General features: G+C 39.9%; 4 protein-coding genes across 23 annotated transcripts; 3 read left to right on the top strand and 1 right to left on the bottom strand.

The window, feature by feature from the left end:
* Nucleotides 1-61,774: 61,774 nt before the first annotated feature.
* On the top strand, nt 61,775-169,587 carry LOC104146859 (mitogen-activated protein kinase kinase kinase 1). Of its 4 annotated transcripts, XM_068924376.1 has the most exons (23): nt 61,775-61,986; nt 62,880-62,996; nt 98,735-98,787; nt 104,883-105,016; nt 144,021-144,171; nt 146,501-146,707; nt 148,404-148,604; nt 149,455-149,571; nt 150,114-150,262; nt 152,750-152,871; nt 153,555-153,636; nt 153,773-153,950; nt 154,860-155,150; nt 155,585-155,706; nt 156,923-157,014; nt 157,277-157,466; nt 157,791-159,066; nt 160,150-160,302; nt 161,553-161,715; nt 163,245-163,376; nt 164,804-164,946; nt 165,434-165,565; nt 166,886-169,587. In XM_068924376.1, exons 1-23 carry the CDS (start codon nt 61,839-61,841, stop codon nt 167,033-167,035), a joined length of 4,503 nt encoding a protein of 1,500 aa, XP_068780477.1. In that variant the 5' UTR covers nt 61,775-61,838; the 3' UTR covers nt 167,036-169,587. The 4 variants fall into 4 exon arrangements, with proteins under 4 accessions (XP_068780477.1, XP_009677404.2, XP_068780476.1 ...); XM_009679109.2 differs by lacking the exons at nt 61,775-61,986; nt 62,880-62,996; nt 98,735-98,787 and adding an exon at nt 84,629-84,682; XM_068924375.1 differs by lacking the exons at nt 61,775-61,986; nt 62,880-62,996; nt 98,735-98,787; nt 104,883-105,016 and adding an exon at nt 105,662-106,159.
* Nucleotides 169,588-173,072: 3,485 nt separating this feature from the next.
* Nucleotides 173,073-180,197, top strand: LOC104146906 (SET domain-containing protein 9). Its single transcript, XM_068924374.1, has 6 exons — nt 173,073-173,247; nt 174,002-174,369; nt 175,861-175,984; nt 176,888-177,003; nt 177,746-177,851; nt 179,855-180,197. The coding sequence occupies exons 1-6, from the start codon at nt 173,150-173,152 to the stop codon at nt 179,940-179,942; spliced, it is 900 nt and encodes a 299-aa protein (XP_068780475.1). The 5' UTR covers nt 173,073-173,149; the 3' UTR covers nt 179,943-180,197.
* A 5,011-nt stretch (nt 180,198-185,208) lies between these two features.
* Nucleotides 185,209-206,363, bottom strand: LOC138060835 (mesoderm induction early response protein 3). 10 transcript variants are annotated; one of them, XM_068924370.1, is made up of 14 exons: nt 206,124-206,327; nt 205,299-205,323; nt 203,202-203,347; nt 202,045-202,179; nt 201,094-201,228; nt 199,504-199,624; nt 197,199-197,284; nt 196,944-197,016; nt 194,184-194,335; nt 193,683-193,764; nt 191,402-191,496; nt 189,496-189,623; nt 189,179-189,324; nt 185,209-189,085 (listed from the first exon to the last, which is right to left on the bottom strand). In XM_068924370.1, the coding sequence occupies exons 5-14, from the start codon at nt 201,217-201,219 to the stop codon at nt 188,628-188,630; spliced, it is 1,467 nt and encodes a 488-aa protein (XP_068780471.1). In that variant the 5' UTR covers nt 201,220-201,228; nt 202,045-202,179; nt 203,202-203,347; nt 205,299-205,323; nt 206,124-206,327; the 3' UTR covers nt 185,209-188,627. The 10 variants fall into 10 exon arrangements, with proteins under 10 accessions (XP_068780471.1, XP_068780467.1, XP_068780473.1 ...); XM_068924366.1 differs by lacking the exon at nt 202,045-202,179 and adding an exon at nt 204,341-204,456 and having other exon boundaries at nt 206,124-206,142; XM_068924372.1 differs by having other exon boundaries at nt 191,402-191,493; nt 206,124-206,140.
* Nucleotides 206,364-221,635: 15,272 nt separating this feature from the next.
* LOC138064029 (vasculin) lies at nt 221,636-256,621 on the top strand. Of its 8 annotated transcripts, none has more exons than XM_068924640.1 (13): nt 221,636-221,782; nt 222,860-223,897; nt 224,661-224,728; nt 237,890-238,009; nt 244,047-244,170; nt 244,652-244,875; nt 245,601-245,667; nt 247,218-247,402; nt 248,173-248,313; nt 248,813-248,977; nt 251,733-251,917; nt 255,456-255,558; nt 256,133-256,621. In XM_068924640.1, the coding sequence occupies exons 4-13, from the start codon at nt 237,947-237,949 to the stop codon at nt 256,289-256,291; spliced, it is 1,416 nt and encodes a 471-aa protein (XP_068780741.1). In that variant the 5' UTR covers nt 221,636-221,782; nt 222,860-223,897; nt 224,661-224,728; nt 237,890-237,946; the 3' UTR covers nt 256,292-256,621. The 8 variants fall into 8 exon arrangements, with proteins under 8 accessions (XP_068780741.1, XP_068780738.1, XP_068780745.1 ...); XM_068924644.1 differs by having other exon boundaries at nt 221,653-221,774; XM_068924643.1 differs by having other exon boundaries at nt 221,659-221,782; nt 222,864-223,897.
* The last annotated feature ends 31,737 nt before the right edge of the window (nt 256,622-288,358 follow it).

The following is a 288,358-nucleotide window of genomic DNA, read 5'->3' as shown; positions in this document are numbered from 1 at the left end:
GGACTAATTTATCAATCATTTATTTGCAAAATTTGGCTAACAGTGAAAAGTCTAGATCAGAAGCATTTTGTCAGATAGCACCTGATGAAAACCTATTAAATGGACTCTAGCTGCCAGCCATAATATCTCACTGTACCTTGCACAAGCACTATTCTGCCTAATGATGCCATCAACAGGGTATTTTTATTAGCCTGCACAATATGAAATACCAAGAGGGGTAGTTCATTATTTTTGCAGTCATTTTACTAATGAGGAAACTCAAGCATGATTTAAATAACTAGACCAATCCGCAAGAGAAGACCCCATCAGATGTAGGCTATGCCAGCTGGAAATGTTCTTTCATTTCAGCCTAGTGCTCAGGTAAGTGGACCTAGATTTCTCTCTGAAGTAGTTTAGTATTCTTTGTGTATCTTTCTCACCTACAGCCCACCAGAAATATCCAAATATAGCCAGAGATAGAGGAGAAGAAGTAGATCTCCTTTTGTATTCCAGTCATTGTTATAAGCGTGATCCACAAACAGCTTTAATTTCCTATCACTGCTCTACACGAAGAGAAGTGGTACAACACACCTCTTCTACTGGAGTAACACAAAAGGATATTCCTCTAGAGCTCTCGCTCAACAGTGGGATGTGTGCCCACCTGTAAAGCTGGTTACGGTCCATCTGAAAGATGGACAGAGAACAGGATTGAATCATAGCAGGCAGATTCATAAACCTAAAAATCATTGCTTTAGAAGGCATAGTGCAAGAGCTAGGCTTACCCCTAGGAATTTGTGCAGCCGGTACTTATGCAGCAGATAACCCCAGCTGACCTTTCCAGCATTCAAAGGGTGATAGCTTCACAGAGATGAACTAGTATTGAACAATTTTTCCAGTATTTGTCAGGCAAAAGAAACTCCCCGTTGACACCATCTCTGCATGTCTTTCTTCATCTTATGTAGCTGTTGCGGAAGCATATGAATCGAGACCAGTTGCAAGCAAATGCCATGCTGCTTTTGTTCAAATTCCGCTACCTCCCTCTTTCATTATATCTGAACAATATCTTGTTCTAAACCCATCTGATGGGGGATGGGAAAAGCAATTAACCTTTAAAACTTCAGTGCCATAGTGTAATTGGTGTCCCTGTTCTCCCTTCACGACCATCTCAAATGCATGCCATTAAAATCTCTTCAGTACATCAGAATTTATTTCTAACTTATTCAAATACAGTTTCAAAGACAGATAAGATTCTCAATGCCAGCAGTGTAGTTATTTCTCAGTTGTTTGCAAACCCCAAGTGCTTTAAAGCAAAAAGAATTAATAGTTAACTGCTTTCAAAACCTTATGTTGCCTAGGATAGTGCTTTTATCAGATATAAGACAACGCATATATCATTACAACACAGTAATCATCTGACCTCTGGCTCAAAACAAGAAACCACTATTTTTCTTACAACCTCAAAGAATAAACATATTTCCCTCTGCAAGAAAAATGAAGTATATACATACTTCTCAGCCTCAATTACATCCCCAGACACAAGCCCACTCTATGCTTTCTCTGTTTTTATTATTACTATTTTTGTATTTGGGGAAATGCCCAAAATAAACACTTACATCCTTGTCCTGGTAAGGTTTTTGAAGTGGCAAAAGCTGACTCTACTGACTTCTGCCTACTGGGCAAATTAACAGGATCTACTATACTTTTAAATGTACCCACTGTGCCATATTCATAACTGTTATTTGATATGAAAGTAAACATGAGCTTCCTGACTCTGGGACACCCTCCAGAAAGTAGTTGCTGTGAACGCTGAGTGCACTGAACCCAAAGGATAGTCAGTTTTTTAATATCACACTATTACAACTCTGCTGTCACTTGCTGAAGAAAAGGGGTTGAAGGAATAGGTACCTACTAAAAATTGTTCAGCTGTAAAAAAACTATGTTCTCTGGCTAATATAAGTCCTGCTGAACCATCTGAACTTAGGTGCTTGAATGGGGTAAATTCATGAGCTAGTCCTACATGTACAGCTCTCGTGGAGCAGGTGGTACAGTGCACTTCCCCTCACAGGTACGGAGTTTGCGGGCGCTGCCAGTGAATGGCATCTGCCATGAGTTCAGGCGAATGCTGTGACTGTGCACGCAGCTTCCTGATGTTAGCCGGAAGCACCTGAGGAAACTCCCTCCAGCACTCAGTGGCATTCACAACTGTAAGCACTCCAAAGGTAGCAGAGGAAGATTATTACCATGGCTAATAGGGTGGTGGCAGCCTGCAGCAGGTGTTTGGATATTGGCAGTGAAGTGAAAGCACAGCAGCATTGATTAACATATGCAGTAACTCATGCTGAATGTCCCTCTTGAAGTGCAAGTTCAAGAAGATGCTCCTGGCAGGGAAATACAGGGGCTCATTATTACGTCTTCCTGGGATGAGCCGTTAGGATCATAAATGCCATATCTACAGCATTCCAATGACAGCATGTTAAGGTCTATATACAAGCACCAGTGTACCTCTTAATAATCATATCTAGGTATCATACAAAGCTTTTGATTAGTAGGTCTCAGAGAACACTGTAGCATTATGTCTGTCCAGGCGTAAAGAGCTCAAGTGAGTGGGCAAGGTCAATGACAGAGCATGGAATAGAGCCGAGAGAGTCCAAGTTTCCTGTAACCCTTGTTTTCGTGCTAGACAGTCAACCCCATTACCTCCATCATCTGGCATTTAGCTATTGGTGGCAGAAGGCTGCAGAGTTCATGTGTACACTTACAGTTATCACCTCCATCCTTCCTTTCTCATTGAAACTTCCAAAATATGCCTAGGAACAGATGACAGCGCTTTACTTCTGAAGTGTTTGTCTACGGCTTAACAACTCCTTATCTGTGGTTTACTGATCCCTACCTTACCTTGTCATGCGGAAGGACGCTTACAGAAACCTTTTATATGGAAATGCTGGGTACCTCCTCCCACTCATAACTAGGTGCATCTAGAGGGTGAGTCTGTAAAATGCCTAAGACAACTTGCACCATAGTTCTCATTTTGGGGATCAGGGGCACGTTCCCAGGTCCTCATAACTTCACCCTTCCTCTGCTGATAAACAGGATGTGGCTTCAGGATGGCTGGTGGTAGGTAGGAAGGTGAATCATCACCTCAGATGATTTGACATTGGACTACAGGGTAGAAAAGGTAACACCCTCCCTCCCCCCCATCATACAGCTTCTGGGTGAATTCCAAAACAGAGGGGCAAGTGGAGGGGCACCAATGTCAGGCAGACATAAAGACCCTTTCACTGACATGCCCTGTCGGTGTACATGAGTCATGCTCCCAGCACTTTGCCGCACTGCTTGCCTTTGTAGACTGTGCTTCCCCTGCTCTGCCAGTGCTCTTCCTGGCCTACTCAGTCTTCCACCCTTTCCATCTATCTTGCATTTCTTTTACCAAGCCAGATGCAAGTTGTCCTTCTCCATGCAAGGACAAACCACACATCTGAGGAGACAATTGCTCCCTACGGATTTACTTGCAGAGCAAGGAAAACAGTCCTTTGCAGAAGGGGTTTTTCAACGCTCGATGTGATTATGTATGCCAAAATGCCTCAGCAGATTCTCTCATCTTCACTTCTCTGCTGAACTAATTATGTTGTTAGAGTCTGTTACTGTTGTTCTCAGGGAAGCCATGGAATAAACTAGATAATTGAAGCCATAGAAGTGGCAAATGTCCCGTGTCCTATTCACCTGCTCTTCCTGCCCTAGGAAGGATGTGGGTTGATCTTGAGAGGAAAGACATCAGATCAGTTCTGTTTCTTTCTTCTTCCAAAATCAGCTGCTAAGTGAAATAACAAAGGGTGCACAGGAATACTAACAGAGCTTTGTTTTTCCTCCTCGTTAAAAACCAGCAGCTGCTTAGTGTTTCACAGAGCAAGATAAGCAATGTGACATTTGTGGCCATTCACATGCATTGATTTGTTTTAGTTTATTGTGTTCTCAACTGAATTTCTTAATGCTTTGGGACTGGCAAAAAAGCCCAAAGAATATCAAAGTAATGAAATTGCTAGGAAGAAAAAAAAATCAAGTAAACAAATTGTGAGTTAATAGTTCTTCTATAAAGTGGCTTTGCTGACAACAGAATTAGAGCAAGATGATCTTGGCAAGCAGGATGTTGTGTTAGCTGAGCAAACTTTTTCATTGCTCATGTACAGTTTCTTAATATTTGGGTGGGATCTTCTTTCGATGTTTCATGGAGAGATTCATTTACAGGTTGAAAAAAGATGACTATTCTTTAATTGCACAACATTTAAATGGAAATCTTTCAGTATTTCAGATCTTTTTTTGCTTACTTAGCATCTATCTCCAACTCCTTTTTTATTTTCCAGACTTTTTTTTTTGGGGGGGGCCAGATTCACTTCATTGCTTCCTTCTTCAGAACAGATCTGCCTTCCCCTTTGGCACTTTGTTATCACAGAATCACAGAATCGTTTAGGTTGGATGGGACCTCTGGAGATCATCTAGTCCAACCTCCCTGCTCAAGCAGGGTCACCTAGAGCATATTGCCCAGGATCACATCCAGACGGGTTTTGAGTATCTCCAGGGAAGGAGACTCCACTACCTCTCTGGGCAACCTGTTCCAGTGCTCTGTCACCCTCACGGTGAAGAAGTTTTTTCTCAGGTTCAGATGGAACTTCCTGTGGTTCAGTTTCTGCCCATTGCCTCTTGTCCTGTTGCTGGGCACCACGGAGAAGAGGCTGGCCTCATCCTCGCGACACTCCCCCTTCAGATACTTGTACACGTTGATGAGATCCCCTCTCCGTCTTCTCTTCTCCAGGCTGAACAGGCCCAGCTCTTGCAGTCTTTCTTCATAGGAGAGGTGCTCCAGCCCTCTAATCATCTTGGTAGCCCTTAATTATAAATAATTAAAGATGGTGGGGGAAAATTAGAGAGGTTGATGTCACATACTCAGTCATGGCTTGTCTCTCCTAGCTTTATAAATTTCTTGAGACCCCTTAAACTGTAGTTAGCGTATCTTGTACAGTCCCTGCATCACTGCTCCTAGCTCCACAAATGAGGTAAGGACACACTTCCATAGAGCTTTGACTAAACCCTCCAGAAGCAAATGCTCGGTGCCCTAAACTATCACATAGGAGATGCACAGAGTCTCTAGATAGTTTTAAAATATTTTTCAGCAAGTATTGCTTATGGAAAGTGAGCAAATCAAGTGCCACCTTTACAGCATCAGCATGGCTGATGTCTGCACCCCTAGCACCTAATCCAATAAAATGCTCGTCTCATCAGTCTCAGTCCAGCACCAATGCAGATTTAATGGGAAGGTGAAGCTGAAGGAAACCTGAAGAGATCCCACCCCACTTCCTTTCTTCCCTTTACCAGCATACACTACTTCTGTGCTCCCACCTGGTCATGTAAGTCTATACCCACTCTGCTCCTGCATCAGCCTGCTCGCACTGTGGCTGTATTCATTCAGTCCTGATCCAGTAAACACCTCAGCACTTGCTAGTTTGCATCCAAGGTATATCACACTCAGCTGGCCTCTCCTTGTATCTTCGAATCAGTAAGACGAACATTTTTGAGTGTGACATAATCTATTTTCCCTATAATATGAGTCACTGGAATTAGAACGGGCTAGAGACCAAAAGTCCAAACTAAAAATTTGCTGTAGTGTTCACAAATAAAAGAAAATCCAAAATTAGTGTAACTTCTAAACAGTACACTTGTGAGGGATTAGGCAATCACTGACTTTCATGGAAATGCTTTTGTAGCCCCTGTTTCACAAATGCCCTGTGCAGGCTGAAATGGGCTCATATTGGTCGCAGAGTCATGGAGGAGAGCATTGGTCCTGGTTTGTTTATCCTTAGTATGGAAAGTTGTTTACAGGGATGTAAACTGAAGATGTTTCCAGTAATGCTCCCTCTCAGCTGTGAAAGAATTGCGGAGTGCCACACTTCACTGAAGGTCTCTTGTTGGATCCCAGTTAATGCACTGGCCTAGCCGTTTTCTAAGCTCTGTTTATAAATTCCTTGTTAAAAGAGCAGTGGTACACACCAAACAATATATTTTGAGGGAATTATTGTTGTCCAAGCAAGACCGTGTCATTGTTCCTAGTCGGTTTTTGAACTCATACTTTACAATACTGTCTGAGGCATGTCAAAACAGGGCAGAAAAGTACTGCCTGTCATTTCATATTGTACCAAGAATGAACCTATTGATATGAAAAAGGCACAATGTGAGCTATTTTTTACTACAAGTACTACATACACAGCCCTGTACAGTGCAAAGAGACAGGAAGGGAGCAGGCTGCTTACTTTGACCCAGACTAAATAGTATTTTTCATAAAGGAATCAATGCCTCTGGCAATTTCTACTGTGACCAGAGTAAAAGTTGTGGGCATTATACATATATATATATGTATTATGGTAGTGAACAGAGGCCTCCCCAGTGTGGGAGCTGGGATGTTGGTTACTTGTCTTTGCTGCAAAGCACTTCCATCCTCATTGCAAACAAGATAAGATAGTATTTGATCTTCCACTAGGAAGAGGCTGACTAAATAAAAAAAACCCCATGCACTAACGTAAAAGTTAAGTGTACAGGCAGATAGCTTTAGCCCTATTACATTAATGACTACATTTTGCTGTAATTCTGGAGAGATTATGACTTACTATCAAGTATAGGGTAGTCCCTTTTCTTAGTAAAAATGTTACCAGAAAACACCTTCTTCTTCTGCCTGTCTTGAAAAGATCACCTCTTCCATAACACATTTCAGAAATGCATAATGTTTCTATTCAAATACCCCTATCAATAGCCTTCTATATATTTGAGAGGGGCCATCATTTCCTTCTAAATGAGCCTGCACACTGAACTGTTGTGTATTCTGTTATATTCTGATATGAATATGTGAGGTAAACAGGAACCACCTGAAAGTAACATGCAAATACGACTTTTCCATGTTTACTTATCAACTTGTTTGCTCACCTGGCACATGTTTTTCTTGGTCTTAGATTGTGAGCTCCTTGAGGATGGGACTGTTTTATGTTACTTATTTGGCTGTGTAAGTTACAGCCCTGAGTCCTGCTGGGGGTTCTTAAATCCGGAGAAACAAAGATGGATATGAAGGGTATAGCTGCCACTGCTGACTGAGCTTTGATGCAAATGTAGTGTGTAATACTCCAAACCAGCAGTTTGAGCTCAGATAAGAACAATTATCAGGGGAAACAATAAAGTGTTTCTCTGCCCTACATAGGGCCGGGCACATGGACCAAATGACCTCAGGTCCTCTACCAGACCTACTTTCTTTGCATTTTCTGGGTGAAGACAGACATACCAGAACCAAAGACAGTGTGTCCTTAGGAAATAGAGAGGATGTAGATGCTTGAAGGAAACTAGGTGTTGGGACACAGCTGTTTTATCTGGCATTTTGAAAATTTACATGTGCTTGGACATGATGTGTCCAAGACTGCTGCCTTTGTCCTCTTTATTTGATGGGAAGTGATATTACATGTCCTAAGCTGATGCAATTGTGTCCTGTACTGGCAGGGAATCTGTTCACCTCTCAAAATTCCACCTGCTCAGAAGACAGGAAAAGAAGTTAAGGTAGATTATTTTCTTATGAAGTCCAGCAGATGACATTTGCAGTCTTCTGAATTTTCCTCTACCCCTTCTATCTGCTTTAATCTCCATGCACTACTATTCCTGTTAAGGTGCAGTTTTTACTTTACAGAGTTTTCCAATGTAGGTGGTACAACTTAGCTTCTGTAACTAAATTTAAATTCATTACGAAATGATTAGGTTTTATACATACAAAATCAGAGCTTGAAATGTTCGTAAGTCCATAATGATTCATCCACTGCTGTACACTCTTCCAAATTAGAAGCAGAAACAAGAAATATGGGGATTAATGAGTTGATGACTTGTGGAAAACAGCGATTTTGCTGCTACAAATGAAGAAGACAATTGTTTTACTTTTAATGTCATCTAAATTTCACATAGACATCACACACCCACAGACCTTCAGCTGAAGTTTGCCATTGAATGAATGACACGTCAAAATTAGATGAGATGTCTCTTGGAGATCCTGAAGCGCATGTTCCTACTAGGGGTATTTGACAGGCAAAACAGTCTGAAAGGGATCGAACCAGTTACAGTGATAGTGTTCAACCAATTCTTTTTTGAATTTTGCAAGATATGCATTTGGCCCTTGGCATTTTTTTTAAAGACTGATTTGACAGTTAAAGCTTCCAGAGTGTAAAGACTGAGTTGGGCTGTCCCTTGGAGGAAGACTCATCTCATCAAACATTGGACATCTGTGTGGAGGTCAGCCTTTGAGTTAATCTATTCTAGGCTTTCATTATAGGTAGCAGAGAAAGCACATCCAGGGTGTGATTCACCTCATCCTGAAGTGGACAGCTGAAACATGTTTGAAGAATCACATCCAAGAAATGTCTATTACTTTCTGCTGACTATAATGCCCATGGTGGCTAAAGCAAGCTCATGTCTTGTGCTCTGGAACTTAAGATTCTCTGTGGGAGCAAGCGGTGAGCAGAGAAACAACCATTAAATTATAATAATCCAGTTCAAAAACAAGTGTTCAAAATGCTAAGGTTAAAACAACAGGAGGCTGTCATTCTGAACCTGCACAGAACCAGAAATAGCAATGCAGAAAGGAGTGAACTGCTTTATTCATCTCAGAAGAGGTTTAAAGCAAGATCCTAACAACAAGTATTTAAAAGTCAGCACTATTTACTGATTTGATTGAAACATACACAGAAATTAATTTCATCGTGAGTATCTTCGTATTCTTCTGTGATTGACATCTCACGTGGGGACCTGGAAGGAGCAGAGGTCTGGGTAATGTAATCTCTTTTCCCTCATCTGACCGATAAACTGGAGGGAGAAGTAAAAGTTGGAGAGAGAGCTGACACTTTGAGAGGGAAGCAGTCCCAAGGCCATTTTAGTAGAGCATGATGATCGCATTTGAACTGCTATACAGTCTGCCCTAAACGGTATGCTATTGTCACACTTCAAATAGGTGGAGGGAGCTTTTGCACCAGACAAAGCTTGGAACTGTACTACTATTTCCTACATCTTTTCATATGAAAGAGTTTTACTTCTTATCATGGTCAGATCAGTGAAGCCACAAGGTCAGTGTGCAGTACTTGCCCAAGAAATAAGGCAATATTAAGAAGGCACTACAAAGACATATGTTTTGGGTGCTACAGAATCTGAAGTGTTTCGGCAGCCCCACCTCTTAAATGTTGGAGCACTTCAACAAAAAAAGGGCAGAAAAGGAAAGAGTTCAGGGAAATTCCATAAAAATTACCTTCTTGTGAATAAGATCTGAACAGATGTGAAGGAGTAAAGCAGATTTCCAAGTAATGATGGTTTAGAAATACACAGGAAGCAAACTGGTCACCTCACTCAACTCTCTTGTGTTATATTTGCACTGTTTTCACCTGTAGGAGAGATAAAGAGAAATCACAAAGCATTATGCTTTAAGGGAAAATACTGCTTTAAGGTCAGTTTGAGTCTTGAATCTATGAAGTTTCAGTTTTGTCCCAAAACAGAATGAAAAGCTGACTGAAGAAACTTTGAAATCTTCCATGAAATTCAACTCTTGTGTTCTAGCCAGGCTTGCTAGCTATATAACCTGTGCCAAAGTAGGCAAAATGTTATGAATGCAAGAATGGATTGCATCCAGGTGATCAGATGGCCAGGAGCATGTGATGAATAGCCTGCCTGAGCCAAGTGAAAAACAAGGGAGAATTTTAATGAAAAATCACCTGCATGTACTCCTCTCCTCTTCCCTTTGATGTTTGGGTGATGTGTTGCCCTATTAGAAGTGCAGGCCAAGACAGGCTCTTTTTCACAAGCTTCAGCAGAATGAACTCAGGCTCTGCTTCTGCTGCCCCTTTCCTATGCTATAAAAACACAACAAAAGCATTTAGCAATTTTCATTTCTGGTGCTTCTAGGACTATACCATGTCCCAGAGGATTGCATTTGATGCAGGGTTAGGAGCAGCTCTGGAAGTTGACCTAGGGGAATACAGAGTGTCATCTGCGCATGCAGGGATAGGGTTAGGAAAGCTAAAACCCATCTGGAGGTGACTCTGGCAAAGGACATGAAGGGCAACAAGAAGGGCTTCTACAGGTACATTAGCAGCAAAAAGAATACTAGGGGAAATGTAGACCATCTGAATAGTGGCCCTGGTGATAAAGCGCACTGAAAAGGCCAAGGTACTCAATGCCTTCTTTGCCTTGGTCTTTACTGGCAAGACTGGATTCAGGAATCCAAGATCCCTGAGAGCAGTGGGAGGATGATGGATTGAGTAATTCTGGAAACCATTTCCATACAGGTGATTGGAAGTAGTCACCATGGATTGATGGAGGGGAAATCAGGCTTAACTGACATGATAGCCTTCTATGATGAGATGACTGGCTTGGTAAATGAGGGGAGAGCAGTGCGTGTTATATATCTCAACTTTAGTAAAGCTCTCAATATTGTCTCCCATAACATTCTCATAGACAAAGTGATGAAGTACAGGCTAGATTCGTGGATAGTGAGGTAGACTGAAAACTGGCTGAACTGCTGGGCTCAGAGGGTTGTGTGTGTGAGCCCAAAGTCCAGCTGGAGGCCAGTCACTAGTGGACTATCCCAGCAGTAGATACTAGGGCCAATGCTGTTTAACATATTCATTAATGACCTAGTGACAGGACTGACTGCACGCTCAGAAAGTCGGCAGATGATACAAAACTGGGAGGAGTGGCTGATGCATCAGCTGGTTACGCTGCTATTCAAAGGGGCCTCAGCAGGCTGGAGAAATGGGCAAAGAGGAACCTCATGAAGTTCAACAAACAGAAGTGGTAAGTCTTGCACCTGGGGAGGAACAACCTGATGCACTAATATGGGCTGGGGACCGACCACGTGGAAAGTAGCTTTGCAGAGAAGGACCTGGGGGTCCTGGTGGACAACAAGTTGACTGTGAACCAGAATTGTGCCCTTGAGGCAAAGGCCGATGGCCTCCTGGACTGCGCTGGAAGCAGCACTGCCAGCAGGTCAAGGGAGGTGACCCTTCCCCTCTATTCAGCACTGATGAGACCACATCAGTGCCGTGTCCAGTTCTGGGCTCCCCAATACAAGACAGACATGGATTTACTGGAAGGAGTCCAGTGGAGGGCCGTAAAGATGATTCAGGGACTGGACCATCCTCCATATGAGGAGATGCTGAGAGAGCTGGGATCATCTAGCCTGGAGAAGACATGGTTCAGGGGGGATCTTATTACTGTATATCAATCCCCTGAGGGAGGGGGAGTAAAGAAAATGGAGCCCGACTTTTCTCAGTGTTATCTAGTGAAAGGACAAGAGGTAACGGGTACAACCTGAAATACAGGAAATTCCAATTAAGCATAAGATAAACCTTTTTTCTGTAAGGGTGATCAAACCACGGGACAGGCTGCCCAGAGAGGTTGTAGAGTCTCCGTTCTTGGACATATTTAAAACCTGGCTGGACAAGGTCCTGAGTCGACTCTGCTTTGAGCAGGGGAGGTTAGACTAGATGATTTCCAGAGGTGCCTTCCAACCCCAACCACTCTATGACTGTATGAAATGAACTGAAAGCAGTATAAGCAACTCTTGGCTGTTAATAGATTTTGCTTCCCATTACAATGGCTCAGCACTTTTGCATCTTCCACTGTTACAAAAGAGGAAGAGAATCTTTCTTGGACTGGACACAGATCGTTTCAAACCTAGAAGCCGTGCAGGGGGTGCCATCAGGAACACTAAGGGAGTTCTCAATATTCAACGCCACTGGCTGAGAGCAAATTTTGTTCATTTAATCTTTCTGTCATCTATTACACTTCTTCAAATTAAGTGTACTAGACTTTCGCAAGAAAAAAAAGAAGATTTTGCTTTGGCTAGAATAGATTAGCTTTTAATTTTTCAGGTCCTATGACCTGCAAATGACCTACTTAACAAAAGTGACTGGATTCTACTCAGGTTATTACAGAGTGTGCTGCGCATGAGTAGCTAAGTAGTAGCTTATTTTAATTTTAAGAAGTGCATCAGTTTGGTGCTTTGCAGCACTGGAGCACTCTTCAAAGAAGATGGCTTGGACTTTCGACTATGATCCATTTTTTACAGGCATAAATCAGGCCTGGCTTTAGAATCATTAGATCTTACAGATGCTTTAAACTCTACCATTTCAAAGACAGGATGCAGTTATTTGGCTAGATACATTACCTATGACCTCTCTGTAGTTTCTAAATATTCTTTTTGGTAAAAGAAACCTTGTTGCAGATGATTAAGTTATATTAGGGCAATATAGATGCAACAGAGTAAAGAATTAGATTTTGCATTTTGTTAACTAGATTCCCAGCTGCCTAGTCTCCCACTAAAGGATTTCTATTAAGTCGGTTGATAAATATCAGAATAATTCCAGAGCTTTAAAAAACTGAGAAGACACACCTGGCAACAAAACTCTCTAAATTTAAAAGAGAGTTAAAGTTACGAGCTGTTATTTTAAAATCTGCCTACTCCCACTTCAGTAATGCAGCTTTAGTGCCAAAAGAGAGAGATTAAAAAGTTAGATGTCTAAAAAAGACATGATTTAATAATCATATGTGGAAGAAATAATGGAGACATATTCCTTTACCTCACCCAGATACAGACCCCCAGTTTGGGTCCTATTTTGGCACATAATTGACACATATTTAATGTAACAATCTCCTTCTCTCTCTTTTTCCTGCTTAATTATGCCTAATCTTAGGGTGCAGAAGTTTTCCCTCAACAAAAACAAATCCAACCATAGTCCAACCATAGTCATCAGAGCTGACTAGCTTCCCCTGAGACTATCTATCTGCAGGATTTTTATACTATATTATCTTAGAGAAATATCAGAATAAATCCAGTTGAAGAAAAGTAGAAACATGAAAGACACGAAAGACAGGAGTTTAAGACTTCATACTCTTCATCTTCCAGTGGTGAAGTTTCACAGGTGAGCTGTAGGGGTGGACAACGGGGGAGTCTCCCTAAGACAGAAGCAGGCAGAGCAGGTGAGTGACCGGAGGGACAGACACCAGCATCTTTCCCCTCCTCCCAACTTTTGGCTTCTGCCCGTGGGCATAAAAGCAGCATTAAACCCTGGGACAGAGAATCCCATAGACCCACAGTTTTGGCTGCACTCCCTTTGCCAGACCGGCCCCAGCAGTATGACTCTACCAGAAGTAAAAGCACACCTCAAGTATGACTTGCAGTAGCTAGCAGACACAGAAATAGCTTCAATTGAAAGTGACTCTAAATGAAATGGGTTTAACAGAGAAAAAGAACTTGACATAAAACCCAGAAAAAGTGTTTGGTTACTGTCAGGTACTAGAGGATCAAAATGGTCATAAGTCCTTCAACCAAATTCTGCTTCAAATTCTGCCTATATACCCTAAACTACTTCACACATCAAACAGAGCAAGGAGCAGAGTGAATCCTGGACTTCCTGTTTCAGTCTTGTCTTACAAGGGACCATTTCTATAACTGTTATTTGCCACTTAAACCATAACAGAGGTAAATACCTTTTAATGGTAAATATATATATATATACACATATGTGTGCAAACACTACAACTTACTTCTTTTAGTCAGAAAAGGAAAGGCCTGTGGTTTCTGAAAACCTCTTCTGGAGCAGGCACACGATCTCCAGCCTATGACAAATCTCTCATACTCACTGGGAGATGGTTGCAGGAAGGAACAAAATTAAATGTGAAGCCAAACATTCTCCATTTTGGCATGACTGACTTATCGTCACGGAACCAGCTGGGGGACAGTTCCTTTTCCCAGTGTATGTATGTTCTCTGATGATGGCAATGCTTTCCCAGGTTAGATTCCCACTCACAAGACCACAAGGCAGCCGCGAAAGGACTGGTGAGAAGCTTGCGTTGGCAGTCCCTTTGAAACCAAAATGGGGATACGGATTACATAAGTCTCCTTTCCCTCAGGTAGCAGGGTGGGGAAATGATAAAAACTGCCAGGAGTAAGAACTCAGAAAAACTGAATATAGACAGAGCTTTGTTTTTGAGAGAGAGAGAGAGAGAGAAAAAAAGGACTTATGCTATTGAGTGCCACTTCATTTAGTCCTGCTAGGATCTGATATATGCCATACATTCAAACCCTTACAAGTACGAAAACATAAAATGAGGGTAAGTCACCACTTTTTCTTGCTGCTCCTGTTCTACCTATTACTCTTAATGACCAGCTTCACATTCAGTAGGACATTAGTTTCCGTTTCCCAGACATATCCCAAAGCTGTATGGATTCCAGATCTAGTTCACCTCACTCTTGCTTGCAGATATGCCCATAATAACAGATGAGCACATCTGACTCTTACAAATAATCCCCTTGGAAAGGTATTTCTCCTTCATGCTTCTGAGGTCACTACTAGCACTCCATCATAATTACAGCGTCACAGAGGTGGCTCTGGTTTCTGCTCTGTGTTTTCCTCCTGCAGAGGAGGACCTAGCCACCTCTGAGGCTTTGGAATTTTGTGCTTCCTCAATTTACGGCTGCCCCAAGGCTGCTCTGCATTTTGAGGCCATCCAAACCTTCCTCAGCAGTGGCAGATGCAGTCTCCTTTCCAACTGGAGGGCTTGAAATAGCTCTATACTGGTAAAAGCATCCTTGAAAATACCTTGCATGAGTCAGAAGTACTGAACAGAACATTTCAGTTTATGAAGGGAATAGCACTGTCTCCTCCAACAAGGGACTAGTTCTACAACATACTTGATGTCCAGGGATGAAACATAAGAAGGGAGAGCACCAAAGCTCATCTCTTTTCAGATTTCAGGTACTTCTGGATAAGCTCTCCAGCTTCCTTGACACTACCCAGCAGAAGTGCAGTGCAGTTCTGCCTGGTCCCTGGCTGGGGAGCTGCTTGCCAACCCCAGCCCTCCTGCCCAGGAGCATTCTCAACCACTGAAGTCAATGCAATTGCAGGCTTTCATCACCTCTGGGGGCAGGGGGGTGCATGGTCACATAAAGGAGTCACATGAGAGGGGGGCACATTTCGCACGCATCCTTCCCGCTGCTGTGCAGAGTCCCACTTCCTTTGGGAAGCTAAGTGGCAGCATATGTCAACCATACCTTTCTAAAGACAGAGACAGCTGCAACTTGCCAATGATACAAGAGTGTTTTACAAGCAGCTGCATTTTAAATGTATCTAGCCTGAGCTTACTAGCATCTGTGAACTAAGAAGGATATGGTAGGAAGGATATGGAAACACATCCTGCACCCTACAGCAAAAGACTTGCTTCTAGTTGAATTATTAAAAAATTCTGATTTTTTTCTAAATGCTCTCAACAATAACAACAACAACAAAATCCCCAAACTACTGTACCTACTTGCAGAGACAAAAAAAAAAAAAAGCTGCAAAAGCATTTTGCAACTCCTGAAAGCTCCAGACTACATTGTTTGGCAAGACAGAAGGCCATCAGTGCACTCAAAGAAATAGGCTCTGCGATTATCACTCATTAACCACCACCTAACAGTTGGGAGCCAGTTGGAGAGGGTTTAGCATGAATGTAAATGAGGAGGGAGGGATATATGGGAATGAGAGTGTGTAGCATATTTGTTTTGTTTTGACTTCTTTCCAGACATATTTCAGTTTACATAAATATTTGAAGGTTGGATCAGACAGGATTTGCAGCACAATAGTATTAGGAATGCCTCTGCAAAACCTTTGATATATTCTAAATTAGTTTCAAGAAGGAGGAAGGCAAATGAAGCTTTTTCAATGTATACGTTTGAGCACCACTCAGGATTTAATCATTTACAGACCGGCGTGACTGACTTCCTTGCCAGTTGCTCCTTTTTTCATCTCCCCTCCCTCTCTGTGATATGATTAGAAAGTGAACTGCGTTTTTTTAGATAACTGACACTATCTAAAATTATTTGCACAAAGAAAGACGCTTGCCAAATGACAGTTAGGCGGTGCACATGGGATGTCACATTACAAGCGGCCTCTCGTTGACCTCGAGTCTTGGCCGCAGAGGGTTAAAGCTGCCTTTTGGCGCTGGTGCGTATCTGCGTCCCCCGGGTGTGTAGGAAAGGCGGGAGGACCCACCCTGCGCGCAGGCGGCTTCCTGCGGGCTTGGAGGCTCTCCCAGTCAGTGCCTGCTGGCGGCAGCGGCCGGGGAGCCTGGCACCGGGAAGGCTCTGGGTAGGCTTTCAAGTGGCTGATTTTCCAAGTGGACAAAGAGCTTTTTGAGGGAGGGTACTCAGAGGTAGTGGTGGGTAGAGCAAGAGCAAGACACTTGGAGCTGACCGCTGCAAGGGTGAAATCTGTGATGAGAGAGCCTTGCAAAAGCAGAATATTCATTTTTATCTTATTTGCAGCTATGCCTCTCTGGAGCAGCTCTGCAGAAATCAGAAGAGGTATTCTGGATTTACGCAGGAGTAAAGGAGATAATGATCTGACCCCAAAGCTTAAAAAGCTTTTTCTCAGACTTGCTCAGGTCAGATTTCCTCCAGCTCTATATTGCCAGTTTCAAATGGATTTTCAGATACATCCTGTTGAATAAGAAGTACATTTTTATTTAAAGCATCTTTTAAATTAGACTGTGTTCATTAAATAAAAGAAAAAGGCGAAATGTGAGAGTCTGTTACTGAGTAAAGCAGGAAAAGGCCTCAGAGTGAGATTTGATTGTTTACATTCAATGAAAGGAAAAGTCTGATTTGGAGTACTCAGATTTAATCTTGGTGCAGATTAAAATGGTGCTATTGTGTTCTGCTTGGCTGTTTGGAAAGGTGAAGTGAGGCTTTCCTAGGACTGTACCACTGCAGTATATAGATGAGAGTCACATGCAATCACATCAAACAGTCACATAAAATTGCATAGTCAAGGTTCTCTGGGGTAAGCATTGTTAACATTGTCTTTAATGTTTTGAATTTTTACCTACTGCTGTAAATCACCTCTGAACATGCTTGTATTTGTTGGGTTTCTCTAGCCACTTCCTTATGTTTCCTATTTCTCCTACCTGGCTGCAAAAGTTAGTTGCACTGTCCCACGGATGTACTTTATCGGTGGCGGGTGGGCTCTGCAATGGAATCGTTGCTAGTGTTTTTGCCCCGTCTTATCTGTATTTACGTAGCGCATGCTACCATTAGCAGAAACAGACTTAATATATTATGAGATTGGTGGTGGTAACCCTTCAGGACAATCATGCTGACTTCGTGCAGTAGATTTCCACTCAAAAAGAAGGACTCAGGATTTGATTCATAGTAAAGCACAAATATGCTCAGTTAATGCTTTCCTGTTACAGTTTTGTATCTGTATATGACGTGCGGCAAGACGTTACAGCATGAGAGGGAGAGAGCTGTTTCATTTAGCAACTCACTAGGCCTAATATATTTGGGGAGGAGGCAGGAAGTTAAAATACATGTGGTGGATGGTAGATCTGTGTTTCTAATGAATTAGCTACGCTTATGAAATGCGATGGGGGAATACATATAAAACTGAGGTGTTATAGTATGATTCTTTGCACTAACAAAACTGATGTTTTCTGAGCTCACACTATGAGCTATGAGTTTTGAAGTTGTGATCATGGCTCAGATGGCCCTTTCCTGCCACTTGGAGCAAGATTTTTAATATTCAATAACATCATTTCTTTCTCTGTAACATGGGGTTTCAGCTACTAGCACCTTGAGAGGGTTCATTCAAAATTTTACTAAAATGCTTTGAAAGTGAAAGTGCCAGTGTTACTGGCAAAGCAGGTGATAAAATGGTGTAGCAGCAGCTCTGCACTTCACAAGGGACGACAGGCTAAAGACGGCACGGCACTCAGAGGCTATGGGAGAGGGCACTGCACACGTAGGGACAGAGGCAGTGCCCTTGGAAGTGAATTCCTTCCACTGGGTACAGCACCACTAGCCGGAAAACGTGCTTCAATCGACTGTTGAAAAATGAGTGTATACATCCCAGGCCTGGATTTTCATGTATCCTACACATGGCTTTATCCTTCTGGTTCACTCTGGAAGAGGGTGCTTACTGATACACTGGTAGGTGAACCCTTTCTATTCCTGCCTGCCAAAGTTTACTTCCTTTCAAAGCAAGGGGGGAAGATCAGAGTAGATCTCTTCTTTGATCTGCTTTTGTTTTTTAAGGATTTCATTGCATAGAATTCCCTTTTTTTTTTTTTTTTTTTAGCATGGAGCATAACCACCACTAATTCTTTCAGTTCAGTTATGGCTCAGACCAGAACACACAGGGAAGAACATCTGCTTCAAAAAGGACTAGGGTTATCCTTGGCGGTTAAGGTAGAAAAGAGTAAAGTGGAGATGCCTTCTCAGTTTTCTCCCCACAGCAAAAAAGAAAAGGAAAAGACAGGATAGCTATTGCCTCATGTTTCAGAGCTCTGTTTCATCAGAATGACCTTTAAAAGAAATAACAAGGAGAGGAGAAGCTCAATCCCAAATGAACAGATTTCATTCTAGTTGAAGTACGTATATGTGTTCAGCACTTGAGAATGCAGCTAGTGGCCGGATTGTGATGAATGTCCAATCCAAAGCGGACCTGAGAGTAAACATTTGAAAAACACACTAGTCCAAACTAATATTAACTGGATTGGGGAATTCTACACTTCAGACAAAAGAAAGAAACTAATTGAAGCATCTAAAGCTTTCAGGTCAAGTCAGCGTTGATCTAGTACTCTTGTTTCCATTTTTGTTTTAGCTTAGCAATATCTTCATGGGATAGTGAGCAGGTCAAGTCTCCGAAGAGCTCATAACTTGGCTCTGGATTTTGTCACTCGCATCATGTCAAAAGATGTCACATCAAGTCAGACTTCACAAGGGCAACAGAAGGATCAAGTACCCAGGCGCGACTGCATCCAGCAGAGAGAGAGATCCAGGGCCAACAGAAATTCTCCCAAGCGCCTCCCAGCAGCTCAGAACAACAATAATAAAATTGAAGATGTGAGGGAGGAGCCTAGCAGCTGCTGAGCTGACTCATTACATAATGAACATTCTCGGCACTTTTGTAAGTTTGTCTGATCTTCAGCCCAGCTTCAAGAAGTTCCTCACACATGTTTTATCCCAACTCTCCATTTCTGCCATGTTTTGATTTTCTTTTTATGTGTGCCGTGAATGTATAAACACATCTCTCAGGCAGTTTCACATCAAGTGAAACCAGAGAGAAAATAGATATTAAGCTTAATTATTTGTTAAAAGGCTTTTAGCCAGACTTCTTTCTGACACCCACTATGTGTTGAGCAGGAGGGAGGCTCCCTTGTCTGTAGCTGAAATTGGCAGCTAATGTTCCACACGGCCTAAGATGGCAAAACTGTGACCTGAGTTAGTCAAGGGAAACTAAAAGGAAGGCAGATTTTTTTAAATTAATGCTAGATGACTGAATTGTTAATTCTCTTTGCTATCAGGGACTGCTTCCTACAACTTTGTTGTCCCATGTATGGATCTTCGCCCACTTCTGACAATCCCAGATGTGTCGACATGGGAAAGCCCCTTCTTGTGTTTGTGCTTTCGTGGACAATGTTCATGTGAAACTAAAATCATGACTAAATTTCCCTTTCATGCAGATTTAAAGTTTTTCGTACTCTCCCTTATCATCATTCCTCATATGGGATTTAATGAAGAAAAGCTTTCAACAAACATTTGATTTCAGGGACACACTTCAATTTCATTGACTTCTGCAGGACCTAAGTATACCCAGCAAAGCATCTGGTGCAGACAAATGTCAAAGGTAGAACAAAGAAATAGGTGGATTGTGGGTGTGATCAGTTATGTCAAATCCTACAGTTTTTTACTGAGTTGGAGCCTCAGTGTTTGGTAATTTTTACCTTGCCTTCCTCTTCTTCCTTTAAATGGCACAGTATAGATACATTTTAATCACACACTTTGTTATATCCAAATATTTGCTGCTGCTAGCCACGTTCCTCCCTTCCCATTGAGAGATACTTCCCACCCACTTCCATACTCTTCCTACATCTGGAAACCCCCACAGATGTTTGCTCTGTAAAACCACCCTCAGTTCCAGCAGCAGAGTGCCTGTAGCTACACTAAGAATCATAAATTAAAATAACCTAGGAAGGCCAATACACGTGGAAAGTCCTGCAGAAGCAGGGAAATAATCCTCTGCAGAGATGTGAATGCTTTCATTATGATGAAACAGATTCTGTAGCCAATTTATCTAAACACTGTTGTGCTTTTCAATACTCAAAGAACAACAGATATTCAGTTAAAGTCACTTTTTAAAAAAATGATCATGTCCTCTGTGCATCTGAAATTCAAGGTCTACCTAAAGGTGTCAAATGTAGGCATCTAACGAGAGGCAACAAAATTTGTACGATGGTTATTGGGCCAATGTAGGCATGGTGAATTGTTTTCTGACATGGGTCTGAACCAGAATCCCCAATCAATCCCCGACCCGTGCTGTAGCACTCGAGAGCATCTGTCCCCCTTTCTTCCTTCCTAGTACTGAGCTGGGTCAAAAGTGGAGTGGGTCTTTTGTCCCAAACTGGGTTTCAGTGTAGCCCAAGACAGTAGCAACCTCAGGAGAGCCCAAGAACCCACTGTCTTCTCACTATTTGGGGCTGAACCTTCACAAGGATCTGAGACTTTGACACCATCAAAACTGAATCTCAACCTGGAAATGATTCTGTATCTAGAGTCTGGAATCATACTCAGGATGCTTACATCATCTGTAGACAATGATCAACAAAACCCCCAAAATATGGAATCCTTCCTCAAGCTGCTTACCTAGCAATATAGTTCACAGGATGGCTGCAAATATGAAGTCTGGACATTAGACTGGTTAATCAAGCACCTCAGAAAGGGACATTTCACTTTGAAGATAAACACAAGGTGACATACCTGCTCTGAAGAGTTCAGACATAGCTGCGTGTAGAGAACAGCAGTAAGAGGAGCCAAAATATGGTTATCAGTTTATTAAAAATCCTGTGTTGCTATGCTTGTTGTTTATGTTGTTACCCTAACTGTAAAATGGGGATAATATTTCTCTCTACATTGTAAATGGCTTTTAAAATTGATTTTATGATTGAGTTGAAAAAGGTAACAAAATAATATTTTGCGCATCTAATCTCTGACAGGACATACAACCAAATGGCAAAACCAGAAGGAATTTACACAGGTTAGAACTTTATTTCACACTGAAAGACTGTGAGTGCAGAGATTTTTGTGCCAAACTCCGATTAATATGCAACCTCACTATTGGATTTTAAAGATATCTCCTTTTATGAGTCACACTTGAGTATTTTTACTCTGGCTGTGATTGCTTTCACAAAAACAGTCATAATAAGCCTTCCATACTGCCCAATAGCACCTCAATAAGAGCCACCAGAATCAAGGCACACAAAGAAGTCATATATATTTATCCTGTGCAGCAGTTCACCTGTTTCTTGTAGAGTTGCATAAAACAAAACTTTTTCAGTCTTGATATTCTGCTACTTCCTTCTTCTGTTGAAAGAAGAGCAAGACAGCATTCACATGTATTACTCATATGACTTACAGTAGGATCAGTTTGCTTTAATTTAAAACTGTGTGACACTGTACAAAAATAAAGGGTGTTATTTACTTCTCTGATACCACAACCATGCTTAGGGTCTCAGTAGTTTAAGTACTGGGATGTCATAATCATCTGGAATACCATGGCACTCATTTGGATTATTATACTCTACCAAAAAGGATAAAAATACACCTTAACTTCACTGTAGATATATCTGCTTTGGAATCGGTCCCTGCTCTGGAAAACAATTTAATGCAAAGTGGGAATGGGAAAAGAACATTTTATCTTCCCTTTTGCAAGTGGAGACTGGGAGATTTGGCTCCTAATCCAGAGCTCATTGACTCAATGGCAACCCTTCCAAGTGACTTGCTGAAGGTCATCCAAGGAACTTTTCACAGTATTAATCAAAAGCCTATCCTAACTGCAGAGAAAAGAGCTTGCAAGAAGAAAAGAAATACATACTTGATATGCTTCACCTTTTCTTCTGCAAGCTCCAGAACCTCTCACAATCATGCAAGCCAGGAGTAAGTTTTATTTTACACTGTTTGTCAAAAGCTGTCAGGGTTCAAGTCAAGGCTTGTATGCAAAAGCTCTCTTTTCTCTTAATGGTGTAGCCTCTCCCATTATCAGATGAACAAACAGATTATGATGTTTTAGGCGGGATCCACACAAAAGGTTTTGGGGTTTAACAGCTTCTCTTCTGGTCATGTCTGAGCATGTCTTTCAAGTACGTACATTGCAGTATGAGGTGACAGACACACATAGAAAATATAATTTAGCCATTCTCACATGGAAGGACCTTGGGCCTGGAAAACGCCGAAAAGCGTTTTGTTCATATTCTTCTTTTTTTTTTTCATTCTTTTCATTTCTGGGAGAATGGAACCTGCCTTCCAGATCACCAGACTTGTGTTGGCAGAAGCTTAACAAATTAGACCACCTGATTTAACCTAAATCTAATATCCAGGGAAAGAATTTCTCTGAAGCTGGAATGGAGAGAAAACCCCAAGCTTAAATCATGGGACAGTCGAGTGTTGATGGTCACTTTATGAAAAACCATCAATCTCAGCAAATTTCACAGAGTGTGGTGCATAGTCAGATTTCTTTACTGCTTGTATACAGTTACTCAGATCAGGAGCTAGGTTAGAGAATACCTAAAAGTAAACTATTATTGAAACAACTAACAACTTTCCAATACAATCTGAAATCGTGGCCTTCTTTTTCTGTGTGATCAGCTTTATAAACATAAATAACAGCAGTTCTTTCAAGCAGTAGCTATATCTATTACTAAAGTAATATTGACAAGAATATAAATAAGTTCCCCAGCACCAGGGAGGGATCAGATTGAAATTAGTACTGAGAAACTAAACTTCAGAAAAATAAGAGAATTACTCAAAGAGATCTTCATAGCAAAACCTAGGGAATTAAAATCATTAAGTCTTTGCTGGCAGGATTATTACTTCTCCCACACCTACTGTTTCTGAGTTTTAAAGATTGAGGTTGCTGTAAAAAACAAGTACTACAATAAGAACAGGTGTAATAAATCAGTAACTTAATGAACAATAGGTCATCAAGATCAATTAGTGTTCATTCAAGAGGTGTCAAGGAGTTCAGGAATAAAATAAATTAATTGATAATAAAAAATACAACTCTAATACCCTTAACAATTTAGAGACGTAAATATTTTAAAACCAGTGACCTCTCTGATCAGCTATTCTGTTCACTGCAAAGCACCAGACAAAGATTTTTATGAAATGTTTTCTGTATCACATTCGTAACATTTGACTGAGGCATAGTGTTTCTATTCAAAATGCAGTGCTCTGCAGTCGAACCTTAGAATATATAAGTCATTAGGCATGAAAACAAAAAATATGAGAATGCTACTAAAGAAATAGCTGTTCTTCTGGTCCTTTTGTCACAGTAGAGTTAAGGCATACAGAACAGCAGAATAAAATAAAGTGAAGATGGACATAATGAGAAAATTAGTTCAAGCGAAGGGATATAAAGGTAAAACTAGTTATGTATTTGTGTCGTAGAAGTCTCCTCCATGTGATATCCCAGAAGTAAAAAGCTTACAGGAGTTAAAAGCATTAAAGACACTCCTCTAAGTAGTGAGAATACCCTCAATTACATTAATGATCGTAAAACTTACTAAGTAAATACATTAGCAACATAAGCATTTATACTTGAAGGTGAAAGGGAATGAGGAAACACTCAGAATGGAAATATACCTGTGGCAGATTGTTAGATAATTTTCTTCTATTGGGCTCCTTATGTGTTCTGAGTTACCTGCTGGTAATTGTTCCTAGAGCTGAATCAAAGGTATAGCCAGGGTCCAAGGTGATAATTGCAATGTTCATTATTAAGAAATAGGACTTATACCAATTTCAAATGTGAGGATCCAATAGTGAAAGAAGATGTAGAAACTTGTGAGAACAAGATATTTATAATGCATATAAATAGCTTTTGCCTATATCCTCTGCAGTCACGAGGAAAGATGATACTCTTTGGGTTTTGGGTCCTAAGCTGAAATCTCTCAGAAGTTCATATATTCTCAAACAACTCTTGGATTATTTATCCCTTATTTGGTTGTGCTGCTTTCTATGTCTTGATATAGAGCCACAGAACAGTCAGTTATTTACTTTTCAATAAAAGTAGGGGTTCTAGTTTACATTAAAACATTCCTCTGTAAACTGATATTCCTTCAGGACACAAAACCCCAGAACTGACTGAAACGTCCTTTTCAACCAGAAGTCTTCATGTACCACACAGTCTGCAGACTAGTTTGAAGGTGTGAGAGGAAGCTTATAGGAAAAGGAAATTCACCTGCTTGTTTGACAGTGATCATCTATGTGATGCTTGTAATGGGGTCTAAGCCTTCATCAGGAAAACCTGAGGTTCCACCCAGTCAAGACAGTGAGGACCGATGCCCTAGGAACAAAGCGGGCAAAACTAAAACCGAATAGAACTAGTACACTGTAGTAAAGAGTCAAGTGCAAGAAGTGAACATGTAAAGGGTGAAAAATAAATACTTTAATGCAGTTAATGTCTTCTTTGAAACCACCCATTAAAGACAATTTCATGTTTAAGAGTCAGAGCCTAGCTACCTTCAAGGGGTTAATATTGATGGCCTTACTCAGCATCAGTGATTCTGGTAGTCTTAATCACACTGGAATAAAGTGAAATAGTAAGAGCTGCACCATTGTCTTTTTGCTATGGCAAAGCTGAATTCGAAACACTGGTGTTTTATAAGTGTAATTTAGGGTAGATCTGTTTTTGCCCACTCTTTGATTTAAAGTTAGTGAGGAAAGAGGTGAGGAGCTGATGCTGTAAATGACACTGGTTGCTCATTTGCGTATTACCAGCACATTAATGAGCACCGACTTAAATCAAGGCCAGAACCTCAGTGTCTTGCAGAATCAAGCCAACCTTGTCCTATTGTCCCTAATATCCAAACCACTGTCACACAAGTGGAATTTCATGTGATGTCAAGGCAAGATGGATTAAAACACCCATGTATCTGCACTATAGCAGCCTTTAAAGATAACAGAGAGTAATTTTTCATCATTAGGCAAGAAGATCCACAAGATTACACAAGGCTTGCCGTGAGCAAACAGCATTACAGTTTAAACCATGACAGATGCTCTGCATGATTCCTGTGCCTTGAAGAATCCGAGGAGAAGCTCGCTAGCCATCCACCCCACTAACTGCCATAGTATGCACTAAACTAGTTAACATCAGAAATCCCTGCACCACTCTACCTCGGAGGCTCCACACCCAAAAGACTCCCAGGCTCCACAGTCATCATAAATACTTCTGATGAGGAGCTTTCTCTATGTCTTCTGTTTACACAAACTTAGTACTTCAGTGTTAGAGCCTGCTCCTGCCTCCATTCAAATCAATGGGACTTTTGCCATTCTCTCTTATGAAAGTAGCCCCTAGCATTGCATTACGTTTGATGATGATGGATCACTATTATTCCCTTAGAAGAACAATAGCTTAGCAACCATGCCAAGAAATATGCATGTGCTTAGCTTTAAGCACCTGAATAGTCTTATTGGTTCCAGTGGAATTACATTAAGTGCCTGAAGTTAAATGTTCTTTCTGTTTGTTTTAACCTAGCTAACCCCTGAAATCCTCCTCTGTTAAGTAAAGGTACGTTCCGTTAGAATACATACGGATACTATCAGGAAACGTATGGCTGATCTGGCTTTATACTACAAGTCTTATAATCGAGTATGCTGAGAATAAAAATACAAACATATTCAATGAATTTGCAGTACTCCTAAGTTTGTGTTTTGGGGCTTGTACAATAAAAAATAAATAAATAAATAAAAAGCTGCTGAGGTTTATATAGAATATAATTCTGAATAGAAGTACAATATATTGGGTCATTTACCAAATATAGGAAACATATGTTATTCAACATGGTGACTCACACAATGAGTAATGTAGTCTAAAGGGTATATTCTCCCCTGTGAGCAGACATAACTCTCAATAACGCTAATAGACCCATAAATCCCAAAGAGCCTCATCAAGCTGAAAGTATCTGAAGCCTTGTGAGCTGTGCAGTCTGTGCAAGGCCATTTTAGCTCTTCACTAGGACATCCAGCGCAACCCTCTACCCTGCTTGGCCCTTGGAGAGCAGTGGTTCAGTGGCAGGTGGTTACAGAGGTGCCCAAGAGTCCACGCCCAGGCTGGAGGGCCCCTGCATCCCTGGATAGGGAGCTATACATTAGTAGTTCCTGTACTCAGACCCAGAAATTCTTCCTGAGGCTGTGATGGCAGCTGCAAGGCTAAGATCTGCTCCTTCTCCAGGCAAGACATTGACTGTCAGGCCAGTCCCAAGACAACCTGCCTGCTTAAGAAATCCAGTCTGCTTGGTGAGGAGGGCTTCCAGCTCACTGTCATCTTTGAGGGGGAGGAGACATATGTTTCTCGTTGCCATTGTTGATCATTTTGGATAACAATTCTGGGACTATACGGGACTCCTCAGGCTTTGCTGGAGCTATCTTTTAGACTGAGGGCTCTCGCTGAGGAAAGTGGAATTATATGTAAGTATTAGGAAGCACCAAATCAGCAATTTATCAATAGACCTCCCTGGAACTGGGCTGGATGCTTGGGGAGAGCGAATCTGTGGTATATCTCATGAGGCAATCAAAGACTTCTAGAAAGGGGAATATTTTCCCTTTTGAAACAGGGAATAACTACAGCTCCACTTCTGGAGTGGTAGAAGACTACAAGCCAAAGTGCAGCCTTAGCTAACAGGAAATCCTAAAGCGTTAGAGCTTTACACTTTCCCTGAACTACAGGATACATTGAAGTAATTTTCCTCTGGGCCAGAAGTCCTCAGAAATTATAACGCTCCTGTAAAAACAGAAAGTGGGGTTTGTGAGATCTGATTTTAGGCAGCTTTTCTAGCATAGTGGGATTTATGTGATTATACTACCCCCGTGGCTATGTATACTTCTCTGGAAATGCCTAACTCTCAGTTTCAAAAGTTCCTAATAACTTCCAAAAGAATTTTGACAAAAAGGTAGGTGTATCCAAAAAACTCCACAAGTTCTGTGAAATTAGGCCTTTGTATAGACAAGAGAAAGGCTTATTAGTACCTCAGTTGGGAGGTTTTATGAGATATCTAGAGAGCTACATGAGAGAGACATGCTAAATACATCCACGCTGCTAAATAAGAGAGCCAGGAAGGAAGCCTAGCCTCTGGACACTTGCTCATCCACAGGCTGTATTTCTTAGTTCGCCCTTGGCTATGTCTTAAATGGCCCCAACCAGCTCTCTGCAAGACAACACCCAGCCTTGATTCGAGGAACAATTTGTCCAGGGGCTGGAGGATGCATGAATGAAATCTTCTCACTAGACCCTAGCTGCTGAGTCCACCGACACTATCGCAAAGGCATTGCACCATCCATGTCCACATGCTTTACCCTAGGATGTTAAACATATATCCTCAGTTTCATACTGTATAAACACCACTTGTGTGAGCTGCAACAAAGTCTGACCATTATTTCCAAACACATTAAAATGGAAAAAACAACCCCTTGCCAAGTGCTATACAGTGTGGATGAGATAATTCTGCTTAGAAGAAGCTGGCTATGTAGAGTGAGCCTACTTGTCTACTTGTCCTTAGGACCGAGAATCGCTCGCTGGCTCCCTTTATTCAGCATAGCCCTACACACCAACACCCAGGCCCTGTTAGCTCTGCTCCTCATGGATCTCATTGGTTTGTTTGTTTTTCACAGGACCTTAGTGTCACCAGGAAGAAGTCACTCTGCTAGTGGAAGAACCCCTTGCCAAACTGGGAGGTCTCAGGACTGTAGCAGCAGCTGTCCATCTTCAAGGTTTGTTGTCTGTGGAAAGAACTAGAAGCTATTTTTTGGACACTGAAATTAAATCAATGAGAAGGAGCCCCTCTGAACCCGCAGAAATTGTGATGTGCCTTTCAGCTCAACCTAGCTGTCAGAGTCAGCATAAACACTTCCTGGGTGTCTCTGCTTCACATACAATATCAATCATTTGGTCAAAAAAAACAATGCTAGGGAATAATTGGACAGTTAATTGAAACCCCTTCCTGCCCATGTTGTCCCCTCCGACCTAGAGCCTGTTCAGAGTCCTCCGGAGTCCTCAACACGCTGCTGTGCAGGAGCCTAATTGGTGGCCCAGCTGCAATGCCCCAGCAGGGAAAACTGGCCAGCTCTGAGGACAGCTTTCATTCTGTGTATTTGAGGGAGCAAATGTGCCTAGGAAGGTGAGTTCTGGTGTTTGCTTTAATTTCCCAAGGAGTTAAAAGAACCATTCCAACATTAGCCAGAATGTTGATTATAAACCCACAATTTTCTGTAATTGGGCCTCATTAATAAATTCCTCAAGTGCTTCAAAAGGCAAGAGAGGTAAAACAAGAGCCACAGGGATCAGAGCAATGGGGATCTGTAAGGATTCCCGACCGTGTTGTTAATTCCACTTAATCAGCTCAGAGAAGCTCTGTATTCAAAAGAAAATAACCATGACTCACAGAATACCCCTGCCAGCAGGGAATGGGATTCTCTCCATTTATAGTAATATTTTCCCCAATTTTTGTCCTTTCCTTCATTATGGTTTTGAGCAGGGAAAGCAACGCTCTGTCACAGCACCCTGAGCACGCTCTGTGGCCCTGGGCCACAACGCATAAGTCCCACTGCAGTCTGGAAGAGCTGTGCTGCTGGGCAAGGCTAGCTTGCGTCCCGCAGGGTTTTGGGAAACAATCCGAATGTGCCAGAGGGTTTTCCATCATGCCCAGACTGAGAAAAGTTTGAAGCAGTCTCAGAGGCATATCAAGGCAGATTCAAGATTTATTGCTGTTTAAAGGGACACAGATAGGAGCAAACTTTTACAGACAGAGCAAGCCTTTTTCTCTGCTCTAAATGGCTTGCAATGAAAGACAGACAAAGACAAGACAAATTACAGGGATAATAATTCAGAGCAGAAGAAAACTAGGGATTATGGAGGATGAGAAGGCAGGCAAGTTTGAGAGGAGAAGGTTGCTTTCAGAAAGGATGTGAAGGAAGACCTGAAGGGGTAGATTTCACGGAGCTATACAGAGAGGCTTAAGGAGTGGGCATTGCAAGTGGGGAACCTGCAACGAGAAAGGTAGAATGAGATTGAAGAAAGAGAAAAAGAGAGTAGAAGACTTTTGAGAAAAAAATAGGAAAAAATATCTGGGGGGAGATAGTTTGCACAGGACTTGGAAAATGTTTGAAAATTTGAGAGCATAACAGCCTACAAACAGTTGAAAAGCAAGGAAGGCTGCAAAATGGTCAAAGCAGCTGCTTGTGTTTGCTAGAAACGTCGTATAAGAACTCCTCCTTTCACTTTCTTCCCCAAATGGAAAATGAAGCTGCTAGTATAAATTTATTGGCTGCTGCAGTGTCATGTGTTGCCTGAAGGTGTGCCTAAATATGTACTTCTGTAGATGAAGTGTTGCCTGGGCCTATTTAATTAACTGAGGGTCACACATGAAGCAGCCTGTGTATCCAAGGTGGAAGGTCATAGTTCTCTAAAGCAGTTTTGTGTGTGATTCATCTAGTGAACACATTGCACGGAGTCATTAGGACAGAATGCAAGGGGGGAAATCCTCTCTCAAAACACACACATCTCTTCTATTGCCAGTAGTACCCACAAAATGACTAAGGAAAATGTGTGCTACCATGGACAACAGTTTTTTCTTTAGACACTCTGCTTGAGGTTTTCCAATGCAAAAGTCTTTCTTGAAATGTGAAGTTTTGGTGTCCTGACAAGCAGCAGGAGAGGAACTCCTTTCATTTACAAATGAAAACAGCTCCAATGACCAAGCCCCATTTCTTTCTCTTTTCAGCTTGCAGACTTGCTTCCTTACTTAATATCTGGGAATCCTCTAGTCTCAGCATCTATTTACTTTATTTTATTTTTATGAGTGTCCTTGAATGTAATGGAAGAATAAACATTTCAGTTTTCACAGCCTTGTCTCTTTTCATGGGAGCTTAGCTGCGTCCAGTGTGTTTACAAAACATAGCTGCGTCATCGCATTTGTTAATTTGATGATTCTTGGGCTATCTATATTTTTGGCTGCCACGCTCACATTTAAGTGTAGAGTTTGCTATGTTTTGTTAGGTCCCAAGAGAATTTCTTAATCACAGTTTTACACTCCAACAGGACCAGCCAGTTTTATAACTCACAGAATGACGAAGTTGTTAAAATTCATAGACCACGGATGGCAACGCCGTCACAGCGAGGAGTCAGCCCATGTTTCCCTTCCTGAATCCATGCCAACATCCGGAGGGGCTGCCTTCTAGAAGGGAAAATGCTGTCAGTCTGAAACCCTCCCCTACCCCTTGAGCGTGTGGGTGGGTGCGTATGTGTATGTGTGTGTGTGTGTACTGGGGTCAGGAGGCAGGGTGGAGGTGATCCTGATCTCCATCATGTGAGGCAGAATATTGCAGGAGGGGTGATGATAATCCAGACTTATATCTCTGAAAATTTGAAAATGATGAGTTAAAGTAACACCAAATTCAAGTCCTGTTAAGCAGGAAATAGGAAGCTAGGACATACAGCACCTCCAAGTGGTAGGGAGCCAGGGGATGGCTGCACAGGGATGGGAGAAACGTGGGCTGGCCAGTGATGGGGCAAGCCTTGATGGATCATGGACATGGCTAAGAAAACTTGACTGAAGATGCAGGAGGACAGTACTGGGCTCAGTGCGCAGCTCAGCTAAAGTAAGCAAAGGCATGTTTCTCTCCAGCTGCCAGTGAAAAACATATAGGTAAAAGCAAAGCAGGTAGACTTGTATGTGCTATGGCTTCTAAAGAGTCAATGGCCTTTGGAGAGGTTAAGATGGAAATTGTGGTAGTGAATATATGTTGCAAGATGTGGAGGGGGCAAGACGAGTGAGAGCGAGCAAGCTGTGCATTTCTATTATGTGAGAGACACTGTAACCAACATGTAATGGAGCTGTAAAGGCTTTTTGGTTAAAAACCCTGCCTCTAGTTTCTTTTCCTATTCTGCCAACAGCTTTGCTCTCTAAATGTTATTTCTAGTTCACTCTTGAAAAGTGTAAAGCAAAGATGAAAGAGCTGCGCACAATTTCAGCAGGTCTTTTGCCCACAGCTAGGCACCAGAACATGTCACCTGCACAGCTTGGGAGTAATGACAGCTGCCTAAATGCATGTTAAGGGGAAAATTGCTCCTTCGTTTAATCACTAAGAAATTTACTGGCAAAGAGTTGAATTAATGCAGTGCCAAGACTGCATACTTCAGAATACTGAGTTCAGCAAAACTTAAGCTTCTGAAAACCAGGAAAAGTAGAGCTAAGGCACACGCTAAGCACCTTAGCTCTGTCCCTTTTGAGCAACGCCCCAGCTTGCCCATTGCACGCATCCTACCTTTGCAGATATCACAGAGCTTCTGGGCCACGACCACTGAAAGCAAAACTTACATTTCAGAGAGCTGCACTTGATGGGAGGAACCCACACTCACTCAAGCACTGAACCTGCTTCCCTGAAACAGCATTACTCCTATTGCATTTTTTAACCCATCTCTCCTTATGAAAAAATGCTTTTCAAAACCATACTCTCACTTAAACATCTTTAACTCACATATTCATCTTATATCCCACCTTGCTACTGATTATCTCCCTGGCAAGAAGACCTTTGTACATCATGAAGTGGTAGAATAAGGTTGTTATACTTCACATACTTTCATCTTTTCCCTTTAATCTCCCACACGGTAGAGGCCTGAGAAAGATCTGATTCTTTCCCTCAGACCTGCCCAGCTCATCTGTGACTGCTGCTGCTGCTGCTCAGGGCAGCCCTGCCACACGCTGCTGGAGGAGAGGTAGCTATGGCTGCTCCATGGGGCCGTGCAGAGGCTATGTTTCATGGGCTTCATGGCCTAGAGGACTGCCAAGCACGGCTTGCTGAGGGACAAAAGTATAGCTTGCTGAGGGACAAACTGCAGCAAATCACCCGAGCTACTTAAGAAGAAACTGGGAGAGAAGGGAGTTGACTGTTTTACTCTGTAAGCCCCTTTGCTTCCTCATTGCCTCTCATAAGGTCCCGTGGCCTACTCTAAGAGCAAATCCTAACATCTCCGTGAGCCACACGTAGAACTTATCCAAGTGATGAGAGTATAGGTACCCCGAGCTTGAAAGTGCTACTCTTTTAAACAAGCTTTTAGAAGGCTGAGAGAGGGACTAGCTTTAGACTGTGCACTGGACATTACCTTTAATATATACCTGCGGCAGAAGCAGAAAAGGGACGAGAGTGCTCAGGGTGGCTCTCCTTACCTTTGCTCATGTGAGTAGCTTCCCTGAAGCGGGATGAAGTCTGTATCTGAGTAAGGCATATCCACATGAAAGGAGATTTCAGCAAGTCTGGAGGGCTCAGTTTTTAGAGATTGAAACTGAGGACCAGGTAGTACATGGTCTTGAACAAATGTCCAAGAGCATGCTAGGGAAGTGAAAATGCCTTCCTGTGCACAAATAGAGTCCCTGAGCATGGGAAGCCTTGCACAAAACCCAAGCCCAGGGCTGCACTGGTCACAGTAAATAAGATGAAAAAAAAGGGGGCATAAACAGTGAAACTGGAGGAAAGTATGCAGTGAACCTTGAAATAGGGTGGTTAAAAGAGTTCTGCTCTCTCCAGAAGCTCCAAGAGGTCCATCAGTTATTCTAGTCGTGTGAAATTCAATGTTTCCTCACACTCTTCCCTGGGCAGCACAGCTCAGGACTGTTTTCCACCTGGGCCTCGTCCTTAAGCAACAACGAAGGTCTTTAGTAAGGGGTAGGAGGGGAATGGAGGAAGAACTGTTGTTCCCTTCACTCTAAATAAACATGACACCCTGCGCTGAGCTTGCCTGGAGGTAAGGACAAAATCTGCCAGCTACATAGGTATGTCTTCACAAGGAACGTACAGCCCTCTCTGCATACACAACCGTCATCAGCAGAAGGAGAAACAGTGGTGCCATTGAGCAGCCCCAAGAGCAGTGTTAGCTGCCCGGCTCTTCCGTCCTCTCCCATGAATGAATTATTTATTAACAACAATAAATTGAGTGATAACAAGAGCCAAGGAACTTGCAGCCTCTATCATGCATGAAGGCACCAGCTGAGTGCTTCCTGGGCCATTAGTGCTGGCACTGGCAATCCTCAGAGTTTATCGGTAGGGAAAGGGGGAAGAGGGAAGGGTTTTTTGTACCAGGTCTGCCACTGAATCACAGTTACAACTGAATTTTCCCTTGGGATTGCAAACTATAGCCCCGGACTTCCCAGGTACTTTGGCAATCAGACTTCAGCCTTCCACTTGGCCACCCCGGGGCAGGTAAAGCTACCTCCTGCAGCGTGAAATGCAATCCCATATGGCAGAGAGAGTGTCTGCCTTGTTGGCCATGCCTGGGTGGAAGAAAGGGTGGCTGCCAGTGTGCCTCGTACAGGGAGCTGCGCTCCTCCCCAGCTCCAGGGTGTGCGCTGCCAGGGGGCCTGTGGGAGGCAGGATGGGGCAGGCAGCGCAGCAGAGAAACCACAAGCAGGGAGTGGCGAAAGGACTGCCTGGAGGGAGGCCTGGGAAGAGCAGAGGGCTTGCCTCAGTGGACCCACACCTCAGTCTTGATGAAGAAAAAATGGCTTTCCTAGGGAGGCAGAGAGGATAGTGTGGAGATTTTTGTAACCTAAGCAGCCTCTGAAAATTGCTGCACTGGAAGTTGGGCTGGATTTGCTCTGCAAGGAGGGGAGATGCGCTTTAATGTATCTATCTCACACAGTAGATTTGAGTTTTTCCATCTTGTTTTTGTTTAAAATGTATTGCTCTGATAAAATTTAGCCCCAAAGACTGGAAATCTATCATAGCTTTTGACACACTCCTTGGTGCGACAGCTATGCCTCAAGACTCAGGCGAATGCAGTGTCCCACCACATCTTGCCCTCTTCCACTAACCATACCAAAGTGTTGCTGAGCTCTTTTCTCCCAGAAATAATCAGTAGCAGAGGAATCACAAGGGCACAACTTAGCCACTGGCTTGTTTCAAGACAAAGCATTGTGCCTTTATTCTGCATTGTAATGATCTTGCACGATAGTGCACCCTTATGCTTTGGTGTAAAGTTCTCTCTTCCTGAACCCTGACAAAGAGCTTAGACCAGAATAATAAAGAAATTTCATCTTTGTGATTCTTTTCTACAATGGAAAAATGCAGGTTAGCCATAGCTAACAATCTCCCCCTTCCCCCTTCTTTTTGCTATTAAAAAACAAAAGTCCGTTGCAGATTAAGTAGGAACTACAGAATAACAGATGCTACCACCTAGAAATATGTTCTTCTCATTCAAGCCCAGATTACCTATACATCATCTAAGAAAAAGATACAAAATCTGTAAAGCTATGTGTCGTTTAAGACACAGAACTCTGACAGAATTAATGAGGTCTTCCCAAAGCACAGGATTAGCAGTATATCTATTTGATAAATAATAGTGCTTGCTTTAATCTGCAAGTTTTTGGAAGATGTCTGCCTCTTAAAAATGCTCAGGGCTGTTATGCCTCAAAATGAGAGGTGATAGTGAAAAGCAATGGAAAAAAGCTCGAAATCTTGTCCAGGCCACAAGGACAGTTTCTGAATCAAGTTCCTGCTTTATCTGCAGGGATTATGTCCCTTCTCAAGCATTAAAAATATTCTCTGCCTTCTGATTTTACATGGAAGAGAGTGAACTGGTTGGAGATGCAGTTCTCAGGCTCTGTTCTTTCCCATCATGGGCAGGTATGTGCTACACCCATCCCGTAATTACTGCCTGCTCTGAATCTCTTGTGGAGGAGGATTGTAGTTTGCCAGCATATTTCAAACAACTCTCCATGTCAATGGGAGTGCTCCCATGAAAACATTCTGGCTTGTTAACAGGTCCAAAATCAAATATGTGTCTGCCAGATAGAGGATCATCCTAGCTAAAGATGAAAAATGCCTTAGATCGCAGAGTCCATCCCCCTGCTAAGGTAGGATATAGCTCCCAATAGACACACATATCTCTGCTGTGCTTCTTGATTTCTCTGCACAGTGCATGCCAAAGGCTTTTATCATCAGTCCAGAGGAGGATCTACACAAGAGAAATTCCAAAACAGCATCAGGGAACACAGTATGCTTTTTTTCTTTTCTCTCTTATTATTTCCTCACATTAAACAATTCATTGACTTTAATTGTGCTCGCCTCAGGCAAAGAAGGCTGGCAAATTTGAAGACCATTTTTATTATGAGTTAGGTGAGTTTACTTGCCAAGCATACTTTCCCAAGTTCTCTGAACGTCCTACTCATCAGTCACTAACAAAGGCCCCATTCACACATGGGCTACCAAACGGGTTTGAAACATGGTTCAGAACCGGCCCAGGGTGAAGGCTTTCAAACTCCCCCTCTTTCTGCTGCTATGGCATCCAAGGTCATCTATCATTAAAGAGGATGCTTAAGTCTCAGTAAGGGGAGGACTTGCCTAAAGGAGGGCTTAAGCGGAATTGCGATGCCTTGGAACAAAATTGCAATCCCCAAACTTCCTACTCTTAAGCGTAGCAGCCTCTGTTATTTGACTGAATGGTCTCACGGTATACCAAATTCTGCTCCTTAGCATGCCCAAGTCTGATACACACTGAGCAGTCCCCTTATTTCTGTATGCAGCTAGTAGCCGTTCCCTCTCTAACGTAGTAGCCCCTGAGATGGGTGACAAGGGTTCAGTTCCATCTTCAGCCTGAGGAGGTTTAAGTATTTCTCATTTGCCCATTGAGTGGCCCCAGCACTCGAATGTGGAGGGTAGAAAGACATCGTCCTGTTTTCTGGTTGAAGCTGGATCCAAGATAAAAATAAGATGAAGCAAAAGACAGTTTGTAGAAGAGAGAGGATGAATCCGTAGTGGTTAGGACACTTGGGTAGGAGACAAAGCTTAAATAAATTTCTTTAGGATGAGGATGGAATTCAGCCTGGGTCTGGGTGCTGCACTCTCAGCTGTGACGGTAAGCCCTTTACTAGAAAAAGCCCTTAAATTGTCCTCTGAGATTCTGAGCCTACGCTGCAGCCGCTGCGGCTTTGCAGCAGGCAGAGTGCCTGTGAAGCACCCACCAGGCCCGACTGGAAAATACCCCTGGGGCAGGGAGTGGGAGTGCTGGGAGTGCCACAGTGGCACACCTACATCATGCCTGCGCTCCAGCCACCACAAAAGCACTCAGAGAAGCTGTTTGAAGTTGACTGCAAGTTAACTTCTCTGTAACCTGTGCCAGAGCAAAATCCTTGCCTCGCTTCTTGAGTCCTATTGTTCAAAAAGGAATTGGGGTCAGAGTGCTTGATTCTGCATTTGTCTGTAGCTGGCATAGTTCTGTGCAGGGAAGTAAAAAGAGACATTGGCTGCCGGGCAATGTCCTGGTAGGGCCTTTGAATGGAGGCAGAGAAAAACTGGAGAGAAGAATGTAGCTGAACCCCCCATAAGGCAGTGAAGTCTCTTTTCCACTTTGCAGCTCGCTGTAGCAATAGAACTGCCTGAAAAATGGACATCAGAATTTTGTTTGTGCTGTATACTTGTCGTTACCTGGGGATAAAGGATAAGCTGTGCAGTTCAGGTCTGGTGGAAGCTCCTAGCTCAGGCAGCACAGCATGCAACGTTGCTCCCAAGGCTGGAAGTGCCGCAGTTACAAGGAGCCTGAGCTAAGCAACCTGCCTGCAAACAAGAGTAACAGGGAATGCAGGGCCTGATGTGCAGGCAATAGGCCTTAGCTGACTCTGTGCTAAGTCACAGGGATGCCTCTGGGAGTCATTGCCCCGAAATCCTGTGGGACCCATATTATCTGGGATTTCCATGAGAGGGTGTCCCGGTCATGATCCTCCATAATGGAGAATAGAGCGCAAATTTAAATAAAAGCTGCTGAAAGGATTTTTGCTGAGATTGGCTATGAAAAGCAGTCGAAATTTTTGGTCTTGTCTGCCCCATAAAAATCCAATTTGAGTGGTCAGAGAGTATGTGGAGTATGCAATCTGGCCCTTCAGCAGCCTCTTCCCTGTAACACAGACTGCGCCTTAAAAGCCACAATATATCCTTTTATCTGAATATAATGCATGGGATGGAGTTGCTGTGGAAGAGGTCATGAAATTCCACTGCACTAGCATTTTGAAAGGGAATCCTATAAAAAATAGCCTATGACATGGCTGCAGAGAAAGAACCTGCACTCTGTCAATGTCTTGGCATGGAGTAAGCAGGGAACATAGGACTGGATACAAATGGAGAGTGGGCTTTTCTTGGCATTGGCCACAATGAATGTGGTTGTCCAGGGCAAGTTTGTGGGGGAGGCTGAGGGGATAGAAAAAGACAGACATGTTAAAGGGAAGTGTGTTCCTACATAATGAGACATTGTAACATATGTTAAGGGAATGAAAGAAAAAAAAAAAAAAGGCCAGGGCTGTGAAAGGGTTTCCCTAGCAAGGCAGTTGAGCAGGACATAGTTTTGGCTTACCGTCGTAGGGTACTGTGTCTTCGTAGGCGCAGGGCTCTTACACTGGATCAGCCTCTGTGTTAAATCTAGCTAGAAAGCCTGAGTTCTCCAGGCTGTGTCTCATCTGTGAATGAGTTTTGGTTTGTTTTTTACCCATGCAGCTGCTGTTTTTTATTTATTCTAATTTTAGCATATGTACCAGCAGCTGCAAATGTAAATGGTCCCACTTGGTATCCAGTGTCTGGAGCAAAAAGTGGCCTATGTGAGGTATGTTAGGCTCCCCATCTCTGCACAATTTAAACAGTAGATAAGTAATAAATAGTTTCTGCAAATTATGATACTATGAGAAAATGTATTGCACTTCTTTCTTTTTTTTTTTTTCCTGAGACATTCTGGATGCAAATTGTAAAGTTAACACATAAGTATTTCCTTGCAGAATTGGGAAACAAAAGACTGCGTCTCCGAGTTGCAACACCAGACCTGGAGAATGAACCTACCTGATTCGGGTTATTCTTTCATCAAAACAGAACAAAATGAGTAGCATAGGCTGGAAGCTCAAGATAACTTAGCAAAGGGCTTAACGTTTACTTGTTTGGGGAAATACTTTGAGGTAACTTTCATCAAAAATATTAATTGCAAAATACTTTTTATGTTATTCTTCTTGGGAGATGCAGTGCTGGCCAGAGCATCCTAGCACAAGTCTGGATGATATTCTTTCACCAGTACAGGGTACGGAGAGAGTCAGCCTGCCCCATAAGCTGCCCCATGGCTGGTCCACAGCATGAAGACAGCACAAATTACGCTGTCTTGTCTTTGACCAAATATCTTTGCGTGTCCTAGCCTGGGATGAGGCAGTGTGGGATAGGTGTACAGATCCTTAAACCAGACCTATATTTAGGTCCTTTTTTTACCAGGTTCTGGTAAAATTCTCTCCCTCCTATTGTGGTCCTGTGTATCAGAATAGAGACCAAACTGGTTTCTGTTTATTTTTATCTATATGCCATGAGACAGAGAAGTTGGGTGGGAGTTTAGAAAAGATCATTAAAATGTCAATAAAATAACATTATCCTATCCCTGTTCTTAGTTAACTCTGAAATTTAATTTTGTGTTTTGCAGTTCAGCAATCCAGATATGATCACCCAGAATACTGGTGATCTTTGCTCTGCTAATCCTACTGAATGAGAAATAAAGATCTGTTACAGTAATTGAATGAGGCCTAATTTCGATCCTTGTGAGGGTGAACAGTAAAGTAAGCCTAGAAAAGAATATGCCAGTGTAGGGAAGGAATAACAAAAATATTTGTCAGGCAAGTAAAGGAGGAATTCCGAACCTTTGCCTGAGCACCAGGTCATACAATACTGTGCTCAGTCATGACTCTGGGCATTCTCATCGCCTACCTCCTCATTTTCAATCATGAACAGATTGTACACTCCACCTCCTTCTCCAGAACAGAGCTGGTGCCACAAGTATGCTACGTAAGTACTGATGGCTTTCGTAGGAAGCACAATTTGATACAAGTTTCAACACCGTTGCAGATGTCAATGCCTATATTAAGAATTGCCATGCTGAAACCAGAGTGAGATACTACCCCGAAAATGAGCAAGGCAGAATCAGGCCTTTGGATGGAAAATTTTCAGCTCTATTGCCTGCCTTGCACATCATACTGTTTGTACAATGGAAATAATAACCGGGTAAGGAATCCTATGATCAAAATAATTCTGCATTCTCAGTGAGAAGAGGCAATGCAGGTCATTGGCAGGGCTATGCTGCCCACATTGTCTTCATCACCGCCAAACACTCACAGAAATAAATGAGTATATAAAAATTCCCCCTCTCAGCAGCCACAGGACAGCCATTGTTTCTAACCTCCGCACTCCCAAGATGTCTGAAGAGGAGCTGAGCTCGAGCGACGCAGGAGCCCGTTACAGGGACTAGCACCATCCCCGACTCTGCCCCGATGGCAGGAGCTGCAGATGGAGAGGGCACAGGAGCTGCAGGTTGTCCCTGTGTCCCCTTGTGATCTGAATGCTCCTTTGAGCTGCAGCCTCACTGCAGATTTTCCTTACAAAGGCATCTCTCATGTTATTTTAAAACACAGTGAATAAATCACAAAATATCGGGACTCCATGTCTGAATTGCCTAACAGTCATTCTTCATCAGCGATCAAGAGATGACATCGATCACTTTGAATAAGTCTCTGGTTCTGCCCTCAGACCTTTCTCTCCATTTCCTGTGTCCCTATTCCCTGCAGTTATGCTTGTTTTCCACCTGACCTTTGATTTTAAATACAGCCAGCTAAAATATATATTCATGCCAGTTGAGACTCTTATTGCTGGTCTGCATACCTTGAAAAAGCTATGTCACTGCAGTCTTGCTCAACGCCACACATTTACAAACCTGAATTTTTTTTTGAAATATGAGCTGATGCCATTAGAGACGGACAATATTTACACTTATTTAAATCAGTCAGTTTGTTCTGTGTATATCTCAGTCAGTATAAACAATACATGCACTTGGTGTTGGCAGGATCATATCACTCATTATTCACCCCCATTTCCCATTTTTCAAATCTGTGAACATTAGTATTTCTTGACTTGTAGCAAAATCAAGCAGTTATACTGAAATGCATATCACAAAACACTTGATTTGTTATATGTTATCCCCTGTTTATAAAAGTGTCAGTCAAGCAGATTATAGAACATACTGCACACCCGCAGGGCATATAGGTCTGATAGCAAACGGTTAATAATAACTCCTTGAGAATCATCCATACTTCAACATTGTTTCCATATGCTATCAGGCAACTACCTAAAAATGATTTTACCTGTCAAAATCAGATCATTTGTTTAACAAATAGGGAAAATAGTCAAAATGACGTTGTGAAATATTCACAAAAAGTAATTTTACTAATTCCATGCTAACATGATAACTAAGTTGAATCAACCTACTTTTGCAAGGTAATATGCTATTTATGCAATAGATCCTTTTTCTTTCCCAGTAGAAAATATAAACTACCATAAAATGCACTGGGAAAAAAATACTGAGTGTCTGCTGAGACAGATACACCAGTCTGCATTCCTCCATCGGCTTATTTGAAAACAGGGAAAGGGAAATAAAAGTGAAAAATTAAAGATCAATAATTCTGTGTTGCTCGTATCCAATTTATTAAACACATAATCCTGTTAACTAAATTGCTAGCAAGTCTTGCTTGGCTCCTTGCCAAGGAGAGCACCTCGCTCACTGCAGGAGGTGCTGCCTGGCCGTGTAGCTCCCCGCTCCGTGTTGCAGAGGGGTAGGCTCAGGTCAGGGCTGGGAGAAAACCACTGCCAGATCCCCACTCCCACTCTGATGGCAAACTCACTTCTTGCTTAGGCTGATGCACTTGGGCTAAAATTTCCCCCACTGATTGTGGATGTTTCCTAGTCTTTGGGGAATCTACCTGGAACCTCATTCAGACAGCAGCTGCCCCCATCATCTTCTGCACTGTTTAATGCTGCGGAGGCCCACCCCTGCCTCAATGCTGAATCTCACAACCAAGACTTAACTCTCCAGGTTGCATTTTTATTCTAAATGCATCGCCGAGAACCCAGGTGTCTGGCAGGTGAGTGTCTCTGCAACTTAGACACCCAGCTGAAAGGCCTTAAGATCCGATTGCAGGGCCCCAACGAAGCCACGGGTGGTGCCCTGTTCCCTAGTTGTGTTCAGCTCTTTATCGCTCTTTCACCTTGCCTGTACAGCTCCCATGCACATGAGACCCAAGAGCTTCTGGCAGTGCTGTGCCCTGGCTGGGGGTTTATCTGGGGACTGGTGGGGACCAGGCTTCTTCCCAGGCCTAGGGGGTGCAGCTCGGTGCACGTGTGGCCTCCCCCTCCCCAAGCCCTGCAGCAGCTGCACCCAGCTCTCTCCTGTGGGATTCATCCTTCCCTTTTGTTTCTCACTGGAAACTCAAACAGTAATAAATGCTAGGAGGTGTTAGTCTGACTGGAACGCTCCAGCTAACTCTGCGGACCTGCATGACGCTGCCTCAACATACCCGCGGTACTTTAGTGAAGGCACCCACAGTTATATCCAATACATTTAACCTTACCCCCCCGCCTCAGTTTCCCCATGTTTAAAATGGTGCTGTTGCCTCCCACAATGGGTCATTGTGTTGACTAATGAGTGGACGTCTGTAATATGCTCTGCAAAGGAAAGGCGCTGCATACTCTACGCACTAAGTATATTCATTTCTTAGAACAAAGCTACTATAAGAACACAGGACTTGCGCCATGTACAGTAGACATTTCTGGCATAGTTTTTATTGAGGTTAATATAATATTCATAACACTGCTAAAGGACTATTTGTTGGACAAAAGGATTTTGCTACTGGCATTTATCTATAGAAAAGTTTTTCTGTTTTATGCCCACATTCTAGCATATAATTATAGTAATAACGTCTAGTCCCTCACTTGAAGTGACTGCTGCCAGTATTATGAAATCATGGCAATGGTTGTAAAAATAAAAGAGGTCATAACCCCTCCACACACACACACACCCACTCTGTAGCTGATATCAAATAGCTTTGGTGGGAAAATGCAGACCTTTAAACTTTCTCTACCAAACTCAATGCATTCTGTATTTAACTTATCCTCTAAAACAGTTTGTGTTATAGGAATTTGAAAACTGCGTATAACCATGGAAAAAGTCTGTACTTAATTAGTTACTGAGTCCAGCTTGATTTGAGCAAAATAACAACCATTTCTTTGTGCTAACTATTTTTAATGATATGCATTACATGCATCAGCCTGTCCTTATGCCAAGGCTATTCTAGCATCAACTCCTGCTTCACTGTTCTAGCTTTGGCAAAGAGAAGTATCAGGAAACGTCTACATGGAGATGCTTTTTCATGTCTACCAGGGCAAGAACATTTCTTTCTCAGGAATAAAGCCAATTATCCTAAAATTACAGTGGCATCGAGCAGAATACGTTACAAGCTTCCAGGTGCCTTCTGGGAAAGCGGGACAGGGAGCTGGAGGAAAGGGAGGAATAGGTAGAAAAGGCTACTGCCTTACCTATACTCCTCTAGGTGCCTCTGCAGCGAATACCCTTTTTTGCCCTTTTTAAGTAGAAGGAGTAGAGAAGGTGCGAAAGAACGTGCGCTGGTCCCACAAAAAGGAAAAGCAGAATGGGCATGAGCTGAGCCTTTGCACGTTGCTGCTAAATGTGGAACAAGGTACCCGTTTGCAGGAGGGAGCTCCTTGTGTTTGCTTTACTAGCTGGCTGGACACAACCCACCTCTGCACCAGCAGCCGTGCAGCCACTGACGTGCGCTGACGGGACTCAGCTAAAACATCTGCGCAGAGTCAGAGCACCGCAGCTCAGGCCCAGCTCCCGGGTGGCCCAGGCCACCGGCACAGCAAGGCTGGGTCTGGCTGCCACGCACCTCCGGGCACAAAGCAAGGCACCAGCTGTGCTGGGGCTTTCAGGCGCCTTCCTTTCGGGATGCTTAAACTGAGACCTTCTGGCACACCCTTATTGCAGAAAGTGTTTGAGCTGCCCCATTGCGGAAGCTTGAATTTCATAAGGTGTTTAGAGCAAATATCTGAAAATCATGCCTTTTGTGTGAGGTACTTAAAGTCACTTGTCACTCTTAAAAATCATAGCTTCAGACTTTCACTGTGGCCGAGAGAGGACAGATTTGAAGATATGGTCAGAGAATAAGAAAAGGAATTAGAGTTAAATTAAATAAGTGCAAGACTGCTACATTTGATAGCCTTTTTCTGTTCCCTAAAGTCTTCGAACTCTGAAGCGCATCAAAGGCATTTAGTTGAAAAGTACAATTCCCAGCATGGCCCTGAGTGGGCTGCATTGCATTGTTTTCTTAGCTGAGGCTTTTGGAGCTAGTGGGAAAAAAAAGCAACAACAAACCCCTCCAGTTTTCACTCTTCTTTAATGAAAGTGAGAAATGAAGCAGCATAAGCCGGGGCAGGGCAGAGAGGAGAGAGCAGGACTAATTTATAGGTTGCCAAAACTAGAAAAGATGATCAGAAGCAGTGATCAAGGATAGAGTTTTTGGAGAAAGCTAAGGATGATAAAATCCTCACAAGAATGAAAAAGTGGAGACTTCTTAGATTTTCCCTTCTGCTTCTATATTTCATTCAAAAACAGGAAAATGTAGAAAATCAGTGCAAGCTGGCCAAAAGCAGGTTAAACTCAGAGAACAAAGCAATAAAGCCAAAAATATGGTGACAGATACTGCTCTTGTTTATCCTGGGGTAAATCTTGAATTATCCCATTGGGACAACTCTGGGTTTGTCTCAACACAACTGAAAGCAGAATGCAGCCCTTGCACAATATGTCCAGATGTTCCTTTTTTATGATGAAAATGTGACAGATTCAAAGAGATCTCACAGACTGATGAAATTCACAGTCTCCACCCTCTCCCCATGTAACTCTACTCAATTCGACTGAATTACACCAGAGACAACCAGATTTTTGGCTCATGAAATACGTTTTTCTATTTTTTAAATTGCAAAAACCTACACTACAGGATTGCTGGTGCTGCACTTTAGCAAATCAAAGGCTTCACAGTGCCTTTTACAAAGAGGACTGACCCAAGGGGAACCTTTGTGATGGCTGGGACAGCAACATTTTCCATTGATTCTTACCTTATCTGCAGTCTGCAGAGGCAACTAACAGTCTGAAGAAGCAAATATTCCCCTTGTCCCCCCTGGGCATCATGCCAATGGCAGATAACCACCGGAGACAGGGGTAATTATTCATTATTTACCCCTTAACTGCCTGGTGCAGGTGTATATCCTTTACTTCAGCTGTCTCTTGCTGTGAGGCTCTGGCTGGATGATCTCATTTTACACAGATTCCATACACTTTGTAAAGAAGCCCAGAGATATAGAAGGGATCCATCATTTTACACTCCCATGCCAAATTCTGATAGTGTATAAGCAGGTGCTCAGACATGCTGGAAATCCAGAAAATTAAGGTAATTACAAAATAAGACGGATGGACTCATTGCACTTCAATGGATGTGTTCATGCTTGTCCCAGGAGCCAAATACTGCCCAGACTATATGATGCAAAGGATATGGGGAGTGCAAAGGGCGGGAGGAGTAAGCCTGTAGCACCCTGCCATTTCTCTTCCCTGGAAAACCCTCCATATCATGAGGCTGATGGGGGTCACAGGTAAGGAATGAAGAGGAGGCCCTGTCCTGCTTGGTGGTGCAGACAGCTCTCGGTACTTGCTGCTGTGTTTTCCACCTTGCAAACCAACATCGGAGCCCCCCAGGCTCTGCCCGGGATCAGCTGGATATTCCCTGGACTTGGAAACTTGTCCATTGGGTAGGACTGGCTGGAAGACCACATGGCCCTGGCAGCTGTGTGGTATGCTGTGATTTAGCCCTTGTATCCTTCCTCAGATGGTATCCTGTGGTCTGTCCCCAACATGTAAGTCAAATCTGACACAAAAGCTTCAATCTTGGCTAGGCAGCAGGGGCTGTTTCACTGCTATCTTCCAAAGAAGATGAGCTAAAGATATCTTGCCCTCCATGCTTCCATCTCTGCAGATCTAAGAGTTGTTTGATTGTCACTGCCAGGGAGCTGCCTTTAACTCTGTCAGCCCATTTGCTCTATCTTCGCTCAAACTTTTCAACTATTGGCGTAATACTGGTAGCAACTTCTTTGCTCTCTCAGCTTTTTAGCCATGCAAGCTTTTTTTCTGTGCTTGGTCATTTGTTATTACAGCTGTAGGGCCTGATCCTGTCAGATTCAGAATCCTTTACACTCCTCAAAATTTCTTTGCGTTCAATAGGCCGCTCCAGGGCTGGTCTTACCACCTCTGGGTTTGGGAAAGTGAAGCCAAAGCACACAGATGGGCTGCAGCACTTTGGTTGCAGGCTTGCTCCTGCTGAAGTCCAGAAGTCCAGTTGTTTTCAGTGAATGCAGGTACAGGCTGCTTCAACTCTCACCAAAAAGACAGCTTCGATGAAAGTTTAACCTCAGCCAGGGCACTTCTTTAATTAATAATTGTAAAATATAAATATATATATATGTATGTGTGTGTGTATATATATACAGAGTGCATCAGTAAAACAATTTACTTTTTTTTTGGATGCTGCAACAAGAGTCCTTATCCTCCAAGAGGAGAGAGGCATGCAACTGGGCTCCCCAGCACAGTTTCCCCTTCCTGCACTGCATCCCACCAGCAGGGGTGGCACTGGGCTGCCTGGACTCCCTCTGGCCAGAGAGAGCCAAGGAGGAAGGGCAGAGCTTGTATGCCTGGGCTGGCACCATAACTCACTTCTCTTCTATTTCCCTTGCTAATTGCAAAATTCCTCTCAGTTGATCAGTTTGGGCACTGTAAGCTGGAAAAAAAACTGGGTGCCCAGCTGGAACCAACTTTCCTGTGTTTTGGGACCGTCTTAACCACCTGCCTCACGTTCACATGGGAGCGTGGCACAGTCTGGCAAACCACATGCTGCACAGGACATCAGGTTTAAGCCCAATCCTTTGGGGTAAACTCATTCTAGTCACCACTCCTGCGCTTCATCTACTTTTTTTATGCAGAACTGAAGATCTTTGGCATACGCGCTCTCTCTGGTTACATGTTTATATGACTTCCCAACATGACGAGAGCAGGCCTTGGCTGGGAGTCTAAAGAGGTTTCCGTAACACACTTGAGCAGACTGACCAAGAGACATGACTGGTGAGCACACAGGCAGCTGAAATAAATCCTCCGTGCCATTGCTACGCCTCTTTGTACGGCTGCCTAATCAGCGAGCAGCAGCAGCAGCAAAGTCAGAATTATTTAGTACCTTTTACCCAGCATGAAATATGGAGAGATACTCAGGTACCCAGGGAGAAAAAAGTTACCCTTGGGCACAGACTTTAGATACACAGCAACGAGACACAGGAGGGGGGGACAACACATGACATTGCCTCTGGCCAAAATCTATTTCTCAGGAAAGTGCTCAGCAAAACAACAGCCATAACTATCCCAGAGCTCTCTGAATCCTCACAGCAGATGATTACACTGATTAGCCTTGAAGTTAAAATCAGGATAAAATGTTTGGATTGATTCTTGCTAGCAGCTGAAAATGAGAGACTTATACGGTCTCTTATACTATATGGTAAAAGTGTAGCTCATATTCAGGGTGAAAGTGTGCATTTTATTTTCCTCAGTTGCAGTGATTAATTCTACCAGCCCATTTTAGTAATGCTTTTTGAAAACACGCTCTGATCCAGATGTGGTATGTTATTGTGTTCTTTTCAGGGATGCTGACCATTTAGTCCACTTTTAAAATGTATTAATGATGCTCACATAAAAACAATGGATCCAAAAGATGTTGGTCCACTGATTAATTTCTAACATTTTCCAGCATCTCTTTAAAAAAAAACACCTGAATTTGCTTTTTCTCTACAGGATAAGGCTTGTCTGCATACCAGGTTTGAAAAAAGATAAAAGATCCTGGCTTGACCTGAAGTTGACCTTTCTGTACACAAGCTCTGCTATTGTACAGGAACCGAAAGCAGCAGTGCTTAGCAAAATCAAACCAAACAAGCACCGAGGAGCCGTCTGGGGGCTGGAGCAATCGCCCTGTGGAGAGGTGCACTGCAGAGCACCAGACCCTTGCAGCTGCACACAGCTCCCATCTGGGCGCTGGGGAGCAGAACCTGAATCCAGACCTCAGAGAGCGTTTGCATCATTGAACCCCAAAGGGCCCACGTTCCTCCTGGGCTTTGGAAAACTTCACGTCTACAACCAGATCCAAACAAGTGTGGTGTTAGCCCATATCTACAGTTCTGAAGAAAAACTTTTTTTTTTTTTGAGAGTCATATTTTCTGTAAGACTCCTTGGTTTCATCACCCTGAGCAAAGCATGTTCAAAGCAGGCTGCAACCGCTCAGAGATTACTGAGGAATTTGGACTTGCAGTTACTTGCAGGAATTTGGATTATTACTCATCCTTTAAATCTGAGACATTTTATGTCCATGCAACTCCTACTTACAGAAGCTGCATGAAATTGCGATCCCCTGTAGGTGATTTTTAATGGGTCATGTTATGTGAGATGAGGATTTTTCACAAGGACGTGGGAACATACTTTTGGCTTGCTGGCCTAGCTCCCACTTTTAAACTATTGATGCTTTGACTTAGCTGCAGGAAGCTGCTGACCACGCTCCCCTGCTTTGCAGAGCCAGCCACATCTTTGCCGCTTAGCAGAACAAATCGGGAAGTGATATTGCCCTTAGGAGAAAATTTCCCCAAAGTGAAAAATAAATCGCTTTTTAAAGAACCCTTCGGTCAAAATTGGTCAAGTTTTTGCTAAAAAAATCTGAAAAGCAAGTCTCTGCATAAAAGCGCAGAGATAACAGAGTCACAGTTTATGTCTATATTCCATGGTAAGGGACAGCTTCAAGGGTAACTTCAAGATGCAATTCACCTACGTTAAGTAGGCGAGTGAGTGAGTGCAGCTGAGTGAGGCTAGTAGACGCCCGGCAGAGCTCATGGGATGGTGTTGCCTGTCGCCCCATGGTGACACTCCACAGGGCAGGCAGGCCCAGGAAGGCCAAGACACCTACGCAGACCAAGGGTGGGAAGGCCAGCAGCGCACCTTGCTCCGGGGTGCCAAGGGGCCACCCTTTCTCAGGGGCGTATAAGTAGCTGGATAATCTCACTGATCCTGACGCAATGGCTCACAGGAGTGAGGTGATGGGGATTTGTCCAGATAAAAGTCCCATTCCTCTGCTGAGGTGCACTGCTGGCTTTATAAAGATCTCTGTGTTAAAAACAGTTTTCCTCACAGCATTCAGTACCTCCTTTTCCAGCGTTGGCCAGACCCTGGCCGACCAAGGTACATAAAAATTGCAGAGTGAGAGGAAGAGAGGAGCTCTCCCACAAGAGCTGCAGCTCGGCTTGCGTGCAGAAAGAAAGCGATGGTCTCACCGTGTCAGAAATAGCTCAGCCGCCTCAACTACTGAAATATTAACATGCTGCATCAATTTATGTGCTTCCGGAATGAACTATATTTTACTTTTATCGGCCATCTGTTTTTCAGACTTGACATTGGCGGTTTCAGTTCTGCTGCTAAAATGCACCTTGCACTCAACAAAATATTTCCTGTTCTGGTTCCTTCCCGGTGGCTTACAGAAACTGCAAGAGATCAGACAGCTTTAGAAGCTGTGACCACGTCCTCCTTCAGCTGTTCAGCAGCAGAAAAACAGACGCAGCCGGCTACCGTTGCCGAGAAGACGCACACATGGGGAAAGCGCTGCCTGCCTTGGGGGGGTCAGCTTGGCCTGCAAGGAGACGGGAGGGAAAGCTGTGCTAATTCTCCTCGGCCTGCCTATACAAGATGGGGCAAATCGCCTCCCTCCTTGGGCTGCATCCCCACACAACAGCGGGGAGCAGGGCGACGGGGCTGCCTCCTCGCGGCTCTCCCTGCTGCCCTCCAGGAGGCCCGTGGGCGCCTGAACCGGCCCCGGGGCCACGCTGCGTCCCGTGCCCTGCCCAGGTGCGGCCGCAGGGGCGGCGTGGGGGGCAGCATGGCCCTGCGCCCTCCTCTGCCTCCCGGCACCCCCTGAGCAGCCCCCGCCTGGCCCAAGGCTCAGAGAGGAGTGAGGTGTCCTGCGGGAGGAGAGCTTCCGTGTAAACGCGGAGAGAAACTTATTGAAAAGAGAGTGGCGTCCTCCTTCACCTAAATAAATAAATCAAACCCATTTAAGCTGCGGCAGGCAGTTTCACACTTTAAAATGGCCTCCAATCGGACTGTCTTGCCGTGATTGGACTCTTGGTAAAACATGGGTGATTTCACACTTGTATGAAATCTAGTTTTTGCTACCATTTTGATCAGGTTTTATAAATGGATGCAAAAACAATCCCGCTGTTCATAAGGTGCTTAATTAGAATTCAAGGAAAGGGAACCGTAAGAGAGGAAGCAAGTGCACTTGGCAACAAGCCCATCAATTGATATGTTATAAATCAAATACCAGCAGAGAGCTGCATCAAAGCAGACTAAGGCATGTATAGTACACTGTTGCAGAATAAGTAGGAGCAATTTTATTTAAATCAACACTTCAGATGCTTTAGTAAGGCCAAGTGAATAAGGCAGAAATAACCACCAATAATTTAACTGGCAATTCCCTGAAACACTGAAGGGACTAAATTATTAAACAAATGCTTTTTGATTAATTTACAGAGCTGGATCTATAATGTGAAAAATTATTAGTCAAGTATTTTGAGTGACAAATGGCAACAAAACATGATGAATAGCTATATCAACGAAGAAATGATGGATATTGTTTGACCACAGTTGAGCAGTGCACAAATGTATGTCATTTGTTTCTTAGACATATTTTGCCCCGCACTGAAGCTCTACTGCTGTGTGCATGTTCCTGTCTGTCAAACGTGCATGCCTTGCACGCTCCAACATGTGTGCATGCTACGTACACGCACGCGCCGCCTCGCGCTGCCATAAGCACACTGAAAGTTGTTGAAGCAGTCTAAACAGTGCTAATGCTTTATGCCCAGCTTTCCCTCCATATTATATTTACATACATGAGGTCTTGATCTGTGCTTATGCTAATCTTACTGTTATCAGCTGACAGCAGCATGAGGTGGAGCTCAGGTGGGTGGCTATTTCAGAGCCTGTTTATCCTGACTGAGTATACGTTGTACAGCAGATAACAGAAAAAACTGCCCTGACTAGTATTTTGTACTGAATTTTACACGCATCAAGCAGATGGGGTTGTGCGCATGCTTGGTGACATGCCATTAGCTCCTGGGGAGCTGGGATTACGGGGATGAACTGGTTGTACAGTCTGCAGTGCATGACACAGGCTTGTTTCATCAGTAAACGGGAAAAGACTTGGTGCTACAAGCCACTGGATTTGTCACCCTCCTGCTCATCTAAGAGCCGAACCTCTAGCCATGGGGTTAGCCACAGCCCCGGCGCAGGGACCTGACCAGTGTCTGTGGCAACCACAAGTCATTGAAATGACACCAGGAGCAGAGCCTGCACACTCGGGCAGGTGAACGGGATGAGAAGAAGTGGAACGACTCATGGGGTTTGCAACTGCCTCACACCGGTAGAGATTACGAACTACCAGACTGCCTGCTCCCTTTCTGAAGTCTCACACACTTGTGCACACACACCTGCACTCCTCACACGCCCCAGAAGGGTCATGGATCTATCCTTTGAAGTACAGGAGAAGTTTGGAAATCTCGGAAAGTTTTATGGGACTGGAAAAAACATTTCCTGACCAGCCTGAGCTGTGCATTCAAAAATCCTGATTATTAAGCATTATACGGTTCAGGGAAGAGGCCAAAAGTAGTTTGCCATGGTTGCTAACCCCTCCAAGCCCATAGCGGTTCTGCACAGGGCTACTGGAAAAAAGCTCTTTCTGGAGCAAACCGAGAGCGGCCTTTCCTCCAGGCGTTCAAGTTTAGCGGTCGCTTTCTGCTCTGACATTTTTGGGAAGTCAGGTTCCTGTGAGCAGGTGATGCACCTAGAGTGAGAGGAGGTTTTACGAGGTTGTTCATTTAACATACTGGATGACATTTTCTCTTGCAGACATTTTTCCCGAAATATTGAGAATTTAATTGTAACTTGAAAATTGAAAACAATTATTTTTTAAGTCTCTTTAATTACTTTGTCTGAACTTCAGCGTATGGCTTTTCTTTATTTTTGTCAAGCACAGACCACTTACAATTGATGCAGAAAGAACAAAAGAAGGACAAGGAGACAGAAGAAAGAATGGCACAGTAGTATCAGTGGAGCACAAACTAAGCTGGCATAAAGACATAATGAAGTGCTCGTCTCTTCATGTGACTTCTACATGTTTTTCCAATGCAAACACTGATTGTCATACCAAAAAAATAATCAGTAAAGATAGCCAGGCTATTTCCTCCTTATTCATTTATAAAATGCCATATAGCCATTTACCCAGCCCACTGTAAAAAACAGATAACAAGCACACATTGAGGAGGCAGCACTTTCATGGCGTTAACCTGATTTGCTCTTGAATACAGAGCACTCTTTATAAAAGAGCAAACTGAGCAACACGCGAATCTACACATTATAACACTCTTGCAAAAGAGCTGAAGCTTTGTCTTAATGTACATCTGCAATTACAAAGGCTATGAGAAAGCCGCAAAATAAACTGCAACCCTAGAGGACCTGGTTCTGTAGATCTACTCTGTTATGAGTGGAGAGGAACTGACAAAAAAGTTTTTTACATGAAGCTCAGAAAGCACTGAAAATTGAAAAACAGACTCATATATTCTTTGTGTACCCAAACAATTTCCCAGAAAGCTTTCAGGTTTTACAGTTAGCTTTTGTACTGAAAAGAAAGGAAAGATAGTAACCCTTAGAGTGAATGACAGCACTGAGAAAACATAATACAGTGTGAAAACATATTATATTACATATTGCATCATGAAGTGGTTTAATTAATGAGACAATATTAGTTTCTGTTGACATCAAGTACTCTTACTTTACTAAATCAAATTATAGACAGTTTCACAATCGGAACAAAATATTTTTCACTAGAGAAAAATAGGTAATTATATTTTACTACCGTGGCCCCAATTCTCAGGTTGTATTAACCCTCATTCTGTGAGACATTAGTGGAATGAATTTTACCTTGGATCTGTACCAGCCAGGACTTCCTCTGCATTCAGAGAATTATATTTTCTTTATATTACAAGAAAAAACAAGCTGTGTCAGAGCTGCGAATTGAGCACTCCATCTTCATCCGCATAATTTGTTGGATAAATAATGTGGTCTGGCAGCTAGTGAAAGGAGTGGGAGACACATCTCCCGAGTTTTGTGCCCATTTTTGCTACCAGATTACTTTGATGAATGCTCAAAAATCCCATAACCTTTCTGTGTCTCAGCTTCCCGCTTCATGGATCACACGGTGGAGGAGGTTTGCACAGAAACAGTTCAAGTGACATAAAACCATAGAAATGTAGAGCTGGAAAGGACCTCGGTTACATTCCCATGCTATAAGGCAGTATCAAGCATACTCCCAGACAGCATTCATCCAGGGACAGCGATATCCCTGGATATCAGTGGATACAGGAACAGGGATGATAGGAATCCCGCAATGTTCGTAGGTAGACATTAATTAGACATTAGACATTAATTCTCCCTATAGTTACAACTAAGTTTTGCTCATATCTAGCTTCACTAACTGTAAATTAAACTTCTCACAACTTATTCCACTCTTAGTGAAGCTGGCAGGCAGTTGATTCTTGTCTTTTGTTCTATGTTTAGCTAACATGTCCCTTTTCAGTCCTCTCTTTTTCTATTCGGAATAATACCAGCTCCTCACAAACTCTGCTTTCTTTTCTTGTTATCTCTGATCTTCTTTGGACTCTCTCTTATTTGTTTACAACTTTAAGTGCTGAGTCCAAACGTAGAAATTTCATTCCAGCTGAAAGGCCTCACCCAAGCAAATACATCAGAATAATTACCTCCCATGACTTTCACATGATGCTCCTGTTAATATATAATAGAATAACATTTGCCATTTTTGCAACAGCCTCACACTTTGACTCCACTATAACCCTAATATCCTGTGGCAGGACTACTGACTACCCATTTTGCATTTTACATTTTGCAGGCCTCTTCTTCCTAACTATAGTGTATCACACCGGTCTTACTCAATGTCATCCTGCTCATTTTCAGTCCTTTTCCCAATCTAGCAAAGCTGGCTTGCTTACTTGCTTTCCTGCTTGCTTTGTTGCTTTCTTTCTTTCTTATCCTGTCCTCCAAAGTCTCAGCAATCTTTTTTAGCCAGTTTTGTAGCTATGCGTTTTATTCTCTCATCAAAATTATAACTGAAAATACTGGACTTACAGGGTCTGGTAGAGACCCCTGTAGGTATCTAGTTAACACCAGATTATTGACGGAATCTTTCTGACTACAACTTTTCCAGCTAATTATGATTCAAATGTAATGCACAGCGTATGTCCTTAATTTGCTCATTATGTGAGGAAGAAAGTTTTATTAGTGTGAGAGAGAGAACACAGAGTAACAGTTATTGAAAAGAAACACTCTTGCAGTGTTGAAAATAAGGTTTACTATTTTCGTTATATTTTCATTGCATTCTAAGCTTTAAGAAAGACAGGAATAAACTGCTTTGAAGTTATCCATTACTATCTGTATGCTTAATCCCAAAACTTTCATACTGTGGCAGCCAACATTTCCACAGTCACTGAATTTTTAACTTTTTTCATGAATGTTAGTGTGTTCCAATGAATTTCAAATATGACATACGTCCCTGGATTTGGACTGGCCTCGGTTCAGGGCTGGTTATATTTTTGACCACTCTCAGTCTCTTCTTGGGCCTTTAGGTGACCAGGCTCTTGTCCCCGCCTCCTTATAGCAAAACTTTGAAGCTCATTCCGCCCCTCTCAGGGCAGCAGCCTCCCTCCTACCTACTGTATTTGCCTTACCGGCTCAGCCTGATGCAGCTGCCTTGCAAGACATCTCTTTAGGAGCTGTGAACACAGCGATCCCAAAACAGACTTTTTATAATAGCGTCATTTAATTTCTATAGTAGTTACCACAGCGAGTAAGAATAGGGATCATGACAGTTTGCACTTCCACAGTCCCTCAAAGGAAGGAAAGGCTCACCTAGTGCTGTGTCTCGGGGGATTTTCTCTCAGTCCCCCCTGAGACCTGTAGTGAGAAGTGAGACCCTCTGCAGCCTGAAGCCTGGGAGTGAACTAGCCCGTCAGCAGCGGGGACAGGCTCCAGGGCACCAGAGGGGGCAAACGCCTTCGCCATCTGCTTCCTGCCTTGAGGCTGGGGCTCAGGTTTTATCTGCCCCATGGCTCTCTTTTCCTCCCTCCCTAAGCCAGGGAGGGAAGCTAGCTGGGAGTGATTAAAAAGGTAAAGGAGACTTTGTCACCATCCCATGAAGTGCCAGTGCATGGGGACGTTTGAGCCAAAGAGCTCCCTGCCCATCTGTGTGGTACCTGCTTTCGGGGGGACCGGTTTCTGTGTCTTCCAGGAGCAATCAGCACAAGCAGTGCAGTAATCATGGCTTCTTCACCAGCTTCAGGTGAAGTTTAAATACTTTTTTCCAAAAACGGGAGCCCAAGATAAACTTCACAATCCAGTCCCATTTGCAGAAGCTTTGGGTGTCCTATCACTCCCACTGAGTACATTTTCAATTACTTAGACACTATCATACAACATGGCAGTTTTCAGAGCCGGAGCAAACTGTTGGCTCCTAGACACATGCTCTACCAACTAAATTGGTTCATCCTCAAAAGTATAGGAATTATGTAGCTATATAAACAGAGGAACTTCCGCTGGAGGTAGAAACATGTGCAGAGAACCAGGAAGTCAGTACAGTACTTTACTTCACCTTTTGGAAACAGTCTAGATCACTTCTGAGTTGATTTAGTTTCATAAACTGTGTGGTTTGTGCCTGCACCCAGCTTCCTTGAAACCCAGCTAACCATCTGTCTGACTTTCTCCTTTTGTCCTTAGGTGTATAAAACATCTGAATGGCAGAATTTTTCTCCTATTCTGCACTAATGTAACAGCTCATCCTTGGTGGATACACTGGAGAATCAGGGTACCTTACAAAAACGTATTGTTCAACAACAGTGCTGACGTTACATCTTTAATGTGGCAGACACGGAGCATTTTACAACACACAAAGTGCAATCACCCCATATCCATGCTGAGCTGCTAGAGCTAGACAAGTGAAAATTCAGCTCTCCCAGTCCTTCCCTGGAAACAAAGGAGAAAGACACACCTAGAGAAAAACAAGGGAGCAAGCTGTTTTTGGATACCACATTAAGGCTAAATGCCGCCTAGCCTCCGCTGAAGACCTTCTGAACATTGCAGCTGAGTCAATAATGTCTTTTCAAATAGGCTTATTCTTTTGCAGGCAATTACCCAAGCTAATGCTTGGAGCAATCAATCCCAGCTCATGGAACTGGCTTTTGTAGGTTGCTTGCTGTTAGCCACAAGGTAAATTGCAGCTAGCTCTGTATCAGTGCAGAAAGTGAGCACCATACAGCAAGCATGCTATAAACTCACCTCTGGACGACAACTTTGAGACAGATGAACTGATAGGAGTGACTGATTTCCGCTGCTGTCATGTGGAACTGCTGAAATCCTTGTGGGCTGGAGTTTGAGCCTCCACGCGCCTCAGGGGGTTTCCTGTGCTAGTGCAAACTCTGCTTTCAAAGACCCCTTCCACTCTGCTGGCACTTCCTTTTGGACATTGCTGCAGATCAATGATCTCACAGGGAGAAGAGGAGTGGCAGCACAATGCTTTCAAATGGCTTGCTGGTTGTGGATATGCAAAACTTGCATTGAGTTCAAGCAAATCCCACATGTAAGCCAGCCAGTCGAGCAGGGAAGTGCCAGTCTGTAGATGCAAATATTTTGCCATATGCTAAGCCAGTTCAATTCAGTTGTTCTGATTCAGTTGCTCCAAGAACCTCTGACGTGCTCTCTTCTCTTGTCCTATTGCTGCAAAGAGCACCTTGCGCATTTTCCGTGTTTTCAGTAGACCTTCCCATGGCAGTTAAACCTGTAGTGCGCAATTAATTTCACTCACTAAAAAAGGGACTTACAACAGCTAACAGTTCAATAAGCCATGGACATAGTTTATGATAAGGATACCGACCTTTTAGTTTTGCTACTTGTACTTCTTGCAAATCTGCCTTCATTTGCTGATGTTTTAAACTTATTAGAACAGTTTAATCAAGGTAGAGGAAAATAAAACCACCTTACCATCAAATCACAGCTAGCAGGAAGTAAAAAGGTATTTTAAACCAATTTTTGTGCCATGGGGAGGAGGGAAAGGCTAAAGCTTGTCCCTTTGAAAATATCCAAACAGCTCTAGCAAATGGAGGGAATGGATGATCTCCCAAGCTCCTTCCAGCCACATATTCTCTGGTTCTGTGAATAACAAAGTAACTCAAAGCCAGTTGTGCAGTCTGTACTTACAGATATGGTTAATTCATGACTTTTTCCATTAACAATAAAGCAGAACATCGCTACAGAGAGAATATTGTACTTATTACCAACAACTCTCCAGAGACCTGTGGCATGCAGGATTCTGCTTCCCTTAATAAATAATATATCACTCTGTTATTTCTATAATATTATACCATTAAAAAAGACCTCGTTTAACCAGCTCTGCTCATCATCTTTCACCTGCTGTTTAATTGTTGTGGTTTGTTGAGAGAGGATTACTTATCTCCCTTTGCCTCCTCTGTAAAGCAAAATCACTCTTCTCTCTTGACTGTTATATGGCTCCTTTTTCAAAGGGGATAACATTTATATTGCACCTGATATATTATCCAATATCCAAATGAAAGGCTGAACTTGGCCAACTCATCTCCACAGATCATTCATCACCCTCCTGAATGCCTGCACTTGTCCATACTGTAATGCATCATTTAAGTTGCTTTGGAGTAACATACTGTACATCCTATTTCACATAAGATACTCTAAAGGAGACAAACCAGAGCTATTACCATTTTTAGCTGCTCACACTTGAAAAGGTGATAGCACAGAAAGATGAAGGAAGATGAAAATAGGAAATTTCAGAAAGCTAGAGTCTCCTCTGCTTTAACCCTGCACGGCCTTTTTGCTTTGAGCTGGGGAAGGCAGAGGTATATGAGGTGTATTCGGAGAATAACTTGGCCCACACTGTACAGTGCAGTATCATTCGGATTTGGGTGCCTGGTAGTCTAAGACCACTATGTTGCCATGCAAAGACGGTAGCTCTTACCTTACGACACATATCTGACATGAGTAGGACAGACATGTGTCTGGGGTAGGAACCTGATAATTTGTTTCTCTGAAAAGAAATATTTCTTTAAACTACTGATGTGCTATGACACGGTGTCAGATTATATCAGGGCATTTTCCGTAAGCTGTTTTTGCATAAGTCTGAGATGCTGTCCATGACAGGCTCACAACTGAACTGGATAAATATTTAAATTATTTAAAAATTTAATTTGTGGGCTGCTCACAAATATCAATTTCAATTCTCTCGGATTTCCCAGGATAATCCAGCGTATCTCCTCCTCTTGCCCATAAGTAATTGTCTGAGGCCTAAATATATAGAGGATGTCTGCATTCTGTGCACGTATCCACAAGAGCCTTATCAGCAAGGAAATCTCCAATTATCTTTTGCACCAATATTGTTCAGCATGAGCATAAAATACATACTTTAAAATCACAGCCATGCTGTTACTTGAAAAATGTTGTTAGAAAAACTGAACATAAAAATGTATTATCTCCCATCTAGGAGCTGATTTTGATCTCATCTCAGGCACTGGAAAATCTTCTGTTAATATAAATGGGGCAGGATTAACACAGGGAGAAAGAAATCTGGGAAAGTCCCCATCTCCAGAACTGAGACATGAATACTGGTGTTAGCATTTATATTCCAGATCTTTCTATGCTTAGACTCCCACCAGCATGGGGTATTTGAATGTGCCTCATTAGACCAGCTGTGGAAGCAAACCACAATATTTACTGCACTGGCTTTCCTCATCCCAGTAGGAAGATTCTATTACTCTATTTTAAAGAGGGGAAACTGAGGCACCAAAAAAATAAATGATTTGCCCAGATCACCACAGAAATCTTTGGCAAAAAAAGTGTCTGGCCAAAATCCTCCATGGCATATAACAGTGTCTTTAAAACAACCATACACGTCATCAGGTTAGAACAAGTTGTTGACAATAGCTGTACCTATGAGACATTTTAAGATGACCTCCAGAAATCGTGACAATTGGATGGCTCAGGAAACAACTGTAGTAAAAAAGTTTGCATACAGGTAAAATAGCATGTCTTGCTAACACCGTTCGCAAGCTTTCCGAGTTTGTGCAGACCTATCTAGCTCTGCCGTTGTGAAAAGCAACGAGGCTGATCCTAGAACTGCACAAAGTGACGGAAATAATAACAGCAGCCATTGCTTTATGAATTAACAGATGGAGGTGCCTAATGCACCCTATCCTTCTGTGGACGTGGCCACACAAATGCAAAAAGATGAAGAATCAGGCCGGGATGCTCAGTGATGCTTTAAAAATTGTCATGGACATTTTTGGACATCCCAGCTACCAATTTCACAGCGCACAGACCTGCTTCACTGATTCCTCAGTATCTTGTAAGGGAAGGAAAAAGAGCCATTTTAATGCCACAAATGACAGACTGCTAACTTGCCAGACCGGCACTACATGAGGGACATACTACAAGCAGATTTCAGGATGGATCTATATGTGAGCTGATCAATCCATTAAACAAAGACATATAGCCAGGTTAAAAGATCTGGGCAAGAACCAAAATAGCACTGAGGAGCTTCAGTGAAGGACACATGGATTTCAGGTGCCTATCTGCAAGAAAACAATTTTTAAAAAAACCTGTCTAACCTGCTGAGGCACTTGAAATACCATAAGCAGTTACAGTTTCTGGTAAAAACATCCTTAGGCAACCGTAGCTGTGCTATCTTGCATGCCCAGTAGCATCACTCTCTTGGCTGGTCTATCTAGTTACCCATCTCTTCGCCTATGGCTCTTTAGGATTCAGAAATTAAGTGCCCCTGTGCCTAAATCCCCTGAAGATCATGATTTTTTATGCATACCAGAACACACCTAAGACAAACTGAGAAACTACATCTATTCTGGTAAAGAAAATGTTTTCTCTAGCCCTCAGGGCAGCCAGCACAGCACAGTGTGCATTCACATTGCTTCACCCTGTTTGTCTCCAAGGATAGGTGGCCACACTTGAACAACTACCAGGAAAGGTCCTTGGCCTGCGCTGACCCCAAACTGGGCCTGGGCTGCCAGGGACAGCGTGGCTTGTCGACAGCCAAAATTGTGCCGGGGCAGCTCTAGTGATTTAACTGTGAATGCCACTGTTCAGGCCTAGGCCTGGCCCTGCTTATTTTATTAGTATAGATGCAGTCAGACAGCTCCCTTCAGGATGGCTGTGGCCTATTTTAGACATATTTTGGGATGCTCTTGGCTAGACTCCAGCCTGTTGGTTAGGGCGTATGACCAGGAAATGAAGAGAAAGAATTGAACCCACCAGATCACGTCCCTAATTACCAGAGTACAGGGGAGATCACCACCTTTTGCTTGTTGAAGCAGGGTCTCTGCACAACCAGCAATGAAAATACAGTGAGTCCAAAAGGAAAGCTAGCAAGAGGATTTTGCCTATGGAGCCAGTTATGGTGATGCTGAGCTGGAGTATGGAGAAATATCATTTCATTTCAGATTGTGTTCCCCTAATCTCAAGTATAAACAACAAAAATAAAATTGCAGACAAAATTTCAGATTTCAGATATAAACTGTAGAAGTACATTTTGATTTTTCAGAGCAATTGGAAGTGCACTGAGGACAGCAATTATGATATGGAAATTATCTCCACAGTTGCCTTACCAGCTTCCTGTTGCCTACTACCAAGGCTACCATTCTTGCTCTGCGGTGTTTTCATCTGTTAAATTTTGTTTTGGTTTTTTCCATTCACAGATAGAACAGAGCTACAGGAATATGTTGAAATGAACTGTGCTCATTCCTCACAGAATGGAAGGAGTGTCCTTCTTTGCAAAAGCTACAGCTAGCTATCAACTTTCATAACCTTCAGACAGCACGTCTACTTACTAAATATGAAAAGGGATCCTGACTAGAAAGGATCTTGACTTCTTGTAGATCTCAAATGATTTGCTCCAGAGACAGAGGGCGTGTGTTAGAAGTCCTTGCCCTCCACATCCTGTCAGGGAAGGTCCATGGGCACCACAAAGCCTTCAGAGAATGGTCACTTTCTGGACTGCACGAATGACAAACTGCTAGAAGGTCTGGCCTGAAGCAGGAGGAGGAGTTCATAATAATGTCTTTTTGTACTGCTGTGTTTCATGCTATGTTTGACATTGCAGTTATGGTAGAGAAAACTTTTCAGATCTCCTTCAACAAAAGACTGAATTAATGAATAGCCTCAGTCTCGGCAGAGATAAAGAAATTCTTTCTTGTGAGCTCTGCTCTGTGCTATTTGTGTTGATGATCAACAATAGCCTTTTTTTCAGTCTAGGAAGGATTAAGGAGAGAGCACAAGGATAAGAAAGCAATACAATGGGAACAAGAAGTAGGGAAAGTGACTTCCTTATGATTAGCAATGACAGTATGGATACTGGTGATGAGATGAGAAGTGTGCTTCCCTTCTGGGAACCAAGTGTGTAAGAGTAAGGAGGGAAAGAAGCCAGCGCAGAGTGGGCTTTTTAAGAAAAAGAAGGGGACACTGGGGGAACATTTATGAAGAAAAATCTTCTCAGATAAGAAGAAGCTTGGAGATAGCAAAGAGAGAAGACAGATGACGAAGGATGTGGGTAGGGGCTGGTGAGTTTCTGCCAAGTATTTTTATTTGCTGTTTCATCGTCTTTGTTTCAAAGGCCAGTATTGGTTAAGGGACTCTATTGCACAAGCTGTTACACTAAATAACACAGATCTGTCACTTAAGGGTGAAGTGTCAGGCTGCCAAATCCTGAAGCAGAGGACCGGGCCCATATCCTGCAACCTCATCTCCCAGCCAGCAGCTTCTCCTCCTACCCTGTTGGGGACAATGGCTGCATCATCCTGCTGCGCAGTCCCTGGGACTGGGAGGGCCCGAGGTGGCTAGCTGGGGGAGGCAGCCCAGCTCCTCTGCATCCCTCTCCTGCTGCTTTGGAGCAGCTGGGACTCCCCACAAAGCGCCCCAGCACAGGCCTGAAGGATTGCCTAGTCCTGTCTTGGCCTCTCCTACCCACTCCTTGCTGTTGAGCCGTTCCGCAGCAGTCCAGAAGTGGAAGTTTGTTCTTGCTTCTTTGTGCAGCTTAGCTTCGGGGGGGGGGGAGGGCATTCCTCCCAGGGGCTAAGCCCCAGGCACCTGGGATCAGTGTCTTCAGGGAGGACAATAGACTCCAGGGAGGGCCAATACGCCCAGTGATGTGTTTCTGTGGGGAATAGGGTAGAGGAATAAGGTGGGAGAGAAGAAGGAGGAGGGAAAAGGAATAGCTCTAAGGGGAGTAATGTCCTAATTGAGGTGGTAAGATAGGATGAGGAGGTGGTTGGGAATGACAGAAAAGATTGTAGAGGAAAAAGAAAAAAAAATATGTTAAGGCTAAGAAGAGGGAAATCTGCTAAAAGTGCAGTAAAAGGATAGGCACAGGAGTAGCTACAGTGGAAATGTCTAGAAAAAATGAATTAATGCGTAGTGGAGGTTGGTAGAAGGGCAAACACAGAACTCCGCTGGAGTTTTTTTTATGCAAATATTTTCTTAGTTAACAGTGTGCTCTGCAGCTAGACAGGCCACAGTTTGCTGTTTGCCAGCAGACTTTCACACCTGGCTTCCAGCAATAGAGCGGAAAGGCACCCTGGCCTGCCCTGAAGCATGCACTTGATCACCTGGTTGAAAGAAACAAAGAGAGAGCAAAAGATATGTGGCCTTGGAAGGATGGCATGCAAAAAGGAAGGTGTCAGACAAATCGCTAACACACACCAAGACTCATGTGCCTTTGTTTCAAGATCCTGGCCAGAAGGTAAGGTTGAAAGGCAGATGGAAAGGAAAGGTGTTTGACAATGGTTGAGGTAAAAAAAAAAAAAAGTCAAGGATGAACAGTAGAAGAGGGGCAGAATTGAACAGAGGGCAGCAGAACTGGTTGGCTTGAAACCAAAGAGAGAAGAGAGAACAAACTTGAAAGAGACGCACCTGGGAAATTCAAGGCACTTCTGCTAAATGCTCAGCACAGTGAGACCATAAGCAAAAAAGAGATGGGACGGAGGATGAAGGGGAAAAAGCAGTGATAGATGAGCACAGGAAAATGGCTAAGTGTGGAGAACCTGAGGATAAATGAAAGGCTCTCCTATGCAGAAGAAAGCTAGCATAAATGGATAGGGAGGCAAAATAACTTTGTGTGTGCATCTGTTCATGCACTAGGCATAGCTTAAGCTCAGGCAGCCATCTCTCAGTGCCAGCATCTTTTACTCAAGTGAGTTGTGCAAGATCAGTGTGGGCTGATTTCCATATAAGGACCTGGGAACGTATCTGGGCTCTCGCAGCCAGGGAGGAGGGGTTGCCCATGGCGCAGGTGCAACAGCTTTTGGGCACAGCGCAAAGGTGGTTTCTTCTTGTCACTGTATTTAGCAGTTAAACAGGGAAAGTCTCTGGAGTTTGCCGAGTCTGAGGCCAAAACTGAAATTAGTACAGGTTGCCAAATGGAGTGCATAAGTTGTTAGGAAAAAAAGTCAGCAATCCTTAGACAAATATCTTTCGTAAACATAATGCCATTTGGACTGCATTGCTAGGAGCATGCGTGTGTGTTACTGTGATTAGCTCACATACGTGCCTTTCAGAGATTCAGAGATATTTGTGCTACATGGGCCTGAACTTGAAAGGTGCTAAGTATTCTCATCTTGTGGTTGGTAATTCCAGTAGGTACTGAGTCCCCTACAGGACTGAGCTGCTGTCTGGGATTGACCTCATCAGAACTGGAATTACACATTTTAAGCGGTAAAAAAAACACTCTCTTGAAAGGATTGTGCATATGTGGTGAGTATGTGATGTAAAGCTATTAAGAGTATTTACAAATTGTAGTTTTGTTGTATAGGACCTTAAATCATAAAGCAGGGCCCCAAAATTTTAAGTAAATTAGGCCATGAAATGGCCTGGCTTTTCTAGAATTGCCTGACCCTGTTCCCCACAAACTGGCTGATTCATTCCCTGAGGGCTTACATGCTCTCAAATAAGTACATCTAGCTATATAGATATCAGCGTAGTCTCTGCTGTTAGATGGCGTTTGAGGCATATAGCTACCAGACGTACACTGCCGAAAAAAAGGCTCCCCTCTGTCAGCTAGTTCTATACTTTATTGGTGTAACGTATTATATATTAAAATGGAATGTAGTTAAGAGGGCTACAGTGAATAGTCTTTTTTCTCCTACCCTTTGGGACATTTCCCTGTTCAAATCAGATTATCAACTGTTTGCCAGTCAATAAGTCTTCTGTATCATGTGCTGCTGAACCGCATTTCCTCTTTTCTTGGCCATAGCTATGCATTCTAGTTTGGTCACATCAAATTAGCGTTAACTCAGGTCAGCTGAGGCACCGGTGGCTCTGCACAGCACGGTCCTCCAAGCTGTGGATTTCTGCATGTGGTTTTCTGCATTTCTGCTCCCAGCACTCTGGGATTTTTTCCGAGGTGGGTGATCTGAGTGGATTGCTTAAGAGTTATAGGTTCTTCTGGTGAACTAACTCTTTTCCTGGAGGTCTTTATTGCACAATCAGACGTGATTAAGGCTTCCATGTTCTCAAAAGGAAATGAATATTTTGTAGGCTACGTAAATAGGAATTTGGGAACTTAGAAGGCTAGGAAGGAAAGACAACAAAAGAATATAATTGGGTGAAAGATGAAACACTTCAAAAACTGCTTCAGATGTAGGAGAATGAAAGGGGGTGAAATCATTTCAGCTAAGAGCAAATTCACTGAAAGCTGCAATATGAGAATGGAGCACTTTGCAAATTTAGGTTGGATTCAGGGATCATTTTCGTTTGGAAAAAAAGAAGAGACTTTTAAAAAAAATTTAAATCTTTGATATTGAAGATGTTGAATTGCTGTGATTCATTCTGAAAAAAACAAGTCCTGCTTTTCCAAGTTACAATAGTTTTTTTTCCCTACCTTTATTTGGTAAAGTTCTTTTCTTTTTAAAACAGACCTGAATTTTAAGAAAAATACCAATGAAGACATATCTAACTCAAAACTAAATGAAATATTTTGGATGAAAAGAAGCTAAGCATTTTGTGAAGATTTTTTTTTTTTGAGAAAGGTGAAAAATTCTATTTCAGTTTGACCTGTCTTACATCTATTTCTCCTCATTTATCAGTATGTTCATAAAGCCAAAAACTCATTATGCACATAGCTCTAACGTGTTGTTACAGTGATCTCCAATTCCTTCTCAGGAATAGCCTATATAAAAGATGAATCTGTTATGTGAAACCCTATTACTACTGAGAAGTTTGCTCAGTACCTAGCTATTTAGCATACCTTATTATCTTTGGCAGACCTGGTGCACATTGTTTTGCCAATAAAGTTATTGAAAACAGAGAGAAGGCAACTTGGCCAATGATTCAATAACTGAAATCAATTGCTAAGACCTGGGCCCAGTAAAGTGGGATATGGGAAAGCTTCCCATCAGCACTAATACTTACAGAAATGTTCATCTCATTGTTTTTTTAACAAGCTGTATTTGAAATATAGCTTCACTTCTTAACATTTTGAGAATGTGTGCAATGTTTACAAGCTTTCAGCAGGTCATTTCTCACATACCACATTACAATCATATCGAAAAGCCTATTCTTCATCCTTCTACACCATTTGTAAGTCAATGGAGTATAAGAACACAGCACGCAACTTGGACAAGGACTGGGCCTGTTTGTTATACACGTTCTGTTTGTGCTGCAGAGGTAGTTTAGGTGCAGTAACAGCTCCCTCCTTATAATGGTCCACCACATATTGGCTAGAAAGATCAAGGAGGAGGAGCTCAAGCATTTTCTTCAATGTCTTCATAATAACTACCATTGTACTGCCCAAAGTTTAATGAGCTTTAATAGTATCACTTGAAGGAAGGGTGTTTCCTCCCTGCACAGAAACTGCCTTGTGAATCTGTACAGAAGTGTCCTATTCTTCCTCTAGTGAACTAAGGCTGGTTAAGATCGGTTTCAGTGGTGCATTTCAGGAATGAAATATGCATGTTTTTATGCTGCTAAACACACTGGGAAAACTTTGCTGAAAGATCTCCTCTGTAGTGATATTTCTGTAGCTGCACATGAAAATCCTATTAAAATGAATTTTATGTATTAACACCTATTTGAAATAGAGGAGGTTTGGGATCAACAAAGTCATTTAATAAATGATAGAGAAAGAGAGTAATTAATCTCTTAGGTAGGTTGATATTGCCTTTAATCGTGGTTATATGGTAGATAATATAATTGGGGGGCAATATATGTAATATAGTAATGGGTACAGTAAAACCGCATTTAAGTGAAAATCTAATGCATCAGAAATATTAACCAGGGAGGAGTCAGAGACTGTCTATTGAAAGTAAAAGAAATCTTCAAAGGGAAGTAGGAGTCTGAGGCATGTGAGAAGTGGCTGACAGATTACAGCCAGTTAAATTAAAGGCAAGAATTTGGAAATGCATATAAACAGCTCTCTAGATTGGGAAGGCATACTAGAGGGACCTGTTGGCATTTCTCATAATGAAAGTCATACCTAAGAAATGCAAGGACAACCAATTTTAAATGGAGGAATGGGAAATTGTCTTTTTCCTTAGCGTTATCCTGTGAAATTCACTGCTGGAGGATGTTATTGTTGTCAAGAGCTAGCAGGAATTTAGTATTCCCTGTTTAGTTAGGAAAAAAATAGAGAGAGGTAAACCATCTATATCATGATATAAATCATCAACTAACAAATACAGCGGGTGGTTAGTTAGCAGACATATTATTCGTTTATAAGGTTTCTTGATTCTTCCTCCGAAGTATTTACGCCTAGTCACTCTCAGAGGCAGGATGCCTCTGAAAGGATAGGAAAGGACGAAAGGGTATCCGACTAACTCTACGTCAGTTCCTATTTCCCTCCCCTCTCATAAGAGCCAGTGGATACAGGACACTTTTTGGGTGGGAAGAAGAGCCAAGATAACTTAGAAAACGTTGGCCTGCTGTACGTGTGAGATATAAATATTCCCTTGTCATGGCTGTAGGTTTGGAAGGCCCCAGACTGACTGGAGACATCATGTTGTCACATGCCAGCCCATTGAAAAACAACTGTGAAGTCGCCACAGAACAAATCACTATTCATGAGGCAAAACCCTAAAACAAAGCCTGTCCTTCAAGTACTGGTGGCCCAGTAGGATGCAGCACAGTTTAGGACACTGGGACATCAGCTGCACAGTCAGAGGCCTTCGGTGGCATATTGCCAGGTGCCCTAGGGCTGTGTCTCATTTGTATGTGCAGGGCAGGATTTTAAGCAGAGTTCAATGCACACAGTTAGAGCCCTGTAAGTAAGCACAGCACTTCCTAAAACCCGTAGAGAGAAAGGGTGTGCGCTATGATTTGAGAAGTAGGGGAACAAGATGGTCAAAGGAGAGATGGGCACTCACTCTCTGAAACTATGTCCAGCTTTATTTCTGACACAACGCACAGTGGTTTCACACTGCTAGGTGATTATGTTCCTTGGACTTGTTCAGACCTGTAATAGCAAATGTTTGCTCATAAATATAAAAGTATTTCCAAAGAGCCTCCTACGAACAGCAGCCCTCATGTATAACTGAGGATACCTGTCACCAGGCAGGCAGCTATACGAATCCAGCATACTTTCTTGACAAAGTCTGGACTACAGCACCGTAATAAATTCCACCTCAGCTTTTATCTCAGCTTCTTCTAGGGTCTTTCCAAGACAAACTCTAGGAGAGCTGGACTTAGGAATGGTCAGGGCATATGCACTCCTCACACCTTTCCCTTGGGCAGCAAACAAGAGAAGAGGCAGGACTTGGATTTCTCTTTCCTTCTCAGGGTAGGAAAGCTCTTACAGAGGCATGCTCTAAGCTGTCTTACCCACTCCTCCTGCAACTGGACAACAGGATTAGGAATGTTCAAACAATCCTGACTGCCAAGTCAAAACCCCCCCCGTGACTTCCTGTTGCTGACTGGGAGCCATTCGGGCTTTTCTTCTGCACAGAGTATCTGAGCCCTCCTAGCCTCCGACTAGCATGTTACTGAAGCAATGCAAATGAGACACCTGGCATACTGCTTCTACTGCTCACTCACGTGCAAGGCATCATGAAGACAGCAACAGGCGTAGGAACGCTAACAGTGGGAATTTGGTTTACCCAGGTAGTCCTTCTTTAGCATCCCAACTTCTGCCCATTTGTAAGCTGAAGTAGAAAGGTCCCTTCAGAAGACATCTGGAACTGTGAGTTCAATGTTATCACTGGGAGATCACAGAGGATCCCAGCTACAGCTCCCTGGCCCAGCACTCTGCCTCATGTGAGACATGGTGTGTGCTGGGGAATTAGCATTCCCCACAGGGAAAACAACATATTCCCATGGGAGGATTACAGACACACAGTGAAAAGGTTACTCAGGGCTAAAGAATGTTGTCTAGATTTCCTTGGAGTAACCTGGTCAAAAATACTCCCAAAGCAAAAACTGCCAGACTAAGTATTGGGCATAGAAGGAGAGGTTGGCATGTATATTGCTGCAGTAGAGGATTCAATGGTTGTCTTCAATAATTAAACACGCTAGAAATATTTAGATAGAGATATCCTAGGATCAGACATACTAGTGGAGGATCTTGGAGCAGGGGTGGATTTCTTCCCAGCTGTCCAGCTGGAGAAGACCAGATACTGAAGAGGCTGGTGTTCTTGCAGTGGGTGAGTTAAGGAAAATATCTGTTGCCTGATACATTCAGCTGCTTGAATGTCTGAGACTGAAGTGTGACAATGCCCAGTGCTTTCCTTAAGATCTCCTACACTCTTCTGATTTTATTTCTTACGCTTCTGTGATGGAAGAGACAGAGGAGTACATTAGGGTTGGAACTGCCCTTGTGTACCTGAGCTCTCACACTCACCCTCAGCCCGCAGGAAGCTGGGACCGTTCGTGTCCCAGCGACATTTCTCACCGGGATAACTTCTGTGAGTGCTTTGGGCATCCGCAATCTGTTGGGTAACTGCAGCCTCTGCTGTGCCTTCTCCTTTTTTCCCTGTGCTAATCAACAGGTCTGAAAAGAACTTGAACAGTTGAAAAGCTGTTATCTTACAAGAAAAATAAAAAGCTATTTTATTCTCCAACCTAAAATTACAGATTCAGTTAATTTAGATGCAGAATCAGCTTGTAGGATCAGAGTCACTCCTAACATTCATCAATGCCATCAGCTCTTCTCACATACTGAGATGCTGAGAGATATAATGTACTATTTAAACCCATTACTTCATGTAACCGCACGGTTCCACAAGAAACTCGTTCAGGGACAATATTATCTTTCCTGTTCCTCCAAAGTTGAATACCTAAAGTGAACTGCACTACCGTCATGAACAAGAGTCACGAATGCATTGTTTCCTCATATTTTTTCCAGGGAAAAATGCTAATAACAGGACCTGACTGATCTTTGAGACTGTCTAGATCAAACTTAAGGTAGTATGAAGTCAATCACTAAAACCTGGAGGAGCAACACCTGTAGCAAAGCTGCAAGCCCTGACTTATTCAAACCCATTGAGTTTGCATTGTCTAGCTGGTTACTAAGCCCTTGATTCTGCTCTAACAGACCCACATGTTCTTCATGTACTTCAGTTTTTCTTGTTGGCTACCTGGAAAAAGTGTTCCTAGTGTGATGACATTTTATCAGTAATTTAGTCTTACCAGAGAGAAGACAAACGACTGCTGCATCTTGGCATCAGATAATTACATACTATGGATTTGCTTTGGGACAGTTATTTGTTTGTTGCTCCAGTTCAGAATAGTTTTTGACCTGCAGCGACCAATGTATTATTTCATTCAAGGTAATGAATGAATGAATACATGAATGAATATGGTAATTTGTTACTGCTGAAGGAAGTTTGCTAGATATCAGTCTAAAAGACAATGTCAGTGCTATCATTCCCTTGACTATCATAGCTTCACATTACTATTGGTGGTTCTTGCTAGCTCCACTTGAAAACAGAAAAACACATTTTCTTGACTGAATTTAGTTTATGACCTAGCTATACTCATTTTAAGCTTGCTTAGCTTTCTCCAAGGCAGAGTCGCTTTCTCCAAGGTGGAGTCGCTTGCCATTACTGTCACATACAGCTGTTTCTCTCCCAAGTGTGTTCACCTGCAAGATTTTATGGAGATTTTTTTCTTACCTAATTTAAAAAACTTGAAAAATAAAATAATAAAAAACTAAAAACAGGACATGGAAAGCTCAAAGAGTATTCCAGTGCTGGGAGAGCACTGGGGGAAGCTCCAAAGTACTGCAGGAGTGCCAGAGCTAGTGCAGAAGCTGAAGAAGGACCTGAGCTGCCCGGGAGTGGAGGGGAGTCTCAGCTGGCTGGAGGAGCAGGACAGCAGTCTGAGGAAGCAAGGGATCAGGGCAGAAAAGACCTAGAAAAGTAAGAAAACATTCTGAAGTAGCACTGGAGGATAAGCAGAGCCTTCCTGAAAGAAGGTTGGAGGACAGATAGAAGATGCAACCTCCTCTTCAGTAAACTGGATAGGGGGAATTTCCGGAGTGACTGCCAGTAGAGTATGCTCTCCTGTCCCTTACTAGCTCTCAGAGCTCTTCTCCGAGTCACCTTCACCTCTTCAACACCACTCTTGGAATATGGCTACTCAAAGAAGGCTTAACACTCCAAGAAGAGCTGCACCAACACAAAATAGAGACAGAAACGCAGCCTGCCTTATGGCAGTGGATGACAGTTTGGCACCTCCTGCTATAACCTTTGCCAGCCCCACACAGCCAGAGTAGGGATGGAGTATTCCCCCCACACAGCTGAGAGGGAGCTGTGTCCTTCCTGGTTTGCTGGAACAAGCAGTGGAGGCCTTGTCTGCAGGGAGGCTGCCGATCTGCTCTGCCCCCAGGCTTTGACCTTGACTACAAAACAATTAGAACCTCTTGCTCTAATTTGAGATTTCCTGTGTAGCTGATTATCCGCCATAATTTCCTGGTCCTCTTTCAAGTGATTGCTTTCCTGTTCTCTAAGCCTGGCTTGCGTTTATGCTCAGATGCGTGGTCTTATTTTTGCCTTTTTGGAAATGCACATTGCTTGCCCACTGCCAACACTGCAGAGCCCGCCAGAGCGCTCTGTATCAGCAGCCCATCTTCTTCCCTTTCCCAGTCTTCATGTCAAAAGTGAATTCTATTTGCAATGATATTATATTTTTTTCCAAGTCGTTGATCAAATTCTAAAACGTTATAGTCCCCAGTAGAAGTACACTTACTTGGTAAATCCTCACATAGAATTACATTTGACACATATTATGTAGAATATTGGATCTATTTAATGCATTGATGTGCTATTAATGCTTTAATAAAAATATCATAGAACCAAATTAAATGCCTTTTTATCTTAACACTTAACACTATAGTATATGATCTCAAAAAAATAGCCACTTACCTTGGGAAGATTGATTTAACACATATTTGCGTATCTGGGCTTAAAATATATTGCCATGTCTCTCATTTTTACTAACTGAAACCTGTATCCACTGTTACATCATTTTTCCTAAGATCAAGATCAGGGCGTATTTAGTTGTTTTCTCCTTTTAAGTATCAGATTGGCATTAACTGCCTTGCAGTCTTCTGGACTATCTCCAGGGTTCCAGACTGTATTAAAAATCAGCAGCATTGATCCACAAGCATTTTTTAGTGTTCCCATATAAGTTATCTTGATTTAATGACTTACTAATGACTTAATAGCTTTTGTTCTATATTATCCTTTATTTTCTTTGGAATACAGTTTCTTTTTAATTTTACATTTTCACTTTTATTGCTCTTTCACTTTACTTTTGTCAATCTGTTTTTAAACTTCTGTTCTGATTTTTGCTTTTAAGCTACATATGTTTTAATATATAAAAATAATAAATATAATATATAATTATATTAAGCAATTATATTATGTAATAAATATGTAATTTATTTACATATAATATAACAAAGTCATGTATCTTGATCACTTTTGTCTAAACAAACACTAACTTTTAGTTTTATAATTAATTCTTCTTCTTCTGCTAATATGAGAGGTCTAATGCAGAATTCCTAGGGTTGACTATAACCTGTTTTGAGGCATTCTTAAAATTCCAAGAACATTGAAGCACTGACAGCATGAGACCACCAAAAAGTCAACAAGAGTTCACAGATTTGTACTACATGGGCTGAATGAAAAAATATCATAGTCATTCTGCTTCTCAAGTGGAATTTTATCAGTTCTAGAAATTATCCTACTTGGAAAAGCTAGCCGACATATATCTAAAGTTTAGAATGCGCTGAAGAACTTTACAGAATAGGGTTGAATTTAGGCACATCTTTAAATGATTTCCTGCTGCCTCTAGCACCAAACTGAAAACAAGTCCCAAAAACACAAAACCAGCAATTGCTGCTAGCAGATATTACTCGTATGTTTAAAATTAAGCATGCATTTAATGTCACTGTTACATTATGGTAGGCAACACCACGAATGTTCAGCCTATAACCTGTTATACGCTACAGCACCACATCCATGGTAAATTAGGAGGTCAAATATATCTATATTTCACAGGGTTCACATCTGTGAACTTGCAGATAAAATCTTCATGGCCTGTTCTCCACAGCCTCAACCCAGCAAAATACTTAAGGATCTTCAGAAATGACAGCAAGTAAATGATCCTGTTAAATCATAGGGCTGTTGCTGTGTTTAAAGGCCTTACTGATTTAGCACTATAAATAGCAGAGTTAGGGAGAGAGCAATACCGTGAGTACTAACCATCCAAATTTCCATCATTAAAGCCTGCCATCACTCTTTCTGAATTGGTGTCTGTCAGAGCTCATCAGTATCCTGGCTAGCACATCTACAACAGCTTAGGAATCTTTTATTTGAAACAGTTATTGCCTGAAAATGTATCTTTGCTAAAATCAAAAATAGCAGCAAATCAAAATATCAGCTGCAGCAATAAATGCTTTTTGGCTCCCGGAATGAGTTTCTGGACAAAGAGAAAGCAAGAGAGAGCACACGTACAAGCCCCTGCTGCGGAATCACAGATATTACAGATATGCTGATATTCAGAGCTTCACTCCACCCGGAAAGTGAAAAACCTCCTGCTGTGAGTGATTTACTGCCTAGGGCAAAACTTCTCTTTCTATCCCAATGAATATGTAATTACTTACACAGTGTGAATCAACTTCAACAGAAGAAAGTCTCTCCTAAACCAATTCTCAGTATGAATCAGATGGAGCAAAGATTTGAACCTGTCTCCAACGCTCTAAACAGGTGCTTTGACAAGGAAGTGAGTTACTACAGTAGTAGAGCAGGTAGGAATTGCAGAGGCCCCATTTTGGGATGAAGAAGGAAAAACAGTAGAAAGGAGAAGGCATCTGAAAAATTGCCATTGATATGGCGCTAAGACGAACATGTCAGAGTTAAGAAAAAGGTAAATCCTGCAGTCTGTTTTTTGCAGCATTATGAGCCAGGACTCCAAAAAAAGGATTGTAGCTCTCTGTATATCTGAACTCTTGAAGAATGTGGAAGTAAACAGAGGAATGGAGAAGAGCTAAGTGCAAAACAGAAGGAGACAGAGTCCTGACTGAAGTAAAGAAACAGTGAGTTTGCAAGCACATCATGAGAAGTGAGATTATCTGCATTACTACCTATGCTTTGAGGGAAAGGGCTAAAACCCCAGAGCTCTTCTCTTCCCCAGACCAAATGATCTCCTTGCTCAAAGCAAGAGGAAAAAAGAAGAAAGGGAGTTAGCATTATTTTTCCTTTTCTCTTCTGCTCCTTGGCTTGTTTCTGATCAAAGAAAACAAATCAGAAGCTACGGAAGGAGGGGTGGGAAGCTTGTGTTCCTGCTGGAGTCGCTTAGCCTCAGGAAGCAAAATGAAAATAAGGATCATCTAATCCGTGAAGTGTGAATGTAGTGGAAAGATGGGCTGGGCGCCTGGCTCTCAGCTGGCTGCCTTGCAGTGTCTCACTTACAGCTAGATTTGCTAAAATAAGTCCCACAAGCCCTGCTTCTTTGGAGGATGCTCTGTATTTTTAAATTGCTGAAGGCTTTGGTCTAATTTAAGGGTTGTTTGGTGAAGACAATTTGTTCCAAAAATGTGTGACATGTAAACATATGTCTAGCCAAGCTGTTTACACAAATAATGACAAAACCCTATATAACATTTAAAAGCAATCTGAGTAAAATGGTTTTGGGGTTCCCCCTTCTAGAAAATGCAGACAGTAAAGACCGTTAATGCAGGAATTAACCAAAATATTCTGTTGCCTAAGGAAGGACAAAAGTAAAATCTAATTGCATTGGCCTATTGAAAACATCTAGCAGTAGCTCTTACATGCATTGAGGTAGCACTCTTTTGCATGTAAGCCAACTGGCTGCCTTTCAGCACAGAAGCTATCACTAACTGTGCCGGGGACCATCTGATAGGAAAGCAGCTACGGGCTCAGGAATGCCAGCATTCCCACTGCTCTGTTTTCCCAGTTGTCAGCTCTGTTTATAAATTGTCCATTTATAGCAAATCCAGCACCTGCTATGGACACCTCACACTGCCAAGTGCTTGAATATGTCTCAAAGAGAGCCACTCCACACTTTAACCAGTTATGCTCAGCCTCTTATCAACTCTATCGTTAAAACAGCCTCCTGGTACTTCTGAGAGCAAGTTTAGGTTTTGGTGAGCAAACTGGACAAGCCACTAGAATTGCTCTTGAGTAGTTCTAAGATGTCCTGTAATCCTTTTCAGAATAAAGCAGATCTACTGGGCACTGAACATATCACCCTTTGTATAAGCACCATGCTTTCATGATTTACACAGCGCTTACAGATGAATATAGACTGATAATTTAAGAAAAATCCTCATTGAATCTTTTACTGTACAGTTGAACTGTTTTGCAATTTTGATGTTACCTGAACACGATGAAATTAGACTCACAGATGGAACACATGAGGTATCTGGCTTTCTTCAAATGCTTCACCCCTTCCTTTAACCAACCTCCCTCACTCAGAGGGTGCTGAAATAGCAAGGAGCAAATGCTCGGTTACAGACAACAGAGAATGCAAAAGGGTTGTGTCAGCCACACTGCTTAGCTGGCCTAAGCCCTAGCCTAAAACACAGTCTGTCCCTGCAGGAGGAAGCATAACCCAGTTCCTGCTACAAAAGCAGAGCGACCTTGACCAAAATTGTAGCTACCTGTCTGTAAAGGCCGTGATCCCAGAGGCACTAACAACTGGCAGAAAGGGGAGCTCGGCCTGGTGCACCTTCAACCCAAAGACGGCTTGCGGCAGGTTGCACTGTGCAAAGGCTCCTCAGTTTTGGAACTCACTCCTCTTCCCCAGCTGGTCAGAAATAGCTCCAAAATGTTAACCCTCAGGCACAGTATAATCAACTATCATTTATTAGTTTGGGGAGGTTTCAGATGTACAAGGAATAATTGGACTCAGGAATTTTTTTTTTTTTGCCTGGTTGCTGTTCGTGGGGGTTAGTAATTTTGCTTACACTTTATAGGCCTAGCTGTAATAACTTGGGGCTGTCAGAGTATGACACGGCTTTCTTCATATAAGCAAGTCAGAAAGATATATGACAAGTGGGCTTTGAATGTGATAGGTTTCTGATTCTCTCTGGACAGTTTGTCTCTTTTGCTCCAGTGCAAAATGAGCATAAATGCTAGTGAATAAAAATTCTCCAATAGCAGTAGCCATTTAGCCCAGTTCAGGCTGATTTCACAACTGACCAGTGATCCCAGCCCACAAGCACTACAGTGCTTTTTCCTCACAGCTGGGCCACAGTTACCCAGGAAGTGTCCACACAGCATGAACAGGCTGCTCCTCTTGGTCTGTCTTCAGAGAAGCAGAGACCCAATGATGCTGAAGAGCAACAGTCTTGCAATATTTCTTTAATCTGTAAAGCTTACTGTCCCAAGATCAGAACAGGCCAGTTGCTCAAGAAGACTCCAAATGGATTAGCTTTTGTGCTGCTCCTGTAAACTTCTAATTGCACTTGAAATTCACAGAGGATAGTAGAGAAACCTTCACATTTCAGAGCATTATCCAAACCATTCCTGGAGTTCAAAAAAAAAAAAAAAAAATTGTACAAACTGTTTCTCAGAAGCATCTAACAAGGTCTAACAGAAGAGAAAGAGTGGCCTGGAGGGACACCACTGCCATATGACAGTCCCTAAGTGTCATATGACAGTCCCTAAGTGCCTTGCAGGTAGCACACATCCCTCCTTGCTGCAGGGCACCTGCAGGGGCAGTGAACACCTCTGTGGCTAAAACAGTGGCTTCTCACTATGGCTGCTGCTGTTGGGCCTGATCCAGCACAGCCATAGTTGCAGGACTGCTCCTCTCTTAGACACTAGCCCACTGATTTGAAGGATTTCTTGACTGACTAGAGCAGCGGTCCTAAGAAAAAGGATTCACAGGTATAAAACCTGAAGTGATTCCCAGTGACTATGACTTACTGAGACGTCTTCAGCCCTCACTCAAAGGGCTGCGCTCAGTCGGCTCAGGAGGTGCTGACCATGCAAATCATCAGCAAAATGTGAAGGCAAAGATCTGGTCCAATGAGGCTCCATGCAGCGCGTGGGTGCAATACAACAGCACAGCTAGCCAACTAGCGATCCTGACAGCTATCCCCTAGCAGGACCCAGGTGGTGGCTTCCTTGGCCCTCTGTGCTGGGCCAGCTAGTGCCCAGGGACGGCCGGGAGCCAGACACAGCCACCAGGCGCTGCTGTCTGCTGCAGTGCACATCCACCATCAGGTCCCACTGGCAGCCCAGGTGGGCTCAGGACACGTGGGCACCGTGACTCCCTGACAGCTACGTGCTGTGGCAGGGGGCTTTGAGGTTCCTCCGAAACAGTGGTAAATTGCTTTGAAATCCATTGGTGTGGATTGTTTTATTACCAACTTTGTTCCTCCTCTCTAAAATCACATGGATTTCTATATATAATGGGGAAGATATGCAAAGAAAACAGATATTTTTTACGTTTCCTTGAAGTTAATTAAAACACTGCGGTAATATTGTTTTAAGCATATGACCCAGACCTTAACATTCAGTTTTGAAACACATTTCTTTCCTCCATATTTATTATGCAGGTGAAAGCTAAAAATAAATATAGAGACTCAAAATCCACTTTTAGACCTTTGTGTTCCAAATTGACCCATGCCTAATTTTGTTCCAGTTAATCTGAAAAAGGTTTAAATTGGACACTTTGTCTCTAATGTTAATGTTACTTACTTTTGCATTTACATTTTCAAATCAAGGCATTGTAAGAACCATAACAAGCTCACCGGAAGACCGATCTTTCACACTACAAATCTGCTTTCCAGTCTTCAAAAATCATTTCTAGGCTCTTGCAGAGGTCTAAAAATGCATTACGTTTTCTGAGTATGGATTAGTAGTCAAAAGAGATTACACAGTTCTAAATTTGTATTCTGCTACCAAATACAGGAGAAAAGGGAACCTTTGAAGCCCAAGAGCAGCTAAGAATAGTTGTCAGTAAAGAGCTGGAGTCACACAGATAGGAAGCAATACTTACATTGCAGCTTTAGGCAATTTTCAAACTGAAATAAGAAGCCAGTAAGTTTTCATTTCATCAGCAACATTTAGGTCTACTTACAACATTCTCATGCCTGAGGATCATTTCAGATGAACCACCTTGTTTTCCTTTTTTTTAGCACCAGTAATTGAAATTTCTTTCTTTATCAACTCCTGAAATAACACTCAGTATAGCAATGCAATGGTATGAAATTTTCATCATCAATAAAGTGTTTCAGAAAATTTACATTGAGGCAAAGTGATACAGGTTAAAATGTTCACAAGAACTTAGAAAACACAACTAGAACTGTACTTTCAGATGAGGTTAGTTACCAAATACATATCAGAATTTGCTCTCAGATCTTCATAAGTACTCAAAACTGTGGTAAAAAAATTCAGATTAACTAGAACAAAATTAGGCATGGGTCAGTTTGGAACATCAAGGTCTAAAAATGTGTTTTGAACCTCTGAATTTACTTTTAGATTTCTTCTGCATAATAAATATAGAGAAAAGAAGTGTATTTCAATATGTGTCAGGAGGGGTTTTTTGAAATCTGGCCATCTGTTCCACTATGGGAGTGGTTAGCTGCTGAGTGAGCACTTTTTCCAAGTGTTTTCCAGTTGTGTCCGAGGGCTGAGTATTGGAGAACATGAACTACTTCAAAAATTTGGCCCACTACATGGGGACTACAGAAAATTTGGTGATTGTCAAAGAGTGCATGTAAGCATCAAGCATTGCATCTTCACAGAGAGTACTATAAATATTCACTGTTCTGGAAGTCATTATATTGGAATGGATTCATAAGAGAAATACATTGAGGAAATCCTATCTACCTATATGTTGTTGGATCGTGTCCAGTGGGCATCCAATGACAAATAACTGCTGCAGACTTGAAGACATTCAAATTTTCAGGGATAAGCTGTTCCAGTGTGTTGAGATATTTGAGAGGACACAGTTATACTTGTCCCATTGTACTGACATGACAGATACCTGTATTCATGCCACACAGCTTGTGCTAGCATGCAGTCCTTTAAAGAGAGTGCAGCTTTTGGCTCTGCTCAATAGTACGTGCATCTTGACACATTACTTTAATTTAGGATCTTGGCTGAGAGCATAACCATTGGGTCACTGAATCAATATTGCACAGATGATATTTTCCTGTATTTGGTAACACCAGTTTTTTTCAAAAAGAGGTAAGTAGTGCTAAGTGTGCACTTCATTTTCATATTCCATAGTTCCATATGTACATCTTGGTGGAGGGCATCCTATATAATCTATACGTGCTGACATGCAATGGCTCCCGCTGACCTCTAATATTTGTTCAATGCCAGGTGTAAGTACAGAATTTGCTGATGGGTACGCTTGGCCCTTGAGATGCACCTTCACTCGCTAGAGATGTGCCTAGGCAATTGTTCGTGCTAGGTTGCAGAGTATGTTTCAGACCATGATTTGGAATAGGCAGCCCTCCTCTTCAAATCTCCCTTGGACTTTCCCTGAGACATTTTTATGTGCAAGAATTCACAACCTCATTCCCATAATTTTTACTTCCTTTTCTCTTACTATAACCCACTTCCATGTTGTATGATATTTGCTTGTTCAGGCTGTATGGGAGTGCTGCTTCTAATGATATAAAACTTTCATAACTTCACTTTTCCTTAAAAGCAATAGGGAAGAATCAGACCTGTAAGAACAGAGCTCCCCAAACCGTGAGTAGTGTACCATGAGTGATTTGCCACACACTTCAATACGCTGCACTAATGGTTTCCATGCAGATAAAAGCCTCTTTTTAAGAAACAGAAAAATTAACTTTTTAGCACACTTACAAGATAGAAATCTCCAGCAGCTTCCCTTCTGGGCAGTGCTCAGCTCAAAGACTGGAAGAAACAGATCATAAGAACTTCAGTTTGGCTCCAGTCTCACCATCTGAGATCGTGGAACAGCTTGTGAGACCAAGTCGTTTCTGACAGGCTAAATCCTGCCATGTTAATTCACCCTCTACACACTCTGGAATAGGAATGCACCTCAAGAAACCTAGGCTTTCCTTCGCAGCTAACTTGACTAGCAGCCTGCCGGGCCACATCAGACAAACCACTTCACCACCTCATACTTCAGTTTCACCATCTCTGAAATAGGGCTAGCAGTATTTCCGTGTGGTTCTTGAAGGTCAAACGCTGAAAAGAGCAAGGTATTATTTTACTATTATTAAGTAAAAACACGTAGCAATGTTGTGGGAGTTTACACAATAAGCAGAAGCTGGCTATTTCTCCCTGAAAGACCCATCACAGCACATGAATCTCTGACGCTCTTCAACATATTCACCCTTACAGCAGCTCATTAATGTACAAAAATACCCTCATCTCCATATGACAGGCAAGGAACTGATCACACATTCCCAAAGCTACTGATTTGTCCACATCTAGTGCCCACGGTCTCCATGAAGACGTACCAGCTTGCACCTCCGTTCTCCGGGAACCTCACTTCCCACCAGTGCTCTGGCACGAAGCCACATTGTCTCACAGCTGAGACCTGGATCTTTGGCAGAATCCAAAGCAAGAGTCCTAATATAAGTATTTCCTGCTTAGGTGACCTAATTCTTTAGGCACAATCAACACCTGTGCAAAATGGGTGCAGACATCTTTACAATCCAAGAAGTCTAGTGGTTAGAAAATTTTGTAGCTAGAAGGTCAGGAGAGATGAGAAGCCTCTCAGTCCCCTGTTGTGACTGTTCTTTAGTTCAAATCACTAAGTATTTTTGGGTGAACGATAGAATTTCTGTAACGGAAGGGTTAGAGCAGCAGCCTGAGATTAAAAGCACTGATGTTAGACTCTCATCTCAAAGAGAACATGTTATTAGTTATACAAAACAGTCCAGTTCAGAGGGAGCCACCAGCCACATGTAGTCTGCCAAACTAGAATATGGAAAATGTGCGGTGAGGTTGCTCATCTGAATCAGCCAGAATAACGATTTTAACTTAAGTCTGTTGTGTAGGCAGAGAAGGTGAAACAAAGTGACTGGTTTAGATACCTTCAGATAGGGAGGTTCAGAAGGAAGACAGTGTTTCCCAGCAGCTAACTGAAGCTAAAAGTAATGTTCCTCAGCTCTTCCTCCACCTAAGGACCAACAACCACAGCACACTGACCTTTATGAATTTCATTTTGGATGACTACATATACCTTGGGAGGAGCCTGGACTGACCCTGGAGCAGTTAGTGTACTAACATTATTCATTCTCTTAAAATAACTTACTGCAACACCTGAACGTTGCTCGCAAATCTAGCTGCCAGATTGCTCTGTTAGGCTTTCCTATTACCTTGCACGGTACTTGCTTAGATTTCTTAATGCACCTAGGCAACATATTTGGCTGAAGGCTATGAAAATGCAAGAGACAAAAACTTTATTTTACAATTCTTCAGCTTTCTTTCTATTCACAAGTAGTCAGAAGACCTTCTAGGAGTGAGGTATTATAGTTAAATCCTCCGTACAGCTCTAAAAAATGTTATAGCTACAAAATAGTTCTTAGTGAGTCCTAGTTACCTACTTGTGGGAAAAGGAAAACAATATTATGTCCAACAGCAGAGCATGCAAAACAAACTTCATTTTAGAGCAGACTAACAGCAAATCCTAAAAATTACTGTATCAAAATCTCCAGGTATTCACTAGAACATTTTCTGACCTTAATCCTTCTAATAAAAGGGGTTTGTTTGTTTGTTTTTTGCCCTTATATAGAGAGGACAATTTTTTCCCAGCAAGCCTTCCTAGGGGGTGAGCCTTTAAGGGCGAGGCAAAGGGAAGAATTCAATATTAGTTGTTGGTTTTTTTTTTAATTCTGGCTAGATACTTGACTTGCACTTCATTGCATTGTCTCCTCTGATAGTAAGTATTCAACATTTTTCTTCCTTGTATAGAATCTCAATCTTCTTTCAGAAGAGTTTGGCAGTAGTTTAAAAATATCAGTATTAGGAATAGTAAGCATATCTTGAAATAAACAAGTGCAAGATACCTCTTAGTATGCTTTTAATTCCAGTTAAAGGTTTAGTAGAAACTTTCCTAAAAGGAGACATAACCTCAAGCAAACTATTTTAATGCTGTAAGGGCAAACAAACTCTCAGGCAAAACTAAACACAGCTCACTGTAAATTACAGGGCTGTCTTTCCCAGAGTATGAAAGGATATAAGCAGACTAAACTGACTCTCTCTATTCAACAAATGAGGAAAAACACGTGGCAGAGAGAGAAGTCCCTTGCCTAATCCTGAAATAAACACCCAAGGTAATGTTGTTACGAGTGCAGTTTTGGATATCCTCAGTACTGCTTCTCTGTTTTATGCATTAGCCTGTGCCCATCCTTGTGGGGGGAGCTCAGATATGCGAGGAAAGGGGATGGAAAGCTCCCTTATGAAAAGATCTGATGTAAATACCTCACTAGATAATATGAAAAATTAGGATCCGAGGATCCACTTTTAACAGATCTGACAATAGGCAGGGATGTGATAGGCCTGTAGCCTGACCAAAGTTAAATCTAGTGGAGAAAGACGACCCTTCAGGGCTACCACTCTCCCTTCTACGTAAATGTCCGTTCATGTGTTCTGAACCCTGGGGCCCCAGAAGATACTCTTGTTTAAGGTCACAAGGAAAACGGAAGAAGTGAATCTGGCCTGGTGGGTTTTGAAGGAGAAAGGCCTTAATCACATGGAGATAGAAAGATCGCCTGTTGAAAGCTACCTCTGCTAGTTAAGCATGTTGTAACCTGGCCACACTCTGAAAATCTTTCCTATTTAGTGTTCACATACAAGACAGCTAAACAAACTGAAATCACTTGCATTTCATTAATAGAAGCCATCACTAAGATTACTGATTTCCTGGATTCTTTTAAATAAAGTTTCCAAAAATAGTGTTAGGCCACGGCCAAAAAGTTAATGCAGTCTAAATTCCCACAGAAAGCATCAGTGTATAGTATTTTCTTCAGCTAGTACATAATTACCACCCAAACAAAATGCCATGTATCTTACCTGGAGTCCAGGAGCTACTTTCATGATCTATAAAAAGGAGGCTCTGTAAGTACACAGCAGCATGTATCACACTATTCCTTTCTTCATATGACTGTTGAAAGGAGAGTGCTTACGACTACGAGACATTTGCGGCAATGTTGTATTAATAGGGTCATTAACTGGATCAAACAAAAAATATACGCATTTCCAGAAAAGTCTGGCCTTGGCTCTAAGTCAAGACTAATAAGTGTAGCGGGAGTACTTGTAGAAAGCTGAAGTCTGAGGGCCAAATCTTAGGAGACAGTGAGAGGTCTCTCCTTGTGTAGAGTAATAAGCTTTGTTCAGTCCCTGCAACTAGTCCCAGTAAGAAAGCCAGAGAGACCAGTATAGATTCTCCTTAGCCTTTCCCTAGAAAAAAACAAATCGGGTTTCTCTGACTCAGGCCGTCAGTTTACAGTTACATGATAGGTTTTATTCTAACAAGGAAATGCTAAAAGGCTGCTCTTGGCTCACAGTACAGAAGCTTCAGTGTCCCGTGGAGATGAGTAGGCATGTGCAAAGTGAGTAGTTATGAGATCTTTCTTCACGTGGAAATGGCCTCATTTAAAGAAATGGCTGCAGACGAAACGAGTCTAAATCTCAACTTCTCTGGAAAAGAAATCATCAGAAAACTTGAGGTCATAAAAAAGGTAATTTCTCAGGGGAAGAAAAGATTAGAGAGATCCCACCTTTTAAGAGACAAACCGTGTTCAGAAAGGCAGTGAGAGACTCAGTCTCACTGAGTCATTCTTTACTCACTAGAGACCCTAATTTCAGAGTGCTGAACCTAAATTTGTGAAACTGTAAATGCTTTGGGGCAGGGATTGCCTCGCTCTTTCTGTACAGCACAGTGGGACCCTCATCTTAGCTGGAGCCTTCAAGCACCACAATAAAACAAATAGTAACAGTCATCTCACATAAAGCTACTGGACTCTCTCTCAGGAAAGGCAGAAAGATTATCAGTTCCTTGTTGTGTAACAAGTATAAAGTCTTCTCATTTATTTTGTGCTCTAATTTTTTTAAACTTACCTATTTTCAGTTAACTGAAATAAACTGCATTTTAATTGATACTTTCTGTGCAGGTAAATATACAGACTGGAGCTTTATTAAGAGTGAATTAGCTAATCCTATCCTTATCTCTCTTCTAATTGTACTTGGTCTGAAGGCAAAGCTATAAATAACATAACCTTGCACATGCTGTCACTAGGACAGTCAAACACAAATGACGATCTAGTTGTACATGCCTGAATGAGGACTGAAACTGAGCAGGCTAACCCTTATTAGCGTATTTTAAGATATTTGAATCAAAGTGGAATTATAGGCTTAAATCTAACCAAAGGTTGTCCTAGAGTTTCATGTTATGCATAATCCTATCTAGAACTTTAATAAAGAGCAAAACACTTAAAAATGAATCTATAGAGTCTTCTGTAACACACTTATTAAAAAAAACAGGCTCTTCTACACGATGCAGCTTAAGGGCTGCTGACTGTGAGCACTACAAAGATCAAATGAATTCACTTCTGAAAATCAGGACGTTTATTTAATTGCTACCTATGAATTTAGGTGCATGAATGTAAACACATATTTGGAAATCTTAAGGCATATAACCCTTTCAGGTATGGATCAAAATGTGGTCATGTAGTCATATGCTTCAACTTCCCTCAGAAAAGGCTGCAGCAGTACATTTGATATGGTCCAATACTTATACGGGAAGTGAGGATATCCTACTGTACAGGACTTCATGCCTTACATAGTAATCTCATTCTCTGGGTCTGATTTAGTCATAAAGCTGTCAAGAGTTCAGTGCTTGGGTATGATGGGAACCACCTGCAGACCCATCGGTTTGACAAGCTAAAGGGTTGTTATGACAACCAATAGTACAAATATGGCTCACAGTCTTCCAGTGGGCACCAAACAATCAACAAGGAGCCCTCACAGAGGATTTACCTGTATTTCGTTATGTCACAAAGTCTTTTAATCCTATTTTGTGTGCCTTGCAGTTATTTTCTTGTTTACCTATAAAACCTGGCTTCCTCAAAATTACTTTTAAGGGGACTAAAAGTTATTATTTTTACCTGTCTAACTACAAGAATGACTGAAAAATAATTATCGGGACTTCTTCACTTCCTACCACTCCATCAGTTCAGTTGTGGTGATTCTGGATGAACCCTTCACCTTATTTCTTTTTTGCGATGTGGCATTGATTCGTATTTGTCAGAGAACCAGTCATTGGTTGGAGGCCATGGTCCCTCACAGTCCCAAGGGTGGATCTCTAAATGGTTCATCCTCATCTGTAACATCAAGTAAAATAAGAGACATTTAATCCATATATCTGAAGCAATTAGAGATTTGCAGTTTTGTTTTGTTTTGTTTTGATACTATCCATCATTGCTTAGAATTTGGCAGAGAATGAGCACTTCAGAAATCAGTGGTCTTAAATGCACATAGTTGCAAAGATATCTTTTCTCAGATCATAAAAGTTAGAGATAGAAATAGATGTCAGGCTGTTTGGTTCATCACATTGACAGCTTCCAGTTGTCAGAACTTTTTCTAGTTTTTGTCTGACAAAGTACTGTTCACTAAAAGGCAAACATGACGCCTTTCTGAACTAACTTGAAATTTTCATTTTTCTAATGGGTGGGGAATTAAAAATGACATTTTGAAAGCCAAACAGATGTCTTTTTTTTCATCCTCTAAAGGCTAGAATGCTGCTTTTTGAAGTATACAAAATAGTAACATATGGTGACATTTTAGCAACATGTCATTTCTGTTACTGATCACGTAGCATTATTTCATCCCGTTGCTTTTGAGGCACTTGATTTAAGTTCTGACAGCTCAGGATGAGTGTGAACTCTGTTTCATATTTTACAGTACCCAAATATCCTCAGAGAAGAAAAACACAAAGCTGTCTCCATGTGGGGCTGGCTAGCTTGCAGATCCTTAAAAAAGAGTGTAAGTACTAATTTCTATTAATAAAGAATTACTACTACAGTTCTCAAAATATCCATTTCCTCTAAATTAATGTAAGGATGAAGAGGACTAGTCTGCGGAAACCCAAATGTGTAGCTAACCCTTGCGCAGCCCGTCACTGCAATTAGGGAAAATTGCTGGCTGAATTGCATTGACTGTAAAATTTCTCAATGTAAGAAAGAGCTTTGAAAGTAGACCATTCCTGTCAAAGAAGCTGGAATTAGGTGAAAAGTACAAACATGTAAGCCTCGGATGTTCTGACATCCTCAGTAGACGGTGTTGTTTTCTTGCATAATAAAACACTTATAATTAATAGTAAGGATTGTTAACAGCTTGTTTTGTACTTCTAACAGCTTTTACTGCTGGCATTCTTATAACAGTTTCCGACAGCGTTTACGTTTTTAAAAGTCTTTCTGTGAGTTCCTACCACCATATAGAATAACTCCTCATGATCAATCTTTCTACTGAATTCCGGAAGAGAAAATGTGAGTTTTAAGCGTATCTTCTGATCAATCAAAGGAAAGTAGTAAATGCACGACAGGTGTGAATACATTACATGTTTATGTCTTCCTTGTTACATTTCTCTTTTATTCCATTCAGTTTTGCTCTCCAAAGTGTGGGCTCACAACACCCTGAATTTTGTAAACTTATGTTTGTGATTAGAGCCCGTAAGTTCAAAATATGCAGAAATAATGCGTGTTCTCTTATCAAAGATAAGAATCAGGCCTTTGCTCTGCCTGCTTTCTGTCTCCAGTGGTATTTTTTTGTTTTTCCCTCTTGGTATTTTATTGCCTCAGAGTCTCCTTTATCCATGCTGTTTTTTCCTTTCTCCAAGTATTGATGGGTTCTGAGTGACTCTGGACATGGAGGGCCCTAAGGTAAGTTCTTGTCTAGGACAGGATAAGATGAACTGCAGAACACAGCATAGCCATGTGATTTGACAGCTCAGTATAAGCCGCTGGTTCATAGGGCTATGCCATCTTCTCTGTGATCAATCATGTCCTGGTCACTGTGCACTATGCCCTTGCTATAGCCTTGCATCTGTAACAACACAAGTTTATCATCATGCACATCTTGAAACAAACTTTCCCATGTCCTCATCTCCAGTCTACTAGAATATAAATTTAAGTGCAGCTTTGTAATGGGTATACATAAATGTGCTTCCAGATAATTTTTTCAGTGTACATATTGAAATGCAAATGCAAAGGTTTTTACTCCAACACAACTAAGGGAGTCATGTTGTTTAATCACGCATGTACATCAGCTAAGTTAGAGTCCATGAGAGCAACTCTGTTCCTCTTGGCTCATACCTGCTAGGAGCATGCTATATGTGGTGGCATCTGAACTTCTGAACCGTGCTTTCAGCAGAGCAGGCTGAACCTGCTGAGAATGATGAGTTTCCTGTAAGATAAAACAGCCCACTACATTAAAATTCCAGCTAACTGGAGAGCTTTTTGCATTTAAATCAAGTTAAAGAAATCCACATATATCTGCTCTGTAATCCTTCAAGACCTGAGGTTCTAAGTCCAACAACTGATTCATAGACAATCCTAAAGATTTTTCAGAGTAGTGTTAAACACTACAGGTGCTTATGCGATAAGCACTTCCTAAGTAACTGTGATATGATAACTTTCAGGGCCAGTTCAATGATCCGTCCAATGATCCCCAGATAATGGGACATCAGGAGGAATTTGAGGATAGACGAGCTACAACTAATTTAGCCCATTCTAACACAAAGCTATGGTAAAAATTTTTATAACCTATTTTCAGTATTTTGCAAAATACATCCTATCAAAAGGAAGGAAGGTTCTAAATTTTGTATTCTCTTATTCAGTCCAGGAAAGCACGTTTCACCTAGAACAATCACATCCATACAAGAAAGACTTTTATTTAGATTAAATTAACCTTCCACTGTCTTGTAAGTGCCCTAGGAATATGTTTTTGCACCCATTCCAGTGCAAATTTTAATCAAAACTTTGTAATTAAGATGGCTATTTCCTGATTCTGTCCCTCCACTCCTAACAGTATCTGGTACATTATAGAAGAGTGGAGCTGTAGCCAATATGATCTAACAATAGAATTGGGACAAGGCACCACATGCTGTGTAGCAGCGAGGTACTGTAAGAACACTGTGATCTTATATAAACGGCAAATTCCTTTCCCTGAACATAATGCTTTCTTGTGCATTAAGTTCCCTCAAATGGAATTTCAGGGGCAGCGGAAGACTTCCTTTGGATTATTTTACATTTCTAGACACAAAGATAATTATTACCCCGATTTTGTGCTAGAGGCAGTTGGTACAGTGAGAAGAGAAATGCATTAGGCCTGAAATTTTTCTTGCTATGCCACAAAGCCATACTTCATTTGTCAGAAAATAAACTGCTTAAATTAGGCTCTAAGTCTCTTTTTGACAAGGCTATTTCGGAGTTTATTAAAAGTACTGTGTTACTATCATGACTGAACCAACTGTCAAGCTCCCTTATCTAAGCAGCACATCACAGGTTAAGTAACTATAGTAGTGCCAGTTTGTGAATACAGTCTTCCTGATGCAATTCTTTCCTGCCCTGGAAATCTCTTGACCTCTCACTTTGAAAGATGATCTCCTCTCAGGATCATTCCTCAGACTCTCGGCTGTATAACAGTAGAGATGTGGGTATGTAGCCCTTAAGAAATGGAAGAAGACAGACATTTAGAAATCAGATAGTTCTTTTATTAATGTTATGATCAATGCCAGAGCTGAACTAGCAACCTGGAAATTATCCTAACTATTAACCTATTGTGTGCAAAATGATCAATACCTTTCACTCTGAATTTCAGAGTTTCACATCACCAGTTTCAGACATGGTCAGCCATAATGGACTTTTGTCTAAATGTTTATTTAATTGGCTGTCTGAGTATAAAGCTATAAAAGAAGAAAACAAATAGTAATTCAAAGGCATGAGTGGAATGTTTTCAAATTAGTTTTTTCCTGTTCTTTTTATAACAAGCATTAGAATGCATTTCTCTTTATACTTCCTGAATAGGTCATTAAAAATTGCAAAGACTTTAAATGATAAAAGTAAGAAAAGTTCCATTTAGTATAAATAATCTATCTTTTTCTTTTAGAAGGATATGATACAAGAGACATGTCTTGAACTTGATTTTTCTAGTTATGCAGTCTTGAATGATTCGTATTAGTAAAGAGTATATTATCAACCCCTTTGGTCATTTCTTACCCTTTGGTCATTTCTTAGATATAGTAATGTCTATCATATTTAGCCATAGTCTGACATGTTTTTAATGTATTTTTGCCTTCATTTCATATTCATGGAAGAGAGACCGCACCCAGCTGACAGGTGCTTTTATAGATCATATAGATCTAAGTAGATTTAAAAGTTGGCTTAGTTGTAAGTAGTGTAAACCCTGAGTGTACATACCTTTAAATCAATTTAATCCTTGCTTAAAGCAGTTCCATAGAAGGTGCGTTTCCTTCACACAAGATATTTATTAGTCTAAGGGACTCTAACATATATTCCTTTCCAGATCTTTGAATTTTGACCTCTAAAATGGCTTTGGTAGAAATGTTCTTATGCAATAGGCTATTAAAATAAGTGAATGCATTGTAACAGAAAGAATAATTAATTTTTGCATAGTTATTCTGCATTATATTCTGTCTGTATATTGTGATTGCAGCACTGTATTTGTATGATCGTGATTCACCTTCTCTGTCTTTCTCAGCTGTTAATTCCCTGCCAAATTTCATTGCTGGCAGTTTTGTGTAGTATTAAGATTTTAAATCAGTATGTGGCTGGTAATAATTACAGAAATAAGTTTAAACATCCCAGTGCCTTATTTATTTCTAAAGTGTCTGAGTTTTCTTTCTCAAGTTAGTAGCACAAATCCCCCTTTTTGTTTGTTAGGATAGGTTTCTTTCAATTGCTGGTTTCACAACACCAGTTTCACAACACTGAAGCAACTCACAAATGACTCTGTCTTGGCGACAGTTGTTGCTATTAGTTTACATTTCCTTCTAAACATTGCTAGAAAACTAGGGAGGAGAGGGGTTGCTATAAAATAGGTTTTAGTAACATTACCATTGAGTTAGATAGATAACGTTATGAAACTAACACTTGTCTCTGACAACCTTCTTTATTAATTGCAAGAATTTTATAGGAGGCATAATGGATAAATCTTGATGCTACTTCAAACTTCTCAACCTTTTTCCCACCAAGTACATGAGATTCCTGGGGCTTCACCACCTGACCGGAGGCAGATAGGATAGCTGAGTTGATGAACATGGAGTTACGTGACTGGGGCCATATCTTTGAATTGAAAGTCAAGAGAAGGATAGGTTTATAACACTCCAATATGTTTATAACAAGGACCTGTCCATTTTTTGCCTGCCCTCCATGGTGAGTTTGTATTGGCCCTTATTTTCCTGTAGCTACAATAGCCAGAGGATTTCCTGTCTCTCCGAAGCATGCAAATAAGGTGATATGTTTGTCTGCAGACATTAAACTAAATTGTTTTTCTTTTTATTTACCGACTGCAGCATTATAAGTCACAAGTATGAACAGTGCTGTGGTGACAGTTATTTGTATTGCCTTCTGCAAGGTCTTTGATGTCTTAATCTCAGCTAAACTAACTTTTCTTCATTTTGCCTTCAAGTCAATAAGATTTTGAACTACATTTAAATGCACATAGACATAGCCTTTTTTAAATAGTTCAGAGGGCAGCGAAGAAAAGACACTTCTGATTTGGAAGGGTCTGCCACTGAAGTGATTATTGAAACACTGTACATGTAGTTCTTATGCAACTTGTTTAAACAAAGGTCATAAAGTCTAAGTAGATTCTCTGTTGCTTAATGCTGTTTATTGGTTATAGTAGCAAGGTATAGTAGCAAGGAGGTTTGGAAGTTGTTCAAACAGAAATGAAGGTGACTTCTTAGGGTCCCACTGTTCTGTTGCGAGGTCAGACAGGCTGTGTCTGGCCCTCTCACCAGCCTGTGCTGGCTCATCTAGCTCCATAGGGAAGGAATATGACAGTCTAACACGCTCCCTGCCAGTACAGCCCTGCTATTAGTTACCTTCAGACCCTGCCGATCGAAACTCCCAAGCATGGCAGCCACACTGGAGCTGCTGGCCAGGTGGATGGCGCTAAACTTTGTGAGCCACCAGCTGACCACCCCTAGCCTCAAGGCACCATTTAAGATCAGCACTGCACAGTGGAGAGAGCAGGGTATCAGCACGTGGGGGAGATAGTCCCCTTCTGCAAGAGTGTGTCAATGCAAGGGGAGTAAGTCTATGCAGAGCTCCAGAAAAATGCCAGGTCTCCCAGGCTTCCTCTCAGTGACTTCGGTACTGGACTCTGCTGGGACTTGGTCCTGCCAGGGACTTCCGCAGTTGCCATCCTTTGCACGCGGATGCTGCTGTCTCTATTGAGGCTTTTGTTAGGAATAATAACTACTAAGAAGGATCCAAATGCTTGCAGGGCCTAAGGCTGCTGCTAAGCCCATCTGACAGAAGGTAACACTATCAGTGTAGGGACAGCTGGTCTTATCTCCCTGTAGATAACAGTGACTGAATACGTATATTTGAAATAAGTGGACCAAATTCCATTGATGTATTAGAGTGGGGCTCTGGTTGCACATCAGGACACTGTCAAAACATGGTGTGGTTTTAGAGGTATCAGCCACAATCTCTGGTTCCTGCCCCCTGGGCTAGAAATTATCATCTCCTCAGTCATGCCAGTAGCTACTGGTGCTCTTTAAACTTACTGTGCTTATGATCCGACTCAAAAAATAACAAACAAACAAACAAACAAAAAAGGTGACCATTAAAAAAGTTCTGATTCACCAGGGGAAAGGCCTAGCTCAGGATAGCTGACTATGTCCCTACTGACTGCTGTTTGCCCACTTCCCAATTGCAAGGATGGCTGTGATGTACACAAACAAGCTGCTGAACCAGCCCACTTTACAGCAGAGTTTGAGGGCAAATGCCATGCTGTAATCTGTGGTGCTCTGGCAGCTGATCCGTGAGCAGCTTGGCCTTCTGCGCGCTGCCAGCAGCTCCTGAGTCGCCAGCCTAAGCCAGGCATGTCTGCTTGGGAGTCAGGACTCTTGGCAGAGTTTATTTGGTTTTTAAGCAGGGTCATTTCGCAATTCTGGTTTAGAGGAGCCATGTAAGAAACTGAACAGGCACAAATAGGCGGATGGCAGTCTTTGGGATGTTGAGACCAAGTTGCTGGGCTCAGAAGCTCGGTAATATCTTGAACAGATCTGCTCCCAGCAGATTGGTCCTGTGCAATGGGAATCCAGTTGGGATGCAGAGGGAACTTTGATTAGAGCAAAGGATTTGAGTGTAACACAGCCTGTGATTCAGAAGGCTATAAAAGGAGAATATATGCACTCTCCAGTGCCAGTGTTTGGAGGTTTATGCTTCCAAAACTTTCTTGTTTTCATGAGGTGAAAAAAAAATCACTGTATATTAAGAAAAATAAAGTAAAAGAAACTAATAAGAAATATAGTTTTCTTTAATTTGAAATTAAGCAACAAAAGAGCTTTCTTCATACTCCTACACTTTAGGAAATGTTAAATGTGAACAATTAGAAATCCATGGGCTATTTCTGCAAATATTTATTTGCAGAAAGGTCTTTCTCATGCATATCTTCATTTCTTGTATGGTATTCTTCTTTAAATATATATTAGTGTCACAAAGCCTACTCATCCTTTTTCCTTATCAAAATGCTTTAAAGTATCTTTCAGAATTTCCAGCAAAAATATGGTTATTGAACTTGGTATTTCACTTAATTTTATTGGACGTCCAGTTTTCTTGATGTTTTGCATCAGGTCATTTACATGAGTTGTTAGTTTGGCAGCTGGTCTTCATTTGATAATACTATGTGCAGTTGCATAAAAGGATTTGATACTATTTATGTAGCAACAAAAAACAGCAGGACCCTTGATTTACAGTCTTGAAAAATGCCTACTCTGCATTTATTGCTATATACATCATTTCCTTTTCCAGCACCACCTCTTTTTAGCATCTTGCTGCTTTTCCATATCTAAAGTGATGATTTCTAAAGTTGTAAAATAACCATGACAAATCCAACTTCAACAAGAAGAATTCGATTATGCTAGTGTTGATACTGTCTCCTTGTGACTTTCTATTGATGTATACATATTTTTTCTGGTAACTGACTGTTCTGTGAATGAGCTTATCATGAAACACTGAACAAATACCATTAACTTTCACTCTGAGCAAAACAACTTTGATAGCTTTAATAAATGTCGATCCTGATTCTGCTTTATTTTCACTCCAGGAACTGTTCATCATGCTGACTGCCTGCTCTGGGAAAACTGAGCAACATACAAAGATTATTTGCAGTTGTACAGAGATATATGGAAAAGTTTGAAACCAAATATATTTAAGGTGTCCCCAAAGAAAGACCTTGAACTTGAGCACCCCCTTTGCTTAAAAAAAAAAGTTTACCCAGTTTACAACTGCAGGCAGAGCATAAACGCCCAATAACCTAAATGGAGCCAAGATTTCACTTTTCAATAAGAGCTCTCCAGAATCTTGTGGATGTGCCTAGTAACAGACTTGAGCAGAGGAATTATCTCTGTGGAACGACTTCTTCATTTCAAAGTCTGACTTTCTTTCAAATTAGAAAAATTTATTTAACACTTCAAGTTAAAAGCGTAAGCAAAAATTTCAGTTGAAATCAACACAAGCATTTTGTTCAAATCATTTCAAGTCTGACTGTTGCCTGTGTGATCAATTTATACACTATAAGTAACTTAAAATGCATAGGAAACACAAATTCAGAAAACAGCAGAACAGAACATTTGGACAGTATCAGAACTCTTCAAGGGCTTCTTTACCCCCCAAAAATTTAGCCAAGTAACTACATTGCAAACACTGTTTTAGCTGTGATTATCCTTATGGGTAAATAACGGTTCCCTTAATAGTTTCTGCCTGGCTTGAATTAGCAGTAATTTATAATGTATATTACTTTAGAAAAGTGGTGGCTACGTATTAACTATGCCCAATATAGCATATAACGTGGATATTTGTACTTTTCTTGCTTTCACTTCTTCCCTGTGACAACAAACATAAGTGCCTTCCCAGGTCTAGTAAGGGATTAACGATTAACAATAAAATGAGACCGCAGTATCTTTCCTGTCACATCATCCTTCTTGAAAGTTAGCCTTCAGCAATACTAAGCAAAAAGGTAGGACAAAGAAAGGGATACATATCACAATGCCTGTGCTGATCTGCAGTTTCCCCCCTTTTCTTGCCAAGGGAGAGAAGAACTACATCAAGTCTAGAAAAGGGTTAAGTGTCATTTGTAACAGGAACTCACCTTCTTGTCCATTGGTAAAATTGGGTTAATGACTGCGACCTATTTGTAAAGTGTTTTGGCATCTCCTTGTATATAATATGACAGTTAACTAATATACAAAACAGATGATTTCCTCTCTTACCATAATAGATGGCATACCATTATAAATCCCATGTTTCTGCTTCTGAGATCAAGAATTTTACTAAGTTGGCCAATTCTGCAACAACTTATCCACTCTCATGCTTTCTTAGATACTATAAGCCAGTGTAAGATCCATTGCATTCACACCAAGTTTAAAACCACAGGTCTTGTAGAAATGAAGTTCAAAAAGGGATTTCTTGAGGTTATCTAGTCCAACCTCCTGCTCAAAGCAGGACTATTGCCAGCATTAAACCAGGTCAGTTGTGGTGCTGTCTAGCTGAGCCTTGGAAACCTCCAAGGATGGAGATTCCACTACATCCCTTGGTATCCTCTTCCAGTGATAGAGGAAGAAAGTTTAACACAAAAAATACATGTTAGCAGCCACTAGCTGTCAGCTCAGTGTTAGGACTGCCCCACTGAAAAAGTAAACTAAGCTTATCTCTGAATCCTGAAGGCTGGATGGAAAATGGGGTGGTTTCAATACAACCACTTTTATTGCTTCTTGCTCCTTGTTAAATTTGCTGCATGCTCATACTTTGACTGATTTGTTTACTGCTATAGCACTGGCTTTTGGCTGTTAGGTTTTTTTAATCAGCTGAACATATCTTTGGGGCAAACTTTTTGTGGCTTCATTTTGATGGAGGAGGAGAGGTTCTAGACATTTTACAGATGCTTTCAATATTTTTATGCCTTGGAAGTAAGTTCAAAGAGATGGAGGCTCTGTTAGGAACTATCAATGTATTAAAAATACTTTAAAGTACATTAAATAAGGCCTATTATTTTGCAATATTTTAAAGTCAATTGTGACTACTGTGAAATCAATGGTACGTCATTACAAGGTTAGCAGAAGTGTGATCCTCAAAGCCCAGTCATGGCAGGGAAATTTTGAAACCCCATGTGTGTGGCTTTGTGGCTAAAACGCTGGATTGGATAGACCCAGGTTTTTATTCCCTGATTTCTATTTGCCCGCAATAGTCAAATCATTTCATCTGTTCCCCTTCTGCAAGACAGAGTAAATGGCAGTGACCTACTTTACAAAGTGTTTTAAGATCTATTAATGAAAAATACTAAATGAGAGATTTTGCTGATATTAAATGCAAGGCCATGCCTCTTGGAATTACTCGGGAGTGCTCTGAGTGTTCATACAAGGGATTGCTCTGGTTTACATATGTTCCTTTAGAAAGTGATTTAGTTAAATCAGTACAGCTTCTGCACATAGACAAGGCCAAAGAAAAAGCCTGGAGCAATAGTATAGGGGAAAGGGAATATCTTTGTAGGTCAAGCAGTGCAGAGCAAAATTCTCTGAAGCAAGCGTTTTGGTCACAACCAGTTCTCAATGGCTTTGACCTTCTCCTGTTTTTAACTTGGTATCACCAAGTTAAAGCAAATGAATGTAATAGCAAATGAGATCCAGTCTTTTTACCTGAAATTCAACCACATGTTATTCTGCGCTGCAACAGAAACCGTATTTGCAACTTTCTACAGAGCGTGCAGCCATGGAGGATGATTACATAGAACTAAGGAACAATCTGCGCCAGATATGGACTTCCTAGTATATTTTAAAGTAGGGATGATTCATTTTGGCTGTAGTCCAAAGCCTGGGGTGGGAGGGGAACTCAGCCTGAAGGATAGATAGTGTTGTCACTGTCATCCTTCCTCATAGTTTTGTCTGGAACAGCTTAAGAGCCTTTTCAGCAGAGCATGCTGAATCAACTCATTCTTAGCCAGCTCTGTTCGCTTTTTGCTGAGTTCAGTGCCGGCAAAGAGGAGGGCGTGACCACCACAACCTCTTTTTTCGGTAGACTTCCTAGCTCCTTTATCACAGTTTCTACTACCTGGACCGAATGAAAACTGAGCTCTGTCCATTGTCCAATGTGTTTTGGCACTGCAGTTGTAATTTTGGTGCTTGTTCTTGAAATGCAAAGAAAGCTATGCTATTTACTATGACATTTTGTTACAAATCCCCTTATCTAATTCATATTATCTAAAAATTATTAGAGCTTAAAAATATTAATGTGTTTTTTCTAACTGTAACAAGATCAGAAAGTAAGCATACTACAATTCAATGACCTGGATGAATTAATTTTATCCTGAATGACTTTCTATAAATTTTGTAGGGAAGTGCCTGTGTTTGCAGCAAGGCGGGTTAAACATATTCTGCTTTAGATAAGTCTACAAGGATCCCAGTAAGAGTATTTCAGTGCTTGAATCAGAAACAGTATCTAGCCAACCTGGTATGTTACTGTAATCAATGGTATGCTGAATAAGAAACACTGAATAAAGCACTAGATCTCTGTCTTCAGGACACTCACTGACGAGGCAAAGAGACAGCCCAAGCCATGGCATGGAAGCCCAGTAACTCCTTCCTCTCCTCACAAGGAGATGTGCCTGTGCCTGGTGACCGGAGCAAATGATCTGATTTGGTCTCATTTCCAGCTTACACCATGAGTTTTCTATCTGATGTTAAGCAAGTTATTTAGCTTGGTTTGCTTTCAGACTGCTGTTGTACGAATAAGTCTGGAAATTCAGAGAATGACATGTTGAAGTTGTGGGGCAGCCTTAACCCTCTTCCCTTGCAATGAGTGCTTTGTGATATTGTTTAAGCAGATCTCTTTACCAGCATTAATACAATATGACACTTACCTATCATTAGACACATGGGATGACACACAGTATTTTGATTTATTTTTACTTCATGTGGAAAAATATCTTCCATTTTTGAGAAGGTTCTTCTGATCTTCGACTTCACACAGGAACAAGATCCAGAACCCTTAAAGCTGGGATCTGGTCAAGAGGGAGAGTATATGGGCTCTACGTGAGTATTGCCTTCACTGGGCCCAAAGACCTTAGCAGGAAAGGGAACAGCATCCTTTCCTGGGCTGTGGAGCTGAGCCATCTGTACTGTGACCGGCAGTCTCCAAAACCCTAGCTGAGATTGCAGGGGTGAACAGAAGTGGACAAATTTTACCTCTTTGTAATTTCAGAGCCTTCATGTATCTTCTTCCAGACCAACGAATGCCAAAATACTCAGTAAATCATGTGGTAAGCTTCAGCTTATTAGCAAAGTTTTCATTCACACTTTCCCATCTTCTGCAGCAAAACTAGAATGCAAGACATCGGAGGAATTCAGACCTACGACCTTCTGAATATTCACAATGAACCCACTCCGAAAGCATCATGCACTTCAATCTCAGGAAAGCTTTTGTTGTCTTTGGTGTGGTTACAATTACTAAAATAAGATAGTTGGAATGCCTTTCCATGTACCAACACAGACTACGAACACAGTCACATAGTTCTGCAACATGCGTCTGACATTAGATCTACTTTTCAGTAGATCTACAGTTTCAGGCAAATTCATTCACAGGCTTATAAAGCTACTCTAAGACACATATATGAATCCCTATTATTCTAAACAGTAGTTTCTTATCTCGTGCTTCGTTGCGGGAAAAAGATAGAAACATTTTCTTCTCATACCTACAACTTTGGCTTTTATGACATCATCAAAATGCATTGGTATTTAGCTTCTCTTCTTTCAGTACTTTAAAAAAGGGGGGAGGAAGGAGACAGGAGCTGATGCTACCTACCTTTCTAATATGCTGTCATTAGAGAGAGTTTTAGAATCAAAAGCTAAGAAATAAAGATAATTTTAAGAAATAAAAATAATTATTATTTACACAGAATGTTATGTTTATTGACTAACTAATGCACAGGCTCACATGAGGCAGAGAAATACTGCTGTTTTATTTTAGACATGAAAAGGTAAATGATTTGTTTTATGCTACTCATAGTAGGGGAAACGTCGGGTTTACAAATCAGGTTTTTTGTCTCCCATTCCTGCAGTCATTTCCAGTTGGCCACATTCTTCCTCACAATTTTCTGAAGTGATACTTTCCAAATGCTTTGCAGCTTGCTTCAAACATTGGTTAATTCAGGATGGTGAAAAGATGAGTTGTGATGACCTTTGATATCTAGATTCTCATGTAGTAGTAGACTATATATATTTGGGCATCGGGCACTACAGAAGTACATATCTGATCATTGTGATGAAACTGAAGGTTCACAAAAACAAAGTCAAGTGTTGAAATTCCAGGAGGATTTGTGGAAGTGTGGAAAGGAACAAGGACTCCATTAGTCAGGGAGAGAAGAGGGTATCTACTGATTAATGATTCAGTGAACGGTAATCTACTCTATTAAAATCTAATTGGTAGGATAAGAGAGTAAAGAATTTACCTGAGGCTGATGAGGCTGTTTCAATATATCAAGAGAAAGGTACCTTTCTTTAGGGTTTAAGAAGTTTAATGCCTGCCTGTAGCTTAACCGACATGGAGAGCCAGGCTTTCCTGATACTTAATGTAAAATATAGCTGCAGTCGTGCTTTTGCTGAACTAAAATCACATAAATCTGAGCTCTCTGCAAAAGAGGGAGAAGGTATATATATTGCCATAGTTTGTAGTAATGATAGGGAGTTATATAAAGAAATTTAGAGAGTAACCCCAAAAGTTTTAGTTGAAGGAACAGGAAAATTAGACAAGGAGCTAATTTTAGCTTTATTTAACTTCTTCAGCCCACGTTTCATTTTTATATTTAATATCTCTCCATATTTAAAATGTAAATATTTGCAGTAGAATGGGTATGATCCACAAGATGCAAGGGGCCTGCAGTAGTTCCTATAGTAGACTGAAAGGTGTGTTACCATCCTAAGAATGATTCTTAGGTTAGAGCAAACAAACTGTTACAACATCAAAACTCCAGCGCTCAATACATAAATACATCCATATACATTCTTATCATGGATAAAAACTAAAAAGAAGATTATTCTTTTTAATATAATGCAGAAAATGCCTGCAGCTTTATGATTAAGATGTTAGATGCCTAATGAAGCTAATATAATGAAATTGGTATTAACATTTGCAGATAAAATCACCTCCAAATCTTGTGTCTAGGGCATGAGAAATTAAGAATAGCAGCTCAGTTGTATTCACTTTCTATCAAAATTCAAGGGAAAATAGTGATACCTACTTTAGTAATGATCTGACTTGCATTGTTAGCACCACGCACAATAAATGTGATTATGGCACAGTTCTTGAAAAGCAGTTATACAACTTACAGGAAGTGGTTTGCATGGTCAATATGTTAAACAGTAAGTAGTCAGTTTTGCTCTTGAGACTTGCAAGTTATTGTTCGGAATCTGAAAAGTTTTGGCTTAAACCACAAAGAACATTTCCTCTGATGAGGAAGACAGACAGGCAATCTGTCAAAATAAATTATGTATCCTACCTTGGTAAGCATTGAATTAATGCCCTCCCCTAAGTCCACGCAAACATCATCAATTAAGGTCATTCTTTGCTTCTCAAGACCTCTCGCAGAGAAAATAGATACATCATGTGAAGTTAGCTCAATTTTATATCCTACCATGTTTTTAGGTTTCACCAGCAGGATGAAATGAAATCAGTAAAATTAAAATGCAATGTGTAAGAACAGTCTATTAGATAAAAAACATTTATATGTTATACATCTATTTATAGTACGTATGTGTATTTATCATACATCCTAAGGAATTTATTTTTGCAGATGTCAAAGATGATCAGCTACTTTCTGTGATTTCAATATCTAACCAAATGAAGGTAAGTATGTAGAAAGCTGCGGATTTGTTTACTGATGATTCATTCATAGATGAGATTCATTAGTTTCTATAAATGTCATAAAAACGCAGATGATTCAGGCTTGGCAAAGGAAGCTATGGTATAGGGCAGCAAGAGCCCTGCGAATGATAAATGAACCCCAGGAACAACAACCAAATTCAAGAAGTATTTTTATACTTTGGAATACATAGTATATTTTCTGAAATCAGATCTCAAGGTGGGTAATTCCTGTGGTCTGCAAAGACATATTTTATTTTGTTGTATTTCTTACGGACCTAGCTACTCATGCTGTATAAAGGCAATATATTTGGTTTTAATACCAAACAAACAGTAAGACTGAAAAGTTGCTTTTCTCAAAATTCTCTGGTGCAATATTTCTTCTTCCAGGAACACTGCCTGGGAAAAGTTTTCATGACTATTGGCCTGCTTTTACATGTAGTTATGCATGCACAGGAGAGAAAACTGTTGAAGTAATACAGCATTGAAAACATTTTGTCTTAGGATAGGTAAATAATTAATATTCATGTCCAGGCCATCTTTGGAGTTGGAGAATGTTTATTTCAGATGACAGCCTGAGACACTGTGATCAAGTGGCTCTGGAAACGCTACTGACATGGACTGACACTGGCATGCAAGCAATAAAGCAGTATTGGACAAAGTATAATTGCTGGAGGGCATAAAATGTTTAAGAGTCTAAGAAAAACATGAATAAGCCTTTTCTAAAAAGGTCGATATAGTAAGGATCTGGCTATTTGGACACAAAAGATCAGCAAATTCCTAAAAGTTAGTCTCTATAACTATTTTGAAGGTCTATGGACTCTGGGACATCATTACAGGAAAAAAGCTATTTGATTTGCTTCTGCCATGGTGCCAGAAAATTGACAGGCTTGGCATGAAGGAATCACACGATGAAGCAGGCACTAATGTCACTGCAGGATTTTCTTATTCTTTCTGACAGTTGTGAGGACCTTGGCACAGTGTCCATGCTGGATTTAAGAGGAGGAACAGCACTGCCGCCATTGCTAGCCATTATGAAAGCATACGGACAATACTACTAGAGGGGCAGGGTGGGATGAACAGAAATGAAAAAGAGAGAAAGTGTCAGGCAGGATGCCACCTTACTGTATCCAGAAATGATTATTCAGACATACCCTGGCACTGGACACAGCAAGTAGGGTACTCTCTGAAGGGCGTACTTGGCAGTTCCTTGCATGTCTGGTAATTATCTAGTGAGGCAATTGTCCAGAAACGTACTTGTCAAACTGTGTCCTTCTAATCTGCTACCCTTCTACAGCCTCCTCATATAGCTTGTGTGGTATAAGCTGAATACACCCATAGCATTAATCTGTGGGTTCTCAGCCCACAGCCATGCCGTGACACACCAACAGGACTTGGCCTAGTTTTTGTGTTTGCTGATGGTTGATGTTTATGCTATTGTCATGTTACTGTCCTCTAGTAACTGAAGTTTATTGCTGGTGTTGCGTGATCCTGCTGTCGGCAGAAGAAGGATGAGAGAGCAGTAGACAGAAGAAAAGAATAACAGAGGGTCCTCTTTGGTGGGAGGGTGGAAGTGGTCCTTCTTCCATCCTGACCCTACATGCTCCCTTTCGCTTTCAGTTGGTTGCCATATTCTCCTTAGAGACCAAAATTAGAGTGCAACTCTTGCATCTGTTCCCCTGTAATTTGGAAATCTATAGCTCCCAATGGAGAATGGCATCCATGGTGTATTAATAGCTGTGCTTATTCCCTATGCGTTTGTCTTACAGGACAGAGCAATAAGCACTTAGACTGAAAGAGACATAAGAACCAGCGGTAGCAGCAGGGTAAAGGACAACCACTAGTCTCCTGAGTCTGAAATGGTACAGTTGCTTTCCCTTGGAGAGGGCAGTGATAGCAGTGTTTGCAGTAGATGTAACTGTTGATCAGGACGGGAGCTATGTTGTCAATTTAGTAGCCTGGAAGAACACCAGAAAAAGAGCTGGTGGCTGCAATAGTTTCAGTCGCTCTTCGCAAGTGATGTGCAAGAATAGGTTTAATGGTCTTGCCCACTTCATTACTCTATTTCCTCTGAGCAAAAGATCATTTGGAAACTTAACAATATTAAATCCCTCAGCCTTCTAACAGGCTTGTGGTAGGTAAATATTTTTGTTATCCCGTTACAGGTGGGAAAATTGAGCCACAAAAGCATAGTGACTTATGAAGGGTCAGAAAAATCCTCTGTAGCAAAGCCAGGAAGAATATCCACAAATTATCGACATTTTAAAAATTATCTGAGATCACAAATTGAACTGATTTTTAGTAGTTAACACAAGTTGCACAAACTGCTGACAAAAAGTCCCGGACAGCAGATAGACTTCTGCTGCACAAGGACTGCAATGTAGCTTGCCATTTGCTCCGTTCCTTGGCTGTCTTCTACACTTCTACTGCAAACCCTTTGGGAACCTTTTTACCTTGGATCATATGGTGCATGGAGCAAAAGGTTTCCCAGTTCATGACTAGATGCTACAGGAAGAAAATGAATAACTATGACAAATATTACTAGACAGTACAGGGCTGTTAGAAGAAAATCAGTACTGTCAATACTTAAAGAGAAACAGAGAACTGTGTGCTTTGGCACAAAAAGGAGGCTTTATTTACAGCTATTTTCTTACATAATGTGTCTAACAACCAGGTCAAGATGTAGTCTTAAGTTTTGTTGATCCAGAGAACATTTGTAACAGGATTTCATTTCTGTGTGAAGCGAAATGTGAAGGAAGAAACCTTTAAATGCATTTTCCTTGGAAATCAATGCTGAAATTAACAGGCACAGCCAACAAGAAAAACACTTAAAAAACAGTAAGGCTAGACATTCCCCGTCTATGTCAACGTCTGAACTAAACACAGAGACGCTCTGTAATAAATTCTGTTTCTCCCTGGCTTTCCCTTTCTTGAAAAGTTACATAGTAACCTGGTTTCTGAGGTGGAACTGCTTCTAAAAGGCACACCTGTTACACTATGAAGTAAGAGCTGAGAGTCAGCAAGGTGGAAAAGTATTTTTAAAAGCAACAGAGATGCCAGCAGAGTCTCAGCAGGTCCTTGCAAACAAGGACCAAAAGGACTTCAGTCTCTAGGTCCTCATTTAGTTGCTTGAGTTCTCCCTTATATAGAGAACTAAACAGAAAAGAGTAATGGCTTAGGAACAGGTTTGCTTCCCCTTTCTCATAATGGAAAGAATGAATGGAAGATCGAGGTGGGGATAACTCTTTCTACACAGAAAATTAAAGAAGGGAGAATCTAGTTTGTATACCGTATTATCACACTTGTTGCATGTTTAGTCAAGACCAGAAGCTATGGACTGCGTTATCTCTCTGTGTTATTCTGCTTGTAGATGATGATGCCTACTTTCTGTATTCAGAGGCACGGCAGATTCCTATCTCTAGCATGTTGAAAATCGTTGGTTATTCATGACACTGTTATAGGTTTTGTGCAACAAGGAAACTCCTTGGCTTGCAAAAACTTAAGAGTGTTCCCAAACAGAACTTTCTTTGTCTAGAACAGTTGATGTTCCAAATATTGCATGATGCTAATTTGAGGCTAAAGGCTTCTGTTTCATAACAAACCCTGGGTGCCGCTACTTACGACTTAGGGGAAACAGGCTCACTGAAAACTGCTCTAAGTTTCATATTACCCTCCTGAATTGTATTTTAAATTAGCCCATTGGAACTCAGCAATTTGACGGCCTAAGAAAGAATATGTGCAAGAGGTAATTCAATATATTTTTTCTCAGTGCTTCAGTAAGTTTTATGCTTTTTACAGTCAGACCCACTCATAGTCATTACATGCAAAAGGACTTTTAAGAGTAGATCACAAGAAAACACCTAAGTCAGAATATTCAATTAATGATCTCAGAATTTAGTAATTCTAGTAGCGCCTCTACTATATAGTGCCTCTGTATTCTGTATAAATCTATGCTATATAGAGGGACTGCCTTATCTAGCACTCTGGAGTGTAGCATGGCAGGTGTTTCCTTGTGTGCCACTGTGTTCCCCCGGTCAAGGCAGAGTGGAGAAAAAAGCATTTGAAACAATAGGATGAATATAAGGATCATAGGTAAAATATAATTTCTTAGAATTGTATTTCAGCCACTAATCAGGGGATAAACAGCCCTTATAAGGCATGCCATAGATTCTTTAATGACTAAACAGTGAAGGTCTTTCCATCTTCCATCTTATTCAAAAATTAATTCAAAACCTTGAGAGTACTGGCCTTGCTCAAGTGGCACAGTAGCATCTTAACAGGGATGGTGACAGCACTTGTCCATGTTTAATTATTTCTTACACAGGTGCCTCCCCATTGACCCTGAATTTCAGGTTTTGCCCTGTTCTTCTCAGCTGCTTTTCAGAAAAAAATTTCTCCTTAGTACACATGCACATTCCTTAGTACCCACTTCCCACTCTGACATTTTCTCTCTAATTTCCCAAGTTTCCTTCTCCTTTAAGCTCTGCTGGAGCCTTAGCATTCTGGGAGATCTGTCCTCTGGGATTCTGTTATACCAAAAAGATGTGCATGCATTCCCATCTCCTGTACCTACTTTTTTCAGAGACTTACTCTTTTTCTTCTCTGTATCCCTTTCTAACCAAATGACTGCTGTTCAAAGGTGTATTCATTCTCCATGTGATAGATTAGGCATTAGAGCGTCTTGTAAATTTGCAAAGTTGCTTTTCTGTTCAGGCTATTTTAAAGGCATAGGTTCTTTTTCTGTGAATGTGAGTTATGGTAGAGAAGAATATATTGAAAGGTAGGATTGTGCACTTTTTTTTCCTGCGGAAGACTGAAGGACCCTGTGTAAATGCAGGTTACACTGCCAACAACTGGTAATAATTTGAGTTCATCTCAACCATCTGCTTCAGAATTTGCATGCAGCTAATCTCCTCCCACTTCTACAAAGCACATACCACTCTGGTCTTCCACTCAGGCCTAGTTTGGGAACCTGCCAGAAAACTGTCCCCAATTTTTTATCGTTGTGATTTTAAATAAGAAAAATATCAAATATTATACTTATAAAATTTGGGATGAATTTCCCTTTAAATGTATATCCCTTTGCGGTGCATTACAAGAGGATATTTAGATGACCCATGTATCCCAAAGGTACCCTACTTACAGCATGACAATGAATGAAGCTGACTTCCTCGCAGCATCCTTCACTGAAAAACGTTCATGATAGTGTGGTCATGACACTATCATCTGGGTTGACAGATCATCTAAGTGATTCACTTAGTGTGACCTTGAGGCCTTGTGTATACTGATACTATTCTGCACTTATATGGAGTACCATTTGACAGTCATCTCTGCCTTTTGCTTTTACAAGTCTGGAGGGAAAGAACTCTTTTCTAATGTGCTCTTCGCATCCTTTAGCAAAGATAGTCTACATTTAGGTCGGCGTCTGATTAAATATGTAAGGCAAGAAAGAATCTGCTTCTGTTAGGAGGTACTTCTCAAGCTACTAGTGCTTCAGATTAAGGCAGTGATCCTAGCAAGCTGCCACATTAAATATTATTGACAGACTAGTTAGTTAATGTTACTCTTGGGGGACATGGCTGAGACTTCTGAGAAACAACTCTAAGCTGCTCAATTAAAAAAAAAAAGAACAAAATTCAGTGACTTTTACTATCTCCAAAGTCCTATCAAACCAATAATGACTTGGTACACACAGCGAGATTTAGTTTTCCTCTTCTAGCCACAGGCTACATTGGCATTCAGATACAGACTTCTTCCGTGACAGCAAGAAAGCACCTTTCTGATAGCAACATATCCCCTTCTGCCGCTGCAAAATTGTAAGCCCCTTCTCTAACAGCTCAGAGAGTGAAGGCAAAACTATCCAATTGTGGTTGAGTGGAAACCTAGACCAAGAGTCAATTTTACTTGGACCTCCCCAAGATTCTGGTCATGTGATGTCTCCTGCCTTTCCTCTTTCTCCCAGTCTCTTGGGAACAGCCGCAGCGATAGGTATATTTGGCAGACTATAGGCTGAACTAGATGCGTCTATGCACGCACATATGGAAATAGGTGTACTCCGAGACACTAACGCTTCTAAGTAGTTACAGACATGGAAAAACATCAGACGATGGGTGCAGCACCAGCCACCAAGTGAGGGCAACTCAGAGAGGAACCTTGAGGTCTGCAAGCAAAAATGCACAGTGAATTTCGTGCTGGTCCCGAGACCAATGAGCAGGTAAGCCTGGGCAGAGCGGCGGTGTACCGGCGGGGCTCGCCGCGACGCGCCAGGCACCGTGCAGGCGTTTTCGGTGCGAGCTTTCCACCTCCTCTTCTCTCGGCCGGCTCCCTGCTCCTGAACGCGGGCCCAAGGGAGGGAGTTGGGGGTACGGCCACGACAAACGGCCGCCGCTAGCCGCGTGGTGCCGCCGCTCCTGGTCCCCGCTGGGGGCACCCGCCTTCCCGGCGGCGCCACCGGAGTCCCCGGCTCTCTCCTACAGGTGGAAAGAGCCGCATGGGGGCCCAGGCGGGGGCACCCTCATCCCCCGGCCGCCGCTGCCGACGCCGCCACCGGCTCCGGGGCGCAGCAGGTCCTGCCTCGCCGACCGGGCCGGGCCGGGCCGGACCTGCCCCGGCCGCTGCCGCGAGGGCGCGGCCCGCTCCAACCGCCAACACCTGCACGGGGCGGGCGGAGCGGCGCGGCGCGCGCGGCCCCGCCCCGCTGCACCTACCGGCCGCCCCGCCCCGCGCCTGCTGCCACCACCAATCCGCGCCCGGCTCCCACCCCCTCCCTACGCCGTTTGCGCAGGCAGCGCCGTTGGCGCAGCTAGTCAGGGCAGTAGCTCCCCCTCTCTCCCCTTCCTCCTCCTCCCCCCGCTCGATGCTCGGGAGCCTGATGTGACCCGCCAGAGAAAATGGCGGCGGCGGCGGGGAATCGCACCTCGTCGTCGGGATTATCCTCGGGCAGCGGCGCGGAAGCGGCCGCTGCCGCCGCCTCCGGGAGTCTGCAGGGCGGCCCGGGCGCGGGGAGCGCTGGCGGGAGCTGCGGGGGGCTGCTGCGGGAGGCGGGCGGCGGCGGCGGCTGCCGGGAGCAGCGCTCCGACTGGAGACGGAAGCAGCTGCGCAAAGTGCGGAGCGTGGAGCTGGACCGGCTGCCCGAGGCGCCCCTCTTCCTCGCCGCCGCCTCCTCTTCCTCGTCCTCCTCGCCGGAGCCCCCCGAGACCCTGCTGCTCCACTACTTGCCCGGGCCGCGCTCCAGCCCCGCCAGCCCGGCTGCCTCCCCCAGCCGCTGCGCCGAGCCGCTGGAGCCGCTGCCGGCGGGGAGCCCCGCGGGGACCGACCCGGCCGCGGAGAGGAGGATGGAGCCGTCGCCGCCCGCGAGGTGAGGGGCGCCGGGCTGCGAGGCGCGGATCGCCCCCGCCGCCGCGGGCTGCCCCTGTCCCTCCCGCGGCGGCGGCGGCTGACAGCAGCCGCGGGGCTGCGCCCACGCGGGAGGGCGAGCGAGGGCTCCGCGGTGCCCCCGGGCTGGGCGAGGGCGCGCGGCGCCCTCCGCCGGCGCCCGCCGTGGGCCGGGAGAGCGGATGCGGCGGCGGCGGGAGCCCCGAGCGGAGCGCAGGGGCCGGCGCGGGCGCCCCGCTGCCCTGCCGGGGTGCCCCGGGCAGCCTCCGGGGCCCGGCCTGGCGCGGGGGGGCCCCGCACGGTGGCTGCCGGGGTGCCCCGGGCAGCGGCGGCGCCCGCGGGCCGGGCGGGAGCTGTCAGCGCGGGGCGCGGCGCCGGGGGAGCAGCGCGTCCCGGCGGCGGCAGCTGGCGGTGGGGTGGGCCGGTCGCTGCCGCTGCGGGCGCCGCGGCTGTGCGCGGCCGGGGGGGTGCGTGTGCGCTGATTCTCTGCCGGAGCGCTGAGAGCCTTTGAAGTTTGAATTTGTCTCGGTGGTTGAGGAGCCGGGACCGGATGTGTCAGCCATTCAGTCCCGGTGCGACTTGAAGCCGTTAACTCTTCCAGCAGCTCTGCCGCCGTGGGTGCCAGAGCGGGGTGCGTTTGAAACGCGTCTTGTTCAGAGAAGCAGGGCTCTCTCGTCCCTGCTGTGCTTGTGCTTTGGGTAATCACTAAGTACCTTGCAACTTTTGTCTCTTTCCTAGCAGTTTATTAAACAAAATTAAATATTAAAAAAAAAACACCCTGACTTCTCCGAGGACTTATTTTGATTTGAAGCAACATGATATTGCAGAACTGATTTCTTTGGTCAGTGATAAGAGGGGAAAAGGTTTTCAGACGTGATTATCCACTATTTTTCTCAGAGAGAGAAAATTAACTTTATAGTTGTTTAGTCTAGATGATACCTTTGAAGGGCTTTTTTCAGTGCCCGTGTATTTGTAGTCCTTGTTTGCCTTCCATTTTTTATTTGCTAAGTCCAGTTTCTTGAGGTTGCATTGAACTGCTTATATTATGCATATTTGACATACATAGCAGTATTCAGCATGAAAGTGAGCATGTCCTTGGTGAAGCAGTTTCTTCAAGTGCTTCAGAGCACGTTTTAACTGTAATATGCACTTGCTAGCTCTGTTATGCCTGTGGGAAAGCACTGCAATAGTGATGTAATTTTGATGTGAAGTTGGTAATTTCATATGAATTTTTTGGTAAGGTTTCATGTGACATGATGTTAATACTAGGTCCTTAAACTACACAGTTCGAAAGACTTATTTTAATGCTGCTAACTAAGAGTGTGTCTGGCTAATTATTTAAGCCTCGTAAGAAATCTGTTTCTAGTTTGAACTGATGATTGTCTATTCTTTTTAGGTATGTCTTATGGCACTTAAAACCTCAAGGATGTCTTTTAAAATGTTAACGTATCTTGAGAATACTGTAATAAGAAATCATTGATGGTTTCTACACCTATTTGTATGCTGTTTATATGAATTCTAAGCATTTTTGCCAATGGATTTTTGGTCTAATTCTAGGGCAACGTAAGAGCTACTTGATGTGTTGTGGTCCTAACAGATAAGAAATCCTCCTGAAGTTATAGAAGGATTAGTAGGAAATCGTAGTTGTTTCAGGGAGAGAGGGGAAATCGGGTGCGAGTTTTAGTGAATGACTTGTGTTTTATGACTTTTAGCATCATCTTTAGTTGTAACCAGTTATATGACTTTCAAGGAAAATAGAGTCAAAACATACACTTAAAACAACTTAAGCGTTCTCGTGCCGGCATTCAGTGGGAGTGAGGCTGGATGTTAGAGCTTCAGGAAGGTCAATATATGTCATGACAATGCTGAAATATTGACTCCATCCTTGCTAGTCAGTTCCACAGCAGCAATGACAGAGTAGCTGTGGAATTTTTTTCTTTCACATGGACGGTTTTACTTATTTCCAGGACAAGTTAGTGTTTTGAGGACGTGTACAAGTTAAACCCCTTCTTCCTCCCCCCCCCCCACTGAAGAATGCTCGCTCACGTTTCAGTAGGAATGTAATAATTCAGAAAATGTTAAATGCCAAGTGCTTTTCTCTTTAATATTTCAGTGAGATAAGCTATTTTGAATTTAGCTTTTATCATGAGTATCTTCGAAAATATATGGCAGCATTAACAGTGATTATTCAGAAATATGCTATAAATCTTCACATAGAGTATCTCAGTAATTCTCTATGTCACGTTACCAGTAAACGGATGTTAGACAGAGTACTCCTTTGTCAGGCCATATAAAGAATTTAAAACATCTCTTTGCCCTTACTGTAATATTAATTAACTTGATCTAGCCAAAGGAGGGAAGTTAATGTGTATGTGAGTAACAGTCACAGTATATTATGCACTAAATAAATTTGTGCGTGCACTCGTTGTCCAGACATTCTTTATTTAAAGAGGCAGAGTGAAGGACATAATCAGAATACATTATGTGAACGTTTTCTATTCTGTTTTTAAACATTCTAGTTACACTTTCCTATAAGGATCTACTATTGCTTAAAAGATACGGTGCTTGCTCCAAAGTCCCCCTGTCAGTCGTCTTGGTATTACAGTCACTTTTTTTTTTTAATAGATTTTCTGTTTATGCTGGAAGACATGCATGAACCTTAGAATGAAGCTGAAAAGTTAAATTGACTCTGCTGTTAAGTAATAAGTAATGTAAATATAAACTTTTTTCTGTATTTTCTCAAGCATTTTGCTTGTCTCAGTGGTAGATCAAATATTTTCAGTAAAAAGCTGTGACTGTTTTAAGTGATCTTTTTGTATCCCTTTAAGGGAAGAAGAGTAAATTTAATAGGAAAATGCAGCTTCAACATAAGGCACTTCAGATCCTTTATTCTAGGTCTTGTACTGGCAGCATATTGATTTGGGTTATGTAAAAGCTCATAACAATTCAGTGATAATTGCAGTATGATTTCTTGTAACTTAAGTTATAACTGCTGATTTAGGAGAAATCTATGAGGGCAAAATACATCTCCTTTTGTGAGGTTCTTCTAAAATGTTCAGACCATCTAACTGATTTTCATTTGTGTCCGAAATTAATGTGGATGACTTATTAACTTACATTCCTGAGTACAGGATTTGTAATACTGCCAATAAACTCATTTTTATAGAAACAAAAAGCAGGAAATGCTGCGGTTCATCTTTTCTACGTACACCAACCATGTACTGTGTGATTTTGTGTGCAAGTTTGTGTTTGAAAATGTATATGCTAGATATAGCGGACTTGCTATGTAGTTCAGATGCAAGAAAACCTGTGTAGATCTGCTGTGTTTTCTGCAATTGCTGTTTGTGTTGAAGACTGGTTGAGACACTACAAACCCACTAGAAGATTGAAGTTTTGACTATATATACCAGAATACTAGCAAAAGCTTGTCAGTTTTGGATCCGTTTATCAGTCTGTGGAACCTTCATTGTTTTTTATCTCCCAAAAGAGGACAGAAATACATTAACAGTGCCCTGGATTGGGCAGAGGAATGAGGGGAGAGGAAGAATAGTTAAAACACAGCTCGATGAAGGTTTGAATTTTTCTTCACTGAAATGATAATGTTCTCAGCATAGTTGTCTCAATTCACGTAGTCAAAAATATAGCTTGTTTACCTTAGCTAAATATAGCGAAGGTAAATATAAAATTAAATGTTTTAACCAAGTCCATAATGCTGGATTTTTTTTTTTTTTTGCACTAGCTGCTTAAATAAGCCCCTAACATTTCTCCTTCCAGTTTAAGGTGAATACTAGTGTGAGAGAAACTTCACCCCCCTACCTCTTTGGAATCTTCTACATTCTGTGGCCTGAAATATTTTTTGAAGAGGGTCACCCTCTACAGTGTCTGATTTTTATCACTTTCGGTTATTGCAAGTGGAAGGGTTCTGCTTAAATGGTTTGATCTGGTATGGCAGTTTCTTTGTTCCTATGCAAAGTAAATAGATTGTAACTAACTAATATGGAGCTTTCTGTCTCGTTGGATTTAGTAATACTAAAGGTTCAGTCTTCACTGTCACTGAGAGGGAGTCTAGGTGCTATTCATTAAGATACCTTTGTAGGCATGTACCTTACCCAAAACTCAAGCATGTAGTCCAAGATGTTTTTTAAGATCAGTTTTTCCTTCTATATGGTGGACTTGAATTTCGCTCGATCTTTTAGTGTGCTGATGTAGTTGTTATTGTTTGAAGTTGGAGTAAAGGTAACCCCGCAGCTGTGCAAAAGCTTATGCTGGTGCACGAGAGAGGATGAGGCTGAATGGAAACAAATGATTGGGGGTGGGGTGACTGTGGGAATGCTTCTGTTGGCTTTTGCTGGCTTAAAGCATTTCGTGAAACTTGGCTTAGGTTTGTTTAAAATAGAAATATATGTTGCCACGTAATTGTTCTTCAAACAAACTTTTAAAGCTAGTTTTTAGCGGCAGTGGTGACAGAAGTGATCTGTTTTGAGTTCTGGAGTTTCTAACGCTAATCTTGGTGTTCACAGAGAATTCTCTGTCAAAACCCAAGGGTCATCTTATTTTACTTTTTATCTGCTCTGCTCTCACTTAAAACTCTAGAATTACAGTTTGTTCTTTTGACTGAGGCAAAGTGGATAGAAGCCTTTTAAGAGGTTTTCATTACTTGTCTCTAGGTGACTAGGAGAATGTTATTAAGTGGTAAGTTGCTTTCTGTTGCTTCCCTCCCATTTTATCTTTACTCCTAGCTGAGCACACTGCCTCCAGAACACTTCCTGTTTCCTGTCTGATCAGGACTGAGAATGAGAGAATCTTGCTCCATAGTGCATCATCTTGATTTTTTTTTTCTTTTTTTCTCTAAGATAGTTCTTTTTAGGATTTTACGTTTTTATTTTGAAGACTAGCAATTTTCTTGGTCTTGACAGCAAAATGTACAGAAAAAACAGCAGCTGTATTTACTTGATACTTAAGAATCATTTGAAATTGGGAAATGTTCACGTTCTGTCTGGAGACTGATGAAATGCTTTTCTGATGGTGTTAATAAATTTAATACATCTCCAGCTTTGATTAGAATACCTTAGCAGACCAAGATGAGTGAAAACTTTTCCGGATTTGCTGATTTTTCTGAAGCAGCCTAGATGTTTGACAGAATGTTTCAAAAAACATAGGATGATATGTGTTTCAGACTAAGTGAACAGAGTACTAATCCAAATCTATTACACTTTCACACTATTTCTCCTAGATCTTATCATTATAGAGGTTGTCTGGACTCATGGTTGTCTGGAATCATAAGCATGAACAATAGCCTTCTGAAATATTACTGTAGTGTTAAGTGTATTATTTTGTAACGGTACGGCTACTAATATACATAGTTCACCAGGTGACCTCTGTTCTCTTCTAGCATTTCTCATCAATAGATTTCACACTATTGATCGCTGATGCATACTTCAGCACCCTGTAACTAACTCCTAACTCCTCCAAGGTCACTATGGAAATCAGTGGCCAAACTGGCGATAGAGTACTGGAGAAATGGATTGTGTCCCCCTAGACCACATTGACATCTAATGACATTCTGTTTTCTGAGCTCTCTTCCATCCTTTTCTTAAGCATCCTGTCATCTTGCTTTTGAGCAAACTAAAATGAGTTTTTGCTCAGCTATCAGCAATGCTGTCAGCAATGATGATCAGGTCCCTTTGTGAATTGTTAGTTAACCCTTAAGGGTATGCAACTAAAACTTCTTATTTTAACCCACTGATATGCATTTCTTCTCACTTGTTATTTCTGTCAAATACACTATTACTACCCTGAGGATCTTTTTTTCAAGCTTATATCTTCAGAATTGTTTGATACTGATAGGGCATGGTATAAATATTTATAGCATTGAAGGGGGAAAAATCCAATTTACAAAGATCTTAGTTGGAGAAACAGATTTATTTTTTTTAAAAAATTATCAATGTTTTCCTCACGTTCTACTACCAGTAGATGCCTGCAGAATGTAAAGAGGAATTTTAAAGGACAGTGGGTAATAGGGTCTTCCCATTCCCTTCAGATAATACTTACCTGCCTTGTATTTGAAAGGGCATACAGAAGACATATATCTGAAATGTGTGATGAAACTTGCGTTGACATATGGTTTGCGGTTCGTGTAGAGTTTACTGACCTTGTCAAATGAAAACACTCTAACAGGCAAGTGTTTCTTTATTGTCATGATTAAGACAATATTTTAATTGCTTTGAATTAGGACAGTAATTTGCTGAATATGGACTTATAAAATTCACGTGTGGTCAGTGACAGTTTTTGTTTGTCAAAATATTACGAAATTTTTTCTTTACTTTATTCATACTTTTAGACTGCTGAGTGGTCTGATGTGGTGCTAATGTTCCTTTCAATTTTTCTTGTGTAGTAAGGTTTAACTTTATCGTCAGATATGTAGTCGGTATCTTAAATGTTTCCATAAAATATCTGAAATATTTGGAGATTTTTTTTTAGTAATTATCTCTACAGATTCTTAGTCTATGACTAAAGATTTGTTTGCTTAATGTAAGAAAATATCGCAGTTTAATTGGTATGGAAGCTGACCAAAGTAGTGCTAATGCTCTCCGAAAGCAAAATAATAAATTTAGAAAGAACGTCCCATATTAAGGATCCATATTGCTTATTAATTTTTTTGGATTAATCATATAAATAATTTATGTGATGGTTCCTATATTTGTGTAAAATTCAAAACCTCTTGAGAGTAGAAGTGAGATAGTTCTCAGGAAGTTCAAACTTAAAATGTAAATGGCAGCAGCTGGATTCTAAACTGAGTGGGGCTGGGTACAGTTTCTCTTGAAACTATGTTAATATGCATAAGTTTATTTTTAAAAACAGTTATTTCAACAATGTCTCTACTTATATAGTTCCAGAAGATGAGCTCTTCTGTAACTATGGAATGTATATAATTTATCGTATTTTTGATTGGGAGTTCATGGAGAATTTACAATGAGCAGTTCCAATATGGTATGTTTCCAGAGCTCTGCAGGTAAAGCAGAAGCCCCAGCGGTGGAGGAAGCAGAGGCGGTGAGATTTCTATTAGGCTTTCCAACAGAAGCATGGAAATTAGTTCTTATGTACTGTGAACCAAACGTTGCCACTCTTTGCTGACTGCCCTGTTAAGGTGCCTTCTGGCTTCCAGCAAGGTTACTTTTAAAGGGAAATGTAGTACTGCTTGCTAAACTTCAAGGTTAGAGCCAGGAGCTCCTGTGCTGATATCTTCTGCTCTGCACAGGCTTGTTCACACCTTCTCCAAACACTTCCCTAAAATTAAGTGGGAGTTCCAGTTTGATGTCCTTACAAGAACTTGCTCAGAGTTGCAACTACGTGTTTTTCTTGTTGCTCCCAGAGGCTCCTAGGAAGAAGAGCAGGGTTGCTGTGTAGAGAGGTCTTGAAGACATGCAGAATGTTCCCTGAATTTGTTTGAAATGAGTGTTACAGGAAGGGGGAGGGAAAGGAGCAGGAGCTCCTTCTCTTTACTACTCCCTTTGCCTTGCGTATGAGAAAGCATGAAATGAAACCCTTTAAGCCACACAAATCTCTGACAGACTGCAATGCAGATGTTCAGTGCTGTCATTTTAAGAGTGCAGTGTGCCAAACTGATATAGGGAAGGTTGGACAACTGAAGTGTTTTGGTTTCTCTTGCTGTATACATTGACGTGCAAACTGACACCCAGATCACCTGTTTTTTTTTTGTGGGAAGAAGGCAGTCAATCCCATCAGAGAATTAAGTAATAAAATATTTCAAATTAAAACTTTTACATCTATGCAAAGTAGGAAGATACTTACGTGTAGGGATGTGCTAAATATTGTAAACTGATGTACGCTGATATCCTCAACAAGCTGGATGAAGAGAAATAATAAGGACTGGAAAAGTGTTTAATTCAGGTAATACGGGGCAATTGCGATTGCTGGAGTGAGTTACAGAGCCCTAATGTCCAAGTATTGCTTCCAGCTTCTGCTGCAGGTCTATTGTCTCTGACCCTAGCAGAGATCTACGCTGTGATGAAGGGAACAGTAGGTCTGATAGTAAAGGATCATCAGACAGTCAAGAAGCTCTCTCCCCTTCCTCCCCTGCTGTTTATGACTTTGAGACACCATCATCTGACGCTCTCAGACGCCAAAAGGCTACTTTGGCTCCATTCAAAATTGTTGTCACTAATTTCAGCTTTATTGTTGGTAGTCAAGGATTTGATTGTAACAGAAAAAGAAAGAATGACTTTTCTTACATAAGTTCTTCAAAGGCAGATAGTTCCATTTGAACATATAAGTTGCTCTCCATGGGACTAGAAAACATGGGGTAAAAGGTTAGAAAGCAGCACATCAGTAGCATAAATAAAGGTGAACTTTTTTTCGAATCCCCTAATTATTCCTTTTTTCTAGAACAGTGCTACCTTGGTTGTACATAATTTCAGACCAAGTTTCTTTCTGTCTGAGAAAGATCAGAGATTGCAGACTGCCATCCTAAATTCTCTTACAAATTTTCTTTCTCTTCTACAATGGAAAGTGGACTTTCCTTTGGGACGGGGGAAGGGAAGGGAAGCTGGAAGGCTTTAGGCTGAGAGTTGCCCTACCAGAAGTCCATGGAAAAGATCTTGATGACATCTTCTCTTTCAAATGTTTATTGTGTGTACCCCAGTGCAGCAGTGTCAATAATCATTCTTGGCCCATTCCAAGAGAACTTGGAATGCTATATATAATGTAAGTTTACTAATATTATCAAAAGCATTTGTGGAAACTGGCATTTCTCAGAAGGATATCTGGGTCTTTAACCAGATCTCTTGCATATTTTCTATAATTAATGATATTAAACTAACAAAGTTGTTTAACATTCTATTTTTTGAAATACTCATTTGGAGTATAACTATACTTGGTCTTAAAATCATATCAATTGCATTGAAAATTTTGAAGTATGGATTTACTCTTTAGAACACTGTTATACATACAGTAGTACTGTTCCTCTTACAATACGTATCTTCAGTCTTTTCTTTAAGCATGTAGGTGAGTTTCAGCACGTTCAGGAGCAATGATACACAATCTTGTCCAAATAAACATGCTGAAGCGTAAGCTTCCCCTTAGTACCTCAGCAGAAAATTAGTATGCTCTACTGTTTGCTTGTTCTGACCTGCTCAAAGCTGCACGTGTGGCAGTATTTTACAGATGTACTATTAGTAAAAATGCGCAGTGAAGCTATGGGGAGAAAGACAATGGCTTCAATATTTTGCAATGGACTATATAGCAATTAAATTCCTATGTTTTAAAATTCACTGCAAATAGGAATAGGAGTCTGGTGCCTGGGCAGGCCACTTGTAGACCCTGAGAACCAAGACTGCAGGAAAGAGCACAGCTAGGACTTCTGGGTTATTGCTTTCCTTTCAGCCCACAAAGTGGACCATTGAGGAGCTAGAAAGGGGAACAAGCAGGAAATCTGCCAACTTTTTTGATGTATGCAAAGTTCTATAGGAACTTCATCAAAATGGCTCTCTGATTTTCTTGAATAGACAAATAACCTGGGAAGGGGAGCGGTTATTACTTTACAGGCAGCTGTGGTCCACAACCAATGTAGGATTGATTTATAGTTGGTGTTTGTGACAATGAACAGCTGATGATCTTGACTGCTACTTTAGCTTAGCACTATGCGTAAGTAGTTCAATTGTCTTTAACAATACTCACATGTTCCTAAATAGTCATATAATTGAGACCTAAACAAAAACACAGATTTTGGTCTTATGACTGAACCTCTTGTGAAATCCTATGGAACTGTGGAGCCTTGTAGACTTAATTGATATTCTTTGTCAATGAATGTCTACCTCTTGTGGATCTATCCAATTTGTAGTATTGGTGCCTTAGGCTGAAATGAAGGTTTAACTCTAAGTAGATGACATTTCTTTAGTCTAAGTTTCATTCAAAACCTAAATCCCAATTCAGAGGGAAGTTAGGACCCACGTTACCACTGTGTCCAGCTTGCTGAGTTGCATGTGACTCTTGCAGGGTTCTGAGTGCAGCTTCTCTGCTCATCGAGTCTATCAGGCTACTGGCAGCAGGGCTGCACTAGAAATGAAGGTAGCTGTGTTCACAAACTCTAGGTAAGTGCTGTGCATCCTGTGGCCCTCAGCTGTACAAAAACTGGTATGTGGCTCATAAGGTTAGTGAGACAAGCCACCTCCGATATTTCAGGCAGAGGAATCTTGCAATGATGGCTGTTGTGTATAGCCTGAACTTTAGCAGAAGTAAGAGCTTTATGCAGTGTATTTGTATTTCAGACAAGAGGAGAACTCCACAAAGTAGGAAGGCAAAGACTTGGGGGGAGGGACCTAGAAGAGGGTGAAAGAAAATGGAAAAAGGGGTGACGTAATAGGTAGCAGAATACCAGCTTGAAGAAAAAATGGGATTTGCGTTGGAAAAGGAGAAACTGGCAATGGGAAGAGAGGAGTGAGTGAGGAGTAAGTTGGAAATCTGCAAGATAATGAGCATTGGAGAAAGGTGGTGATAGGAGAAGCGGCAGTCCTGAGCAGAAGTGGAAGAAAAAAGCTAGAGAAGAGGGAGTGAAAGCTTAGAGAACACAGAATTTTGGGAGAGGGGTATGAAAGTACCCACAGAGCCCTGACAGAGCAAACAAGCTGGAAGAGATTTCACAGGGTGCCTGAAACAGGAAGATTTGGGAAGGTGGCCCCTGTAGAGCTTGGGATAAAAGAGGATGCAAGATCTCCTGGTGGTGAATTACTAAGGCAAGACCTCCTAGGTCTAACAGAATCTCCATATGTTATTGTGTAATATAAATCTAGGTATATTTAGCGTTCCTAGGCTGCTTCTGTCTGGGCTTTGCCAATAGTGTTTTGGTACATGCTGGTTTGTGAAATGCATAAAAATGGTGAGTTTCTATTTATGATCAAGACTCCAATTCAGAAAATACAGCAGTGAAAGTCGTCAAAAGTAGGAATGTAGTTGTTTATTCCCCTTTAATGTGTCTGGGACCTTTTTATCTACAAATAGCTATACCTTAAGAACCATAACATCTTGAAAAAATAATCAGTTTGCTTGTTCCCGCATATTGGGAAATAATTCATCTCTGTTCATGTTTGTAAAAGAATAATGAATAAATCATGTTACCATTTGTACAAAATTTACATTAAACGTCTCTGGTCTTAGAGCCAAGATGCCTACATATCTCCCTGAATTGCAAAACTGGTGTGCAGGTAAACAGACTTGGAATAGAGCCAAAAATAGATGGAAGATTGATTTTACGCAATTGCTGAATCCTCAAATCAGTGAAGCATTATCATCTGTGCAAAAGATCTCCACTGGTTGTACTAGTGGGACCAGCTGTACTTTGTCTCCCCTCTGTGGGGAGAATATAGCTTGCGTTATGGGAGCTGATACATTAAGCAGAACAAGCTCTTTTTTCATTATGTCCAGTAAGTCTTTGGCAGAGAAGATACAACTGCTTCTGGATTTCAAAACACTTTCTTATCTAGCCAAAGTGATGACACACAGATTTATGATTTGGTGAAGGTACAAGGCAGGCCTATGGATCTTGCCTTAAAGAAACCTTTTAAACTGTTTTTTTTTTTCTTGAAACCACAAATAATTAATGGGTAAGCATAAATGCAGTTGAAATTTTCATTGTAGTTACAATAATTAGCCAAGATTTTTTGGCATTTGACTGACTGACTGCTATAGTCTATCCAATCTTTCCTCAATTTTCCCTGCAGTCAATTTCAAAGAATAAGAAAAAAATATATATAAAACTTTCTCTCATTTTCCCCCTAAGCTCACTTTAGAAAACCAACATCTCACTTTCTCTCCTGGAGTTCTAGTGTCTGCTTCACTGTGTTCCTGAGCCTTATTGTGGTAAGGTCTGCATTTTGATACCTTGAAGGAAATGGGAAATGACACAATATGGGTCTAGCACTGTTACTCCCTTTCCATGTTCAAATAAACGCATGTTTTTGTAACTGTGAGGGGGAAAAAGCTGGCTGCTATGAGGGAAGCAGTTAGTATAGCTAATTCTTACCGTGGCAACTTTTGATAAGGATTTGTTGGGTTACTGTATGCTTTTTTGTAGTTATTAAAATAATCTATAGTTTCATGAGTAAAAATGTTTAACTGTTTCTCTTTTAACTACCTGAGTACTTCAGCTGCTGTGAATGGGCGGTCAGGGTATAAGTATTGAGAACTGTGTTCTTTAATAATCTTATAGCAGTTAGTTGCTTCTAATTTTGTGTAGATGAGTGGCTGGCTGGCTGGCTAATGCTTAATCTAGGCATATTAAGCAAGTAGATGTGGAGGTTCTTGCTTGAAAGGGTCCTTTTCTTTGCTTGAAAGGGTCCTTTTCTGTCTGCGGTGGTCAAATAGATACAGTTTGCTCCTGTATCTTAATATTCATATAGTATTTGTTTGAAATATAAATTCAGCTGACTATGTAACTATCTCTGGTTATCCAGGATAGAATTATTAGATTGTATAGTCTTCATTTGTCCTGTGTAGACTGGACTGAAACGAACCTTGTTCCAGTTCAAGAGTTTCATCTTCTGACATCTGAGTGGACTTAGGGCTTAGTTGCCTTAGTCACAGACTCTGTATCCTATTGCCTGTAAGCTTAATGTAGCAATTCATTCAATGGGTAGCATCAGTCTTCTGCTTCTACTTAGCAGCCAGGCCGCTTTCAGTAGTTAGTGTAAGATTAACCTGTTCAGAGAAGTATTTCCACACACAGTCCATTAGTAAGACACTAGGGCATGATTTGTTTCATGCACAGACTTTCCTGACTATATTTCAAACAGTATTTCTTGGAAACTATTTTTTCATTTTGCTTGTTATATATGCGACGTAGTTTCATAATGATCTAAAACGCACTCATGCACCTGTGTAAAGAAGTTAGGTCCTGCTGCCCTGACAGTTCAAAGTTATTGTCCCATTTCTGAGGGGCTGCTACTGTGATACAAATCTTTGTGATAAGAAGTAAAATGAGTCTAAGCCATCTTTAGTGATCACAAACGATTGCATAATGATCTTTAAATATTATAATAGCTTAACAAGTGACTTATCTGTATGTTAAAGTAAATGTTTTTTACATCCCTTTTTTAATTAAAGACAAATATTTAAGTCTTGTCTAAAGGTGTTTCAGAATGGTCTATTTTTCATTGATCTTAAAATCCACATATTTCAAATACTTTTCAATGACAGTAAAGTTTTAAATTTTTAAGATATTCTAGGCATGCATTGATTTGACATAAGTAATCTCTTGTAATCTCTTTATATGCAACATTGCCACTAAACTAAAGCACTTTCAGAGTTGTATGAGATGTGGATCCTCCCCCTCTTTAAATAGAACTTACATCCTGTAGCAAAGTAGGGAAAATGAAATTGGATTATGAATTTGTAATAATAAGAGAGCTTTAGGCAAGTTACGGAGTAGGTTTTTTATTACGTCATGTTAATGTGAGGTGGCTTTGACTCTAAAGTTTGAAGTCATAGCACAGCAGAGCGGTCACAAAAGGGACTGTAAGCTAGCACAGCTACCAAACTGGTGAAGAGTGCTTGGTAATCTCCTGATTTAATTTGTTGCTTCTTCATCCTTTTGTAGGCTGAAGCACAGCTAAAGAGTAAGAGGTTTCTTAGCGGCATCTCGAGACAAGTCTGCATATTATCAGTTGTTGGTATTGATTTTTCTTTGGGCGAAAATATTTCCTGTTATGAGGGATAAAATTTCTCCTTTCTTGAGCTAGTGCTCTGAAACCTTGCACTTTTATTTCCCATACTCTTATGACTATTTTGTTACAACAGAAGATATTACTGCTTCAAGTTACATCCTAGTTTATAGAGAGTAAAGCATGTGACTAAAGGAGATCTTCAGCAATATCTATTTTACCAATCTACATATGCTGAAACTTTTTTTTTTTTCCAGGTAACATAAGATGTAAGGCCAGAGCTAGAGCAACTCCTGTGTAACAACTCATAGGCTTTCATATCGTTTCAGCAGTTAATCCACTCTTCATGTTTAAAACTTAAATTTTAACTTCAAAGCCAGAAAATCCACATAAAAATTTGAACCCTTACTTTGAACTCATGCATTATATGCTGCGGATAGTATTATTTTTTTTATTTAATATTTTAACAAAAATATAAATCATCCTATGTTTCGTTAAAGCCTTTCTAGCTGTTAGTAATTAGTGATATACATCACTTTGGCAACCTCTAGTGTACTGTTTTGTGGGAGTTCATCAGAAAGCGGTAATGTGACAGAAACCAAAATGCTTATGCAAAGAGGTAAAAAACTAGCATTTTACCTAAGGAATTATTTAAAAGATTGGTCAGAAGATTAATGAAAAAACTCTTTTCTTAAAGTTTCGGAAGATTGTCTTTTCCTGTCCTTCCCCATCCCCTACACAAATATTTTTCTGTTGATTTTGACAGTTTTAAGCAGGTGCATCATTAACTGACCTTACTAGAAGGCTTTCCTTCCAGGTAAGTTTGTGTTGAACAAGAATATTTTGGGACCTCCTAACAACAACAAAAAAGGAGAATACTAGGATAGTCTGTGTGCGTGCCACTCTTGTGAATGTGCAAACTACAGTAGTCAGCAAATGTTGTCTGACTTTCCCAAAGTTGCATGCCTAGTATTTCTTGTTTTGGTAACAGATACTTAGCTGCTTCCAGCTTTGAAAGAAGGGGAGAAAAAGTGCAGACTGAGAGTTTTCTGTAAGCAATTTGACCAGCATTAGATTCTTGGTTTAATTCAGTAGGAAAGATATTGTTTAATAGATAAGTTATACTATTCTGCATGATTCCGATTCATTCTAATATATAGCCCTGTCAGTTGACTACTTGGCCTTTTGATCCTAAAGCTGTTCATTCTATGGCTATGGTCTCTCTCTCTCTTTTTTTTTTTTTTTTTTTTTTTTTTTAAGTTTAAGCTAGCAGATCTAGTGTCTGTCTATTCAGTACATGATTTGAATGACAAAAATAATCAGCTTTAGTTTTATTCTGTTCAAAGTTCTACTTCACTATATTAATGTAGCTTTATTACATTACCATCTGCATATAATGTTTGAATATCTGAAGCTGCAACACGTTTTCCATCTTTACATTTTGTTTTCTTTCAATATCGTTGCGCAGAAGTTAAACTCAAGTTTTAGTAGTTGATACTTAGTAGATAACTACTTCAGTGATCGTCTGTACTGTTAAAATGCTCATGCAAAAGGCGTTGCATGTGGAATCTTCCCTGCATGTTTGTTTCTTTAAATGTGTTACTTAAAAAAAAAAAAAAAAGTCATCCTGCTTTAGATTACTACTGATTTCATTTGCATTCCGTTTTCTAAATCCTCAAATAGATTGACATTAGAGTGCCAAGGTATGGACAACATGCATTGAGCTGTTTCAATTATGATTCTTTTGGCATAAGTCGCCTAGATGCCTTGAAGTCAAGGAGGAAAGCTTAGTTAAGGCAGAACTGATGATTTAATCTTTCCAAATATGAACGCATATTCTTAAGGAAAACTAACTCTTCATTTTCATTTCACTTAAACCAAGTAAAGTTATGGCTACTTGCAAATAAATGGAGTCAGCTTAAAAATTGTGGATTGGTCTGAGTCCAGTACAAAGACTGAGCAACTATAACTTGTTTCAGAAGGAAGGAAAAGAAAAAGAAAAAAAAAAACAAAGGCAAAGGATAGGCTTTTTTTGAGTTATGCTTGGTTAGATTTTACAGCTTGAAGATGGTTTTGTGTAACTGAATGTGCAGAGAACTATAGGAATCAATTCTAGCAGGAATAAGCTGTGCTTCATCAAATCTAAAATTCAGAAAGGATCGAATGAGTCAGGTCTCACCCAGCTCTTAACTACATGCTGATATTTGCATAGGAACACAAGCCATATGAAAAATATTATAGTGAGCCAAACACCTCCACACTGGTCGTTAAAACACAGATTTTTGACTTACAGAGAGAGAGTGGAATGTAGTGAAAGCAATTTTTTCAACAGCAATTTATCATTTAGGTATTTAGGTAATGGGGAAGAGGCGTGTGGGGTTTTCTTTTTTTTTTTTTTTTTCTCTTCAACAAATAGCAACCAATGAAAATGTTGTGCTCTTGTATTATGCCTTAATAGTGTAAATCATGTAAGTTCATGTTTTTTGTTCAGTTTTTTCCACAGTCAGTTGGATTTTCCTTCATTGCAGTCTCATTGTTCCTGTGGTTAGGCTTTTTTCAAAGTAATCATCATATTCCTTACTCAGTGTTTTGGGATTTTTTTTTTGTTTTGTTGTTCTTTGTTTGCTTTTAATAATGGAGTTTTAAAATACCATATTCTTAGCATTCTGGGAAGCACCAATTGAAGACAGATACTTCTACCTGAATGTTCAAGCAAAGCAAATCACTTGGTCAAAGTTACTCAATATTTTTTTCTTAATTTCAATTAATAGCTTTGTATTTCCCTTCTTCTCAGTATTTGATTTGCACATTTCCTAAAGAAGAATGCATTTTCTGCTCTATTTCTTTGCTGTGCACTCTTTACATTTGCACATGTAGAAAGTGACAATTGTATTTTAGTTACAACTGAGAATAGTTATTTAAATGTGAAGCCAAAGTTTGGCAAGCTCTTAACTTCTGGAGGTTTGATGTTTTGGAAAACAAAATTACTCTTATGAACTCTTTCATGTGAGCTGGGAAGCTTTTGAAATGATTGTGAAGTGGGGGAAGAGGAGCAATCCAGAACAACAGCCACTGATAATTTTTCACCTTCAGATGTGTAAAGCCATCTTTTTCTCAAGATGGCAGTGGGAACAAATTTACTGAAAACTGCTTATCAGCCAGTTTGTCCTACATGATGTATGATGTAGCTTATCCTGGCCCTGTTTAGGGTTGAGCGCATCAAATTACTAATGCAAATTAAATTTAATTTGAAGTTGGAAGGGGTTAAGAGTCTTTCAAGAATGCCAAAACTTGTTCAGTTCTCTCAGAATATGTAATTTAGTTGAGATGTTTTTGTTAACCTTTTGTTTTTGAAGAGAGAATAGGTGGCTTTTTTCATCAACTCTTGGCAAAGCATTAGGGTTTTTAGGGCCATATTTTTTTAAGGATCAATTTTTGATATCGCGCTAAGAAATTATAACGTGCTTTTGAAAATGTGAGATTCTGTCAACTGGTTTAACTGCACTACAGACCAATGAAAAAAAAAAACTAGGGAAGTTCCAGAAACCAGGTTGGAACACACTTGAAAGCACAGATTCACTTAGCGTCTTCCTTATTTTAGTGTATCGTGGTGTCCAAAACTACTGGGAAGTTTTGTGAGGAAACTGCAGCAAGTTTTTATTTCAATTCTTCGACAGAAACATATGCTCTAGTTCTAGAAATTCATGTTAAAACCGAAGTACAAAAAAGAATATCTCAGCTTGTGAATTTTGTGTTGCAGAGTGGAGGAGGAGCTCTGTTCTGGCTTTTTCCCAAAGTGAAATGGTAAAATTTGCAAAATGTCAGGCTCTTGGATTCTTTGGTAGAAGAAAATGGTTTCTCAGCCAGCTTCAGAACTTGTAGATTGCATTTGTAGAGATTTGCCTTTGACAATGGGATGTGCAGAGGAAGACGGACAGATCCTGGCTTTACTGAAACTCTGGAGCTGGTTCAGCATTGTCATTTATGGTCTGTTCTTCTGAATTTTTTTTTTCCCCGTTGTTGTATGCATGCATTTCAAGTACTTTCCCCTGGTTGTTCTTCAGTGCAGTAAATAGTAGGATAAAAGTTAAGGGCCAAATATTTCTGATAATTAGGATCTGTTAGATGTGTGGGGGAGCTTTTTTGTTTTTAGCTTTTCTTCCGAAAGCACTACCCCTCAAGGAACGCTTAATTTAAATAACACTGTGCTTACAAGACAAAGGGTAATTAAATGTTATTATCTAAATGTTGCTCAAACCAACTGAAAATTTCCCCTGGAATAAATATGAGGCTAATAGATGCAAAATTATATAGATGGGTTTGCAATGTAAAGTTAAAATATAGAGTGTATCTTTCTTCCTTAATTACACCCCTGTCTAGGTCCAAAACTGTCAGTTAAGGAAACCTTACCTTTCTGAAACGTTTCTGAATGGTGTTTACTACTGAGGAGGTACCGCAGAGTACTTAGTTTTATTTTTCTGGAATACTTTCTTAAACTCCGTAATGTACAAACGCTGATTTTACAAGTTTGCTTTCAGTGCAGATGCAGAAATCTTAACCTGCATATTGGTATGAAATTTTCACAGCAGTTGCTATGAAATGAGAAATCTGGAAGCTCCTTTTAAGGAATAAAGCTTAAAAAGAATGTAGGAAACAAATACAGGAGTTACAATTTAAACATATTCCACAGATTCAGCCTAGTATTTCCTCTTTTCTCCCTAAGAACTTTGAAATGTTTTATTCCAAATGAATGGAGGGGAAAAAGTTGAGGCAGACCCCTTTTCTGCTTCTAGGCAGCTTCATAGTTGGTGCTCGTCAACAGAGCTTTGGACCCAGTTGAAGTAAGGAAGCCTTTCAGATTTGCAGTATAGGTTGATTTCACAGGTGAAAAGTAGCAAAATAGTTCTATTACAATGGAGGAGAGGAGATCATAGTAATTAAATGGCACATGTATCAAATGATATGATACACTCTGCATGTTGTGTGAAGTAATTTCTGATACAGGCCTAAATAGTCTTGAAAGATAACTGTCATGTCTGATTTTCAGCACTTCCTGGGAAAACAGTGCTTCAGTCTCCTGTCTCAACTCATTTCATTGTCTGTTAATAAACAAGTAGTATAGCAGTGATCTTTAGCACATACCTCTGTGGCACAAGTGACAGTTATGAGATATGTGAATAACTTAAATATGACTTATTTTAATCTAATGTTAGTCCCAAAGTTCGGGAATACTTTCATGGAGTAAAGTGAGAAGGAAGAGTATATAATCTTTTGGAAAAATACGAGTACCAGACTGTTCCTCTTAATGTTCTGTGATATTTTTCAAGACTATTTTTATTAGTTCACCACATTTTTCCCCAAATCTGGTATTAATTATTTGTCTTGCTTAGATAGAATTGCTTGTTTGGTTTGTGGGCTACTATTAATACCAGCATAGATCTGATGTCTTTTAATCTGATTGCAAGTTAATGGTATATCTTAGGCTAGAAGCCTTACCCTTAATGATTAAAATCAATTTGTGAGGCAATGTAGGGAAATACTTAGTGGAATTTCACCTTTTTTGCTTTCTCTTGCACTACTTGGTGAATAAATGGAACTAAAAGAAGGTGTTCAAGATTCAAACAAGGACAATTGTTGCCTCCTCCCAACAGCGGAGGCATTTATGCTTTGCGATGAATTAGACAGAAATTGTTTATTGTCCTTATGCAGTTGAATTTACCATCCTTTATATGGAAGAAAAACTACAGATACTTGGTTCAGTAAGCGGACATAAAAATTCCAGATAGCTAGCTAGCTTAACATGTTAATCATAATTTTTGTTAGCAATGTTTTCATGCGTCAGCTAGATTTCATGCTGTGCCTTCCCTTCAGTTAGACTGTTGCTTTAAAATTAATGCTAGTTATATATGCGTGAACACCTCTTTTTTGCTTATTGGGCCCTGCTATAGGGAGGGAGCATGCTGTTCTATGGATAAATATAAGTAGTTACTCTTTGTGTAATACCTAGTAAAACTGAAGCTGCTAAGTAGCAGAATGAACAGTCTGCTTCTACTTATGTAGTAACTCATATCTGCTAAATCAGCTAATATTTTTCTTTACTGTTAAACTTTTAATTAGATGCATTATATGTGAATGGCACAAGATTTCTTTTGTTGTGAAGTGGGTGATTCTGTAAGGGAAAAATACTTCTTTTGTGAACTGTAAAATAACTATCTTTAAAAACTAGGCATATCGGAGCTTATTGCTTCTGGATGACTTCTTTGTAGAATACCACTGTAAAAGAGTATTATGAGATAAATTGCAGACAACAAGCAAGTGCCTAATACTTTTTTTTTTTTTTTTTAAAAAGCTACCTCATGTAAATGAATCTCAAGCTGATGTTGAGTTCACTGTGGGCTTGAGGCAGTGACTGAATGCTTACTGCAAAGGATAGTCCCAAGGAATGTATTCTGTGGTGCAAGGAAACAAAGTACTTGATCTCCATCTTAACAGTTCCTGTTGTGTTCTTAACATCTCTGTCATAGTAAATATGTTTCTTATTTAAGTGAGCTCCTCCATCTCAGGAGGAGCTGGAATGCTACAGATACTATGGTACAGTGAAATTCAATCCTATGCTGATCCTATCTACTAACTTTATTTAACTGTTATGCACTTTTAGTCAACAGTGTACTCTGATATTCATAACAATTCACTGGCAGAAGTCACGTAATCCTGTTTGTCCCACAAACATTTCCCTTGTTCTAACAATTATAAAAAAGAGCTGTATTTCTCCATTGTCCAAACCAATGATCTTGTTTTTCTGAATGTAATGATCCATCGAAAAGCAACTACTTCATTAAACGTGCTCAGATATTAGGACAGCACTTTTTTTTAATAAACTTTCTTCAGATTTATGAAATCCTTCTGTGAACTGAGTTGCATAAGTATTTTCCTTATTACATAGTAAATCATCTTCTCAATGAATAGACATCTTTCTGAATGCAAATCCTATTTTATTTAGGTGTTGGGAAGAAAGCCTTTTAGTTGTTAATGCCTTCAGGAGTTTGGGGCTAAGTGTGTTTGTTTTGTTTTCTGTACTCAATTCTGATGTAAGCTTCCCTCCAAAGGTGAAGTACCATTTCCAGCTTAATAATGAAACTGAATGGGTACCTAGCTACAGTATTCCATTGCTGTCTGCCTATTAAATGTTGAAAAAGTGACTTAACAGTTTTGATAGTTTTGTAGAGCAGGAAATTACAAACTATTTCTTATGCTTTGTAGGTTACTTCAATGCCTAGAGCAGGAAGAGCTGCTAAGATTCCTAAGAATGTGTTCCAATATACAAACACAAACAGTGTTTCTGTTACAGCCTCATCATTTGTGAAGAAACCGGTATTTTATCACACTTGGAAGAATTTGACAGTCTACAGCCTGATTATAATATTATCTACAATTTTTCATGTGTTTGATTGGACTTTCTAACCATTGCATTCTTGCATTTAAAGTATTTATGTCAGTGCTAGGCTTCCCCCTCCCCCCCCCCTTTTGTTTACTTTATTAAGCTGTTTCTAGGGAAATTTTAATGTCATTGTTTCTGGTGTTCAGTATTCTCATGTCTGCAGTTTGTTTGCTTTCTGACTAGCTTGCATTTGATAGTATTCCCTAATTCTCTGTTGTTCTGAATTGGTATTTGAGGAAGAAATAACATACGAGGACAAGGGGGAAGGTATCACTACTTGTTCTTGTACCCCCACCATAGTATCAGCAGGTAGTTGCTGTTTGACATAGAATACGGAGCTAGGGGAACTTTTGGGATGATCTTGTAAGACTGTTTTTATGGGAGATCCTGCAGAGTCATAGAATTGCATAGCTAGAAGCTTTGTCAATGCACAGTAGCTATAGTTTCCTGTCAGCTCCGATTCTTACTCTTGTCTTCAAATTATACTGTCTTGTCATTCCACTCTTGTCTATCCTGAGAATTTAAATGTAAGTGTTTTCTTCCTACTATAGGTAGAAAATATTGGAAAATAACTATTTTAGGGAGTGATCTCTTGAATAGAAAAATCAAGAAAGTACTGTCGATAGCTTTCAGAGTGCAAAGTCTTCAAGTGCATCTAACCTCATGGCTTCAGGTTATAACTTTACTGTCTTGCTGAGTAAATTTAGATTGACAGAAAACAAACTTCAGATTTCGGGGCCTGTAATCCCTACTTCTGTAGCGCATATATTTCAGTAATGAAACTTTCTCCCTCCTGTGAAACAGTATTCTCTAGTTTTGTAAATTTCACTGCTGCGTTTGGGGCAGTTTCTTTACTGGACTGAATCTGTTATGCAGCGCGTGTACACTGCGTGGGCTTGGAACACCTAACTGTCGTCTTCTGAAAGAACAGCTGAAGCCTGCTCATCAGAAATGCCACCCTCTTGGTTTTCTTGGGGACCTGTTGTGGAACCATGCCATGAAATGGATTGGAGGACAAATCTAGCTTAGCATTTTCCATTTTCTCTTCCTCCCCTCTATCTCTGAGTTTCAAGATTTTTTTTTTTTTTTTAAAGTTAGATCCACTTTGGTGGATCTGAAATTGAATTGAAAAGAATAATTGGGGGGTGGGGGAATGGGAACTCCTTAAACTGACATTGCTGCTGAGAAGACAGGATATGGTACTGTTTCAACAAGTTAGCTAACCAGGCTAGAATAACATCTGGTCCCTTCTTCCTCTGTCATGGCATATATAGCTCTTTATTCAGAGCCTTGGTATTTAAATTACTTACTGTGTTTTCTTGCCTGTTATCACTCTAGTTCTAATGTTAGTGCATGATATAAGAATATTCTAACAACAAAACCAAGATTCTACTTGCCCAGAAGTATTTTATGGCCTTTTTTGTATTTTAAGAGTGTACTTTTCATGCCTAAAAGCATCCTAATGCATAAAACTTCTATGTGTTTGTGGTAGAGATTTATATCCATGAACAAACTTAAAGTACCCGCAACAACTGTAGTTTGGCTTTTCTTTAAATTAACAGATGTGGAATGTTCTTAGCAGATATGGGAGTGGTAACAGGTGAAACTTTGCCTTCCTTACATGGGTTTGATTCAAGTGAATACTGTGAAAAATTGATTTTTCTCCCCTTTTTTTCCTTTCATTCTTGTACGAATGTTTGAAAGCTGCTTTGTAAATAAAAATCTTGTGGTATTTACTATTGCTGTGTTGTCTCCTGGAATAAATACTCAGTAATCTTTCTGCTGGACTTCCAATTTTGCAAGTGTTTTATATGATCTTCAATTTGATATTATTATCTGGGATTTAATTCAGTTTATTTAAAAAACTACATTATAGTGTTTTAAAATAACTTAACACTCCTGTCACATATTGCTAGTGGACTAGGAACTTTTAGAACTTCACTGCAGCCTACTGTGAGCTGGTTTATGTTGCAAAGGGCAGCTTTTCTGATTTTGCTGCTTTAGGATCTAGTTCAACTCTGGCCTAAATAAGTATAATATGTATTGAGGTAGAGGAACTGGGCACGTTCACGTAAAGCTGAAGTTTGTCCATGTTTAGTTCATCCCCCTCAGAGACTAACTCCCTATTGTTTCCTACCTTGTAGGTTGCTTAAGGGTATTCTGTCTTCTTTCTGTGAGGCATAGAAGTTAGGCCGTGCTGTGGTGAAAGATGGTACTGCCACCAAATGAAGCAATCTTGTTCTTCTGGTCCTACCCCTGTATCATCCTCTTCCTCTGACACATAAGTTCATATGGCTACATAGTAAAAGCGGTTGCAAAATTGTTCTGGTTTAAAACCAGATAATTTCCTCATGAGGAGGTGACTGCTGCTTTCCATCGTGGTGCTGATATACGCCGCTGTCACTCTTGCACACGTGCTTTCTTACTTTCTAGCTGTATGCGTGTGTCTGTCTAAACTGTGGGATTAAATCAAATCAGATCTCTGCTAAGGTGAACTAGACTTGATGGAAATTGATTTTTCTTTTCCATTCTGCCATAATAAATTGGAATAAAAAGCTTATATTGAGAATGAACTATACTGGGTAGGCCTAATCCTTCATATGCATATAACTAGATACACATTTTATTTAAGCCAACTCGGTTTAAAATTCATAGTTCATAGACTGCTATTTTGTTCTAGTACTCAAATAGAGATTAACTTTATATGTCCAGTCTCCCTTTTATTTTATGAGTACATCCTTTAGTTGGAATACTAAAAATAAAATGGTCACCTTTACTTGGTTTTGGAGTTTAAAAATTCAACATTTCTGTTTAATTTACTTGGTTTGAGTTTTTTTTAACTTAGTTTCGGGTTTTTTTAATGGGTTAACTAGGGAAAATATTGCATCTTATATGATGACACACATAGGGATTTTTCTTAATAGCTTAACACTAGTATTTTTACGTAAATTCTGCTTCATAAAGTTCAATTTAGCATTACTATCAGGAAGTAGTTATCTTGGACTGAACTTCATATAAAATGAAGTTTTTTGATTGAGGCTTCAATGTGAAATCTGATACAGTCAACTACTCTATGAAAGTATGTCTACAACATATCATCTTTAACCGCCTCTTCCCTGAAAAGGGAAACAGAGCAGTCTTCACGAGTCTAAATGTATCTGTCAGACGCTTGTAACTGCAGCTTGTCCTGAACTAAATTTAACGAAGGCATTTTTCAGCTGCACAGACTGCTAGTTTGGGCCAACTGCTTGTTTGCAAAGCTTCCTGGGTGGATTTCTACCCTAAGCTGAATTTTGTGTACACACACCTTGTGTGTACTAACTGTGAGAGGTGATTATCTGAAAGTTAGTCTGCTCTAAGAGCAGGTCATACAGATGAGGGCTGCAATGTTGTTCCATCCCTCTAGAGCAGATAAGCGTGACTGTAAGCAAGATCAGATTTTTCCGTCATTTGTCGTGTTATATGGGATACATGCAATACATGCCCTTTAGCAGCAGCATCTATAAGTTCTTTTGTCTTGCTTGTGGAACTTGACAGAGCCAAGAACATGCTGTCCCATGTATAGGACTACATGTATCAGACTGCTTAAAACTGTGTGGATTTTTAGAATGTTTAATGTATTGGTGGCAGAAAATTTACAGCTATGATGAAGACCTTTCACTTTATTATGACACTTGGGTAAATGAGACATTCCTGATACAGGGACTAACATAGTTTATATAACTTGTATATAGCTTTAATTTGCCTTGTGAAAATATTTTTCTCTAATGTTGGCGTATTGGAAACAGTTTATCCTTATATGTACCTTGTTTGTTTGTTAGTAAAGTTAATGTTAAAAGTATTTGCACATTTTCTGGTCTGAAGAAAGTCATACGCTGCTTTCAATTCAGTGTAAAACTCGGGTCAGCTCTAATGTCTCATCGCAACCTGAACACAACTGCTTTATATCAGATCTTTCTAATGAGTTTTTGGGAAGAGATGGTGAGGCAAGGAAACCTTTTCATTGCTATTGTTCTGGCCTTGTGAAGTTCATGTTGGGGCATTTCAGCATTTCTCCTGAGACTGGGAATACTCATGAAAGAGTCTTGCTATTATTATTTTAGATTTCTTAATGCAAATTTATTGGTGGTGTCAGAATTGCAGAAAACTGCTCTGTTAAATTTCAAATTTGATCTGTAAACAGAGCAGCAATTGTGGGAAGAAGATAGCTGTTTGAGGATTATGTTGATGCGATTACATGAATAGTCCACAAAAGCCTAGTGTATAGTAATGCAGAACTGTGGGAGTGCAATTTAAAAATCTGAAAGCACACTTATGTATTTTCACATTTTTTCCTTTGAATCTGTGGAGCTAGATAAACGCTGCTATCTTAACTGAAGCAATATTTGAGCATACTGAAGAAGTGGAAAACAATTGCTTCCTATCTATACCTTTCTGGACTTCCTTAGCATGGATTGACTACATGACAGGTCTTAAAATTAAGATTTTCCTGATAATTGCTAGTCAGTGGCTTGGGGTCTTTCTGACAGATCTGTCTAGACTACCTTAGTTGAAAAGCTTAAGTGACCCTAGGCCTATTTGTCAGCTACCTGAATGATGTTCTGAGTAGCAGCACAAAGTCTGGGATGTAACTAATCCACTGAATTGCTGACTTACTATTTAAAAATCAGCAAGAATTTTGGAAAAAGGATTTATACCATAGAATTGTAAACAATGATTTGAGAAACTCAGACTAATCGGGATGTTTTGGCTTTTTGTCCCTTCCTTCCCCCCCCCCCCCCCCCCCCCATATCAGAAATCTTATGTTTGCTCCTCCTCTTTGGTTTCTATGAGAGTTTATATTATTTGACTGTGGACTCTGGCAGGCAGAGCTGGATTGCAGCAATTAAAAAATTTTTTGTCTCATCTCTGTATTCTAGTGCCAGAAGTTGTTAAACCATGGCAGAGTTGACTGAGGGGAAAGCCTGCTTGCTTGGGTTGTCCCAGTCTGAACAGACTACCTTAACTTGGCTAGTTAGAATTTATTTGGTATCGTTATTTGTTTAGAAATAAATAACTGTTCTTTTGAAGTTATGTGACACTATTATGTATAGCAGTGAATGCTATGAGAAGAGAAAGTGGCTGTAATAAACAGCTGAAAGACAGTTTTAAAGTATCACCAGATTTTAAGTACAAGCCAAGGGTAGTAACTGAGTAGCAAGCAAAAAAGAAAATACCTTTTATTAGAAAAGGTGTATGTAGTAACCAGTTGCCCTGAGATTGTTACAAAAAAGATTGAAAGTAGTTTAATATGTTCTATATAAGAAGTTTAAAGGGGCAGATAGTTTGAGAAGGATCTGACATCATGTGCTCTTATGAAGTACTGGATGTTGATATTTATTCTCTGATGTTAGTCTTAAAGATTTAAGCAAGTCCCAAATGAGGCCAAACTTGAAGTCTAAAAGCATCATTGTAGTTTCATACTTAATTCCTTTTTTTAGAGAAATCCCATGAGAGAGAGTGAGAGAGAAATCATCACTGTGTCTGAAAACATTTCTCCTCTGCCTGCAGTATACGTTTATCTCTAATCTAGTTCCACAGATGATCGTTTTACAGATATACTTGGCATACGTCTCATTGAAAATACCTTCCTTAATTTTTAACCAGTATTGTTGAATATAGTTCTCAATATGCAAGTATATGCTTTTATGTAATCATACTTAATTGGAACTAGAGCAGTATAAGACCACTTCCTTTTCTAAAACAGAATGGTTCTCTTGTATGCTGATGGGTTATGATGAATGAAGACTCTTCCTTACAAGTCTTGTTAACAAGAGTGGTATTTGAGGACTCTAAACTTTCAGCTATTTGACTTTTTTCCATTCTAGCAGTTTTCTGAACTCTCTATGTTCATGAAACTTATCTTCCAGATTGTCTATACTTATTCCTGCTTATAAACTTTATGCTTCACAATTTATTTTTTCTCCTTCCCTGTTTCTTCTAAATCAGTAAAAGATGGCATAGGTAAATTCAGCTACTCCGTTTTTGTCTGGCAGTAGTATACTTGAAAGCTTGAATTACTTTAGGGGGGGAGGGGGAATTTCATAATGGAATTACGAATCGGAGTTATCCTATTAACTTTTTTCTGTTGATTAGAAAGCATAGCAGAAGTTTCACTCTCCGATTCTGGAAAACTTTCCTCCGTTGCTCTTGAAAGAATTTATTGATAGCACTAGGAAACCATTCATAGTTCTGCCAAAGCATAGGTGCAGTTGGCATGATCTAATGTTCATTGTTTATTTTAAAACAGTACTACTTATTTTCAATATATTTTGAGGCTTCAAAGTCCCAGTTGAGATTAGAGTTTGATTTGTTTGAGTTAGCCTATAAATACGTGCTCCAGAGTGTTTGGGTAATGTAATAGTGAGAGGTGGATGAGTATCAGTGTGGTGGGGTTTTTTTTCTTTTTCTTTCCCCCACAATGTGTGGTTTATTTCATCTTGTTAGTCGTGTCTTTTAATCTTTCTATAACTCCTTAGGATGCAGAATTGCTTTCAGCCCACAAAATAGTGTGATGACTTAATCAGTACATTTATTTATGATAAATCACTTTTCCTTCCCTCAGAAAATGACTATTCTGTTCAAAAAGAAGTGCAAGAAATGAGAAGCAGCCAAAGTAGTTCTTATAGTCTGAAAGGGAGAAGTCAACCCCCCATCTCAGTTCCCCATAACACTTACCTGACTTGAATCAAAACTATTATCTGACTTTTTGCAGTACACGTAGGTTTGCTTTTTTGTTACTATTTTATTGTTTCAAATACTACTTTATCTGTGATGTTTCCTGAAGCCTTTGGTGATGTAAGGAATTCTAAAGTGTGACTGAAGTGGGACACAAACTAATACGTAGAGCTGCATATATTAAATAATGATTTCAGTAAGAAAAGTGATAGAATGCTTCATGCACAAAAACTATGTATAGCTGGCAGTGGTTCATTGGAAGCCAGTGCCCTAAGCTAAGTCTGAAGGTGATAGAGGCATCTTTACTTGCTTCCAGTATGTCTTAAGAACCCTCACTTTTATGTCCAATAGACATTGTTACTTTTTCATGAATCTGGACTTAGTATGACCACAAGCACTTCACCAGATGTAAATAAATAAGTTCTACTTGCTCCATTTGTTAAGGCTGTTTTTCAGGTAGGAAAAAATGACATCTGGGCTGACCCAATAGCACTTATTTTGAACGTCTTCCCTCAAATACTATATAAATACTTAATACTGCTCCTAGTTGCTGTTGCACACTATGTTTTGATGGAACTAGACTATTCCTTTCCATATATAAGCCTATTTTATGTAAATGTAAATACCTGTCTATATAGTTCCATGCTTGTGCATTTTTCTAGATAAATGTAAAGTCTTAATTTTTTTATGGTGGGTTTCGTTCTAGGTGCTTGCTTGCAGGAATTGTGCCTGCTGTGCATAGCATCCTGGGAAGGTATGAGCATACCAAAATTGAGTACAAAGCCTTTTGCTATTAAATTCTGTTCAGGTGGACCATTCTGTCCATCTTTCTTCAAAAATCACTGGTGGCAGGCTAGAGCTTTTGTGAGGTGATTTTTTTATAGTGTTATGCTTTCACGCTACTATAGAAAAGTGTTCTTCTGATTTTTATATCTATTTTTAAGCAAGTACTGAAGAATCCCTTTTCCTTTACTGAGGCCCATTTGGAAAGGAGTGAAAACTCATTGTTTTTTTTTCTCTGACAATGTATAATTTGTGATTAGTATCAGCAGCTGTATTTCGAAGATATATGGAAACATAGCAGTATGCGTAATATAAATTAAAAGCTAAAGTACATTGTGTTAAAAGTGGGATGTGAATATACCAAAGCTTAAATAAAACCTCACAGTCAAGAATACACTGAGGACTCTAAGGAAAAGCACTACATTTTTCTTAAGCAGTACTCCATATACTTACTGTCCTGTAAGCTGCTTCCTTGCTTTGTTATCGCAGGCTAATTTGGTTGTTATTGGATTTTTATTGCTTACTAACTATATTGATTTTTAGGTTACTTCACTGAATATTCCCCTCTTCAACAGATAAGATTCTTCCATTATTGTCTCTGTGTATTGTGGATTTAAAAAAAAATTAGGAGTTACTGAACCAATAACCATTTTTAACCATGTTTAAACTTTAGCAAGTTTTAAATGTCTTTTTCTGCCATTTCCTCTTCATGTCATGCTAGCTTGTTGTTATCTTACAAAAATAAACGTTTTTAATAGTAGCTGCCGTTGTTAGAGCGAGTGTAGTTATTGGGTGCTTGGCCTGTGTCTAGATGAGTGGACACACACGTTACTAAATTGCTCCTTCTTGTTCTGCGGGAGACTGTGCAGCACAGGGTACCTAGTATAATCTGCAAGAGTGTGTTACACGCACAAGAGTTCAGGGATTGAAGGTCCTAGGTCTGGTCCTTTGTGGCAAGGACATAGTTTACCCATGAATTTCTTCTGATAAAAAAAATATGCGGGCTACAGTTGAGCTATCATAAGTTTGTGAAAGGATTCAATGTGTTGCTATAGGGCAGTGTTTCTACAGCTCAATATATAATAATGTTTGCCTTTATTTCTGGATCACAGGAAAGCTTTTTATGCCTGATCCCGAAACATGCGGAACTGTTTAGTCCCCTTTGGCTCATGGCACAAAAGTTCGGTATATGCATGAGTCTTTACAGGACAAGGACGTTTTGAGCTCTCTGATATTTAGGGTGTCCTCTCTTTACATGGCTTACCTTTTATTTGTCAAATGGAACATTAGCTTAAAAAGCTGAACGCTCGATAACAAACCCAAACCCAGAGAAGGTATATAAATAACAAAATAAATCAGGATCATTAGCACAGAGGAGTCCTAGTTCATGACCAAATGAGCTCCTGAATGCTACTTCGGTACAACTACTAGATGAGAGTAATAATTTGCTGTAATTGTCAGCAGTGTACGTTATGAAGCAAACAGAACGCTGAGGAGAAATCTGATTTCTAGCAAGGAAACTTGGCATTCAGATCACTTTTTTTAATTAAAAATGTCTTTCTAGGTCTCTGATCTCCTTTTGTAAGATCAGATATTGTTTTTTGTAACATTAAATTTTACTTTAAATTTTTTAAAGAATTAGTATTTGTTTTGAAAAGAGTAAGTTTTGTTTTTTCATTTCCCTCTCTGTATCCTTTACTGCCTAAAGAGTCATTAAGACTTAAATCTCTTATGCTGTATTATGTTTCTTTGCTAGAAATTTTTATAAGCTTTTTTGTATTCACTTTCTTATGTGGTTTATTTTTGAGTGTCTTTTTCTGAGAGAACTTAAAATTCTCATTCCAGTGGCAATCTTGGACCATTTGATTTCTGCTGATAATTCTGCAGTTCTGAACAGTGCCAGGATGGTCTAAATTCCCTTTATTTATAATTTCTCCAACAGTGATTGAATATGCTGTAGCTTTTAAAAATCTACCTAACTCATCTTATCCAAGTTATTTGTTTGTATGCCATCATTCCATCCATTCTGTTTGAAGGTAGGAATAAATTATATGGTTTTATCTGCTTGTTCCTATTAAGTTGATCCGAACTATAAATGTTTTTATATATAATGTCAATTTATGTATAATGTCTGTCCTTCTCTTCTGGGGATGGAGAAGTTAAATTGTCCAAGAAACCCTTTATTCCATGTGTTGTGTGGAGACATTTCATTCTGTTTTGACCGTCATCCAACATGCAGTGAACAATTTTCTCTTTCAAAGTAGTCCAGAAACTAACCCAAAGAAATACAGATTTTCTCATATAGTCAATATACAGACATATAATAAAGCTACATTGAGAACTGTTTATTATTTATATTTTGAATTTTATCATACTCTTACCCATTTTTTGTTAATGGCTTCATAGATCTTCATAACAGCAAGGGCCATTGTGTTACCAGTTCTGACCTGACCACTTCTAAATGTTAACCAATTACATTTCACCCAACTCTTCTGCTTCTAGGTTTGGCGAACTTCAAGAATTTGTAAGTGAAAGAGATTAAACTATATAAGCGCAGTGCTGAATAGATGATATATGACCAGTTGGAAGCTTGGCCCTATACTTCGGAAGGGATACAGGAGGGCCTTGGCAGTTCAAGCTGAGGGAAAAAAATCTCTTCATCGTACTTAATGCATGTGATCCTTATAATGTTGTGCAGATGAACTAATTGCATTGTTGACTGTCAGTGAATGTTCATATTGCAATACTGTCTTTTTGAATGACATTACAGCAGTTCTCAGAGTAATTCACAGTGGTATGAGATGCAGGGATGGGGGCAGGGCCTGAGTGTTCTCACATGAGTGGCCCCAACATGAACTGGGCATACTGGATTCTATTCTCTGGGTATTTTAAGTTTGTCATACAGTAGTAAACATATTAGATCTTTGTGCAAACTGCATTATCATAACTTAGATATCTTAGTACAATTACATAGTTGTATGAAAATAACTGTTGCATGGTTACTAGTGGCTTCAGATCTCTATGCACTGATACGAATGATTATGTATTTTCTGTGATACTATAATTTCTAGAAATTCAGCTCAATAAAGGAATGAGCTTTTAATATAAACTCTATAGAGAAAATCCTAGACTCTTTCCAAACTTCTTGCTCCGAAAACAGAGTTTGAGACATCATGTGAGTTAGCTGCTATCTGTACATTTTGAAATTACCATAGTATGTGTAGACCTTGATGCATCTGAGTTAATGCTGAAGGTTAAATGACAGCAAGAGGGATTAGAGAGACTTGGGAACCTTTGTAATATTTGCTTCAGGTGTCTTAACAGTTAGCTTTCTTAAGAAGCATGCCGAAGCCCATTTCATTAGCTTTGTGGCAAATATCTGGTGAAAATAGAGGCCGATATTTCTTGACTTGTTATGTAGGAAGACTCATTTTCAATGAACACTGAGTAGTTCTCAAATAAAGCATGATTAGGTGGGTTCAGAGTAAGCAATCCAGCCTGTCCTTTAAATACTTCAAGTAAGTGGATTTGATCTCATAGGAGCTAAGAAACTGTTGTTCTCTAACTGGGAAATTCAGGGAGCTTATTTAACTTTAGACATCCGGCTTTGAAGAACTGAGTCTTGACTTCATCTCTGAGTGAAGAATTCTTGTTAACTACAGGGGGTTCCACTAAAAATGATGTCTCAATTTGTGGAGTTAGTGGTTATATTGTGAGTATTGTCCTCTTATCAGTGAGACTTTCTTTGACAACACACCTTTTGACATGTCAGACTTCCAAAGGTATGCGTGATTGTAGAGCTCTTTGCGGGCAAATGACTATAGGGAGAAGACAAGAGAAGTTTCAAACCGAGAGAGAAAACATCCCAGCAAGTAATGATTACCAAACTAGTGGAGGTGTAGGTTTTGAATAACTTTGGGTTTGGAGCCACATAATGGAAAGTTACTATTTCTTCCATATTTTCATATTCTCTACAGGCTTATTTCCCCTTCACAGGAGAATGCTGGAAGGAATAGGATACACTTTGCCTCCTAAAACTGCTTTGATGTAAAGATGCACTGACTCTCACCTGATCCTATTTTTCAGCAGGGATTTCCACATTGCAAGTTCCATGGAAACCTGCCTGGTGTGTTTTTGTTTGTTTTCTTCCTTCCAGATATGATTGATTAATTTTCTGGAAACTAGTATGTCTTTATAGTTTGTAAATACACATTTTAAAATATACATAGAAGATCTTATGCAAGTTATTTACCTGACATAAATTGAAAGGAGTTTATGATGCTAAATATTTGTTAAGTGGTTTACTACTTCTTACAACTGCATTTAGATCATCTTAATGTGAGTAGAGAACAAAAAGTAGATGCAGAGTAACATTCAGTGCACACCTCTTGTGAGCTTCAGCGGACAGTTGTTTGACCAAATGAAGAATCTCCCTTCTTCTCAAGGCAAGGTGATGAACAGCTGTTGGAGAAGCTAAGGCAGCTGGAAAAAAAAATATGACTTTTTATTTTTGCCAGCTAGTCTAACAGAAGAATAGTACTTAGTTTCACACGTCTGTATAACATTTGGTTAAACTCTCCTTAACTGTTTTAATAAGTCAGATCCATTGGTCTCTATAAAGTAGTGTCCTTAATACTGTCATTATTAAGTAGCAGTTGCTGCCATGTAGTATCAGGTTGAGGAAGTTGTCTGTGAAGGTTTTCATTTTTGTGGATTGTGCCATGTTTTATATTTTGATTTGTCGGTATGGACACAAACGATTACCTGGTAGGTGCAGTATTCCCTGACAGTGCCAGCAGCAGTGGACCAGGAGGAAAAAGAACTGTTGACTGGCAGAAAGACAGACCATGCCTTACCCAAATCTCGATATCAGTTTAAAAAAAAGGGGGGAGGAGGGGGAAACTAACTGCAAATGAAAAATTCAGAGCACTGTGGGAAATATTAGTGGCCAGAAGTTGATCTAAAACATTAATAGTGTACCTTTTCAATTCAGGGATCGGTTATGCGTTTAATCCTTCTTCCCCATGCTGTAGTCTTCCTACCATACACCTCTAGACCAGCTGGGCGAGCCCAGCGCCCTCGTGACCTGCTGAGAGTTGGGCTTCCAATAGCTGGGCACCCACGTTCTTAATTCTTGCTTACTGTTCCAAAGGTGAGCTCTGTACATCCCATCTGACCTCACCCCCAGCATTGACTGTCGCTGCTCTGTGCAAACACCTGATAACGGAGTATGCAATTTCTCCCATAGTCTTTCAGTCTTGGTCGCTGTCTTTCCATCTAACCTTGTGCTTTTTCTCCTCGCAACCTATTGCTGTTAAACACACTGCTCCCTGACAGAGCTGCTGTGGGACCATTTTTGTTCATGCATATGTAATATGGCTGTGGTTTGACCAACAATGGTCTGCAAGTCACTCTTGCTAACGTGCTTCGGACAAATGTAAAACATTTATTGGACAACAGCTAATTATTATTTTCCTCTCTACAATCAGATATTTGTGGATATGGAAGGCAGAGCTTCCCTCTTACTGGCGAAAAGACTTTCCTATTTCAGAACTTGCCAGACTTTTTTTTCCTCTTTTCTCACAGCTAATAAGAAAATTTGGTCCAGTGTGGATAATGGATGAAAGTTGCTTGTCTAAATAAGATAGCAGAGAAACCAAGGCATTTAACTAATGCTTTCTAAATGTTGAGAATCACAAGAAAATGGATTGCAGCTTTTTAGACTGTTACTTACCTTTTCTTGAAAAATACTTCCAGAAAATTAGCATTAAACTCACTGAACCTTTCAGAAGTAAAACTTGTTCGTCTTTCACAATGACTTGCTAAATAGCATATGCATTCCATACCTCTTGTTAAAATATTGAATCACTGATCCAATATAGAACCAGTTGTTAATAATCTGACTGTTCAATTACTGTTTGCAAGTCTTCAGAATTAAGACGGGGGGGAAAAAAGGGCTAAGTTTTGCTGCTTGTATTGCACAAGATGTTGCATTACACTTTCCATGCAGAGCATTAATCTTCCTGTATGTAGTTTCATGTAGTTCATGAAGCAAATAGTTCAGAGCGAATGATGCAAATATTAATGCAGACAGTTGGGCTTATTCATTTAAAAAACCAGTAGTTACCACACTGTTAGGCTTGCTACAGCTCTCTTATTGCACTAAATACAGGGGCTCAGTATTTTAGAATTCCAATTTGGCTCCAGTTTCTATGGAATTTCTAGATTAATTATATAGGAACTGGCATTTATTGGTTTAAAACTGTTGTATAGTAATTAAAAGAATTTGAAAGATCCTTAATGCTACCATTGTTTTGGGGGGGGGGGGAGGACTTTAAAAGTGAACATGTGTCTGGAAAAAACTCTTATCTTTTGCTTTGATTCATGAAAAGCTGAAATACAAGCAAAATCATTGCTCCCTGCTGAAGCAGAAGGGTGGGATGTGGAGAAATATTAGGTTCTGTAGGCCATGCTCACGTGTTCTTGGAGCCCTTGTTTGGGAGGGGGAGCAGGGGGAGTTGTTTGTTTTTTGGTTTGTTTTTCAGGCCTGCTGCTTAGTTGTCTTATTGCTGTTCAGATCAAGTACCCCTGGCACCTGGTAGTCACTGAAGCACATGCTTAACTTGACTTATGAGTAGTTTTTGTTATATCAAGATCAGGGTGTGCTTTACCTTGCAAGATCAGCTCCTCGGTGAAGTGCATTGTGGGGTTTTTATTGTTTGTTGTTGTTGTTTTTTTTTTTCCTGGCACTAAAGTGCAGCAATGTGAGGACTAGCAATCCAGTAAATGTCATGTAGGTGAAATTTAAATTGGCAAGAATAGTTGAGGGTTTTGCTTTAGATGAATGCTGTAGGTTCGGGCCATAAAATGTAGGCAAATTCAGTTTTATGAAATGACTTAGAGTGTGCAGGAAGACTTTATGCATTCATGGGAAAAGTATTTTTTTTCCACAGACCCAACAATATAAGAATATTCAGCAAATTATGATCTTTACCCAAGTTTGAGTTACTATGAAATTTTCTTGAACCCTTTTCAGAAATAGTGTTGTGTAAGAATGTGCACAATGCTTGAATTCAGCGAAAAATATCTTGGTTTGCTAGGCAAAAGCTTTCAGACTCTGGTCTTTCCCACCTGCATGGAAAAAAAGCACAAGAGTTCTTTGTGCAGGCAAGAGGAGATTGGTTTAACTGTCACGTGAGAGAGGAAGACAGTTGCTTCTGCTTTTTAGAGAACAAGTACAGATTGTGAAGCCTTCTCTGTTGTGTTACATTGTTCATGAATTCAAGTCCAAGGGCCTCTAAAAGACTTTTTTTATATCAGTTGGGAAGTTAATCATGGTTATATGAACAAATGAAATACTGTGCCATTCTTTCACTGCTGGGATAGCGCTTTCTGTCTTGTATACAAAGTATTCATGCAACTGAAATGGTTCATGTCATGGAATTAATTTTAATATAAAAATTAGATCTTGTATTTTTAAACTTACACCTATATTTTGGAGCTGTACTATTCTGTACCTGCAGTTCTTATGCAGGCAAAGATCCCTTTGTCTTTGAACTTTTTTTTTATTTGACTAATGGGGGGAAAAAAAAAGTAAAATCAGCCCTTTATAAGACTTTAGATAGTGCTGTTTTCCATATTTTAAAATTTTAGACATATTCTTAATTGGGTCACTTCCTGCTGCTGAAATGTCTTTCACTTGATTAGTTTTTTTGTCTTTATTTCTAGAAAGCAATAGTACAAAATTAAAAATTATCACTTTTGTTCCATTTTTTTTGAATGTCATTTATATTAGTTCTGAAAGTAAACCAGCAATGCTGCTTAACCTCTGAAAAGAACATGCTTATTTAGGTGGATTGTTTTTTCTATTTATAAACTTTTAAAAGTGTTTAATCACTAGACACCATTCTGAGTGTCTAAAATCATATTTGTTAACAATACATTTAGATGTTTCTTGAGAGGGGAAAAAAAATTGTTTACAGTCTCCATCTGCTCATTTCGTTTCAGCGTTGCACAGGAAAAGTTATTTCCTCTCTCAGAATACTTTATTTCCTTTGTCTCTATAAAGAGAGAAAAAAATAACATGAATATGCTTTCTGACCAATGAAAACTTCTCATTCTTCTAATTAAAGTACTGTAATAAATGAACCTTATTAATACATTGCTGATGAAGATAGGCATTTTAATATCTTTTTACTGTAGGGAATTAATCCATATGTTAGAGGTCGTGCCTATATTACATGTTCTTATCTTTCACTCTGACTTGTGATTTTATTTTTGAAATTCACTTAATTTTGAGAGTTGGCTTAATAAAGCTTACTTCTTTTAAAAGCCAGCTAACTTCTAGAAGATGGCAGGGCATCATGTGCTGCTGTTTAAGAATGTGGTTTTCTTGGTAACGTAGCAGATAGCTCAGCAGAATCAGGAAATCTTCCAGACTGTTCACGTTTGTTGTTCAATGTCTGAGAGTATTTTGGGGAGGTTGTTCTTGTTTTTGCCATTAATCACAGGCAGCTACTTCGCTGTCGGTCAAAAAAGCATGAGCCAGATGGATTACACTTTCATTTTACAGATATGAACTTGCTGTGAATTTTACTATAATTGTAGCTGACTAAAAGTGCATTTGAGTCATCACTCATTCAGAAAGCAACTCGCAAGGACACTAGCCTTACTTTCATGACTTCCAGTTTAAACATACTGGGTAATAGTTTACAAGACTTTTTTTTTTTTTTTTTTTTTTGACGAGGAGCTCATGTATGGGAAGAGGCACTACATAGTTACATGTGTGTGCATCCTATGAAGATGGAAACTTATCATTAACTTATATGCATTTTGTAAATTATTTTAAAATATGAGATTGCAACTCTTGAATTGCCAGTAGATGCATGAACAATGACAACACTTCTGAAACGTTTGAGGAATGATATATGGGGTAACTTTTGTATTGGTTAAATATATGCCAAGACCTTCCTTTTTATTGGCTGTCCAATATTCTAAGCAGTAGGCACATTTTAAAGAAATGTGCCTCTACACAGGTGTGCTCCACATTGCAAAATAGCAAATTCATGACAGTAATACTTAATGGGCTTGCCGTAGCAAGTTGGAATCTGTTTTAGTAATTTCGTTGCAAGGAGAGGGAGGGTGAATGGCACAAAATTTAAGAATGCTACAGTATTATGCTTTAACTAGAAATAACTATATGTCTGATTATGAAAAAATTTTCTTTCATGTAGCCGTGACATGGAGAATAAAGAAACCCTCAGGGGATTGCAGAAAATGGATGACCGCCCAGAAGAGCGCATGATCAGGGAGAAACTCAAGGCAACATGTATGCCAGCCTGGAAGCATGAATGGCTGGAAAGAAGAAGCAGGAGAGGCCCTGTGGTAAGTGGCATTCAAGGAAGGGCAATATCTGTAGTTATTACAAATAAAAGTCACTGAAAGTTGCAGGCATTCTTTTAGGAACCTTGTTATCTAAATGACTCGTGGATTCTTAGTTGTGATCCTTTTGTTCATTTTAATGAGCTGTTTAACAGGAAATTGTGGGCAACTTTCTGAAATTACACGTATATGAAGTTATACTGAGAAAAAAGCGAATAACTGTGCTTAATATAAAACATTGCTGTATCAACACTGCCCTCTAATGTCAACAACTAAAGGAGCTGTTGTTCATTAGGTAAAATCTTACAGTGAATACAAAACTGCACTGGGATGGTTTTTAAGGGTTTCATGACTTCGTTTTCTGAGTTTCAACGCGTTTAATTAAAATTTTCCACGTGGTAGCATGTGTGCATATATAGTATGGAAGTTTTGCTAGAGGAAAAAACAAACTGAGCTTACTAGAACCAGAAAAAAAGTAAATCTGAATAACTGCTTCGCATAAGACTTAACTCTGCTAAACTGGATGCCAAAGCATCCAAACAGCACACTATTCACCTTTTTGAGTAATGCCTTTGTGTAAATAGTTCAGAAGTCATTTTAAGAAATTGCGGACAGATTAAACAAAGCTTATTAAACATAGTTACTTTTGTAATATTAACATATTATTAGTTAGCCAGTGTTGTACTGAATAATTAGTTTCATGTCAGTATGTCTGCATTATGACTCTATGTAACACATGCTGGAGCTGCTAATTTAAAGCTAAGATGATCTAATCCAGTACTTGTGGTCAGCATTTTTAGAATACAAATGAAAAAGAGGGCTCTACTGTTAAGAAGATTCTGTCATGAGAACATTGCAAGCACAAAACCCAGCATCTTAAAGCTTCATAGCAGACAAAACAGTTTAAAAAAAAAATTTTAATAGGTCTTATGTACTACATAGCTTGAAATTGTTGTTCCCTGCTTGACCCACTTTCCTTCAGGTTTCTAAGTTTTAGTATAATTTTTTGTCCTCCAGATTTTTAACTACTGCCACTTTAGGTTAAACTTTTTTTCGAGCACTAGCAATTGGTAACAGTAACTTTTCCATTGGACACTTGCATTTACCTTCTAATTTTTCTCTTTTCTGTATAGTCTACTTAAGCTGGAATGCATTTCTTGATAATGAAATAGCTTTAGTGGTATGAGTTAAATGCTTCTGTTCCTAAATAGTATTTAGTCTTGTGGCTAAAGAAGTCCACATCATGAGGTAGAAAAGGAATTGAGTCTGGATGCCTCCTCCTTCTCAAACCCTGAACTGTCACATAGACAATTTGCTTAATTGAATTAGCAGGGAGGGCTCCTTCTGTTTTTTTGGCTAATTCAGAGAGATCTCAGGAACCTTTTAGGAGAGATCTACCCTTGCATTGCTTGAAGCTTCCTTCCAGCTTTGAGTCAAGCCTCCTAATCATGGAGAAATGAAGAATTAAAATCTATTCTGCCTGATGTGATTGCTTTTAAATCTTTTCTGAGGGCCTTATTCTTCTCAAGCATTACGTAGGTCTTCAGATGCCTAAATAAATGCATAAATTATATTCTGAGGTCCAGGCACCTGAAAGGTATGCTGAAATATTCCATATCCCAATGTATAAGGTCAGCATCGGCGCAATAAACCACTGTGTTAGAAGTATATATGCCAACTCTGAGTGCTTGTGTCTGTTCAGATAGGGCAGCACTGAGCATAGTGATTAGCTCGGATCCCAGATGTGGCATAGCTGCTTTAGTTGTATTGCAGGCACAACTGGCCACAGTCCTTAGAGCACAGTGCCACCTTAATTTTGCTGAATTGTTTCCAGGTTTTAAAGGAATTTTATTTGCAATAAGCAATCATATTGTGCTATAGATGTAGCAATTCTAATATTTTTTTAGCTTACATGTACTGTATGTAACAGATATGGAACGAAGGTTATAGTCCTTAAATAGGCAGATAGCGCCTGTAGTAGAACTTCTGTTTAATCCTACTATTCAACTGGCAGAGCTGCTGTCCTTTGAGGTACCATGAATGACAGTTAGAGAAGCATTTTGTGAGTCAAATCAGTTGGGGCCACAACTAACATAAGTGGCACAAATAGAAAGGAAAGAAAGTTCTTACCTTTCTATATTGCTTATAAATTAACAAGATAACCCATATTTAGATGTTACTATTGGAACCTAAGAAATATGCAGACTCTGTATGTATGAATAATGAATGAATTATATAATGCTACCAATGTAAATTCTGATGAGTTAGTTTTGTTTTCATATACAATGATTATTTTTGTAACTCTTAACACACATGGCCTAATTCCTGCAAGGTGGTGAAACCTATCCCCGTGAAAGGCGATGGAGCCGAAATGAACAAGCTATCTCTAGAATCTCAGACTGAAGGACAAAGCATGGCTTCTTCACCTACTCAGAAAGGAAGACGTAGTCCCTCTCCTAGTAGCTCCTCTTCGTCATCCTCTAGGACTGTCAAATCTGAATCACCAGGTGTCAGAAGAAAAAGGGTATCTCCAGTGCCTGTAAGTTACAGACTATGATGTAATTAGTAATTTATCTTCTTTTGGCAAATCACAGAATATAGTCAGGATATTGATATTTAATCCCACGGGTGGGGGGGATAGGATGCCTATGTAAAGGGGTTGTCACATGATATCACTCAAGGGAATGAAGTCTGCACAGTATATCTCATGTTACATTTCTCTCATGCGTGGAACTTTATCCTCCTCCCTCCCCCCCCCCCTTTTTTTTTTTTTTTTAAATAAAGGAAATAATGAAGAAATGTAGATACTCAGTCCTGGAGTTACCTATGTTCTGTTGGCTTGGTTGCACAAAGAGATGCCGAGAGTTTGCTTTTGTGTGTGTGTGTGTGTGTATGTGTGTGTGATTCTCTATTCCAGGACTGCTCTTTATGTACATATTGGGGAAGTTTTAGGTATATGCATCATTAGAATGCTTTCTAAAATCTATGCTATTACATACAAGAGATCAAGACTGGAATATTTTAGTGACTGGCTTCTTTAGAGAAGGTGAAGAGTGGAATATTTGGGCAATAGTTTGTTGTTATAAAAACGCTCATCCACAGTTAAGGTGACTCATCTACCACTTCACAGCGCAACTGGAGTCAGAATAGGATCTAATGGCTTTTACTATCCTATTGCTCTTAACTAGGTTTCCAAAATCAAGTAAAACATTCTACTGCTGTTCCACTGAATTGAAGACAAATTAAAGTTACAGCTCATAGTACAGCTCCTTTCTTCCTGATGAGAGAAATTCAAATTAAAAAAAAAAAACAAACAAACCATCTAATTTTGCCTTTGCTCAGTTGATGTTCTCTATTTTGTTTCATATTAACTTTTCATATGAAAGAGTGTAGTCTGTCTTCTAATTAACTAATAGATTGTGAGTCAATTACAACTTTGTCGTGATTTAAAAATCAAAATGGATGTCAATCAAAGCAGAATATTTGAAATTGGACTTGAATTTGAATTAAAAGTCATTAGCTCTTGTTAGAAATGTAAGACAGTTAAACTTTCTAAAATTTAAATTAAAGACATTTTTAATAAAAGGGGGGAAAAAAGGTTTGGCTCTGCTGGTGGTCGTGGTGACAGCTTTTGCTTCCCATAGTCAAAAATAATATCCTGAGCTGAAGGTTGTTTTCACTGTGAAAAGGAGGGGAAGACACATCCTTCCTTCTTCTATTTGGAATTTCTTAGTGTTGTTCATGGGCCATAGGACCACTGTTATAAACTCTAGTCATAAAGCTCTAATGCTAACAGGATTTCTTTATTTGTGAAATACATCTCATATAATGGCTTCGTGTGTCGCTAGTCATGAGTCTGTGATGATCTTCTGGTTTAATTATACCTGTTAATTCAGTAAGGCTAGCAGTGAAGACCTGAAAATAGAAGCAGTTTAAAAGACTCCTTTTCTGTCATAATATGAACCAGCTTATTATAAAACTTCAGTTTTTCTTCTGTCTTCTAGTTCCGGGCATGGAAGAAAATTCTTTTATATAGTCTAAGCAGGTTGTAGTTTCTTCAAGTTTTAGGGACTCTTTCATTCTGTATCAGTAAGAATGAAACACGTAGCTAAACTTTGTATTAGGGAACTTTGTATTTTGTTAAAAAGACAACAACAAAAACCACACACACAAAAAAACCTGTGTATAAACTTTGTATTTTGTCCTGGAAATCTTTGATGGAACCACTTTTGTAGTTTCAGAGTGGACGAATAACGCCACCTCGAAGAGCTCCGTCTCCAGATGGCTTCTCTCCATATAGCCCTGAGGAAACAAATCGCCGCGTCAACAAAGTTATGAGAGCCAGGCTGTACCTGCTGCAGCAGATAGGACCTAACTCATTCTTAATTGGAGGAGACAGCCCTGATAATAAATACAGAGTGTTTATTGGGCCTCAGGTAGAGAACATTTTTGTTGCATGCAGTTTTTAGTAATTTATAGGTAGTCTTGAAAAACTACGAAACCAGATTAGATGAAGTTAGAGTTGCAAACCATGCTAGATGTTGCATTATACAACAGTTAAAAGATGTAATGTGTGCACATGCAATGTAGTTATCAGCTTGTGTCTTTGTCAAATATGCAGCATTAGATTTACCTAGAGTACCTCTTAAATAGATTTTCTTTGGGAAGTCATTACTAATATATAGTTTATTCTGTATACTTCTCATTCCTGTTCATGGATCCTAATTTATATATATAAAGTATTTTGGCTGAAATTTGGGCACTTTGTTTTCCTTGTTCGTCACTCGGAAGTGTGTTTTATTTTCTGTATTCATGGAATATGTATAAATGTGTAACAAACACGTCGGTCCTTTTAAAGGTGTGTTAATGTCATTAATACCCATAATGAGGTCCAAATAGACTTTCTCGGTGCTGCTGTGACTCTGCCTTTGGGAACATCTAAGTTTTTTTGCATAAATAGAAGCATCTCATTTAAACTTGATTGCCATCATGTTACAGATGTCTGATGACTTGCATAAATTCCTTTCAGTATGAATAGCAGCAATAGCTTCCAGGTGAATATTGTCTGTCTTGTACGTATTTCAGAATGATGTTTTAGAAATTCACACTTTCACCTAAGATATTTGTGCCTAATACATAAAATATTATTTCACATTAAATCTTTTCTCTTTTTTTTTTTTTTTTTTTAGCAGTTGGCCTTGGGCACCTAACCTTTACGCACTTAGATGTGTAATTAGCAAGGCAACATGGCCCTAACATGCTAACATAAGATACTTTTCTTTGCAGACTTGTAGCTGCGGGCGTGGAACGTTTTGTATTCATCTGCTGTTCGTTATGCTGCGAGTATTCCAGCTAGAGCCCTCGGACCCAATGTTATGGAGAAAGACACTGAAGAACTTTGAGGTAATACATGTCTAACATATAATAGAAGATCTAAAATATTTAGGATATTTTAAAATTGCTGGACACTTTACTGCATTTTTAAATCAACAAGTGCATATAGTTTTAATTATATTTCAAATCAGTTTCAAGAGCTCTATAAATAAAAAAAAATTGCAAATAAAAGGAATAGCTGAAAGAATTAGTAAACTTTAGTGAATGATACAGATCTTGGGTTGTTGTCTCAAATTTGTACATCTATCGCTGATAGTTGAAAGGTAAACAGAATAAGGGTGTTCAGAAGTATTTGTGTGTATATCTAAAGCTATTGGTAATTTTTAATAAGTAAATAGCTTTTTGTTTTAAACAATGTTTCTTTGCAGTCTGTTTATTAATAAGGCTTCTGAAATTCCTGCTACTGCTGTTGCCACTAACGTATTATTGTGAAGGTGAACAGTGGTTTTTTTTGTTTTGTTTAGCAGTAGTTAAAGCTTCAGTAACCTTACCTTTACATATAAGCTATTCATAGCATAAATACGACTGTTGCTATCTTTTTCTGATGTCAGGTTGAGAGTTTGTTCCAGAAATATCACAGTAGGCGTAGCTCGAGGATCAAAGCTCCATCTCGTAACACCATCCAGAAGTTTGTCTCACGCATGTCAAATTCTCATACATTGTCATCATCTAGTACTTCTACATCTAGTTCAGAAAACAGGTTAGTATTTTTCTAAAGGAATTAAAAACTTAATTCTGCAATTTTTTTCTAATTTTGGAGGTTTAGAATCACCTACATTATTCTTTTTGTTCAAAGCTGCTTTCATTTCAAGTCATGTTAAATGTTTGTATTTGCAAACAATCAAGAGTCAAGCATACATTAGTCATCTTGGTACCAAGTGGGCCTATCTGATATGTACCTTATATTTGAAAAACTTTAAGTAGAGTTGTGAAGATAATTTTTTGGACCCTTTATGGAAGTGGGAAATAATTTTAGAAACGTAAGCCACCATCTTCAAGCCTGGAACGTATTAACTTGGGAAACCTATGTATTTGTGTGCATTTGTTCAAATACAGCATGCATGCAAATGTTGAAAATGAAGAAATAAGATTTCATTTTTTGTTTTCTCTTGTCCTAATAACTTTTGAAAGCAAGCTCTACTACTTTGGAGAAATGTTTATGTGCCTATGACAATATACTGAAAAGTTTCCAGGTAAACATACTCTGTGTGTGTGTGTTTATATATAGAAATATATGTGTGTATATATATATATTTTTTTAAGTATTCACTCTTCATATAGAATGATTAAACTATTTTAAGGGAGTTATTAAACTATCAAGATTTTTACAGTTTGTACCATATTAAAAGATTCCTTATTTTTCCATTTTAACTGTTGTTTGATTTTTTGATGGGCTTTTCCTAACTTCTACTACTTGAGTGTTTTTGCTTGTGTTCTTCTCCCTGATTTTTGAAAAGATCTCAGTTATTTCTTAAATAAGTGTTTTGTGCATTAATTTGTTAGCGGGATGAGTGAACCAGGCAGACAGAGGCCTACCTGTGGAAGACAACCAAAATGGAGACTTTCTTTAGTGAAAGTGAAATCTGATTTAAGAAGTTTAATTTTAGTGTGTCACTTTGTTACTTAATGTGTTACTAATTATTTAAGTGTGACAGTAGCCATATAGCTAGATCAGTATATTTAGAGAGGCTTGTAATTCTGATGTTCAGATTGTGACCTTAGCTTCCCACTGTTTTGTACTTATTTTTCCAAATGTTGAGTCATGTTGCTGTAAATAAATGATACAAATCAACTGGTTAAATATGAAAGGTACTCTGAAATTACTGGCAGGCAAGTTGCTTTTATTTAGATATCTTGTCCAGAAAGATTTTTTTTTTTTTTCATAGGAGTAGCTTAATTGGGTTATGAACTTCATTGCCTTAGTTCTAATTTTTGGCAGGAGAAAAGATTTTTTCAAACTAGTAGTTTGCTAGTACAGCTGATGATTGGTTCCTAGTGTTACTGGCTCGATGAGATAAACTGCCATTCTGTGTCAGTCTGATTTTGCATAATACAAGTACAGGAGAACACTGAGTGTTGGTTTCACTTGAGATAAACTTAGTCAGTTCGGGTAATTACTGTGACTTGCAGTTATTTTTGGTCTGCTACTAATTCTTCAAAAGTATAAAATTAATACTTGTGTTTTTATGCTGTGGAACTAAATTTTCCCTCTAAGCTTATTTCTGTGAAATTTTCAAGGAAAAAAATAGTCAACCATTTCAAAAAAATGCAAGGAGATACATTGTGTCTATATATTCACTTCTACATAAATATATTTTTATTTAAAAAATTACTGTTGCTAAACAAATACATCTTGCAACTTTTTAGACATATGCCAATTGTAACTTAATTTTTATGAATAATAATGTTTTGCACTTTTAAGTAGCATTACAGAAGATTAAGTATGTTTGTTTTCACTAAGTATCCTTTAAGTTTTGAATACTTTTTCTGATGAAATCTCTGATTATATCCATTTAAAAATTACCTTAACTATTTAGTGGGACTAAATAAAATGGAACAACATCTAAAACTCAGAGCGGGGTGTTTTAACCTACGTGGGGTATGTAGGTGTTTTTGTTGTGTATATGGCTGGCTCTATTTTGTCTGTTTCTGTGTATGGCAGAAAGTTTAGGGTGGCTGTGAAGGCGTCTATTAATATTTTTAATTTCACACATTCATCAAATAAAATTTTGTGTTCTGTGGTGAGTTGAAGACTGATTTGTGAACTGATGCCCTGAAAGGAGCGTGATGAGAAAGTCTGTGTAGCCTTCAAAATCTAAACTTTACTTTTTTACTTATTGATTGGTTTTGAAAAGTTAAGGTTTGCTTGTTTAAAGAAGCCTTAGGGAGAAAAATGCAAGTGCCTATGGCTAGGCCTTTCAATCCCTAATTGGTATCTGACCTAGTTTGAAGAAATGTCATGCGTTTTGTGACTTTCCTTTTCATTTCAACAATGTGTTGTCTGTACTCAGTGCTTCTAAAAATCTTGTTGCTCACTTACTCAGAAGATCTGGGAGATGGCTTTATAAGCAGCATATCACCACTCAGAGGTGATTATTTCAAACAGGCAGTTGATCTTTTTCAATTTTAAAGTCTGTTCTGAATTCTGATGCACTGTTTTTACAATCGCAAATATCTGTTTTTATAGTATGAAGGATGAAGAAGAGCAGATGTGCCCCATTTGTTTGTTAGGGATGCTGGATGAAGAAAGCCTGACTGTATGTGAAGATGGCTGCAGGAACAAGTTACACCACCATTGCATGTCAATATGTATGTTGTCATCCTTGTCTCAATTAATTCTGGTATATACTCAAAACTATTAAACCTTAGCGGTTTGTTGAAGAAAAAAAAATATGTAACTGTGAGATTTTGGCATCATTTAGGTATTGATAGTTCGTGGTTTATCAGTTATTCACAAATCAAGTTTGTAATATGATGCTCTGAGAAAAAAGTTAGCTGCAGGGCTAGAGATTTGAATTTTTGCTACCTAAGAGAGAAGATTAAGTCGAACTAGAGCGAGGTCAGGAAAAAACTTTTACCTCTTTTTGACCTCTCATTAGAAAGCCATCCACTATTAGCATGGATTACATAGCTAATTATGGAGTATGTTTACATACTACATTACATAAATAGTTACACGTTTTGCTTTAACAAATAAAATGTCATCCTCCATATTTTAATCCTTTTGAAAAAATCCTGCTTATGTTTGAGGTCTAAAAAGAACAGTATTGTTTCAGTTAATAACGAATTTTAATATTATAGTGCTAAAGCTGAAAGGTTTCTGCATTCAAAAAAAAAAAAAAGTAATGTAAATTCTTCTAAGACTGGCTGCTGTAGATGGCTCAGTTCAGAGGAGTGTTTTTCCTGAAATTGATGTTTTTCAATAAAATTTAACGTCTTCTGGCTTGATACACTAAATATAAAATACCTATTTTTTTATTGCTGTATTTCAGGGGCAGAAGAATGCAGAAGAAACAGAGAGCCACTTATATGTCCTCTTTGTAGATCTAAATGGAGATCTCATGATTTCCACAGGTAAGCGCTTAGTTTTACTGAGTGTAATGAGTTGTTCATTTCTGGATGTTTAGCTGACATTCCTAAATACCCTAAAGTATTTACTTCAGCAAACGTGTCCTTTGTTAATCCACATTATTTGTTGTTACCTTTATAGTCATGAATTGCCAAGTCCTGTGGATTCTTCTGTTCTCCGTGTGGTTCAGCAGCAAACTCAACAGCAATCTATGGCTGGATCGCAAAGAAGAACCCAAGATAGTAATTTTAACCTTACTCATTATGGGGTCCAGCAGATCCCTTCTGCCTATAAAGATTTAGCTGAGCCATGGATTCAGGTAATTTTACCTTGTAAAAGGAGTTTCAAATGTAAAAACTGGTTTTGAACTGCTTTCCTGTTTGTTGTCACTTTTGGTGAATCACGAGGCAATCCTTACAGCTCCTAATTGAAAACTGCATCTATCTTCAGGAGAAGCTGTGATCATTGTGCCAACTGGCCAGCAGTGAAACACACTGAAAATCATTATGCCTTCCTGCTACTGCTTTTGGTCATTAGAAGAGCTTTTTTCTGGAACAGTTTGTAATAAGAGTTCTGTTTTGTTTTACACCTCCAATGTTGCTTCACTTATTTCAAACAAACAAAAATTACAAACCACACATAAGAGCTTGAGTTGAAATCGTCTTTTGGCACGTGTAGAGGAAAGAATGAGTTTCATAATGCTACTGATTCTGTCTGAAGAGGGTTGCTGAAATGCGGTATTTACCAATTTCACCTGCTGAAACAAATTATATTATAATGGAGTGGTCTTTAATCTTTGCTCAGACATGAAAATAAAATGAAAAATTGGACAAGTTGAGGTAGAGCCATGACAGACTTCTAATATATGAATGTTTTAACTTTTGCAGATATTCTAGAATTTGTGTCACAATTCAAAAACTTATTCTGAATTGCATCACATCTCCACAGCTAATGAACAGTCCCCCCTCATTCTGTATAGCAGAGTATTTGAAGGACTGTTGAATGATCATTTAGGATGCTTTATTTCCATCTAAGTTTGTTTTTTTTTTTTTTTTTAAAGACAGTACATCTACTATCATGTTTTTACTGTCAGGCTTCATAAGATGACTTCCCTCCTCCTCCCCCCAACCTGAAACACTTCTTTGTTCTTTTTGGTTACTCTTCTTAAGTATTTAAGTTGCAGTATTATTCAGTATGACTCCTGCAATGTTACCTTTTCTCTTTACAGGTATTTGGAATGGAATTGGTTGGCTGCTTGTTTTCTCGAAACTGGAATATACGAGAGATGGCACTTAGACGCCTTTCGCATGATGTTAGTGGTGCTCTATTACTGGCTAACGGTGAAAGCACTGGAAATTCTGGAAGCAGCAATGGGAACAACACAAGCGCTGGAGCTCTGGGAGCAGCTAGTGGGTCGTCTCAGACCAGTATCTCAGGAGATGTTGTAGTGGAATCCTGCTGCAGTGTGCTGTCTATGGTCTGTGCTGACCCTGTCTACAAAGTGTATGTTGCTGCTTTAGTAAGTAGTTGCTTATTCATTGTATTCTAGTAATTTCCAAGTGACTTGGTTTTTGAAGGGGAGGGAAAAGGAGGAGATGTATGAAGATAAGAAGCCTAGCAATTGTTTTTCAGCACCACTGAACGGCTCTTAACTTCTAACCGTCATCTGAAAGAGAGATGAACAAAATCCTCAAGAAGGGCAAATTGGCATGACTGTACTGGCCAAATATAAGCACTGTAGCAAGCGTTTTCTTAGTATTAACAGTACTTGTATGACCAGATTATTAGCAATCTCAGAGTAATTCCAAAACTGAATATATAGTACACTATTTATCCTTTGAATATTTCACTGATTTTTTTTTTATGCAACTTATGTGAACACTTTTTAAAAAAAAAAAAATGTTGACATAGCTAATCTAACTTTATGCATATTGTTTTTCTCCTTTCTCTTAGAAAACCTTAAGAGCCATGCTGGTGTATACTCCTTGTCATACTTTGGCAGAGAGGACTAAACTACAGCGACTTCTCAAGCCAGTTGTAGAGACAATATTAGTTAAATGTGCAGATGCCAACAGGTATAGTGACTCACAAATCCATTTTAGATAGTTGAAATAGCTTGAAACTTCATTTGCCGCTATTTTATGCAGAGCTAAGAAACCAAATAGTGGTGGTAAAATAAAATGTATTGGTCATGACTATAAATAAATCATGGTATGTTTTTACTGAAGTCTAGCTGCTACCAACCAACTTTTGTCTCAAAAGGCCTCTAGTTTCTGTCGTTTTGAAGGAACGTGATTATATTTTTTTCCAGCACTTGCAGATCTTAAACGCTATCCTTCTTCCATAGGCCTTCTTCCCATTAAAAACAACAACAAAAAAAATATTTTGGGTGTTGTCATCAACCATCCCTTCCCCCTCAGTTTGCTTTGGTCTAATTCTTGTGACTGCTCTTTAAAAGTCTTTAGCAAGTATCTGTCATCAGTATATGTAATATACTTATACATGTTCCTCACTGCAATGAAAGCTGTGGTACTTCTATTTCTTTAAAGCTTAACATAGTGCTATGTAATAAGAAGCAACAGTGTTATGTTAAGAGGTGGCTGTTCTGAGAGAATATCTCTGGCAGTTCTGGTTTACATAGGCCTTGCCTTCCTGTCCCAAGCTACCCTGTCTGCTCTGCCAGACCAACCAATTTGTGCCTGTGCTGTGAACTAGGTGCAGCAGTGATTCAGCTTGATTTTTGTCTCTTTCAGTTTACTTCCTAAGCAGCATTGATCAGAATCAATGATTCTGAAAATACAGCCCCAGATGCTTGCTTTTTTTCCCTTGTCTAGCGATAGAATAACTAAAATTAAAGGAATAAGTGAAACAGACCTGTACTTCTATTTTTTTGACAGTGGTGTGGGATCCAGAATTTAACCTGCTTTGTGCAAGAGGATGAGCTCCTGACATGTTGTATTTTCATTAATAAAGAGTTTAAAGAGTTTATTTCCTGAAAGTCTCAAAAGAATTTGGGAAATGTGGATGTGATGGTTTAAGCAAGAAACCTGTTTGTATTTTTCATTTTTTCGCTTGTTAGTGATAGACACTTGCATTTCTGGAGCGTCCTGTAAAAATACCATAATGATTGGTGGCTTACAGGATTATATCAGCGTATTGGCATAAAGGGGTGTGAAACCAATTTCCAAGCAGAGATCTAAGCTTTTGCTAATGATTATTGAAATGTAATAATTAGAATGCTTTTCCTCAAAAGCATCTGCTAAGATTTACTTTGGTTTTAATTTCTTACAGTCGAACAAGTCAACTTTCAGTCTCAACTCTACTGGAGATGTGTAAAGGCCAAGCAGGAGAGCTGGCAGTTGGGAGAGAAATACTTAAATCTGGTAATGATAGCTCTTCATATATAAATGAGTTATAATTACAAGCAAATATACCCAAGTGTCTAAAACTTAATACAGAATTTATCAGAAATCAAAATGGCTCAGAGAACAGTGTTGCTCTTAGGAGTTTGGGAGAGGGTAAGAGTGTGTGTGGAGGGGTTAATTTGGGCACATGTATATTTCTATATGATACAGTTCTAATCTTTATGGAATTTAGATTATGAGTACATTTAATCTTTATGTAATCGACTCTCTTTTTGAATAGGTTCCATTGGTATTGGTGGTGTTGATTATGTCTTAAACTGTATTCTTGGAACCCAGACTGAATCTAGCAACTGGCAAGCACTACTGGGGAGACTTTGTCTGATAGACAGGCTTCTGTTGGAATTCCCTGGTGAATTTTATCCTCACATTGTCTGTGGTGATGTTTTACAGGCTGATACTGTAGTAGACAGGTATGTGCTTACGCTCTTTGGCTTATCTTTGTAGTCAAAAGCTTTTGGTGATTTCTTGAAAAAAGGTTGGTTTTGGCTGTTTTAGCTAACTCTAAGTAGTTTATTTTTATATGCAAAAGTCAGCCTACTTCTCAGAGTAAAGAGTTACCATTTTTTTAAAACTTCTGACCTGTTAAACAATCCTGAAACACCAGTGCAGCAATAAGTCTCCTTTGCTATTGCAGAACTGACAGCCAGGTATACTTTCTTGAGATGGCTTTCTTTGCACTAGTTAACTAGAGCAAATCAGTGTATAAGACAATTTTTTTTCCTTTTAATTTGCAGGTATAAGAAGCTTCTCTCCCTTTTGAATTTTGCCTTGCAGTCCATTGACAATTCACATTCGATGGTTGGCAAACTATCCCGGAGAGTATTTTTGAGTGCAGCAAGAATGGTTGCAAGAGTGCCCCATGTTTTTCTAAAACTATTAGAAATGCTGAGCGTGACACGCTCTACTCATTATGCAAGGATGCGTCGACGTCTGATGGCAATAGCAGATGAAATGGAAATTGCAGAAGCCATCCAGCTAGGAATGGAAGAAATGCATTCTGGAGAATGTCGACATGATGACTTTTTGCAGCTGCCTGTACCAGATAACTCTCCAGAAGCTACAGAAAATAATACTCCTAACAATACTGTCCAGTTATCAGGGAAAAGTGGGAAAGGTTTAGGAGACAAGAAATTGTGTGCCAGTCCAGAGGACGTTTCTGAGACACTGGCTGGCCTAGCTGTGGGACTTCCTGTTTCGTCAGTAACCACAGAGCAACCAAAGCCAGCCATTCAAACAAAAGGAAAGCCCCACAGTCAGTGTTTGAACTCTTCTCCCTCATCCAGTCATTCCCAGTCACTGTTCCCAATGCTTCCGTCTCCTTCCAATCCATCTGTACCAGCTGGCACTGTAACAGATGTCTCTAAACTCAGACCTCAGGGATTCATTCCCTGCAAAATCCCCTCACCTTCTCCTCAAACACAGCGGAAACTTTCTCTCCAGTTTCAAAGAAACAGTTCTGAAAATAAAGAACCAGAGAAACTTTCTCCAGTTTTTACCCAGGCCAGGCCATTGCCATCCAGTCACATACACAGGCCAAAGCCATCTCGACCCACCCTGAGTGATGTGAGCAAGCAGGGAGAAACCTCAAAAAACAGTATGACACTTGACCTGAATGATATTTCACAATGTGATGGCAACAGTAGTAATAGTAGTGCGGTTATACCAAGTGAAGAGACAGTGTTCACACCAGTAGATGAGAAATGTCGATTGGATGCTAATGCAGAACTCAATTCCAGTATCGAGGACCTACTTGAGGCCTCCATGCCAACAAGTGATGGCACAGTTACATTCAAGTCTGAAGTTGCAGTGCTTTCTCCTGAGCGGGCAGAAAATGATGATACTTACAAAGATGATGTAAATCATAATCAAAAATGCAAGGAGAAGATGGAAGCTGAGGAGGAGGAAGCTTTAGCTATTGCTATGGCAATGTCAGCATCTCAAGATGCCCTACCAATAGTGCCCCAATTACAGGTTGAAAATGGTGAAGATATCATAATTATTCAGCAGGATGTAAGTATACATGGAAATTTAACATACAGACTTCCGCTTTCTTAGGTCTGAATTGAGGTTCACTAAATTGATAAAGCTGTGCTGTTGTAGTCTTAACGTTATACGAGTATAGAGACTCGGTGCCTCCTCCTAGGAGTTGGAATGTACATATGAAGAGAAGTACTTCAGTATAAAGAGCCTGCCAGTTCAGGGTACTAATAGAATCCTTCCATGGCTGCTGTTAACAGGTTTAGAGGAGGTATTTGGAAAGGAGGCATCATGTCATGTACCAGCCTTTAAAATGGCAAAGTATAAAAACAAAAATAGGAGGATGCATAAAAAGGCTGGAGGCAATGGAGGATTTTAAGAGTGGAGGCACAGGAAATGAGAATGATGTTATTAAGCAGGAATAGAAATCTACCGGGTTGTGATGCTGATTTACTTTTGAAGGCAATCACGCAAAACCAAATTCCATCTGAAAGAAAAGATGGACAGTGTAGGAGGAGTGGGGGGGGGAGTTTGTTTGTTTGTTTTTTTGCCTCCACGTTTTGAGGGAAGCTGTGAAATGCTTTGGAAGTCAGAAGAAAAAGCTGCTTGTTAGCATATAGATAAAAGCACAAGTGAAAAGAACAGAGAGAGAAAGGAGTGTGTAATGTTTTTTTGTTTTGTTTACAAAGTGGTTGGTATATCTACTTGGAGCAGGGGGGGGAGTAAGACAGGAGTTGGAAGCTTGTGAGGTTGTGAGCCTAGTAAAGGTAGAGTTACTAGGGGAGGAAACGGAGGAAAACATATGCTGGGTTTTGCCATCCTTTGCGTGAGGTAGCAACATGTGATGCATGAAATGCCAGAATGTCTTGCACTTAGGCTTACCTTTCACCTTCAGGTAGTAAGTTAGGAGGTACTTTCTTCTGATGTGTGGTGAGAGTATGTGGATTATAGAAGACTGGTATTCTGATCTCAACTGAAATGTTTATAACATGCAGTACCAATAACCATAAGAGAGAAGAGAAGCATATAAACTTGAGTATTTTCTATCCTTCCAGAATGTTTAAATTTTAGATGCATGTTCGTAAACCTGGAATTGATTTAGAATTTAATTTCCAGACACCAGAAACTCTGCCTGGGCATACCAAAGCAAAACACCATTACAGAGAAGATGCAGAATGGCTTAAAGGGCAGCAAATAGGCCTTGGAGCTTTTTCTTCCTGTTACCAAGCTCAAGATGTAGGAACAGGGACATTAATGGCTGTAAAACAGGTAAATACTTCACTTGTTAATTATATTCTACTTGTTCCTAAATATTACTTTGGAATATTAAATATAGAAGCTCTCTGTTTTCACAAACTGTTCTATACTTCCTCTGCTTCCAGTCATATGTGTACTCACGTAATATAATTTATATACACAGTATTAACATAATATTTTCACTTTCATTTCCCCTTAAAGAGAAAAAACTGTCCTTTTTATATAGCCCTCTCATATTTTTCAAAAGCATTTTTGCTTTTATCAAGTTCACAAATCGGTGAGAGTTAGGAATGAAAACCAAATCTCTTTATTCCAAGTCTAGCTGCTATTTGCTGGTTAACTGTTAAAGTAGTTTTCCTTCATTTACTTCTGAAGATTTTATCCTAAAACAACTTAAGTGGAAAGCATAGTTTAATGCTCGTTTCCAATCCTACACTTGGCTTTGTAGGGCAAGTACTTTTAATATTTAAATGCTTAGATATGAAGGTGTGAATGGGGAAAAAAGATCCAAATACACATGCTAAATGGAGAATTTTGGAAAATTCTAGAGCTGATCTTTTAGGCATAAGGTGACCTATGTCTGAATTAATGATACCGACATGGAGGGAATTTTAATTTTAACATTTTCTTATTAGTTAGAAAATAAATTTATACCTATGGACTTGAGAAGTTTCAAATCATTTAATCAGGGACAAAATATCTGTTATCAGGTGTTTTTCCTCTGAAACTTGCTTGCCTGTGAAAGAGTACAACTATCTATGTGGTTCTCAAGGTGCTTCCTGGAGAAAGATGATTGAGTCTCATAGATGATTAGAAAGATGATTATTTCCCAGAGGAAACTCTGAAACAATGGTATGTTGTAGAGAATTAGTAGGGATCAGAGCTGGGGTTGGTTCCAAGTCCATCTCTGGACTTTTGGTTGGCTTTTGCCTCTCAGCTTTCTGGGATAATAGGTTTAGTCCTAATGCAAATAGATAATATGGTTAAAATGGTAAGGACCTTGCAAATAGCATCACTGTCAGAACCTAGTTTCAGGTATTATCTTTTCCCTTTTCTTCAACATCAGAAAAACACTTTCCTAGTTTAAGCAAAGGAAGGAGACTTCCCAGCTCCACACTTGCAGAGATTCTATTGGCATTTTCCCCAGGTGATTGCTCTTACATTTCTGTGATTGTCTCACATGGAGAGAGATTCTCAGTTGAAAGGCCTTGAGAGTCTGGTAATTATGGAAGGTAAATCTGGATACAATATCTTTAAAACAGGTGACATATGTCAGGAACACGTCCTCTGAGCAAGAAGAGGTAGTTGAAGCACTGAGAGAAGAGATAAGGATGATGAGTCATCTAAACCACCCTAACATTATTCGAATGTTGGGTGCTACATGTGAGAAGAGCAACTATAATCTCTTTATTGAATGGATGGCAGGTAAACAACATTACGTGCTAAAGACAATGAAAGCATAAGTTGAATCTTGAGCTGTATAGCTTCACACTGCCAAGCATTCCATGTATCACTTCAGTTTGCAAATCTATTAGTATCTTCATTGCCATTGATAACCAGCATAGAGGATTAGTTTACAGAATATTTTGTTGCTTTTTAAGTGGTCAGAGATATTCTTACAGGCTCTTTTTTTTTTTTTTTTTTTTTTTTTTAATCTGGACTTTTTCATGCTTAGTGTGTCATACGACTAATGTAACTGGAAACCTTGAGCAAAAATTCTAGTCCTTGTTCTGAATTTCTAAAAGAGCAGAGAGGGAGGCAAGCTTCAGTCTGGTATATTTTTAAGCCATATCACTTTCATTATAGCTGCATAATGTTAAATGATTATTTTTAGTCAACTTTTTATAATAATTAATAGATTTCAGGAAAAACATGTTCAAATCTTAGTTTAAATTTGTAAAGTGGTAATTTAGTAATAAATAGTGAGATCTTTTTACTATTGTATAAATCAGGGGACAATAAAGTTCACATACCTTAAGATGGAACTTTATTAATTTTATGAATGACATTATATGATGTGGGATTATGTATTTTCTAGTCTACCAAGGGACCAGATTTGATATCTTATACATCCTTTTAGCCTACAAAATAAAGCATTGCACCTTAACACACATTTTTTGGTGGAAACCACTTAGTAATACCAGAGTGCTAACCAGCAAGCCCAAGTATGTGGTGTTATGAGCAGTGGTGCAGAAAATACTTTCTTGAAACTCAGGCTGACTTGAAGAGAAAATATTTATAAAGTATGATTTTTCTGGAGTAGTGTTATGTACGTAATGAAATATCAGGAATTCTCCTTACTGCATTTGAGCCCAGGTTATAATAGAGTACTCTAAGAAGCACAGTGCAACTCCAAAAACTTGACAAATCTATATGCCATTTCTAGAAAACAAAGAGGAAGATGCTACTCTTCCTAGTAGGTATACTAGACTTCTAGATATTGATACTTAAATGGTAACAAAAGCAAATTAAGATCCTGAGAGGGAACATACACTGGAGGCTGTACATATGTATTACCCCAGAGAGAGCTAGTTTTTCTACTACTTGAAAAACTTAATGCAAGATCCGGATAAATACGTGTAGGGCGTTTTTCTAATCATCAACGATACCTGGTACGCTAACATATTTATGTATGTATTTGCATGTGCATAGACACACATACACGTGTGATTTTTTTTGTGTGTTTTTTCTTTTTCTGAGGAAAGATGAAATTAGTAGGATGCATGAAGAGATGTAATTTTTAAACTTATGCTTTTTCCAGGTAGAAAGTAACTGTGTAATTGAATATTTTGTTCTTTGCCTGTGGAACTCTCTAATATATTTAGGGGGATGGGTAAGAAAACTAGTTTTCAGCTTGGAATACAAATATCAAGCTCCAAGTTTTTGAGGCAATGCTGCATTCTACTAATCTCCAGTATAAATGTTGATTAAATTGTATCATTTTTATTTTCTAGGAGGCTCAGTTGCTCACTTGTTAAGTAAATATGGAGCCTTCAAAGAATCAGTAATTATTAATTATACAGAACAACTGTTACGTGGCCTTTCTTACCTCCATGAGAATCAGATAATCCATAGAGATGTTAAAGGTAAAAATTATTTAAAATGTCATTATAATGACCTTATGAGTATGTATAACTACCTGAAGGGAGAGTGTTAAGAGGATGGGGCCAGAGTCTTCTCAGTGGTGCCCAGCGATAGGACGAGAGCCAGCAGGCACAAACTGAAACACAGGAAGCTCCGTCGGAACATAAGGAAAAACTTCTTTGCTGTGAGGGTGACTGAGCACTGGAACAGGTTGCCCAGAGAGGTTGGGGAGTCTCCTTCCCTGGAGATCTGGACAGGGATACAATCTGGACAGGGATACAATCTGGACAGGGTCCTGGGCAGCTTGCTCTAGGTGATGCTACTTGAGCAGGGAGGTTGAACTAGATGATCTCCGGAGGTCCCTTCCAACCTCAACCATTCTGTGATTTAACAAGTAATATTCAGAAAGCACTGTGTAATTTTCCTGTTTGAGACCTATTACATGGGTTGAATACAGTCTCACGAGTGGGGTTTTTATTGGATTTGTCTCATCACACTTAGCCTTTAATCCACGGAAATTAGTCAGAATGTTCATAGCATGTTTGAGGATATTTGCTACCTGTGCCGAAGGTTTGGCTTTCTGGACTTGTTCAAATAAAATATAAAGTTATTATATAGTTTTAATAGTTGATTAGTCGGATTGACATAAATATTTACCCTGAAATGACAGCAAAATCTGTGAATAAGCCAAAATAAGAGCTCAAGTTTTTAACGCATAGAAATAATCTGGTGGGTTTTCTTCCTTCATCCTAACTAAACATAAATACAGTTGTGCTTAGGAGATGCTTGTATGGCCTGTTAATACTGTATAAATTCTTGGTTTTAACTTGATTTTTTGCGTATCCAAGAGATTTAATTTAACAAACGAAATTTGGACTTCACTGAGAAATCCCAATCTTGAAAACTTTTACTGCTTTTAACATCACTATAGCTGTCCATAAAGTAGAGAGAGATCCAGATAACTAGCAACACGGCAATGGTAAACTTATGACTTCTTGTATTTCTCCTTAAAATAGGAAAGCTCTCTGTGCCTCTAATTCCCTTTTAAGAGAACTCAGAACAGATAAAAGTTTAAATTTCATAGGAAGCAGCAGGCAGTGAAAACCTCCAGGGTTTTGGATCGCTGTTTTCCTTCTTTCTCCCAGTTCCAGGCATCATTCCAGAATCCTATGTTTGCCCTACTTTGAAAGTTTGATTGCTTCTCTAAATCTCTCAGATGGCCTCAAGCTGTGTGCAGTATCGTTCAGGCATAACAGAAAAGTGGCCTATTATTAGATTTTGTCCCTGGTTTCTAGATTTTCTTGCTACCAGTGGTGGGGAATATCAAACTATTTACAGTTTTGAAATGGAGGGAGGGTGGTTGTGTGTTCTTTCTTTTGCCTTTGATAGAAAGCCAACTAGCAGGTTTTTTTTATTATGCTGTTGACAGGTGCCAATTTGCTAATTGACAGCACAGGTCATAGATTAAGAATTGCTGATTTTGGAGCTGCAGCCAGGCTGGCATCGAAAGGAACTGGTGCTGGGGAGTTTCAGGGACAGTTGTTGGGAACTATTGCATTTATGGCACCAGAGGTAAGAAAGCAGTTTTGGAAGTTGCATGAAAAAGTTTATTTGAACTCTACACTAATTTAAACAGCCAAACAGAAGAAACTGCTGTAAATGTTTCAAATGTATTTTATAAGTACTTGCCCTAAACAATGGGAGAGATACAAACACAGCATTAAAAACACTTCCATTTCTTACTTATCCAGGTGTTCTAAGTAGCTTGTTATGAGATACATCATAAGTATTGTTACTAAAGCACAAATGACAACTTGGTCAAAAGGTAACAATTGCAAGATACTTTGCTTTGTCCCTTGATCTGGCCCTTTATTTTGCTGGCTCTCTACTTTACAGCAGAGAGAGATAAATCTTACCAGCATTTACATCACTAGTCACTCTGTTATCCCAGAATGTTAATTGAAATGCGCTTGAAATGCAAGTAGTTAGCTCTGATTTTTTCAGTATCTGGAGATTTGGAAATGGTTAACCTGAGCTTTGACTTGTCTTGTCTGTTCAGGTTCTGAGAGGTCAGCAGTATGGTAGGAGCTGTGATGTGTGGAGTGTTGGCTGTGTTGTTATAGAAATGGCTTGTGCTAAACCTCCCTGGAATGCAGAGAAACACTCCAATCATCTTGCGCTGATATTTAAGGTGAGGTACTTTGTTGCTACGAATATACTACAGAAGACACTGATGTTATTCTTAATTTCATATATAGCAATGTAAATTTCAGAAAGTTTTGCGAGCAGAGATTGTTACAATTGCCCTATCTTTATACTGGAGCTGTTAGAACAAAATCAGTACTGATAACAAACACAATATTTGCTTATGGAAAAAAATAGCTGCCAATAGTAATTTCCAGAAAAGGCTTTCTAAGATACGAATACGTAATGTAACAAGCAAAAAAAAAAAAAAAAAAAAGATAGGAATGAAGTTGATACTGACTCTGAACAGCCCTGTAAAATACGGGAGCATAAGAGAAATGATCTGTTGTTTCCAATTGCCATAAAGTGTTTATATGCATATTCATGCTTCTTAATGGGGAATGTCCTTTGGTGAAATCTGATATTTAGCATTCAGATTTTGCTGTAAGAGGTTTACCATTATGACATGCCACATAAAAAATGTATTTTTGTATTTTCACCTGGTTTTGGCATTCATGTTTCTTAATAAAATCAATTAGGTAATTTGCTTTTAAAGATCTAGTTGAACAGTAAGGCATTAATGAAGAAAATACTTCCAAAAAGCAGATATAGCACAGCAATATTGAAATGTTTTAATTCAGTATAGAATAAGAGATTTAAGTGTCTCTATTCTGTGTCTGTGTGAATCTGGTTGTGTCAGCCTAATGTTCCCAATAAAGCATCATCATCTTAATTTGATATGGAGAAAAACAAAATCAATTTAGAGAATGAGCTGCTTCCATCTGAGAAAGATTGCACTTTGTGGTGGTAGCAGAAATAAAATGAAGACAATGAAAGAGAGCAAACAGAGCTCGACATACTGTAGCATAATATCTATTAGCTTAATGTATCTCAATGCTTGCTTGCATTATGCCACTTAACACTGATGTCAAGTAGTAGACTAAAGAATACCCCTAAGTGTGGCATAATGGCATAACAGTATTTCTTGTGGTCTGCTCAGCAGATGTTTACAGCAGAATGCTGCAGGAAGAAAAGTTTCAGAAAAGTACAAGGAGAGAGACGGAGACCATGAAAAGCAGGAGAGAGCATATGTTACTGAGGAAAGAGGCATAAAGGGAACTTAAGACCCAAAAAGTAAATTTTGTAAAATGGAAGCAATAATGTAATCTGCGGAGAAGCTGCAGTAGGAAATATCCTACGTGGATAAAAGCTCATAGTGTAATTGAGGTCAGCTGAAAACTATCAGCTTGTTGAGGCTTATTTTGAGGTTTTTTTTTTTTTTTTTAAAGAAGTACTGACTTCTAAAACCTATTTTCCATTTGTTCAGATTGCTAGTGCAACTACTGCTCCATCAATCCCTTCACATCTGTCTCCTGGTTTAAGGGATGTGACTCTTCGGTGTTTAGAACTTCAACCTCAGGACAGACCCCCATCAAGGGAGCTGCTGAAACACCCAGTCTTCCGTACTACATGGTAGCTAATTATGTAAAAGTCTGATATACTGAAGAAAATGCTACTGAATATACAATACCTGTCTTGCAGTGCCCTTAAGCACAGCAGCTTGTATTATTCTGCTGGCCTTAATGATACATCAAGGACTTAAGGCCAGTGGAGCACCCTACCTAAGTATGTGATTGACAAATCGAGATCTTTACCTAAGCTCTGTATGCAACATTTTACAACTTGAGCAGAAAAATGTAAACTGTGCCTTTTCAAACATCTGGCTCTTGGTTTCTTTAAATCTGCAAGATTACTTAGCAGATAAGTGATATATTTTATTTGGAGCACTTTTTCAGCAATATTAGCAGCTGAGGGGCTCAGGATCTATTTTAATATAGCAATCACTGTTCCATTTCACATCATATAAGCAGAGGGTTCTGCAATTACAATCAGTTTTCAGCACTGGTTAAAAGAAAGTTCTGTATCTGTCTCTTTTGATTATAAAAAGTAAGTTTTTTTGTGTAACAAATTAAAGCATTGATAGATACTTTAAAAACATTTTGCCTTCATTAAAGTAAGAGGAGGCTGTTGTGGTTCACTGTGCATTTACTGCTGGCCATGTAATTTCTTTTGAAATTAAGGTTTGTATTTTCATTGTATTTTTAATGTTCAGGGAAAGATGATCTTTTAAAATTAAATAACCTTTATAACAAGGTGCAAACTGTGCCACTGAACATCTTGCTGACACAAGTTTTAAAAAAGGTTTGCTTGAAATCTGGAATTAAATAAGAAGCCACCTTCAGGTCAGTGTTTCAAGCTCTGCTAGTACAGGTTATTTTTAAAAAAACAAAAAAACAAACAAACAAAAAAAAAACCACACACACACACACACAGAAAAACTTAAGTTTGTTATGCATAAAACAACTTAGTCTGAATCATGTTAAATGTTGTTGAGCCTTCTTTTCATATAGCAGTTTCTTCTGGCAAAGTATGTAGATAAGTTCCATGTTAAAGGACCCAAACCCAGCTCCCACTAAAGTTTATGGGAGACTCTCTCCTGTACTTCAGTGAGGCCAGGTGCCAGCTATGAGTATATCTCATTCTTTGTGCAACAAAATTGAGGCAATGTTCTCCACTGATAACGAATTTTGCCTGCTGTTTTCCTTCTGTTGTACATCATCTATTTACTGTAGCCATTAGTGATCATTTAATTTGAAAATGTTAAAAATATTACCATAAGAAAGGTATTTATTTTTAACAAGAAATAAACTTGGACTTGAGAAGCAAGGTAAAGTAAAATGTGAAATTAAGTTTCACCTGTCATGCAAACTCATGTTTTTAACAGGTGTATTTTTTAAATAAAAAGGTTTTTTAAATGATTTTAAAGGCAGATATTTAGATTCTGATGCATGTAATTCTGAAGGAAAATGGCAGCTTTTCTTTTGCTTTTTAAGAGGGGGGATCTTTTAAAATCAAGTACTGATTGTGTTTAATCCATTTACAAAAAAAAAATACTGTTCATGTTTTAACTCTTCAGAAGCCAGTTGAATTGTTGGACTGAAATAGAATTGGTTATTTTCAAAGACTCAGGACAAGCTAAATAAGCTATAGTACATTAAAAATGTACAATATAAATTGGAAGTAAAACATCTTAAAGATAAGTTTACATGAATGATAGTGCTCATACTAATAAAAAGCAGTGTCATTAGTGGTGAATGTGTATTTCTTTTGGAAATTTTACATTCCTTTGTTTTGGAAGATTGGCAAACTTTGAAGAGTTAAAAAGATAATACCGAAATGTGAAGTTTGGTAGCTCTAACTGTTTTGTACTTGACTTTTTTTTGACCACTTTAGAATTTCTCATTCTAATAAGATTGTTTCCAAGTCTTTCTTATGTGCAAGCTTTAAAGGATGCACTCTTGCCAATTCATGTACTGGAAGATCAATTGTCAGATTAATACTGTTTCTGGCAGAAATGTAAACTGTATAAACTGATGAACCTCAGCTAATCAGTATTACTTTGTAGATCACCATGCCTACCACATTTCAAACTCAAACTGCCTCTAGATGTCCAAATGCATTTTGTTTGAGTTTGTTTGCGTTTCCCTCAGCTTGCTGGTAATTGTGGTGTTTTTAAAATGCAGATGTGATGTAATATTCTTATTTTCTTTGGATCAAAGCTGGACTGAAAATTGTATTGTGTAATTATTTTTTGTTCTTAATGTTATTTGGTACTTAAGTTGTAAATAACGTCTACTGCTGTTTATTCCAGTTTCTACTACCTCAGGTGTCCTATAGAGTTTCTTCTACCAAAGTTCACTTTCACAATGAAATTATATTTGCTATGTGACTGATTCCTAAGACTTCCAGGGCTTAAGGGCTAACTTCTATTAGCACCTTACTGTGCAAGCAAATTTTACAGAAATCTCTGGGTTAAGAAATTTGGCTTCATTGTATCCTTTGTTATTTTAAATATATCAAGATATTTTAATTAAAAGTTTTTACCCCATTGAACCAATTTTATATAGTATAATTTGTACCTATTTTGGTGTTTTTTGTCTTTATAGTAAATAAAAGTTTTTGAACAAATTTTGTTTTTTGTTTGTAATGTAAATATTTTCAGTTTACCAATGTGAATAAAATATTTCTGGTACGCTTCATTGTTTTTAAACGCATCTCATGTGCAACACTTCATATAGTAAGATTTAGTTTCTGATATGAAACGACCCATATGAATATAGGCTGACGTATTTCTTTATTAGTATAGCTAAGATAGCTGAGATGAAGGGTTGCAACAAAGACTAAAAAAGACCTTTTTAAACTGATAATAAAGGTAGGAACTTCTTGTAGGATAATTCTCTGTGAACCTCATTTTGCTTGTGTCTTTAGATTAAACGTTAAATGACTAAGCTTTGCATTGCTACAGAAATTTAGTTATTCATTGCCAAGTCAGGTGAGTGGATTTGGTTTAGATGAGTTCTGGAGCTGTTAAGGTATGTCTTGGAGGCTAATCTGCTATTTTATGGTTTTCAGTGAAGTGATTCCGATTTAAATAGCAATCACAACAAAACTTTCTCATATTCAGGTAATCTGAAACGTATAGCAAAAGTAGGGCTTCTTTTAGCTGTTTTGTTTTTCCTTATTTTTTTTTGACATTTTAAAGTTGAAAAATAAGCTTAAGCATTCTGTGGTCTGTTTTGTGACTACTGAATTCCACATTTTGAAGAACAGTCTCTTTATATGCTCCATTACTCATGTGATTTTCTGTTAATACAGATTCCTGTGTCAGTTCGGCAGTAAAACTTGGCAGCAGCAATCTTCAATTAAGCTCTAATATCCAATTTTTAAAAGCTGAAAAATATTTTAGCAGGAATTTAGGAAAAATACATGACAAGGGTTAAATAAAAGATGATTCAAATAAGATATTTACCTTCATTTAATTTACTGTAGAATACCTGAATTGTATTATACTGTGGTAGTTAGAATGTTGCTTGTTGGCTGTTACAGTATCTCCTTTTTGGGAGCAGGGAAAGACAGAGATTGCCTGTTCCCTGCAGTTGGCAGTAAATATCAGACTCGCACTTGGGGAACTAAATGCCTTAATTTGCAGAGGGAATGCTCTGTTCTACAGGCAGATAGTTCAAGTTGTGCTCTTTTGGAGATCAGTGGTGAGAATAACTTCACATTCCATGTTCTATCTGGCGGTTGTAGTTTGACAGTGCTTTCAGAGACAGAGCTTTTCAGAGCTTTCACTTCTGCTTTCAGAGCTCATTGGAATGTCGTGAGGATCGTGTATTTCCTTTTTATATCTTCTGAGAGGTTAACTCGTGTCCGTGGTTATTCTGCCCTGACTGTTTTTCCTTCTAAGAGACGACTGTCTGTCTTTCTAAGAGACTGTATTTCCCTAATTAAATTTTCTCTAACTGTTAGTGTTCCTTCCTGAGCTGAATCACGAATGTGACAGTCTCTCTTTTAAGAGCCACAATACACTGTTCTCTTGCATATCCTGTGCATAAGGGCATGTTGTTTTCTCATTAAAACTTTAGTACATAGCTGCAACATTTTAGAATTTCGGTTGTAAATTGAGACCTTTTTTCCATGCCATTACCAAGAAAGTCCAGAAGATGGCGGAAAAGCACTGTCACCCAGCCTAGGACTGTTTCCTTTTATTTTTCCCTGAATCAGTTCAGTTTGTACATCGTTGTTCAGCTCCCCTTCTTGGAAAAGATGTGCAAGACCAAGGATAGAATTAAAATGACTATGAAGTTAATCAAGAAGGAATTTATAAATGCTTCTGAGGTTCAGACTAGAAGTGAATCTTCCTGCTTGCCTTACTGCTTTGGTGGGACTGCCTCTCAAAATCTTGAACCCTTGGCAAAAGTTCAGATCCAGATATGGGAGAATAAACCTCAACAGTGATTTAAGGTTTACTTTCTCTATTCACCTCCAAACCATTTCTCAAACACCAGCTCCTCATTATTAATTTTTAAACTGGTTTCCTAAGAAAGATAGATGTATGCTGTCATGTCTTGTTTTTCCAGTAACTTTTGACTTCATTTTGATGTTCAAATATACAAGTTTTATGAAAGTAGATACCTTAGTAAAGAAGGGAAACTGAATCAGTTTGCCTCCTACACCTCCCCCAAAAGAAATTCCTGTTGTTGCAATGTGAGTTCAAATCCTTAAGTGTAAGGGAAAGAAAAGAAGAAAATTACTAGGAGCACCTCAATTATAGAAAAAGCATGTAATCTGTCTGGGATTTTGGGGGGGGGGGGAAATGGAGTGGAAAGGCTTTCATATTTTACTGAACTCAGACATTAAGAAGCTCACACATCTGCAGAATGCAAGACTTCATTGACTGTGCAACTTGTACTGGACTTGGTTTTCCCTTAATTTGTTTCTCTACCCTCTCATTCTGTAAGGATGTCATCCTACTTATTTTATCCATAATTCAAGCAATGCATTTTTATCTGTCACTCTAGGAAAAATATCTTGTGCATTTACACCTTTTCCGAGGAACTGAAGATGGACCTTGTGCCTTTAAAATGATGCACAGTGGAAGTACAGCTGTGTGTTTACTCTGTGTGGCTACATGGAAGTATAAATAAATAAGGCATTGCCTAGTACCTATACCACTGCTATCATGTTCTTTCTATTGTAATTCTGTGCAATTCTGTGCTGTGGAACCCATGCCTGAAGTTAGCCTTGTGGAAAGAGGATTTTGACTTTAAAACAAATTTAAGTATGCTAATCTATTGCTGCCTACAGGAAGGATGAACTTCAGTATTTCCGTTGGAGAGGTAGTGGGGAGAGTCTACCAAGGGCTGCTCTAAACCAATTTGCAGGTTGATGTAGGGCTGCTTCCAATGTGACAGGGAGACAAGAAGTCTCAAATCTCTGTTTTCCATCTAACAACCCTGACTTTCCATCCTGATGAAATACTATTCAGTGCTACTGTTCCCTAGTGCCAGGGCTTGTGCTGTAAATACGACTGCGCTGAGGGAGCGATTGTTCGATTCTTTGGTTCTTGTCGCTCCTAAGCGGACCAAGATTACAACCGTCCAAGTGAAGAGTAATTTGGGGGCCTGTGGCCGAATGAAGTACCTTGCTCTAAGAGCACCAAGCGAGTCTTAGAAAGCTGAACCTCCACGTGCTTAGGGCAATGGCCGTAGTGGGTACGGGGTGAGCGACGCTCAGCCGGACGGGGCCGTCCGCAGGCTCTTTCCAGCACCCCACCCGCCGGCCGCCTCCGCCTGCCGCGCTCCCGGGCGAGACAGCGAGGGCGGAAACGGCGGCTGGCTGCTCGCGCCCTCTGCTGGCGCCGGCCCGCAGCTCCAGCAAGGCCCGGCCGCCTCCTCCGCCCCAGCGCTCGCTCGCCCGCGGCGCTCAGCGGGCCGCCGCCGCCGCCAACCCCGGGCAGCGCGGCGCTGCCGCCATCTTGCGCCGCGGGCGCTGCCTGCTGCTACCCGGCGCCGCCGCGCAGGCGCCAGCTGAGCGCGTCCCTGAGGAAAGGGGCCGGGGCCGGGGCCGGGGCCGGGGCCGGGCCAGGGCGGGAGGCCGCGGCCGCCACCCCCGGCGCGGCTGCCTGCGAGCCGCGGGCTGCTCGGGCCGGGCCGGGCCGGGGCGGCGGCGGCGGTGGCCGAGCTGCGCCATGCTGCGCGCCCTGCTGCGCGCCCTGCGGCGGCGCTGGGACTCCTACAAGTACCGCTTCGTGCCCTGGGTCGCGCTCAACCTCCGCCGCAAGCGCAGGTGAGGCGGCGGCCGCCCGGGCCGCGGCGCAGCCCCCCGCGGCGGCGGAGGCCCTGCGCGGGCAGCGGGGGCGGAGCGGCCGCGTCGCGTCGCGTCTGCTCTCCGCGCGGTGCGAGGCGCGGCCGCGGTGCGCGGGCGGTTGCTGGGACCCCCCGGCCGTCGAGGAGCCCGAGTTGATTCCTGGGGGGTTTTCTGAAGTCACTGGAGGGGCCGCAGCAACGCGGTCTGTCTAATTTTACACAGGGGCTTAGTTTCCTTGAGAAGCTCTTTCAGTCCTCTGCGTCCCTTTGCGTTAAAAAAAAGAATAATTTAAATTAGTATTTAATATTAAAATCGATGCTGGAAGTAGCCAGATGGATTTTTTTTTTTCCAAAAAAATGACATGTCTGGTCCCTTTTTAAAGGCAAAAATAGTTCTTACTTGAACTTAAATCAGAAGAACATCGTAATAAGTAGTATAAGTTAAGGAGCTCCTAATCAGTATAAAAATTATTCCTACGTCTCACTGAGAGTGTAACGAATGTTTGATAAAAGCGTCAGTAAGATCTCGGTGGTGTTTAACCAACTTAACTGTTGGTGTAAATACATCAGATGGTGGTTTCGTAGGTGGAAAGGTATGAAACAAGCTTCTTTACAGTTTTGATTTCCTTAAAGCAAGCATGCAGATAACTTTTTCTTTGCTCCTGTAAAATCTCTCTCTCATATGTCTTTTAGGAAAACTGTAATCTTTTTTTTTTTTTTTTTTTTTTTAACAGGACCATCCGATATGTTCCAGAAAGCTCCCAAGACAAAATTATCACTGATGAAGATGTCTTTGCAACACTACTGAAAGTATTTAAAGCTCTGTTCATAAATGACTTTAGTAGACAAACCCACATCTTGGCCATACTTCCGGAAATTAAATGTAAATATCTGGAACTACTACTGACTGTTGAGCTGGAGAGATCGACTGTAAATTCATGTAACCATCAGAGTCAACGTCTGTTTAGTCCGGAGGAGGTTCTGTTTAATACGCTAGGGTTCAGTATTACTCGAGACCGAAGTTCACTGGTTTCTGCTGGAACGGGAGTCTTTGTTACCAAAGGTTTTGTGCCAAAAGGGACCGTTGTGTCTATGTATCCTGGTAATGAAATATTATTCTTATTTCTGAATAAGATAGATGCGTTTTCCAACTCTCTAATTGTAGTGCCAAAGTTCAGCACCAATTTTTACTTTACAGGTTTTATTTTTGTCATTCCTTAACAAAATCACAAGTTATGATGAATATTTCTGTGTATAAACTGACTAGAGTTATTTTCAAAATAAGGAAAGCAATATTCTGTTGGGGGGGGGGGAGATTGTTTTGTTTTTTAAAAACCTTTAAATGCTCAAGGTCTGATTTTTAGCTGATTGAAAATTGATCCAGATTCCTTAAACACAAGCACACAGGAGTGATTTCACACAGATGAAGAAAACAGATTGATTCTTTGGGATTTCTCTTTTGGAGAAGTGTTTGCAAAACTGGGGTTTTGAGGTCTCCACACAGATCAGCAGACAGACTATGGATTTTTTTCAAAGCACAGAAATATGGATTAGAGAATGAAAGTAAAACCCTTATTCAGTGAAACTCTCCTCCCTGAAGCATATTTGGCAGATCAACACTTCTCTATTCCTTCTCCCTATTTCTTGGAACTATATTTGCTTACATTGCTTAAACAGATTTGTAATTTTGTCAGCATGGCCGAGCTGGTACAGCTCCATTGAAAGGCTTTGGATTTGTTTCCATTTCATTCTGTCAACAGAATCATCCCCCATACGTGGTCCCTGTAGCTTATGCCAGCGGGACAGGGTTAGGATGAGTCTGAGAAGTTAGGTGGCAGAACATGTTTTGCCATGCCTCAGTAGGAGTGTCTGGCCGTTAGCTTTGACTTGTAAACTGAGCAAATATCAACTAACAGGGAAATAACTTGTAACGCTGCAGGCCTCTTTGGACGCACTAGAGGTGAGTATAGACTCACTGAGAGCGTATCATTCCTGCCAGAAAATCCATCATAACAAGAGGATGAGCTGCTGAAATGCCTTCCTTTTCCAGGGGTAGGAAAGAAACTGCAGGGCTGGATGCTGTGGGGATAACAGGTCTGTGCTGTCCTGCCTGCTGTTTGGCAGCTGGTGCAGCCTGCCAGGAGGACCTTCTCCACCTAGCTCTTTGCAAGATTTCAAGCCCGGTTTCCTGCAGAGGGCTGCTGAAGATATAATAGGTGTGAGGGATGCTGGACTACAATACCATGAGAAATTGCAAGCCTCACTTGTTCAGTCTGCGCTTTGAACCCAGGCCAGGCCAGGTTAAATCCTGTCCAGATACTTGGGGCACATTCTGCTGAAATGATTTGCCTGTTCTCCTCCTCATTTTGGCATTTTCCCTCTCTTGTATCAGCCAAAACCTCTGATTTGGAGCGGGAGGAGGGGAGTGGGGGATCTTTGCTGTGTGTGCACTTTTCAAAGCGTTCTCTCACACGGTAGTAATAATGAAGCAAAAAGAGTTTTCTCTTACCTGTCACTCTGTCTCCTTTGGGTAAACCGATTCTGACAGTTTAACTTCTTTTCTTCTGAAATATTCATATCTGTCTTGCAACAGGTACAGTATACAGAAAGTATGAACCCATCTTTTTCCAGTCCCTTGGCAATCCCTTTATTTTTAGGTGCATAGATGGTGTTCTTATTGATGGGAATGATAAAGGACTATCCAGAGCAGTGTACAGGTGAGTTGTCAAAAGAAATGGGAATGTCACTGAACTGGCATTTTAAAAGGTGGTACTAATTATCTCTGTACCTTGCTGTCTAACTCTAAATCAAGATGTATCTCTGTGAGTATCACCCATTTCTGTGTGTCTCCATCTGTAAAGACAAGATGGCTCTTGATGAAAACCAATGTACAGACACTGTCTCTTGTTTAAAGAAAAAAAAAAAAAGTTTTAATAGGAGCAGGATGTGGCATACCATTTTCAAAATATTCCTGAGCTTTTTAATCAAGTCTGCTTGGTGGATTTAAAAAACAGCCTCTGTATGGACTTGCCAGCACCTAAAGGGTGAATCTGGCAACTCTGGCACTGGTCTCCAGATAAACAGCACATAATATACGAGCAGTAAGCTTTCACAGCAAGCCCAAGGCTGACATGTACTTGACTGCTCTAACTCCCATTGAAATGTAATCTGTAGCAACTTCTGTGTAGTGTGCAAATGTAACAACTAAAATCTTATGAATAAAAAGCAAAAAGGGTAATAAGGGCCTACTTGTACCCGGTTTGAACTCTGGGAATGAGTTTGCAATTGGCGTCGCAGTGAGCCTTCGCACCTCTAGAATTGAAGAAGATTTGTTGACTGTTCTGTAATTGTAATGTGTGATATAGATTTCTGGTGTTGTACATGGCATTTTCATGCTGGCTCCTCCACTAGAGTCAGAGAGAAGCCACACACTGATAGGAGACTTTAGTGTATTTTTTAAAGTATTATCAAGGTTTTTTTTCAAGAATTATTGTATCCACCAAGTGGGTTGGACAGCTGTAACTTTACCCAGCTACCATGGCTGTTTCTACGGGCAGAAGTACAGATCACCGGTCAAGTGAAGGAACAGTGTTTCAATTTAATGCTGTGGTTCATTCTAGGTCTTGCAGTAGGAGAGACCAACTCGGTCCATTTCAAATGAGTGATGTGAGCTGGCTCACGGCTGCCCTGCAAAACCCACTGGCCGTGGGACAGTACGTGAACAACTGCTCACATGGTAAGTTACCAGGTAGATTTCTCAGACTTGAGTTTGACTTTATGGGTATAAATTACTTTGGGAGTGAGATGGAGAGTCAGAAACTGATGGTGGGGGGCAAAACTGCTGTTTGACTGTTTAATAATACTTTTTAGGCTTCCTTAAGAAATAAACAAGGTCCACCCAAAGTCTAGGAAACTGTTGTTATAGCATAGCTGTGGGACATGAAGAGAGGAACTATTTCTTCCTCCTCACAAAATGTGTTGGTCCTGAGTTTGGGGGACTAACAACTGGCTCATGGGTTTGGCTGTGAAATTCTGAAAGCTTAATGGCTACCAAACCTAGCCTGTAAGCGGCTTGCAGAGCCTGGGTTACACTCATAATATCCTGCCTTGAAATAGCATCAAGGAAGACGGCTGAAATACTGAACCGGGTACTGACAGGCGCGGAGACAAAGCTCTCTCCCACATAACTGTTTCTTCTAGGTCCAAAGTCCTTGTAAAGAAAACTCCCCTGTACCTGCTAGATAGATGGTGCTTTGCTCTCTGGCTATCTTTATGACACCTTTTGCTGCCATGAAAATTGACACCAGGATAACTAGTTCTTTTTAACTTACAAACAAACTTACAAGTAACTACAGCATAGTTTTCAGGTCTGATGAAGCAGGTGCTACTTTTGCAGCAGTACATTTGATATTTTTATGCATCTCTAAACCCTATTTAAGCATCTCGATATCACAGAGCCTTTTTTTTCTTATTTCTAGACAAAGCAGCCAATGTCTGTTATCAGGAGTTTGACGTGCCAGGATCTTTTCCAGTAGAACTGAAACAGTATCTTCCAAACATCGTCTACAGCCATGCCATACAGAGGTTAGCAGTGAATCAAAGCCTTCATAGATCTGTGTGATAAAAAGTATCCTATATGTGAAAACCAACATGGTTGAAGAGGAAGGCTACTCCATATAAAGATGATTTACCTGAAAGTGTGTATCTATAAGGAAAAGCGTTAGCTCTTTGAATAGACACATTTTAAGCAAATTACAAGACTGTCATTTCTTATTGTTCCTTTTTTCTGCATCTTCACAAATGGCATCAGCATGGCTCTGAAGGCACAGTCTTACAAGCCATGGTTGCACTATGGTGTGATTTGTGAATCACATAAATCACTACTTATGTTTTGCTAGTATTACAGTAATGATATTTTTCAGTATATATTTCAAATGGAAATAGTAACCCTTAACCAATCAAAGTCCTTCTAAGATAGTTGAGATTTAGGGTTCTCACCCTCCTCTTCTCCGTGTCTTCTGCTTAAGGAGCCTGTGAGGAATAAGCCGATGGATTTACAGGGAGAAACTTAAAAGGGATTTGTATTGAGACAAGTGAAACATTTGCAAAACTTTTGGAAAGCTCTGTCAGATTTTTTTTTTCTTTTTCGAAATGTGAGAAAAGTGACAATTGGATGAATATTTGAATGGAGCTGTCTGGAAGTGAGTGCCCCTGCACTGGGATGCAGTTAAGAGTAACTTTCAAGCTGTGAAGATGTAAGTTTTAATGTTGATCCACAATTTAATACACCAAGGAAGCTACTCTTCTGGTCCACTTGCTGCCTCAGGGACCAAACAGTTCACTTCATTTAGAAGATGTATAAGGATTTTAGAGCAGATCATCTAGGCTTTTAATGTAAATCTGTAGCTATTTTAAAACTCTGAAATTTGGTTGGAGAGAGTTATGGTGCGTATTGGAAAAAAATAGCTTTTCTAATTAACCTTAGACTTTGTTGAGGCAAGGTTAAATATGGGAATATGCATTTGTAAGCTACAGATAAATGAACAAAAGCCAATAAAAGAGGAACTAGGACTGAACTTGCAGGAAGCCCGGATGCTACACTTGAAGTGTGCAAAGGTAGCGTACCTAAGCTATGGGCCTATTTCAGAAAGGGGAAATTTTGCTTTCGTCCTTGGAATCTGTCCAGGAAACAGATCATCAGTTCTCCCAGTGTCCAACCAAAAGCCAAATGATCCCCTTCACTTCTAGCTGTTCGTTTTGATATTTATATTTACAGTTCTAATAACTTTGGTAATCTAATTTATAAATCCTTTTCTCTCTTATAAAAGGGATTGCAGCGCTTGCTAATCTTTTTGTTTGATTTTTTTTCAAAATGGGAGAGCACTGCATTTCTGAACAGTGGGGACTGTCTGGGGTGATGCTATTCTTCACTTTCACATCCAGTGTCATCAGAGGACTCTCCCTTCCTCCCTAGATCACATCTTCCAGCTTTAGGACATGTTCATTTATTCATGAAACTTGAAGAGGGTTTAGCGAAGGGATTCCTAAATTGGTAATAAGAAAACTATTTGCCAGCCACCAATTTTAGCATGGTTTATGGAGAAGTCACCCCTTACTGTACGTTACAGCACGAGACTGGTTTCAGTTCAGAGTTGTCTTTCTGGATGTTGTTTGCCTAAGAGTGGGTTCAGCCAACCAGCACCTGTGGGTAGGCATGTTTAGAAGAATGGTTTCTGCTCTGTTAGCCTTGCTGTAGCTTCTTGTCCTATGTGTATTAGTATCTTTTTCCCCTGTCTTGACTGATCCATTTCATTTCTGAATAGCTGTGTGAGTAGAAGCATTATTTGCCCATACACACATGTGCTATGCTGTGGGGGGTGGGGGTAATGATACCATTTTTATTTGTATTTACTATCTGTATTTCAACATCATTTTCACAGGCTCCCTGGCCTGTCTTATATGTGTTACCCTCAAAAGTAATCTAGATGGAGCCATTGTTTTAGCTCCTTGCTATGAAGAATTTAAGAAATTAAAAATGAAATGGAATTGTTCACTTTCCCATGTTTTGCTTTTCTTTTTTTCTGCAGCCACCTGAGGTGTGTAGTGCTTGTTACTCTCAGAGACATCAAGCAAGGAGAGGAACTTTTTTCCAATTACTTCACTGTCGTCAAGTGAATTAATAGGTTGAAATCTGTTTTATTAAAATAAATTAACGGTATATGTACTTCAAGCTTCATGAGCATCTTTGCATAATGGAGAGCTGTGCTTTGTTGTTTAGAAAGTGAGCTGCAGCCTTGTGTTTCCCTGAAAAGACTCCACATCTGATGCAGAAGTGAAGGTTTAGCTGTTTACATCATTAGGTTCTCCGCTGCCTATTATTATTTAAAGTTAATTGGTTTCAGTTCATAAAATTAAAATGTAAGTTCTGGACATATCATTTCATCTTCTAGTTTGTTTAGTTGTCCATAACTGTGACTCAGTTTTAATCTTTTGCCATTTCACTTCTCATACTTGCAACAGAAATAATTTGTAAAAATTGCCTGCCTCAGATGATGTTCAGCATTTTATGGTAATTGTTAGTTCCTGTTTGGGTTTTCCTTGGAACTGGTTCCATTCTCTTTGGTATCTTCCTTTTTTAAGAAAGTATTTCAGTGTACCCAGTTGCCCAAATCTTGTATGAAGCCTTTTGGAAGAATGTCAGTATACACTTCTAATGTGCCTGCATGGTACGCTGTCAATCACAAGCAGGCTGACTTGAGCCACTTTACCTATCCCGTTTTGGGGCAGGAGGAAGGACTACTTGATACCTTCAGATCCCTTCCAAGCCTAATTTCTGTGGTTCAGTTAAAGTTTCCTGGCATGTGCCATCTTTCATAGCTTTTATTCCCACAGAGAACTTTGTGTTACAGAGTAACTAAAGGAAGTGATGCCAAACAACAAATGTGTTTCACACTTTTTAATGAGTTACTGGCATAAGCAGAGCCAGCCATTCCCACATTAATTCTTGATGCTGTCTGCAAACTGTTTTCACAAAGTAAACAAGAGACAGCTTGTCAATCTTTGGGTCAGGCTAAACAGCTTTCTTGGGAAAGAAGAATCACCCATGTCTTTGCTGCAGAAGTCCAAGCAAGCCTCTGAACTGATTTGAGGTTGGCATAAGCCCATGAGAAAAAAGGAACTGGGAAATTGTGTGTTCTAACCAAACTGGTGGTGACCAGGCAGGCAAGATGGCCTTAGCCGTAGAAGCAGCTAGTCTCCTTTGCAGAAGACAAAGCTTTTCATCACCTTTATTGGTCTACTTCCACACCTGAAACTTGTCTTTCACATTCATCTGAAAGTCCTTCTCAGGCAGAGAAGGCCGGTTCTTTCAGGCAGATTTGAGCAGCAGAGCTTTGATACCTTGGCATGGAGCTCAGCACAGGCTGTACAAGCTTTATGGAGATGCTGGGGACACTTCTAGTAACAGTGCTTATTGTGTCTTCACTGTATGATAACAGATCAGAGCAGGTGGTGATCTGCAGTCTGCTGAAGAGGACACTGATCCCTCACCACTCTACCGGTCCCCTCTCTCCAGAGCCTTTTCCCCACAGCTCCTTCTGGGAGGAGGTTATTGGGCATCTCTTGATCTCTGCAGGGTTGTCAGGGTGCCTGTGGTGTTGCTTAGCTCAGGGAGGTAACAAAGCAATACGAGTTAATGCGGCTTTTATTTTGCTTGTACATTGGTCAAAGTTTATGGGTAGGTGGAGAATGCTAGTTTCAGCATGCAAGAAAAAGCTGGTGCTATTCTCGTTTCTCTAGGATGAGATGCTGTCATGCAAAGGCATAGATTGCTATAGCTGTTTCCCTTATATGCTTGTTAATCATTCTTAAGGGACCTGATTTTAAAGTATTCGTTTATTAAGAAATAAATAATTTATTAAGCATGGTTTACTCTACTGCAGTTGTAAACTCCTCTCTCCTGAGGTGTGAGTGCTGCACAATAGTGGAGGATTACAGTGCTGAAATGCAGGCTGCATATTACTAACAAGATGCACGGGAAGAGCTTCGCCTTACTGAAATACTGAAGCTTGACAGCCTCCCTTAGGGGCTGATCCTACGTGAGGGGAAGCAAGACCTGGCCTGGAACTGGCAACAGCAATTGATTTCTGTCTGCTGATTGATAGCTATAGAAAACCAAAAGCTTATAGGAGGAAGAGGTACAGTCAGGTGGTCCTTCCTTTATTACCAGTTGTGAGACATCATTGACCTGGCTCTTCAGTGAGACCATTTAGGCACCAGTTTCCAGTTGAGTTTGTGAGGTGTTAGACTTTTAAACGCCTTTGAAGAGCTGAGCCTATCCCTAAGTAAGTCTTCCACCCATACAACACGTTTGTTTGTTGTGTTTGTTTTAAAGACGTGAGGTGTATGCAATGATGTGATGAATTAAGATTTGATTGATTAGTTAAAATGAGATGTTCCCAGTTCTGGGCTCCACGGTGTAAGAAAGAGAGATACATACTGAGGTGAGTCCAGTGAAGGGCCACTAAGTTGATTAAGGGGCCAGAGCATCTCTCCTATGAGGAAAGGCTGAGAGAGCTGGGACTCTTCAGCCTGGAGAAGAGAAGCCTGAGAGGCAGTTTAGTTAAATGCTGGCACTAGCAGAACGGCCTACGGAAAGGCTGATAGTTTAAAGCAAGCCAGAGCAGTACATCGGTGTCTGGTCAAAGTACCTCAGGCAGTTGGGAAAAAGAGGAGATGCCTCTTGGAGCCGAATGCAGAGGAGGCAACACATGGAAGTACAGGTCAGCCCAGTACTAGTATTATTTAAGCTGGATTGAAAAACTGCTCATAGGACTTTTGATCTCTAGTGTACAGCTGTGAGTATGATTTAGAGTAGCTGGACATGAGAAAGCCTTTGTCAGTTTTCCTGGCTTAGCCCACTCGTGTTTCAAATCCCTGTCCAAGTGGGGTTGTACAGGGAGTTCTCATCCTGGACTGGGCTGGGAGGCAATCACTTGCAGCTCAGCGTCCACCTTTCTTCTGAAATTTGTTCTTAATCCTTCTGAAACATTACCACTGAGCATGTCAGTAGAGTGTATGTATGTGAGCAGGGCAAACCATGTCCTAGTGCTTTAGATGCAGGGGTACTGAGGATCAGTTTGTCAGGCCCTGGAAAAAAAAATCAGTTGTACTACTGAAGGATGTATATGTACAGTATGAGTGAGTGAGTGAGTGAGTGTGTGTGTGTGTGTGTGTGTGTGTATGTGTGTGTGTGTGCGCGCGCGTGTGCGCGCGTGTGCATGTGTGTGTGTGTGTGTGTGTGTATAACTTGCATTTGTGTAGGCACTGAGGCAACAGTTCCCCCAGGTACCTGAGCAACTCCCATGGTGCCAACACCAGGAGAAGGGAAAGCATATGTGGGTGTGCAAAAATGATTTTTCACTTATCCTTCTCGCCTCCTTGATCTCTACGCCGTCATGTCTTCCCATGTAACTACTCATCAGACCCTACTGTGAGCTCATCTGACTTGCTGACATGGTAACAACAACAGAAAGCCTTTTTTTTTGGCTTGTTTTATTTTCTGCTATGTCAACGAGTTGAAACAGCTCCTAGAAGGGTCAGAAAGAGCAAGCAAGCAGTCTGTAGTTGGTGGCTGAGAGGTGCTAATTTGACTCACTGTGTCTCATGAGGCCATGCCTCAAGATGCTTTCATTTGGTGCACACAGGTGAAGCTGTAGTTACCAAACAGTTCCCAGTTGCCTGTGGGTAGCTGTACTCCTTGGCTGCATGTTCCTTCCCCTAGTTCTAGCTCTGGAGCTCACCTGACTGCAGCCTATTCAATAACCACACCAAAAGGAAGTTATTTTTTTTCCTGCTAAGTTAATGAATTGAATCAAATCTGTTTGCAGAGTAGTCAGACGTGTGCTAGAATTGAGGCAAAGGAGGGGGCGCAGGTAAGGACCAGCTGCAGGGGGGGAAAAGTCCAACACGCCAGGGCAGGAAGAGGCTCAAGACCTCAGCATCGCACAAAGGCACCAGGAGAACGTTTTGGTGAGGCACCCTGACCTCTTTCCATAGCAGTAGGCTAAGATTTGCTGGAAACTTTAAACTACTTTTTAATTCCTTTTTTTTCTTTTTTTTGGCTTCAGAGAAAGCCAAAAAAAAAAAAAACAAAAAACAAAAGCACCCAAGAAACAAGTAAGAAGTGCTTTAGCAAGCTGGAGTCGAGGCATCTAGTTTTTGCCTTCTCTCATTCTGCATTTGAGTTTGGACACAACTCAAACTTAGTGATTCCATGTGTAAGTACCATACAAGCTTCAGGGGTGCAGAACCTTTGCAGTGGCAGAAGTGAATACGTCCTGAGATATTACTTTAACCACCTATATTTCCATTAAAATAACTACTGAGTTGGGATTTGACGTTTTGAATTACAGATACTAAAACCATTTAAATCCTCCAACATTACATGGCTAACCATTAATTGTTTCAAACCAAGGAAGGACTAGATTGGGTTGGTGATTACAGTTTTTGCTTTGTTTTCCCTCTCTCTGCCCCAGTGTTTAACTATGATCTTTATGCTCCACCACTAGAAAAAGTGAGGTACTACATGTAAGCAGAGAGTTTTGGATAGGTAGTTTCTTTTTGCTTGCTATAGCAAATATCATTAAAAACAAGAACAAACAAAAAAACACAACAACCTCCCCCACCAAAACCTCTTAAGTGTGCTATTCTTGGAGAAGGGGAAGCAAATCTCATTGAACTACTCGACAAATTACTTCTTTTACTATTCAGATTTGTATCAACTGCACTAAGCAAAGTAATTAAAAAAAAAAATCCTTTCTTTACCTGAAGTTTTACTGTGCTAGCTATTGCACAAATAAGGACGTTGGGCCTAGGTAGTTGCATCACTAATCCTTTGACAGAATTGGTATTTAAGATCTTGGACCCTGAAAAGCACTTGTATTACTTTTAGGATTAGCATCTGTTTTCTTGATGGAAAGCAAAAAAAAAAAGCAAAGCAGCTTTTAGTATTTCAAATATTCTATCTTAAGGCTGAGCACAGTAGAATTGTTCATATCCACACCTGTGATCTAGCCTGCTGTGTGAACGTAAGTGGATTTAAGGATTTGGGCAAGTTTTCTTATACAAAGGAATGGGAGTGTACACCCCACTGCTTACCACAGGGTTATACTGCAGTCATTAGTTACTTTGAAGCTACTTTTAAGCCTCATCTAAGAGCTTGCTATGCTTAAGCCATAGTGTTTGAGGGAAATCATTGCTAACTATCTACCTACATCGTTTTTAAGTTTTCACTCTTCCCTCTGTAACATTAGGTAGAATGGTAACGTGCACTTTAGTGTTCCCTGGAGCATCTTAAAATGCATTCAGAGTTACTGCTAAATAATTCTGAAAATGAAGTGGTAAACATGGTGCAGATGCATGAAAAGCTTCACAAGTGAAGAAAGGTTTCCAGACATTTATTTCTGGAACTGTACACCAGGTATTAAAGTACAACAAATACAAAATAATGCTCAAAAAAATCAGTGTTTATGTACAAATATTAAAACCAATGCAACAATAGCGACTTCCTCTTGAACATCTGATACTAAAGCCTGTTCCGATTGTCACTAAATCTGTTGTTATGCACAGGGTACTTACTTGGAACTGAGAATAACTGGAATCTCTGTTTCATTAAGAGGACTATAACCATACCTACTGTATTTTACAATTGATAGTATTTTCCTTCTTTTAATGAAAAATAGGAATAAAAAAAATAGTAACCTTGTCATTATTTTATAAATTACTGTATTTAGTTTCCCCGTCTGTAGACAATGTGCTTGTAACGCTGGGCAAAATAGTGTCCCTGTTGGTCAGTTTATCCATTAGTTTACATTCAAAGCTGAAATATTCACTAGAGACTTTGGTTAAATTAAGTAGTATCACTATGTTCTACTGGATCTGAAGTTTTCATACATTTTGACCCTCAGTTTTAAAAAGTAAAAACAGGAAAGAATTGCACAATTCATTGACCTAATTGTACACAATTTAGTATTCTGCAAAGTATTGTACATCCTTCAAGTAAATTCAGCAGTTTGACCATGACAAGAGGAAAACTAAACATTTAAAAATCTAACATGAAAAGATGATGTATGACTAACAAAAATAAAAAGTATTGCTATAATCACAGCACCAGTTACACTTCTAAATGAATCAGCTATCCTCTTCAGATTCCCTGTACATAAAAAGGATACATTTACCAACACTGCAATTGCCCATTACGGATTTTTGGTTTGTTTGTATGAAGAAAAAGTGTGGCAAAGGACAAAGAATTCATCACAGTTTGTTATAAGAATTGTGCTTCACCATCTAAGAACCAAGGCAGTATTTCTTCATACGCCTGCAATTCAGTTATCTTCATGCTGACTTTCAAAACGCAATTCTTTTAATAAACAGTAACAAGCTCTCCATTTAAATGTTTAAACTGAGAGAAAAATAAGTAAGTCCAGCTTTCAAAAGAAAATTTTCAATAAATAGCTATTTTACATGGATAAAGTCATAGTGGTACAAATTTATGAATGTCACATCAAGCATGCACAAAAATGTTACTATACACAGAAGTAGTCAGAAAATATTGAAATAGATATCTAAAAAGATATGAAGAATTTACATATTTACAAAATCTTGCAAATTATTGCCTCATTTTAACAAGGAATTAAAAGTAAACGATACCAGCTAGCTAGCCAACAGGCTAAATAAGATCAGCATTTAAAAATCTATTTGACTAGCCGGAATTCATTTTTCTCTCATATCATTTTCTGAATTTTGGTCAAAAGTCTTTATTAAATAACTAAAGTGTCCATTCAACTTGCTGACAACCCAAACCTTAGACAAGTCTCTGTCTACATTAAGATCCCAGCAATGCATAGATAAACTGAATGTATTACTGCATCAGCTAATGAGAATGGGCATGTTCATTTAAGTGCAACTGGTATAAGCATTCAGTCATCTTTGTGTAATGATTTTTATACAGACCAGCCACTCACTGTAAACCCATAGTTAAACTTGAATGTATAACAATGAAGGATTATGGCCAGTATTTTACAAAATTGCAGAAAATGTGTTGATTCAAAAACAAAAGAAACAAGGTACAAAGTTCAGCACAAAACACAGCAACAAGAAGCTGACAACTTGGCTAAAAATGTCAGAGTACAACACAGGGCCAAGGCTACCCATTATTTACTGTGTACTTACTAGAATTACATACTTCAGATGTATAAGTTAAGAGTTGATTACAAAATTACCTCTACTTTTGTCCACTGTGCTAAACTATTTTTTTTTTAATATGGTAAATGTGCTATTGCGTAAACACTTCAAAGCAATCTTCATTACAATGCTGTAAAGAAAACTCCACACGCTGCATCCAAAACTCAGGATGTCAATGCAGTTCACAGTATGCATAATAAATACCCTCTTCCCTTTCAAATATTAAAGTCACTACTTTCTAATTACTCAACGTAACCTTGAAGCAATTACTACAAATATCAACAATGCAGTCAAACTTAATCATTTAGTTAATGAAAACAACTTAGTGGCAATTAGATTTGTGATATGAACAGTGCAAAGAAAAGTGTGGAGGGAAAGGGGTAATGTAATCCTACTGAAATAAATTGCAGTTTCTTATTAAAAAAAAAAGAACCCTGAAAGTTGTATGCTACAAGAACATATTACAAGCCAATATTACGTGTGGTTTGACACTTCCAGAAGAATTAGAACAATCCTTTTCAAGATAGAAACTTTGGGGACGGTTAAATTGCACTCAGTGTTTTCCTACTTGACCAGGGTAGTGAAGTGCCATTTTTTGAGTCAATGACTTGCCAAAACAAGTAAATGCAATCCACGCTATAGAAAAACTTTCAAATACGTACTTCAAGGTTCTACTACTTCTATGTAAACTAGATAGCCCCTCAAAACTGTAACACTTTGAACTGCAGTGCTCCAAACAATTTAAGATGTCCTCCAAAATGTAAACTGTTTAGTGGTAAATCCTAAGCTATGCAGACTGTAGCGTTACACAACATCAGCTACCTTAGGAAAAATTAAGTTACACGATTACATTACTCTTCAAAGTTGTGGACAAAACCCATCAGAATACAATAGGCTAAAACGCATCTGTTTAAGCCAGTAAGTTTAAAGTACACAGATACCTCTGGTAGTATAATTACTTCTGTGTAAGGTAGCCATGGCCTATAATTTTGCAACAGCATCCAAGCGCAGGTCTTCATACTTTACTCATTTTAAGTCCCTTGTGCTAGCTTCCACCAAGATGAACTTGCTGTTTTGTAAACTGAAGTGCTCTAGTTTAGTATCACATGAGAGAAGGTTCCGTTTAAAAAACATCCTTGTATGTTTGTGCAGTTTAAATTAAAGAAACCCATCCCTGCCTTTATTTAAAAAAAAAAAAAATGCTACATTGAGCAGGGATCAGGATCGGTACCTGTAAACATTGTTATTCCACTGCATCTGTTACGGCAAAAGTAACTTAGACTAAAAAGCCACTCCAATCAGTTCAGAACTTCTGTGCTGGTTTTGAAATGGTGGCCTCTGTCTACAGGCTTTAAAAAAAATTGAAGCAGAGCTTAAAGCTGCACCACAGAGTTCTCTTAGTCCAAACTCTGCCGAACATCATATGACATTTCCACATTTATGGACTGAAAAAAGAAATTACTCTTGATAAATCAAGATATAGTTCTATACATACAAAGACATCACTGATGTCATAAAGTTCAAACTTCCAGTGAAAGACTAAGCAAACCTGATAGCTCCCATCAAGTTTACTACTACTGCATAAAGTACCCACTGTTTGTTTAGTTCTCTGCAGAGTCATTCTGAGTGAAGGGCGGTATGTTGGTGTAGAGTGTGGGTGCTGATAAAACCATTTGTCTCATTTGCAGATAGACTGCTGAAGTCAGCCACTGAGACAGCCATTTTGGCACTGGTAATATGATGTGTGTGGTTCTCAAAGTCCACACCAAGGTTATTTACAGAGACATCATTCATGAAAGATTCCGGGACAGCAATTCCCATTTTCAATCTCTTTGCAGGTCTTTCTGACTCCTCACTGCACATGTTCATTGGGTTAATCTCCGAATGATAAAAGCCAGTCTCAAATAAATTAAAACAATCACTTTCACCATTGCTTGGCAAGTTAAGCAATTCTTCTGTTCCAACAGGCACATGATTAACTGGTGCTCGGGGTAAGCTGTCCATAGGAGGAAAGGCATCATCCAGGCAGTTCACATCGGAAGTGTGGCAAACTGTAGCTACACTATTGGTCAATGCTGAAAAAAGATGAACATAAACGCAAATAAAAATTATTTATATAGTTGCAACAAAAAGATATTACCTTATACTTAATTTTTTTCTTGATTTACCTGTCAACTCATTGGCAGTGATAGAGTTCAGAATGCTTAGCTGTTGATCAGGGATGGACTCCGTTCTACTATTAGATGTTAAGGCTGAAGAGTGTACTGCTCCACCAAGCGCTTCTGCTTCATCTACCAAGCGATCCATGTAGTCCCTAGAAGAACGTTATATTCATAATGGGTTGTTTAACACGAAAACAAGGCCTAAAACAAAAATGGATTTGAGTTGCCACTGCCACATTACACTGCAACGTTGGGAAGAGAAACGATCTTCTGTGGTCACAATTTACAACAGAAAACATATATACCAAGAATTTTATACTTACGTAACTCCTGGATGATGGTTGTATCTCTTCTTCCCAAATCTTGTTTGCTGAGCAAAGTAATCATAACGTTCTGACTTTTTCCACATGTAGTAAAAAGCCACACACTCTGGAACTGTTCTGGTTCTTACCTAAAGGAAGGTGAGAAGAATTGACAAAATAAATGCAAAGACTTATGTTTTGTCATCTCCCCATTCCCAATATTCCTAGAATATTGTTAGTTTTGCTATTCTAGGACCTGGAAAAAGCCAATTCAGTTATGAGATTTTAAAGATACGCACAGTTTCGAGTAGGTATTACATCTGTTCTACTGAACTAACTTCAGTCTTATGTAAAAAACTGATTAAAACCATATCTAGACCTGAAGCATTTCAATTCATAACCTATGTAATTTTATACTACACAACAGACACTCTCTTAAGAGGGGAAAAAACTCAGCAAACCTATAACCTAAGAGAAGTGAAACAAGAAAGCCTTTAGGCACTTCTCCTTTTGGGAAAGTTAGGAACTGCTGAGGCTTTGACAACTATCGTGCACAACAGTAAATGATCTAAACTACAAAACAAAATTGTAGTCTTGTGAGAAAGTATAATTTAATCTACATTAACCACTCATCTCTTTCCCCAAAATGGAGATCGCTATGCAAAGTCAGATTCTTAGAGAAGAAACCATTACTATATTCTTATGAAATATATTCATCTTTAGGTCCAGAAATATTTCAGATCATCACCAGTCCCTAGTTCTAGTATAATTTTTATTATAAACTAGAATATACAACTATATCCAGATACAGTCTGACAGTAAACTATGCTTATGTTAAGAGCTTGATCAAACTGATAGAACTATCAGAGGCAAGTCCCAAATGCCTTGGGTGTAGTAAAGAACCTTGCTAGTTTGAAACACAAACGTAATAGATAGAGAGGAAACAAACTGATACTTTCCATACAGAACTGACATCAGCTTGTCCTGGGTACCAGAAACTGAATTAAAAAAGATCTTTCCCCAAACTTTCTGACATTTTACCTCCTCAGTAAAAACCCAATGGATTCCATAGACAAATTCTGGTCCATCGTGACAGATACATCAACGCATGTACTGTGTTGCACATTATAAAAAAGTATTTTTAAGTCTTTTTTTGCAACTCTGCTGAATTACTGTTTATTAGTAAGTTCCATTTAAAATTACAACTACCCAAATGTTTGCCTTAAGGCAGGTTCAGCCACTAGTAGCTGACTGTTTTTCCAACAGCAGCCACAACCCTATTAAATATTACTTAAAATAAGACAAAAAGGCAAGTCTCCTAAAGAAAAAACTCAAGATGGCATCAAAAAAGGAAATATACAGGAAGTTTGGAAACATTCATTTAAACATATTATCAGCTATACCAAATGATACATATTTTTGATAAAGAAAACAATCCCTATTTTTCAAGAGGAGCAGAGTCAATCAGAAGCAATTCAGATCAAGATTAGAACTCCTTCATCAGCTAGAAACCAGAATACTCACAGATGACTACAGCACTCTATTCTGAGAATACAGGCGTTAAGTCTGTTTCTGCAGAATTACACCCTTCTGGTGACTACGGCAAAAAGAGGTTACATCAAGATGTAACCACAGCCATTGTACGGAAATACTACACTTCGAGGAGAAGCGGACGTTTAAACTAAATTATAATAATTCCTAAGTGGTAATAACGTAAACACAAGTAGATTTCAGAGATAGCATACTGACTTGTCTTGCAACCCTTTCCAATGACATGAGATAAAAATTAGCATAAAAATAACAAGTTCCTTGTAATATGCTGGTTCTTATTTCACTCTTCTGTTAAAGCAATACACCTGTCAGAAGCCATGCAGATTTCTGGCATTACATCATCTACCAATTCTTCCATTAACTGTAGAACAGTTACCTTGTTTTTCTGTATGAGATGAAAGTCTTTTCCATAAATCAGAAGTGCATGTTCAAAGCTTCTGCATTCTTCTTCTGTCCATGCTGTCATCTCTTCTAGACAATTACAAAAGTAATATGATAAACTTACTTTCACCAACTAACCTTTCAGAGAAAGAGTAAAATATTTGTGCTGCTAATGCATGAAAATCCAAATGCACTGTAAAAAAAAAAATGGTTCAGTTATTCAGAACCATGTTCTCTTCCCCTACCGCACAGATGCCCAACCTAAAATTTAACATTCTTGTTCAGAAATCATGATCTCTTACTTTTAAGTCTTTCTAGCATCTTTGAGGGGCAAGGCCAACGGGCATTTAGAAGCGTTCATTTTCTATTTCTTTTTAAAGAAACTTGTCATCAAAAATAAAAGATTTGAAAAAAAAAAAAGCATCAAGATATCAAGAACATACTTTTTCCTGAAGTACCTCTTCTTACAGAGGATACAAAGAACAATGGTTTTTGGAAAAAAAGTAATACAGCAACCTGATTTAATTTTTCATAAAGCTATGGTTTCTAAAATTAAATTTCAGTTTTACAATTAAAAACACACTAAAAAAAGAAAAATAATCAAACAAGGGGCTGATTTACTGCATGGCTGCAGTATTTCATAACACATGTTTTATGACAAAGCAGTTCAAATTATATGAAGAGTCCAGTTTTGTCTCAACTATTCCAGCTTTCCTACGTTGATTATGGCTTTGCGTCTGGATATAATAAAGGAGGGATATTGCAAACATCTTAAATTCATAGTGGTGATACAAAAAGTTTCTCTTCAGCTGGCATTTAAAGTCAACGGGGAAAAACCCACAACATTTCAAAACATTTCTGGAAGCAGATACTGGAACGAAGACCTGTCTGCTCCCAGATGAAGATGATAATCACTCAGCTACAAAACCATTTTCTTTGTCACCCCATTAATTTTGCACTCTTTTCTACAGCATTCCCCAGCTTCAAAGAGAAGAGAGGGTTGCCCTGTAAAGTCTTAGAGTTAAGAAATTTGAGAAATGTGGATGTGAACTCTCAGTTTGAAAAGAGCATTAAACTTGAGTGGGTAGAACAGACCATAGCATAACGGTTATCCTAAAAGACAGGCAATGACAGCATTATCATCCCTTATCATATTTAACTAGGATATTATAAGACTCATTTGACTGTTTTTTTTTTCTTTTTTTCCCCTTTTCTTTGGAAGCATGAGTACTAGTTCTCAGGATGGAATTTGGGTTCTGAACTACAAATTGATAGAGGTACTTTTCTGTCCTGAACCAGGAATTTAAATCTCAGAGGCGTGGGATTTCAGACACAACCTTGTGACAGGTACTTCCTTATTGTTTAGCTCTACACAATCTCTTCTCACATGAGTTTTCTGGAACACCATTCTGCTACTCCTTATTGTCCCCTTCAGCCGTACCGTAGACGCTTAGCTTTTATAGCACCTAACCAGTAACCACTCAAGTCCCGTTTGGATCCAGTTCTAAGAAGTATGTGCTATGCTGTCTATTTAAGTATGCGCTATGCTGTCTATTTCTACCAGGGCACATAGTCTGCTTCAGCTTTATACAACACGTACATGTTAAAACACTGAACAAAAAAAAAAAAAAAAATCTTTGCTAAATGGTAAACTCCATTTTTCATTTAAGGGAGTAGTAAAGTTAGGGAGAGGATGGAAGTTCGTTTTCCACTGTAAATTCAAACAAAGCTCTCCTCACTTTACCTAAGACCTGCAGAACTATATGAAGGAACCAACTCAGGCTGGAGTAACACAATGTACTAACAGTATACTGCAGTATCTGTGCAGTGAGGAAGAAAGTGGGGCTCGTTTATATAGGCAGCTATGTTCTCCTGATTCTGGTACAAATGTTGTTAGATTATAATTGACCTGATCTCAGAAAGTACTGTAATGTGGATGAGAACTGCCTTGTGGGAAGCAAAATCATGGCTCCCCTTTCCCGCTCCCCTCTCCCACTCCTTATCTGTGCCATCTATCCCAGCTCTCACAAGAGCAGTACAGGGAAGGTGAGGATAAAAGGTATAAAAGCTGATCCTGCAACCTTTATACAAGTTGCCAATTTCTCTAGCAGGAATTTCCAGCTGGCCAACAGTCAGAAAATATCTAATTTGTGCCAAAGACAACATGCAAAAGGACATGCTTGTCATTCCAATTCCTACTTAAGGTTTTTCTACACAAATTTATTTTATTTTTTTCAAACAGACATTTCTGAAAAGTCAGGTATTCTCTATCTTACCCTGAGATGCCCTTCCATTTGAGCAGTATCTCTCAATTGCTTCTTTAACATTATGGCTACTTTTGAGAAGTTCATAGAGTGCCTACAAAATAGAAGAAAGTCTTTTTAAAGAGTCAAAGTTTGCAAATATCCAGTCTAAACTTCTGAAACTAGCTTTCAGGGAGCATGCCTCATGTCAAAATAGAGACTTTGTCATTATATATGATAAAAGTTTAAAAAATAAGCAAAAGGAAAACCACCCAAAAGCTGAGGCAAGATTTAAGGAAATGTAAGATCTTATATGCAATTATTTAAAAAGTTAGATTTATTAAGAACATGGCAATGCCAAAAACAGACTGCACATGCTTACAATTACAAATAAGACTCTGACCCCATTAACATCTAATTTAAAAAAAAAAAAAAAAAGTTGAGTATTGCTGCCTTTACAGTATAACCAGAGAAAAAGAACATATGCTAATTACAAACCAATGTGTCACAAATGGAACAGGATACAAAACATACTTGTTCATTGTCCCGTGTATGTATTCCTTCAGGAATTCTGCCAATCATTTTCTCATTTCCTGTTCTCAAAGAGGTTTCAAAAAGGTATTCCTTAACTTTGCTTTCTGAGATCACATCAGGTTTCCAAAGTAAATGGTCTTCATTTTCATATGCTGTTAAAAGAGAAATCCATTAACACCAGGTATGACATTTTAAATACTATAACATTAAAAAGCCATTTCACAAGACAAAAAACAGGAACACAGAAGTAGTCAAATCAAACACCATCTTGCTACTTGTAAATTGCAGCTCACTTTTTCCCCAGAAGCCTGAGTTAAGAGACAGACCCTACAGTGTGGTATGGTGAAGAGATTTGGTTCCCATTAGGAGGGGATAAGGGACTGAGCTCTACAGATAGAGAGTCTTTACAGACAAGCAACTTGTTGACAGTTAGACAACTCAGGTCAAATTATGTGTCTGTACACACCATCTTCACATAAACAAACTAGCAAAACCACTCAGTTTTATTCACCTGTTTTTAACAAATAAGCTATAGTTTACAGTAACAGAGTAGGTTATTACTTTGATATTTCAGACATATGTCAGAAGAAAAAGGAGAGAGGTGGCTAACTGGTCATTTTCAGCATTTCCCAAAACTTAGTGGAAAGTTTAGTGTTTGCCAAAACATATATTAATATCTACATACATATATATATACATATACATACATACACACACACACACATATATATCTCTCAACATATACTGATATCTAGATATGAATACTATGATTTCTTGTTCTGGTCATTAACAACTAGCCTTAAGGGCTACATTATAGATTTTAAAGGCTATCAGGATTTACACTCCTACTTCAAAGAACACTGAAATCACATGTGGATCTCTTAAGTAGCATATTTCAAAGACAATATATTGGAAATATACAAAATTTGGCCTGAACCTTTGTCAGTCTATGCATACGTTTAAATTCTAGATCAAACTACATGTTCTTTACTCTGATCAATGGATGTGATTAGCATTACACATGATCTTTCACGTACTGTTAACGATACAATATTTGAGAGTTATCCAATTCAACACACACAATAATCATAATGCCTGTTACAGTAAAAGAGATGAAGAGAATCAATCAAAAGTGAGAAATAAAATTGTGTCTCCTCAAAAAGTGCTATTATGGCTTAAGAACAGGGAAAGCTTTCAAACAGAAGCATTACAAGTGTAAGGCTTAGAGAAGAGCTCACTGCCATCTAGGACGATTCCGGTAGCTGTGAGTACACAGCAAATATAAAACCTCTGCTTGCCATCACCAGCTCCTCATGGAGCATGGAAGAATCTTCCACAGAATCACCATTACATAGAAGTCTATGAGTTCTCAGTTACAGCCAAGTAGTTCTAAAATCCCAAAGCCTCCTGACACTCAGCTTCGACCTCCTTTGTCAATCAAGACAACTCAGCACTTTCTAGAGTCCACATCTGATATTCTCAATAGGAGCTGCTCAGGCTCTCCCAGCTAGGGGTTACCTCTTTGTTCTTGGCCATGCCAGCGTACAAGACTCTCACTGGTTCTCTCTAGCACCCGTTCATTCCAGACAAAGTTGTCAGTTAAGCCCTTCCTGCTCATCCTCCGGCTATCGGCCCTTCTCCATGTCTTGGCCAAGGACAAGTAAAAAAATGAAAATACTTACAGGAATATCCAGATAAATCCTGGTTTAATCCTCTGTCTCTTACCACTGGTAAGCATTCTGCTTGAATCTCAGAAAACAGCAAACTGCCCTATATCTCTTATGCAAAACAAGAGATGTTCACCTTGCTAATGCTTCCAACTCTATATTAAATGTTATTCCCTATTGCAAAGGATTGTTATTTGAAAAGCATTGGATAACGGTGAAAAGGCTTGAAATGTTTGACTAAAATAATACTCTCATAAAATGTTAGTTTGAAAACAAGTAATGTAGAGGATGTTGAAAACTTTCAGGAAAAGAAAAAAAAAAAGAATGCCCTTTGTTTATTAACATATCCCCCAAAACTGTTCCTTGATTTCATGGCTGTTCCACCCATGAATAGATTTTTTCAATGTTTATTTTTTGAATTCCATGGCTGTACATGCTATGCTTTTCCTCACAGTAAAGATTCTTAAAGATACCTAACAAAACTCTTATTAAAAGCTCTTTTTTCCCTCATCCTATCACAACTGCAGTTTTAACCCAAATTTATACAGGAATAACATTATATTTATGACATTGTACTTTATGAAACACAAAATATATCACAGGGCTTGCACCTTCTGCTTGTGCTATGGAATTTTAAAATAGTTTATTGCTTTATGTTTTTCATATCCGTTCTGTAACCTATACAAGTTAGGCTTGCCAAAAAGCAAGCAAAGAAAAATATTGTTTTGGAGATTTTCAATGTAAATCATGCTCTTAGTCCAGTTATGATCTTCTGAGGAAAACATATCCTTCTTGACCCATTCTGTTTGTTGTCTCCTAAGATTAATGGATACTTCAAAATTAATGTTGTGTTCCCACCCGCTCCCCAATGCCTTCTTGAGAATGGCCTCTCAATGTTTTAGAATCATATTTCTGAGAAATAATCATTTGTGTGTCTCCAGTTCTCTAGTACTTTTTTTTTTTTTAAAAAAAGGTCTCTGATACTTTACCTAAGCCAATGACTTTCTACCTTATAATTAAAATATATACATACTTTTTCATCATGGCTATGTGTAAGAATAAGATAAAAAGTAAAACAATCAGAAGAACTTACCCTTTTCATCATCACTATATCTGCCAAGGTAAGGTGGAATTTCAGCCTGATACTGTGAACCAACCATTATTTCCTGAAGATGCAACAAAAACAAAGCTATTCGTTTAATATTAAATGAATGCAAATATTAAAAAATACCATATAACGTGGCGTTCAGCACAGAATTCCAGAATTAAGGTACTAGGTGTACTATAAATCTTTTTTTTCTTAGTAGTAAAGTTTTTATTTTAACTTTTTTGTAGAAATAGTCATTACCTTTCTCAAATCTTCAGAGGAATTGCCATTGTCTGCCTCTACATCTTCACCATCTGATTCTTTATCTCCATCACACGTAGTGTTTGCTTCAGACATATAAAGAAGTGGGTTTTTAGCTAAGAAGAATTTTCAGTTCAGTGACAGAACTACAAAAAACTAGTAGATAATTTTTTACTTTTGAAAGGAGCACCTGTTTTTATTCAAGGAAATACTGATCAAGAATCTGTTAATCTACATTTCTATCAAACTACAGCATGAAGTCAGAAAGTGCTGCTATTTGTATACTGCAGAATTGAAACATTTGCCATCACTGCAACTGAGACAGTCTACTATATTTCTAACAGTAAAAGGAAATGAACTAACTTTCCTTCATCAATTTTTCGTCAATAAAAGCTTACACCTTGCAGAAAAGGTATAAGAGAACAGAAAAGTACCAGGGCTATGAATTAGCCCCAGTTAATCACAAAGAAAGTAACACTGAAGGCAAGTACTTATTGCCTAACAAAACCTTTAATCAGAGATTTTAACCGATGTTCAAAACATTCTTTTAAACAAGGCTGCGTCAACATGAAGATACAGCAGAGACATACAAAATGCATCAATCAAAAACGCAGCTGACTGCTTATTCCTCTTTACTCCCTCCCCCCCCCCTTGTGAGGAAAGACACCAGAACATTCCAAGTAACTTAATACAGTACTTCACAGAGTAAATCATATTTTAGTCTCTGGAATGCTACGGTATCAGGTTCTGAAGTAAATATTTTTAAAGATTTATAATCTTAAATAAAATGGAATCTACGGTTATGGTAAGATTAAAGCTTTTCTGTATTCTTAAACTTCAGTAGTAAGACACTCATGAGTATGGTTGCAGTTTTAACTTCTTCCTTCCTCGTGACTAACCAGAATGGTCAACACCCGAGACAATATTCTCGATCGTATGGACTGATGCTTTTCTGCTGTAGTCATTCCTACAATCACAGGTCTATCTCTTTTTGCTGTTAGAGTAGCAGGTCAGAAGCTAACATGAATACATGGTCTAACATGCCTGAATAATCATACGCAACTATTTTTTCCAATTAATCCAAGTTTAATAAGATCTCACAAATTAAATGTTAGAAAGGCTTATCTTGCAACTTAAGTTTATCTCAGTCTCAGAGAAACTAATAGGGCTGGAAGAAAAAATGAAATTGCCAACAGCACAGAAAACTGACTGTTCTCTCCCTGAAATAGTGAATATTGGATTTTAAAATGTTCAACCAAGGGTCCTAATACAGAAAGAGTAACATCCGAATAGAAAACTTTGGTAGCAGAAAACATAGATGACCTAAATCCTCAGAAAGATGAGGGGCTAATCAGTTTTTTTCCAAGAAGCTGCCACATTTTCAGTGTCCTATTCATCAACGGTTCACAAGCGATATTTAAGTGCCAGCAAGTTTGGGGTTTGCTTAAGAAAAAAAAGAGGCATTACCGTTTATAATTTTTTTAGATCTGTCTTTCTATATGAATGTCTTACACTATATAACCAGCAGCATGGAAAGGACTGCAACTGGAGGTGATTCAGGTAGCATATCCCCTCCATCATCCCTCCTCCCTAGAAGGAGGAAGAGCTGACAGAAATGGCTCAAGATACTTTTCAAATTCAAATCATTATAAACTCCTCCATATTGCTCTAATTCCAGGATACCACTGACCTATGCAACTGCAACAGGCAATGAGGAACACCTGGCCCAAACTGGATAACTGCACTCCTGGTTCTCAGATCTTGCCTGTAACAGTTCCATGGGCGGTAAAACTTTAGCAGTCTTGGGTTCATGGGCCGAATCCCATAATACACCACAATGAGGTCCAATTGCACGCTGTTGTATGTGTGAAGGGAAATAATACCACAGAGAAACCATAGCCCAATTCATGACCTCAGACTGAATGGAGGAACCACTGCCTTAAAAAAGCGGCAATAATTTTAGTAGAGGAATACTAATTTAAAAGAATGGTTACGTGTTCACGTCATTCAGTAACACATCAAAACTCATGGAGTGTGTTCCTCAACACCACATTAGCTACTAATTATGGGAAGTTATCGTATTTGTAGAGTTATTAACTGTATTTTTGCTTTGAGCACAGTATCAAATATAGGTCTTTTAGGGAAGCGGTTAATACCAACCAAAGACAACATCCATGGAGAACATCCTGCAAAGTACTATTCCTCAACTCACAGTAAAGTCAGTAGCATACTGTACTTTCGATATTTCAAGCTAAAAAGTTATATAACATTGTACTGAGTACTACTATAACATAAGATTTCCTACATCTTAACGGTCGAGGAAAGAAGTCTGTAGCCTCATGTGAAGTAACTGATGGTGTCAAGTCATCAGCAGAGGACTGTGTTTCTTCATCATCACCTGACAAGAGGTCTTTGGCTATTTCCTCCTGTATCATTAAAATAACAACAACAAAAAAAAACCCTCAAAATGACTGCTAAGCATAAACTAGTACACATTTAGATTCAGCAAATCATAAGGCCCATTAATTAAATTGTTTTACCAAAACTAATTTTAGCCTGGACTCCCTTAATATAAAAGCTAGTTCACTCCTCAAACCTGAGAACAAGTAGAGCCATTCAGTTCAGAGCTGAACACAGGGATTCTTCATTCCCCCTCCCGCCTCTATTAAAATAAAACATACAAGAAGCAACTTCTGCAATCATTAATCTCAGAGGTCCCTCCAATTGCCTCTAATGAAAAATGCCAGTGGAAATTGCTTCAAAACTTAAAGACTCGTCACACTTTGCATCACAGATCTATCAAAACTGTAACAGGCTGTTATGCTCCTAAACTCTGGAAAAAAAAATAGCCAAGAGCAGTTGTACATGTTCACAGAGAAGACAGTTACAGACATTAGACAACCTGTTATCTTCCCAAAACACACAAAAAAGGGAGATTTCTGTAGGTTAAAAAAAAAGGGGGAAGAAAAAAAAGAAGAAAAAAAAGCACACTTCCTCCATTAGCTGACACATTTGAGCCCCTCTGTATAGAGGTTAGGGAGGGAAAGAACTGTATTAGACAACAAGCCGACCACATTTTTGTAGCCTCAACACAATGGTGAATCCTAATGAGAATCAGATGTGCAGAGCCATCATTATACGCTACTTTCTGTGGAGTTTACTATTACATCATACTTACAGAAAGTTAAAAAAAAAAAGATAAATTTAATATCTACAGATTTTATAATCCAAACTACTAGCTGCACATGCCTTATAGCCAAAAATCAGATTACAGTCTCAGAATTTAAAATCAGTCTGCAAATCACAAAAACTGAAGTTGCAGGTTTTTACATCAGCAATGCAATACACAGTCATTGCAGATAAAACAACTTCTCTCTTGTTCCCCAAAGTCCAGAACTTTACAAATGATATGTATTTGAAAGGAACATTGCAAAGCATTCAAGAGTGCATTTTCGAGTTATCTACATAAGTTTTCATGCATGACATGCATGCTGGAAGCCAGAACTATTATTATTTCTGGAGTTTGCATACATTAAAATAAGATGTAGAGCCTTTTCAGAAAAATCTCATTTCTCTCTTTTTTTTTTTTTTAAATAAATATATTAAGTTCTTTAGATACATTCTGAAAGACCTGTGAACTTATTCTTCTCTCATTTGTAGTAATATAGTGCCACTGAAGTTGTTATGTATTTGCAAGTGCAATAAATACTTTAGAATTAGATTCTCAATGTCCTTGAAAAAGAATGAATTCAGAACAACACAGTAATTCTCAACTGCAAATTAAAAGTGTCAAAGATACGTATTTTGTAACATTAAGAGACAGTGAAATATAATTTGAGGTCACATGGGCTTTTGCTTTTAAACTGTAATACAGGGGAGAATGCTTCTGACTTACTTTATCTAACGTCATATCTGGAAGTTCATCTGCAAGTTCACTTGGAGAGCTATCTGCACTGGAACCTGCCATAACTGGAATCGTGGGTTCATAGCCATAGAATGCCAGTAAATCTTCCAATGGCATGTTTCCTTCCTAATACAAAAAGATTTACAAATGTTTCATCACTACGCCAAATACTTGTAAGCAGTTCAGGTCTAAAAAGACAAGATGCATTTTGAAATACAAAAGTGAAAAAAAAACAAAGGAAAACCTAACTGAAAGTAGAAGACTTCATCAGAATTTTAAACTATTCTCAGGCACATGACCGAAATAATTCATAATTTGGCGTACAGTGAAGTCCTACCAGGTTATTGAAGAAAACTGTTTACTGGATAAACAAACGAACAAGACTTTTTCCAAAGTTAATCAATTACAGTTTATTTTTTTATTTGAAAATTTGCTTATCATCTGATTCATGTGACAGAGCATAAGTGATTTACTCATGCTCCTTCAAGACAGAAAATACACAAATAGATAAATATCTCCAAGATAGAAAGTACAGAAATGTAACAACCCCTCTACAACCAAGAACTGCAGAAAAACGTGAAGACTTTAGTCCTACAGCTTACAGTTACAGTGTGCACTCAAAAAACCCACAAAAGCAAACCGTTACAGCAACCTTTTATTCCTCCTTTCCATCTCCTGCACAACATATTTAAAATGACTGTTGAGAAGGTGATAGGAGAAAGACAGCTAATGATACAGAAGGTAAAAATCGAGTGAATGACTTTGTTTATAATTTGTTTTTCCAACAGTTTTTGATTAACCCATTTTGTTAAATGTCACCATACTATACCTCTTACCACAATTAATAAACCAGCAAACCCTGGAGATTTATGTGTTACCTGATTCAAGCCATGAAAGAATTAGAAATATTTCCAATATTTATACCTTTAAAAGTTGTATTACCTTTAAAAATTTCTTGTTGAACTCATATACTGATTAAATTACTTGTTTTCTTTAGTCAGCTAGGTCTTAGTCCTGCAAAGACTTTTCACAATGGGTAAACGTAAACTCATGTCCAAGTCTTTCCAGGATCGGGACCTAAAGTAATAAAGTGTTTAAGATGAGTGGCTCTCAGTTCTTTTTCCTTGTATTACTGAAGCAATAAGATCATTTTGTGGAGTAATAACTCCATTTTAATCACCAGAGTTGGCAAACTGCTTCACAATTATAATTGCAAGTTCATACCAGCAAAAACATAATTGTTAAGAGGAAGGTATCAGGACAAAAACCTAGTAGCATAAACATTGTCAATTCCACATTTAGAAAATATTTTTTTACATTAAGTACATAAATACAGCTTCAGATTTGATTCTAGAAATTACAATTTCCTGTAAGTTTTTTGGACCAAAATCTGCAGTTATGCTGAGTGATGTAAGTGGGTCATTGAACAGTAATGTAACTAGCATCAATTTGTGGGTGTTTAGCATTCAACGAGTGTTTAAAAGGGGAGACACACTGGAATGGATGAACAAGGGGTTTAACAGGAAAAACAAGTAATTAAAGAGTGTAAAATGGAACAGGAGAAGCCAAAGAGCATGCTGGTCATTTTGTGCACCCACCAAACGCCAAATTCATGAAACTGAGCCTGAGAACCACCATTTATGCAAATGTACATGATCCATCATGCTTAAAACAGGATTGTTTCTTTGCAAATTGGAAAAACAGAGACTGAGCAACAGAATGAAACAAAGCCAGCTGTCACTTAATGGTATTTGCAATGTGTAATTTTAACTTAGTTTCAACTTTTTAAAATTAGAAGTGCTAAGAATTGATATGAGATAATATCACTCTCAAACCAGCTTCTGTAATTTCTCTTCCAGAGTGAAAGCCTTATTAAATGAAAGAGAAGAACTGAAAACAAACATAACACTACTACCTTTCTGAAGCTAAATTCAGCCTTTTTGTGAGGATGCACCACTACATCCTGATTAAACCTGATTCAAAGGCATCTTGCAGGCAACTGCATTACGCAATACAAATTCAAGAGCAGGCCGAGCGTACTTTTCACTAAAACAGGTGCAACGCATACAAATGTTTAGGAGAAGGTAAATCACTCCTACCTTTTCTAAATCTTCAATTTCGGAGCTGAAATTTTTGCTTTCTTCCATCATTTCCTCTTCTTCGAGAGTTCGCTCATCATCATAATCGTGTACCAGCATTTCAGCAGAAGGGTCAAAGTCATGATCCTCAGAGGATAAAGAGCCAACTATCAAAAAAAACTAATTTGAGTCATTTTTTTCCTACACCAACACACGAAATTGCATTACAGTAGAAGACAAGGTAACATGCATTCTTCTACATACAGGGTCAGAACTCTCAGTGGAATAATGGGAACCAATTCCTATCTACTTAATAAATACAGCTGTTTTAGGTGACCTTCCATTTTTGCATTTGTAAGTAGCAAATAGGTGCAACTTTTTCTCTGGCAGTATACAGTAGTTTGAAACAAAGTTTCAGAAAGTATTTTCCCAAATTAATATTTTACTGAATAAAAGGAGTGTCGAAAACATCACTGAAATCATCACTAACGTAGAAAACATACACGTCACAAGATTTAAAAGGTTGCAAGCATGTCAACTGTGCCTTATTAATCAGAGATTGTGATTTGTAGTCTTTGACCATATTTATATGATTTACAGCTATGATAGCCAGTGTACCTTTTCACTGGTAAACAGCTAATGGGTTAGGAATCAGCTTCCTAATACCAACAAAATAAATAGTGAAACTCCCTGCAGATTTATTTAGTCTCACAAATGAGATATTTTGTTCAAACGAACTCAACTCTAGTACTTGATCAAGAAAGGAAGAACAAACATAGCAGAGCCTCAAGTAAAATAGAGGAAAATATGACAGAAATAACAAAACCCTGGTTATGGATCACAATAATTGACAAGTTATTGTGACAGCTCTGTAGTTCAACACTTTTTCACTACTCAGGAGGCTACTCATAAGTCATCAAAAGTGCTGTTCTTATTTTAAGGGAATTTTATCAACTGTTGGGAAGGTTATCATTACATTCAACAACTTCTAAAGATGCAAATATTCTGCACTTCAAAGTCAGTGTTCCCAAGTGAAAATTACCGAAATAACACTGTTGTTTTGTTCTTTCATGTTCACTTTCTTATGGCTTTCAGGATGGAGAAAACAAAGAGATTAGGATATTTCTCTTTCACTTCTCGTTTCCCTTTCTAGTTCTTACATGCTAGTGCTCTGTTGCAACGTTTGGCTTACAAGCAGCAAAGAAAAGGATTATTAAGTATTATTTCCATATGAGATCTTCTGCACATCAAGGAAATATCTACAAAGTTCCTTCTCCTAAAAAAAAAACAAAACAAAAAAAGCTGTATTCTTCTTCACAGTACTTCTAGCTTTTGAAGAGACACTAGTATACACTAACACTTCTGAATCTTAAAGCTTAATTTTTAGCAATTGTGCTAAGCGTATTCCTTATATGCAAGAAATACAGGTAGATTTTGTTTATCCAGCTTGGCTAAAACGATACTGTGAAAGTTCACAGTACCAGAAGGGAAACATTCAGGAGAAAAAAGCTTTTTATTCACATGCTATTCATATTATAGTCTCACAGAACTCTCAACATAGTTGATAATACTACTGCAATTACAATAATTACATTTACACAGGAATTTTTCCAGGGTTGGATATTACATCCTGATTCTTCAGCTTTTAAAGAACTATCAACTGTTTTGCAGTAATCTTTCATGTGTGTGTGTATACACACACACACATATAATTTTATATATAAAAGATCACTACTAGATGGTTATTATGTGCGTATGTGCGTGCATATTATCAAGAAGCCCGAATTTTACACAAGCCCGTAGCTATCAGTAACGAGAGACGAGGCCTCCCTCTGCACTACACGGCTTTACTGAGACGCTGACGTAGAAACACTACAAAAACTTTGTTCTCATTTATACGGCTTTGAGCAACTGGAGTTAACGGAAGAACTCCTCAACACACATCGCCTTCTTTTAAAAAGCGGGCAGCCTGAAGTTAGCGACGTGAATACGAAGTACTTAAAAAGCCACTAGGCAGGAGGGGATCCCTTTGCACAGGAGCAGGAAGGAGCGAGCGGCTGCGGGCGCGGAGGAGCCCGGCGGGGGCCTGGGGCCGGGCAGCGGCGGGCGAGGACCAACCTGGGCTCGAGCTCCCGAAGGACGCCTGCGGAGGGGAGGGAGAGCAGAGCAGAGTGAGGCGCGGCCGGCCCCCGCCGCCGCCGGGCAGCCGCTGCAGCTCCGCGCCGGCCCCCTCCCTGCCCTCCGCCTCCAGCGCTTTTCTCCCCTTTCCCCCACGCCGCCTCTCTGCCTCCCCCGGGCCAGGCGGCCCCGCTCCCCTCGCCCCTCCGCCCTGCATCCCATTCACCGCTCTTTCCCTCGCTCGCTCCCCGCCTTTCGCTCCCGCCTCCTCCCCCCAGAAAGCCCCCCGGAGCCGACACCCGGCCCGGCCCGGCCCCCGCGTCCCGCTCCCCTCCCTCCGCGGCCCGGCCCGGCCCGGCCCGGCCGGGACATGACAGGGGCAGGCGGCGCCCGAGGCAGCCGGACCGGCCGCCGCCTCTCCCCGGCTGCCAGCCCGGGCTCGCTCCTCCTCCCTCCCGCCAGGCGTTTCTCCATCGCCCGCGCTGTGGCGGCACCGCCGCCGGCCCGTCCCGCGCCCCCCGAGCCCGGCGCGGCGGCCGCGCCCCCCTCCGTGCCCGGCCGCGGCCTGCCGGCCGCCCGCGGGCTGCGAACCCGGCACCCGCGCAGCGCGCAGCCCGCCCTGCGGCCTAGTCGCGCAGGCTCCCGCTGCCCCGGCGCCAGCGGCTCCGCCGGCCCCGCCGCCGCCGCGCCGGGCCCCGCCGCCGCCGCGCCGGCCGCGGAGGCGCCTTACGGCGATGGCGAGGCGAGCGCGGGCGGCCCGCCGCCGCCGCGGCCCCGCGGGGAGCCGGCCGAGCCCCGGCGCCCCAGCCCGCTTTCCCCGCTCACCTCCGCCATATTGGGACGATCGGGCTGAGCAACAGCGCTGCGCCGAGTGCCCGGATGGGGCCGCTAAGCCAATGGCAGCCGCCGAGCCCCAGCCGGAGCCGGCCAGGGAGGGCGCGGGCAGGCCGGCGGCACCGGGCTGGCGCGGACGACGACGAGGAGGCGGAGGCGGCGGAGGCGGCGCGCAGAGCAGGGGCGGCCCGCGGCACCCCACCTCCCGCCTGGGCCCGGCCCGCCGCCCCGGCTGCCGGGGGCGCCCTGCCCGCCCGGCCCCGCCCGGCCCCGCCCGGAGGGGGCGCTCGGCGCCCACGGCGCCTCCCGCGCTCTGCTCTGGGGTCCGGCCGCGGCGCCGCGGGCGGCGGGCGGCGCGGGTCGGCTCGTCTGCGGCGGCTGTAAGTCACCGCCGTGCCCCGGGGCCGGGCGCGGCGCGGCTGTGCCGGGCTGCTGGTGAGGGGAGCGCCCGGGCCTGTCCCCACGCGTGAAACGCTGGGGGCAGCGCAGTGCCCCCGCCTTCGCGCCCGCTGCCTGCGGTCCGGTGCGAGGTGCGAGTGAGGCGGGGGCTGACACGATAAGTGCGCAAGGTAGTCGTGTGTGTTCCGTTAGTTTTTAGTGGTGTGTTTTGCCCCCTCTCCCCCCCCCCCCCCCAGAAGTGAGAATCTGAGCGTTTTCAGCTTGATTCTTTAACCCAAGCTGTGAAGATTCGTGCTTTTAACTTTGGAAATTATATGTTTCTGCTGCTAGCCACAATTGCATCCACCGTAGCTGCTCTGTCAAACGCTGCTCTGCTTGAGGGGTAAATAGCGTGCTTCGCAGCAGCAAGGCACTGCGATCTAGCCCTCTTACAGTCGCCAGGTCTCCAGACTTTGTCCCGTTTTCAGAATTCGGGAGGCTAACGGCTATCCTGAAGTAAGTAGTTCCCGTGATGTGTCCTAAGTCAGCTTTGCAGGCGGTACGGAGATCCCAGGCTATTTTAAGTACCTGAGGAACGGAGCTCTGTGCAGTGTAATTTATTCTGCTGGGACATACTGATGTGAGAAACAGAGTAAATTAACTTGTGTCAAATTCTGCGCTGATGATTCTGGTCTAATTCCAGCATAAAAGCCGTTTGTGTACCTGCAAGCTTCATAGCAGCCTAAGATAGGAACGTCCCTACAGACTATAAACGGAGGGTTGCGCTTTACATACCTGGGTATTAGATGTTCACAGCATAAAAATCCCAAAAGTCTGCGAGAACTCCTTTTCAGGAAAGCTGTCACAGTCACAAGTAGCTCCAGCAGTAACTCGTCTTTTGATCCCTGATTTGTCTTTTCCCTTCTCCAAAGTTGCGTACAAAGACTAGCCTGTATGTCTTGACGCTCATCTTTTTTTCCTGGTATGTCAGAGTGCATTGCGTGTACTCAAAACTTTAAAAGTAAGGAAGATGTAGTACTTTTTCCTGTGAGTGGTCTGGAATGCCACTACAGCCCGCTGTAGTGCCTCCTAGCCCTTCTCAGGGTCGTTCCCTGTAGATGCACCGGACCTAATGCATATCCCTGCTCCCCTGAGGTTTCAGCTGTGTTAAGTCAAAGTAGCTTCCCAGGAAGGTGGAATGTGTAACAAATACATGGATCTGTTAATCTAATCAACATAACAGCTTAGAAAGTCATGGCAGTAGGTAGGCCCCAATTCAGGGAAATATCTGCTTACTTCTGCACAGTTTGTCTCAATAGGAGTGCTCCCCTGACTTGGATATGTGATTAAATTTAATTCCTAACTTCCTGAACAGTTCAATTTACAATCTTAATAGTCTAGTCTTTCAACCATTTAATGCCATCATTTTTCAAGTTATATTGTGGGCAATTTTACAGAGAAATCTGTTAATTTGCTACTTTCAAATCTTTCATCAGATTTAGATCAAAGAGAATTTTTTATTATAATTCAAACCACATGGATAAAATAATATAAACTCTCAGCTTTACCACGGCATGTCATTAGGTGTGTTCCAGGGTTGTCATGTAAGCTATAGCAAGGATTCTTGAAACATTACAGTGCTCAGAATTGTAGTGGACAGGGGATTGCAGGACAGGAAAAAAAGAAACCGTACCAGTTCTGAAACTTGCCTGGTTCTAAATCATGTCAGGGATAAAAATCAGCATTTTCAATTTTTTTCTTTTCCCTAAGATTCAGTTTTACATTTGGAGATTGTAGCTGTACAGAAAAGCGTACAAATACTCGCAGATCCAAATACCTAGGAAAAAAAGGAACATGATGATGAAAACCTGGATTCTGAAAATTTGATCCTGTATCTGAGCACAGGCTGAATTTTGATACTAAAGTATCTAGTGCAGTTACATTCCATGTTGTTACAACGCATTTTACCTTACCGTGATTTTCACTGAGAACAGACCGAGGTAAAGAGTGCAAATGGTGGAGTTGCAGGGGTAAGGTGGAGTTGAAGGGGATAGAAATGGGCATAGGTGGTATCATCTCTTTCTCAATTAGCATTTTTGTCCACAAACAGGGGTAAGATTGGGGCACCTTCTTTAAGTTTAGCACGGAAACCAAATTACCACTTGGTTCACTGCAGTCTGGTACGGCGTCATCCGGAGGTTGCATGGGATCTCCTTTCAAATAAGGTAGCTCCGTACTTTCGCAGGTATACTCATGCGCTCCACCTGGTTCCTCTGAGCCGAAGATCAACGTGCAAGTGTTTTGTCCGTGTTATGGGGGCTCCAAATCAATGATGGCTGAACAAAATATGTGTGCATATGTATATATGTGTATATATATACACACACACATATATACACAGACACACAGAGTAAATTAAATAGGCATAGCAATGCAAATGTAGTTTTCTTTAGCTGCTGAGGCATGCACGAACATGTGAAGTTCTGTATTTAAATGAGTCTTTTCTCTTAAATTGGAATTGAAGAAGATGGGACACAGATCTAGCTAATGCATTCTTTCTGAAATAATGGAGGAAGATAAATTTTGTGTCTGTATTTTGACTATGTTTTATCATCGAAGTTACTCTCAGATCAATGCATATCAGAAAAGGAAAGAGCTGAAGTGAATTAAAAGGGAGGAATCTAGGTTTTTCTTTTTTTAAACCCAAACAATAATGCAGTGAAGCTGAAGAGTTACGGGTGAGGAGACACAAGATGAGTACAAAAGCTCTAGAAGAGAATCCCTGGAGATACCTAGCCTTTTTTTCCTCCTTTACATTAAAGAATGATAAAATTAAGTGTGCTAGAAATGCCTGCTGTTTTGCAGAAGTCTTTTTACTCTCTGTACTCCTGAGTATAGACTGTTGTGGGTACATCCAACATGTCTACACTACTGCTTCGGAGCATGCCATAACCCCGCTTGGTCTGTATGTGAGTGGCGTAACTGTTGTGATACTCCTCCTCTGCAGTCTGCACTCCTGCAGCAAACCCACTGCCGCAAGTTCTAGGTTAATGGCCTCAAACAGCCCATTTCCTTAGGCATAATGGGATTCCTCACAACAAAAAATAAAGCCTGTTTGTTCAGGAGATGGAAGTGGTCTTAGATCTTTACGCTGTATGTCTACGTGCACAGGGATGCTTCCTAGACATTAAAACCACCAAAAAGCACAGAACTGGTCACATTTCTGCTAGTGAAACCTCTGCTTCCTTCACAAACTGCCTGTTGCAACTGGCCCGTTGAACCCTGTAGTCCCTGAACCGCCCCGAAGGGGCAGGCTGGCATGAGCAGGGCACCAGGCATGCCGGCACCATCCTAACAGCATAATGCGAGGGGTGACCATGTGCCAACGCCGTTTACGTTCCTAGGGAAGCTGTAGCCGTATAGGACAGAGCCATCACAAACTTCCCCGCCTCCTTGAATTGTATCTATTCATCTTCCACATTGCTTCTATTAACGTGAAGATAGAGAATAGGTTGTAAAATACGCAAATCACCATCTCCCACAAATCTGTGCTCTTTGAGAGCTTAGAAATGGGAAGAAGGAAGGAGCCCATGTATGTGTTAGTGACATCACTTATTGCTCATCATATTGCTCAATGTTCAGATACCATGGTTTTGAGGACCATATTTGCCATAAAGACTAGCTGTACAAAGTAAATCATTTAATTCCCTAGCTATGTACAAAATAGGTTTTAATCCCCTAGATATGTCTATCTCCTTACACTCCTATGAACATGTTACTCATGTTCATGGGTAATACGACTTTCTGCAGCACCAGCCTCACTTGCATGTGGTATAATAAAGTCCAGACATTTTTTATTGGCCTTGCTTGCTTACCTCCCATGCCAATTTTTCAAAGGAAATACTTTTTCTCTTACCTCCTTCCCAATCCTTTAGGTATTCTGCTATTTTTATAAAAAAGGAAGTTTAATTTCTCCCTAAGGAACATGGAGAAAAAGTTTTAGCTGATTCATTTTTCATGTTATTACTAATAATATTTTAATTTAAATTTAATAATAGGTAAAGCAGCTTATTTTGAGTGAAGCTTCCCAATAGCCATTGGATTTACAGCAAGAGAAAGTTTCACCCGAACTTCCAGACAGACACAACACGTATATGTAATGACATCACTGGTCGTTATTGTATGTAAGAGATAGCATAATGTGTACATGCCAAAATATTGAATTTAGGATCAATTTTTATGTTATGTTTTGTGAATTTAAACAATTCCATTTGTATGTAAACATAAATAGTTGCAAACAAAAGCATGATTATTGTAGTAGGAGCTTACAGAGGCTGATTCGTCTGGCCAATTCACTGCCTCAGTTTCCCTTTACCGGAAAATGAAGCTTTGCCTTGAGCATCATACTCAGAATCGTCCTTAGTTGGAATCACAGTTTTTGTTTCACACTCAGGTCTGCTAATAGCCCGTAACTTGGCCAGTTTGCCTGTCCGCCTCCTTTGCGCGTTCCTTACAGGGCCCCTGCCTTGCGCTTCTGCCTCTCCCCGGACTCGAAAGCCTGCCCGGTCTTCCCCCAGCCTCGCAAGGGGGCTTCTCCTGCCACGGGCACCAGCTCCCGCCTGCCCCCGCTGCCGGCTCCTGCGCCCGCCAGCTCCAGCACGGCAGGGCGCCAGGCGGTGCCGGAGCTCGGAGCTCGGAGCTCGGGCTGGGCTGGGCTGTGCGCTCCTCCTGGTTTTATGGCCAAGTAGCTGGGATGATCCTGGCAAAACGGTGATGAACTCCATCCACCCTTAAAGGCCCGGGTTTCCCTAAGAGCGGCAGCTTACTTTGAGAAAACGGCTTTTTGCTTATCGTCGGTCAGCGCGACGTGTCTGCGTGCAGCGGTGCTGGTTTGTTTGTAATACAGCTGAAAACAACTGTTAGCCAACCATGCGTGGGGAAACAGATGACCAAGTGCTCATCTGTATGCCTTATTGCTGGGCAAAGAGCAGTGTAGGGGTTTTGTAATGAAAGGGTGTGTGTGTGATTGGAATGTAAACAATTAAGAGCATGACTAAAATCAGTTTCTCGTAAGTACAGTATTGTGCCTTGCTAATTTTCTTTTTATAGCATCTGCAGGTATGTGTCACAATATGTGATGGAAAAAATAGCATACTTTTCAGTGTGTCCCAGAATATTTTAAAGCACATGAATAATAACCATCATAATTTGAAAAATACTTGCAGGAAACTTACTTCTATCTAGTAAAGTAATGCTGTTAGCCGTTCTGGCAAAGTTAGTGTAGTATAATAGGATATCATGGTTTTGGAGGGAATGAGCAGGAGTATTTCCTAGGCAGGAAGCCCTGTACTTGTGTTTTGAGGGTATTTTCCCCAGTTCTTTTGAGCCAAGTTATAATGATTAGCAAGCTTATGAAAAGCGTCATCACTGTCTTTCAGAAAGTTCACCAAGACTCATAATTATTTGTATCCTGCAGATGTGGAGGCTGAGCCATTGTAAAGTTAAAAAACTCAAAGTCTAATGCAGGATCTCTGGTATAAGTGAAATTAAAGCAAGACAATGCTGATTTGAAGCTATTGCATCATCTTAATAGCCTGAAGTTTTTATCTCAGGGATTCCAAATTTTGAGTTATCTTCCACTTATTTGAAGAACACCCAAACACGAGGAGTTTTGAGCAGCAACATGCAAAAATGGCACTACAGAAGTGTCACCTGTGGTGGGCAGGTCTCCAATAGGAAAGAATCATATATCTAAATTACCAATTCTGAACAAGTAAGAGGGCCTTGGTAAATCTGTTCACTGGGACCGGTAAGAGAAGACAACATAGCTACAGCAAAAGAGCTCTGAGAAAATATTTCCTTTTTCTTGACCCTATTCCCAGCCTTTCGTATCATTAATTTCCTTATATTTCTTTTTTTTTTTTTTTTTTGCAGAATTTAAGATGACAACACCGTGCGACAGATACGGAGAAACCTCTGCAGCCTGTTTTTGTCCATGAAGGGAAAAATAAAAGAAGAAGAGTAGCTAAGTAAAAGGTAGATTTCACTCTTTTTAACCTTTTGCATTTAACCTTCTAGAATATTTGAGCTTTGCTGGGCATTTCAGCCTGGCTTAAATATGGAAGAAACTTTCTACTAGTCAGAAAACTTTCTCTTGCAAATACTTGTAGATAAATCTTATTTTGTTTATATGCAATGCAATTTTTTATCTCTAAGGTTGATTGGTAATAAAGATAAGGAATTGCAAAAGCTGACGCTACTGTATCAAGCTTGACAGCAATTCTTTCTTGGGTTCATGTCACAAAATGCAGAAGACCTTTGCATTGTAAATTGTATCCCACAGTGTATGGTATGCACAACAACATTGGCTTCTAGTGGTTCTAATACACAGATCTAAAAATGGCATAGGTTTAGGTGTCTTTTTTTTTTGTTGGTCAGGAGAGATTATACTGTTGATTAGACCAGTTAATATAGTTAAGAATAGATTGTTAGTCTTTTTGGCTTGCAATTCCTTCATCAGGTCTGTGCATATATAGAAATAACACTTAAGCTGGGTCAGTTTCCTAAAAGAAGCCTCTGTAATATCTACACATACTTTTACAAAACATGGCAATTTTTCTATTGACTGTGAACGAAACGTGCAGAAAACCCTTCCAAATACTGTATTGCTTGGGTGTGAAAAGTTTCTGAATGAATCTAGTTGTGAAAAATGGGAGAAATAAAATATTAAGTTGGCGTCAATTTAAATTTTGAAGAAAAGGGGATAGAACGAATAGATTTGACTGTGAAATAAACTTGCTTTAGAATATAAGATCTGATCATATTTAAGTATGTGCCAGATCCTATCATCATACTGGTCATCTGGCTTCCTTATTACAACATTAACATGCTCTCAATTCACAGGCTAGCTAGTTACATTTTAGGGGAAATAGAGGGATTTCATTTTGTTGAGGAAAGGACAGAGTAAAGATAAGTAGCTTATGAAAAATTATTAATTTAGTATCGTATGTTCAGTTTATAATCCCTTCAGCTGGCTTCTTTTCATTTAAATTATTCTTTATCATCAACAGTTATTATTTTGTCTTCTTTGTGAAATTTAAAGCAGGGAGTTAAGAGCACTTGCTCTTATTTCGCTTTCCTATGTGGAACGGAACAGAAATTGGATATATGTAGGACTTACTTGCCTTATTATTTTAGAGCTTTATGGCATGACTTTATCCTTCAACAGAATAAATATGTAGACAACACTCAGTAAGGACATATTCAGGGAATAGTTGCACGCTTTTAACCTCAGCTCATTAGCTGGATAACTTACGTAAAAGGAATACTGCTTAAGGTATAGATAAATCTTTACAAATAGTTTCATATAACCCCTGTTTTAAAATCACCCAGTGTTTCTGAGTCTTTTTGTTGGAGAAGGATGCTTTTACTATTGAAGGGGAAAAAAGTTACTAGTCAGGATATTTTTTATTACAATATGGGTGAAAAACTGGAAATGGAGAAGCTGTTCTTTTACAAACTTGACTCAGTCTTTTTAACCTTTATATTAGTATAACAAAACAATAGCTTTTGGGTTCTTCCCTTGGCTTTTTACTAGTGTCACAAAAATATTGATTCTTTCAGGTAGAAACAATTGTCGTCTTGAGAAAAAGAAATTTCAGTAATTTAAGCCAAATTTAGACTCCAGTGTCATTCAAAATAAATGCATAAGTGTTGCTTTGAAGTATGAATTCCTGTTACCTACAGCTTCATTTCAGCCTTTGCACAGAATGAATGCTGCTCCCATCAGAGTTGATGGTAATTTTAATACTAAAGTTCTTGAGAAATGAGTCAAGAAGCGGTTATGTTTCAGTTTTCAGGCATGATTGGCACTTGCCAGTTGTATTAAAGTTTAGTGGATGCTGAGATGCTCAGCGCTCTTGAAAAATCAAATAATTAGGAGTTATATATCCTATGGTGCAAGTGATAATGGTCATTTCCTTAATATAGTCATATCCCTTTGTCTTATTTATGTAGGTAGACCCTATACTGCATTGGGTCTACTGACCACTAGCAATTGGAGAAGTCATCTTACCTTCCTTTCCAAGAAGAGATAACAGTTATACATAGACAAACACAAATACTTTATACTAGTATTCCTTGTGTTACTCCCTGTTAGTGACTAGATGTTGCTAGGTACTTTTGTATAACTGTTGCATGCTTTTAATTTTGTTACTTAAAATGTTTCATTCTATGAACATGTAGCGGAAAGATAATTAGAATACTGAAATAAGGGCTGTTTATTTGAATTGTGTTTGTACTGAAGAATTCTCACTGTGTCTGGAATCCTGTTGTACAAATATTCCTCAGATGAGAACATAACATTAGACTTGTTTTTTATTTTTAATAATAGGTGGCCATTTTCTTTCTGTTTTTTAAGTATTGGGCTTATTGCATCAGAAGCATTCCGAATCAAATCTGTATTAATAAGGTTTTAAATCTGTTCTATCAAAAATTTGATGTTGTCTTTCTGCCTACTGTTTTGGTTCAGGCTAGTTGTATATTTGGCATACCGGCTCTTTAGTACCCAGTAAGTATTTTGTACCATCTTCATGGAGTGACACTTCAATGCTTAATGGTAAAGAATTAAATATTTCCTTATTTTTTCTTTACTATTTGCTAATTTAACCATTTGATTGTACAATTTAGTTGCATAAGTATCTTGTATCCTACACATAGAACAAATGAAAATCAAAGACATTTCAATTGCCTGTCAAAATACGTTTTGTAACTTTTGGCCTCGCACTTCTTCACGTAGTCAAAGTCATTATATATTTTTCATATTAAAATGAGCTCTAATACTTATATTACTATTAGTATTTGGTGGGAGTTAACATGTTTCTGGTTTTATTTCTTATAATTCACCATTTCCTGTACATTTTTATTTCATTGTATTTATTGAATGGTTCCATATAGTAGTATAGACAGTTCCTGAGTATGAGCTTATCTCAGAGTCTGCAGTCTGAGCTGAATGCAAATTTAACCTTAAAGTACATATTGACCCAGAATACTAAATTTGGACAGAAGTGCTAGAAGTGTTTAGTTCTTTTTTCTCCTCATCGTACTACACGGAAATGCTTCAGTCATTCAAGACCAGTAATTCTTATCTTTGTTCTTAAATCTCATCTGTTGCCTAAATTCCACATGATTTGCGCTTTGCTTACCTCATGGTTCACTAAAAGGACTTTTAGAAACACGCCTGGGCATCTGTGGCAAAAATTTTGGCCTACTCTTCCAAGTTCGCTTAGCAAAGGAAAACTGTTTATGAGGAGATGACATATTTTTTTCTACATTCATTTCCTCCATTCATTTTTCCGTTAAATTTAGATCACTTTAATGCTTTAATTTTAGTGCCTGCTATTAAATGTATATTGCTTCAGGCCAGTTGTGTGTTAGCATGGTGTACTATAACATTTGTGCACTGATGGCCTAAGATTTATTTTATATTCCAGTATGTTCCAATCTTTGTGAATACTTGTGATTTAGATGACACTGAGCCCTTTATCAGTTTTATCTCACTTAAATGCAGGTAACACCGCCCAGTTTCAACTTTTCACTAAACATTTTTCATGTGTAAGTGGTCAGTCATTGGGGCACAAGAGTGTGGAATTCATCTATATTCTAAATGGCAAAGCAACCTCGGATTTTTACATTCACCGAAGTAAAGCAGGTCAGAAATGCTAGTACTCTGACTAAACAGGATCTGGAATCCCGATTTATACTTTTACATTAAAAATGGAAACACTTGAAAATTCCAACTTAAGTCACTTTAGTTGTTTATATGTGCATTATTTTACATATTTTGTTTTCTGTAAATGATCAACAGTTTAGGTGCTGGCTTGTCATATTTGTCATCTTCTGTCGTAGTGCTTCTTTCTGAACTTTGCTGTTATCTGTAAACTCTCAGCTGTTCTGTGAAAATACTTTGAAATTTAGTCAACGATGTGTGTATTTTCTTTAAACTATAGTTCACCTTCTCGTCGAGTTATAAAGCTCGTGATCTTTAGAAGCTGATCCTGCAGCGTGCTTCCTGCAGCTGTGAGCAGGACTTCCCAGGTCAGGCACTCAGACATTGGCAGGGAGGTTCTGCCCTGCCCCTTTAGTACAGCACATTGCATTGGCAAATGCTTTTGGCAAAATCCTTGAAGGCAACCTGAGGCTCTCTTCTACCAAGCCTTTATGAACTTACTCCTCCAGGAAACAGCTTTTAATGATGTCTTCAGCTTCCCTTTTTTCAGACGGTATAAAATACCCGAGGAAGTAAGACTAAGAAATAAATGAAGAAGCACTGACCCTGTTCAGTTTCCCCAAGTGACGTGTTTTAGCTGACGACAGAGCAACACGAGAGTCTCTGGATCACGAAGGCAGGTGTAGCTAGAAAGTGAAGCTGATCAAAGTGCTGGCTTAGATAATTAGGAGACTTAGATACAGATACATAGGGAAAAGACCCGTAGGAGTCAATATATATTTTGCCTTAATCTCCACTTAATTTCAATTTTCACCAATGAAAAATAAGTCTAGTCCTGTCTACGTTCAAACAAATGGCAAAAATAAAAGAGGATGGAGTTCTACCCATGAGATGTTTGTCTTTTATACAGTGTCTGCCCAAAAATACCAGATTGCTAAAAACTAGAATGTGTCCATGAAACCCAGTCCTGTAGTGGCCCAGGCTGAATTTAGTAATGGTTTGTGCTCCCACACAAAGGCCAGTGTTTTACTGCAAGTCTAGTGGTGGTAGGTAAGGGCTAATTGCCAGACTGAACAGAAGCAGCTGGCATGCAGGAAAACGTCCACTTCTACTGGTTACACTACAGGGATCGTACCCTCCAGAGAAAGCGTGCAATACGTAGGTGTGCAAGGTAACATCTAAAACTACTACAGCAAGATTTCTTATAGTTCATCCATTTATAGATGATGTTAAATGTGATCATAGCATAGCATGATGTTAAATGTGATCTTGTTCACAGCTAAACCAGCTGTGAACATTATCCAACATTAAATATAAACAGCATCCAACATTAAATATAATGTTGGCTAGTTAAACTCAATGATTTTGACCAGCTAACAGCCTTCCAGATTAGCTTTGGGCTCACCAGAGGCAAAATCATGTTAAAATTCAAACTCTCTTATGTGACTCCACCAGTGTCCATTGGCTTTTATAAAAAAGAGTAAGGAGCTTACTTTTCATTTGGCAGATTCCTGTATATCCAGGTGGATCCTGGAAACCCATCATAGCCAAGGGCTAATGACAAGAAATCCCTGTACGAGGGCCCTGCTCTTCAGTGTTCCTCCCATGCCGCTTTTCCTTATATCTGACTTTAAAGTCCATGCCTGTGCAGACCTGAAACATATGAAAGGTAATTACTACAGCTGTGCAACTGAAGTAGGAAGAAACTTGATAATGTGACTAATAAGCAGCAAGATAACAGATTAAAAACATAACAGATATGTCCATAATATAATGGATTTGCACATATCTGAACCAGAGGGCTGAACACCCTAAGAAGTGTCCAAATGTAGAATGTAAAGAGAGATAAAGTGACTTAAACACATGGTGCTACTGAAGATAGTGGCTTCAGTATGTGGCCTAGCATACAAATAAAACAATTAATGAATTGAAAGATCATAACAAAAAAACAGTAGGAAAATGCATAATATGATGTATTAGGAAGTGATTACATGTATATGAAGGAGATACGTAGATTTGTGGCTGAATGGTCGGGCCCCTGTGTGTGCTTTTTGTCAGCAGCACGTGGTGTTATGCTTGCTACTTGCCATATTCCCCAAATAAAGAAATCTAGGTGACGTTTCTGGTATCAAGCTGAACTTTATGATTGGGCAAGGCTAAGAAAGTTGGTTCCTGGAAGAGATAAGATTTAGGAAGATTTTGGAGCAGCCAGTTGTGGCCAGAGGATGAGCAGATGCATCCTAATATGCCTACTGTGGGTGGGAGTTCATACGATATCTGTAATGCTAATAGTGAACAGTGGGATGGAGTGGCCTGCAGAAGAGGTAAATACTGGAAGCTGCAGTCGGTAAGTGACCAGGGAAGGATTCTTGGCATGTAAAATAAAATACTGGGTTCAAATTGTCTTTGCTTTCTGTATGTTTAGAGCGTTCCCATATGCGAAAGTATAATTGGCCTAAAGATTTTTCCTAGGCTCTCACCCTCCTCCGTTCTCTATATGCTTCTGAAGGTCCAGGTAGAGTTTGTGTGTCAGAAGACCAAGTAACATGTTTTACAACAAAAATTATCATAAATATTGCTTGACAAATTTAGCAGTCTGACAATCTCTCTGTCCTTCCTCTTGCTCCTTGTGACAGATGATGACTGTGTTTATACTAGGAACTCTTTATCAGTGTAGGAATATATATGCTCTCTGTCAGTATAGAATAATCATTTCCACATAAGCAGAACAGCCTGTATTGGTAAAAGCACTGTTTTGCAGGTATAAACGCTGGGTATATTAGGAGAATCTGCTGGTGTAGCTATGCTATGCATGGCAGGCACCAAATTCACATTGCTACGCCAGTTCCTTTAAACAAATCTTGACACACTAAGAATGGTCCTGTTGACTTTGCTGGTACTACTTGAACCCTCACAGCATGTGACCTAAGTGTGCTAAAATAGGAGAATTCGGATTTGAAATCAGTATGAGTTTTACCACTGAACTCAGTAAGGCAAGGACTTCACCTCAGCTGTTTGGAGAGTCAAAGTTGTGTTTTCTCTGAAGTGGAAATGCCATTATACACTCTTTCATGAAACAATTAAAGAGATATGAATCAAACCTATTTCCATTACTACCTTAAAGTAATTTCCCCAGTGACTGACTATCACAGCTCTTTTTGCGGTTATCATTATTAATATTGATGTGGTTATTGTCACAGAAAGGAAGTAGAAGGATCATGCGTGAAGCAACACAAACGGTAGCCTGTAAGGGGGATTGATGTGGATGAACTGGGTAGTATCCTGCTACATACTATATCTATTTTGATATCCACAATGTATGATGTATTACAAAGCCAGAAGATGCTCAAAATAGCTGGCCAGAGTTGAAAGATCATTTCAGATCGTTAAGATTGCCTTAAGTGTGTGCTGTCAGGGTAGACTGAAGATTCTGCTCTTTTGACTCTATATACTTTATTTTCATGTTGCTTTGGGTTCACCTCTTATCCCATTTTCTCTAAATGTTATTAACCGTTATATTTTAGGAGTTATATGTATCTGTGGATCCTCTATAGGCTCCTTTTGGTTAGAGCTTTCTCTATTATATATGTCTGAAGCACTTAGCACAGTGTGTCCCAGAGTCCTGAGATGTTTCTCATGACTTTTTGTGATTGGAAAAACCCATTAGCTCCTAGGTCCTACTGCAACATATGTCTGATGTGAGAGTCTTAAATGCATCAACATGCGGGTTATGAATTACTATTTTGGAAAGTATTTTAATGATGAAACTGGAAAGTGGGGACGGTTTCGGTACTAGTGGCCCTAGTGGCCACATGCAGATCCATCAGACTTGCCTCTACTGCTAGTGCTGAGGTTCACAGCCCGCTTGTCAGGTGCTACCCTCCACCTCCTGCCTGTGCTTTCAGGCTTGACAACAGACCAGGAAAGTGTCTGAGCAGCAAGGTGCATTCTCCTTGACCGGACTTGGAAAGCTTTTGCAGCACAGGACAATGGAAATAGAAGACCATACAATTTAAAAGGTGGGGTAGAGCAATAAGGTTGCAATACAGTCAAGATTGTGATGGCCACCCCCAAAAATACCATTCCTGTAGAGTATTTAGAAATTTAACAGAGTTGGGGTTGACTACTCAGAATTGGCCAGAAAACAAATGAGACTGTAGAACTTCCTGAGGTTTTCTCAAGTTTTTTTTTTTTTAAATATAATGCTTGTGCACTTTTCTGCTCTCTAATTTTCTCAGCTGTTAATTCTTGTTTTCTAATAACTTTATCAAATGATAAAAATTGATTGAGAGCGTATACACCTTCAAAATACATTTAAAACCCTGTTATTCAGCAGGACTCAGAAGACTTTTGTAAAATCAGCCCATAATTTAAGTACCCACAATAGTTTAAATCTCATAAAGGAAAGTGCCAATAAAAGAAAATATAGAATCAAATGCAAGCTATAAAAATACTTGCCAGTATCCTAATGGTGTTTAAACATAATATTGTGTATTTAATTTTTCATGTAATTAATTGCAAAATAATTTGACTTGCAATGGAAATGAGATTTCGAAATTGCAACAAGCTAACTCGGGCATTTAGTTACCAGCCTTGCCAAGGGCTGCACAATGCATTATGTTTCTTCCAAAAAGGCACAAATAGAATAACTGCAACTGGGTGAAACATATTTTCGCTACATTTGTAAGTTTAAGCTCCTTTTAATGAAACTACTGTTTCATTCTTTTTTAAAAAAGGTGGTTATAGCCTCTTTTTCTCTTACTCCCTTAAAATCCAGTTAGTGCAGTGATTTAATTCTGCTGCATTTGTTAGCTCCGGTTACATATTTCTGCCAGGCCTTGCTTAATTTTGCCAAAACGAGCATGACCTCCGTGTCTCTGATCTGCTTCCAGACACGGCACCAGGGCGCTGCGCTTCTGCCAGCCAGCCGCGCGTTTGGCTCGCCGAAGCCGGCGGGACGCTGCGGGCAGACGCAGTCAGCGCCGGCGGCGCGGGGCCGCGCTCGCTGCCCGCCCCCGCGGCCGTGGCTCCGAGCCGGCAAGGCGGCTGCTCGCCACCCTCCGGCGCGGCGCCGGCGGCCTCGCGGGCGCCCCTGCAGCGCGCTCCCGACAGGCGGCTCCGGGTACGCGGCAACAGCCAGCGCCGCGGCGCGGGGGCGGGCGGGCGGGCGAGCGAGCGAGCAGACGCTCCGGGAGGGGCGCGGCGCCGCCACACGGTTAATTACGGCCGAGTCGCTCCCGCGGCGGGGAGTCCCCGCGGGCGGGGCCGCTGCAGCCGGGCCGGCGCGTGCGCGCGCTGGGGATTCCCACTCCGCCTAGCTCAGAACGTTCGGGATTGTTCCCGTGACGTCACAGCAGGGGGGCTCCCCGCCGGCGGGAGCGAGGGGGGCCTGGAAACTCCTCCTCGGCGCGGCCGGGGTCCCTGGAAACCCCGCCCCTGGCTGGCGGCGGGGTCCCGCGGCGCCGCGGCTCTCGCGAGGTTTGGGCGCGCAGAGCATTGCGGCTCGGAGCGGCGCCATTTTGGGAGCGAGGCGAGCGGTGTGTGTGTGAGTGCGGTGGGGGGGGGTGCGTGCGCGCGCGCGTGTGCGGGGCGGAGCGGAGCGCGGCGCAGCGCAGCGGAGCAGAGCAGCGCAGCGGAGCAGCGCTCTCGCGCTCGGGACCCTCCGCCTCTTTCGGGGGAGACACGGCCGCCGGGCCCGGCGCCAGCCCGCCCGCCCGCCAGGTACGGCCTGGCGGCGGCGGCCCCGGGGGCAGCAGCGCGGCGGGGCCGCGGCCGGGGCCGTGCGGCGGGGGCCGGCCGGCGTGCGGGCGCGGGGCCGCCGCGGGGGCTGCCTCCCGCGGGCGCCGAGCGGGAGCCACCGCCGGGTGCGGGCCTGGGCCCAGCGGGCGGCGGCCGCGGAGAGGGCGCGGGGGCGGCGGGTGCCGGGCGGGCGGACAGCGCGGGCGGGCCGCGGGGGAGCCTCGCCGGGCCGCGCCGCATCTCGGCAACAAAAGGCGCCGTCGGGGTGTTGGGGGGGGCCGAGCTGGGCAGCTGCGTGCGCGGCCTCAGACACTTTGAAAACAAACGCGGCCGAGGTCGGCAGGCTGCTGCCGGCGGGAGCCGCCTGCGCTTGTCAGCGCCGCTCGGCTCGGCGGCCCCCCCGGCCCCCCGACAGGGTGCCCAAGGGATTCCCCGGGCAGATCTTTACCGTTCGGGACTTTGTTTTTTGTTGGTGTTTGTTTTGCGCTTTGATTGGGTGCTCCCAATCCAGAGCAGTGGCTTCCTCTTTTGGTGCCTTTCTGTAGCCTGTTTCCCCCCCCCCCCCCTTTTTTTTTTTTTCTTCAAGAAAAAACAAGCTTCTTCCTTTTTGGTTGGTTTTTGCCTCTTAGAATTTGGAAGAGATGCCTATTTGTGGGACAGGAGAACCTTTTCGCTGTTATACTGTATTCCTGTATTCTCTAATGAACACTCGTTACTTCTTTCTGCAGCATGTGAATGAAGGTTTAGCTGATGTTTCTGTATTCTGTTTGGTGACCTGATTGCACGTGTATCACCTTTGTTAAGGTTCAGATTTATGTGCTTGTCTAATGTCAATTCAGATTTCAGAGGGCAAAACTGATTGTTCTGGTTCTCTTTCCCATAGGCAGTTTGGATTACAAAGAGAGTTCTGGATATTTGGGGCCTTTTGCTTCAGCTGATAAGGGGGGAAAGTTGAAGACTGACCTACCGCTTCATTTGAAAGGGGAGAAATATCAAACACTGACCTGGAATTGTTTGTCCAAGTACTTCCTCCTGAAAACTCTTCTGAAACAATTAATAGACAACTGAGAAGTGAATTTGAAGTTTGAAGACTTGAGCTTTCTCAAGAAAAGAAGTGCAGAACGGCTCACCCTTGGACACTTTTGTGCACATGACATGGATACATGGCTAAATCTATCAAGTTCTGAATACTTCTGCTGTCAAAGTCAAGTGCTTTTTTGCCTTTAGTTAGTTTTCTCTTCCAAGTCAAGTTCTGTTTGAGTCATAGGCATAGCTAGTTTTGTTAACTGCCTCCAGGTTAAAAGCAGCCTGAGTCACTGAGACGTGGTTGAGAAGTTTCATGGCAGATATTTTTACTCTTTATTTCTTAGATTTTCTGACATAGCCTTTTCTCATTTTACAATGAAACCTGTTTTCTAAATGAAGAGTCTAATAGAAAATTGTTTATCATTCTTTCTTTTATATTTTATTTAATATTTTTGTTGAAAAATGTTGCTACCAGTAAGCAACATGGTGGTATCCAGATAGCTGTTGTTTACAGATGCCTCTGTTATCTGAAGCTAGGCAATGTTCCTCAGTTCAGATGTGAAATTTGGATTTTCAGCTTTACTATTTGTGGCGTAAAAAGTATATTTATTTCACCTGGAGTTGATGCTTCTTATAGTGATATTTACATGGAATAAAGAAGAGAAGAAACTTTGAGAGAAGAAAGAAGCTTAAGTCAGAGACTTGGCAATTTTGGAGATAGCTTTGTGGAATCTATAAGCAGGAAGGATGGGTAGCTGATTCTGTGAGGGGAAATCTATGTCAAGCAGCTACGGATGTAGTATCAGCAAGAACTTGGGATATTATCTCAAGGAAAACAAACTGGAAAAATATAAATCACAGAGAACTAACACCTTGTGCAGGCTTCTTGGATTAGGTAAGTATTGTAGTGTTCATAAGTCAATTTACGCTTGAGCAAACATTTTATCAGTAGAATGATGAAAAAGAAGATGCTGTTTTTCTCGAGAACCTTGAAAAGAGTTAACAGAATCTAATTTTTATTTGCAGTGTTTAATAATTAGGGGGATGAATGTCTTTAAGAAATGGGAGCATATATAACAGAAGAGAGTGCATAAGTAGGAGTGATTTTTGGGGGGCAGGAAGGGAACTAAAAAAAATGTATTTCTAGACTGAATCCCCAGGTAACTTATTTTCTCTGTGCTGATATTGTAATCTCCAAGAATGATTTGTTGTACTCCTTGAAAAATTCTGTTGAATGGCATATGCTTCTTACATTAGACGTTTTTGCAGCATTAAGGTCTAAACTTCGTGTGACTTTCTTCCTCCTACACTAATGGGGCCTAAATATTCATTACCAAAAACTTGTTTTCTGCATATGCAAACTTTTTTTTAATGGTTTGATGTTTTAAGGTTGTATTCAGAGTAATTTCCTATCCTGTGATAGGAACGAATAGGAATCTGGTTTGAAACTGCAGCATAATCCAAAACAAAAAAACCCACAAAACTGTTTCAGAGAGTTCAAGTACCAGCAGACTGGTTAATAACAACATGTAAAGTTGGTTAGTCATTAGAAGGATTGCTGTTTTTCCCCCAACTTTCTTCCCAAGTGGGGGATGGTTTCTGAAGCTAGATATAGTTAAAATACTGAAATAAATGCATTTACAATAATTTCTCTGCAGGTTTGCTTTCAGCTGAATTGCTACTTCCTCAAAGAAAATTAAGATGGACAGAACAACTTAATTCAAAAGTCAGTGGTATTTTTACTAAATTCTCTCCTCCCCCATTATTCATAAAGCTTTAAATAATTAAAGCATTACTGGATAGACTGTAGTCTGAGTGTCTGATAAAGGTGACACAAATGCCTTAGTAGCCACCTTTTCTTAAAGTTTTTCAGAGCTTCAGCAGTACTAAGCTATCAGTAATATTGAGCTAATAAAAACAGCTGGATCTCTCTAAGGACACTACAAAGATATTTGGGAACGTGTCTTGTGTTAAAGCCTAGTAGAAAAGTAATTTTAAGCAGGAGAAACTGGGTCTAGAGATTACTATGGTGTTTTTTACCCCTGTAGCTTATTTTGACCACAAGTGAAAGACTTGCATTTAAATCAATATTTTAAATAAATTATTAGGATCACTGACGTAATTCTATTGTTAATTGTCTTATCAGTATCTAAAAGTTGATCTAGCTTCAGTATTTTGGTTTCTTTGAATGGCTTTGCTGTTTTGTTGCTTTAACTTATGTTTTAATTTTGCTATTTGGAAAACATGAAAACTGTGGAACATAGAGGAGTCTGTTTCTGTATTCTCGTGTGGCTGTGGCTTGGGGTTCTCCTACACTGAGTCTCTTAGTGTGGCTGGGAATTGACTGCTTAGACTGGATGAACTGAGCCTCATGTAGAATAAGCAAACCAAAAGAGAGGAATTATCTTCCTCCTCCTTTTAGTTGGAGTAGCTTGTGTTTTACTTCAAACCATTTGGTAAATGGAAAAAATACAAGTATCTTGTTAAAATTTGTCTATTGCATGCCCATAACATAGCAATACAAGTGCCTTTTAACTCCTAGAAAAAGTGATACTTTACTTTTCTTTTTCCAAGCTATTAACTTTTAGTGGTATGAGAAAATTACACCCTTGACAAGGAGTTTTCACTGAAATCAGGGAGCTGCATTCCCCGCTCTGTGGAACACTTACTGTTTAGAGTGACTTCTTTCTCTGGATTCTGTTTCTCTTCTTGATGTGTTGAAGAATTTGCCTTTTAGTCTTGTTAAAGTAACTCTTCTGTTATGTGTTTCTGGCTGCTGGTAGGAGAATATTCCCTGCTGTGCACCCCCCCCCCCCCCCCGGTGTTTTCACTTCAGAAATGTAGTTCTGATTTGTATAGGTGAGTATTTGACAGAGTCAGGGTGTGCTTTACTGCTGTGTTTGTGTACCCTGAGCAAAATTCATAGTATTGGGTGAGGCCCATTGAGGAGAAAATGCTTAGCATGCTGGTCCACTTTAATACCTTCTTTAGGTTTTTACTTGTATAGTGCTGACAGTCTGCAAAGTGGTTTGCAAACAAGTATGAAGATAAGATTCTTGTCCCAGAGAGCTTATATTTAAGCTTTGTTGTAAACGTAGCTTTTGTACTGGAATAGTGTCAGCAACTTGACTCTTTTACTGATACAGTTATTCTGGTACGTTTGTATTGTAAAGGTGAACTAAATGTTGTAGGTTGCTCTGTTGTAAGAATGAACTACACTGTTGGAAGCTTTTAAGTGTAAGCAGAGTTTAAACTTGCAACAAAGCTCAGGTGGAATTAAATCTATAAAATGATGTAGAGAAACTGCAGCTATTTGGGTTTGTTAGTACTTTATAAACTAATATACTTTAGTTCCCCCCCCCCCCCCCCCCCCCGCTGTGAGTTTCCTCTGCTGAAACTGCATGGATAAAAGTTTGACAGTGTTGGCCCATGAAGGACTTCTGAAGTATTTATTCTTTACGCTTAAAAGACAAAGGAGCCAAGTTTTGCTCTATAGAGAATTATTCGCAGACCTTATTTAAAACCAAACTTGAATGAGATTTGGCATGTTTTTATTACTGTCTGTTTTTGTGCAGTAGTATTACAGAGGAAGTGATAAGCCGTATGTAGAGGGGAGAAATATGGTGCCATCAGCTAAATCAATTCTGTGCCTGCTTTGGGTAAACATACTCTGGGAAACAGTTGAAATTGTCCTTCTGTGTTATACCCTTGGTACATGTCAAAACTACCACCTTTTTCATGCTTTTTCTTCAGATTCCTTGTGAAGACTCCAAAGCGCAGAAGCATTCCCAGTGACTTTGTTATATAATGTATGCTGAACTAAGTGGTAATTTTATTGCACTAATGCTTCAGCTTTTGGACTTTGAACCTTGCAGAGGGCAAGAAATCGGTATACGTCAAGCTTCCTACGATGTGGTACCGCAAGTGTAGGATTTCAAGCAGAAGCAGTTGCTGTTAAAAGGTGTTTTGATTTCTGTGACGGTAATATATTTGATTCACAGAAGTGTCCTAATCGGTGTTGCTCATAGACCATATTTTAACCATGTATATACTAAAGTGAACCATATGATAAAGAGCAGGGACGTGTTTGGGATTTTCAGAACACGAATGTCTTACAAAATATGCTGACATTCTAGATCCTTATACAAGACAAAGGTAGTGCTCTTCAGTTGAGTCATCCTCTCCTCAGGTACTTGAGTGCTAGGTAGAAACACAATTTTTTTTCTTTTCACTAGGAAATTAGGTTTGAGGGCTGTGTCTGTACCAGAGAATGTGTTGATTTAAATGATGGAAAAATTGACTAATGTAGTTTGACTCCGTATATTCCTCATTTCTCAACATGACATATGACTTTAGAAAGTGTTCAGATAGTTCTGACAGAGTACATCCTCCCACCCCGGTGGTCTGCAGGTAACCTTAGTTCTCATGCATTTTTTAGATGAGGCAAGAGGTAGGAAAAAAAAGAGTGGATTTTTTTTTATTCTTCCTCATTGTGTGCCCAAATTTGTGTCAAAACAGTTCTGTGATGGATGGTGGGTACAGTGAAACTAAAACTGCAGATTTTAGTTGGTCTACAGTAGCGCAATTGAGAGGGAAGGGGCTTAGGCTGAACTGTTAAACTTATTTTTAATGTCTGTTGAGCCTGTGGGGGAGAGAATGTTGAAGGATTCAACTCCTTTTCACTTTACTGGAGATGAATTGTTGACAATGCGTTTTTGAGAACCAGAGAACTTGAGAGAATTATCATATGCAAGCTTCACCTTACTTATAAATTTGCTCATGTCTGTAGGCCCTCTTATATATTGTAACGGGAGTTGGGGGGCACCCATATGTTGCTGTCAGAGGTTAACTGTACAGACTTAAGTTTATTCTATTGTTGGGGGTGTGGCTGTGCGTTTACATGGAGAAAAGATTAAGGAAATAATCTTCAGTTGAAATAGTTATTATGCTTTTGCAGAAGTCTTTGACTGGTAGAAACAGTGTTTTGAGTTGGAAAAACTCTGCAAAGTTTGTGTTTGGACAGCAAAATAACTTGAAATTGGCTTATTTGCTGTGTTCAAACTGAACAAATGACAGAGCAAGCAAGGTCTCTAATAAGCCATGCCTTTAAAAAGGGAATACAAATTGAAACGTACAAGGTCTTAGACCAGAAATATTGTTTAAAACAAACTTTTCTTTAAATTAGTGCGGCTCTTGACTAGAGATAATGGGGCACATCACATCACAGAAGAAACTTGATGTTTAAGGTGAAATATCTTCTGCAACAGAAGGAAAAACTTTTGCAGAAGTAGACTATTTTAATTGTCCCCTTAAAGAAAAATCCTGAACGTTTCAGTTCGTATAGAAGAGAGGCTGTGCAGTCTGATGGTTGGGACTTGAGCATATAGTATCTTTGGGTAGTTAAGAGCAAAATTTTGTAGTTGTCGTACTGGCTAATGCTAGATCAGGTGAAGCAAGTTTTTGAAGCTGGCCCAAGATGGGACAGCTGTAGGGTCTGCAGCTTGGTTGTTCAAGAGTTGCTCTGTTTTAGTGAGAATTTTCCCTGATGGTGATATTTTTCCAGAAAACTTTTGACCTTGGCAAATAGCTTTCTCTGTAGTTGTTGTGAAATGCAGTACAATCAGTTTTTGATGTACCTTTGATAGTGAATATTCTGTTCCGATTCCCTTATAGAAAACAGTGTCCGATTCCCTTATAGAAAACAGTGTCCGATTCCCTTATAGAAAACAGTGTCCGATTCCCTTATAGAAAACAGTGTCCGATTCCCTTATAGAAAACAGTGTCCGATTCCCTTATAGAAAACAGTGTCCGATTCCCTTATAGAAAACAGTGTCCCTTCCTTCCCTTTTAGATCCTCAATTTTTTCTAAAATGTCATATGGACTTGGTTATTGGGCCCCTCTAAATTTTGCATATGCTTGGTTTGTCTTTGAATAAGAAGAATTTGAAATACTTACTGTAGTTCATAACCAAGGAGACAGAACAGCAGCAAGAGCAGGGGCAGACTAGAGCCACTGAATAATGTGTAACTTTGTATTTTTCATCTAGTGTGTGATAACCATGTTGTAGTGTGTTGTAGAGTGTAATGCAAGATGCTGATGGCTTACAACCTTCTTTTGCCCCATTTACAAATACTATGCTAAAAATCAGGTAACAGGTGAGGGTGGGTTATCAAAGGAGCTTGCAGCGGAGGGGTGGAGTTAAGGTTCCCATGCATGGTCTGTGATATGCCATGTAATAGTAATCTAATAATAGTAATCTGGGTAATTATAATTAATCTGTATTCTCTAGATTAATCTCTATAATTAATCTAGGCAGTAGGTGAAAGATCATAGGGTATGCATACATGGTAATTCTAGATCTTTCTGAAGACAGTGTATGTATGTGCAAATATCTATGTGCTTTTAATGTCTTTATGCTACTCCTGAATTTCTCTATGCAAATCAATAGACTGAAGTTTTTAACTAGTCTTCAGGGAGCCTTGAGAAATTTGAATTCATATAGTCCTTTAAAATCAAGCTTTGGGAATTCATGGCTTGAAGCTTCTGTAATTTTTTGTTAATAAGCTTACTGCTTCACTTGAATAGGTAAGAATACCTGAAGCTTGTGAGTTTATACTTGCCTTTTATTTTTATTTTCTTCTAATCTCCGAAATAACTTGTATTACAGAAACTTTCTCCTGTAAAATCTTTCGGGATAGCCAGAGAGTGTGAAAAGTATCTCAGCTGAAAACATGTAACTGTTTTTCCTTGTCTTTAGCTTCTGGTGGGCTTGTTTCAGCTGCCAGAGTAATACTTGTTAGCGTTACTTTAAAAATTATTTTATTTTTCCTATAAAATTTGTCAGCTGCATTTAAATGGAGTTAATTATTTTAATAAGGCAAATTCCTGAAATGGACAAACTTTTAGATTTTGGTGTTTTGGCTGTTTTATTATCATGTTGACCAGCTTTTCCCTTACCTCAGTGATGCCACCAATTTTAACTGTGTACTCCTTCTAGTGACATCATGAAAAAGCAAAGCTTCTTTTTTTATTCTGCTAGTTCAGACAAATGCTATCGTGGACTTGATCTATTTCACCAGCAGTAGCAAAAGCTGTCTTAATTATTGAAAACAACTTTCTGAGCTAGGGCAATATTTTTAATTTCTGTGCTGAAGAGACTTTACCTCTCTCACAATAAGAGCAGAGATTGGATCCCTTGAGAATGCCACTGAGACCGTCCTTCCTCTGCCAGCTAAATACTAGTTAGACAAGTTAAACAACATGCCCTTAAAATGGGGTGGGGATGGTCTCTGATCTCATGTCCTTGTCATCTTAAATGTTCTGATATGCTTTCTTCTATTTTATAGTATGTGCGTTTTATTTTAGCATTATTTTCAAGTAGCTGTCAGAAAAGTGTTTGTAGAGATGTTTCCTCAAGTTCTTATGACAGCAGAAGACAGTGTTGCTTAGGAGTAGTCTGGCACAGGAGTTCTATGCTCTTTAAAGGAATTGGCTATTTTGGGGCCCACAATCAGGTTTGATAAGTTACATGAAGGGAAGAATCGGCTTCTTCTAAAATGATTCTGAACACTCTTGGGCTATATTTTAAATTCATTTACAGCAGTGTAGCTGTTCACGTTATATTTGAGCTGATGGTAAAGGCTTGAGCATATCCTAATTATTGTACAGTAGTCTATATTTGAGTATTACATAGGATATATTTAGAGAGAATATTGTACATCGGACTGTACAATAGCTGCCTGTTTGTAGATACGCTGTCTGACCCTAAGGAGGCTCAGAGTTTAAAACTGAAGTATCTGATTTCCAGGATATCAGAGCAAAAGGTGAACTACTTTAAGTTGCAGGATAAAACTTCTTGATATTCTGAGTAAATACAAGTTAGTCTTTCAGAACATTTATAGATATTAATGTCTTGATTTTTCAAAAGATACTTTCCCGTTTTAGAACTAGTAAATGATTAGACATACTTTCCCATTTACAATTTTGTGAATGTGAGAGCAGTGAAGGAGACACTGTCTTTGTTAATGCCATTGACAGAAATACCAGAACTGTTGACGCAATGGTAGACAATATGCTCTCAAAAGGATGTTGTAAGGAGCAATGTTTCTTTACAAGGAGAGGTGTAAGGTTTGTAACCCTGCCTTTAATAAGCTGAAGAGTTGCGTTTTCAGTTGAGACATTCCTCCTCTGATCTTTAATGGATATAGACCTCAGAAAATAAAGAGTAGCGTTACATATTTTAAAGCTTGATTCTAATGTGTCACAAAATTGTGACAGTGTGTGTAGTTAAATGTAAAAAGAAAATGCATTTAGTATTGCATTTTTTTAGAGCTACTTAAACCATTAAAAACAAAAATGAAAATCTCAACAAATCACAACAGTTAAATGTCAGCACGAATTATGTTATAGGCTACTGTTGTTTCAGCATTCTGTTGTTTAATAATCGGGTACACTTTTTCTTGTTTGGCCTATTTATAGAAAACAAAATGGAACTAAAATTCAGAATGTTTGAATTACAACTATTTTGTCTGTTCTCTGTCCCTGCAATATCCTGGAATATCATTTCTGTCCCCATCCTCACTCTTCCTTGTCTGTAGGCTCTCCCATCCTCAGCTTGCTGATATTCTGTCCATGTAGGCAGCCAGTGCAGATTCCATTGAGAGGGATTTGTATAAGAGTTGCTTTTCCAACTCCTGACGAGTGTTATGCAGCTGCAGCGATGCTGTTCATCTGTTCCTGGTCTTGTGTAGATTTACAAATTCAGAGAGGATTTCTGATACTGGAAAGATCTATTGCTTAGAAGTGAAACTAGAAAAAAATCTGGAAAAAGGTACGTATTTATAATAGGGTAAGAGTGATCAGCTGAATTTATCTTTGTGTAACCTGTTCATTCAAGGTGTCCGTAAACCTTTGTTTTCTTGCCCATATTTTAAGGCCAGGTTGCAGATCTTTTTAAAGGAAGCTACTGTTGTTCAACTATGTTGGCAGGTGCAGCACAAGAGACGTTATATGAATTTCTGGAACATGGAAGAAGTCAGATCATAATGGTTCCAGTATCTGATTCTGACTTTTTTTTTTTTTTAAGGACTTTGTCTTTCCTAGTTATTTCCAGCCTTTTATAGACGTCTGGTATGTGGGGGAAGGCAGACCTTTCCAGGTGTAACTCTTTGCCTTATCCTTTTGCTCTATGGCTTTTGCAAATATAACTGCTTCTTGGTTTATCACTGCAGCTAAGTGAGTTAATAAATCTACCTGATTCCCTCTGTAGTGACTCTACACTTACCCTTTCTGTAAATGAGTGTAGTATGTGTCTGCATTGCATTCTGATTTTTAGTGTGCTATGCGGAGATATGAGCTGGACTAACAGATGTTTGCTTGGATTCTACGCTATTCTTTCCCATTAATGCTCTTAAGCTTTGCTAGTGGTTAGAAATCACTGCCCTGTATTGCTGGTCTGCCTATTTAATGAAATCCTTCAGGAGTGAGGGAAGATGAAATCTGTAACGGGACATATTTATGTCCCTAATTTAGGACAAATATTCTTCTTTTTTTTTCTTCTGGTGAACACAAGGGGAAAAAGTTCTATTTTTGCTGAAAGAAACTGCAGATTTTACTGTGTGAGTTCTTGTGTTTGGTAAACCTAAGATGTATTCTGTAACGCTTTCAGGTAGTTTGTTCGACCAGGTCTCCTTTATCTGTGTATTTCATGCCCGTTTTATGTGTTAACGACATGGAAGCTCTTAGCTTCCAAACAAACTTTGTAAACAAAACTTAAATGTTAGTCATTTCAGCTGTTGCATAATTTTCCCAGTGTTAGTGGATTAAAGTTTGCATCTGATGTTAAAATTGAAATATAAATGAAGCCTGAAGAAGCAATTTGTAAATTCATCTGCAGGCTCACGAGTACACTCTACATTTTTTTTTTTTTTTACTTTTTTGTACTATGCTGAATTGTCTGCTCTATTGCAGAAAAAAATTAAGAATTCAGTTTATATAGTGATTGCAGTGTATGTTCTTCACATTTAAAATGTTTGATTTTTAAACACTGGGCATTGGCTGAAAGGAGCATAGTTCAGTGGGGAGAGAGGGGAGGAAAAACTGTGAACTTTATTCTTATGTAGCTACATCCTGTCATGGGAAAAAGTGGATTCAGTATTGCAGTTTTATCTTTGTGTACATGCATTGTGTTAAAAGTTTAACTTTTAATTACAATTATTAGTTTCTGACTTTTAAGCATAACAACAATTGGCAGATTCAAACGTTTATGATTAGTGTTCTAGAATCTTGTTCTTCAGATATTTAAAACCACTACATTTCTAGCCTGAATGTGTTGTGACCGTTATCATCTTGTGATTCTTGTGGTGTTTTGGATTAACGGCCATCTCATTTCTCAGTGGAATTTATTCCTTAACAGATGTTCGTAGCCACTGTTTAAATACTTCTTAGGCCCTCTTTTGGTGAGATGAAGCAAGCTAAGTTCTTACTCTTTTCCTGTCCCTGGTCACTAAAATAGTTCCTTGTTGTATTCAGTGAAGTTCTGAATTTCAAAATTGTTGCTTTAAATGTTTTCAAGTTTTGTTATGGTGCTTTCACCCACACAAAAATAGTTTATAGAAAACTGACTGTACTGTTTCAGATTTAATTTCTTTGTTTAATAGGGTAAGCACAAGCTAATATGATAGGAGTTGTTTCTTTAGGTCAGTCTTTGCTATTGTTGTGAGTTGGCTCTAGATGTTTGTTCTTAGCTTTTTCACAGAAGTCTTGGTTTCTGATTCATATAATTGCTCTCTGCTACGCTTTTCTCAAGTGTTGCCTTTGTTTTGAGGAAAGGCGATACACTGCATTTTCTGAAATACTTTTCAGATGAGGCAAGTAACTGAAAAATGTGTGCTTCCAACTACTTCAACTGGTGAAAAATACTTTGTTACAAAAGAACCCTACCAAACAAACTATTTAAAAAAAAAAAATCTTTTGGGATGTTGACTCAGCATACTTGGTGCAATGTTTTTCTTATTTCAGTTGCTACTGTGACTCGAAGTTGTGTTACGGAGTTATCTTTATATCAAATGTCTTCGCTATACCGCTTTTGGAACTGACTGTTCATTATAGTTTGATGCTTACTGCTTTATTGCTGAAGATCCTCACAAAATTAGCGAATTTAATTTTGTATAATTAAATATTGGGTGATCAGAGTAATTGTTGCATGCTACCTAAAACAAAATGCTTTACAGGCTTCTCTCAAATGCCCCACAATAAGCAAAACTGAACAGTGTGTTTCTTTGCTGCAAAATATTCTGCTGTCCACATACACAGCAAAGCATAAAATTTAGGTGAATTTATGGACTGTCTATAGAAGACTTCCTTTCTGAAGTCACTGTGTGACTCTTGAATTGAGCATTGAGATCATTCCTGAGCTTAAATTGAATATTTGGAGCAATCTGATTGAAGAGGCTTGAATGCATTTGAACGTTACCAGTATGAGGATAGCAGTATTTCAGTACCTTTTTTTTCTTGCCTTTTTAAAATTGTGCGACTCTGCTGCTTCAGTAATAGGCTGAACCAAATTAGCCTTCATGCCTTTTTATTAGAGAATGGCGGCTATATTTTGAGGTTGAGCTACTAGAATTAAACTAAATGATGAATTTTGGGCTTGCTTTTTTATTATCAAAAGAGATTCTGAAAGCCGTGGAGGCATTGTGTTACGATCTGTGGAGGTTACCTGAATAAGCTTAATTGTGACAGCAGTTTTAATGTGAGGAATACAACAGCTGTTCTGTCAGTGTTAATGAAGCAGTTGACCTGTTGTCCGCAAGCAAGCCTTCTCTGACTTACACACCATACATGTGAGTTCTTCATAGTCTGTCAGTACAATTAAAGCAGGTTCTTGTAAATGCTCATATGGGTGCTATTATTAACCCTTATTCTATTCAAATAGTTAAGGTGAATTTTAGTTAAAAGTAGGACTATCTTGTCCCATGTTTCTGAAAGGTGGAAGCGTTCTACTACAATGAAATTGCTTTAGTACCCACATAGTAGTGGGGAAACCAGCTGTCAAAGATCAGCGTTACTTACCTGCCATAGTGGCTCCTCAGCCTTTGTAAAGGCAGCTCTTGTTTGTCAAGCTGGACGCATGTATCTGAATTTCTGCAGAGGTCTACTTGTATTCGATTTTTTTGCTCATAACTTAATATTGAAATGCTCTGGAATTTGTCGATAGTACCAGTTTGGGTAGAGGTTGCAAATGTTTTGGAGAATGCAGTATACAGAAATGTCCCAGACTACTGGAGATAGCTTAAGAAGTAATGGAGCTCAATAGCAGCAAAAAAAAAAAAAAAAAAAAAAGTTGTTAGATCTTGTAGAAGAAGAAACTTTTGTGATGGTATAAGAGTAGTTGAGTACTGGGACACATTTCAGAAGAAAGTCATGTAGTCTGTGTCGTTGGCTTAACTTAAACTGAAAAGCAACGAAAAATCGAACTGATGTTTGACAACCAAACTGACCATGATTTGTTTACGGCAAATATAGCCTGAAGCAGTAGAGTAGTCTTTACTGACCTTCCAGTCTTACTTTTTATGATCTATCTCAGTTTTCCTTCTCAGGAAGATATTTTTGGTTGAATATCCTAGAGCTAGCTAATGTTTACTGGATCATTAAAACAGAGCTCATTCATGCTTGTAAGGAAATTTTTTTTTTTTATTTTAAAATACACTCTCGGGCAGACTTGTTGGCAACCTCAGAAAGGTAGCATCTGTATGATGATCTGTATATACCATGTCTGGTAAAACTTGGGATTGGCAACCTAAAGTATTTATTAGTATTGTTTAGTTTTATACCCAGGCTTCTTTCTGCTTTAGAGAAAAGGGCCTGAATCATCTAACTCGGCGGCATTATCAGAAAAACTTTTTAGAAGCTTTAATGAAGAACTGAAAACGTGGAGATGATTTGAATCATAGTCTGTGAATAAACATCTAAGTCTGCATTACAGGATTTAAGCCTACATTTAAGCTGCAGACAAAGGTTGGTTTAAAAACAGTTTTCTAGTCCTGGGATCCTTGGTGCTCACCAGGTCTCACCTCAACTTTTGATTAATGTTTCCAGTGGCATTTGGATGGATAGTGATATGGGAAAACTTGACTAGTTTTCTATAAAGAGTAAGATTAATATATTAAGAAATCACATTGTTAGTACCTTTGTTGTCTCACTCCTAACAGATGATTCACCAATAACTTGATAATGTTTTTTGAATTCTTAGTTCTCAACAGATCTATGCTGAGTCTCTCTGTTTGTTTTTTAGGCAGTAAGTGCCTTGGTCTGAAGATCTATTTTTTTTGTGCCAGTCTGCCTGTCTTGTCCTTTCTAAAGATTTAGTGATTCTCCAACTTGGAGATGAGCTGTGTATGAAGGAAGGGGACTTATGCAGAGGTGGAATGCACATTTATTTGGTGCCTCAAAGCAAATACACTTGGATATTAAGTGCTTTCACTAGCTGAATTTCTAAGTAGGTGTATATCACACTTAAAATACTTTTGAATCATTGACAATTTTGCACTACTTAACTACAGACCGTGGTTCAGGTTTCCTTGTAATTTAGCTGGTATTTCATCCATTTCTTTCTTTTCTGTGCTATAGTTCAGCTTCAGATTATATAGTTAACATTATCTTGCATTCTCTTGCTTACTGAGTAATATTTTCCCACCTGTGAGGAGAACGTGGGGTAGAAAAAGCACTCTTGGGACTTAACATCTTAAGCCATTCTCTTGTCCGTTCTTTTTAAGGTCTTTTGTGATGAAAAGCTGGCAGGATTTCTTACTGGCAAGGACCTGACCTGATGTGGTCGGTTATCTTGTGTAAGCCACAAAATGCATTGCATCTCAATGCTTGTGCAAAAATATTAGTAATTTAACTATTTACTTAGTGAACTGAATAAATTAAGCAAGATACTGTATTCTGATTTATTTTTCATAGTTTTTACTGGGAGACTTTTGCTTTCAGTGTTACCTTAAGTCTCTGCCTTTTTTTGTGTTTACCAGAAGCTTAAACCTAGTATAATTCTGCATACCAAGTATAGGAAATTAACTGATTTAACATGTATAAATGTTTTTCATGGTTGTGAATTAGTTTGAGTTAAAAGTATGGGTGGAAGCATTTGAGCAGAAATTTGCTTTTTGGGATGTCACTCATTACCTTTGAGTTTTTACAGGTAACAAAGAAGATAGTTAATCTACAGAAGCTTTTTATTTTGTTAGAAAATGCTGCTTATTTGGAGGGGAGAGAAGACAGCTTTTCTGGAAGAAAAAATGTTCTAGAGAATTTTACTGGATTTTTGGAAGTGTTTCTGGAATTGCATGCCCTGTTTCTACTGAGTCTAGAGAAAATTTGGGACTTTTGGTGGCCCTGAGTATTCAGTCTTTTCGTGAGGAAACTTAGTATGGCATCTGGAATGAACTTTTGGAAACTAATTTGAAAAATTAGCTTATGCTGGGGAGCTAATGAAATTGCTCTTCTGATTCTCTCTGGAGTGAATTAGAAAATATTTCACAAGCAAATTTTGCCACAACTTTCTGATCTGACCTCGCACAAGATGCTCCATTTATTTATTTCCTTTTATAAATGGGGTGAATGGTATGGTTCTGTTTTCAATACCTGTAAAATACTTAATTAGTGTGATACTTTGGTATTAAAAGAGCAAGTGTGCTGCCATAATGATGACAGATGATGCTATGTTAGATTCAAAAACAGATTTATTTGACAAAATAGTACCAGAAGACAGAAGGGAAGTAATGATCAAAACACCATGAGTATAGTAATCTTGTAAGGGAAACATCTGAAATGTACTGATTTCTTTTTTTTTTTCTTCTTTTTTTTCTCCCCCCTCCCCGATTACAGGGACTTGCCATGAGGTGCTGAAGCCTTGTTTCACTGATTCGGAGAGACTGGACCTAAATGGCGCAGCATGACTTTGCTCCAGCCTGGCTTAATTTTCCTACTCCGCCATCATCAACAAAGGTATGTTCTTTGCTGTCCTTTTGAGTAGACAGTCTCATTATTAAAGAAGCTTAAATGCCAGAACCTCAATCATAGTAAAAATATGAATCCCTTTATGAATACATGAAGGATGATAGCAGACGGCATCTAGTAAATCTTGCTGTGATGTTTTAAATAGTTGGACCTTGGTTGTCGAGTTCGTACCTCTCTTTCTGTCAATGCTGCTGAGATCATGAAAAGAGAAGTGTGCTGGGACGCATTGTCAGAGGTGTTGTCAGACTGACTTTACTTTCATCAGTAGCTTAAGCTGAATTGCTGTCTCTTTGTACTAAAAGAAATGAGACGGAGGTATGTGTTTGACGATGTCCTGAATTCTGATTCTACTCTCTTTAGTGTCCTATACATTTTATAGAAATACTTTCTTTATTGTCATCTGAATGTGTGTTGTGTGTGGTTTTTTTTTTTTGCTGTTTTGTTTTTTTGTTTAATTGAAATGGACTTTTTGAAAGGGCTTTTCAGTTGCTGGTGCAGTGCTTGTAAGTACGAAGGGAGCGTGCGCTTTCAAATAGCGGTGTGTCCTCCCTGTGGCCGTTCTTTCTACAGTGCCTTTATTCACCTTATGCAATGGGACAGTTAGCTTGGGAACAAGAAAGCAGGACCCCTGAGTCATTAGGATTCATAGTCTTTCTAGGAAGACTTCAATATGGCTGGCTCATCGAAATGTTCCTTAATTTTTTTTTTTTTTATTCTCTGGCCTTATGCGCCTACATTTCTTTAAAAATCTTGGGTGAACACGGAAGCAGAGGCAGCACTGGATATTTCGAATTACTGTCATTTGTTTGCTTTATTTCCCTATTAAGAAACCTTTCTTCGTTATAATCCTTTTGAATGCGATATCCACAATGGTTTACAGCAAGGAGTGGCATTGCCTTGTTGTAATGTATTTGTGTAACTTTCTTGTCCTTCATATTCGTGCAAAATAGCCCTTATAAACTTATTTCCATATGCTTGTGCTAGTGTTAGATGCAGATTCAGTATTAGTTGTGTCCCCATTGCTTTATTTAAGTGTGTATACGTTTATATATAAACATTTATATGCACAAGCGTTTTTTGAAGTTGAGTCATTGAGCTGAGTTGGGTCATCATATTACTTTTCTTTCTTCTGCATTGATCTAGCTGCCTTTGTTTAGTATAGTTTTTAAGCAACTGTCAGTTGTCTTTCTCGGAACATTATGTCTGTCTGTTCCTAGATGGTAACTGGAGTCTGTTTATTTTTGTTCTATTTGATTTCTGCGCTATTTAACTGTTTGTTATTGCCTTTTTCTGATTTAATAGATTTCTAGCTAATAGGAACAGTAATCAGAGCTTAGGTTAAGATGTCATACTTACAAAACAGTCTTTCTCTGCGTAGTTCAAGAATCTGCTGGAAGAAGTTTCCCTGCACACTTCAAATGTCAATAGAGTAAGATAAAAATAAGTTCCAGCCCTACCCAGTACTATTTGAATCTATTTCAGGTGTGGGTTGTTTTTCTTTGTCATTTCCTTCCCGAATTGTGTGAAATGTTGTTGTAAGCATCTATTGTGGATCCTGCTCTTTCCCATGAATCTTTGCCTCAAGGAATTTAGCAGGTGCTTTCTCTGTTACGGTCTTTGTGCATCATCTTACACTTGTTTTAAATGGAGCTTATTTCCTTGCTCCACATGCTCCCTACTGATTAGCTTTCCATGCTATACAGCACGTTTAGACATTAAGCACTCAAAGTGTCTGTTCAATCCTACTCCATTTGTAGTAACTCCTAATTTATAGCATAAGGTTTATTCTGTCATTCCTCAAAAATATGGGTCTTTCTCAAGGGTCTTCCCTGCCCCCCATCATTTCCTAGAACAGACTGTTGATTATGCTTCCCATATCTCAGCAATATGGCTGCAGAGAAAAGCAGGAAAGAAGGATTTAGATGAAGAATGGGATGAAGAGGGCAAGGTATCTCATGTTCCCTGCAGAGTGGAGCTGGGATGAGGCTATGGTGTCAACATCCTTTAAACTTGAGAAGAGAAACTGAGCTCCATCCTGTCAATTTTTATTTCCTGGAAGAGGACCTTTTAGGTATTCCATCTTTAGGGTTTTAGCTGCCCTCAGTCCTGGATAGCTGAAGCTTTCCCTCCAGTAGGTAAAAGGCTGACATCAGAAGAACTGGATGCCAAGAAATCAGGATTGTAAATGAGCTTGCTTAATGTGACTGATAGAGGTAACAGCCTGGCTGAAATCCACCTCACTTACTGCTACTAATTTCCTTTTAAGGATAATTTAATATCATCTGCGTGTTACTTGCAGAGCAAAGTCCGCTGCTGGGTACCTTTAGTTCAAGTCTAGTATTGGCATCAGTGCTGTAATGCAACTGGGCAGGTAGAAACCGGAAGATCTCAGAAGTAGTGTAGGCAGCTTGGGATATGGAGAAAACATCTCTGAAAGCATTCCCATAAAATATATATGAGGAGACTGTAAACAGGCTGCTATACTCATGGTTTTTGCAAGGTTGTCCTGTTCCTTTGTGTTAAGCAGTAGGACTTTTTATGCTTTAAAATCGTTTTGCTTTGTTTCTTGACTAGCTGAATTAAGTCAGATAATTTTTTCAGCTTCCAGAAATAACTAATAGATTTCCTGTTGCTTACAAAATTTACTGCCATCTTTGCCACAAAAAGCTTGATAGACTGATATCTCCATCATGTGGGGAAGTTGTAAACTGCATGATCTTTGCACACAACTTAGTGAATTGAGATGCATTGTGTCATGTACATCTCAAACACTGTATATAAAATCCTGTCAATTAGACTTTGTGTAAATGTGTTTTATTGAAAGTTCAGTTAAAAAGTGAAAGTTAAACTCCAGAGGCAGTACTAGAAGGTGGTCTGCATATGTAAATGAACATAGAGCTGTCTTCTAAAATTTTATATTTAATCAACAAATCTGGAGTTGCTTAAATTTTGGTAGCTTATTCAAAGTTTGCTTTATGAATATATATATATTTTTAACTGAAATGGAAAGATTCATTATGATAATTTGTTAACTATTTAGATCTCTTGACTGCGTTTTTTGATGTTCTGTTTTCTTCCCTGCATTTGTCAAGGAAATAATTCACTGTTCAGTGTTCTAATGAGAAAAGCTTATCCCTCTCAAGTTGACTTTATACAATATGGAAATAAAGTTTGTATTTTAAACTTATTTTTAGGCTACTTGAGCTTGAATTTTAGTCAGTAGGTTTTGAACACCACCTTGAGCTCTCTTGAGGGCATCTTCAGTGGAATTCAGATATCATCTTTTGTGTGCTTGTTTCTTGAGAAGGGGGATAAGCAGAAAATCGTTTTCTGCCACATTGTTCTCAAAATAGGTGAACTTCTTACCTTGTGATTCAGGCTTTTATTTTTACTCACTGTGACCAGTGGAGTACTTCTAAATTAGCTATATTAATATTTAATAGCTAATCATTGCTGGGATGTAACTTCAGGCTCTCTTTTTCAGGCCTACATTATTCATGGATATATTTGAATCGTGTTGTGAAGATCTGTTTTTATAGTCGTGAAGGCTGCACGATTATCTCTAGATGATGACTGGGAAAATTCACAGTTAATGTGACAAACAGGACTTTAATGCCTGTATGAAGTTTCTACTTGGCTACAAAGCAACACCAAAAAGCAGTCTGCTTGATGAAGTCAGGCCAGCATCAAACCCCAAGCTGAAGAGTCGTAGCTGCTGTTAATCTAAGTTTACTAATACTAATGTTAATATGACCCTTGTATTTCGGCGTCTTTATGTTAGATTTCAAACTTTGTCACAAATGGCCTTTTGAGATACCCCTTGCAAGATGAGAAGGTCTCTAAAAATTAATTTCATATAAATAGCATTTAGCCTATGACAAGCACATTTTTTGGGTGAAAGATGAAAGAAATGTGGAGCTTGAGGAATTGCTCCTCACTAATGATATGAACCTCCTGCCTTCAGGAAGTTTTAGAGAGTCATGCAGATCATGCTTACCCTTACTTTTTCTTCTAGTGTCTTTTTCTCACCACCTCAGCTCCCGCCTTCCACAAATCTCTTTTCTAAGGCTGATGCTCAGACTTTTTGCTTATTTCCTTAGGCTTCAGGTTGGATACTTTTTTTTTTAATGTTTGTTTTCCCCTCTCTCTAAATTGCAAGTGAATATTAAAGATTTTCCTTTAGATGTTCATCTGAAACTTATGGGATGACATTATGATCCCATTTGCTTCTTTAAAGCTAGGACCTTTTTGCCTATTTCCTTTTGTTTTTCTTCATTAATTTTTTTCAACTGTACTAGTATTCTGCTCTTTCATTTGTCCTCCTACCTCCTTCTGAGGATTTTAATCAGAAATGGGCGTCTCTTCAGTCAAATATAGGACCTTGCAGGTCACTTCAAGCCTTCTGAAGCATACAGAGACTTTTTTCTTTCAGGTATAGTCTGAAGAACTTAGAAGCGCTTTTTACTTGGGTATAGTAGGATAGTTGTCTCTGTTCCTTTCTCCAGAGGTGTATATGAAAGGTAGCAGCTAAAACTTAGAACTATTTTCTGATTCTGCAGGGATAATATTTTATAAAGCGAGGTCTAGATCAAGACAGGAGACAAAGTTATTTCCTTATTTTATCCTAGACATGCTGTTATCAGGATAGAATGTTTCACCTTTTTTGTCTCAACTCAGAATATGTAAGAATAAGAACTGCTATATCGTAGAACATGGACTGTATGATCCAAAGGAGTATGTGAATAAGCCATTATTGCTGTCCTTATCTTTCTCAATATTCTTTGGATCTGGAGCAGAAAAGGGCTTCAGGCAGCAAATGGATATTTGCACAGTAAAGCTGATGCTTGTTGAAGCCATTGGATCTACTTTTCTGATTTTGTACCTTTTCACAGAGCTGTTTGTAGATGTATTCACAGCTAACGTGGCACTTGGAAGCACTGTATCTCTTGCTCGTGTGCAGCGCAGTGGACCTACATGTACTCGGTAGATTTGATAGTGGAGAAAAGGAGCTTTGCTTCATCTGCACCAAATGTGTTGTGTGACAGGCAGGTGCTGGGAAACACAGTCTGCCTCTGTCATCAGCAGTTGTGTGGTACATCCAACAGTAGGACTAAGCATTACTTTTATAGAATGAAAATTTGTTCTTTAATTCTTATGCTGTGGTAGCGAAAGAAATGCTATAGTGTTAAAATAGTAAAGTTGGATAGAAATAATAGGAAAGACAGCTGCTATGAGACCTGTGTTGGTTAGGCTTAATTCCCTAAGGTATGAGTTCTAGGAAAGATGTATTTTGACTACTTTGAGTGCTATTCTCCACACAAGGTTTTTAGTTAAAGTACTTCTTACTGCAGTATTAAGGATTCACTACTTTGAAATTATAAGTAGGCATCAGAAATTTTATACTTTGGAGTGTGTTGATGAATCTGAATTCTTTTAACTCTTCTATAGATTTTTATTTGTATTTCACAATTAGTTGGATTTACAATTTAATAAGGTAATGACGCAGCTTATAAACTGGACTTTTTTCGGTTACAGCTGCCTCTGGTGGGAACCTCTCCTAGCTTTCTATGCGGTGCACATGTACAGTCTCTGACTGCCCATATCAAGATCCTAGACTTTTCTCCTGCCTTCAAAACTGGGATCTCATGTCCTTTCTTAGCTTTTTTTTTCCCCTTTTATTTTTTTCCTTTTTTACTCTACTGCAGCACACATCAATCTTCGTTCCCTTCTACTACCAAACTAAAACCAAAATAAACACTTGGGACTTTTACCCTTTGTCCTCCTTCCTTATGACGCAAGCAGCTCTGTTTCAATGTCTCGAAGTGGAAGATGCAGCTTTTAGTAGCGTGGAAGTTAATGACATAACTCTGAACATATGCATACTTTAGAGCTACTGTATGAGCTGGCATTCAAAATCCTTTTTAAAGTGGTTTGTATATACCATGAATAATGTGCACATTAGCCCCGATAACTCAGTTTTGTTAGTAATCAGATATTTCAGTCTACTAATTATGCTCCTTTCCAGTCATCACTGAACTTCGAGAAACATTCTGAAAATTTTTCGTGGACAGAGAGTCGTTATGAAGCAAATCGCAGAAGACACAACTCTTCAGATGGGTTTGATCCTAATATTGGAAGGCCTAATGGAGGTATGATTTATCTTGAACGTCTTGTATACATCTGCCTCATTGTTTTGTAGTGCTCTAGCTAGAAAAAAATCTAAAGATAATAGCTGTCCTAGGCTAGATGCCTTATTCTGTAGTAGAACAGAGGTCTGGAAAGACATTTTTTTAGGACAGGATATGATGACTAGTGATTGGAGTAATGTGCTTGCAGGTGTATTTCTCTCTTAAAAAGAATAAGAATGTGAAATTAACTTTATAGCCAGCAACATAAACGAGCAGTCAGAAAAGGAATTTGACTAGTCGTAATGTCAGACTGCTGCCTTTCTCTAGTACTGTTCTGTGAGATTCTACCCTGCTGCTTATGTGAATATAAATTAAATTCACCATGCTATCGCATTCCCCAGTATAGAGCTGCTTGCCTAACTCCTCTAACGATTTTACAAAAGTAGAACATACTTTCAAAACTGTTTGTAATTACATTTCTTTAAAATTTAAAAATCTTAAGGGCATTTTGGGAGAAAAGAGAAAAATGGTTGGCGTTCACAAGGCAGAAATGGTACAGAAAATATAAACCATCGTGGGGGATATCATGGCGGAGGTTCCCGCACTCGTACCAGCACTTTCCACTGTGGAAAAAGCCAAGGACTGCATGAAAATAATGTACCTGAAAATGAAACTGGGAAAAAGGAAGACAAGGAAGAACCCAAACAGTTTGAGGCTGAGGATTTTGTAAGTTAATTGTAATTATAATAAACAAGCTTTCATTGTTTCTGCAAGTGCCATTTTGTCCATTGCAAGCTACTTGATGAGATTTCAGCAGTTACAGATCATCTTATGAGGGATCACCCTTTCCATAGGTAAGAGGGTGTTAGTCATCTGTCCACTAACTTGTTTCTCTTTTTATCTCCAGTTCTTACTGTTATTTTTGTTATTGTCACTTAAGTGTTTAAATGAAACTTAAGTGTTTGTAAGTGAAATTATGAATGGATTCTAAGTTTATTTCATAATATCTTACTGCAGTTTACTGTGGCATGTGTGTGTATTAAAAATTCTACATGACTACATTAATGGAAATCTGAAGTACTAACAGTGATCTTTCTGCCACCTGCCATTTGAGGTCACACGCTTCAACCTAGAATTGTAGGAAGTAAGAGGAAGAGTAAGCTTCCTTTTTGAAGAACTGTACGTCGCTGTTTTTTGCTTTCTCTGCACAGTTTATGTAACTGTATTGACTGCTGCCTGAGATATTGTGTTGGAGAAGAGTAAAGTAACAAGTGAGCATTTATCTATTTGGATGTGTCCTGGGGGGAAGAGTCTAATGTGTCTCCATTTAAAAATCCTTTTTTAGCAGAGGGTATGCTTCAGATTTTATTGTGATTCTTTATTTCATTGATTCCAGATTTAAAAACTTACTGTTGAATTTCATTTTTAATTATGCTGAAACTTCCTTTCAGCCATCACTGAATCCTGAATATGAGAGAGAACCAAACCAGAATAAATCTTTAGCTGCAGGTGTGTGGGGTGAGTATTTTTGGCTTTGTAATATAAAAATGTAGCAGGGATCTGAAGTTATTTTATTTGAAACAGGTGGGAATTTTGTTTTTTGTTTTTTGTTTGTTTTTTAGAATATTGCAGTAGTATGACTTGAATTTGAGGAAACTTGGTTACGACATTTCTATTTGGGTATCATTCTGTTGGTCGGTAGATGCAGGCACAACTAAGATTCTTGTCCTGGAAGAGGTATACCTCTCCTTGTAAAGACATCAAGGATTCTAGGAAATGGGATGATGGTGGGCTAAACTGGTAGTGTGATTGCTGGCTGAAGACTTCATAAAAGAATGCCTCTAATTCAGTAGAGATGTTAGAAGAACTTGAAAAGAAACTTGGGAGGGGTGGGGAGAGCAGACCAACTTGTTGAGATTTAAGGTCCCTTTCTGGAAGCAAATGTCTTCAGTCACGTTGCCTGTGTTTATGAATTACTTATGTACTACAAAGCCAATGATGAGAATGGGCAGTGAACTGAACTGTAGTTTGGGGTTGTTTTCTCATCTCCACCTGATGCATTTGGCTACTACTTTACAGTGCTGTAGGTTTTAAATACAACCTTTGTAGCATTCTGGCTGCAGCATAATGTGGCTCAATTTGATTTGAAGTAGTAGTCGTTTTCTAGGCTTCAGGTATCCTCCTTCACAAGCGAAGGAAGGAACAGTTCTGTCAGCTAAACAGAAATGTAACCTACAGCGCAGCAACTTGTTACAGTTTACGGCTTGGTATCTTGCTTTATTACATATCTGCTATTGCAGGCCTTGTATTATAATTGAAAAACTGAAATCAAGGCTATTCTTATCTCTTTTCCAAGGAAACTTAATATTCAGGAGAGGAGGAATTTTACCATCCCCTTTAAATGTCTGTTAAAAAAATATATGCTTTTGCTTGATGCCGTTTTACCTTGTGTATATAGGATGTGACCATGTGAGTGTTAGGGGAAGTTGACTGTACAACTGATACAGTTGACTGTATCTCTCCAATTAATGCTTTCTTGAACCTGGAAATAATAGGCTGAGCTTCAAAAGTTTTGTTACGCCCACATGAGGTGTAGAGGTAAAGAAAGCTGTCATTGCTGTGATCCAGAGTCCATGTGGAACACTGGACTCTAAACTGAGCTTTTAATAAATATTTACTATTATTCTTTAGTAACCTTAAACTGAAATATAGAAACTATAATCTTTGAAGATTAGATAATTACTAACAACTAATAGTATTTGGGTTTGCAAAAAAATGCTATATAGCTCTCTTCTTTGACTGAAGAATAGCTTTATTTTCCAAAAGCTAAAATTCCTGCCATGCCAAGTCAAATAATGTTACGAATGACGACTGTAGAAAATGGAGCAGAACTACTATTTATCCAACTTTGTGTAACGTGTTACTGATGAAGCTGATGCTGGACTAAGTTTCTGCTTGCTCTGGACTGTATGGCCACCTAGTACCCTATGAACTAGAAACTTAAGAGTGTGTGTATTTTTATTTTTTTATATATATATAATTTTTTCCCTCTCTCCCCCCTCCCCTAGAGTATCCTTTGAATCCTAAGTCTAGATCTCCAAGAATGCTGGTCATTAAAAAGGGCAGTACTAAAGAACTTCAGATATCTGGATTCCCTGTAGTAGGAAGTCTTCATTCACAGTCAGTCAAGAATGGAACTGGCACAAGTGTTTATAAAGGATTAGTCCCTAAACCAGCCACTCCACCTGCAAAAGTAAGTTTTGGATACCGGTGACATGAACAACAGGCTGAAAAAAATCATGCTCCAGCTTTGAATGTGCTTGCTTCACCCCAAGAGTACAGTTCCTAGAGTATTATGCTTTCAAGTCTTGCATGATATAATTGCAGCATACCCCGAAAGTGTCTGGAAACACTTTTCCTTATTTTTGTTTTTAAGCTGTACTGTATTTTGATCTCTTTCTGATTCACCCTTTTTAAGGTGTGCAAGAGCTGTCCCAAGTGAGTGTGAGAAGAATTTTTTTTAACTTAGATAAAAGCCATTACTACTCCATTTTTTTAAACAAAAGAGTAAATATCTAGTGGAGAACTACAGTTTGCATAAAAGTACCTTCAGAATTTTTCCCGGTTATTGATGTAGTGATGTTGCAACCTAGTAGTGTCGTTTTGGTCCCTGTTCATCTCCTGATTGATCTCATGAAGTTGTTCTAATTCTCTTACTACATTAAAAACACTACTTTCAGATCTGAAAGACTCTCGTATTTCAGTTCTTAATGCATTAAATAGCAGAGTCTTAATTGTTTTTAAATTTAACTCTGTGTTAAAGGTGTGAACAGTATTTGAGGGAGGATGAATTGCTTATATCTGTTGCAGTCTCTTCCACAAGAGAAAGATGTTTGCACTAAATTATGATTGTAGATTTAGTTTTACTGATTTAGTTCTGCTTAATAGTTTTTCTAAAGAACCTTGAAAACAATCCTGTTTTAGCTAATGAATCTTTAAATTTTTGTTTAAACTTCTATTTAGCCGACACAGTGGAAAAGCCAAACAAAAGAAAATAAACTTGGGAATCCATTTCCTCATGAATCTGCATATAATATTGGCAATTTCAGTGCTTTCAAATCAACTGCCAAGGCATTTAGCGTATCACAGAATTCAGTGAAAGAGGTAAAACAAGTCTGTGTATTTGTTTGTCTTTTATCAAATCCATCCATTTTTTAGCTTGATTACCTGACTGAATCAGTATTTACGTAGAACTGTATTAAATATTATTTTTGTGGATGTTCATATGATAGAAATATGGAAGGAATGTCAGTGGCCTTTGAATGCTGGACAGTTAGCTTTGTAGGTTTGCTGTGGAGTAAAAATGGTGCATTAGGAAATATAATTTAGGTTTAAACTGAAAAACTGCTAGTGGTATGATTTGTTTGTGGAGGTCTGCCTGTCATTAACAGTGCTCCGTAAGTCTGCATCTCCATGAATTCATAAATATGCATCCTACATAAGAACTATATATACTGAAATACAAATATGTTCCCTCTGGTTTTGGATGTGGATATACATGAAACTTGAAACTAGAGATGTCTTAGACACTTTTGCTTTTTCATTCAAAGTTTTCTAAATGGATAATCTTCTAATATTCTTTTTTTCCTCACCTCTCCCTTAGTGTAATCGGTCAAATTCTTCATCCCCTGTTGACAAAGTTGGTCAGCCTCGTTTAACAAAATTGACAAGAATGCGGACTGATAAGAAGAGTGAATTTTTGAAAGCATTGAAACGAGATAGAGTGGAAGAGGAACATGAAGACGAGAATCATGCTGGGCAAGAGAAGGTATTTTAATTCATAACTGTTATAGAGATAGCAGTGAGAGGTTTCAGACTGAACAGAAATTACTTTTTTCTTTGGCCGTAAACAGACATACCATGCCAAGAAAAGTAAGTTTGTGGAAGAAACTTGTGAAGGAGTTAAGTCATGGCCTTAGCTCTCTAAATACAAGAAATAACTTTTTAAAAAATTCATCAAAAGGTCATTTATCTCAAGTACTACTTTCTCCAGTGCTACTTAGCTCTTCCTTCCTGTAGGATCTGATCATATATCCTAATAGCATCAGGCACTCCTATGTCTTAAGCAACAATTAAAAACAAAAACAAAAACAAACAAAAAAAAGCTTAGTACCATAACCTAATCTTTCTGTAGAGCGGTGTTTCACATCTTGACTGTTTATCTTATAAAACAGTTGATGAAAAAATGTGATCCAAGCTTTTAGAGTTCTACTTCTCAGACTATTTGCTATCTAATTGGAATGTTCAGATAGCCAGAAATTGTCTCAGTCTAGTCGTAGGAGCAATAGTTTAATTTATGCGTATATCTCTTATTTTCTAATTGAGAGCTGGGAGGCTTATGATATAATGTGTCAGGTTTCTTTCAATGTGGATTGGCTTATGCGGTGTTTAACTGGCACCTGAGGATATAGTGCATCAGTGCTGCCAGCTAGCAACAAGCCATAAGTGTTCTTGTCATGCTTAGTCAAGTAGCGTGTTCTCCCTGATGAAGCTGTTCCAAGCCTATGGTTGTTGTAAATGAGTGAAGTGGTTTGGAGGGGGGGGGAGGCACAAACAACAGGTCAGCAAAATTAATAAAATGGATGTTTTTGGGGAAGGACTATTGTGATTCAGGGACGTGAGAGGTGATGCCAGTGCGCGTTCCTTATAATGGGAAGAGTGACTTCTGACCCTGTTTCTATTTTATGTTTTATAATAAAATTTGCTGTAATGGGACTGTACAATGTAAGTGTACCATTCCATTAGGAATGGTCTATATCTTTCCATTAAGTGTTGTATGGTTGAGTGTGTTTCCCTTTAGGAGGGTATTGGATGTGATGTTGTTTGTGTATGTTTAAGAAACAGAGCTTGATTTAAGATTAAAAAGATATTTTGGCAAGCACTATCTTGAATCTCAGAATTCTGCGAAATGAAATATGAAGTTGGGAGTTTCTGGTCCTGAAATTGTCTTGAGTTCTTAATATCTTCGCGATGCTTACACCCAAGGCATTTGGTTATCCCGTTGTACGCAGCTGACTTTCAGAATCAGTATATTTTGAGAAAAATAGTGTTTTAGTTGTTGAAAGTCTTAATGTCCTTGGACAGGTATACATAAGGTGTTGTCTGGAGTATTTGCTGTATTAGCTGTTAAGCGCATGCATCTTGTTCCCTGCCATTGCTGGTTCACTAATAGACATCAAAAAAGGTTAAAGGTTAGCAAATCATGTACTTGTAATAGTTGTCCTACTTCAAAGTTAATTTTAATGATCCTAAAAAGAAAGCATAGTGTGCACCTGAGTAGACAGGGAGATAGCCACGCAACAATCTTTCATAATATTATCCTCTTGATGGGATTTTAAAGCCTGCAGTAACAGACTTCATCTCTAACATAATGAGGCAGATCATGATCAGCAGCTGAATCATGCTTGCAAGAAGTTATTTTGCCCTAATATATTAACATTTGTAAATATTTCTATGAATTTTCTTTGATCATTTGAATGACATTCTCTAGACTTACAGTTTAACAGCTGAACATGTGTTTATTGGGATATTTGTTCTTAATTCTTGCTCGCCATTCTAAAATTTCTGGAAGCAGATAACACTGAGAGCAGAAGGAAACTAAGGATGATGGTCTTGATCCTGGACTCTGAAGTATGATTCCTCACAAGTGCAGAACTGGCTGATTGAATGATTGCTTCCTGCTATGGTTAATGCTGTTACATACCACGTGTATGGATTTTATTGTCAAAAGGGTGTTAGCTAGATAATCCCACTCTCGTTTTTTGTTTTTCACAGTTGGTAAAACGTCTAAGGCTACTTGGCTAATTACTGAATAAGTTGCTAGTTGCTGAATGAGTAGAATCGAAAGAAACAACTCTGGCTAGAGGATTTAAGAGCTTCTAATATCTGAGTGAACTTAATCAGCTTGTTAAATACACTTTCTTCCTAGTTCTTATTTCTTGACTAGATAAGGTATAGTTCCTGTAACAGCAGCCTGGGAGAAGTGCTGTGGGGTGTGTGTGTGTGTAGGGGAAGATGTTGACTGGATTTAAAGAGCAACATCTGATCTTTTTGAATGTGGCAGATGAATTTGCTGGTTGAAGTATGGTGGTTGTAGCCTGCTGCTTCAGTGAAGTAAATCTAGCTCTCTTGCTTTCAAATTGTTCCTGACACACACAGCTCTGATATTGATTTAACTGGAAACCTTGTTAGTAATTTCAACACATAACTTACCATTTCTTAAAATATGAAAACCAGCTTAAATAAGTTTGGATTTGAAGAGATGTTTGACACAAACTGTGTAGAAAAACAGTTTGAGGCGGAGCATGGAGTTACTGCTTTCTTCTTTACTTGATCAGCGGTGTAATTTAAGGTTTCTGTAGTATCTGGGTGTTGCAAACTCTTAAAGTGCGAACACAATTATTCCTTGAAGTAGCGTAGAGTTTCTCCATTTAAGAGTAACTTAAAACAGAATCACTGAATTTCAGCATTTGCAGAGGATTATTTGTGAATGGAATTATGTAATATATTATCATTTTTGACAGGATGATGACTCCTTTAACTTACATAACAGCAACAGTCCTCATCATGAGAGAGATATAAACCGAAATTTTGAAAATGAAATTCCGCAAGAGAATGGAAATGATTCAATTACATCTCAACAGATCATTCGATCTTCAACTTTCCCTCAGGCGGATGTTCTTTCAAGCTCACTTGAGGCAGAACATAGGTATGTACTCTTATATAAAAAGTTTTTCCTTCATGGTAAGTGAGCTTGTCTTAAATTCTGACCAGCTCAGAAATCAGAATCTGAAAACTGAGAATGTATGAAAGACAAGAATTTTGTAAAAGTCTAACTTTGCTTCTACTGGAGTTGTGTCCTGACATCTTAAACTTGCTTTTTGCGAAGTTTTGATGTATTTCTTTATAAAGAAGCAAACTGAAGTATGACCTTCATCTCTCCGCCAGTGATGTTTGCATATCTGGAAAGAATAATGCACGTAACTCCTATCTGTTAGTAGTACTGGAAATGCTCAAATTAACATCTTTTGTAACACAGTTTCTCCTCCTTGTTGAAATGAGGAAATTAATTACTTCTATAGCTGACTTTAGTTGATACTATCAGTAGCATCACAAGACAATGGAAAGGGAGCAAGTAAATTTAGAAAAGGATTGAAACATATTTCTAGTATCTCATAGAGGTAACTGCAGTGGCAGCTGATAGAGAATGGTGCTGCTGAGAAATCATAGCTCAAAGTCTGGAGGTGAGCTTGTCATTGAGGTCTGTTTAATTCCTGCTGTTTCTGGTAACTGAAGAAATGCAGCATTCTTTTTGAGTGATAGATCCTATGTACACATTAGGACTAGGGGTTTTTTCCTTTTGTAGTACCTACAGAGGGAACTCGCACGACCTCCTCTCTCTCATGAGTATGAAAAGTGAAAGGCACCCTGTTCTGTTATGTTCCTTTTTTTTCCTCCATTGGCAATGGAGACAAAAATCCTTTGCTGCTGTAGGCTGCTGACAGCAATATTAGACTAGAAGGTAGGAGTGAAATCTAAATCTCGTTGGTTGTTTCAAACGGTATCCCTCACACAGCTTTCTGGGCAAGCTTCTTTCCTCGTGGTGTTCCGGAGGCACACAATCCCTCTATGTTGCATCAGTCCTTCAGCTGTGACCAGCTTAACTTTTGGATAGTTGTGCATACCTAATAAAAGTATTGGCACATCTTGTATAAAGCATGTCTGGGCTCCCCTTCAGCTGCAGTGTGCAGTGACTGTGTACTCGTCCTGTTCGTGTTAACTTTGGCTAATTTCAGATCTATTTTTCTTCTTTTTTTTGAATGTGGTTCACTTTCTTTTAAGCGTTTCTAGAAGCCTGGTGCTGCCTTAAAGGGACAGAAGTCCTAAGTTTAGATGATGTTGCTTAAAATTACCCTAAGTTTTATTTACATTAGCAGAAGCTATAAAACTTTACATATACATGTATAATATTATTAACATCTTAACTTGCTTGCTATAAAACTTTTTTAAACACAAATTACTGTTGCTAAAAATAACTACTATTGAACTGAATTTGGCCCTGCGTAACAGAGTCTTTGTCTGTATGTATATGTACAAATGCACATTTTCTTTTAAAAAACAAACAAAAAGCCACCTCCCCCCCCCCCCCCCCCGCAAAGAAAACCTAAAAAACTTGCATATTATTTCTCCAGCTTTCTGATTACGCTGTTCCTCATTGTTACATCCAGTTTGGTCCAAATATTACAGAGGATGCTATTTCTCTTATTTGCTCTGTAAACCTTTTTTTTCTTTAGCTCCTCTTTCACAAACTGTGGGATGCTCTTTCCCACTCCAATTCCAGGCTTTTATTTGGGTTTTAACAGTTGTCAGTGTGTCACTGGTTACCGGCTGGTCTGCCCAGTGCAAACCTATTATTTTGGGATCCAGAATTTGGTATGGGGAGGGTTATATTGAAGGGCTTTTCTTGTTGGTATCTAAGTAAATGAAGTGCCTGATGTGACATCAGTTGTCAGTTCATCTAACTTCTATTTTCATATTTTCAATGTTCTTCAGCCCTAGGATTCCTCTATCAATTCTGGCATGTACTTTAGAAGCAGCTTTTTGAAAGGAGGGAGGGAGGGAGTGAAGTAGCTTTTACCTCCTCGAACGTAAAATCTCAACAGGCTTATTGTTTACATGAAGAAGGCACTGATCCCTGCAGCAAGAGAACTTTCCTCTTATTATCTTCATTGTTAAATATCGTAAAGTCTTCACTCTCAGATAATCTTGTTTTTCACACCTAAAACCACTGCCTTCCTGCCCAGATACTGCTGTCCCATTTATGGCACTAGCTAAAGCACTTTTATGTCTTGGGATTTCAGCAGCTTGGCGTCAGAAGAATTTATCTCCATTTTCTTCTCTTGTCCTCATCCCAAAGCTCACTCCTAGTCATGGTCTGTCTGTGCTGGAATGACCTCATCTGCCTTTAGGCAATACTTGATACCTGAGCAAATGACAAGAAATCTCTCCTGCCTCTGACATTAGCATGTGCTAGAAAAGCAACTATATAAGGCCGTTGGGTCCTGAATCATGCTTGCGCATTCTGTCACTGAGGAGCAGTGCAGCTCCTCCGCTGTTCACTGTCACAGTCTCCAGACTTGATGCATAAGATACTGTGGGTTTGAGGTGAGAGACTGTCTCTGGTGTTGGCTGCTGTAGAGGGACGCCGTCAGTGTTCCTCATGGCTGCTCTTTTATCTAGGACAAAACTGTAGATTAGCTCAGTGTGAGTCTCTGCTTCTCCTCACCAATTGTGAGGAGGTTTACTACTGCTCCACCAGAGCAGCTTTGCAAAGGAAATGCGTTCTTTTCCCCTTTAGGAAGGTACTTGCTTTAAAACGAAGGTACACTGGCTTAGGTTCTGCTCGAACCTTGGGTATATGATAGATACTATGTTCTAGCCGAAGTCACTGGAGGTATTCAATGCATTTGTCTTGGATGCCTTCTTAGGTTAATCTCTTGGCTATGGAGGTATCAGTTTAATGGGCTGTAGAGTTCATAATGCCAACTCTACATCTGCTTTTAAGAGAAACCCTGTGCATCAACAGCTGAACATATGTATAATCCAAATTCTTGTCTCTTTTGCTTTCTTTATTGCTGTAGTTTTGGAAAGCAGCCATTCCACTGAAAGAGGCTATGAAAAGCTGTCAGGTTTTTTTTCTAGGCTGGTTTTCGTAAGAGTTTACTTGAGAAATTGGACCGTTTATGCTATGAACGGTTATGTCTTGGAATGCTGTCAATTAATAAATAAAGGTCTACCTCTGGAACCAAGGTAATATGAAATCTGGCTGTTGCAGCCCTGTGTTTAGTGGATTGGCGGAGAGGGCAGCCGGCTGTATTTTGTATGCCAAGCCTAGTGGCAGGAAATGTAGTACTTGGTACATGCAAGTGATGGTGTGACTATATGCTTGAAAATCATATGTTCTGTTGTTAAACTATTAACCATTCAGTTTTTGCAGCCTTTGAAATCAAACGTGTAGAAGTAAAACAAGGCCAACTGTGAAGGACCTGATAACTTTTTTAGCCTCTGTGCTTTATGTTAAAAGGTCTAAGATGTATACTTCTGTATATTAGCTCTTTGTTTAAAAATAATAATTATGGACTGATTAATATACTTATTACAGATCTTTACATATCTACCTAGGCAAAGCTTGAAAAGTCTTAAGTGCCTGAAACAAATTCCTTAACGTTGTTCTCTTTATTTTAAAGGTTGTTAAAGGAGATGGGTTGGCAGGAAGACAGTGAAAATGATGAAACATGTGCTCCACTGACAGAGGATGAGATGAGGGAATTCAAAGTCATTAGTGAACAGGTGATGCTAAGTTAATGTTCCATTATGAACTTGCAGGTGACTGTCCTTAATACCTGCTTTTGAGGGGCGTCTCTGGTAATTTTGATGGTTAGGGAGATTGACGTTTCAGTTGTGTGGGTTTTTTTAGAACTAGTTGTTTCCTTTCTCTTCCATCCTCAGCTTTCCAACTGCATCAGGTAGATGGGGAATGGGATACTTCTTCCTGGGCCCCTTCCTCATTTCAGACGCTACCCCCCCTTAGTGCAGAAGTTTGCAGCAGGCTGGAAAAAAGCGCATTTGTCCCACAGGAGAGACCATATGGGAGCAATCACTGGGGCAAGGAATGTGAGGAAGCAGAAGAGGATAGAGCTCTTGCTCACTGCAGGAGTCTAACTTAGCACAGTGGGAGGTTCTTGCATCCAGGTAGCTGATCCAGAAGTGAAGGCACTCAAGTGAATTTTTGTGTATATGTGTATAATAGGTAGTACTGTAGGTTTACTGTAGCCTGTAGGTGAAGATACAGAAAAGAATGAAACTTAATTGTTGTACATAGCTTTTTATCTATCTAAATACATCTTGTTTATTTTCATTTCAGTTACAAAAAAATGGCCTTCGGAAAAATGGCATATTGAAAAATGGCCTCATCTGTGACTTTAAATTTAGCCCCTGGAAAAACAGCACTTTCAAACCCGCTCTGGAGAACGAGGATTCGGAGACGAGCAGCAGCGATACATCAGATGATGATGATGTGTGAAGATTTCTCTAACATCAGTAGAAGCTTGTTTTGATCTCATGAAAATTTTGGGGGTGTATTGTCCAAAAAAAAAAAAAAAATCTAATTTATGTAGTAACATACCCCATTAGAGGAAGAATGATGGGACTTCTCTCTGAAGAAAGCAAGGAATGTTGTGTTGGGTGTGTTGAACATTACTATAATTTCTTTGTAAACGAATGTTGTAGAATGAGGACTTGGGTTGACCCAGCATTGACTTTCTTCATCACTGCAGCATTTCTGACTAGCAATGTGACAATGTAACAAATCAGACTTTCTCATTTAATAATAAAAACAAAAAGAATTGTGTAATGTCTTGCAAAGCTTCTGTCTTAAAAATGTCCAAGTCTATGAGGGAAAAAAGGGGCAGCTTGACACAGTGTTTTGTTTGCCAAGTCATTTCTTTCTTACAATGGAAATCCTCAAGTCCACTTTGTACGCAGCAAGGGCAATGTAGCATGCTGGCTAAAACGAGCAAAGTGCACTAAAACTCCTTTCCTTAATTGAGCTGTTGTACTGTTCTACTTCTTCCACACATAATTGCTCTTTAGCCATTTGTAGTGTAGTCATTGTTACGGCAAAAAAACCCTAATGTTACAGTTCCAAATTTTTAGAACTAACCTTTAATTTGAAAGCTTTATGGGGTACTGCAAGACCCAGTGTTCTCACAGTGAACATATTTGTTTGGGAAAATAAGCACTTTGATAAATTATTCACATGCAGAAAAATAATTACACTGACTGGATTTGTCCGCTACATGGGAAATAAACTGATTTACAGAGTAATGTCTCAGTGCATAGCATCAAGGGTATTGGTTTTTTTTTTTTTTTAATCTAGTAACAATTCTGTTTGCATTTACATTAAATGTACTCTGGCAGCAGTGACTGCATTTCAGAATGAGTAAAAATATTTTTATCACCAGATCATGCTTTTATAGCAAAGTTAGTATACCTGTGCAATAAGCACTTTTTTCAGTTACTTAGTGTAAAACTGTTTTCCTTATTATCACACATTCTTAAACTAATCTTGTGTTACTTACAGTTTTATTTGGTTCATTTTTAGCTTTAAGTATTTTCCCCAAGGTTGTACAAATGGTACATAGAATTATTTGTAAGCACAACTGCTCTTTGTGATGTCACATACTTTTTTAACATAGCTTATGTGTAGATGTTCCCCCCTTCAAGATATTTTTGAACTACACTGTCTTATATTGCTGATTTGCAATGTGAAACTTGAGCAAAAATATTTATAAAGTTGAGGTTCTTTTCCTTTTTTGAAAAGGTTTTTTTATAAGATGACATCTAAAACTTTTGGGCCAAGAGTGTGAAGTGTGTGTGGTTTTTTGTAGGTTTGTGTGTGTGTATTTTTTTTTTTTAAGTTTAAATAGATTTCTATGAAGTGAAGTTTTTACTTAGAGCAGGCATACAAGTGTTGAGGTCGTTAATTTTGGCACTGTATATTGGAATATGCTGTGCTCTTGTCTAAACTTAAAAGGATAAAAATGACTTTAAGGAAACTGCCATATCAATAATGATGTCTTTTGTTACTTGTATGCCTTGCAGATCTTTCTCCTTTCCCCCTCTCCCACAGTTTTTTTTTTAATTGTTTTTTGGCACCTTGATGCAGTTTTTACTGGTTTTTTTGGTTGTTTCATGTCATCAGCAGGGTCTTCTGCCTATCCTAGTCACTTTGTGGTATGTAAATACACTCATTTTGCTACTAATTGAAAACTTTCTTGCCTTGGCATCTCTCAAAGTGGGACATAGACTTCAATGTTTTTCCTGTTTTCTGTTCAGTGACAAGTCACCTCTTCCCATCCTTTGGGAAGATTCTGTAATTGTAGAACACTTATGTTATACTAAGTTTATGGACTTGCGAGATTTGCAGGTTTTAACAGAGACTACTCTTTATAGAACTAAAACAGAAATAACAGTGGTACTTGGATTACTTCTGTTTCTCTACACCCCGAAACTGTAAGAGAGTACCCTTCATGCTAGTTCAGAAACTGGTGTCAAAAGTTCTGTATAACCTTTAGCTAAATGGTTATCTATCTGCTGTTAGTTTGCCCCTCATTGTAGTAGGAGATAGAAGTGGGAAAGCTTTGATTTTCCAACTAAGGAACTGGATAACCTTACATTATAGTTAGTTATAGCAAAGCTGAGTAATGCATTGGGCCTCTTTCTTCCCCTCTTACTAAGAAACGCTTTCTTTGCTCACTCACTGAGGAACTCTCAACGGTTTCCTGTTGAGCCTTCAATTTTGATTTTCCTGGGAAAGTTGTTCAATCCTTGCTGTCTTCCTAGCTAGCTCACTAGTTCATCAGGTTTACTCTCCCCTCTTCACACTTAGGAGTCATGATTATACGCAGAGACATTGATTTTAGTAAGCCAAACCACTTGAAACGAAGTTTGTTTTTTTCCTTGTTTTACTTTCATAAAATGTATGAAGACGTTCTTTTGTCCTGTTCCACTCCATTTTGCTCAGTGCAGGAGTTTGTAAAGCAGAGTGAACTCTGATTCATTAGTATGTAACAAAACAAATTTTCCCTCTTTGACTTTGGTTATCCCTTTCCCAGAGCAATGTAATTTTAGTTGTTCATCAGCCTTCCTTTTCTGTCGTCCCTATATCATGATCCTTTTCGAGGATATATTTTTGTTTCTTCTGCTAGAGCAATTCAAAACCAGCTAGGATGTCTTCCTTAAAGGCTTAAGAAGTTGTTGGACTAAGCTTGCCTATTCCTTTAGTTAGCTTTTAGCTGTTCTGGAAAGGATTCATAGATACTTCTCAGTGTTTAGTGGATATAGAGTTTGTCAGTGCTGGGCCCAGAGAGCTCAACTTTCATTAAAGTAATCACTGAGTGCTGCATACAGACTTGTATAATTACAAGTGTAATAATGTATAATTACTTGTATAATTTGCAGTAATCACTACAATTTCTCTTCTCTACCCAGCCTGTCTTTGCTGACAGTGTAGTGTATCCTCTTGGCTCCTCTTCCCATCCTGCTTTTGAAGAAAATAATTTTGATCAATCAATCACTAGTTTTCTGATCAATTGGTGATGAGAGATGTGTACTCTTGCCTGCCAGTGGTATGAAGCGTACTTTTGTTTATCGTAGGAGAGCTGTGGCTCCTTCATCTCATCTAAAATGACCAGAGAGACCTTTTTCATCAGTTTATATAAGGCCTTTTCCTCTCTTAACTAGTAGAAGAAGTGACAAGTAGTGTTGATTACAGCGAAGTTGTCCATTGATGTGTATTGGACCCAGTCAAAATTCTGAAGGAGACTTTTCCTGCTTGTAATCCCAATCTTTGATAGATATTATCAAGTATGGAGGAAATCGAATTGTATTCTCCTACACAATAGCATCTGAAAAAATCCATTTGTACTGTTTCACTTGTGACAAAGGCCTCAGTTTTAGAAAAACGTTTGTACCTTTTACTATTTGGTCTGTACAGAGTACTGTTCTGATACTAAATTCAGTGCCTACCACCACCTTGTTTCCATCTGTTTTGTGCGGATTTGATCCTCTGATGGACATGTGGAGTTCCCTCTCATAGTGAGATCTTACAGGGTCTGTGGTGGCATGTGCTTCTTAAATTCCTGCAAGGATACCTGAGAGCGTGCTTGCTATTTAAGGTTGATTCTGTATATGTTGTCCTTGGACAGCCTCTTGCTATGTGGAAATGCACAATTCCTATAGAGGAATGATACTCCCTTCCATATTTGCAGAGCAAATGTCCATTTACTAGTCTATCCTATTCAGGTCTAGGATCCTGCTTTGAAGATGGGAATGCTTTTCAGCAAGTGGTGAGATTGTTGATGTCTGGGCAAACGTTTCCATATCGGCCTAATGGAGCTTGGGGCAATATGAGGGAAAGAGTTCCCCTTAAGGGATGCGGGAGATTCCTGGTTCAGGTGATAAAAGTTTCATCTTCAGAAGTGAAGAACTGCAAACTCCTTCCAGTCCGCCAGGAAGCGGTCAAATTTAGGAACTGATGCAACAAATTCAAAATTCTCGGAAGATGAAATTTTAGCACCCTGGTGGCCTGCGCTATTTCATTTTGCTACACTACCAGACTGGCAGCATGGTGGCCTGAGTTAGCATCTTCTAAGTTAACAGATACTCTGAAATGGATCTCTTCGTGTCAGATAAATTTCTGACCTTCTCTGAAACCAGCGAGCATCCGGATTTCTTGCTCTTCTGTGCCTCCCATCGGGGTGAAGGGGTGATGTAGCTTTTCCTCTGATTTATTACTCAGTCTAGCTGATGGTAAGAAATGATGTGTTGCTTTGATCCTGCTTATCCTAGAATGACTGCTTTAGTATGGTGTCTTCCATTTGATTCTTATTCTTCTCTGTATGATAGCTTGGTATTTGGGAGCTCTGTGCTATCCTAACCTTTGTGTGCACCATTTCCTGTTGTTTCCTGTTGCAAGACTGCTGAAGTAGAACCACCTTTAGTGAGTTAAAGTGTATCCTATCTGAGCTTGAGGATCCATTCGCGTTAATGTCCAGTTTTATTTATGCCTTCACCAAATGCTGCTCTACTGGAGTAGCTTTTAGAGCCAAAATATCACTTGATAGAGAGCAGTCCTGGAACTGGTGTTTATGTTGTTCCAAATCGCTGCGTTGTTCCATTATAGCTATATAGTATTGCTTTTTGGAGTCACCCAGTGAAGATAATGCGAATGGACAGTCACTCAAAGAGAAGTTTCTTATTAGCAGGCTTTGAAATGTATTGTCCATGTGTGCACTTATCTCCTATCCTCCTCCTTTCTTCAGAGTCTCTAGATAGGAAATCATTTAGGATCCTGCATTTCAGGAAACAACTGGAGATGTGTAGGTCGTGGTCTTGTCTTACACATGGATAATAAATTAACAGGATTTGAGCGATCTGACACGCACGTGCACACGTACACAAGGGAACACTGTAGAGTTCTTCTTAGAAAATAAGTTATTACTAGTCTTGCCATTTATACCTCTTGCTATCATTGGTGACCCTTCTTGTGAGTGTCCAGGTTCTTTCCTACCCAGGGTACATGGAACTTAAATTATATTCAAACAAGAAGGACTTTCTCATCAGTTGTCAGATCTCTTTGTTTTGCTGTAACATTGCTTTAGGCAACAAGAGACGTCGTTCAAATGGTAATGTCTGAAATGAGCTGGTCCATAAGGGATCAATGTGTATTATAAGAAGCCTACTGAATCAAGCTGTTGTTTGTGCTAAGCTATGAAATGCTTCATTACCAAAGGTTGGAGGATGCTTTTGTCTACCTTGGAAAGCTATTTCAAAAAGAAGCTTGAGGATAAAACATCTCTGTACTTTACACTCATACAAACTGCTCACTTGAGCACTTTTTCTCTGCTCTGAGTTACGCTTTATGGTTTTATTTCTGCTTTGTCCACCTCCAAAGTCAACATGCACAAATAATCTTTGTACAGAATAAAATCATGTGATTAGTTGAGATTAAGGAATTAGTTGTTAAATTCTGAAAAAGTGGGACTATATTCACGTTCCAGTTTAGCTATGAACGAGAATGTTTTAATTGAATGTTGACTTTTCTGAAAATTTTCATAGCAATTCTGTGACTTTATTTGGAGAAAGTGGATAATGTTATGGGCTAATCACAAGAATGTGAAGGGAAGGTTATCTTGGTTAAGGTCTCAGTGGAAGAGTACCAGAGATATGCTTATGTGGAGGCCAGTGATTTTTGCGTTTTGTACAGTTTGGACAATGTGTGTTAAATATGTAAAACCAAAGTACTGAATAAGGCAGGTGTGGTATCAAGTGAATGGTATGTGTTCATTGGTAGTTAAAGACTAACCAATAATGCATGTCTGCAAGGGTCTGAAGATTGCACAGGCTTGTGTTTCCTAGCCTTCAGTCAAGTTCTGTATTTCTTATCCTGCAAGTACTTGACTTTAATTTTCTTTCAGTATATTTCTTACTGCTTAAAGATGGTAGTCCTGATTTTAGAGTAGTTTGTTGCTAGAAGGGGAAAATTAAGATGGAAAAAATGGATTAGGAAAAAGGGCTAGAGCCCCTGTAAAATCTTTACAGGATTTTGGACTGAACCTCAAAACAGTCCTGTGAGGTGAGGATTGAAGGCGTATTCCAAATAAAGCTAGTGGTGCGGAAATGTTCTTATGTAAAGGGTGCACCATTGCTAGAGTAGGGAAGAAAGGGGGAAAAGGCCAGAGTGCTCTCAAGAGGTGAGGCTGTTACTTGAACAACATCAAAAGAAAGAACATAGGTAGTATGGCTTAACTCGTGCATTGATCAAAACTAGGCAACTACAGTGTGGGTTAATCTGCATTTTTCTTTAGCAAATACATATGTATATTTTTGTTTGGCTTCTGTTAGACTTTCTGAAGGCTTATCTTCTCATATTTGTATTTTAGGCGGATTATTTTATGGTACAGAAGCAGTGAGTCAGTAGCAAAAGAACAGGCCCAGAAGCTGCCTGTTTGGACTCAGTGAGCAGGGCATAGACCAAGATGTCTTCAACCACAAAGATTCACTTGCTGGGTTCTTCCCTAGGATGCAGGATGAAAGAGTAGGGATTACAGTGGGAACTGACTTTCAGAAGCAAATGTGGTGAGGTAAGGCTGGAGCAGGAACTGCTCTAATAGGGAAAAACGACAGCTAAAGAAATATTAAGAACAAGGCAAAGAGGACTGTAAAGAGACACAGTTCATGGAGCTAGGCAGTGAAAGAGCTCAGTGTTAGTGTTCTTAGCCAAAACAGATGAAGAAAATGCTTGGATGGACAGTGGTTCAGATGAGAGTTGAGATGGGGTTAGCTCAACAGTCTAGAGCAGCAGCTGCTAATTAGCAGCTGTCTGTTAGCTCTCAGGTGGGCCTGGGCAGCCTAATGGGGTGGGGGAAGAAAGGAGGCCTTGCAGGCTGACTAGGAGTGGGGGCTGTGAGGAGCAGTATGAGGGAGACAGCAGGTCTCAGTGCTGAACCAGCTGGAGGAGTGGCAGGGTGCTGAGCAGGATTTGGGGGGAACAAATACTGAGCAAGATGGGGAGCAGAAGCTGCAAGGAGGAAGACTCATAGGAAGTAATTGCTGTGGGAGAGGGAAGAGAGCTGCTGAGCTGGAAATCTTTGGTGGCACAGCTAGTACCTGGTGAGTGCAGTGAAGACCTGCAAACCTGGTTCCACTGCTGTGTTGATTGCAAACTGGTAAGTACAAGAACGCAGTTTGTGCTTGATTGCTTTAATGGTGTTTAATCCCTGTCAAAGAGCAAATGCGCAAATGAAGTTCTCGCTTTCTTCCTGAGTAATGAGTTGCTGGGCAGTGTCTGAAGGAATTGTTTGTACAGGTAACGCATGAGAAGGCAGTATGTCCAGGGCTAACCAGAAGAGACCACTTCTGTCTCAGGATTAATTGTTTAAGAAAAAATGATAAAAATACCCCACTGCTATGGATTCCCTGAACAGTGTGAGTTTTTGCTGTGCGAGATAACTGAGTTAGGATTGGCCAAAGCAGAACAGATTGACTTTACTACCCAATAAATAAAAAACCTCAGCAAAGAAGAAACTTTTCTAATGACCTCTGAAACAACTATAATCTTGTCAGAGCTGTGGGGTAACAAGGCACAAATATTTTAATTGGCTTAATCAGGCAGTTAGAGAAAGGAACCAGTATGGAGGGGTAGGTGTTAAGGTGAGAAGGGTGAGCTCTTGCCCTGCAGAGGAATGCTGCATGGTAAAAGGATCTGTGGCACTGAAAAAGGTGTTTGATGATGTTTGCTCGTGTTAGCAGTGCCCAGCAGCAGCAATATGCTGACTGCTGTTGTCATCACACGTTGACGTATGCAAATTTAATGGTTGTGCTCATGTTTGGTTTTCCTGGTCTTTAATGATACGTAGAGTAGTGGCTTAGCTTGGAGTACGTGTGGGAGTCTGTGTTTAGCTGTGCAGGCATCTGATTGACCTCTGTCATCTTGAGGAAGTTCTTGTTCCCAAGAACTTCTTCAGCATAATTTTGGTCCTCTCATAAACCTCTTCTGTGGCATGCACCTTGATGGTATTATCCCATGCCATGATCTTTTTTTGGTCCTGTCATGCCAGAAAGCTTGACTTGGTCTTTGGCTTACTGGAGCCAAAGTCCTAGGGTAAAGTCAGTCCTTGTCCATGCCAGGACTGTGCTTGTATCCTTCCCCTTCCAGCTGCTTGGTCAGGGCCTCATAATTTTTCTGTGCATGGTGGTCCCTCAAGGGTGCTTTCTGTATCTGCGCAAAGTGATGAAAGCCCAGGGCTTTGAACTTTGCTACACTTAGGACTTATTACTCTTACGTACTACAGGGAGAGAAAACCTCCAGTATGATTAAAAGAGAGGAGAGCTGTAATTGCTCATTTCTGGAGTACCCAAACACCAGGAGGAAAAAATCTGCTTTATGTTGTATAGCCTGGCCCCAACAGCAATTTGCATGAAGGAAATAAAGTACCACCATTACAGGCAGAAAAGTGAATGGCTCCAAGCAGTGCTGGAAGCAGTATCGCTTAGCTGAGAGAACAAGCTTCCCAATCATGGTCTACTTTCTATTTTCTTATTTCTAAATAGCATCTTTTGACTGTTTCACATTTCACTTCCTAATTATTAATTTATCTTGCCTCTCTCAATCTTCCACAGTCTTTAGGTTCAGGTATTGCATGTAAATACTGCAGATCGATGCTGGGTAGTGTCTCTAAGGTATGACCTATTCTGTCTATTTAAAGCACATTCATTGAAATCGTTTTCATCAGCTTAGTTCTCACATCAGCAGCATCTCTTTCTCTGGCTGTAGCACAGTGCTGCCCTGCCTGTCTCAGAGTGATGTTGCAAAGAATCTACTCCCATCTTTGATCATCTCTGGCTCCTTCCTTCCTTTTTTCCCCCTGCCCTAATTACATTAAACATGGATTGCTTGTCCCGCTTTCTGTAACGTAGACACCCCTAACCTATGCATCACTCCTCATTTATCTTAGAGGATGGCATCTGCCTTTGTCCAGTGATTCCAGATTTTGTCGTTCACGTGTTCAGTTTTGAAAAGGGAATCCTTACACTTTTTTCTGTGCTGTCTTTGGAAGCAAGTAAATTTACATTATTTTCTTCCTTCCCAGGGATGGTGTCTGGCAAAATCCCAAACCTTCCAAAATGAAACAAAACAGTGAGGAGTCTTCACAAGCCAGACTGCTCTAATTTCTGTCGGGCGCTTGGGCAGTATTGCATGTTAATGCCCTCTGCTCTTCCATCTGCCTCCTGTATGCAGTTTTTCCCTGTGTCTGTACCATGTGCATATTAAGGTTCTGGCCCCGGACATACAGCTTCTAACTAATACAGTGACACAAATAATGCATACTGAGACTGAGAGGAACAGTGTTGCAAGGGCTGAAATTTCTTCTTGAAACTTTTAAAATAATAGGATGTCCTACATTATCCACTCCAGTACCACTGAGTGCAGGCAGTAGCATCCAATTAGCAAGCATTTAGGTCTATCATAACTGGGTCATAATTGGTGCCTCCTAAACAGGAGGGATGTTTCTTGCGAGTGTGGAGTGTGTACTCCATGAACCAGAAGAGGGTGCTGGAGATCTTTGGTTAGCTCTGATCTCTACTGATGAACTGGTAGGATTTGTGCAACTATTATTTTGGTTAAGGTTTTTGTGGTTTTGTGGGTTTTTTCTTTTAAATCAGTATAACTAAATATTTTAGTTTTTTTGATACTTTACTGTGCCAACCCTTAAATGCAGAGACAATTGTACTGTTTATAGAGCTCCTCTACGTCTGCTCTTGAAACCACTGGTAAAACTGCCTAGTATAGGTTGGAGTTGGCTAGAGATGTTCTTAAGCAGAACAACCTGCATTTGTAAGTATATTGTAAACAGTCAGGAAGGAAAGTTAGTTCTGTTATAGTGTTAGTTACACAAGTGTTGTGCATAAATGAACATTTTTTTAAAGAAAAGCTGGGAGCAAAATCACTTGCATTCTCCATTCTGCTGTGATTCTCCCTGTGAGGTAAATCTCCTGCTTGAAGATTTCTAGTTGCAGTCATGTGCTACAGTGACATTGTCCAAAACTTATCATTGGATGAAAATTTGACCTCTTTTTTAGGAAGGTCTTGATGTGCCTACTGAAGTTCACAATAGGACAGGCATTTAAAAAAAAAAAAAAAAAAAAAGGCTACAGAACAAGGTTTCTTCCCGTTGCTTGGTGTAGAAAGCTGACGCTAGAGGACAGCAAAGAAATAGCTGGAATGTGCTCTCATTTATACATTTGCAGCTAGCATGCTTCTCATCTAAGTTGAGAAGAGATGGCTTTTTAAAGTAAACTTAACAACTTGCAGCTCACTTAAAGGAGTTTTCTCTTCCACTGGATTTTTATAAGGTGTTCTTCTCTTCACCTACTCTCTCCTGCACTACTTACTGCTCTAATGCTTATATGAGCATAAATGGCTCATTTTTCAAAGATGGAAAGCAACCCGGTTCCTATTAAGCAGTAGTAGTACAGATACTCACCATTGTTTAAGATAAGACTTCATGATTTTGTTTTGACTTTTAAATAAAAGCAGTTTTAATTGTCCAGACTTAAGGGAGATGGGTAATAAGATGTATTAAAATGATAGCATGTCTCTGGTATGTCTTAGCGATACTCTGTTTCTTGAGCTGAGAGAGGAGGAGAGCATTTCTTCTCACTTTTTTGTCATCACACTAAGGAAGAGCTGCTGCAGCTGTCTGCATCCTGGATTAAACGGCCGAAAATCCCAGGTCATGTGTTCATTTGTAATTGTGGGTTCATCCTTTTGCTGTATGGAATGGAACTGCTTTGGGCTAGAAAGCTGTTAAAGACTTTTCTTAAAAAAAAAAAAAAAAGGCTACGTATGTAAAGGTGGCTCCGCACTTCCACAGTACAAAGGTCTTTTGTGTTGAGGCTTTCGGGATACATGGAGCCTGTAGCTGAAGCAGAAGAGACTGGATTTTGACCTGGGATCGTTCCAAGTGAAATAAAGTTGCCTGCTGCTGCTGTCTCAGGCTACTTGGAAAACAGCAGGAGGTGCCCATCCAAGAGGGCAGAAATAAATCCTTTCTTGTTACCACTGTGGTGAAGGAATTACTCCTGTGTCTGCGTTCCAGTGTTCTGCCCTCTGCTGAACTTGAGTTAAAGGTGATTCTCAAGAGTTTTTGCCATACTTCTCATGCAAAACCTTCATTTTTTTTCATCTAAAACATACTTCTTAAATCAGGACCTAGACTTTCATTTCTTAAAACAAACAAAAAAGACGAAACCACACACACTTGCAAATAGTCATTTAAAAAGAAGCCTATCTTTCTCCGCTTCAATTGTTTTGTTCCCCTGTAAGAGCAGCTTGGGCATCTTTGTTCTCCCTTTGGTTCGGCAGCAGTATCATGCAGTGTTGCAAAGTAAAAGATTTCTCCTGATTATGCCAGAGGCAAACTAGATTACATCTCTCTCATGTTGGCAGTTACGGCAGTATTGCACAAAGAGGGGAATGCTTGATTATAGTAACATGGTGCATATTCCTAGATAGAATCATTGTGTGACCGTGTTTGAGACAAAGCTCCGTTGTAGAGGAAAAGGTGGAAGAAAAAGTCTAAAAGCACCTGTTTAAAATTATTTTTTAGTTTACTTCTGAGTGCCCTGCATCTTGACTTTTACCAAGGGTGCTTTCTGCTCTCTGCACCGGTGGTCAGGTGCTTTTCAGGCTTCAGAAGAGACACGATGACTCACAGCTGCTTAGACTGTAAGATAGGCCCAAATCCTTTCTCTTGCTAGGAAAGAATACTTTAACCTATCTCACTCTGCAGATAAAAGCAAGTTACAAAAGGTAGGCTGGAACATGAGGGATCAGGCTGCCAGGGCGGTAAGTGGTTGAGTGAAGACACTTCTAGGTATGCTCCCCGTTCTCTGTTTTCTAGAGGGCTTGGGCAATAGAGCATGATGAAATATAAGAGCATTGAAAAACTATGTCATAAATGCCTCTGTATAATGTATTGTCGGATGCAACATGTCTGGAGTCTTAAAGTAAGCCTAAGGAGAGTTTTGAAGTGGGAACTGTACCTTTTTTCTGTTGAAGACCTGGCAGCTTTTTGTTTTTAAACCTTCTTGCAACTTTCTGTTGGAGCAAAAATTCTGCTTAAAAAGAATCCCAAAATATACATTGTGGGATTGTTGATTTGTAATCTTACTCTGCAGAAAACTCTCTGAAGCCAATGTATATGTGTGCTTGTGTGCATGCATATGTGTCTGTGTATAACTTTGTAAAGCTGTATGAAGACTCTAAGAACTGATCCTGCTTCAGTTCTCAGTGTCTTTTTGAACCATCTCCATTTTCCATGATGTATTTCATTTTTTTCTTCTGTCTTTCATATTAACAGGCACATTGCTCAGATTTGTATAACTTATTGTGGGCACTAAGGCCCAGGTTTCTGAGGTTATATAGGTGCCAAACTCATGCTGACCTCATTTAAATGCTTTGAGGGAACTACACCTAACCCATCGATAGGAAATTTTACTCTTCAGGAAAGCCATGAAATATGTGGCCCAGGCCTCAGCCTGGCGTAATGTTTGCCTCTTTCTGAGCTCCTTCTCCCAAGTAGGCTACAGGTTAGTTGTTACAGCAGGCACAGCTGCAGCCTTCGTTAAAGGCACCTGGTTTGGAGAAACACGAGACTATTCAGAGGAGCACCAGACTGCAGCACATGCTACCTCATATAAACAAAAAAATGCCCTTATCCTCCACTCTGGCTTACGTTACTTCCTAAGAGTCATAACAAGTTAGGGCTGTATATGTTTGTTACTGATTAAAACTGTGTCTTGGTGAGGCAAAATATAAACTCTGCACTGAGGCCTGAGTGCTTCTAGGTTATTTTCAAGTGCAGTGTGTATGGACTGAATAAGTTTGCCTGTGCAAGGACCTGGAAAAGCAGATTTTTGAGTAATTGTGCTGTGTTTCCTTCCTATGCTGTCAGTTTAATAATCCGCAGATGGCATTTAGGCCAATATAATGACCACGTCTCTTTCTTAAAACATCTCATCAGTGGCTGCTTCTGGTAACGGACGCTATCGATTTTTCATGTGGTAACTTTGAAAAACATCAAACTTTTTTTTAATACTTTAAAAGAAACTAAGATGATGATCTCTCCCTCTGCCTTGGTCTCCCCAGGCATGAAAAGCAGTATAGCAAATTAAGCTGTCTCTGTAAGTCACTTCTCCCAAATAGGCAGACTGAACGCTTGACAAATGGTTCCACTTTTCAGGATTTCTACAAAAAGCAGATTTTTGTTTCTCCCAGAAGTATGTGATTTTGCTTGAGCAGTGACTTGGCTTACTATGCAAGGAAATCAGAGACAGTCTTTCCAAAGGTTATTTACCATATGTCTAAAAACCACAATGTGCAATTGAGAAAGAGAAAGCTCTTCTTGCACAGTGTTTGTACACAGATTAATATATTCTGAGGTTAAAGTGATCATTTAGTTTAATGAACTCATCATGTTTGTTTGTTGGCTTTATAAATGTTACAACGTGCATCGGGTTTACATTTTTGAAACAAAAGCAGCAATCAGCAGCTCTTAGCTTTTCTGTATGGGTTTTTTCCTAAATAGAATGCAGATACCCTTTTGTAGTATTTAGTTTTGTATTGACGTGATTTTATTTTTTCCTAACCATCAGTCCTGGTGATATCAAGAAAACAGAAGGTAGGGGTAAAGACAATTTTTTAAATAAGGGTTGCTGTAAATGATTACCTCCGGGTGTTAAAGCTTTATTTTGTTCTGTGTTTAATTGAGCAATGAAAATAAGTCACTTCTCGCACATTGATTTTTAACTTTTTTCATGGTCATATTGATTTGAGCAATTTTCATTTTTCTTTCCTGATCTGTCTAGGATTTCTACATTGAGGTTATATAAACTGCACAGTTCCTATGCACCAGAACAATATTTGATTTGCAGCCATGCAGAGACAGCTTGATTAAAACACTTTTCTCTCCTACTTCTGAAGAAAATATTTCCGTTCCTACTGGGCTCTTCCTAAAAATCATATTTTTATACAAACTTAAGATCTTCTTGGACCTAATACTAGCTGACAGTGTTTCTTTAAGTATGCTGATTTGCATTTTATGATTGTTTTAAATCTTACTGTATTCTGGTTCTACATCCATCAACAAGAGCTGGGAGGAATAGGTCACATCATAATTTTTCTAAATTTTGCAGTATATCTGACCTTCATTTATGTAGTTGTCTTCAATAGGAATAGACAAGGCCAAGATCTTAAGATCTGAGGAAATTGTTCTCTGTGCCATACTGATGGGGAACAGTGATAAGGGAAAACAATTTGAAGTTGTGCCAGGTTCAGTCTTGCTGGGTTGTCTGTAAAGGCTGGGCTGGGCGGTGGGCTCAAGCTTATTACGTTTCCTATTGCCTCCTGAAGTAACTTGAGTTTGGGCTGCCTCCAGATCCCACCCTCCCTTGTGGGGACAGTATCTAGGACAGTGCTGCAAGGGCTGGGCAGAGGGGAGGCAGCGGTGGCAAGGGTCGTGTGTGAACCAGTTCTCCAGGGGCTCTGCAGGCTTTTGGTTTTTCATATGTCATTCCCTGCGGATTATTTGAAGTCTGCATCTGAGTTCAGGCTGGGATCCTCGCTGTGCAGGCTGTCCGGGAGCTTGGAGCTGAGGCTGAGCTCAGGAGCTCTGTGTCAGTGCTGTGTTGATGCAACTGATTTAGGCAGCGGAGGATGGAGCCGTACACGGCCCCATGACGTGTGTGCCGCTGTGCTGTGCAGCGAGGCGCCCCCCGCTCTCGGTGCGGTTCCTCCCTTAGGGGCCCATGAAGTGCTGAAACAAGCTGTCCTGTAGCAGGCGGGCAGGTCTGTTCTGCAGAGCCACTTCCCTGCTGAAGGGGTGTTACGTAGAGCTGCCAACCAGTCTTGGTGCTGGGCAATTTTCCACCTTCTTTCTGCAGTAGGAACAGTGTGCAAGCGCGTGTGTATGTGTTTGTGAGTGTGAGGGGGTTCTGGACACAAAGAAATGAGAAGAACGGAACCGAATCTTCTGCAATGGTTAAACTCCCTTTGACTTCACCGGAGCAGATTAGTTGCTGAGGTGCCCCAATTAATACGCTGTGGAAGCATGCAAACATGCATTGTGAGCTGCAGTGCGTCGGTTCAGGTTGTAGCACTGTCAGAATTACAGTGGTGCTGGGAAACAATGTGGCCCCACTAAGGGATCAGGCCATAATCCTCTGAGGAAGGGATTGCTGCTCTTCTGAACATTTGGTGCTTACTAGTTGCTAAACAGCTATTGACAATAGAGCTGTGAATATACATTCACTGCTATCAGTTCTCAGTTCTTAGTTTTTATTACCAGTATAAAAGCATATGGCACACAGGAAGGAAAGCAAACTGAAAATTAGATGAATAGGAAGGCAGAGAAATAGGCTTTTCTTTGTGAAAGGTTTGTAGGAAAATTTAAAAGGCCAGAACACCTGGCATTTATCCACCTCTGTGGTGGTCCTTTTGCAGATAAAACTGCTCTCCAGGGTCTAGATATCTAATAATACTCTCTTGTTAAGAGTGTGAGAATTAATCCTTGGGGAGGGGGAGGGGGAAGAGAAATGATTTTTGGAAAGAACTTGCTAACCCCTGCACAGAAGAGTGATAACAGCTGCAGAGGTAGCTTTGAGATGATGGAAGAAGGTGATTGTCTCTTGAATTTCTTCAGGTTCTTGAAAGTTTAGCTGTGAACGCAGAAACGTTTTTGCCAAGATAAACACAAAAAGCAAGTGAATATTTTAAAGAACGATTGCAGCTTGGGAAAAAGTTTAAGAATGACTGAGATCAGCGGTAGGTGAAAAGCTCGTGTTGTAGGTGTAATCTTTGTGCGTGAGTGGGGGATAGTGCCTAAAGACATGGTGATGTCAAATATTCCTCAAACAGAGGAAGGGAGAGCCAGTGCACCCAAAGATCATGCAGACATCTATTTGGGGCATAACTCCCTGGAACTGAGAAATCTTGCAGAACTGATGGAATTAAGAACATAAAGAATTTTGTGTGCAAGTTGTGTTGCTTGTGTGAAAGCACTGGAGTCTAACCTTAATAATGGATGTGGTAAACAACTGGAGGAAGTGCAAAAGTAACCGGAAGGATGAATGCATTAATTCTGCTTTATTACTGTGCCAGCATATGAAGAATATGAGCCTTCCTGACATCCCTGCACAACTACTCAATTTTTTTTTTTAAATTTCTTATAAAATGCTCCATCCAAACTGAGTCAGCTTGAGGGTAGACATATTGTCTTTAAAATCAGATTGCAATTACCTCCTGCCAGCCCTCCACAGTCACTAGAGACTGAAGCCGAAGCGACTAGCTCACGCGTGCGCAGGACTCTAACAGAACTGGAGACAGAACTGTTTCTCTTGGCGCCTGTGCTTGCCTTAGGCAGGAATCCATCCTTGTGGCGGGTTTATGGTCACATTAGCTGGTGCCGAAGGAACACTGCGGAACACTGCTGGGTCAGCTGGCCAAGGTACTATATATTTATTATTCCTATAATTCCTATTCCAACAGCCCTCTGTCTCACTTAAGCAGTGTTGTAGTTTTAGTTAGCTTCCTTTTGGTTTCAAAAGAACCCTGGCCAGTTGCCCTGGGATAATTAAGTTGCATACCCCTGGCTTATAAAGCTGCAAAAGTGTGCTGCAGGAAGTTATTTACATATATTGCTATTTATATTTACATATATTGGTGTAAGTTTAGGCTACTTCACTTTCACAGTGCAAGTAAAATTGTGATTAAATTTTTCTGCTTATTAAAATGTACTCTTAACGTTGGGTTGCTTTTACACCAGCAGTCCTTCATATAATGATTACAATTTTACACTGCTACTTTTAATATTGCTCTAAAATGGCTCTATCTCATGTAGCAGTGGAATCACACACAGAACCACACAGAAAGCTTGAAATCAGAAGGGACCTCTGGAAATCATCTAGTCCAACCTCCCTGCTCAAGCAGGGTCTTCTAGAGCACACTGCCCAGGATTGCGTCCAGATGCCTTTTGAATATCTCTAAGGAGGAGACTCCATAACCTCTCTGGGCAACCTGTTCCAGTGCTCTGTCACCCTTACAGCAAAGAAGTTCTTCCTCGTGTTCAGGTGGAACTTCCTGTGGTTCAGTTTGTGTCCACTGCCTGTTGTCCTATTGCTCTGGCCCCATGCTCTTGACACCTTCCCTTCAGATACTTGTACACATGGATCAGATCCCCCCTCAGTCTTCTCTTCTCCAGGCTGAACAGGCCCAACTCTCTCAGCCTTCCTTCATAGGAGAGATGCTCCAGGCCCTTCATCATCTTAGTAGCCGTTTGCTGGATTCGCCCCAGTAGCTCCATGTCTCTCTTGTGTTGGGGAGCCCAGAACTGGACACAGTATTTCAGGTGAGGCCTCACCCAGGGCTGAGTAGAGGGGCAGGATCGCCTCCCTCGACCTGCTGGCAACACTCTGCCTAATGCACCCCAGGATACCATTGGCCTTCTTGGCCTCAAGGGCACACTGCTGGCTCACGCTTAACTTGTTGTCCACCAGGACTCCCAGGTCCTTCTCTGCAGAGCTGCTTTCAGCAGTCAGCCCCCAGCCTGTACTGGTGCATGGAAATGGATAACAGTGAATGGAGTGGATAACTCAAAGCAAGTTACTTCCCCAGCCAGGTTAGCCTTCCTCTCTCCTATTGTATACTCTTTGAAAATGCATTAGTTCCTTGAATTACTTTTTTTTTTTTCTGACTACCTTTACAGGCTGGACAGAATTGCATGGAATTGTTAGTGTTTGAGGCCGGAGAGAAAATAAGAGATCTGAGTTTTGGGGGGTTAAGATCCTTGCCTGGAAATGCTGAAAGACAAATAGGTTGCAGTTCTCTTTCTAGTGGATACATATTTGACACTACAAGCATTAAGTAAGTAGTGGAGCCAGTGTGCTGTGTGGAAGCTACCGATTTCCTTCCATCATAATCAACCAGATGTGCGTGCAAATTAATGAACCTTTTTTTAAACAAGTCCTTAATCAGGAGCTGGTGTTGTAATAATTACATCCCAGTTCCTTGAGGGCTTGTGAAGTAGTTACTGATTTAAGGACATCTTTGGCTTGAAACTATGTGAGGGAGTATTTGGAGACTGCTAAGTAGCTCTAATCTTCTCAGAAGCCATATGTGTTTGATTGTAATATAAGTCATTTAGCACTGTAAAATTGTACTCTTCCAATACCTGGGAAAGGTCCCTCCTTGTGTGTATTCTGGTATATCTGAGTTATGTTTAGTGTTTGAAGAGGGTAAACCTTAGGAGGCTTTGCAGTCTTTAAGAGTTGGTCTCAACTTCTAAATCAATAGATTTATTATTTTGGGGTATGCACACAGATTCCATAAAGCGTGTTCCTGTGGACATAGGGGACAAGCAATGTGCAGTATTACCTGGGACTTTGACTTTCACTGAATTCAGATCACAGGAAACTAACACATAAGCAAGGTAAAGCTCAAGACTAGATTTCAGGCAAATACTAAGCACGAAGAAACCCTAACTTATCAGAAACTAATGGAGTTGTCCCATTAGCTCCTCCTGCATCAGGATGTCATGCTAGTTGTCTTAATGCTGCAGTTAAATAGCTGATCCTGCAGGCCTTTTGTCTTATAACTGCTTGGCATGTCACTGGGGTATAAGATAGACGAGCAGGGAGTGCTGAATCCTAAATACAATAACCACCTTCAGTTTGCTGAAAACATAAGTTATATAGTAATGCTGCATATGTTCCTGCTTTCTAGTCCCTCCTGTGCTTTATTTTCTCAGCTAAATTTTCATTTTAGTTGACACGTTGTGGAAGTAATTAAGTTATTGATATCAAAAGAGATGCTTCAAAAACTAGCAGTCACCTTTTTCTCCATAAACCTCTTCCATAAAATTGAAGATGCAGCAGCCAAGGATGCCAGCGTATGTATTTGTGTTATAAGCTGTAAAAGCTGTGGTTATTTAGAGGGAAAAGAGTCAAAGGGCAGGGGGGGAAAAGGAAGGAAATGGAGATGGTAATTCACTAATTTCAGACTGTATTGTGTGACAAGATAGCCCTAACTGGGCTTGAGCTTATGATAACTCATGCGACTGTCTCATGAAATATGTGAGACACCTTGGCTGATACTAATTGAACAGGCCATTGTCTTTCTACTAGCAAAAGAACAAAACAAAACTGACCATTAGGTGAATAAATCGACTCCCCCTTCCAGGCACTTTGGGTTTCCTATGATTTCCTTCCCCAATAAACAGGGGAGAATGCAAGCGTTTTACTGTTGAACACTAACGTCTTCTTAGCCCTCATACCAAGCAAAATACCTCCCTCCATAGATCTGTGAGATCCATGTGTAAATAACTTGATTTAATACATAATGCGCTGACATCAAAGCCTCAAGTTTCCAATTTTACGCAAAGCACCTGGGTTGAAGCACCCAGGTGATATTTTATTGAAGCACCTGGGTGATATGGTATTATGACCTGAGAAAACTGATTCCAGAGGGGAAGGAGGGGAAAGTGCTTCAGGTTATTTGCTCACCTGTCATTATTTTATCTAAACAATGACAGAGCTTCCCCCAGGTATGTTTAACATCGACTATATTCAAGGTAATTATTTTTTCCTTTCACCTTTCAAGTCCGGCAATGCCGTGTCCTTTTGGGACCTGTGAGAGATGACATACCCTCTGCATCCATCAGACGGTATGGTTTTCAGAAGGCTTGCATTTGCCGTACGCGAGAACAATTAACTTTCTTTTGAAACGTGGGGAGTGTTTTCCATACCTTACATTAAAAAGTTCAATCTACGTCAAACTCTTGATTTCCAGGAAAGACGAAAACTGCTCAGCAGGATTATATCAACACTGGAATTTTTAACCTAAACAGTATCAGGCTAAATGCAAAAGCCCTAGTAGAAATTACTGACCTTTTGCATGATTACAGCCTCTGCCCTGCTGAAGAACCATAAATGAATCATTCTGCAGTGAAATGTAAACAGGATACTGCCCTTTCATTGCGGCTTTGTTTACCAACATGTGCTCATTCGAACTGCAATGATATTAAATTAGGTGACAACAGCAATTTTTAGCAAAATATGAATCCATGTTCAGTGCTGTGGAAGTGGGTACTGTTCCTCCCCACCTCTGCCTCCTTCCTCCAAGCACAAACTAAAGCCTGTGGAGTTCTCATCCTCTTTTACCTGACCTGAATGTTCTTGTTTTGGGACTGGTTAGAAGTGATGTCTGAAGTGTATGCATTGCATGGTTTGGAGCTCTTCTCCTTCATTCAGGTTTCACCTGGAACCACAGAACCAACCAAGTCACACAACAAAATGAAAGTTGCTGTCTCTTTTCTCCTGCCAGGCTTCTCGTCCGCATGAGAGAGAAGCAGCCAGAAGCCAAAGTAAGTCCTAGAGGTTCAAAGAACATGACATAGAGTAGCTAGTATAACTATATTGGTTAGGTTCATGTTCATGCAAGTTGGTTGTGTCTTCACTATGCTTTCCCATGCTTCCTCTTTCATGCTTGGTGTGGGAGAAGCCATGCAAATTTAGAGTTGTCCTTTGTCTTCCGGGATTGTGATAACAATGGGAAAGCAACCGGAAAACCTGATGATGTGTTGAAGCAGAGTGAGTAACAGCTGAGCCAAAATAGTTCATGAAGGCATTAGACAAATTAATGGAAATAAACTGAACACGCAAACCTTACTTCTGGTTCAGGAAACCCTATGGGTACAAAATTTTGGAAGCTGGAGTACTATTCTGAGGAGTTCAATTCTTCTCGCACCCATGCTTCTGTTACTGGCTACTGGGGGTGGCAGGGTACTAAAAGTTAGATGGACTTAGTCAGAACTGTAATTGTTCTTAAGGGTAGCTCTAGTGAAGTTTGGATTCATAACAACTCCAATTTTCTGTCTTGAGTTGACTTTATGATGCTTTTGAACTCTGTCAAGCTTGTGATCAGTGTTGCTGGACTTCAGAATGGGGCACTGATTTTATACTCTGGGCATCCTGCCACTATTTCAAGGTGGGAGATTTTTAAAAGTTTATTACGTAGGCCAGGATTTGATCAATAAATAACAAAATCATGGTATAGTATCATGGCAGAGATGGAGGAGAGAGCAGTGAAGTAGATAGATGAAAATTGTTTGGAGATGCTTTGGGAAGCAGAAAATAAAAGGGTGCAAGGACATGCTGATGTTTGTAAGAACTGAATTCTCAAAATCAGTTACCCCTAACTCCTTGTAGTCTACATGCCTTTTGCTCTCAGTTTAGCTCCCTTTTGGACTGTCTTGTGTTATATTGCATCTGTTTTCATAAGGGGAAGTGACTGAAAGGGAATTGAAATTCAGTTGAGAGTCCTGATCTGCAGCAGTCAAAAGGTTCAAAGATTACTGATAGCCTTCCTCATTCAAGATAGCTCAGGTCTGGATTTTTTAATCACAATTGTACAGTCTGAGGCTTGCTACTTTATAGGAGATACAAACGCAGGATTTCAGGCCATTCAACAGAGAGCATGACTAGAGCAAGGCTGGCTTTGGGTTGTCAGTTTTGTGCTCCCCTATGGCCTCTGGTATAATAAACTCTCTGCAATAGGTCTGAGATTTCTCTAAGCTATAATAAATACTCTTTCACCATTTTACTCTGGACGTCAGCACTGCCTGGAAGCGCTAGCGTCCTTCCTGCTCTGCCTTAAGCAAACCCTTTCAAGCAGGCTCTGAGCTGTAAAAGTATTTCTATCCTTACAGTGGGTCTGCTAAGAGGAGCTTTCCTCTTCACCCCCTTTATGTGACATACAAACAACTCCTCTATGGAGATTCTTTTGGCTAATGTTGAAAAGCATACTGTGCGTTTTCCTTTAGATCCTGTTGCATCACTCTTTCCTCTGGGGTGAAGAAGGGGTTGGCATATCTGAGGAAGTATCAGAGAAGCTCCTGTTATAATTGTCTAAAGGGGGTTGCTGGGCAGAGTTCCTTTCCCACGTTATTTTACCCCTTCTCCTTTGCTGTCAAAGAAGCAATGACAATGCTATCCGGAGTTAAAACTGGATAATTGTAGTGACGGTGCTTTAGGGTCGTCCAGCTTATTTCTTAATACTATTTTGCTCCTTAAAAAAAAAATTCATCTAAAGATGAAAATTGCTCTAATTTACATCCCAAGCATCCTTGGGATCAAAAAGGATGGAAGCAACTAGCCACAGAAATCTAAAATGATTCTGGTTTGAAGCATAGCATGAGGTCAGCTCATGTGAATCAGCTACACATGCTCTTTGAGTTCTTCGTTATTCCTGCCTGATTTCATGTGCGTTTGTTTAATCTTGGGGATCTTTTTTACAGCAGGCGCACTGGAAGCTATCTCATCTCCAAAACTACCATGGAGTGGATATAAACAGCTAGAAATCCTGGCTGTAGAGTTGTATGCTGTTTAGGAGACAGAGAATGTGAGAGCAGGAGCAGAAAAACAGACCTTTTCTGCACCAGAACACTACAAACAAGCAAATCTCCACAGGAAACTTCAAGTCCTCTTTTTCTTTGTCACCCCCCTTCTTGGGATCAGAGTGAGAGGTTCTGTTTATTTCGGGGTTTTTAATGTAGGTGGATTTTAGGAACCATTTGGGGCTCTTAAAAAAATGCACTGTCCTGAGGCTTGTTAATCTCCTATACAACAGGAATGAATCTGAAAAGTTTTCAGTTAAATTGAGGCTTTTTCCTATACATCACAGCGTTCAAAATTTGTTTGTTTATGTGAACACGTATATGTAGTGAACTCCAGCTAGTAAGTGATGTTTTTGCTGTTAGTTAGAAGGAAATTAATGTCCCCAAAAGGCTTTTTTATGTGACTTATAATATTCAGTTGCAAATCACACTTGGACCATGAAGAGTTAAGTTCACGTCCCGAGGGCCAGTAAAGTCTTGGATTTGAAAAGCTGGATATTGTGGGACCCTTCTCAAAGACTGATCAATGAGTGTAAGCTCTGCAACAGTTGGAGGCTGGGGAAAGAGAGTTATGCCTTAAGCTACTTGAAAAAGATCATTTCACCGGCGCTTACAACGTGATCTTTGTCCTATTGGATTAACTCGGAAATCTGTAATTCAACTATTCCCCAGACAGGTACTGTTGTGTACATCCAGTGCTAGTTTTTGCTGTTGTGTTTCCTTTCATTTTTACTCCAGGCTTTTTATACCTGAAAACAGCAAACTGGCTTTGATTTAAACTGTGTGTTACAAAAGGTCTATGGATTTGCAGTCTGACATTGATTATCATGCACACTGCAGACACCTTCAGGAAGTTACTGTCTGTTTTTTTTCCTTCATTGTTACTTCTCGGAAACGAAATTTTTGAGATAGGATATTAACTATTGCTGTATACATCTACTTCTGGTAATGATTGTTGTAAAGTTCCCGTCCTGAATATTGGATCAGTAAGATCCTAGATCTGAGCCGACTCTTCTGACTTTGGGACATCTAGTGCTTTGTGATTAAGGATACTCCTGGATCAGCCTGACGAAGCTGTTAGGGAAAAAGTCCCTTGTCTTTCATCTATTCACTAGCCATCTTTATCTCTGCTAACCTGGGGATGAGATACAAATTTGGGTGAAGTTTCATGAGACTGCCAGAGCCAATCTAACAGATCATTGCTATTGAAAAAGAATTTTACTTCTGGGACAGTTGTCTACTGGCTATTTGGTCCTCCATCCTCCAACACCCCTTGAATTAGCTCAAATGCTCTCTGATCCCTTAGTGAACTGATTCAGCTCCTTACATTGACACAATCAAGCAAACAAAAACCTCACACACTTGGTTTTTGCTGAGAAGAGTGTAGAACTGTCTCTCCGGGTGACTGAGAGTTGTTTGCTTGGCCCATCTTGCACAATTTCACCCTGGCTGTTAGACAGAAACAGTCTGCTTAAATGCAATTCCCAGTAATGTTTTAAAAGGGAAAGAAATCATTGGTGTAGCTCTGCAGCTGACATTCTTCCATGTGCTTTGAAGTTAGCATGACCTGTAAGTGTAGCATCTCATAAATCAGCAGCATGATCTGAAACCAACTGACCCAGAAGGAAGTACACTAAGTGCTTACAAATAATGTGGTGTTTGGAGACTGCAGGGTTAATGGAAATGAAATGGTCTTAGTGTGCACCTTATCCTGAAAAAGCTCATATCTCTTGTTTATCTTCTGCCATTTTGAGCTAATAGATTCAAACCCAGCCATTTAATATTATGCAATGAAGTAATTAAATATTAAACAAACAAAGATTAACTATTTTGATATACTCTGCCTTTCCTCTAAATCAGTCAGATTCCCTTGCAAATTTTATGCAGACATGATTAGGAAAAGTATGTGATGGGCAAGCAGAGAACACGGGACAATTTCTTAAATGTAACACTTGTGTTTGTGCGGAGGGAGACATTGCATGTGAGAGCTTGCTTTTAGCCATTGGAATGGAACTGGAATGGCTCTGAATGGATCTACTTTTATGCTTGCTAAATGTTGTTCAACCTTTGATTTTTCCATAGCTTCCTCATCATTTGCCTAGTTCAGGGTGTTCTGTTCTGGGTGCCTATGCGTCGTGTGACCCCCTCCGGCTCTCACTGAAGCCTCCTAGCACCATGACTGACTCTACTGTAGTGCAGGATGGACGACAACATACTCGAGGATGTGCAAGAGTCAGTGGTAGAAACAGGCGCTTTTCTGGATGCAGACTGAGTCCTGCTGTTCTAGAGACTGGTCCTGCATAAAGGAGGACATTGCCCTGCAGGCCTTCTGCTTTGTAGCAAAAATGAAGCAGAGCATTGGAAGTGGTATTTCCTAAGAAGTAATTTTGTTTTTGTTAATAATGGCAGGTTTACCATTCACTCTCATCTCCTATTTTATTCCAGCTCTGGTGCATCCTGGGCACTCAATGCAGCATTCTGCTTTAATGCTTACAGCCTGATGGACCTTAGCACCACACCTCTCCTTTTCCTGCCATTTCTGTTGTGTGGAGGGACAGATGGTAGCTGAGAATTCCCACAGGAGAGCAAGGAAGTCCTCTGGCACTGTATATTTTGGTGCAGTGAATGTGCCAGGTCACGGGTAAGCTGTACTCTTAGGCTGCAGCATGTTGCAGCAAGCCTGATGTGGGCTAACCTTGCTGAAGGCTTTAGGTGACTTGTCACGCAGAAGCAGGCAGCTTCTCAGACATATTGAGCAGAGCACCACTGCACCAAAGGGTTTAATCCTGAGGGGAGCAGCAAGTTCTCCTGCAAACTGTGTGGCTTGCCTGCAGATGACAACCCAATGCATGTGGCTGGAATATGGCGTTGCTTGTTCAAGGCCTTTCTCCTCCTCAAATTCCCAAAGAGCAAACCAACGTGTTCTCAGGACTATTGCTTATTTATGCAGGTGTAAATCAATGCACAGCACAGAAATAAATCTTGTTAACAAATCACCAGTCCTTTCCTTCCGTCCTTCTAATATATTTAGATGTAAAAGCCAACCTTGTCCTGTCTCTTTATCCAGCCTCAGCATGCTTTAGACGTCACTAATATATGGCATTTAAATGCCAGTTTACATGGGTGAGGGCATATTTGCAGAACAAAATAATTAATTTCTTTTCCCCTCGAAATAAGTTATATATGTTTTCTTGCTCTTTGTTTAGGAGATGCATAATATTGTTGTATGACAGTGGTGCAGAATCTTTCTCCCACCAGTATCAGTTCCCAGGTTATTCTGGATTTGAAGGAAAGCAGTGTGTTACATTAGGCATTTTATTTGTTGGGTAGGTGTAATCTATATAAAATTCTGCATTATTTCTATGTAAGTGGGTCTTAAAAGGTATTTTCATGTACTGAAGACACTTTTTAAGATGCCCAGAATGTGATCGCTGGCAAGAAGTCACCAACCTTTGCTGCTGCATTTATCCTCTACATCCATTTTTTTTTCCTTGTAACATGCTACTCATGTAGTCTTAGCTATGGTTACATCTTAATATGCCATATCTGAGGGCTTAAAATTCACTAATAACCTCTGTCTGTGGCAGATGACCCTTATCGCATGGTTGTTTTCAAGTCTAATTGTAGTTAGAAACTTTCTGAATTCAGGTTTTGTTAGAGGTTTTTGGGGTACATGTCTTCAGTACGTGAAAACACACACTATTTTGGTCATTCTTTTACTTTGCAGTTGTTGACCCACTTAATGAAACAAAGTAGGTCTTCTCCATTTTAGAACTGCTAAACTGTTTGGTTCAAATATACCTCTAACACTCCCCTAACAGGAAAAGGAGTGGGACCGTGGAACTTCTGTGGTGCTTAGTGTTGCCTGCATATTCATCAGCATGCAAGTAGGCAGCTCTTTAATTAAACTAGATAATAACTATTAGCCCCAAATAGTTATTTTTCTTATCTCTTCACCCTCAAGGATACCTTTTAAAGAACATAACAATAGTAAGGTTTGAAGTTTCTTGAGCGGTTTTGTCTCAGCTAAAGCCCCAACATTAGCTGTGCTGAAATGTGTGTGGCAGCTGTGCTGCTGTATTCCCAGAGGAGGAGGTTTAAGAGCACTTTAGCCTTTGCCCGTTTACAGAGCTTCCTTTTAACCCTTGTGCAATGCCATCAGGTTTTACCAGGGCACTGTGCTGAGAGTTCCTTTTTGGTACCCGCTGCTCTGCGCTTGTGATACAGACTCTAAAAGCAAGTCTGCTGTTGTCCTGTAGTGTAATGTTAGGAGTCACTTTGCTTCTCCAGGCTTCTCTTTTTTCCATCTCAGGTTTCATCTCTGTAGACTACAAGCTGATTCTCTCTTGCTAAGGGCGCTTACAGTTCCTGCCAAAAAGGGACCCGCAGATCAGCTTCAGGCGTCTCCGGCCATTGCTGGAGCACTGGCAGGATCATTTGGGAAGTGGAATGCCTCTGGCGCGAGCAGCCGCTCTTAACCAGTCTGGCCTACTATGCACTACTTCTGGGATGCTTCTGTAATGGCTTTCACACTAACTGCTGTGAGTGTGGTATTAGATGATTTGGTAGGAAATATACAAATTTCTTCCATATTTTCCCCTTTTTGCTTGTCTTTTGAAAGAAATGTTTTGCTAACATAGGGAAACAATAATGTTATCTGGCCTGTGTCATGCTCTGATAGAGGCTGATCTATTTTCACTGTTCAAAGCCAGTGAATTTACAGTATACCAACACTAGCGGACAGCAGTGTGACTGATTTCTGTTTAGTCCTTCCTGGCTGATATTCTCTACTAGTAGTAATCCCTCTTCCCATAAAAGCAGCATGATTTTCAGCTGCTGAACTTGTAAGCAACTTCTGAAATATGAAGTCTTTGACTTACTTAGGGCCATTGCTTTAAATAATGCATCTCTGGAGTCCCTATCACCAATAACCTCTGCCCACTATGTGTATTTACTTTATAGTCTCACTTGAGGTGAAAAGGAAATCTTTATCTTGCTGGGGATAAAATTGATTTAGCTCCCTAAAATCCATGAACTAATAATGAGCAGAAGTGCTAACATCACCTGCCACAGCTAATAGATGTTTTGTGAAAAACAGCTTGCTTTTGCAGTGGCACAATGTCTTCCTCCTCTATGGAGGAGGACACTTGATCAGACCTTCCCCTTTTTTTGGTGGGGCATGGTACATGCCTAAAATGTGGGAAGGAACAGAAGGGACTAAGGGAATGGGGGAAGAGGCAGTAAAGAGGCAGCGTAGTCAGAGGGACTGTAGGCATTTGGGAAAGAGTAGTAAGAGAGAGGAAAACATCCTCTAAGAAAGAGAATCAGGTTTGTGTTGTAGAAAGTCTGTCTTTTCCTTTAGCTGCAAAAAATACATTATTTATTAAGGCTACTTAATGCTTTCTATTAGAAGACTTAAGATCTGGCCAAGTAATAAGAAACTAAACCTCAAGGGCTGAAATTCTGAGTGTCGGCAGTCTGTCTCAAGCTGACTTGAGCATGCATTTATTTTTGAAGGGGTTTGGTGGAGGGTGAGAAGGGTTTTGGCTACAACTGCTCAGCTGCCTTTGAGAATCTAAACAGGGAACTTTGAATGGGAAGAGACACAAATCGCTTGAGACAGCAAAGCCAGAGACCACAGATTAGCCAGGACTGGAAAACAAAAATACCGTTGGGATGAGAAGACAAGTGAAGCTGAGGATGGAAATGATGTGCCTGGGGCAATAAAATATTGAGTGCAGCAGACAAGAAGGGGTCAAATTTGGACTAGACTGGGCAGAGGGTATGGGCTACCTAGAGCCCTCTTTCTGTTGGAGCCTGGGATGGAGCTCAGCAGGGACAGTGTGGAAATAAATCCATTCATGTATAGGTTTGGTTAGATATTCTAGTGATGAATGTCATAGGAAAGCTCACTGGGAGACTAGTAATTGTGTTGTCTGAGTATGATTTGAATGGTGGGCAGTAAAGACATGAGGACACATACCGAGTACAGAGAATCAGAAATGCTGATTGAGCAAAAAAAATGTGTGGGGAAAGGGCTGGTTTTACAGAACCACTCAGTTAAGTAGTTCTGGACAAAAACTTCAAAAATTGTCTGAAACTGTCTGGTTTTTTTTGATTCTTTTCATTTGGAAACAAAACTTTTGGTTTTTTTGGGCAAAATGATTTTTTACTCTGAAAATTTACCTTACAGAAAATAATTTGTAAAAAGAAGAAGGCAAAATCAGAACAAAATGTTCTGAAAATATCAAAGGAAAACAATTACTAATCCAAAAACAGTTTTCAAAATGTCAGCTTTTTACCTTAAATCGAGCTGAGAAGCAGTTCCAAAACATGCGACTTTCTTAGGATAGAAAAACCATTCGTGTCCCACCTACATTGCAAATGCATCTCTAATTCTAGTGTTCTCCACCTTGCACATGCTGACTTTTCAACCTTAATAATATTCTTCTCCCACAGCTTGTGTACAAGTGTGAGCAAGAAGTGTATCAATCATGTAAAGCCTTGAGGGTTGTAATTCTGGCTGTGCTGAAATTGCTGGGAGTTGTTTGTCATTTTTGCTGCAGTCAAGCTCTTCTCCTCTGTTTCCTGTTGTGAATTGATATGCGTGGCTCCCTTGAGTTCTTGTGCTTCTCTCAGTGAAGGTCTGCTTATGTCCTTTATTTATGGAAGCGATAAACAAAATGGAAACCTGGAATAGATGTGAAAAATGCTATATGGGAACACCTTGTCCAGGGCAGATGGTAGATGAAGAGACCTGGCACGGCTGCTTGCTTAATGAGCTCCTTCTGAACTGGACAAAGGAAGCCATGCAACTCCCATGCTGCTTTCGCAGCCTGGGCTGAACAGGCTGGAGACTGTAGTCAAGGATATGTGAGGACTTTGATGTTACAGTTGTTGCTTTCCTGTAATAATTGGTAGCAAAACCAGTTTCAATTGAACGGAGGCCAATAGCCTTGTGCAGCCCAAAGTTCAACTTCTGTCAGATGCTTTCATGTAATGCCTTCCCTGGTTGCCTGCCTAGTCCCCTTTGTTAATAAGTTCCAAAGCAGTAGTTGGGCTTGTGGCTTCTTTTATAAGCCTATGTTTATATTCATTCTCCTGAAAGGACTTGATTTTGACATATTTGACTAGTGGCAGGAAGCCAGAATAAAGGCTAGCAGGTGTGAAGGACACATCCAGTCTTTAGATCTGACTAGTAAATATTTGCTTTTAGGAACTTACTGTGGTTGATTCTAGCTTAGGTGTATATACTTTCATCTAATGGGCTATGGCTCCAAAACCATGAAGCCCTTAGCGGGCATGCGGTTCCTAAATCTCTATACGCAGTGATTGATTTCTACTTGACTACAATACACACTTCACTCGGCTTGAAATTTCGCATATGTCTTGGGCAGTTTTTTATTGCTCCCTGTACATAATATGCATAAAAATCACTGCACGCTGCTGTTATGTAGTCATTCCTGTAATTGTGTGCAGCAGCTCTTTAACCCTGTAGAGTAACACTGAATTGCAAATCAGGATCTGAAATGAAGGAAAATCATAAAACTTCAGCAATCGTTCTAAGGCAGGACATGATGAATTTGTATCTCGCGTCTTTCTAATGCCTGCTGGGAAGTCATTTTCAAGAAAGGGATTTTGTTTGCTTTATGATTTTTCTATTCAACTGAGTATATCTAAGATGAAGCTGTTGAGATGCAATAAACGCAAACCATAAGCAATCAACTTCTATGGTGCTGCCATAGAAGCAGGACTACACCTTTGAGGAAATCCGTTGAAATTTGTATATACTCAATCCATCTGGCAGTGCTGGCTTATCTTGTGGTACCTTTCATTGGAGACCGCTGTGAAATGTTTATTTTATTCTTTTTCTTCTTCTTTCCGTACGTTTCTTCCTAACTTCCACTCTCCCACCCCTGCCTAACAACAAAGAGATCAACTAGTCTCTACCACAAGCGCTCTGGAATAAAAAGAGAGGACATATTTTTCACTGTAAGAAGAGAAGGCTGGTGATGATTCTTGGCTCTAATTTTGCAAGCACGTATGAATATAGTTGGTTTCCTGGGCTTTTTATATGTATGAAGTTAAAAGAACTGTTTGTGTGAATAAAATTAAACATATACTTAGGTTTACAGAATTGAGGCTATGCTATCAGATGTTTGGAGGTTTGTTTGCTTTCAACAATTAATTAAAAATGATGGAAAGCTGCTTTTAATGTGCCATTAAGGAAAAAGTCATTAGAATTGGTAATCTATAAAAGGCATTTAGGTCATAGATAATTTCCAGACTGAAATTAATTCTGAAGCATTTTAATGACTGTGTCCCCAGTGTGCATTCTGGCAATTCCACTAATTCTATGAGGTTTTTTTGTTTGTTTTGCTGTTGTTGTTTCTGAAAAAGGCTTCCAGTGCAATCACAGGTGATGCCAAACTGGATAGGACTCTACTGATGTGCTCCTTAGGTCATTAAGGTAACAGATGGCAAATGTATTTAATTTCCGATAAGGGAACAATAAACATGAGAACAAGAAACTCTTTCCTACTCAGTAGTCGTCCATTTAACAGATACTCTGTCATTCTGTTACGTTAAGAATTTTTTTCCAGGAGGGCAGGGGGGGGAGGTAATCGAAAGATAAAATGCTCTTATTCAGCTGGACTACTACAGAGGAAGGAAAATGCAGAATACTCCTAGACTGCACGTAATAGGAATTGAATGTGCTGGATGGTAAATCAGAGAAGACACTATCGTAGCATATGGCACAGATAAGAGCTCAGCTAGTGCACTTTTTTTACAGGCTGCATTGCTTCCTTATCAGCCTGTAATGCAGCAGCATGAATAGATATACAGACACTGTTGTTCTGAATGGATAATATCACTTGCATATGCGTCTTGCCTACAAGGAAAAAAAAAATCTACAGCTGCCTCATTATCTTTACTGTACTAAGTACTCCTGTTATGTAGGGAAGTGCTCTTCCTGAGTGGGTTTTTTCTTTCCTTTTTCCCCCTGTTCTTTCTTTCCTTTTTTCCTGCCTTTTTTTTTTTTTCTCTCTAAGTGATGAACTGAGACTCATTGGGAAATGACTAAGGGTCTCCTGCACCGCAGGCTAACCTTGCAAGCCATTGATAAGTACCACATAGGTGTAAAATGCTGAGCTACAGGCATCAGTTCCATATGTAAGGAGCTGCACTGGCCTCTGTAGGGAACCTTTCTATGTGTATGTCGCACCTTAGGAAGAAATAATGGTATACAGTTAATGCTGAAGTAAGCCTTGATTTGAAGGGCCAGTGTGATCACAGCTTGTATATATCCAGATCAGTATCTTTAGATTAGGACTCCGAACGGATGGGAATGACTTTTGAAGATCTGTAACCCAGAAGCAGAGGTTCCTTCTCCTGTTTCTGGGGAACCTTGAGTCATTGCACACAGAACTGAGTATGGTGAGGAAGATAAGGTGGAGGCGTTTGGAGCAGGGAAGCTAGTGATCAGATTTAGTACAACAAATGTTCTGTGACAGCTTTTAAGTAAGCATTTCATGAAGTATATAAATGGATCAGTAGAAGGTTTTTGTGCTTTTTTG

Source organism: Struthio camelus, chromosome W (genome assembly GCF_040807025.1).
Source record: "Struthio camelus isolate bStrCam1 chromosome W, bStrCam1.hap1, whole genome shotgun sequence".
NCBI classification, from domain to species: domain Eukaryota; kingdom Metazoa; phylum Chordata; class Aves; order Struthioniformes; family Struthionidae; genus Struthio; species Struthio camelus.
Note: the sequence above shows the minus strand (reverse complement) of the source record. Positions and strands in the feature narration are given on the sequence as shown.

Bases quoted from the DNA above. Each gene is read 5' to 3' on its own strand.
- LOC104146906 (XM_068924374.1), top strand. From the start codon at position 173,150: ATGCTGCGCGCCCTGCTGCGCGCCCTGCGGCGGCGCTGGGACTCCTAC. The intron at 175,985-176,887 runs GTGAGTTGTCAA...GGTTCATTCTAG, and splicing joins CTATCCAGAGCAGTGTACAG to GTCTTGCAGTAGGAGAGACC. The intron at 177,852-179,854 runs GTTAGCAGTGAA...TTTTTTCTGCAG, and splicing joins TACAGCCATGCCATACAGAG to CCACCTGAGGTGTGTAGTGC.
- LOC138064029 (XM_068924637.1), top strand. From the start codon at position 237,947: ATGGCGCAGCATGACTTTGCTCCAGCCTGGCTTAATTTTCCTACTCCG. The intron at 247,403-248,172 runs GTAAGTTTTGGA...ACTTCTATTTAG, and splicing joins CAGCCACTCCACCTGCAAAA to CCGACACAGTGGAAAAGCCA. The intron at 251,918-255,455 runs GTATGTACTCTT...TTTATTTTAAAG, and splicing joins TCACTTGAGGCAGAACATAG to GTTGTTAAAGGAGATGGGTT.
- LOC138060835 (XM_068924363.1), bottom strand. The intron at 201,229-203,201 runs GTAGGAGTGATT...TTTTTGTATTAG, and splicing joins AAATTGAAGATTTAGAAAAG to GAAGGAAACATGCCATTGGA. The intron at 189,624-191,401 runs GTAACTGTTCTA...ACCTTCCTTTAG, and splicing joins ATCTCATACAGAAAAACAAG to GTAAGAACCAGAACAGTTCC.
- LOC104146859 (XM_068924375.1), top strand. From the start codon at position 105,693: ATGGCGGCGGCGGCGGGGAATCGCACCTCGTCGTCGGGATTATCCTCG. The intron at 152,872-153,554 runs GTATGTTGTCAT...GCTGTATTTCAG, and splicing joins CCACCATTGCATGTCAATAT to GGGCAGAAGAATGCAGAAGA. The intron at 155,151-155,584 runs GTAAGTAGTTGC...CCTTTCTCTTAG, and splicing joins AAGTGTATGTTGCTGCTTTA to AAAACCTTAAGAGCCATGCT.